Raw genomic sequence first — 286498 nt, 5'->3', positions numbered from 1 at the left:
AGAACCATCAGAAGTTTGTAGACACACGGCACGTAGCTACCAAATAGAAAACGATATTTAGCCTTGCCTCGATTTGTTCTGATTTTATTTCCCAGTCTCTGCCGTAAGTAAGCAGTAAGAAAGCTGAGGACATTGAAAGCGACTCTTGGCGTCTTATTTGTGATCCAGAGTTTATTGTAACAACGTATCTCATGATCTTCCTCTGCTCTTTTATTTCAGACCATCGCCAACCCCTCACATTCTTTTAAGGTCGAGTCTGAATCCTCAATAGACGCACGTTTATCTTCTGTTCGAAATGCTGTCTTGAAACGTGCTCTAAAAGCCTGCACGAGAACCAGCCCCTGAAGAGCTTCCTGGGGAAGAAGCGTTGCAGAAAGGGAAGTTCTCAGAGCATAACTGCACCAGGAAATCCGCATTTTCCCCCAGTGAGGCACCATTTTTCAAGGAGCAGTCTAATGTGGCCGATGACCGTGCTGGTGAAGAAGAGGCCTCTGGGGAGAGAAATACCGGCATCTTCCTCCCCTCGGGATAAATGGCACCCTAATGCCCAGGGAGGTCTCGGGACATGTTTCTGTGACTCGGAGATAAATGTAGGTGAGCCATCGTCGGAGAACCGGGAACAAACCCTTCTGGTTACTTCCTCTGCCCTGCGCTGCTTTGGGCCGTGCTTTCTGCCCCCAGGGGGAAGGTTCTGGACGAGAAGGCTGTTCTGCGGGACCAGCCCTCCTCCTCCGCTGGACAGGCAGGGCCAGGCCCTTCCCGCTGAGCTCAGCCCACCGTCCCTTGCTCCCATCTCTTGTCTTCTGCTTTCCCAGACTCGCAATGAATTTGTGAGAAACGGCTCAGAGAACGTGCTGGCGGAAGAGGGATCTTCGGAGAAATGCCGGTTTGCGTGAGCAGCTCAGCCCGGGGGGCCCCTGGGCAACCTCAAGGCCTTCGCTGCAGTAAAGCGCATCCTTATTCCAGAACACAGCAAATGACTCTTTTCCTAGAAAACCTTCCCTGATAAAGGCCGCTTGGTTAACCTCCAAGCTGCTAGCACTATTTTTTTCTTTATTGATTTTAGAGAGAGAGGAAGGGAGAGGGTGAGAGAGAAACATCGATGAGAGAGAACATTGATTGGCCGCCTCCTGCATGCCCCCTACTGGGAATCAGGCCCACAACCTGGGCATGTGCCCTGACCGGGAATCGAACCAGCGACCTCTTGGTGCAGGGTTGACACTCAACCACTGAGCCCCACCAGCCAGACCTAATACCTTTAAATTTTTTTCTCTCTAGTGTATATACAGAATCATATAAGTATCTCATTTGTCTCTGCCTGACCCGGCGAACATAGGTCCCAGGCTGCACCTGACGTTGTTTTGCAGTCAGGACTTTGCTAAGATTTTGTTTATTATTATTATTACTACTTCAGTTTGTCCAAGGGCCCCACCGAGCACACCAACGTCCACACCTCACGTTACCTGCCTGGTCCCTGCACACCCTTCAATTTGTCTCCCTGAATTTTAGGCAAAAATATGTTCCCGTTGTTGTTGGCCAGTTTGGCTCAGCGGTTAGAGTGTTGGTCCACCGACCAGAGAGTCCTGGGTTCGGTTCCCACTAAGGGCACGTACCTCGGTTGCAGTTTGTTCCCAGCCCCGGTTGGGGTCGTGTGGGTGGCAGCCAGTCGATATTTCTCTCTCTCTCTCTTCCTCCCTTTCTCCCTCCCACTCTATCTAAAGATAAATGCAAAAAAAAATGTTCTCAGGTGAGAATAAAATAAAATACATGTCCCCAATGACCCTCACGTCTGTGGGTCTGCCCACGATACCACTGCAAACTGAGGGCTGAGGTCCCCTCCAGACAGTAGGCTCTCTAACGTCTAAGCAGAGCTCGGCGCTGAACCCCATACGGGTTTGGCAGACACTTACCACTGGGGGAAAAAGTGATTTTGGGGAAAAGAAGCCTGTGCTTCTCAGTTTCTTAAGCGTGTGGGCAGGGCAGAGTGAAACTGGAACTTTATTCTGCTTCCATACTAAATAAAACTCCTGTTCCTTATTATGGCCTAATAGGTGGAAACATTTTTTCTATAAACAGGTTTAAAATTTTTATTTTATTTTTTACAGAGGGCAAGGATTGGTGGAAGAAAGAATATATGACTTTGTTAAGACCCCAAAAAGCCTTATTATTATTATTATTATTTTTATCTAACTGGGTCCTGGGCTTGATTAGGAAGTCCCTCGGGGACAACGCAGTGGTCATCTGGCATTGTTGGCACAGGAAGAGGTTTTAATGAGGAGAGGAGGCTACTTGGGCCTTTTTTTTTTTCTTCAGTGTCCAGAGAAGTCTCATGAAATAGAGCGTCTGTTTAAATAAAAATGATTTCAGATCTTTCCTGTGGATTCGGATCTGCTTCTCACGGGATTGAACCACGTTAAGTAACATTTTGAGGCTGGAAGGGTCAGGGTTAGAATGGACCCCAGGGTCGAAATCGGGAACCATATACGAACACCGAGGGGTCCGCTGAGAAAGGAAGCCGGAATGGCCAGTGAAAGGGATAGGGTTGGAAACGGGGGGCTTTCTTTACGCGGGCGATGGTTAGCCCGGCTGTCCGATTCCCTTCGCCCTCCTCTGCAGCGTTCTGTTCTCCATCCCTTTCCCGCGGATCCTCCAGCGCCTGCCCAGCCCCTGCCCAGCCCCTGCCCAGCCCCTGCCCAGCCCCTGCCCAGCCCCTGGGCCCTCCGGCTTGCCCAGACGCGTCGTGTTCCTAAATGACTCACGTTCCCGTGTCCGATCGCAGACACCACACGGTGGCCCAGCTGTCAGGACGGCCCGTCTGCGTCGCACACACGTCCGCCATCAGTCCAAAAAGCTATTTCGGGTCCAGTCTCCAAGCAGCACATTAAAATCAACAGAGGCCGCCCGCGTTCCGGACTCTTATGAAACGGGAAGACCTTAGTGAGGCCCCTTCCCGCGGCAGGAGTGGGTTTGGGAAGGCCATTTCTGCTCGCACAGAAACTCAGATGTTCTTAATTCTTCTCCCCTGAGCATGTGGCAGACCTGCCTCTTTCATTCACACGCTGGCTCCCCGGCAGGAGGCGGGACCAGGCTCCCGGCCGGCAGTCGCCCGGCGTGGTCACTTCTCTGTCCCCTTCCCTTCCAGGGGCACACGGGTACTTGCGAGTGTGTCCTGCAACAGTCCTATTATTTAGTCACCGTGGATCCTGCAAAGGTACACGCCATCCCTCCTGATAAACTTCTGCACTTTTCACGGCTGGCACTTAGCATCCACGACTAATGGCGAACTCTTCAGAGAGATACATGGCCCATCTGTCAGCACACAGAAGCCGAGCTGACCACGTGTCCTTTGAGAGTTTGCAAACAACTCCCACGACCGGTACCGTGACCCTTTCCCTGCCCGAGTTCCATCACCAGCTTCGGAATTCATAATTATACAAGGTTTTGTCTTCACCCTACGATGTCAATTCCCTCCACTAATGCGTGCTACCTGCCAGGTAGAGCTCTTCATGTAGTATCATCTCATTTAACCTTCTTAGTGAACCTGCAAGGTTGGTGTTCTTAGCTCCAACCTACAGAGGAAGAAACCAGGGCTCTGCAGATTGAGTAAGTTGTCCCAGAAAAATAGCAAGAAACATTCCCGTAGGGGCCCAGGAATGATAGGAAAACGGGTCAGAATTTATGGAAATGGTGCGTTGAACAATTGTTAAAACATCCTCAAAAGCAAAGTACCATTTAATCCACTGCACAGAGAGCTGGGGCACCGAGAGTCTCGCTCCGCCAGTGACGACCTTCCTTGACGTGCTTTTCCACCATCTCATCAGTCAAACATCTGAAGGGAGCTGATGTTCTATTTGGCCTAAAATGCCAAAACGATCATTTTTCAAAGAATCGTTTCTTCCTGCAGGAGCGCTGTCCAGGAGTCTGTCCGTGCAGGTTCCCATTACAACCAGAGAGCGCCCTTTTCCAAACCACTACTGAGGGAAGAGATTGTTCATGAGAAACTCCTAAAATGTTCTGTGAAACAGTTCGTGGGACTACAATGAACTCTCAATCAACACTGATGCAAGAAGTCCTTCCTGTTTGACTCAAGCTAACATGGAAGAGATCCTACGGGAATGTTTCTTGCTATTTTTCTGGGAGAACTTACTCAATCTGCTGAGCCCTGGTTTCTTCCTCTGTAGGTTGGAGCTAAGAACACCAACCTTGCAGGTTCACTAAGAAGGTTAAATGAGATGATACTACATGAATGGCTCTACCTGGCAGGTAGCACGCGTTAACGGGTGGAATTAACATCACAGGGTTAAGTCCAAACGTTGTGTAATTATGATGACGGGTTCCACTTTCAAACTTGTGAGAGGTACGGAGAACAACTGTACAGAACTCTACGTTAGGTCTTCCGTCGTCCTCTGTGATGTTGATATTTTTTGAAAATCCAGATAGTTGTCTCGCAGTTGTGGAGTGCGAACTTCCCTGATTCTCACCCCATGACTGTGTTCAGGTTGAAGATGCTCAGAAAGGGTCCTACCAGGGGGATGATGGCATGGACTTTCCATCACATCACATCAGGGGACAGGGTGTGAGCTCATCTCATCACCGGGGACCGTAGTTTCATTTGTTCTTGAACACAGTATCTGCCAGATTGTTTTCCATGGTTCTAACAGATTCTTTTTTCTTTATTTTGATGCTCAAATTGGTCTACGTTTGGCTCGATGGATCCTCTTAAAGCCAGCCCCCGTGACCTTTCGACATCTACCCATCGCGCTTGGTTTACGCTCCTGCTTTGTGGAGCCACAGACACGTCCGGGCTCACCTGTCCTTTTCCCTGGTCTGTGGAATCAGCCACATCTCAGTGGAGCTCTGAGCCCTTTAAGAGGGTCACCGAATTCGGAAACCAGGACCTGCCGGTGTGCTTACTGCGACCCCTAAAACTTCTTAAAAACAGAGAAGGTGTCTGGTTTACCTTGGGTCGCCCATGCCCGGGCACATGCTCTCACACGGTGTAGGTTTCAGTAAACGCGTGTTGAATGTCGACGTCCTATGAAATGGATACACCTGCACAAATTACCGTGAGTTTTTAAGGGCATCAGCATTGGGAATCTCTCATCCACAGGACCTCCGATCACATTTCATGACGAGACATTGGCAAGCATAGACTTGGACCCGGAACAGAATCTCCAAGGAGCCAGCCCTTCACCTGTATGCTCATGAATCAGGTCCTCAGTTAATCTCACTTTTAGGAACCACTGTTGATCACTAGATTACACGTGAACATAAAATAGCTAAACAGAGTCCCCGCTGTGTACGCCGCAAGAATCAGGTAAAAGAAATCTGGGATCCGGCGTTGAACGTGTTCTTTTCCAAATTTGCAAATGATGCCATTTGGGGGCTGCCCGTTCCTTGGCTGCCTGCTGACTCTCAGTGTGTCCAGGGCACTGACTCTCAGTGTGTCCAGGGCACTGGAACATGGTCTCCCCACTTCTCTAATGGGAGGCACGTCCCTTCGAATTGCCCCACGTCAATCACTACTCCGGAGTCTGGGGCCAGACACCCCACTTCCAGCAAATGTTGGATGAGTTTTCAAATAGGAATTAGGCGTCGTTTTTGCTCACTCGACTTCTTTCTCCCTTAACTTTCATCTTGTTCCAAGAAGGTGAATTAAGCGGCTTACTGGTTGTTGTTGTTATTGTTGTCCTTCTTACAAAACGCTGCGATTTCCCGAAATGGCAGGCTGCCTCTTGAGGGTTTAAACTGTTGCTGCCGGCTACGGGCTAAAAGGGCCATTTTTTTAAGCAGCATTTAGGTTTAAGGAGCCAAGAGGGTCCTAAAATCTAAAGTGTCTCTGCTTTCCCTGGGGAGAAAAAGTTAATTTTTTTTTTTCAACCAGGACAGAGTAGGTGTTTTCTTTCTTTCTTTTTTTTTTATCCTCACCTGAGGACATTTTTCCATTTTTTTGTTCAGATAGAGTGGGAGGGAGAGAGAGGAAGAGAGAGAGAGAGAGAAAAACATCGACGTGAAAGGGACACATCGAGTGGCTGCCACCCGCTCGACCAACCAGGGCTGGGGACCAACTGCAACTGAGGTACATGCCCTTAGCGGGAACCAAACCCGGGTCTCTCTGGACCGCAGGCCGACGCTCTAACCACTGAGCCAAACCGGCCAGGGCTAGAGTAGGTGTTTTCACTAGTTTTTCTCTTACACTGTCATCATAATTAAGAAAACCATTCATCAAAGAACTCTGACTGGCATTTTTCGGCATGGCAATATATTTTTCTGAAAATGTCCCCAGTTTATCAGCCACCTTCCATTATTCCTATCGTCAACCTGTCTAGGGATGCTTCAAACATGCGTCTTTTATGATTCTCATTATGTAAATGACATTTTACATCCAGCTCCAGTCAATCAATAGAATGTGTTTTTTTAGTTCATTGCTTACAAGGGCCTTCATTCGTCAGCCAACAAGATGTTGATGTTATAAAAAAGCATTCTGTTTACATAAGGAAAGGGACCTTAGGCTAAAACAACTTATTTTAAATAACTTGTTTTTTTTTTTTGCTGTACTTCATCACCGATGACACCGGAAGTGACTTCCTAGGGCTTCGACACCTTAGCACAGGAGACACACAGCCTCAACTTTCTCTAAAGAGAACGGAGATGACTGTGAGTCTAGGTCCGTACCCTGATGCCCTGCCCTGTGGCTGAATGAGTTGAAGAAATGATTGAACAAATACCTAATTTATACGTAACAAAGTCCAATACGTTTTTGTTGACAATTTGGCTCTTCCCAGCCGTGCGATTTCAGGCATCGCCTGGGCAGATGACTCTTGGTCAGAATTTCTCTCTGGGGGTTCAAGTGTCTCACATCAGAAGTGTCCCTTTCTAATCACGTGAAGGTCAGTCAGTGAAGAAGGCTGATAACAAACATAGGTTCGTCTGAAATACAGTGTCGGAGGGCAGCGCTCTGATACCTTGGCCCAATAGACAGATGATGAGCTCAGAGTCAAGGAGCCTGGACCAACCTGTTCACCATTTTCCCTGCGTACCTGACTTCTCCTTCCTAACCTCAGGGGCGGGACCAGACAAGGTTGAGTTGACTCCGTTTGTGAAAAGTGGGCCATTAGTCCATGAAAAGTCTTCCTGATGTTGTTCATGGTGTTGACATCCCCAAGAAGCACCTTAACCACTCTGACTATTCCCTCTCCTCGTGAGGTGCTCATTCTGGTATTCCATCATGCCTTCTCACTGCGCTGAGAAAATGACATTTCAACACACGTACTGGCTTCCTGTGTCTCTTCCCCAGTAGACCGTTCGGTCTATGCTTCTTTGTGCCCCTACTACCTGCACAGGGCAGGTGCGGATTGATTGATTGATTGATTGATGATTGATATTGATTGACTGATTGAAGAACGAATGAATGACCACATCCACTTATGGAAACTGCCAGTCACTCTGGGCTGCTTGTGGCAAATTCAAATACAAAGTCGATCTCTAAATCATTCCACGACCAGTTCAGATGTTACCTGTCAAGGCCTGTACCCCTCTCAAGTACCTGCTTCCAACTAGGGGAATAACACCCAAGGGGACAAACATCTATTGCAGGCGGGCATGAGAGAAATATTTAGATTTTACACTGGTTTCCGGTCTTCCAGAGTTTAATTTCACCAAAGTCTTATTCCATCCTCTTCAATTTGAGAAATTAAAATACAGTTGACCCTTGAACAACATGGGTGTGAACGGTGCTGGTGCACTTATTCGTGGATTTTTTTTTTCCCAGTAAATACCCGTGTTTTTGTTCTGAAGTTGGGAGTTTGCACATCAGGAGGGCTGGGTGTGTGCACAGATCCACCCCTTTTATGTGAAGGGCTGGAGCATCTGTGGATTTGGGGGCATGAAAAGTTTGGGGGGGACTCAAAAATTATATGCGGATTTTCGATGGTGTGGGCAGTCAGGGCCCCTAATCCCTGTGTTGTTTGAGGCTCAACTGTCATTTCTGTTTAAATTCATTTAAGTAAATGTAGTTAATTTAAATCAGATTCCCATTAGAAGTCACTACTCTAACATCCGCCACACTCTGGCTGGGTGAGGTCCCAAACTTACCTCCGTGGGAAGAAAGGGAAAGTAAACTGATGGTTCACGAACTCCGGTGGACTTGGCTTGAATGAGAAGTCTAGCCAGAGGGTCTATGTCTGCAGCAATACTCCTGCATGTTTACCAGCCCCTGCCGCCAGGCATCAACAGGGGGCGCTGCAGAAGCAGGAACTGAAGGCGGGGATCAGTCCAGACACCAGGACAGAGCATGCTTCAGGAGAAGGTGGGCTGGGTGGAGTTTTCCCAATGAGAGATCAGTGAGCTAATGAAGTAACAGGAGGCGGGATGACCCCAGGCCAGCCCCAGGCGCTGCCTTGGGCTCTGCTCCACAATACAGCGTTAGAGACCACGTGTCCCCGGTTTTGACTTCAAGTGTCAACTCGACCAGAATGGTGGGTTCCCATGCCTCAGCCTCCAGATGGGGTCAGGGTGGGCTGACTCCATGCTCCTTTGGACCAAGGCTCCTTGGGCCTCTCAGAGGAATTCCTGAAGGGCCCCCCGAATTCTGTAGCCTGATCGCCCCTCGTGGCCTTCACGCCCCCTGGTTCTGCCTTCTTCCTCTTCTACCCCCGACTATCATGGAGGTCTCAGCAGTGCAGAATCTGCCACCAAGGGCCCTTCCAATCACAGGACGTTCCTTAGGTGGTACATGCCTCAGTCCTTCTGTCCCCCGTGGGCCCTGCCCTCTTACAACCACCGTGTGGTATCCAGTCCCCGTATTTAGCATTTTAAACAGAGGAGGGCTCGTATTGGTGCAATTCATCATTTTCCAAACTGTGCTCACATGCACCTTGGTATATTCATCTACACACTTCATAAAACTTGGTTAACTCAATGAGAGTTCTTTAGTCTGGCCGGTGTGGCTCAGTGGTTGAGCTTTGACCCTGCACCAAGAGGTCGCCGGTTCGATTCCCAGTCAGGACACGTGCCCATGTTGTGGGCCTGATCCCCAGCAGGGGGCGTGCAGGAGGCAGCCAGTCGATGTTCTCTCTCATCGATGTTTCTATCTCTCTCTCCCTCTCCCTCCTCTCTCTCTAAAAATAAAAGAAAAATATTAAAGAAAATAAGAGTTCTTTACCTTTGCAGAATGGTCCTCACTGTGACGCGTCTGATAATTGAGGACATGCCTGAAAGTCGTTGAAATGACGATGGAGCCCCGCATTCCGCGTTTTAAATATAGTCATAGGAACACCGCCAAACACACGCTAAATGCCTTCCAAGTGTTTTAAATCAGATCATTACAGAGACGTTCACAGTTTACTTTTCGGCGGAGGATGGTATCCAAAACATGGACTGTTTTGTTGGTAAAGGCTTCTTAGCGAGACAGATACAGGAGCCAAAGGGTAGGTACCACTTGAGGAAGAAAACCGAGCTCTAAATGTTATTTCCAAAATCTGCTGAATGAAAACACATATTCTACCAGGCAAAGGGAGAGCCATCCCCTCCCACTTTCTTCTCAGAAAGGAGGGTGTGCGAAGCGCGGCAGCCCCCCGAGAGCAGCCCCCCAAGAGCAGTCCTGGACTCCCGGCAAACTCCGCTGTCACACATTTGTAACCAGACGAGTCCAAACAGATGCAGAATACACAGCCACCCACTCAGGAAGGAGGAAACTCAGAAATCCTCCCCAGAAATGCACATGTTCGTTTTGTTTATCGTGTTCCTGGCATAGACATGTGTAGCCAAATATGTTCCATAATTACGAAATATGTTACTAAATGTGGGCACACGTAGTAAACATCTTGTCTGTTGCCACTGCCTCAAACATTTTTAAATGGGATGGAATCGATGTATTTAAATACACGTTCAGTAAATTCGTGCAAATGTGTTTGGAGATGAAGGAGAAATGGGCTTCCTCCACCTGAGGGCCACCCGTGGTTCCAAGTCACCGCGCTGGGAGAGGGGTCGAGAAGGACATGAGCCGTGAGCTCTCCGCATTCCCAACCCATCCCCCGAAGGCTTCTGAATGGGGCAGAACAGCGATGCCCGGCAAGAAGAACCAGGTTAAACCAGCCATTAAGTGTGATAAATGCAAGTCCCCAAACCCCCCGAGTCTCAGGAGAGGGGCTGCACAACATGTGGAACTACATGCAAACTACACCTGCCCAGGTCCCATGGATGCCAACCTGTGATACAGAGTCTTCTGTCTCGGTCACTCCCACCGTGTTGCCCCGCCCACAGCCTTCTCAGACCACCCACCGACAGGGAGAAGTACCCCTCTGGACTGCCCCCCAGGACCTGCCTTGTGGGTGTGGTCCTGGCCTCGAGGTTCCTGTCCGAGCCTTCCTCTGGGAGTTGGGAATTATGAGAGGTCAGTGCGTCCCACTGTGGTTCATGGTTCCAGCTCATGTACCCCCGGGAGCTGCGGTGCGGCCTTGTTGTCACATGTGAGCAGGAAACCCACTGGAGAGGGGAAGAGCCAGAGCCAGTGAGGGGGGGATGGGAGGAGGAGGAGGAGGAGGAGGGAGAGAAGAGACACAGGAGAGGTCCAGGGGGGGGATGGGCTGGGAGGGGAGGGCAGGGAGAGATCAGCCCGCTCCCAGCATCACTCCTTCCCCCTCTCCAGTCCCTGGGCTTCAGCTGCACTGACTCCCTCCTCGTGTTTCTCTCGAGCAAGGCTGAGTCCTACAGCTCCGCCTCTTGGAGTTCTTCCCAGCTTCTCTCCGAGGCCTCCAGCCCTGCCCTGCGGCCTCCCCACCAACCAGCCTGCCACCCGGACCCAGCACCCGGACCAGCACCCGGACCCAGCACCCGGACCCAGCACCCGGACCAGCACCCGGACCCAGCACCCTGACCCAGCACCCGGACCCAGCACCCAGACCAGCACCCAGACCCAGCACCCTGATCCAGCACCCGGACCAGCACCCAGACCCAGCACCCGGACCCAGCACCCGGACCCAGCACCCTGATCCAGCACCCGGACCAGCACCCAGACCCAGCACCCGGACCCAGCACCCAGACCAGCACCCGACCAGCACCGGATCCAGCACCCGGACCAGCACCCCGGACCCAGCACCATGATCCACGCACCGAGACCAGCACCCGGACCCAGCACCCAGACCAGCACCCGGACCCAGCACCCGGACCCAGCACCCTGATCCAGCACCCGGACCCAGCACCCGGACCCAGCACCCGGACCAGCACCCGGACCCAGCACCCAGACCCAGCACCCGGACCAGCACCCGGACCCAGCACCCTGATCCAGCACCCGGACCAGCACCCGGACCAGCACCCGGACCCAGCACCCGGACCCAGCACCCTGATCCAGCACCCGGACCAGCACCCAGACCCAGCACCCAGACCAGCACCCAGACCAGCACCCGGACCCAGCACCCAGACCCAGCACCCTGATCCAGCACCCGGACCCAGCACCCGGACCCAGCACCCTGATCCAGCACCCGGACCAGCACCCAGACCCAGCACCCAGACCAGCACCCAGACCAGCACCCGGATCCAGCACCCGGACCCAGCACCCAGACCCAGCACCCGGACCCGCACCCGGACCAGCACCCTGACCAGCACCCGGACCAGCACCCAGACCAGCACCCGGACCAGCACCCAGACCAGCACCCTGACCAGCACCCGGACCAGCACCCAGACCCAGCACCCAGACCAGCACCCGGACCCAGCACCCAGACCCAGCACCCGGACCAGCACCCGGACCCAGCACCCAGACCCAGCACCCGGACCAGCACCCGGACCCAGCACCCGGACCCAGCACCCGGACCCAGCACCCGGACCGACCCGAGCCACCCAGACCAGCACCAGACCACCCAGACCCAGCACCCGGACCCAGCACCCGGACCCAGCACCCTGATGCAGTACCCAGACCCAGCACCCTGATCCAGCACCCGGACCAGCACCCGGACCCAGCACCCGGACCCAGCACCCGGACCCAGCACCTTGACACAGCACCCGGACCCAGCACCCGGACTAGTACCCGGACCCAGCACCCGGACTAGTACCCGGACCCAGCACACTTCTCTCAGACCCTCCCGTCAGAAGATCTGAAATCCGTCTGGAGGTGTCTCCTGCTGCCGTAAATGAGGCAAGTTCAAAATAATCTTTGTTCTCCCTTCTCTGTTGAATCGGGGGCTTTTAGGCCCCTTCTTAGAAAGCATTTTCTTTTAAAACCGACTTACCTTTCATCAGAACCAGAAACAGGCGACCCACAGACGGCCCCAACCCGCCCGCGGCCAGCACGTGCTGAGACCCCTCGGGCGTCCACGTCGCATTCTGGCTGGTCGGCCTGACCTGCGTGTCTTCAGCCTTTGAAACAGAAAGAGAAACACCTTCCACCTGACTGTCCACGTGTTGTAACGCTTTATCACGTCGACCTACCAAAAAGCTGAAGGTTCAGAAACCCTACTGAGGGCTTATACTAATAGAGTTTCTCCCCAAAACAAATGTCCCCCAGAGAGTAGCCCTGGTCACCACGTCACACGTCCTCACGAAACTGGGACGGAGGCCTGTGTCCCGGGACAGCAACCGGAGAATTCCACAGACAGGTCAAGCCCACTCACAGGTCAGCAGAGACAGCTGCCCCCTGGGTACGTGGATCTCTGTCGATAGGTTGACGGTGGTCTGGGGATTTGAATCCTACCGTCTTAGCAGACGTGGAGCTCACGATTTTTCTGCGATTTCATGCCGTTGTTACAAGTGCAGTGACGGCCGTGTGGTCTCTTCTTTCAGTGTGGACGAGGAGACCCCAGGGCCGTGCCCTGTGACGAGGGGCCCCGTGGGTCTGTAGCCAGGAGAGGTTTCCTCGCTCTGCATCTCCGCCAGGTGGGCACCTCCCACCGGGTGCGCTTGGCCGCGAGGGTCCTGACGCAGATGATTTCAACCTGCTCCCCTCTCCCCTAAAGGGAAAAGAAAAGGCACACGGGCTTTCAACTCAATCCCCGTGTTCCAGAGAAGCTGATGAGCCTCCAGAGCAGACACCTGACGGCTCCATGGAGCCCTCCTTCGCGGGGCGCTGAGAACCACCAGCCAGGCCCCCGGGCGAGGGCCGCTCCAGGCCGCTCCCAGGGCTCTGGCTGGATTATCAGACTCCCAGGGACACGTGCGTTTTCATCTGCCGGGTCCCTGTCTGTGGAAATGTCAGCCACGGGGCCCTGTCCGACTAATGGATTTTACCTGTGAGTCAAGGGCCTTCTGTTCATCGTATTTTGAGGATTTGGGACATGCTTCAGGGCACAGTCTCCGTGGTCAGCATGTCGCTCTCCGGCTCCACCTCCTCTCAGCCCCTCGCTTCTTTATGGGGGGGGCCGTCGTGGGCTGATCCCACCGCCCTTCCCAGCGAGCGTCTCAGGTAACAGCTCGGCTGTCCCAGCCCGTCGGTAATTGCCGCCCGGGTCTGGCTGGACCCTCTCCCCGCGCCCCCTGTCCTGGCTCACCGCCAGCTCCTGCCTGATCCCGCCTGCACCTGCTCAGCGGGCTGGAGACAGGGGGTCTCTGTTCAAATTCACGGCCAGAACCCCGAAGGGGCCCTTCCAGCCGGCAGGCCACTCTGCCCCTGTCCTTGGCCGTGTTTCATGGCTCCTTTTCATCAAACCTCCAACACGTCCTCGCCTCCACCCCCTCTCAGCCGACCGCCCCACTTCTTCGCTCCGGGAAAGGGGAAGGAGTGGGGGGGGGGGGTCCGCTGGCCCCACAGTCACACGCACCCACCCCTGTGAGCGGCCAGTCTGCCTTTCCTGTTCTGGGGAATGAGCTGGGGTCTCGCGTGTCCCCTCCACCGGCCTGGGCTGTCCCGCCAGCAAAGGCTCCTAATGTCCTTCTCCTGGAGCTACAGAGGGGCCCTTATTCCAGGATCTACTAGGAGAGCCAACCCGTGGAAACCCGGCTCCGGAACCGTCTCCCCTGGAGGTGCCGAGTGCGTCCCTCTGGCTGCTGATGTGGAGCATTTGGGGATAATTCTTTATTTCTTTCATTCGCATCCCCAATCCGACCTGTCAGCAAACCCTTTTAACTACACCTTCCAAATAAATCCACTGTGATCCCAGCGGACCCGGGAACAACTTGGGTTTGAGGGACGAGATTCCAGCTGCCCAGGAATACTTTCAGGGAAGAGGTTGGCCCCTCGCAGCTGCAGGTGTGGACAGACCGTGATCGGATTCATGGATTCACGGGGGAGGAGACGAGGGCTGGATCCCGGAGGAATGAGTGCCGCCCCGCGTGTGCTCACTGCTGTTTAAACCAGGGCGTGAGTGTCTGTCACCCGGGGGCTTGACACGTGGGGGCATAATTCTCCCTTAAATATTGCCTTCACACCTGTGCGTGGACTGGGCCTTTGGAGGTCTTCCAGGCTGAGGAGTATGTTTTCCTGCCTAAGGTAGTGGACTGACTATCAAAACACTGGGCAGCCCTGGCCGGTTTGGCTCAGCGGTTAGAGCGTCGGCCTGCGGTCCAGAGAGACCTGGGTTCGGTTCCCGCTAAGGGCACGTACCTCGGTTGCAGTTTGCCCCTGGCCCCCATTGGGGTCCTGTGGGTGGCAACCACTCGATGTGTCTCTCTCACGTCGATGTTTCTCTCTCTCTTTCCCCCTCTCTCCCTCCCGCTCTGACGATAAATGCAAAAAAGTGTCCTTGGGTGAGGATACAAATATAAATAAGAAGAAGCAGAATCTTTTTTTCTTAATTAATTTATTTTTGTTACAGATGTTTCTCCTTTTTCCCCCATTGACACCCTCCTCCTGCCCGCACCTCCCCCCTCCCCTCCCCCAGCCTTGTTGTCTCTGTCCATGGTTATGCTCCTATGCATAAGGTCTTTGGTTTATCTCTTCCCTCCCCCCCACCACCTGTCACCCCCTCCTCTGAAGTTTGTCAGTCTGTACCCTACTTCTACGTCTCTGGGGCTATTTTGTTCATCAGCTTATTTTGTTCATTATATTTCACAAATAAGTGAGGTCATGTGGTATTTATCTTTCTCTGACTGGCTTATTTCACTCAGCATAATATTCTCCAGGTCCTTCCATGTCATCTCAGAGTATAAGAGATCTTTCTTTCTTACAGCTGCATAGTACTCCATTGTGTATATGTACCACAGCTTTTTGATCCATTCGTCTACTGATGGACACTTGGTCTGTTTCCAGATCTTAGCTATTGTAAATAGTGCTGCTACAAACATGGGGGTACATATATTCTTTCTGATTGGTGTTTCAGGCTTCTTAGGGTATATTCCTAGAAGTGGGACCACTGGGTCAAATGGAAGTTCAATTTTTAATTTTTTGAGGAAACACCATATTGATTTCCATAGTGGCTGCACCAGTCTGCATTCCAGCAGTGCACTAGAGTCCCCTTTTCTCCACACCCTCGCCAACACTTGTTGTTTGATGATTTGTTGATGGCGGCCATTCTGACAGGTGTGAGGTGATACCTCATAGTTGTTTTAATTTGCATCTCTCTGATGATTAGTGATGTTGAGCATTTTTTCATATGTCTCTTGGCCCATTTGTATGTCCTGTTTGAGAGGTGTCTATTTAGGTCCTCTGCCCATTTTTTAAGTGGGTTCTTTGTCTTCCTTTTGTTGAGTCCAACAAGAGTATATAACCCAAGAAGCAGAATCTCCATGGACCATGATAACTTGTACCAGGACCTGCTTTTTATCAACCAAAAACCAAGTGTCCCAGGAATGTAGACACTCCTGGTCCTGTTATTGGCTTTGTCACCATCATCTTTGGTCTTGGAGTCTCAGAAATGGGGTGTATACCAGTCTGGAGTATTTGCTGCCTTGCAGGTGGAGCCTAGGTCTTTCTTTCTTTCTTTCTTTCTTTCTTTCTTTCTTTCTTTCTTTCTTTCTTTCTTTCTTTCTTTCTTTCTTTCTTTCTTTCTTTCCTTTTCTCATCCTCACCGAGGACATTGTTGCATTTATCTTCAGATAGAGTGGGAGGGAGAGAGGGAGGAAGAGAGAGAGAAGCATCGACTGCCTGCCACCCACACGACCCCAACCAGGGCCGGGGACAAACTGCCACCGAGGTCCATGCCCTTAGCGGGAACCGAACCCGGGTCTCTCTGGTCCGCAGGCCGACGCTCTAACCGCTGAGCCAAGCCGGCCAGGGCGAGCCTGGGTCTTCCTGAGGACCACTGTCCCTGTAACACCGCAGGGAGTGAATGGGGGGCCAAAAATCAATGTTGACGTACACTGGCTCCTCCCCCAGAGACGGTGCCAGCCCACCCACCTTTTCTGACATGGCAACCCCCGTTGCTCATCTTCTCTTCTCTCCACTTCCTGCTTAATGTACAGGAACCCCGTGCTCTCCCCAGTCACGTGGTCGCTTCCTCTCTCCTGTAGGACTGCTCCTGGGTCCTTCCTATATTCTTTCAGCCTCCTCCTCCCTGAGGACCCAACCCTCCATCCTTCTTAAATGTCCCGTGAGGACCACTTGAAATCCTAGGAACTACTTCCATCATCTTTCCAGTCTACAACCATCTCTCTGCTTCATGGACATCAGTAGCGGCTATTGGCCATGAAACTGCCATAGCCGCCAATCACCGTGCGCAGAACAGGCGTGATCACGTCTATGTTTCTATCTCTGGCTTCCAGAATTTTTAAATACGAGGTTTTTGTTTGTTTGATTTTTTTTTACTCAAAGTTCTCTTACCTGCTATCTGCGCCTGAGTGAAATTGTAAATTTCTTGACTTTCCTGGAGCAATGGTCCTCCGACTGTGGTCCCTGCACCTGCCCCCTCAGCATTACCTTGGAACTTGTTAGGAATGTGATTCTTAGGTGACCCCAAGAGCCAGGGAGGAGGAATTCCGGCGCGAAGGCCCTGTGGTCCGTGCTCGAACACTCCTTCCAGCCTTCGGGTTACCCGAATGCCCAAGCTGAAGGCCGGGCCCCCGGCGCACGGAAGGCAATGCAGGGACATCCTGTTAGGGGCTCAGTCAGTGTCTGTGGAGTGCCCACCACATACCTGGCATTGTGCTCGGGGTCCGGGCAGAGCAGAACCGTCTCTCCCTCCTGAGTGCGGAGGAGAGAGGGAGACAGGCGTTCACTGAGTTCTCCCCGATACACGTAAAACGGCAGCTGTCATAACTTGTGCACAGAAGGGGTATAAAACCTGGGAGGGAGACCTGATCTTGTCTAACGTGTGCTCTTGAGACTGTTGCCTGAACTGGTGCACGGGGACGGAGACACGGCCCTGGCTCCGGGAACATGTGCTGAGGCGGGGCTGTGGCCGGGGCCCTGGTCGGGGGGCGCAGTGACCGGGGACCTTCCACCCCGAGGAAATCCTGCCCTCGTTTCCGGAACGATGGAGAGCAGCGTGAGAACGGCTTAAAGCAGGAGCCAGGGTGGGACCAACTCCAGGACAGGACTAGAATGGGTGTGGCACCGAGCGCCCAGCAGGCACAATGACACGAAGGGGCAGGACCAGTGCAAACTTGTGCCCGTCCGAGGTAAGGACAGGACGCTGAGAGCTCAGACCCTGGGAGGGGCAGCGCGGGCTTGGGAAGACCCTCTGGAGGTAGGGAACGGACAGAACGGGACGACGGACCAATATTAAAGACAAGGAGGATCGAGTGTCAGGGATGACTTCCGGGTTTCTGGCAGCATCACAGGCAAAGGCCAGTACCGGTCTCTACAATAAAAAAAGTCAATGAGGAGAGCAGATGACAAAGAGAGAAGACAGGGAGGGATTATTGTGTGAGATCCTGAAAACATCGGAGAGCATGGGCGACGGAGGGGGTTTCAACGGGACAGGGAGGTAACCTCTTCCTTGGGACAGGAGGGACTGGAGAGAGGGGAGGATGCTGAGGGGCCAGGTGGGCCGGATTCGCAGGAGTCATGTAATTCCAGCCGATGGATCCCATTTCCTGTGAAACAAGCTAGCTCCTCTGCCCACGAAGAGGGGGCATGGCAGGCGGGTGGTGTCATGAAGGAGCCGGTGTTGGAGGTGGGAGCAGAGAGGAGCAGACCTGAGGAGCGGTGGAGGAAGGTCAGCGGCGGACTTCCTCAGAGACACGCTGTGAGGCTGGAGGTCCCACTGGGGCCTGATCACAGTGTCCTCCTGGGCTCCTGTGCAGACCTGTGCAGCCAGCTCAGCTCATTCACTGTGTCGTAGAAAAAGACATTGTTAGGCTCACGCAAGGTTGATTTTTGTCACTCAGACATGATGAAAAGATGGAGCACTTAGAGCATTAGCATAAGTGTGTAGACAACGGAAGGAAGGAAGGAAGGGAGGAGGGAGGAGGAGGAAGGAAGGAAGGAAGGAAGGAAGGAAGGAAGGAAGGGAGGAAGGAAGGAAGGAAGGAAGGAAGGAAGGAAGGAAGGAAGGAAGGAAGGAAAGAGGGAGGGAGGGGGGAGGGAGGGGGGAGGGAAGGAAGGAGGGAAGGAAGGAAGGAAGGAGGGAGGGAGGGAGGAAGAGAGGGAGGGAGGGAGGAAGGAAGGAGGAAAGGAAGGAAGGAAGGAGGAAAGGAAGGAAGGAAGGAAGGAGGGGAGAGGGAAGGAAGGAAGGAAGGAAGGAGGGAAGGAAGGAAGGGAGGGAGGGAGGAAGGAAGGGAGGAAGGAAGGGAGGAAGGAAAAGGAAGGAAGGTAGGAAGGAAAAGGAAGGAAGGAAGGGAGGGAAGGAAGGAAGGAGGGAGGGAGGGAGGGAGGGAAGGAGGGAGGGAGGGAGGGAAGGGGTGTGAGAAAATTCCGTTCCATGACTAGTTGAAGTTTAGCTCCTAAACCCTGTAGGAAGGCAGCCACGGCCAGAGCACGTGGCCTGTGACTGTGTAGCAACCTCACACTTCTAACCTCCTAGCAGGCAGCCTCATCCGCCTCTTCAGTGTTTGCTGAGGATTTCGGCTGTCACCTCCTCTCTTCAGAGGTCCCATCTGAGGAGCCCAGATTGCAGGGAGCTTGACTCTAACGTCAGGGGCCGACCCTGGGGACAGGCTCCAGGGTCTCATTACTGGGGCCCTGGCGGGGAGTGACAGGGCCTGAGTCACGCCGATGGCGTCACAGGGCCACTGTGTCCCTCCCCCTCTGCCTGCCTATCCGCGGGGACACCAGCCTCCGGGTGCTTTGCCTGGTGATTCTTCACTCTGAGTGAGACACAGGGATGTGGCCTCGCAACGATTTTTTTTTTTTAATAGTGGGATGGCCCAGCCGGTGTGGCTCAGTGGTTGAGCGTCCACCCTGCACCAAGAGGTCACCAGTTCGATTCCCAGTCAGGGCACATGCCCAGGTTGTGGGCCCATCCCCAGTGGGGGGCATGCAGGAGGGGGTCAGTCGATGTCTTCTCTCATCGATGTTTCTCTCTCTCCTTCTCACTTTCTTTCTCTCTAAAATCAATAAAGGAAAATAAAAGAGAAAAATTAAAAATAAAATAAAATAGTGGGATGGGGCAGGATGGAGAACTCAACAGGCCCGGAATCATCCGAAAATGTATCAGGAAGTTACGTGAAAGAACCCTTGCAGGACACTCGGTCCTGCTCAAAATACCCACGGAGACAGTTGGTCCGTGGCAGTGTTTGGTGTGTATAAATCCTGTACGCCTCGGACTCGAGCCCTGTCTGTCCCATGATGCACACGTTCCGGACACGGCCGTGTATTCTGATGTGTGTGTGTATGAGTGGGAGGTGGGTATATTTACACCTCGTGGTCACTAGTGAACTCACAGACGGATGCACCAAACTGTCCTCGGAGCTGTGGGAGAACCTCTTCCTAACAGGCCTCCCTCGACAGGCGTCGGCTCCACTCTTCACTGGCACAGAAGGTGCCCCTCCCTCGTGGTGGTGCTGGTTCCCGTCGAGAGCGTTCGGCAGATCCGCAGAGTTAAACGGTTCACACAGCGGCAGCGTTGCAGTAAGAAGCTGAGATATGGCTGAGCCCCGTGAGGACAGCAACCGACACAGAACCTGGGAGACGGCAGCCACTCCAGGGGGACTTCCGGGAGGAAGTGTCACGTCAGGCTAGCAAAAAATAGGCCTCGTGCAACCTCTCCAACGGAAGGGAAGTGGCCCTTATTTTGCCTCTTTGCTTTCCTTTGCATTAAAAATTGGTTTAAAAGAGGTGAGCCGTCTTTGTTAATATATATTGTTATAGGTGTTTCCTAGGAAGACAATCACACACACACACACACACACTGGCTCATGATGCTAATGAAGGAAACTGAATAAAGAACTATATTAGGCCTGGCCGGTGTGGCTCAGTGGTTAAACCTTGACCCCTGCACCAAGAGGTCACCGGTTTGATCCAGGGTCAGGGCGCATGCCCAGGTTGTGGGCCCGATCCCTAGTGGGGGGCGTGCAGGAGGCGGCCAATCGATGTTCTCATCGATGTTTCTCTCTCTCTCTCCCTCTTCCTTCCTCTCTCTCTAAAATCAATAAAGAAAAAAATAGATATAGATGTAAAAACTGTATTAGAACCCTTGGAAATCTAAAGATCTCTTTGTCGTTAGATCCAGAAGACTTCAGATCTGAGCTAAAATGATCACGTAACCTTGCGATTGTATTTATAAAACGAGCTGTCTGATTTTGGTCACAGAAAAATACCACCATTTAACTCTTTACATCATACCATTTGGGATTTTTTTTTAAGCTTTTTAAAATTTCTGTAGGGCATCAAGCTCAACCCCGTAAAATTCTACGAATAGTATTATTTCACAGTTTCCACTATATTTTTCTTCCAAAAAAAAAAAAACGCTGTCTGTAGAATTCAAACGGCTCGGGCTGCTTGAAATCATAAAATACCTGCATGCTTTTCAAAAACCGCATTTCAGAAAGGGCATTTATCCTATAGAATTAAAGTTCCCCGAGTTATAAATATAACTTTAAGCGACGCAGGCTGTCAAGACCCCTGCATGTCGGTGCGAAAGCAGGCAGCCGGCCGTGGTTTCTGCTGCTTCGGAGAAGGAAAGGAAGCAAATGATTAAGTCAGAGCAACTTCATCTTTGTGCATTGGTCACAAATAACCATTTAAATATCCCTCAAGGTTAATCATTTCTGGTGCAATGGAAACATACAGGAGAAAAGCAACATGTTCATACATAATACGAGGCCATCGAGACTGAAGCATCTTGTTTGTAGCAAATTTTATTTTCAAAGAACCATGAGAGGTATCCAGTTACTCTTCAGATTCATTTATAAAATCATGCAAGATGTAAACATAATGTAGCAAAGGGGGGGAAAAAATTCCTGACAATCCTAACTAATACGAAAGGAAAAAATACACAGAAAAGTACACCCAGAACTTTCTACATATGACTAATACCTGGACCTTTATTCTTGCCCAATTTCTGTTATTTCAGCACAAGATAAATGTAGTGCAAAGAAGCAGAATTTAATACTCCAAGGGAAGAAGAATATGTTGGTGTGATAAGGGGGAATTTACTCTGTTAATATTCACCAAGAAATGCTGGCAAGGAAGGAGTAATGTTAGATAAAAATATCTATCTTTAACACAGTTAAAAAGAAATTGAGTTGCAGTTATATTGCTACTTACATCATATTCATAGAGGTTTGCTTGAGTACCATGCACAGTTCTGAACATATATATATATATATATTTTTTTTTTTGCTACACAAACAGGTAAAATGAAATGGAAATCCCCAGAGGGCATTCAAAATAAGATATTCACGTAGAATTAGAATTTATTTTGAGAATTCGGTCAATGGTAATATTATTCTGAAAAACAACACGATAAGGGCAGAGCAGGTATGAGAAAAATGTTTTGGCGTCAACACACCAAAATCAACCAGGAAGACATAACGCCCTATTTTGACATCGGCTGCAAAGCAAAGAACTTTGGTTTTACATCAGAGGGTTTTTATTTATTTAAATATTCGGAGTCGGTTCCCAATTACTACAAGTATAAAATAGATCCAAAAGGCCAATCCAGAGTTTATCCAAATGTATGATTTCAAAGAAAATACAACGTCATTTCCTCCGTTTGGACCAAGTCCTAGCATCCTTATTTAACCCTGGTGTCCAGGGACCATGAAAAGTTCACAACTCTGCCAGTAAAACTGACTTTACTTCTAATGTAGTTGACAATTAAATGGCCAAACCCCATACACAATTGGGTGTTTACATCTATTTGTTATAACAGTGGGATTATCCGCCGAAGTTTCCTTCAGAGCCTAGAATGCCGGGACCCCGCGATTCCACTCCAGAAAGTCCCCCTCTGACACTGTCCAGGCGACACCTTGCCGTCACCCTGACACAGACCCTATTTCTCTGTGGCTTCCAAACCGCTTGGCTCCAGGAATGGTTATTGGAGAAGAACGTGCATAGGTCTCCACGGGGTTGTGTTAAATAAAGCTATCTCGTCTCGGGGATGAAAAGTCACCGAAAAGCATTTAAAAGCGTTTGCTTTGGGTGCTGTATTAGGGAGTTTGATCCCGGTTTGAGGTATAAGAAAACCTATCCACTCTATGTCAGCATTAAGGTGCCACCAAACCAAAGCAGACAGATACTCACAGTAAATTTTTTTTTTTTTGCCCAAGACCAGTTTGCCAGAAGCAAGACTAACCCAGGCATCCGGGAGGTAGAAGTTATGAAAACCTAGTGTTCTGATTCCTACCAGGACATCCACGGTCCCCCACCGCTGTGCCCGGGAGAACGTGTGCAGGCCCGGGCTGAGAGGCTGGACGTGGTGGACCAGACCTCTGAGTCCGTCACCTGCTGTCCCTTCCCGCTCACGTCACTGTCGCTTTCATGGTAACAACCGTGCCTGTTTCCAGTTCAGATCATCTTTCTCAGATGTCTACTTTCTGGTAGGGCTTCCCTGTCGGGCCGCCCCCCCTGAATCTCACATACCAGACAAATATTCAAACGTCTGTAGGACCAGGTGAGGTTCCCAAAGATTCCGAAACAAAACCGCCATCGGTGGTGGAAAAGGGGTCAAGAGGCAAAGCTGGAGGACAGGGATTCCAACCACCGGGCTGGGAATGTCTGAGAAAATCTACTGAAGTTGCTAAAACTGTGGGTGAGGGCCAAGGAGGCATACACATCGGGTTACCAACAGAACCAGCATGCTATGTGAGGACTCGGAAGGGTCTACTTGTCACGGTGCATCGCTTCTTTCTTTCTTTATTTTTATTTTTTTCCTTTTTCAGTATTCAGGAAGTGAGAGCATTTAAGAAAACATTCAAAATTCTGAGGATACATGTAAGTGAAATATTTAATGTCTGTCATTCATAAAAGTTACATCATTTACATAGGGTTCATTTGTATATAATAAAAACTTCATCATAATGAAAAATTTTCTGGAAAGTTATATGCTAACTTGTTTAACATCTGCTTTGGATATACAGCTAAATAGGAATCGTTAAAAAATTCTTTCTTCAAATATTCCCTTTAACAATTAAAAAAAAAACAAAACCCACAACACCTCATTCCTAAATATGTGTTTCTCTTTCCACTTGCTCTTTTGTTTGTAACATTCTGTGTAATTGAAACTAGGCAAGGATTGGATCTTTGCATAATTCAGAGTATATTTGTATACGTCAATAAATTTGCTCATTGCATAGTGAACATGTAAATTTACAGAGGCTCTGTAAATTTTACCCTAATAATCTAAAAAAGTTGCTGAAATTTTACATGATCGTTTCTTCTAAGTTTATTTCATTGTGATTTAGTTTTTTTTTTCTTTCTGATACATTTCAAGTGATACAATATGAAGTCATGAAAAGTTAAAAACTGCGTAAGCAATTTTATCCTCGACTACCAGAATTGAACCTCGTGGTACTGTTTGTTCTAAGGATAATGACTTGGCAATGCATTGTGCTGCCTCTTAAGACAGTGTTAAAAAATTAATTCCAACAGTGTGTCTTTAACATAAAGTTAACTATGTTTGCATCAAATAAAATGTTTATTCGTGAAAGCTATTTATCATACAAGAAACAGCAAAGAGGAGTCATCATACAGAGTGACAGGTGGAAAGATGCATGCAGAGGGTTCTGTCTAAAAAGGAAGGAATAAACAAAAGACTAAAATTACTGGGTTTTGATCCCTCAACTCCCAGGTGAGCAACAGCTTTGCTCTGAATTTACAACTGGAAAATGCCATTAACAGGTAGGACCAACACCCATTCGCCAGCGGGTGACATGAAGGCTTAGGACTTCACAACCACTGTGCTTGGCAGATGTGTGGACATTTTTTTTTTTCTTTCCGATAATAATCTGCTTCAAATATGGGGTGGGCATATTACTGCCAGGTTGCTCTGTTTATACACACTTTCCCTCCTTCTGTGGGAAACCACATAACTTCAAGCCTCTGTCTGTGTCAGAGACCATAAGGAACAGAATTGTTGTTAACAATCAATAGATGACATTTAAGTCTCGCTCGCTCGCTCGCTCGCTTTTTGTGTTTGTTTGTTTGTTTGTTTGTTTTGGCTCAATAGATTTTAGAATGTGTGATTATCATAACCTAATATTGTCTTTGTCTTCACTGCTGTGGATTTCCGATCAAACTTTCCCCTTCTTTTAATACTTTAGGGAATTTTCAAACGTCGGGATGTTTGGCTGTAATGCCCCAAGATTTGTTCTCCCTGAAAAAAATCATAGTGACAATTTATTAACTACAGAGCAACTTGGCTTTTAGGGGTCTGCAATTTCTATTTAGATTTACAAATATCCATTGGTGCTCAATAGACCTAACATTAAATCTTAATCATATCTCAGGTTTCTTCTCATGCAATTACTTTTTCTAGTATCTCTCTTTTATTTTTTAATTCTAGAACTTGGGCTGAGTCAAATGCATGGGGCATTACTTTTATTCTAAGAAAATAGATTTAAAGGCAATTCTAAGTTGACTTACACTGCCTATGCAATGGTGTGTACATTTAAAATGAATCAGAGGTTTGGAAGTCTCAATGCTATTTGTATTTCTGAATAGTAAACACTTTTGTATTACTACTTTAACAGCTTTTACGTATAGACATTGGAAACACACTGGTTCAGTTCAACCTTAAATAAAACTGATGGGAAATAAAACTCCTTAGATTCAAAATGGTTTATTCACACAAATTTAATAGGATAAATCACAATTGTTTGGTCCATAAATATTTAGGGGAAATAGTTTCTATACAATGCGTTTATCAATAAACAAAGAAACATGGACAGCTTTGCTAGACCACTCACTGTACTATAAACACGAAGCTCAATATATAAGATTATTGAATTTATCAACTATATCTGAGAGTGCTCACTGCTTTCTATGACATGTTCGTCCCTCTAACAGGATACACCATAAAAAGTTTCAGAAATAAGAGGTAAACAGTACAAAACTAGTGAGGTGTCAAAGGGCTGAAAACAGTTAATTTAACAAACAACACATATATCCTGATTTTTCACAAACTTACTTCCAAGTTATAGCATAAGGCACATAGGAGAACTGAGTTATAATTAGTCTACTTAATAAAGTAGATCTATAGTACCATATATTGTTCTGTCAAAGAACAAAATTTATAAGTATCAATATTTTACCTGTAAAAGTGTATTAATAAGATCTCAGCCTTACCAAGGTTGTTTGGTCTGGTTAGTGGTAAATGCCCAAAATGTAATAGAAATACGAAAAGTCAAGGTTTAAGCTCCATAGAAGATGATAACCACACTTGCTAAATATATAATGGCGATCATACCTTTCTTCTGTTACAGTGTTAACTTATCTTCCATCATCTTTTTTTTTTTTCTTAAAAAATAAGCTACTTTCTGTGCTAATTTTCTAAAGACCCTGAGCAAAAGTTACAATAATGCACTTTAATGTGGGCAGTGAGCTGTCAATATGTAACCACACGTCTATACAGCCAGAAGGACACCTTTAAAATCTATGAAATAGCCACTTCGACCACCAGAGGAGATTTTAGGGGTCCAAAAAGTGGTGAATATGTGCAAAGTTATTCTTAACAATTCACTAAAGCAAGACATATATCTTGACTTCTTATTTTATTTTTAGTTTTTTTTTTGTTTCTTTTTGTTTTTTTTAGGAAATCCACAATCTAATTGGTATTTAACTACAACGGAAGCATATAGATGAACATTCACCACTGCCCAGACCATTAAGATTTTAGCTTCAATTAAAAGAAAAAAAAAAAGCTACTGTAAACTAGGAAATATATTCAGATCAGCATCCATGAGGCCTCTGAGTTTATCTATGTTAAGACTAATGACTTCAAATCTCTACGGTCAGGAGAGTTTTCTGACCAATATACCAACCTGTGACAAGGTAAGAGCAAAGCAAAACCAAACCAAAGGATTCTCATTGTTGGTATTAGTCTACTAAGGTTTTTGTTTGTTTGTTTTCTTAAACATTTTTCATATAGAATGCCAGATAATATCATGGTACAACTGAAGCCAGTTAATAGAGCTATGAATTAATTTATGCTAATTTTTATTGACTTCTTAAAAAATTATATTTTGCTTATTTCCACTTTCCCTGGGGGGGGGGGGGATAATTTAGAAAGAATGGTTTGACAAGTACTATTTGTAGCTTTGGAAGGTTAAAAGTGTAGGATTTCAAATTCTAGTTGGAATTTGGTGGAAACATAGGGAGTTTGTATTGTTCAAACGCCGAAAAGCAAATAACTAATGAAAGTTCTGTTGGGATGTTCAACCCCAGGAAAATGGAGAGTCACATTCCTGGAATAGATGTCCAACCTCATAAATCTAATTAATCTTCTGTATTTGAGCTGCTACAGTTAGTGCTTTTGTTTATCATATTTCCCATTTGTAAGAAAAAGGAGTAACAAAAACACTTTTTGTCCCATTTTAAATTTTTTAAAAATGTGAAGCTTTCAAAATTCCATAAGTATACATACAATGGCAAGATTTCATAAAGAGCTTTAATGGCCTATCTGGAACTTGATCAACCTAATCATTTAAGTGGGAATATGATTTTTTTTGCCCATCAAAATACCAACTCTTTTTCCCCCCTTCGAGATTGCAGAAATAAGTAACATACAATTTTAAAGGGCACTTAGATGATTCAAAAACTCCCCTTACCAACTGAAAGATCTGATTACTTAAAGAAAGAATCCAAATACACTTTGTAGACCAAAAAAAAAAAAAAAAATACACTTTGTAAAGGAGACAATACTGTAAACTCATCCGCCAAGCGGCTGCTGATGCTCCACACCAAGCTGTTTTAGTTCCCAAATACCTTGCGGGGTGGGGGGTGGGGTGGGGGGAGGGGAAGGTCTTGTCAATAATAAAATAATAATAATTAGAATAAGAATAAAAAGCAGAGGAAGCATTTAGAAAAACCAATGTTAGAAAAGGTTCGTTAAGGTGGTCTGTGAGGGGCTCCCGGGGTCGCGGCTGTCCACGTTAGAGGTCACGGCTGTCACTACAGAGATAGTGGGATTGGTCAGGTCTGTTAAAGTGGTCGCTGCGCCGGGCGGAGAGAGCGCACCGTCGGCGGGGGGCGGCGCTGGAAGCGACGGGCCATCGGCTTTATCAACACCCCCATTCTCCTGCCGCAAAAGGTTCCTTCTGAATTTGGCTCGTGCGTTTTGGAACCAAACCTGCAAACCAATCCCAATGGATTCTTTACCGATGTTTATGTTGAGGCTTCTTTTTTTTTCTCTCTCTCTCTCTTTCCTTTTTTTTTCTCCTTTTTTATTTGGGGGGGGGGTGCATATATATATCTATTTAAATATAATTGTTTCTTTTTCTTGGAAGAGAAGGGCCTTTTTTTCTTTTTACAACAGACTCATCCAAGTAACGTTCTAGCTATTCTGTCAGATCGCACACTCCGCCCAGCACCACCAAGGGCCCTCTGGGCCGGGCGTCTGCGTCCAGACACCACGGACGTGATGCCATGGAGAGAGAGGGGAAACACCTGGGTCACCAAGCGGCGTCTTCTGAGAATGAGGAGCAGCGGGGTACTCCTAGTCAAGAACCGCTCCTAGGAAGTGAACGTCCCTGAACCCGACTTCAAGCTGTTCTCGAGTCTGGCACGTGGCAGGTCTCCTTGGCACAGGAAAGACTTCCCGGCCCAGCACACCCCAAACAGCCCCGAACGGGTTGGCGGGGGTTCTGAGTGCCTGCGGTTTGTCCCTGCGCCGGGAACAGGGCCCCGGGAACAGGGCCCCGGGAGAGCCTCGACCCGCCGCGACCTGCTGAGCTCAGGAAAGCAACTGGCCAGCCGATCTAACCCCAGCGTTTGCTTTCGAAATGCGGTTCGTTGCGATGGAAAATACCTGCTCCCGCTGGTTGACCCGACACTGCGGCTTGGGGGCGGGGGGTTGAAAAAAGGGGTCGAACTGAACTTGGAAGATCAGAACCGGGGAGGGAGCTGCCGAGAGTGTGCTGATCAGACCGCCCGGCAGGTCGCCCACGAGTCTATGCAGGGACCCCGGCTTGAAAGGGGCCCTCGACAGCCACATCTTGGCAAACAGTATCCCTGAGGTCTGCGGACCCGTGGGCGAGCTGTGCTGGCTTCGGGGGACCCCTCTCTCCATCTCTGGGGAGAACGTGGCTGCATTTTTAAAGACCCTGGCTCTCTCTGGGGGCACCTTCCCGGGAGCCCCTGCGAAATCTCAGGACCCCGACGGAGACCCCGAAGGAAATATCTGTATCCCTCCGACAGGGGAGAGAACTGTCGTCACTGGTAAGGGGAGGAGGTTGTGTACACACGAATGACGGAGCCTCTTACCTGCAACACCCTCTTGGTGAGGCCTGTTTTCTGAGCCAGCTGCTTGAGGTCCTTGGCGTCCGGGTTGTGGTTGATGGCGAAGTAGGACTTCATGGTGCGGAGCTGGTGATGCTTGAAGGAGGTGCGCATGCGCTTCGTCTTCTGGGACGGTGGGTAGGGCTGCTGGTCGCGGTCCAGGTGGTCGGCCTCGTTCTCGTTACAACCTGCCGGGGGCACAGGGAACAAGCCAGTGCTCAGTGGGGACACCTGCGTGGCCTGGAGGACGTTGCTGCGACGGTCAACAGCCCTGCAAAAGGCTGCCAGCCCCCCAGGAGCGGTCGCCAGGCCGCAGAAAGGGGTCACTTGCCAAAGCCAGCCCGACCAGCCTGCCTCGGTGGATGCAACGGAGGTTTATGTCATAGAAAAACATTAGATACTGCTCCTGTTTTGCTTCATGGTTGCTAGGAAAACTTAACAGGAATAGCTGTTCTTGTGGAAGCGAGAGAAGTCTGCAAAAAAGAAAAACCCTTTTCTAATACATTTATGCACAGTCTTTAGAGACTCCACATTGTGTCGGTCTTTGGGCGATGACACCCACTCTCAGGAGGCTGTCTTCATGTCAGGGGGGCCATGCAAACCGCTCGTTTCAACTCTCTCAAATCCGGGGGTTTCTGAGAGCTCACCAGCTAAGTCCGTGCCAAGTTTTAGTCTTTTCTGATATTTCTACAACTTTCTCCATCAGGAAGAAGTTAAACAGCGCCGGGAGAAGGGGGAACGTTACATACTAAAAATGTATAGATTTCTTATGTAATCACAAGAATGTTATTTTTCGAGGGTTTTGAGCTGTAAGTGGTTAACGGACGTAGAGGGCTATTCCAGGCAGCACGTCGTTTTTCCTTGGGGTTGTTTTCATAAATATTTCTGGAAGGGAGGGAGCCCGACTGGTCTCCTGGTCAGTGCCTGTAGGTCACAGATCACAAGCACAGAGGAGGCTCATTTCTAGGTTCCCATCTTGGCCCCTGTTGCTCTGGATGGTGTGAGAGGGATTTGAGAGGTGCCCCTGGCTGGCCTGGCACAAAGTGGGTGGCATCTCCTCTCTCCTTGCAAAGCCCTCCTGAGGGAGAAACAGCCCGGCCTTTGCAAACAGCCTGAAAGTCATTATTTCAGGGATATAAAGCATTTGAAAGGTCATTTCCAATAACCTGCTGGTTCTACATAGTAAATATGATTACAAAATGGAAACATCTTGCTAAATGTTTACTGGTTCGGCCAACTTCACGACTTACAGGGCATGGCAATTATTTTTTCTGTAAACCTTATTTCAGACATTTATCTGATGTATATTCCGATCTGACTAGCCCGAACGTTAGTGAATTCTAATAGAATATCTAAAATCAACCTCATCACATCACTGGGGAGAGAGGGTAGGCTTGAATGGTGAAGAAAGTGAGGTATCTCTTACTATCAGCTCTTCCATTCTGCTTGGTAAAATATTATCTGCCTGCTATGCTCTGGTTAGAATTACTTTTAAAAAAATTTTTTTCAGTAAACCTGCAGATATACAGAAACAGTAGTTCAGTAATACACCAGCAAGAGGTCAGCCACAGCACGAAATGCATTTAACAAGAAACTCTCCCCATGTAACTAGGCTAGGCACGAACTAATGTCTCCTTTGTTTATATTTCCAAAAGGTACATAAACAGGAGGGCCACAGAGCAGGTGAATTCATTGACCTTCGAGTCTCCTAAGTCTAGTATGCATCCAGGAGCTCAGCAAGCATGTAGTCAAGACTTTGCATCTTTGGCCATGAACAAAACTGTGAATATTGTTGCAAAATCAAGCCAGCTTGAAATGGAATCTAAGTTAGATACATACATTCATATGTTAGCCACAGACTTTTTAAGCCCCATCAACAAGGGCAAGGTATGCCCAGAGATAAGACAGAGAACATACTTTGAATTTTATCCTATCTCAGCCCAGTGGGGATATGTCAAGTTCAAATATCCAACAGAATTGCACTTTTATATCCTCCAATGGATGAAACAGCATCTTATGACCCACCATAAAACTATACTTATCTCCAGTTAACTGAGCTATATTTCACAGCCAGATTGTAAATGTACCCACAACGAAATGGTCAAAGAGGCACACCTCCGTCACTGCGACTTCTTCCACTAAGATTTCATTCCCATCACACATAACATGCAACGTCTCCTGAATAGCACATTAAATTGAATATTCCACTTGGGATAGAACACTTAACTTGTGTTTAATCAAGCCCTTTGCCACTTCCCTCCCCAAAGCCACATTTTTTTAGAAACGAGTTTGATTCCTATCTACATGCTCATTAGCCTTTAAAACGAAGTGTGTGAAAAATAATTATAGGAAGGTTTGATAAAACTGCTTCTCCGAATATGCGTTCTATTTCCGTTATTGATGAGTTTTTCACGAGCAGAGAATTTTAGTGCCTTGAACACAATGATGGGTCTTGTTTTCACACAGAATACAATTCAGTGTGTAAGGAGATTGTTAGCACTTTATTGAACAGATATAACTATATATGATTGTCTGTGTACCATGTACATTATTCAACTTAATAGAGCGATCTATTTCACCAGCAGAGCGGCTCAGTGCGTTCTCCTAAATGACTTGTGTGTAACTACAAATGCTTTATGTAAACTAGCCAATGATTGTGTGTCTCCTGGGTCTACTTCCAATGCCACGGGGGTTTCCCCCCCTGATTTATGAGATGAAATGATAACTCTTTTAAAAACTGTCTTAAACATACATCTCTAAGCACACAGCTGGCGTTACAACGTTAACGAGAAGATCTAACTATTTTATCACTTATGAAATGGTCACCTATGCTAAATAGAGTTTCTGTGCTGAAGGAACCTTCTGAAAAGTAACTGATCCCTGAGAGACCACTAGGGGTCAGTGCCAGGCTAATTTAACAGCTACCAGGAGCTTCTGAAATTTGGAAGCAAAAAAAAAGAACCCAAGCAAGGGAGATTTTAAGAAGTGGCAAAAAATGTTGTCTCTCAATTAATGCTCAAGTACCCAGAAAAGACTGCCTACCCTAGACTAAATCCTTCCACCCCAGGAGGGTCTTATTTCCACCAAGCATTCCAAATAAATTTCCCAAGTCTCTTTCTACGATATCTGCCCATTTGCAGGAACTAGAACTAAATTAGGGATATTCTCATTAAAAGGTATTTGCACGAACTGATCCTTGCCAACTTTCACATCTTCTCTGGAATCCGCAAATCATAAACAGATTTCCTGTACATGTTTTTGAAAATGTGTCAACATACAAATTATATTTGTTTAGCATCAACAGTGCTCTCCCCGAGCCTAATTCACATGAAGCAGAGATGGCGACATAAGATCCAAGGAAAACCCGAGAAAGGGAACTCCAACTGTGGGTCATTCTATTTTCTACATTTGCATGTTTTTAATTCCCTGAATAATTCACCGAAGCATTTCTTAGACTAGTGTTGTGACAGACTGGCATTAGATTCACATCTTTAACCCCATTTCTCTAGATTATTTTCAGCTGATATTGAAGAACTAGATACTATTTACCCGGGTCTCTGGGGAAAGTCTGGGGAGGATGGGTGGGTTAATTAAGAGGCATCTGGTCTAGCGATGTACCAACTCCTTGGGGTCAGGGAGGCCTCCGCAAGTCTTTCCTCCTTCCTGAGCAAAGAAGCATCAACCTCAATAACCTTGGAGCAGCGCGAACCCACAAACTGAAGGCCAGCATGGAAGGAAAATGTCATTCTTTCAAAGTAACACATGTGTGCTCGCTGCAAAATCCTGCTGTTCTTAGAGTTGCTTGGGTCTGTCTAACATAAAGTGGGATCCAAAGAAACATCAAATCGAGCTCATTAAATTAAATAAACAAGCGAAAAGGCAGGCTGGCCTCCTTTTGGCGAGAAATGTCCTTCACCCTTCTGGACTTTCCAGGGAGCTCAGAGATCCCCTCTTTCCAAAGGACTGGTAGCCTCTCTCTCTCTCTCTCTCTCTCTCTCTCTCTCTCTCTCATTAGGGCACTAGAGCCTTGGTGAGTGGTTCAGGATTCCGATGTGTCATCTTCTATTAATACAGAACAATTACTGTCCAGCTTGTCTTGCCCGGGGAGCCACGCATCAAAAGAGACCAAGTAAGCGCACTGAGCGAAGTGGCCTTAGACCAAAGCCCTGGCCAGGGCGCAGTGGAAAGAGCGTGAGGCCATGACCCTCTGCGGGGCGTTGGCAAAACCCGGGGACACCCGCCACCCTGACACAAACCCACCTGGCTGGACTTTCACGGAGCCGGCCGGCCCTTTTCCCTTCGCCCAGTGACCCTGCCGTGAAACCCTCGGGACAACTGCAGCTGCGCTCCCCTGATCCCCGCTCTCCTTGGGGCGCAGGGTGCCCGAATGGATGCGTCGCCTTCAGTTAAGTCAGCCCAGAACCCAGGAGGGAGAAGAACAGAGGCTGGAGTGGGGGGAGCCCATGATGTCAGCAGGTTCAATCCTGAAAAGTCTGGGCTCCTAGAAGCAGGACTCTTAGCTGCCACTCGCCGCTCTGGCTTTGTGACTTTGGGGACTAGAAGAGACAACTAGCATGTCCGTGTGTGCTCTGGGATGTCCAAGCTCCAGCGGGTATCTGGGAGCTCATGCTGCCAGCGGGGGTGTCGCAGCGAGGTCCCCAAGGTCCCTTCCTAGAGAGCAGTGGCCACTGGCCGGAGTCTGCTGCCCCCTGAGTTTCCCAGCCTGGCTGGACCAGGGTGTGGGGAGTCACATTAACAGGGCTGGTCCCAGGCTCCCCAAAGTTGGCCAAGGCCACCTGAAACCCCTTTTCCCAGTGGCTGGGGCTTGCAAAAGAGCTTCCGTCCTACTCAGAGTTTGACTGTGGTCCTCAGACCTGCCACCATCCTCACCTGAGCGGTGGAGGGGCGGGCAGACTACCAAGGAGAGCACGTAGGTGAGTCAGAGAGACGGTTACTGACGGTGTGTCCCCAACAGCAAGGGAGAGGGCTCTGTGGCCTGTGCCTACGGTTTGCTTTTAATTAAAACAGAAGTATGGGTGAGGCCTGGGGAGCAGCCTGGGACACCAGTCAGCCTCCCCAGGAGGCCTGAGCGAGGAAGCTCTCGCTCTTCCAGGGCACGGAAGTCTGGCTGGTTGGTCGCGGCGGGAACGGCAGGCCGGCCTGGTCAACCGCAGACGCCGGTGCCCACCTCCAGTGGCTTTTCGCCGCCACCAGGAATTCGGTGTTTCCACACCCTTGCCAACCGTGTCCCTGATTAACTCCGGCCTGGTGACCGCAGCCTCTGCCCCTCCAGGCAGACGGGTTGGGCTCTGAAGAATTTTTTCTGTATTTGGGAAAACCTCCTCTAGGATCTACAATGCGGCTTCCGCAGGAGTCGCCCTGGGGCAGTTTTGCTGGGCGTGGGAGCCAGAAACGAATGGGCTTGTTAACTCGTGGGCAACCAGACCGGGACGTGGCCCGCGGGGAGAAGTCACAGTTGCAGCCCCCGATCTTGAACGTGTTTTGCCACAACCTAAATAAAGGTTTCTCTCTCTCCCGCCCCCCTCTCCTTCTCCAACATCTCCTCGCCCTCGCTGGCTCCTTCCACTCATCTGAGGGACCAGTGAGAAAGGCCTCTTGCTACCTACCAGGCTCTGGACAGGACGGAGCCCCACGGACTGCTCTCCGGCAGCTACGTCCAGGGAAGGGGGGTGTCGGGAGGGACCCACCTGAGTTGTAGTTGACGATGTCCACTCCCAGCGCCGGGCTCTTCCGCTTCCGGGGCCGCCCCTTCTGCACGGTGCCGGTGCCGTTGAAGTAGGGCAGGGCCAGGCCGCCGCCCTTGGCCGCCAGCTCTGTGTAGCTCAGCGGCGCCGGGTACTCCCCTTGCAAGAGGGTCTCGAAGTGGGCGCGGCAGTACACCAGGCTGTCCTTCATGCCAAAATGGTCGCCCGTGGTCAGGGTCTTGTTGCAGGTGGAGCAGGTGAAGCAGCTCAGGTGGTAGACGGAGTCCCGGGCGCGCATGACCATCTCGGAGGCGGAGATGCCAAGGTGGCAGCGGGCACATCTCTGCACAGAGAACCTTCTGGAAGGAAACAGTCGCGTCAGGGCTCCGGTTGAGGTCAAGGAAGGGCGACCTCCCACGAGCGAGCGCTTAGTGAACAGGGGCCCCGGCGTGAGCTCGGAGGCTCGGGTGGAGAGGACAGGCCGTTGATTTTATTTGCTAATTGACCTATTCTGATAAACCGGACAAAGACCCTTATATTAAAATCAGGAGAATCGGGCAACTGATCCTCAGTTTCCTTCTCCGTAAAATGGAGATTTTAAAAAACAAAACAAAGCACACAGCTCTGCACTAGCTAAGTCCCCGCGAAAGGAAAGATGACGCCACTGCACAGCCAGGGAACACGGTGCACGGATTACGAAGCGGATTCTTGTCTAACCGCCTCGCGGGCTCGGCTGCGCGCGGAGCGGGTCCCCTCGGCGCCGTCCTGCGCCCCCGACCAGCGGCGTCGGCGGAAGAGCCCCGAGCGCGCCTGCCGGGCCGCGCGAGGCGGGGGCAGGTTCCCATCAGCGGGGAGCGGAGCTGGGGACGAAGGGGCCCGGCTGTCGGCAAGGCAACCGTTCCCTTTCACGGTCATTTACACGGTCCCCCGTCACCCTCGCGAAAACGCAACCCTCAGCGGCTGCTGCCGGGGCCGCCAGCTCAGGTCGAAGGCTCGGATCTTGCCCAGTTCGTAGTAAACGGAAAAATACCCGCTTTCGTCGCGGAGGGGGTGACGCCTTCATGGACTCTGCCCGGACTTCCCCGGCTCCCTCCGCGCGCTGCGAGGGGCCAGAGCGCGCAGGGGTCACCCCACCCAACCTCGCCGTTCGCCCTGGGGCTGCAGACTGGGGGTGTGCCCAGCGGACTCCCCTGGTTTCGGGACCGAAGGGGCGGGAGGTGGGGAGCCGAGGGGCCTCCCCGGCTCGGCTCGTGGCCAGCCGGTGCCGGGCGTGGGCGGGTACCTGTAGTAGTCCTCCTTGCAGTAAATACTGCCGTCCTTGGCGAAGCAGGTGAGCTCGGACTCCAGGGCCAGTTTGCACTCACAGCACTTCAGGCACCGCAGGTGCCACTGCTTGTCCACGGCCAGCAGGTAGTACCTGTCCGAGATCTTCCCTCCGCAGCCGGCGCACAGAGCGGGCTTCTCGGGGCTCAGCGGGGGCAGGCCCTGCAAGGCGAGCACAGAGCGCGCTGAGGGGGCGCGGGCCCGGGCCCGGGCCGGGGCCGGGGTTGGGGCAGCGCTGCCCAGGGCGCTCGGGCCGCACGGCCAGGGGCAGGGCCACCGCGCCGAGGCCTACGTCGGGAAACCTTTGCTACTGTCCCGGTGCCGCTCAGTCCGGTTCTGCGTTGCTCCCCGGCACCGCCGGCTTCCTCCCGGGACTGGTCGGCTAAGGACATGCCGGCCACCTCGAGCCTCTTTTTAAAAAGGTCTGAACGCGCGTGGATTAGAGTTTGGTGCGTGTTTCCAAACTCGAGTCGTCACGAGATAAACGTGCAGCTTTCAACGCGCACGAGACAAAACCACGGACATTGTTATTGGGGAGCAGAAAGGAGGTTCGAGCGGCACCGATGGTTTTTAAACCAACAATGTTACAATTCTGTTTCTCTCGGTTCCTATAAGTATTAAAAAGAAGGGGGAGATGTTTACACCTGAGCTCACAATTTGGTCGACACTGTTGTGATGGGGATATTTCCGGCACAACTGGCTTTCCCTAATTCTCAGGGACCTGGTCCTCTTCCCCTCGGGGTGTAAAGTGCCTGTTCCCAGGGAAGGCCCTTGGGCCAGTCCCCTCTGCACAGTGCCCCTGGCACACCAGACCCAAGAGGCTTCTGTCCTGAAAATCTGTTTAGTGTCAAATTCAGCTCACCCTCCTGTGTCCCCACTAAGGATGGGGAAACCGGGGAGCCCGGCTCGCGAAATTCGGGATACTGCTTTTGGCTATTAAACAGGATGGCCAGGAAAGGGGGCAGGAAAAGCTAACCTTCGGACACTTCCTTCAAGACCAGCAGAGATGGGTTGGACTCCCCCCCCCCCCCAACTTTGGCTGGCCTGGAAAAATAAAGTTTTGCCCTTCACTCAGACCAGGGGCACACGCTGAATTCGTGTTTTAAATGCAGAAACGTCCACCCCCAGGGCTGCTGGGCAGACCCCAACCGCGGCTGAGCGCAGGGCTGCCCACCGGCTCCGAGCTACAGCTCCCCAGCGGTGCCTGCGTCTGCGCGCCCGGCCGGCCTGCAGTCGGTTCCTGACTTTTGTAATTTCCCGCGGGTGAAAGTGGGAAGGGGCAGCTCACAGTTCTGAGCTGGTTTTCTTTAGGCGCCGACATGCCTGTCAGTATTATCAATAGAAGTGACGGTGACTCCGGACCAGTCGTCTAAGGGTGGTACGTTCTGGCTCGGGTAAGGCCCCGCTCCGTCGGCTTTTATTCGGTTCCCTGTACAGCGTCTGGCCCGGGAGCGCAGCGCGGCTCGGCCCTTACTCTCTAGAGGGGCCGAGCTGCCAGAGACCCTGAAAGTCGCTGGGGTTGGGGGTGCCGAGCTCCGAGTGTCCGGAGAAACAGAGGTGGCACAACCATTTCTAGTCCGCTCCAACGGTCCTGGCATCAGATCCGAGACCAGAGCTACCCGATCCCGCGTCGCCCGGACGCCCGGGCCGCTGTCAGCCCGCAGCCCGCCCAGCTGGAGCTCCGGCCGCGACCCTCTCCGGGAGGCGCCAGGGGGCCCGGAGACCCGAGTCTGAGGTCTGCAAACGAGGAGGTCCCCACCCTCTCGCTCCCTGCTCCCCCGCTCTCCTGGGAACAGCGGCGGCGGAGGGTGGCGAGCGCCGGTCTCAGTAGCGGAGATATTTCAAGGCAGAGAGAGGCGGGAGCTGAGCCCCGCAGACAATTTGACCGGAGAAAACCCACCCACTGGCCTGGCGCGGTCTCCTCACGACCCGCCGTCCTCCTTGGGCCGCCGGGAACCGGGGCTCCAGAGCGCTCGGGGCGCCGGCACCCCGCGGGGCCCTCCTTACCGCGTCGCGGCCGTTGAGCTGTGCGCCTTTGGCCAGGCGGGCCTCGGTCTTGGATCTGCGCTCCATCTCCTCCATGATGCCTTGGATGTGGCCTCCGGAGATCCCGTGGAAGAGCATGGCTGGGGGGCGGAAGGGGCACGCGTTGTCTTCTGCTCGGCACCCCACTATTTCCATGTACACGCGCGCTCAGCTCATCCGAGGGAAGGCGCGGCAGGGACCGAGAGGCTGCGCGGCGCAGGAGCGCAGAGCCCGGGGACCCGGGGCCGGAGGGAGAGGGAAGAAGAAAGAGGCGGGCAGAGTGGAAAGCGGTCTGCTTGGAGAAGAAAAAAGAACGAGGGGAAAGAAGAAAGCAAAGCCCCGGCGGCTCCCCGAAGATGTGCCGAAAACAAACACGGGCGGAGGGGCGGGAGACGGAGGCGAATCCTGCGGCTCGGAGAGATCGAGTTACTAATGAAAAACAACTGCAGCGAGCGAGGAACACAGGCTGGTGCGGAAAGAAAATAGTGTTGAACACAAAGGGGGAGAAACAAGCGATCTTTTCAGCGGCCCCTGGCTACTTGCGAGTTCCCAGTGCCGTAGGTTGGGTTGGGGACTGCTCCTGCCGGAGCTGTGTCCAATTTGTTCAGAGACTAGAGCCAGCCCATTTTTGATAATTTAGTAGGAGGAGTTCTCTCCCGAGCTGCCACGGATTTTTATTCAGACAACAAAGACCTGTCATACTCCTCTCAACCCCCTGGTGATGGGCAAGCGGGGACAAACAGGACCGAGGGGGGTCTGGGGGAGGCCGGGAGGGGGCAGTTGCTTCCCCAGCGCGCGCGTGCACACACACACACACACACACACACACACACACCCTCCTAGGACTTCCCGGTAATCACGTTTTAAAGGAGCCCTCATTGTCCACGAGCTGGTGCCGGAGACAGAGCGCCAGCCGGTTTGGTCCAAGTTCCCCATCAGACTTTCGCGCAAGGCAAACAGAATGTCAGCTCCAAACTTTGGATTTCCTCCGGTCCTCAGTTTAAGGACCCCAGAGAAGTAAACGGTGGAGTTATTCCTGTCTCCTTCTCCCCATCCCCTTCCTCCTTCCACTGTCTTCCTGCAGGTCGCCTTGCCCTCCTGGGGACCCCACGATGCCAGGGGCCGGAGCCCCCCCTCCCCCACACCCAAGTCATAAGGAGGCTAGGAGAGGCTGTGTTTCTAGAGTTTACTTTTGGCAAAAAGATTTTCTTTGAGAAATTCGTGTGGAGGGGGGTGTGGATGTGGAGGCAGCTGGCGGTGCCCAGGTAGGTGTATTACTCTCTCTTACCCCGTTCAGGCCTGAGGGAAGCTGCTGGTGATTCCAGTGTCCCCTTCGAAACTTGTCAATGTGGGCAGCGACCTGGGACTCCTGTGAGCTTGGCACACACCCTACTGCATGCTGTCCCCACTGCCCTGGCAGGACAGGGGACCCGAGACACCGGACACAGTGACATTTAGGAGGATGTGGAGGGGGGTGAGAGCTGACCTGTGCCTCACAAGAGGCCACAGTGTTCTGTCTCCTTCTGTTCCGGGTCGTGGTGGCCCCTCCTCAGCCCTATTAAAAAGGGTCCACAATCCTTGGAGACGGTCGGTTCATTCAAACCACCAGAAGTCCCCTCGGGGCTCAACACAAGCGGCTCTGGAGCCGCCCAGCTCTAACCAGCGAGGGGAAGCAGGGCTGCCGGCGTCCCCTTCCGCCCTCTCACCGGCCTGGGTCCCACCAGTCCCCACAGCCATCCCGGAACCGAGGGCTGGTGTTCGTGCACATCCTGGGACCTCAGGGAGTCCCCTGGTGGTGGACTCGCTTCCCTCTGCGGGGACAACTGGGAACTGCAGCCAGACCTCGGAAGAGGGAGGGACAGAGGGGGGAGGAGGAAGGGAAGGAGGGAGGAAGGGAGGGAAGGAGGGAGGAAGAGAGGGAGGGAGGAAGAGAGGGAAGGAGGGAGGGAGGGAAGGAGGGAGGAAGGGAGGGAAGGAGGGAGGAAGGGAGGGAAGGAGGGAGGAAGGGAGGGAAGGAGGGAGGAAGGGAGGGAAGGAGGGAGGGAGGGAAGGAAGGAGAAGGAAGGGAGGGAAGGAGGGAGGAAGGAAGGGAGGGAAGGAGGGAGGGAGGGAAGGAGGGAGAAGGAGGGGAGGGAAGGAGGGAGGGAAGGAGGGAGGGAAGGAAGGAGAAGGGAGGGAGGGAAGGAGGGAGGGAGGGAGCGAGGAAGGGAGGGAGGAGGGAATTGAAGGAGGGCACCCTTGGTGCAGAGCCTGACATCCTGTCCTGAAACATGGTTTTCTGAAGCTGTTGGACTCACCTTCCATGACGCCCAAGACTGCACGCTTCCCCTTGCTCTTTTCCCGGGGTCAGAAACAATGTTACGTGCAGATTGGACACTGTTGCGGTCGTCGGGGGTGCCAGAATGCAGCCCGTAAAACACAATTTCACACAAAAACGAAGCCAATCAAGTGCACTAAGCTGGCGACCTCCCCCCTCACTTTGGCAGCCCGCGCGGACAGCAGGGCGGCTATTTACTGTAAGTAATGTAATTAGCCCCTTTGGATGGACATCAATGAGCTCTGCGAACCCTTGCATTCGGCCGAGGACCCCAAGGAGGGGCTGGGGCAGCCACCCTTTTGGAGGCAGCAGGTCCCCTCACAAAGGGGCGATCACCTCCCACACGTCAGCAGCCAAATGGACTAAGGCCGGAGGAGGAGGAGGAGGAGGAGGAGGAGGAGGAGGAGGAGAAACAGGAAGGGTTTGGAGAAGAACATCAGTCCATTAACCCAAGGGGGCTCCAAAGAGAAAGTAAACATGGGCCCTCAACCCAGGGACCCGCTTCCTCTAGTTTCTATGCTGAACCCTTGTCCCCAGCCCCCAGCCCGCATCCTGCCCCAATGGGAGTTTGGAATTCAGTTGGGCTGTTCTAGGATTTGGGGTTCTGCTCAGTAAAAATAACAAAGACCCCGGAGAACACCACTCTCTCCTTGCAGTAGGTGAAAAGCAAGTGAAAGTTTAACAGGCAACTCCAGGGAAAAGCCAGACTCGGTGAAGGGTGCCCAGGGCAGCCAAGGGCAGAAGTCCTAGCAGCCCTCCATCCCTCCATCCGTCCATTCCTTCGTTCCTCGGTTCCACCCCGATTTGTTATTTATCTCTCAGGTACTGAGCAGGGCGGGGCGCTTTCTGCAAACGGTTTCCGGCTGGGATCCCAGCTCTGCCGGCTTCTTCTTGTAAAAGTCGGGTAATAAGTTCCTGCACCCCGTGGCGTGGGTTTGCTGCTTCCCATAAAGCAGCAGACTGCCCAGATCCCTCCTTCGCAGCCAATGCAGGAAGTCTGCAGAGGCAGGGGTGGGCCCGGGGCTGCAGGCTTTGGGAGGTCCTTGTTTGTTCTGCGGAAATTGCAGCGCAGCCTCCTTCGACCGTTCCTTCGAGAGGAAGGGGGAGAGGATGCCTCAAGAATTGGGTGTGTGACCTGGGGTGTCCTAGCCTTTAAGTCTTGGAGCCCCAGAAAATGACTCAAGGGGACCCCTTCCCGCCACCCCTCACTCTCCAAGGACAGTAAGCGCTTGACCGAGAGGGAGCGTCTTTGTGGCTCTGTCTCTCACCTTTCACGACTGGCCCCTAGTGCGACCTGAATGTCGTCGGCCTCACCCACAGCCCAGACGACAGGGGAGTCTCCTCTCTCCTCTCTGAACCCAAAGCTCCATTCGGAGCAATGGGGCCAAACCCTGGCCCCGCACTGCCCTCCTGTGCTGCTGGGCACTGTGACCCTCTTCATTCTGCCCCACCAGCCGCCACCCCGCTGCAGTGCAGGACCCCACCAGGGCACCGGAGCTGGCCCGAGGGGTCCAGATTCTGGATTCTCCATCAGGACGAGGGCAACAACCTTGTCCCGGGCTGGGGCCCAAACCCCAGAGGGGTGCAGGGGCAGGAGGAGCTGCGTGGCTTTCCCTGGGAGCGGCAGACCTGCACCCCGGAGAGCACTCAAGGGCTCTCTAGACCCGAATTTTGGAGGCCACGTTCCTGTGCCCCCGAGTTCCTTTAAAGGGCAGAGGTCATCTTTGCTCCTGACCCCATTAAGCAGGTTGAGAAGTGCCCTCGGTTTGGAAGAGGCAGTGTCCAGCTTTGGGGACTGTCGTTAGCACCCCAGGGCCCAAGGAGTCAGGGTTGTCCTGGGGCTGGGGACCGGGCACCGAGCACTGTGCCACCCAACCCTGGCATCCAGCTGCGTTGGGCGGGCGGGGGTGGATGGCGGGGCGGCGCCGGGTCTTCCTCCAGTCGGTGGACAGAGGGGTTTCTCTGTGCCAACCTTCCCCACCAGCGGGGGGGCAGGTCCAGATTGACGCTGCCGCACCGAGTGCCTCTGACAGTCCCGCGCGGAGGGGCTCCCGCAGGACCGGGGGAGGGGGCGGGGGGGGGTTGAGCCGGGGACTCGGTTGCCAGGAGGGAGCCCGGAGCACATAGCTCCGTGCGCTCCTATCCACACACCCTCTCCGCGCCCACAAAGCCCCCACCGGCCGCCTGCTCCCTTCACACCCCTGCTCCCCAGGGCCCCGGGTTCTCCTACAGGGGTGCGGCCGCCAGCCCGGGCCAGCGCGCTTCTGCCACCGGCAGCCCGTTTACCGGACGTTTCTGCGCCGCGTTGCGAATAATGGGGCGCATCCCGCACCGCGTCCGCTGGTTGGCGTGAACAAAAGCGATGAGCGTGAGCCCCGTTTCCAGTGAGACCCTACGCGGTGGGAGGCCGTGTCCCCTGTCCCCCACCCCTCTCCTGGAAGATCCGAGCGCGGCTCGGGCGCTGAGACCTCCGTCCTGCGGAGTCACGTTCGGGAGAAAGGCCAGAGCAGGAGACTCGGCGAGGCTGTATTTAGAGCCCACGCAGCGCAGGATAATTTCTGAGATAAATACACACCCCTGTCCCTTCCGCCCGAAGAAGGCGCGCACACGCGTGTGCACACACACACACTCACACGCGCGGTGGGCACGCCGACCCCAGCAAAGGAACAGAGAACGAGGGACCCTGGCGCGTCCTCACCTGCCTCCAGCGCGGCGCCGTTCAGCATGCTCGCGGCCGAAGGGGCTGGGCGGCGGGGGAGGCGGCCCTGCAAAGAGCGCGCGTCAGCCGGGGTGCTGGGGTGGGCGCGCCCCCTCCCACCGAGGTTGCTCGGACCTCTCCCCCTGCGACTTCGGTGCCAGCGGCCCCGCGGACAGACAGTGCCCAGACGCTCCGGGGCGTCCGGCCCTCCGCGCGCGCCCTGAGCATAAAACTGCTCCCGCCAGGCAGCCCGCATGGGGTCTTACCTTGAGGTCCGGACGGTCCCCCAACTACCCGGTCCTCGGCGAGAGGGCGGGCGGCGGCCGGAGGTGCTGGCCGGTCCCTAGGTCTCGCCGAGGGTCCCTCTGTTAATCCAAATAAACAAACAGTTGAATGGGAAATTCCCTCTCCCTCTCCCTCTCTCTGTCTCTCTCTCTCTTCTCTCTCATCCCTCACCTCTGACCCGAGCAGCTCCCTCCACCTGTCTTTTATTTTCTGTTTATGCCTTCCAGCTCTGGAGGGGAGGAGGGTGCTGGGCAGCAGGTCCCCCGGGCTGGTGCCGGAGACGCGCTCCGAGGCTGCGTCCCGCCCTTCCAGCCTCTCAGTAATCCGGGAGGTGTTAATGGGGGCCTCCCGGTTACTGAACCTCATAAAGCCCCAGCATCTTGAGGCTGGGGCGCCGCGGGGGGCTGGAGTCGGGTGGCGCGCCCGGGGCCCCGTCCCCAGCCGGCCTCGGCTTTCCCCGGCTACCCTCCGGCAGATGCGACCGGCGGCGGGAGCCTGCAGAGGCGGCGGGCGGCAGCTCGCGCGGGGAGCTGGGCCAAGCCATTGACTGCTCACCGCAATCCCCCGCCCCTCAGGTCCTTCCTCACTCTCCGTGCTCCGGGCGGGGCGCGGGGACCCAGCACTTTGGGGTGCGCTCTGCGATCCAGGGGGGAGTTGTCACCGAGTCCGCGCGCGGGCGGGAGGTCTCCAGCCCGACCCAGCCGAGAGCTGGGAATGGGGGGAAACGACTCAAACCCTGAGAGACGAGCCTCCCGGTGGGGGGTGGGGGCGCAGAGAGACTTACAGACTCAGGATGGGCGGGGTCCTGTTACTTGATCTCAGGTGCCGGAGAGGCTGCGGACCCCAGCAGCCCCGAGCGCGGTCAGGCCTGGGGAAGCGGTCGGAGGACCGGTCGGAGGACCGGGAAGACCGGCCTTTGGCCAGTGATCTATCCTCTCCCCAACCCAGTGCGCCCCTAGCAGCGGAAGATGGGGGCCAGGGGTCACTGGGAGGCTCCCGCGCCGCTGGAGCGCGGGTGTGAGCACCGAGATTGGCCGTTCCTGGATGCGGGTCCGGGTGACGCCGCCGCCCTCCCAGCCTGCCCCTCCCGGTGTCCCCACGGCGGCTCTTCCGCGGTGCGTGCGTCGAGGGAGCGCCGGGCTGGGGGCACCCGCTGGCCCGCGAGCCGCGTGAGAAAACAACGTGGGGTACGGGCACGTGGGGCCGGGCCGCGGTGGACCCACCTCTGTGCCGGGCCGCCAGCTCCGCTACAGTTTTGGGGTGGCGAGGGATCCCGCAGGAGCCGTGAAGCCGAGCGGTGGGGCTTCCTCTCCCCTCCCCCAACCCCGAACGTAGCCGGGGGCACTCGGGACAGAGTGCCCCTCTCTCTACCCGAACACTGGGCTTCGCCAGCCAGTCCCGCCGGCCAACGGGTCTGTGATTTCACCTTCTAAGGTCCCCTCACCCCGACTTTCCCTTCCCACCCCGGCCTGGCCAGCTCTTCCTCTCCGGAGAAGCACCCCCATCTCGGTGGGTTCTCGCAGCCGGGGAGGGAAGAGGCCTTCCAGGTTCGGTGTCTGTGCTCGCTGGCCTGGCCATTGGCTGGCGGGCTGGCCCACGACGCCCGCGAGCACGCTTGGGTGCCCCCCTCATTCCTGTCCAGAGCAGCGCCTTTTATCCTCTTCTTGGTGACGAACCATTGTAGGTGTTTGGTAAACACATGCATTCTACACAGGCACGCTCACGAGCCGCACACTGCGCACTCGAGAACCCACATCTCGTGGGAGAGGAGGTGGTCAGAATCTCCCGGCGCCCCTAGAGCCGGCAGTCCGGGTTGAGACGCCTTTACACCCCGAGTCTCTGGCGGTTTGGGGGCCTCCAGCCCAACCCTGAAGCCCTTAGCGGGGACAGGGGTCTAGCAGCGCTTGGCGCTCTCGCTGGAGCGGGGCATCCAAAGGGCACCCCAGGGCCACCCAACCCCCAACTACAAGAGCTGCGGGTTCTTCCACAGCCTGTCTAGAAATCCGGCTGCCCACGGAGGTGCTGGGGTGCTGACTGCTGCCCCTCACACACACACACACACACACACACACACACACCCGCCTTTCTTCTTGTTCATGAGCGGAGGGCATAATGTGAGCAGAACCTTTCAATTGTTGCGGAGAAGTGAAAAAATTGCACCGAGTTTAAAGTCCCCCACATGGGCAGGTGTGCAGCCCCCAGGTCAGGCCGTGCCCGGAGGTGGAGATGACTGTGGGGAAGGTGACAGGGCAGGTGTTGGCGCGGAGTGGGGAGGGCGGGGGCGCTTCTGGGTCAGCCGGGAGCAGCGAGGTCTCCGAGTGCTGGGAGGCCGGCCGTGCTCAGTGCCGCTCCCCGGAGGTGAGCCAGAGCCCCAGCCTGGTCTGGAGACAGACCTAAGCCAGAGTGCCAGGTGCTGGAGGTGCGGGTGGGCAGACCTCGCAAGCCCTGAGGATAAGGGGCATCCAGGTGGAACAAAGGCTTGTGCAGGCCCAGGGGGCGGGTCCCCTTCTGCAGGCCCCTGTGTTCCAAACACACCGGTTTGGGAGCCCAGAGTGTCCCTGCAGGGACTGGGAAGGGTGTGTGTGTAAAACGCCCTTCTCTTCCTGGCCCCCAAAACAGGCTGCCAAGGTGGCTTCTGGGGGGTGCCATCCACCTGCAGGGACTGGGAAGGGTGTGTGTGTAAAACGCCCTTCTCTTCCTGACCCCCAAAACAGGTGGCTTCTGGGGGGTGCCATCCACCTGCTAGAAGCCTGTAGAGGGCAGGGCCCTTCCCCAGGAAGGGAAAAGCCACCCTCCACCCCGTAATCCCCGCAGCAAGATCCCCCACATCATTCCCTTTTGCTTTTTCAGCGTAAGGAACAGTCTAGACGTCAACCCCCTTGATTTATGGCGCCTGGCGGCAGAAGTCTCCAGAACCCCGAAAGTGGAGCTGTCCGACCGAGACATAGGCAGGGACGGCTGTCTTCCTGGGCACCCGCGTGTGTTTGGATACACACAGCCAGTAAGAAACCTGAATTTGTACTTTACAACGTGCGAATGCAATACAGCTCGCCCTCCCCGGCGAGGCCCGTTTATGTGGCCATATTGTGTTTACTGTGGGCACCCCCGCCCGTGCCACACCCGCTGTGTGGTTCGCAAGAATCTCCCCAGAACCACAGAGAACTTCAGACCTTGGCTCAGGGCTGCAGACACTGGAAATCGTGAGATCGCCCCCCCCATACCCCCCCCCCATCACCAGCCAGGCTGTATTGCCAGCAAGGCTTGAAGTTCTGCCAGGAAGTCACAAATGTCCCGCAGAAGGGTCCTCCAGGAGGGACATGCTCAGTCCTTGCTCTGGGAAAGAGCTCTCTGGGAGGGAGGCGCCCCTCAGCAATTTCCATCTGCCAAGGGGCTTTCTCCAAACTCTTCGGTAGGGGGCCCCTTTCCAAACCGAATTCCTTTCCTCCTTGTGTCTCCAGAACAATGGCCTCTTGGGACTGTTTCTTCCTCTTCTTCCTCTTGGGACTGAAAAGGGAGCAGCATCTACCCCCACCCGGAGAGGCTGCTCCTCGCCCAGGAAAGAAAAGGCGGTTGGCTCCCAGGAGTCCCTGCTCCGGAATGACAACCTGCCCCATCACCAGCTGACCCCCTTCTCCTGTTCCCCTCAACCTAGCTCCTGGAGAGGGCAACCCCCCCCGCCACGGAGCCCTCCCAGGGCACCACAGTGCCAGCATCGGCAGGGCACCCCAAACGCCAGCAAGTTTGGGAACTGATTAAGAATTTGACATAAAACGAGTCATACAAGTCACAATCAGTGGGAACGCTAGAACCTCCCTGGCTTCTCTGCCTTATTTCACAGCTTCGGGGGGCTTCCCGTCGGAGCCGAGCTGACCGAGGAGCCGACCGGGGGAGGACACCAGACCTGCAGAGCACTGACGGGGCCGCAGGCAGAGGCCAAGGCAGGGCCCCCGGGGCGCAGAGGCTGCAGGGAGAGGAGGCTGAGGGTCCACTCTGGGCAGAGCCAGCCTTCCAGGGACAAGAAAAGGCTTCCTGGGGGCGGGGTCCTTGGATGGAGGCGGAGGGGGTCCAGGAGGAAGAGCCCCGGCAGCTCCGGATCCAGGGGCTTCAAGCAGTGGGGGGGAGGGGGTGTCTGACAGAGTCACCTGAGATGCAGAAGAAACAGAGGGACACGTGGGGGAGAGAAAAAGAATGCTTTAATCAGGGCCTCGTGAGTGGCCTGACCCCCGAGTCAGAGTGACTCGGGATTTTCACGGAGAGAACAGATGGGAGATGAGCACGTTCCCTGTCGCTGCGGCACCTCCCGGCCACGCGGCGGCTGCTGCGCGCACAGCCTTGTATCAGCTCGAGAGGCGCATAAAGTGACGCATGTCTGCAGACCCTCCTGTTTGCAGCCACCTCCGCTGGTGGCTGACCCCAGGAGAAAACTGCAGGGGGTCGGAGGCTGCCAGCAACTTCAAGAGGCACTGGTGTCACCCGATTGCTGCTATTTATTTAACGGAGCAGTTATTATTTTCTTTCTTCCACATAGGAGTCTGATAACCAGGGAGGCCGAAAGAAAAATAACTGTCGATGGGCCACTTCAGAGACACAGCTGCATTCGCTAGGTCTGTTCATCTCATGGCTGTTCTTTAAATATATAGATATTCATATACATGAATTAAACCAGGGCTAAGCGCGCAGACCAGGGAGGAATTCCGGACTAAGGTATTGTATTTTTGTTGGTTTTTTTTAGTTTGTTTTTTAAATGAGGCTTCATTGAGCGGAGAACAGAGATGAAATTGTTGTCAAACATAAAAACAGGAATTGAATTGCTTCTTTTTGGCTGGATCTTTAACATTGACTTGACCATATGGACACTGTGGAGAAATAAAACCAATTATTAATCAATTACTTAACAATCATCTTGATAAACATCCGGCTTCTTATGATGAAAAAGAGGACCTGCCAGCCAGGTTTTAAAGACCGTGCAATCTATCAGTTGGGTCCTGCAGACCAAGAGGAGAATGATGGCTACCCCGATGAAAAATCCAATTTCGGGTCCAAGAATCACTTCCTAAAAGCATCTTCCCAACTAAGATTTTACTGTCAGAAACTCAGTCTCAGAAAATCCCCAATTTATGCAAAGCTCTTATGTTCTTCATTAGAAACAGATACTGGCACAGGGAAGAAAACACATAAAAGCGAAGGCTTGCTTTTTCAGTGTTGGCTACAGTGAATGCATGGACTTCGTGTCTACTCCTTCATCACAAAGTGGGTCACTTAAAGGAGGTGAAGTGGTCCGTCGACAGAGGTTGTTATGTGTTCAGAATCTTACCTCTGTAACAATTTACCCAACTCGTACGCTTTTGAAAGTTATGGGGGAGAACCTGTTCCCATTTATTTTTGCTCCAAAAAAGTTAGTTCATCTGAATCAGTGCAGAGAGATATATATTCATTGAAATAGACATTTTAGGAAATGTACAGTTTGGGGTAGCTGGTTTCATGGTTAAAGACAGAGAAGTGTCACAGAAAGAATGAGGGGGGGGGAGAAGGAGGAGGAGGAGGGAGAAGGAGAGAGAAAAAGGGACGAGCAAACAAATAAACAAAAAAGAAAATCTTCATCATTTAAAGGAACCCACATCTCAATGCTGCACAAGGTTCTACCTACTCAGCTAATAATGAAAAAAAAAAAAAATGCTTTCTGGGATCTAGTTTGCCATATTCTAGCTCCCTTTTCCTGCTCTCTTTGTACTTCCCCGGTGAACATGACTTATTTAAAACCTCGTGAAAAAGTTTCCTGGCAATAAAAACTCCCATGGATTTCAAATCCCGGCTTTTCAAGGACCCGATGGTCACAGTGAAATGTTACCAAATTCCATTAACTTTAAAGGCCCTGCGTTGGTCCTAAGGACTTCATTGTCCTGGGCTAAGGGAGCTTGTGAAACGTTCACTCCAGGTCTATTTAGCTCTTTTATTTGACTTGTTTTTTCAAATAACAGGTATTTATGAAGTCACAGAAGCACCGTGAACGATCGCTGCGATGCGAGGTTTTCTACTCACGTGTCTGCAGGCAGAGCCACAGCAGCGGCCCCTCTGCCGGTGGGCCAGCTGGGTGAGCACCACGTAGCCAGTGGCCGGGTCCACGTAGGTCAGCTGGCCGGCCTGCGGGCCACGCAAGAAAACGATCCGTTAATCTCAGTCGCCGCCGCATCTCCTCACCCTGCCCGCAAACACTGCGACGTTTTCTTTCAACCGCACGAGAACGGTCTCCCCGGCAATTTTGGTGGCCCCTGGCCATCAAAGAGCGAATGCATTCCAACGCCACACGCACTCCGACTTCGCGTGGCACGACGAGGACACACACAGCTTGAGAAAAGCGAGGGGCTGATGGGGAAACAAGAACTCCTCTGTGCCCAGGGACGGTGGGCCAGGGCGTGGGCATTTGTCACCCAGTTCCTGGGGCACACGCATCATGACAGGTGATTTCGGGGACTCGGAGCGCTTCAGAGGCGGAAAATGAACTTGCATGCAGAAGTCGCACTTGCGATTTCAGTCCTAAAATATGCGGCCGGTGATTTAAACTTACGGGAAAGGCGCTAATTGAAACCAACAGTCCACAGAGGAGCATCGCTCGCCATTAGTGAGCCCTTGGCCTCCGCGATGTGGCCGGCGTCGACCATGTCAACTGCTTTCTTTTCTTTTTCCAAGTGCTGTTAGTCGTTTTTACCCCGAAAGAACCAAGTATTGTTTTACCATGTCAACATTGCTTTCCTGAGTTTTGATCAAAAGCAACTTTTAAGTCAGCCCTACAGATGCTCCGCCTCCTTCCAAACTGTCCCAAGTACGTGGTGTGGAGGCTGAGCAACAATTCCACCTCTGCCTTGGATTTTGACCATGTGGATGATGTTCTTTAGCCTGAGACCTTGTAGAGGAACGTTGTCCTGTTCTTTTTACAGACCAAGGTGTGACGGTGTCACTCAGACGTGCCATTTTGTTCCCAGACACCACAGGGAACTTCTTGAGTGTCTTCCCAGGGCCGGATATTTTATGCTGGTTGAGGTTTTAACCAACTTGCTTCAGGACTAAAGCGTGGAACAGAAGGACAAACAGAGTTCAAGTCTTCAGCTCCTCTAAGGCACCCAGCAAAGCCAGACCAGGGCAGCGGTAACCCAGCAAGCGGGCCCCTGGCCTGTCTCAGGGGTCTCCCGAATCCTTTGGGACCAGAGAACAGAAAACAGGAAACCAGGAGCATGAAACAATACATGAGAATGACCCACTGTCAAGACCTCACTTCTTAATTTACAAAGTCCGTGTTCGATGCCTTAGAAGACAAACAAAAGACACTGGAAACCGTTAGCGGCCTTCTTGTCACTTTTATAAGTTCTGGGTCTTCTGAGGGCCACTGTCTGGCGACCTGGGAAGTTGCGTGCTTTCCTCGTGGACCGAGAAACATCGACCTTGTTGTCTGCCCACACTAACTGCATTTGTCTTCAGTGGGTGGGCCTCAGGGTGTGGGGACGGCAGACACGAAACCAGTGCTGACAGTCTGACCCGAGCGAGATGCTCAGGGAGGCAGGAAGCCCAGGGAGGGAGGCAGCATGACCTGCGTTGGTGTGGACGCAGGACCATGGTGAAGGAGGGGCTGCGAGGTGTGGAAGAAAGCCGGCTTGTTACGGGGTTCACCTAGGGTCTCTGACAGTCAGCCTGTGAGGGAGGCACAGATGCCTGAGTGAGAAAAGGCCTCTTTCCTCTCCCAGGCTGAATGAACCAGTCTTGACACATCACTGGGGTTTGCTGCGCAGAGAGTAACGTTTGTGTTCATATTCACCATCGTTATATGAAACACATTCTTTTAAAAAGAGTAGAAACCGCCCTGGCCGGTTTTGCTCAGTGGTTAGAGCATCAGCCTTCGGTCCAGAGAGACCCGGGTTCGGTTCCCGCTAAGGGCATGTACCTCGGTTGCAGTTTGTCCCCGGCCCTAGTTGGTCATGCGGGTGGCAGCCACTCGATGTGTCCCTTTCACGTTGATGTTTCTCTCTCTCTCTCTCTCTCTTTCTCTCTCTCGTCCTTTCTCTCCCTCCTACTCTATCTGAACAAAAAATGGAAAAATGTCCTCGGGTGAGAATTAAAAAAAAAAGAGTAGAAACAGAACAATCCAGAAGCTTCAGCACCTGAAGGAGCGGACCAGGACTCTCAGGGCCGACTAACCATCAGTGGGAAAAGCCAGCTCAGGCAGCTTCCCAGGGTCCCCTGCACTCCTTTGGCTCAGGCCACAAGCAATTCATGCGACAGGTTGTGTCTGTACTACAGAACTCACTTGCTCTCGCGAGATAAAAAATATGTATATAAGCACGCCACCTTTAAACTCATGTTGTCTGAAGTGTTGGAAAGCGTGAGGGAGATGCTAAGTTTTGATATCGGCACTAACAAGCAGTTGTCAAATGCCCCAACAGAAGACACGACTCAAGATCGGCTGGGAGGGATGAAGGTGCTCAGCCTCGTGTCCTTGAAACTGCTCCGAGGGAGGGGAGGGAAGAGGTGAAAGGATGGTAGCAAAACTGAACATAAATTAAAAAGGAGTTCATGCTTTATTTTTCATTATTGAAATCACTGGATGGTGGGGGGTTTAACCGACAATGCAGATAAACGCACAGCATCTTTCCTGTGACTTCTTAGGTTCTATACCCCTTCCACTGATGCCTCACACCGGTCCCCCAACACACACACACAGACACACACAGAAACAGACACTCTTACATACACACAGACAGACATACACATACAGACACACTCACACATACAACCAAGCAGACACACAGATACAGACCCACACACAAACAGACACACATACTTACATAGAGACAAACACAAACACATACATATACAGGCACACAGACACACACATACAGTCAGACACACACATACAGTCAGACACACACATATACAAACACACACATATACAGACACACACACATAAAGTCAGACACACACATACATCCAGACACACACACATATACAAACACACACACATATACAGACACACACATACAGTTAGACACACACATATACAAACACACACACATATACAGACACACACACATAGTTAGACACACACAGTCAGACACACACACATATACAAACACACACATACAGTTAGACACACACATATACAAACACACACATATACAGACACACACACATACAGTTAGACACACACACAGTCAGACACACACACATATACAAACACACATACAGTTAGACACACACACACACACAGACACACACATATACAAACACACACACATATACAAACACACACACATATACAAACACACAGACACACACACGCACAGTGATGACAGATGGGCCCCACGCTGCCCAGCTGGGCTCCTGCACTGCTCAGAGGCAAGAAGGCTCTCATCGCGCAGGCGCACGGACGCCGGGGCACAGGGTGGGGCAGGGGGCGGGACGGGCAGGCGGGGCCACACCGCGCAGGCGCACGGGCGGCGGGGCGGTGCAGGGGGCGGGGCCTCACCGCGCAGGCGGCCGCGTGCAAGTCAGCGATCCGACGCTCCTCCGCCGTTAACGCTTCGCTCGCCGGGCTTCTCGTCGCCCCTGTCGACCTGTCCTGAGAGTGGAGCCCGGCGCCATCGCCGTCTCCCTCCGAAGCGGAGCAGAGAGTGACGCTGGGGGCCTGGCAGAAGCCTGCTGCGACCCAGAGGGGCGGTGGCGGCCGGGCGGCTGGAGGCCGTCCCCCGAGCACCGCGGCCACCAGCGCTGGGACCTGCCTGGCCGCCATGGCCGCCGCGGGCCAAGCCGGCCCGCCCCCGCCCCGCCCCTCGAGCTCGCCCCGCCCCTCGAGCTCGCCCCGCCCCCTCGAGCTCGCCCCGCCCCCGCGGAGCCTGCAGCCCTAGGAAGACGGGCCCACCTGCTAGGCGGCGGAGGGCGCGCGGGGCCCCGAGAACGCGCCTTTCCAGCCTCCCGGTCCGAATTCTCAGCCTTCCGTTTTCCTGAGATGCAAAGGGCATGACCGCCGCGACCGTCCAGATGCCAGAAAGTGACCGGAGTAGCCGAGGTTTGCACCTGTCCGGACAGGGCCGGGGACGCAAAAGTGACCACATGAGAGGCCGGCCCCGCCTGAAATAAGGACCCAGGGCGCCATCAAACACTAAGAAGAAAGAGGGGTGATTAATGTCCGAAAGAGAGAAGCTGTCCTGACATCCCCCACAATCGAATTTGAGGAAATTAGCCCCAGTCCAGGGGTAGTTTAAGGTATTAGAGTTAAATCGACACCTCTCTGAACCCCCATCTCTGTCTGGGTTTCAGGGACAGGAGGGTTGAAAAGGAGCCGCTTTGTAGGGGTTTGGTTTTGAAGAACCAAGGACAAGGGTAGATTTTCGAGGTGTGCATCTTGAGTTTAAAGTGATGCTGAATGAACTAAGAAACGGGCAGCGAGGAAATGCGGGGTGTCGCCGGGATGGGGCGCCATGGGCTCTCCACCTAACACCTGAGCATGTAACTTAGCCAAGTAAAAGAGCTATCCTGTTCATACGGCCTGGATTTCAAGAGAATCCGTCATTTTATTCCCCTTTCGGAAGGTGCCAAGGGTAGAGGGAAAGTAAGAAGAAACAGCCTTCGGATACAAGAGATGGACGACACTACCTAAGTCTCAGTGGTTTATCAGTAAAAGAAACGTAGTTAGGCAGAGAGAGACCTTCCGTCAGTATATCCCTGTTCAACCTGCGAGCGACACACCAGCCATCCATCAGAGGCAGGTCGTTTTCTATTTGAATTTCCGCCGGCTCCATTCTCCTGTGACAAACGTGCATTAAAGTGAATGCTGATTTTATTATTGTTCTGTCCGTTCTCTTTGGACCCCTCTAGTGGGTTGAACTGGTCTCTTGGTCGTTCTCTGTTTAGCACTCCACTCCTAAAAGACTTGACCCATAGGTATTCGAGGTATTCGAGGGGGTCTTTCTAAGACCATGCATTTCACTGACGGTTATGCTCATCTTCCCCATTAATGTTTGTGTGTTAAGTCTGGGTGCTAGGCCCCCCTCTCTAAAAACGTTTAGTCCCATTTCCTATAAAGACTCACAGCTGGCTTGACTCAGTCTGGAAGAAGTAAGAGAGACCGACACTACCATTTTCCCTTGCCATTGTGGGGGTTCAGGGGTCAAGTTCTCTGATCTTTCTCAGGCTCCCATTAAACACACCCTGGTTTCTAGACCCAAAGACAAATAGAGGACCTCAGAGCTACTCTCAACTATTTGTAGTACTTTCATAGGTAAAGGATTTCAGGAGAATTCGCGGGATGAAGAGGGTGGAAGCAGAAGCAATGCGCCAGAAGGAAGGTTGGGGTCTCTAGTGAAACGCTTGGCTTTCGCAGTCGCACAAGCCTGCCTCTGGGGGGCAGTAGGGGGCAGGGCTTGAGGACGGCCTCCCACTGACTTCAAGCCAACTTCATCTGCTGAGCGTGAGATCCGGGCCTTGGTTTATTCTGTGAAATAGGTAGATTACTAACACCTCCCCATCGGGTTTTTGTAAGGATTAAACGAGACTCTTCCTGCTGGGCACTTTTCTCTGTGTCTGGTTGCAGATTAAATGTTAAATTAAAAGTTCGCTGTGCTACGGAACCCGCCGCCTGGTTTTGTAGGTTTCCCATCATTAGCGGGATTTAAGCAAAGGTGAGATAACAAATCGGTAGCGGTGTCCTAGGTAAGATTTAAGCATTGGCTAACCCCCCCCCCCCCCCGAGATTTTCTGTTCTATCACTTTGTTTCCGGTGAATATCAAGGTATCTTTCATAAACGACAATGGTGGCATTAACTGCGTGTCATACTTTTCTCCTGCTAGTACAATTCCAATGGCATAGTCTCCTGGACGATCTGTGACCACAAAGTAGGGCCAAGACCACCATGTAAGTCCAGTCTACCTCTCAGGCTCTTGGAGAAAACCAGCTATAGAGGCCAGAGACCTGGCCAGGTAGAGAGACTGAATTTGGTTCAGGGAAAACACTAAGGAGTGGTTCTTGTGATGATTTAGATTCTCTGTTTTGATGGCAAACATTAAAAAGGGTCACGGTGTTCACTGTTGGTAAGACATAAACACGAAAATGAACACTAATATATTGCTGGTACAATGAAAAATGGGAAATATTTTGCAAACCAATCTGGCGAAGTATTATAAATTCAAATGCCTGTTCCCATCGACCCCCCAAGTCCACTTTTGAGCAACTTCTCTGTAGCAATATAACCATCATTTTTCAGGCCATTTTAAAGACTCTTTATTTTAGCGTTGATCATGATGGCCAAAAAAAAAAAAAGGATATAATCTCATTGTCTATCAACAGGACAGCAGTTAAATGGAGCATGTTCTTACCATGGAATATTATATGACTTTCAAAGAAGGACTTTGATGTCTGTTACTGACGAGATGTCCGTGATGTATTGTTTGGTGAGTAGAGCAAGTTCTAACATATTTGTAATATCTCCTAATATTTGGAACAGCAAACAAAGAAACAAAACACTTCTCAATCCTCTTTGAATGTTTTCATATATAAGGGGAGAGGTGCGGATGCTGACGTCATTGGTTACCTTGGGGCTGGGCTGGGCAGGAATCACTGTCTTCCATATCAGTCAATGCATTGTTTCACGTACTAAATGTACTAAAAAGTGTTTTAAATGGAGAACTTAATAATTACAAAAATGTATCTACTTTTGACACAATGCAGATTTTCTTGAGGAAAATATCCCTACTCTCCCTTCCTATTCTTATTTTTAATTCCTTCCTTCTTCTGTCTATGGCCCCCCAGTGTCTTCCGTCCCTTCTGCATGTTCTATTTCCCCTCGAAACAAAGGTATGGGACTTGCAGACACCGTCGTACCTGCACCACTGGAGCCCAGGCTTGGTGAACCCCATCATGTACTTCGACATCGCCCTCGATGGTGATCCCTTGGGCTGCGTCACCTTCGAGCTGTTTGCGGACAAAGTTCCAAAGACAGCAGAAAACTTTCATGTTCTGAGCACTGGGGAGAAAGGATTTGGTTATAAAGTTTCCTCCTTTCACAGAATTATTCCGGGATGTATGTGCCAGGGTGGTGACTTCACACGCCGTAATGGCCCAGGCGGCAAGTCCATCTGTGGGGAGAAATGTGATGATGAGAATTTCATCCTGAAGCGCACGGGTCCTGGCATCGTGTCCACGGCAAATGCTGGACCCAACACACACGGTTCCCAGTTTCATCTGCTCTGCCAGCCGGAGGGGTTGGATGGCAAGCGCGGGGTCTTCGGCCCGGTGAAAGGCGGCTGGATGTGGACACAGCCTTGGAGAGCTTGGGTCCAGGAATGGCAGGACCCGCAAAAAGGTCACCATTGCCGACTGTGGACAACTCTCATAAATTTGACTTGTGTTTTATCTTAACTACCAGACCATTCCTTCTGCCGCTCAGGAGAGCCACCCCTTCACCCCCACCTGCTTGGATTGTCTATAATATTCATGCTCTTGCACAGTTCGTCGAGTTCCATTTTCTTTACTCTTTCCAAGTCTAGCTGGATTGCAGAGTTAAGTTTATGAATATAAAATAAAAACTAAACAATTGTCAAAAACAAAAGAAAACAAAGATATTGTGTTGGAAATGGGAACATATTACAAGTCAAGAGTTGAACTAGACTGGAAGCATATAAAGAAACAGTTCACTTTTCTCTTTTCCATCTCAGGCGCAAACTATCCACCGCGAAAGTTCTTTTTAAGCAGAATAATGGAGCCCCCCCCACGGCGGGGTCTGCCATTTCCATCGAAACGAAACTTCCTGAGACTGCTGTTCAGAAGGGACTCTAAAAACGTGTCTTTTTTTTCCTTCTTCTTTTTGTAAATAGGAAGACTAGCAGCTGCGCTTTTCCTTACAGTAAGCAAGAAAGGCTCTGATAGGAAAAGCAAACTTGTTGACTCGGACTTTACATGGACAATTGCAAGAAAAGAATGAGCTAGATGAACTAGTCAAAATAAAGGGACAGACCAAGCCAGAATTTTTCTCATGTCGTAGTCAGTCAGCTATTAATACACGCATGTGCTCATAAATGACGTGAAATTTCTTGTCCTAAAATGGTATATCCTTCAAGTTTGTGATGAACTATGTAAACTGTGCAGTTGAACAAATTTTATCTTTATTTGTGAAGGACTTGAGCCCTGGACTTCTTCTAGGATTGCTAGTTCTATTTTCATTACCTTAAAATCTTTATTGCAGAAGACATGAGACACATACAAAAGTGAAAGTGTAATGAGTGCCCAAGTACCCATCACCCAGCTCCAACGCTCCAGGGCCCAGGGCAGCTGCTACTTCATCCACAGCTCATCTTCTCCCATCACATGGCTTTGTGACAAAGGACACATACTGTAATTTTTTTTTTTTTTTTATCCTCACCCGAGGACATTTTTCCATTTTTTGTTCACGTAGAGTGGGAGGGAGAGAGAGAGAGAAACATCGACGTGAAAGGGACACATTGAGTGGTTGCCACGCGCACAACCCAACCAGGGCCGGGGACAAACTGCAACCAAGGTCCATGCCCTTAGCGGGAACCGAACCCGGGTGTCTCTGGACCGAAGGCCGACGCTCTAACCGCTGAGCCAAACAGGCCAGGGCCTGTAAATATTTTAATATCTATGTCTAAAGGATATGATCCCTTTCAAATACAACCATAGTACTATTAACACACCTAAAAGAAGAGGGATATTTTTTATTTTAATTAAAAAAAATTTTTTTCTTTATTGATTTTCAAGAGAGAGGAAGAGAGAGAGAGAGAAACGTCAATGAGAGAGAACATCGACTGGCCGCCTCCTGCATGCCCCCCACTGGGGATCGGGCCCACAACCTGGGCACGTGCCCTGACTGGGAATCGAACCGGTGACCTCTTGGTGCAGGGTCGATGCTCAACCCCTGAGCCACACCAGTCGGGCAAGAGGGATATTTTCTTAATATCAACAAATACAGAGTGACTTAAAACTTCTCATTGTCTCTTACAGGGCACAATTTTTTCTTAGTTTTTGATCTATAGGTTCTCTTCCTCAGTTCCCCCCTTGGAAATTTACTTGCTGAAGAAACTGGGTTGTTGTTACTTCTCATCAATTGGAAATTGGATTCAGAGACTTGATCAGATTTACATGTTCTTTTCATGACAAGACACCTCCCAGGAACTGTTACGGTCTATTAGGAGGCACGAAACATTTGATTGTACTTCTTTTTGTGATGTTAGTAGTTGTTAATGCTTAATATCTAGCTTCAGTAATTGATTGGAAGTTGCAAAATAGTGATATTCTAATAGAATACCGTTCCTTCTTTATTTGCTATAATATTTCTCTAAAGAGCCACTTCTACTGGCCGCTCATTGTAGTGAGCCAGTGTTAGACTTCACACAGACGGAGCCCCTGTGCTACCCTGGACCTTGGCAAGAACACACCACTTTTCCCACAGCCCTCGCAGACTTGGAACTGCAGGGAGCAGACGTTGAAGGTGTTTGATGCAAACTGGGGTTTTCTAACAGGGCTGGTGGGCAGACTGGCCAATCGAACCAGAGATGCTGTTCTCCTTCCCCATAGCCAGGGCCTCTTGCCTTCCGTCTCCCGTGTGCTTAGCTAAATGGCATCACTCAAAGGGTGACAGAGGAGTGAAGTCAGGTGCTAGGCAACGATTTGGTGGGGTCCATACTACAGGTGCTTCTAGCTGCTGCTCTCGCTCTTGAAAAGGGGTGGATAGAAGGGAGGGAAAGCAAAGGGAAGGGGAACAGAGGGCCTTGAGTGTGTGTGTGTGTGGGAGAGAGAGAGTGTGTGTGTGTGTGCGTGTGTGTGAATGTGTGCGCGCACGAGTGTGTGTGTGAGTGTGTGTGTACTGGGGAGGACACAGTCTACCTGGGAAAACTGTTCAGCCACACTCGCGTGGCGGGAGAGGAACCTGAGAATCGCGTCTTCTCTGCAGAGAACAGGCGTGGGCCCTGCGGGACGGCAGCACACCTTCCACGAGCTCATCTTGTAGCTCACACTCTGCAGGGAGCGAGAGGGTTAGGGGAGGGACATTTCACAGCCGGGCCTGCTTGTGCGTGGGGACCGGAAGGGTTAAGTCTGGCTCCCGCACTGCAGAGTGTGGCCTGCTCTCTGTGCAGGGGCTGGGCCGGGCCGGAGGGCGACTCCTGAGCATCAGGCATGTCCGGGCAGCGGAGCAGCCTGTCTCGCTGCTGATAAGGTATCTCTGCACCGCCACTGCGCGGGCACCTCTGCACCTCCAGCGCGGCGGGACCCTCGCCCCCTCCAGCGCGGCGGGTCCCTCTCCCTCTCCAGCGCGGCGGGACCCTCTCCCCCTCCAGCGCGGCGGGACCCTCTCCCCTCCAGCGCGGCGGGACCCTCTCCCCCTGCAGCGCGGCGGGACCCTCTCCCCCTGCAGCGCGGCGGGACCCTCTCCCCCTGCAGCGCGGCGGGACCCTCTCCCCCTGCAGCGCGGCGGGACCCTCTCCCCCTGCAGCGCGGCGGGACCCTCTCCACTCCAGCGCGGCGGGACCCTCTCCACTCCAGCGCGGCGGGACCCTCTCCCTTCCAGCGCGGCGGGACCCTCTCCCCTCCAGCGCGGCGGGACCCTCTCCACCTCCAGCGCGGCGGGACCCTCTCCCCCTGCAGCGCGGCGGGACCCTCTCCACTCCAGCGCGGCGGGACCCTCTCCCCTCCAGCGCGGCGGGACCCTCTCCACCTCCAGCGCGGCGGGACCCTCTCCACTCCAGCGCGGCGGGACCCTCTCCCCCTCCAGCGCGGCGGGACCCTCTCCCCCTGGTGTTTAAAAGAGTCAGAACATGTTTTATATTTGCTTCCCTGTTTCCTTTCTCCTTCTCCTCCTCAAAAGAAACACATTTGTATAAAATGTCAAACACATAAAAGAAGAAATTATCTTCTTTCCTCTCTACCTCTACCCACTGCCCCCAGTGCCCAGATGACTGGGAAGGAGCCATAGGTCCTGGGCATCCTCTCACCTCCTCCATACGGGTCCTTAGCCCCAGTATCCAAAAGGTGGTGAATACATCCATGATAGTCTCTCACCGAAATAATTAGTAGTAATTCCTTAATATCCTTGACCATCCATTCAGTCATCTAAATTTCTTGTTGTTTTTTAAAAATAATTTTAATAATTTATTTGTTTGAATCAGAACCAAAGTCATATCAATACATTGCAATTGATCGATAGATCTCTTCCCTCCCTCTCTCTCCCTCTCTCTCTCTCTCTCTCTTTTAGTACGTGCCCTTAGCGGGAACCGAACCCGGGATTCTCTGGTCCGCAGGCCGATGCTCCAACCACTGAGCCAAACCGGCCAGGGCTCTTCCCTCTCTCTTGATGTGGGATCCCTCATCCGTCTCTACTGTCTTTCTTGGAATGTGTTTAGTGACAAACCCACAGCCCAGATTTTGATGACTGCATCCACTTAACATACTCACTTGTCCCCCGTTTTTCATAAACTGGGAGTTGGAGGTAGACATTTAAGCAGATATAAATTCTCTCAACAGGAGTATTTAATGGGTGTCCTGTACCTTCCCAGGGCACATGATATGGGATTGTCTCGCTTTTATGACTAGTGCTCAGATTATCATCTTCTCCTTAAAGAAAAAACGTTATAGGTACAGTTGAAGTCCCCCCCCCCCAGTCCCCCCGAAGTAACTACCATCCTGAACTTTGTGTTTCATTTCCATACATATTTTAACAGCTTAATTATATGTGCATATTTTATCAACTAGATTTAAAATGTGTTTGTATGTTTACATTTTTACCCAGTTAGATTCAAACTGCATGAATGTATTTGCAGCTCTCTTCTCAAATTCATCTGTCCTGACTGAGGAGGATCGAATGCGTTGTTATTTTTAACCACAACTTGATATCTTGTTATAGGGATGATTCCCTGTTAATTTATCAGTATGTCCGCTGGTGCACAGCTGTCTTTCGCTGTCCCCTGCTACGAACGGCCCGAGTCGCGCGTGGGTACCGGGTTCCCGGGACAGGGGCAGAGGGAACTCTGGTCTGCAGTTCTTCCCTGGATCTGGCTCTGCAGCCCCGGAGAGTCTCCTGTTACATGTGCAACAAAGTTGCAAACTGGTTTCCAAACACAGACTTCACTAACAATTCAATCATAGACATTTCCATTCCAATCAGGTCTGTGAAAAACAAACGTACTAAATGCCCAAAGTTCACCACTTAGTAATTATTTCACTATAATTTACTGGGCTTTCCTGGCACATGCTACAGTGATCTGGGCCCCTGAGGTTATTTATTCCTACTTTATCTCCGTGGGGGGCGTGCCGCGTGACAGTGGGGTCCTCTTATCTCCACTCCGCCCCGCGCCGGGCGGCACCGCGTGGGCAGCTCGAAGCCAGCACGGTGGGAGTGCTCACACCACCGACGCTGGGCAGGACCCCGATCCGGCTTTAATTTACTGTTTGGTTCAACGTCCTGACTTCAAAAAGTATGGGGAAACAGTGATGATAACGCAGAAGAATCTTAAACATGTATCATGCCTACAGTCCTCATGTTGTGCGTGGCCCCCAAAGGGAGGGAACATCCCACATTCAAAACCCATTATCCACTAATACCCCCAGTGACACCCCACAGGGTCACGTGAACATTCCTGGGCAGTGACGGACTGTGCCGTGAATGACGGCCCGTTTGGAGGTCTGACTCACACCACACCCAAAAGTAAATTCATCGCGGATTCAAGGTCTCACTACACAGAGCAGTTTCCTTTGGAAGAAGGTGAAAACATAAGGGGAACCCTTTCTGAGAAGAGGGGGTGCCCCGGATCCATTGGCAAGAGGGGACGTTTGGTTCCCTACAAGCGGGTGGACCTCTGTCCGCCTCCAGCTGTTGGCTCTGTCTGGACCCACTCAGCGTGTAGCCCGAGTTCGAATCGCTCCCAGAGAGACTGCAGGCCCGTGAGTGAGCGAAGGGGGTAGTGCCAGGGTCAGCCTGTGCTCTGACGGCCCCTGTCCGGTCCCACGTGTGCGGTTTTGCTTTCCTAGTCGTTCTGCCCAATAAAACTTCTGTGCACCCGAGTGCCTCAGGGCCACCTCTCCTTGGGGAACCCATCTGCTATGTTCTCCCAACTTAGACCTAGACAAGGACTTGTCCTTTACCAGTGACAGAGTTCCTCAGTGTGACTCCGTCCTGTTTTTGCTGCAGTGACTATTATGGTATGGCTTGTGCACAATTCCACTGAGTTTGGGATTCTGAACACTGGATGCGTGCTAGGTTCCAGAAGCATGGGTGTGCTGAAGTGTTAAAGAGCTGTTGCCGCCTGGTCGGTGTGGCTCAGTGGCTGAGCCTCAGCCCACACACTGAGAAGTCACTGGTTCGATTCCCGGTCAGGGCACATGCCCAGGTTGTGGGCTCGATCCCCAGTGGGGGGCATGCAGGAGGCGGCCAATCGATGTTCTCTCTCATCGATGTTTCTATCTCTCTCTCTCTCAAAAAAAAAAAAAATCAATAAAGGAAAAACAATTTTTAAAAAGAATTTTAAATAAGAAAAAATTAATAAATAAAGAGTTGTTGTCTTTGGCAGGCCGGATATTGGCTGAAACTTTCCTATTTGCTTATTTGTAATTTTTCTTTGATCTACAACAAACTTATTCTACTTCTATATGAGTTAAGTAAAGAATATATATTTCTTAAAAAAATTTTTTTTCTTTATTGCTTTGAGAGAGAGAGGAAGGGAGAGGGAGAGAGAGAAACATCAATGAGAGAGAACATCGACTGGCCGCCTCCTGCACGCCCCCCACTGGGGATCAGGCCCAAAACCTGGGCATGTGCCCTGACCAGGAATCAAACCGGCGACCTCTTGGTGCAGGGGTCGACGCTCAACCACTGACCCACACCGGCTGGACAAGAATATATATTCCTTCACGGTGGGTGTTGGTAGCAAGGGCTGGGAGCTTGGTCATTAATTCTACTTAATTAAACATTTGCTGAAAACACAGTTTCCAGACATTCTTCTAAAGCAGAGAGATTCAAATGTGAGTCCGAGTGTCCTCACTCCCAGGACCGTACGCATGAGAACGAGGCAGGGGACAGTCTCAGGGGCTGTGCAGGTCTGCTGACTGCAGTCTGTCTTAACTTGTCTCGGTCGGGTCAGCTTTGTCGAAGACGCTGTACGTCTCGGTTGCAGGTGGTGGCGTCGTCCCACTTAGCAGATGGCCCTCTGCATTTACCGAAGGGCAGAAACCATCCTTGGGGGGTGACACGGGCCCTTCACCTCCCTTCACAAGGGCATTAGGAAGTGTCGGCGGTGTGAGCGGGAAAACGCCTCCCAGGGCCCCTCTGGCTGGCTACACCGCCCTGCACACATCTGCCTGTCCCCACTGCCGGGGACGACGGAGAAGTGTGAGTGTCATTGGAAAGGAGTGACTGTCCCCCCTCCCCCACGCCCCTCTCCGAGACCCCGTGCAGCCTCTGATGCTGCCCTGCCCTGCCCACAGCGGCGAGAAGGGGGGCACCAGGTGGCTGGAGGGAAAGGAGGAACCTGGCGACGCTGCTGGGCACCAAGCAGCCATGCAGACGGACGCCGAGCGATGAGCGCGTCAGCATGACAGGCAAGCGGCTGTGTTGGAGGACTCTGGGGGAAGCTGGCCCCCAATCCCTCGTGGCAGAGAGAAATATGTGTCTGCCGAGGCCAGGGCGCTAGACTAAACTCTGCGATCGCGATGATGTAGACACCGGCCGCGCCAGGCGCTCAGCTCCGCGTGTAAAGTGTCCCCCGCCCACATCCCCCGCCCGAGTTGGCAAGGACACCCTGGCTGTCTCTGGCCTCAAAGACAGCGCATCAGAAGGGGGCCGGGGGAGGGCGCAGGGCGGTTTTCTGTGCCGCCTGTCAGGGCGGCCGCCTCTGGGCTTAGTGTCCCAAACAGAAGGAAGGCTTCTTGTTCCTTGCAGACCCACCCACGGTGGGGCATGTCCCAGTGTATTCTCTCGGGCCCTAGAACCAGAGGAAAAGACAAAGGAGAGAACTTTTCTCATGGCCCCGCGGAGGAAATGGGATAAAAATCTTGGCAGCTGTCGCTAAAAAGGGAAAAAGAAAAATCTGGAAGGCGAAGAACATGATGCGATTTGTACTTGGGCTAGTTCGGGGTGTCCAGGGGAGGAGCCGGAGGGGAGGCAGCGATGAACACATTTCGCAGACACCCCGGTTCACAGTACAGCAGCGGCGTTTTGTTGGAACAGGATGGCCAGATGTTTGGGGGAGAAGTCACGAGTCTGCGGCAGCTTCTGGGGGGCTTCTGGGAATGAAGGGGTTGCTCCCCACACCCAGGCGTGGAATCTAACAATTCGGGGCTGAAAGTCTGGCAAGGGAGGGACCAGGGACCGCCCCTCAGACACTCTCCCCTCCAAACCTCTGCTGAGATGAGCTGTTTCCTGATCCCTCGCTTAGCAACATGGGTGTTTCCCATCTATTTTAAGAAACACCCGTTTCGCCTCTTTATCTGAAAACTGAGTCTCTCCTGTGGGGATGGCCCACCATTCTGCCATTGGCAGTATTTTCTCCTCTTTTAGTGGCAAATAAAACAGCGGTCCGTTCTGAGGCAGAGTGAGTGAAATTCCGCAGTAATAATAATGGTCGTCGTAATAGTTTCGAGGCGCCAGTCGCTGTGTTAAGTGCTTCACAATCCATCTTTTACTTACTGTAACCTTGATGAAAATGTGGGAAGATTAGCTTCATGGTAGAAGTTAGAAACCAGACTGGGAGCCCCGACCCCGGGGGAAGTGAGCTTTCCGGATGCCGGGGTGTCCCAGTTCACACTCTGTTCTCTTCTGGCTCTGTTAGGTTGCTCCCGGGATACCCATGCTGTTGTTTTCATGATCACAGCGCCGATAACAACAGCAACAATGTATCAATGATGACAGCAGCAAACACATGCGGTTATGCACTCCGCGCTTTGTGTGTACACTTGTGTAGTACGACCTACCTATTAAACAGGCACCATTTACCATGATTACCTTGATTTCACAGTGGGGGAGACCAAAGCAGACGCACGGCCCAGGGGCCCTCCGTTGTGGGGTCACAGAGTCTCTACTAAGCCACCTCGGTCCCACGCTGGGACTAACGACGAACCGTCGAGACCCCTGCTTCTGGTAAGAGCTCGTGGCCCAGTATCCACAGGCTGCGACCACAATTCATTCATCTGTTTGCAGGACGCCGATCTATTTATATCACAGTTTATAAGGTCTTCCCTCAGGCCCTAGGGGCCTCCATACAGAGCAGGCTTCCGAGGTTGTGAAAGAAACGCACCCGCCGCTCCTTTCTCGGGGCGTCTTGTTGAAGCATCAGGATGTAGCCACATTAAAAACAAGAAATGACAGGGTTGAAGGCAATGGAATTAAACACATGTGCTTAATTCGAGGTCAGCATTTGCTTATGTCCACACACTCCCTGGAGCATCTATCATTGTCCTCGCTTTATAGCCGAGGACGCTGAGCGACGGAGAGAACAGAGTGACGGGCACGAGGTCACAGGCGTGGCCGAATGGGCTGTGGCCATGCGCAGTTGGCGGCCCTCGCTTCAGGGGTAGCGAAGGGACGGCAGGCAGGGAGGGAGGCCTGAGCTGGGAGGCAGAGGGCCCCAACGGTGGCATCTGGCCGGGTCCAGAGGAAGAGCTGCAGATGCCAGGAGAGAGCACGGAGCCCATGTGCCCGAGCTGAGGACGGGGCCCCAGAGGACGTCCTTCAGCAGCCGCAGAGCCCGGCTGGGCTCCACGTCACGACACTCAGCTGTCCCCGGCCAGAGAGGAACTCGGACCCTGCTCAGGAGTCTGTGGGAGGGCCCAGCAGGTCCCCAGCATCATCATTAATGGAAAAAAACAAACAAACAGTTAGTGACCACAAAGACAGCGTGTCCGTGTTGCTGCAGCTCAGATGAACGGACATCCGACTGTCAAAATGTGGCAAATGACATGGAGCATTTGGCTCAGACTTTTACCCCGAAATCTGCCGCTTTTAAAAAATAGCCAAAGGCCCTGGCCGGTTTGGCTCAGCAGTTGGACCGATGGCCTGCAGACTAGAGAGTCCTGGGTACGGGTCCCGCTAGGGGCACTTACCAAAACAAACAAACAAACAAACAAAAAATTAAAAAATATCCAAAGACCTTCCCAGTAATGCCCGGGTGGTGGGACAAGCCAGCCTGTGATGTATAAGAGGCTGCCGAGCCTGGCTGGCAGGGGCTGAGCGTCGACCCTGCACCAAGAGGTCGCCAGTTCGATTCCCGGTCAGGGCACATGCGCAGGTTGCGGGCTCGTCCCCAGTGGGGGGCGTGCAGGAGGCGGCCAGTCGATGTTCTCTCTCATGGATGTTTCTATCTCTCTCTCCCTCTCCCTTCCTCTCTCTCTAAAATCAATAAGGGAAAAATATGTTTAAAAAGAGGCCAGTGAGGTTGAAGAAGTCTGGAAGGCGAACTTCCATGCGCGAAGGCCATGGTTTACAGCCAGGATGGAGCCACCGCGCGGGCAGAAGAGAAAGGGGGTCCTGTCTTCCGTGGCGGAGGATAAACAGCAGGGCGGGAGGCAGCCCCCAGACAAAGGGCTGTGTGAGCCTGAGAACGCAGGTCAGCTCCGGGCTCCGGGAAGCGGGGAGGCCTTCACCCCGCCCGCTGCCTCCAGGCCCCGGGTCCACACCACCGGGAACGGAGAGTCCAGGACGCAGAAAGTTCTGGGAGAATGACCCTCTGTTTTGGCAACTATTAAGACAGTGAATGAGGACACTTCAGAATCTCAGCCCAGAGCAAAGTAGCAGGACGGTCTTTTCTCTCCGAGCTCCTCCCCAGTGGGCTTCACGCTCGGAGTTTGCAGATGGCCCCCGGCGGCGAGGACGCTTTAGTCGAGTTCGTTTCCCACCGACTTGGAAGGGCTCCGCGCTGTCGAACAGCATCAGACTTGACCGTGTGCTGTTTATGAAAACTTTGAACGTTTTTTCTCGTCCTGAAGATTTTTCTTCTGAAGAAAGAATACTGTGAATGTAGTTCTGGGGTCTGCTGTAAAGCGAAACACCTAAGACCCTTAGAATCAGAGAATGTTTACAGTCAAAATGTTTCCATTTCGAGTGTGAAACTGGTGTAGTCGTTCAGCCAATCCGAGAAACTCCTCTAATAAAGACCCACGGAGTAGGAAAGACAGACAAACGGTAAGTGAAAACCTTTCGGCATTTTGTCGACGTATTCCTTCGGGGAGTTCACAGTAGGGACCTGAATAATTCCAGCTCCTTCGACCGTCGAGAGGCTGCCCAAGTCCCAGGGTCTCTCTCCTGCAGAGATGATAACTTTCTCATTAGCAGCCCCCAAATGATGTGCTTGTGACCCGGAGTTTGCACACATAGAATGAAAGATCCATTTCACATGCTGTCCGTGTAGGGTTTTATTTTTTGCCTCCATGTATCGCTGGACTCTCTCATTTGACCTCTCGGAAGCAGGTGGCGAACCAAAGTGGAAGCAGCTTCAGACTGGGAACTCCTCTCGGAGCTGAAGATCTGAGTTCTAGTCTCAGGTCTGCCGCTTAACAGTCTGACCCCGGAGAACGCTAACCTCTGAGCCTAAGTTTTTATTTTCTTTTATGCTGTTCATTCACTTATTCAAGCTGTATTCATGGTGTGCCTATCACTGTGCTGGGACCGGCGTTAGACACTGGTCACCATGAGCACTGTCCACACGAGTCTGTTCTCACCAGCTTGCAGCCCACGGAGGGACGGAGACATGAGACAAACCTGGCATTGATGACTAGTTGCTAGAGGTTTGGGAAGCGTTCAGAAGGAAGAGTGGAGTAGAGATGGACTCCTCCTAAAGAGGTTCCCAATCTTGCTTTTGTGAGTCCTCAGGGCTATGTGGCTGAAGGGTCAATAAATGGGAGCCGAATCTGAAAACACACTGTTTGGCTAAGAAACTGTCAAAAAAAAATAAAGGGTCCAAGTTCTCTGATTCCTAGTTTAGTCCCTTTGCCTGTCAGAAAGCTGATGGCAATTTTCTTCTCCGGGAAAAGAGAAGAATTTCATGCAAAATAGACTTTACCTTGAGGAGAGACAGAAAAAACATGTCAACAGCTCCACTTTAGTGTGTCTCTTGGTATACATAGACCTTAAAGAATTCATGTAATTTTTTGTTTGTTTGTTTTTGCATTCTGCTCCGGTTTCTTGCTCAAAACTTCAATTCTTGGGCTGTGTTTTTTTGTTTTTTAAGAACCAGGCTTGGAAGGTGAAGCCAGGACTCAAGGGCTCTTGGGTGAGGGATTCAACGGACATGAATTTAATCCAATTTTGTGCACGTTTTGATGTGGGCAAAGGAAAAGGCCCGTGGCCTGACCCTGAATGGAGCCTTGGGTGGGTTCCAGTCATCATGGACAATGACTGCTGCGCTCCGAGCAGGACCGAGAGTGGGGGAGCACAGACCCCAGATGCAGTAATTGTCCCAGGCTCCCTAGGGCTCACCTGCTGAAGCCAGTCTGCGAGGAACAACGCCGCTTTGCCGGGACGCCCGTCGCTGAGGAGCTCAGGGTGTCTCGGGCGAGGGTGGCCGTCTTTAAGATCAAGAAACCAAAACAAAATACAGGAAGTTACTTCCTGCGGGAATTGTTCTTAGTCAGAAGTGAAGCCAGAAGTACATTTTTCTGACTCTGGCTGCTTTTGGCCTCCGGGGACCGTGGTGCGCGGTGGGGGTGGCAAAACGAAGAGGGGGTGGAGGGAGGAAAGAGGGAGCCCGCATAGAAAGAGGGGGGAGCAAAACGGAAAGAGGAAACATTGAAAGAGGGTGCTTCTTTCATGTGATTTTAGAGCGGCTGGCAACGCTTTGGTGGGGATTGCAATCCTCTGCAGTCTTGGAGAGAGTTTTTGTGTGGTTATTTTAAAAATGCAAATGCAAATTATGATCAGCCAGAGGTTCAGAAGATCGGAACTGAGAAGGAATAACTTCATAGGACAGAAAGCATGATCTAGATTCAAAACAATTCTACAGATTGAAGAACTGGGGGCAAACAAAGACTATAGAATGTAAAACTGATCAATTACAATTGACATTTTGGATTCTCAATCTAATGACATGGGTCCTGCCTCTGCTGGCTTCAGTCAGAGCCCACGATGGTCCCCTTTTGCCCGACATCCTGGCTAATGGAAACTGGACCAGTCCGTGTGTCGGGGACTCCGTCCTCAATCCTGAAATCATTGTAGGTCAGCACCCCAGAGATGCCACATTGTAGTATTTAGAGGCCAGGCTTTGCTGTTTAAGGATTTTTCTCTGAGACCAGGATCTACATCCTGACCTTGTAAGATCTTGAGACAATTACTTCATCTTTCTTTCTTTCTTTTTTTTTTATCCTCACCCGAGGACATTTTTCCATTTTTTTGTACAGACAGAGTGGGAGGGAGAGAGAAGAACAGAGAGAGAGAGGGAAACATCGATGTGAAAGGGACACATCGAGTGGCTGCCACCCGCACGACCAACCAGGGCTGGGGACAAACTTCAAGGTACGTGCCCTTAGCGGGAACTGAACCCGGGTCTCTCCGGACCGCAGGCAGACACTCTAACCGCTGAGCCAAACCGGCCAGGGCTCTTTCTTTTTTTTTTTAAGTATGTTTTTATTATTGATTTTTTTTAGAGAGGAAGGGAGCAATAGAAACATCGATGTGAGAGAGAAACATTGATCGGCTGCCTCCTGCACGCCCCCTACTGGGGTCGAGCCCGAAACCCAGGCGTGTGCCCTGAGCGGGAATCAAACCGGGGACCTCTGAGTCCATGGGACCACGCTCATCCCCTGAGCCACACCGGCCAGGCTACTTCACCTTTCTAAATTTCCTTTCTCTCGTCTAGAAGATGTGAACAATCACAGGGCCTAACTTAGGGGTTGCTGGGAAGATTTGAGGTAACACATGACCCAACAGTTCATGTCAGACTTTGGAGCCAAAGGGCCTGAGTTTGAATCCTGACGCTTCTAACCATGGTCCCCTTCGGTCAGGTAAGCGGCTCCCCTTCCCGGTGGAGGTACCCCACCTGCGGCGCAGGTGACGGACAGGCCCTGCCTCAGCCTGTGCGTGTTAATAGGCCGACAGGCTGAACGGTGCCCGCACATCGAAGCACCCGGTAAGGGATAACGATTAGGACCATGTCATCGAGGAATACACAGTAGCAACCCCCACGGCGGCCTTCACTGTTCCTGTCGGCATCACAACACCCGCCACCTCCCTGAGCACAGGAGGCGCAGTGACCGCCGGATGCGGTGCATTGCCATGACTGCCTCATCTCCGACTCGAATTCCGGGTGCCTCTGGCCCAGCAGCCCTGCTGCCGACGACGGTTCCCTCCCAGCAGCCCGGCTGTCTGTCCGGCTGGAGGCAGCGGTCACACCCAGAGACTGCCTTTGTCTCTGCCAGCAAGATGCTTAGCAGTTTCACTGCGGGAATCATAACGATTTCACAAGCCAATACAGGCGGAATGATATCCCTCAGGAAGCCAAAGGAAGAAATAACAACCCCAAACCAATGACCAATTAGTCACACGACGGTCCCGGCCACGGGAGAGGGGAGGATGAGGTCCACCTCTGCTCCTTCCCAGGAGGTGAACCTGTTTTAGGAGGAGGTTTGGGAGGAACAGGGACTGACCCAGAGCTGGTTTCCAGCGGCCAGCACAGAATTAAAAGTCCCCGTTGCCAGGGCAAGTTGCTAGGAACGAAGACACCAGCGTGTTGGTGGGAGGGCTGATGTGTGGTTTCCTCTGTGTGGTTTCTCACCTTTGTCTGCAAGGAGCCCCCTTGCTGCCCAGACAGACCCGAGCTAATGCCCCAGGGCCTCTGGAGAGAGTTTAGGTTAGCAAAGCATCTCCTGGCCTACATGAAACCCTTGACTGGTCCTCAAAGACTCAGTATTTACTGTGTAAATGTCCCCAGGCCAGAGTTGCCTCCCCCTCGTCCTAATGGATAAGCCCCCCCCACCCCCCACCCCCGCAGCAGACGAGAATGATGATATCCTCACACCACCCACTTCCTACTTCCAGTACAGCAACATTTTTGGGGAATCAGAAACTTCATTTACTTTCACAACTTCAATGGGAACCGAAAACCTAGACTTGCTCTCTGCCCCCGCCCCCCGCACCTGGCTCCCCCTTGGAGAACCATCTGGAACAGAGACCGGCTCAGTCAGAGACACTGTATCGAGGTGTGCCAACAACGCACAATGGAAGCTACTTAGTAACCGTGGTTGTTATCAGGGTTCTGGATCCTTCCATTTGCTGCTCACCCTTCCTCGCCCTGCTGTCTGCTCTGGGAGGCTGGGCCTGGTCAGAGGGAACCCTTCCGGGGGCCCGGGGAGCCAGCTGGGTGCTGATGACCCTGCTGTCCCCTGACTGGGTCCCTCTGAAGGTCACGCTGTCTCCAGTCTTCCTCTCCGGAGTTTTGAGCACCCTGGTCGACATCCTTTTGGGCCTGGAGGTGGGACTTTGGCTGCACCTCTTGGGGACTGTTTCATCCTGTAATATTCACCTGACTCGACACGTCAGGCTTCGTCCATTTCCCAAAGGCTGACTAGAAGCCCATGTGCCCAGATGGAGCTCGTCCAGCGTGGGCCCCCAGCAGGCCACCGCGTGGGCTGGGCTCCCCCGAGGTTATGCACCCCACCTGCTCGTGCTTTGGGGAGAGGGAGCTGGACATGGTATCACGTCAACTGTCCTTAATCCTCCTGTTTCTGCTGGTGCCTCTCCCCGGCCCCTCTCCCCCCACAGCAGCCGCACCCGACGCCGGAGACTCTTCCAGCCTCTGGGCCAGCTGCCTTTGTCTGAGAGGGCACACGGGTGCCCTGCCGGGGGCTGGGGGCCAGGGTTCCAGTCTCAAGACTTTCAGGCAGTCGCCTGGTGTCCAGTGTCACCCACAAGTTCTCAGGGTGCCCGCCGCCTTGAATTTGTTGTCTTTCCCCAGTTGCGTCCCGGGAAGGGATTGGCATCTTTTCGGACTTGGGTTGCAGCTTTCTCCGGACCGCTAAGTCACTTCCCTTTCCCGTGTCCAAGAAGGTGTTTCCCTTCTGTACACGGCATGTATTTTCTAGGTGTGTGTGCACGCGCGCCCCTTTGTCCTCCTTGCAATCACTGCTGTGGGTTTGGGGGGGCAGCGGAGGGATATGTTCTCATTCTTCCTTCTCTGCTTGAGTGACAGTCTCCCCTGCGGCCCCCTCTCTTCCTGTTAGAGGACCGTTGGAGGGAAAGTGTGGCCACCCTTCCAGCTCCAGGCACAGGTGCGTCACAGAGAATCATCTGCATCGGAAGGACAGGGCGCTGAGCCTTGGGAGCCAGTCTGGGGACCCAGTATAATTGTCACCCGTGAGGGCCCAGTGGAGAGGACGTGCAGGGGAGACGGGTAGCGTGGTGTCTGACATTCTGGAGGTGACTCAGAAGAAGTGTGGGGGAGGTAGGGCTGCAGAAAGAGGAAGGACCTGTCCCCAACTAGCCAGAGCGCGGCCATAAGAAGCAGAGTGTGAGTCAGCAGCCAACGAGACCGGCTTCCTTTTCATCCTGCCCCCCCAGACCTGCCGTCACGCTGGCTGAAAAAGAAGAAGAAGTGAAATAAGCGAACGTCGTGCTGCCCCGGCTTGGGTGTCCTGGCTCAGAGCTCAGGGGCCTCACTGACCAGCTTGGGGAGGACGAGGGTCGCTTACTAGGTTTCAGAACACAGTGCACAGAGGGCTGGGTGTGTCTGCTGCTCTGCCGGCTGCAGGTCCCTTCTCTCTGCTGTCTGCTCCGGGGGACGGGGCCGCAGGCTGGGGGTGGGCTGGAGCCCTGGAAACCGCACCAGGAGATCTAAGGAAGGAAGGAGAACGGACTCGGGGGGTTTCTCCCTGACTCCTCCTGAAACATCTCCTCCAGCGCTCACCAAAGGTGACTCACACCTCCAAGGCCACAGGACACTGTCCTCCCTGCCCACTTCCCTCTTCCCTAGCTGTGCAGTTGGGGTCCCCTCCTGCTCTGTGTTTTACAGGAGAGCACAGCTGTGACCACCCCTGGACTTCCAAACAGAAGCATAAGGTCACAACTCTGAGCAGTTTGAACGACCTGAGCTGTGCTGGGGGGTCAGGGGGCAGGTTTTGCTCCCTGGGGCTCTCTGGCGCCTCTGGGTCCGGACTGAAGGGTCCCAGTCGCTCACACGTGAGTTTCTGAGTGTCTTTCACGAAGTCTTTCGCAGCTTCGCACCCAGACGTAGATCTGCGGCCGGCTGGCTGGTGTTCGCTGGGCTCGTACTGCTCTGCAGTGTGTGGCCGGCGGATGCGGCCGGACCAGGGAAAGGACCTCTCTGTCCCTGGGGAGCGGCACAGGCCGACGAGGAAGTTCCCACCTGTTTCATGCTCACCCCCTTCTCGGAGGCTCAGAGGGGAGGCTGTACCTGCATCGATCCACATAAATTATGTTGTGCGGCCTGTGACTGTTCTTTAAAAATATTTTTTTATTTATTAATTTTAGAGAGAGAGGAAGGGAGAGAGAGAGATGGAAACATCGATGAGAGAGAACATCAATTGGCCGCCTCCTGCACGCCCCCCACGGGTGATCGGGCCCACAACCTGGGCATGTGTCCTGACCGGGAATCGAACCAGTGACCTCAGTGCAGGGTCGACGCTCAGCCACTGAGCCCCACCGGCCGGGCTGGCCTGTGACTGACACGATGGGACGAAGCAGACAGCCGAGACTTGCTGGAAACCTGGGGCGAGGACACAGCGCCCTGGGGAGGGCAGGTCCAGGCAGCTCCCATGGGATCAATGGTCACGTTTTTATGGGCTCACAAATTATTGAACCCAATTTCCAAAGTCAGCCTGTGCCGTGCACACCATTCCGTAGCCTCTCTAGGCCACTCGACATCATAACTGCTTTCCAAAGAGTATTGACTTGTAAACACGCTCCACACAGCCATTGGGTGATTATTCAACTCGAACAGCAAACAGATCATGGAGGGCGGAAGAAAAGTTCGCATCAAAATGGGTCGTTTTCAGTCTGGAAATCGCGGATCCACGTGCTGACCGCAGTCTTTTCCTTCGGGGTGGCTTTGGAAAGGAAACCCAGACAGGAATGGCCCCGGTTCTGACACGTGGTCTGTGCAAGGTCACCTTGCCCGGGGAGGGGGTGAAGAGACTGCGTTCATCCCGTCCCCCCATCAATGTGAAACTCCCCAGACGAGCCACGCAGAGCTATCCGGGGACAAGGGTTCTGACCAGCCGCTCCGTCCATGCTCCTGACTGTCCATGAGCGAGCAGGAGGGAGTTGATGCGGGTGCAGAAGCCCTGTGAGGGGACCCCATTTCTTTAACAACACCCCCAGAGGCGCCTGCCAGCCAGGAGGAAGGGCAGGGGAACCCCCACCACTTAACAGGGCCACAGCGGCTGGCAAATACTTCATCAGGTTGAGGCTGTAGGTGTGGCTGGCAGCGCCCGGACCCACCACGGCGAGAGGTGGACAGCTCGCCCATTGCCCACGCAAAGGCAGGAGACACAGTCCACTGTTCTCTACACACAAAGGCGAAGTCTATGCAGTGCAGTAAGTATAGTCTTTAAATACCCAGAAGCTAGGAAAACAAGCACTTGGAAACACTGGATGATGAATGAATGAAACAGATGAATGAGCCCTGGCCGGTTTGGCTCAGTGGCTAGAGCGTCGGCCCGCGGGTTGGAGAGACCGCTAAGGGCACGTACCTCGGTTGCGGTTCCTCCCTGGCCCCGGTTGGGGTCGTGTGGGTGGCAGCCACTCGATGTGTCTCTCTCACATGGATGTTTCTCTCTCTCTCTTCCTCCATCTCTCCCTCTTGCTCTATCTGAAGATAAATGCAAAAATGTGAGGACAAGCCCTGGCCAGTTTGGCTCAGCGGTTAAGCATCGGTCTGCAGACCAGAGAGTCCCGGGTTTGGTTTCTGCTAGGGGCATGTACCACCAAAAAAAAAGTGAGGATAAGAAAAAGAAAAAGAAATAAATGAATGAATGAAATAGGAAGTGAGCTTGGTAAACTTGGGGGGAGAGTCTGAGAGCCACAGAAGCTTCGAGGGAAATCTGTTATTTGCTGAGGGGGGCTCCTCTTATCTCCTGCCCTTCCCCAAATTATTAGAGTCATGCAATAATTTATTAAGCACTCAGAGTCCAAGCCATTCAAACATGTTCACATACACGTTCTTACTCAGTTAATATTAATGTTAGCTATATTTTTCATTTCCTCTTTCAGCTATTTTAGTCTTTCAAACCCAATTTTCTCTATGGAGCCAAACATGTTTTCTCCATCAAAATCTTATGGAAACAATCAAGTTTTACAGATGAACCCATCCCGAAAACAGTAAAATCCAGATCGGGAGGCTTCTAGAATGACAATAACAGACAGCCGATCCTTCTTCCCTTCCTTATCCGGTGGTGGTCCCCTCGTTGTACCAATCAATCAATACGCGCATTGAAAACCTAACGGCCCCCCAATGGTGGGGTGTCACAGAGGGCACACGCGTGTACAGAGAGCGCGATCGGAGTTCTTGCCCTTGAGGCATTTATAGTTGGAAGTGCTTAAATTGTTATCGGTAAAAATAGCGAGGGGCAGCTAAATGTTAACCAGCTGGGAGCGGGCTAAGCGCTGCAGACACCCAAGGAGAGACGAAGGAGAGACGCGGTTGTGGGCCGCAGCCAGGGAAGGAGGCGGGTCGCAGGGGGCCTGGAGGGCAGGTAGGAGGGGAGGGCACCGCACACCCCACGTTGGCAGCCCAGGAAGGCGGGGCTCCTACAGCCAGGGCGGCTGCAAGAACCAGGCTTCTGCTCTCGAGGAGAAATGCTCTCAGGACGGGCAGGTGGCATTGTTTGGGAATGAGTGCGTCTCGGTGTCTGGTCCCGGGCAGAGGTGAGGACATGCAGGTAAAGGGCAAGGTGGCTGAACTCAGGAGGTCCGCCTGTCTGGGGGCTCTGCCCACTCACAGGAAGAGGGAGAGACGGAGGCAGGGCAGGGGCCATGGCGCAGCAGAGGACAGCCCAGCCCGGATTCGGAGGAAGCAGCTCGGAGAAGCAGAGAGCCCGGGGCAGGTAACAAGATCACAGAAAGCACAGGTCAGGGGCCACGTGACCGAGCCCATCACAGGATCACTGCCGGTTCAAATCCATCCCCGCAGCTGTTCCATCGCTTGGCCCTTGACTATGTAGACAGCTTATCTCCACGGGCCTCTTTTCTCTTTGGTTATTACATAATTTTCCTATTATTACATACTTTACCCCCAGTATGTCATTTTAACGTAATGGGTTAAAAATTATATGTTAACCCCTGGCCGGTTTGGCTCAGCAGCTGGAGCATCAGCCCTCAGACTGAAGAGTCACCGGTTCGATTCCGGTCAAGGGCACGTACCTCGGTTGTGGTTCGATCCCTGACCCTGGTGGGGGTCGTGCGGGAAGCAACCAGTGGATGTGTCTCTCTCACATTGATGTTTCTCTCTCTCTCTCCCTCCCTTCCACTCTATCTAAAAATCAATGGAAAAATATCCTCAAGTGAGGATTAAAAATAAAATGATACATTGAATGGTGAATCAGCACAGAGACATAGCTGAGTAAAATGACAAAGTAAATGAACAAAGCAGCATAATATAAGGTCTATTTTAAATTTTTGTGAATGTTCATGGAGAATTACACTTCGATTTCGCCTTTTCATCTTTGAGAACCAGAAACTCTGGTTTCTAGACGTAGATTTTCCCTAAAGATGCAGTTTGACGACAAACTAATTACATTAAGAAAGTTTCTTTCAACATTAGCTCTCATCATCTATACAATGAGGGCGTGGTAAACTTTTGGTTTCTTTCAGTTTTATAGAGCAACGCCTTTTAGTTTGTTACATGTAAACGCTTGTTTATCCTACTTGTACAAAGGACTTTTCAAGAAAGGTATGACTGCAGAATTACTGGACGCGATTGCCCTTTGGATATTTAAACACATTGGTGAGGGAGAGGTCACATGATAATAATCATTTTGAATTGAAGCAGAGACTCACTTGCGTCTTGCTCACATTTGTTGAACAAGAGAAAGAGAAGACACTTATGTCCTTTATTTATTTATTTATTTTCCTTTATTCATTTTAGAGAGAGAGGAAGGGAGAGGGAGAGAGAGAAACATCGATGAGAGAGAACATCGACTGACTGCCCCCTGCATGCCCCCCACTGGGGATCTGGCCCACAGCCTGGGCATGTGCCCTGACCGGGAATCAAACTGGAGACCTCTTGGTGCAGGGGACCAAGCTCAACCACTGAGCCACACGGGCTGGGCCACTTACGTGCTTTATGAAGAAAATGGCTTTTGAAGTCTCAGTAGAATTTTGCAGGCTGACCCCCACTTCCTGGTGTCTCTGGCAAACCGGAGAAAGTGCTGCTTGGGATAAAGTGTCCCTCGAGAGTTCGCTTCCTGCTTGGCCGGGTATGGCACCTGTGCTACCTGCTAATCTACACGTCACAGGACTACTGAGACCCAGCCAATAAAACGCAGCCGTACAGCCCTCGCCGAGTCCCCGCAGTAGAAGGGCTGTGTGCCAAGGTGGCGAGGCCCGTCTTTCCGGTCTGTTCGTGAGGCCTCGGGCATGAGAGGGTAGAGTGACTCAAATGTGAAGGCTTTTTAAAATTTTCTTCCTGCTTCCACAGGCTGGAAGTCATTTTGCCAGCGGGCTTGCTGGGGTCGGCTGTTCCTAACTCAACAGCAGGCCACCTGATTTAAAACCTCCCACCTCCACGCGGGGGCCTCTCCTCGTGACTCCACGCGTATGTGATTTAAGAATTCACACCTGCTGCCCTGGCCAGTTTGGCTCAGCGGTTAGAGCGTCGGCCTGTGGTCCGGAGAGACCCGGGTCAGTTCCCGCTAAGGGCACGTACTTCGGTTGCAGTTTGTCCCCGGCCCTGGTTGGTCGTGTGGGTGGCAGCCACTCCATGTGTCCCTTTCACATCGATGTTTCTCTCTCTCTCTCCCTCCCACTCTATCTGTACAAAAAATGGAAAAATATCCTCGGGTGAGGATAAAAAAAAAAGAATTCACACCTGCTGATTTCAAGGGGGCATACAAGGCGTGGATTTTGAAAATCACCGAGGGGAGCCAGTGGCTTTATTGGTGCCACCACGGATGAAGCATTAACAGGGTCTCATTGGTACGTTCTCGAGTAACGACAGTGGGCACGCGGTATAATCGCCGTGCACCGCACTGATGTCACGCGTTTCTGATCCAGAATCCAACCCAGAGGGAAGCGAAGGGAGACCCAGGATGTGGCCACGCAGCCGTCAGAGCAAGCAGTCTGTCCAGCGATGCAGGGGGTCCCCCCAGTCGCGGACTCCCAGGCTGAGTCATGGGTCCAGAGGCCTCCTTCCCCTCTGGCCCAGCTCAGCTCCTGCCCACAGACTCACGAGGCAGCAGCACAAGGCCGGGGCTGTGCCCAGTGATGGAAGGCGGGAGGGGAAGACAGTTCTTTCCGCCAATGAAGCACATTCCCACCAAACTAACACCTTGGTCCGTCTCAGGGAGCTGCTCTGTGCCTCCCAGAGAAGATGACACACAGAGGGGGTCTCCCCAGATCCCGGCTGGCTTCTCGGGCCTGTGACATCAGAAACAGTGGCAGGGATGACAGAATGTCCCTACTTGAAGCCCAGGAGAAGGCTCAGTGCTTATTTATGTCAACCCTGTCCTTATGCACAACAGGAAGGAATGGGCAGGGGTCAAATAGTGTGGAATTCGAATCTGTTTTCCATTCCAAGGACCTTCTGCTGGAATCATATCTTTGGAGCTGGTATTTCACTGAGTGTGATTTGCTGTTATGAAGCATTTTCCTTTTTCTCCCTAGAGTTGAGCAGATACAGAGACACGTATGTTTTGTCTGGTTATTTTCTTGTATTCTAAGAGTACAGCACTCGGCACACAGGAGTGTGTTTTGATCATTTTTCTGTATCAGGATTAGGGTTGCTTAGAGGGGTTACTAATTAGGCTATTTTTTGTGTTTTTCCCCTTTATTGATTTGAGAGAGAGAGGAAGAGAGAGGGAGCGAGAGATAGAAACATCCATGGAAGAGAACACCGACTGGCCACCTCCTGCATGCCCCCCACTGGGGATCAGGCCCACAACCTGGGCCTGTGTCCTGACTGGGGTTCGAACCGGCGACCTCTTGGTGCAGGGTCGATGCTCAACCACTGAGCCTCACCGGCCGGACTAGTTGGACTGTTAATGGCACATTAGATGCTCTGATGCTTCCTTCAGTACATTCTGACGTCACTGCTAATTGGTGTGAGCAGTTGCCATACAATGGGGATGTTTTTATTTATGGGAGTCTCTGGTGGGTGGGGTTAGGAGATTCTTTTCCAGGCAGTGACACAGGGTTACACGCACTCCACCCTGTTTCGTGTGGCCCAGGTGAGGCTTCTCAAAAGTCCGGGGAGGAAACTGGACTTCTCTGATTACAAGTCAGCTGGTGGTACTCTGCGTCTGATCTTTCTTCTTCACGCCAAGGACTCTTTGAAGTTTCCCGATGTCTGGCAGATTGCGGGACACAGAGAAAGATGAGCTGGGAGACGCTGGTCAGAGGTAAGAGCATATGACCCTATAATTTTGGGTAAATCACCTGTGTGGTGGGGGGACCAGGATATCTTTGCTGTATTGTCTTTGAGAATTTTGCCATGTTTTTTTCACTAAAAGTTTAGGAGCAAAAGAAAAAAATATCATTTCCCACTTGAATGTTATAAGTATTTGGATATATTCAGATTTGGTAATGGAGGTGTTAAGAGTGATCTCAGGCCTTTTGTCTTCAAACTGGAAGACTAGTTTGTCTGTTTTTGTTTTTGTTTTAAGATTTTATTGATTTTTAGAGAGAGAGGAAGGGACAAGGGGAGAGAGGGAAACATCGATGTGAGAGAGAAACATTATATCAGCTGCACGACCCCTACTAGGAATCGAACCAGAAACCCAGACATGTGCCCTGACCTGCAATCAAACTGGCAACCTCTAGGTGCACCGGACGACACCCATCCCATTAAGAGAGAACTCAAACTCCATAGGCTATGAGATGTGAAAGCAACTCAGAGGGGCACAATTTCAAGAAAGATTTTTCTCCCAAAACTTCTCCTCTACTTTCTCCATTTTAAAAGTGCCCTCTCTGTCATTTTGAAGATCTTAGCGTTGGATTCAAATTTATGATATTGCTGCTAAGTATAAAAAGAATAATATGCATGGAGATTGTCCTTCTAAAATACACTGCCTAGGTTGATACTAAAAGGCAGACCCTGCTAAAATATTTTCAAGATGGTTGTCTAAGGACTTCAAGAACTTGGACTTGCTAAATACTTTATATTTATTTATATCAATAAATACATACATATATAAATCTTTATTTATATAAAGTTTCTTGTTTCCATAACAAGTGAAGGTGGTGATATTATTAATAAATTTCACCCAAGAACAATAATAGGCAATGCAGAGTTGGATGCTGGGAAATACCTGACTTGGATTTATGCCAAGTACAACCCATGAGAGGCGGTGTCTAAAACCTCATTTCTCACTTAATTGTTTGGAACGCAAAATCTTCGTAGAAATTTGTGAAGCCCCCGGCCCACACGAGTCTAATTCAGTTATACTGAACTTGATGCATTGTTAATGGTATTACTTAAAAACACCATCCTATGGTTTATAATAGTATTTCCTTTGCCACCCTCGGAAGGGGGAGGGGAGGGGGAGGGGAGGGGAGGTGCTCCTGGGTGTCAGCTCTTCATCTCTGTCTGAGCCATGTTTCCACATGGATACATTGCATCTTCAGGGGATCCGTGTCTCACTGAAGGCCCTGCGTTGGATTTCCCCCACACAGCTGATGTACGAGGATGTATGAGTCAAGGGTTCTTTCTTTTTTGGAAGAGAACTAATTATAGAGAAAAGAGAAGTTCAAGACGCTGGAGGAGAAGTGGTTTTGGGTTCACAGAATTTTTTTTTTTCCAAGTCTCTGCAGTGCGGTAACTTCTTGGGTAGAAACAAGTTTTATTTGGGGGAAAAAAGTATGTGTGGTACAGTTTGCCTAATTGTGAAACCGAAATCCACAGAATAATTTCTGAAAAGGTCAGACAAACTGTGTAGCACTTGTAACCTTGAACACCCTGGTGTCACGGTGACAGACAGGTACTTATTCCCATTCTGCAAATGTGGGAACCGAGAAACCGAAGTCAAGCGTCTCACCCAAAGTCACGCTATGATCACACGTTACTCTGAAGTGTACATTTTCTGTTTCCTCATTCTGTCCTGTCCCCGGTGTAGACCGCGGGCCGGGCTTTGCAATACACCAGGTTGTGTTTCCCAAGTAACACCCACCTTTGGCGAGAACATTGAGAACGGGTGGGACTGAGTTTCCTTTTGGGCTCTTGAGCCTCAATTCTGTGCTGAATTCCTGAAGCTCCTCATTTGACTTTGACGTGTCGTGACTCACCCTTTTCATGCCGCCTGTGGTTTCCTCGCCTCTTGCGTTGTTTTTTTTTGAGAATCTTGTTGGAAGCAACCCCGGCTTGGGTGACAAACACGGTGTCCATGCATCAGGGGTGGTGACTGTTAGTGGGAGAAGCCTCCAGAAGGTGTCTGTGGAAGTGCCCAGCCCTGGACGATCCCTGGAAGGTTCTTCAGGAGACTCTTCCTCCATGTCTTCTCCGGGGATCCCCGGGATGAAGGAGCAGAGAGAGAGGCCTGTCAGGTGGTCGACGGCGGCAGGTGAATCTGCCATTGCTCCTGGCCGAGCTCACGGCCTCTCCCTCCGGAAAGAGCTGGTCAAAGCATCTGTCATCGCAGTTATGACAAGTCCCAGGCCTGCCCACAACCTGCCCACCTCCTCCCGCTGCTCTGAACAGGTTGGCTATTTGGAGTAGCCCCTGGGCCTGTTTCTTCAGCGGGCTCCCCAGAAGGCCTTCCATGCCACCTGCCACTGTGTGTCTCAAAACTCAGTCCCCGCTTGCAGGCAAGTGGCCCCTGACCTGTGGCCACCCGAGTGGCCTGTTCGGCAGGTGCACGTGGGTGGGCGTTCCTGAGTGAGCAGGGGGCGGCCCAGGTTTCACACCGGGGTCCCCAGGCCATGGCTGGAGGGGCGAGGGGGGCCTGGCGGCCAAGGGGCAGCCGAAATGGCAGGAACCGCCCCGCAGGCGCGCCGGGGACAGCGCGGCGCCTGGGCGTGGGGACCCGGCCCCGCGCGGAGAACGCGGCCGCCCAGTAGGAATTCGGGGCCGGGGCGCGGGGGGTGGGGGCCGCTGCGCGGTCAGGTGCCAGGTGCGCCCGCCCCGCCCCTCGCCCCGCCCACTTCCTGGTCGGCGGCGGCGGCGCAGGAACTCAGGCCCCGGGCGGCGGGGACACGGGCCGCGCCCGCTGCTGTCACAGAGGCCGCGGCCGGGCGGGCGGGCGCGCGGCGACATGGGCACCTGGGCGCTGTAGCCGCCGCTGCCCCGCGCGACCCCAGCGCACGGACATGTGACCATGGACAGCAGGACGCGGTGAGTGCGGGCGCTAGGCCGCGGGCCTGGCCACCACCGGCGGGCGCCCAGTGGCCGCTGCGTCCTGCCGGGCCGGGGCCCCGCCCGGGGCCGAGCCCTTCCCCGCGGTTCCGAGTGGGTCTCCTGCAGGGCTTCTCTCCTCCCGCCCGGCCTGCAGCGCGCCCGGGTCTGCGCAGGGAGCCGGCAAAGCGGCATCCACTTAGATAGTATGTTCACGGGCTGGTTTGAGCCTGCAGCTGTGGGTGGTTTTCTCCAGGACCTCAGGAGGTCGAAAGCGATTTCAGCTGGTGTGAGGATTCGGTTTCCTGTTTGCTCTCTCTCTCTCTCTCTCTCTCTCTCTCTCTCTCTCTCTCTCGAAAGTTACTTGGCAAAGAATTCCTTCCCTCTTGCCTTACCACCCCTTTCTCACTACCCCCCCCCCCAGCTTTAAAATAATGAATATCGTGTATAATTCTATTACTGTGGGAGGCTTCTTCCATTTCTCAGTGTAAGGTCGGCAGTATTTAATTCTTACACCTATGAAACCTTCCAAGGCATGCGAGGAGAATTCTGTAATTTAAAATGATTTCCTGCAGTGTTTTGACATCGTGGGGGCGGGGTGAGTGATTGAAGAAGTGTACTTTTGACATTAGGTGGATTATGAAGGAGGAGGTCACCTGAGTCAGATTGTCACCATTGAAAGAAGTTGACAGTAGGAGGGCTGAGGAAGTGTATTTACTTGCAAATTAATTTATATGACTTGTCACTTCCTGTTTCTAGATTCCTGTCTTGTAATACCATTTAAAAAGAAAAAGAATGTTTCTTTAGAAGCTCTAAGTGGCCCTGGGGACGGTCGTGAAGGAAGTGTAGGTTTGAACTAGCCAGTGTGCAAAGGCTTGAAGGTCTCCTTACCAGGAAAAACTGAAATACAGGAACACTTTGGTCACGTGGACGCTGTGGTATCAGACTTGAATCTTTTATCTTCTGGAAGAAAGAGATGAAAACAGAACTCTGTTTTGAAAAAGAAACACAGGGTCTCAAGAGATTTCAGTTCACTTTCGGAAACTGAGCCAATGGATAGATTGAACGTATGAGACGTTGGTACGAAGTTGATGTTCTCTGAATGAGGCGGGGCAGCCAGGCGGTTCCTAGTGGGAACATCCAGTGTGTAATTTCCCCAACAATAATGGGCATGAGACAAGGCTTTTTTTGTTGGCCTTGGAGTCTGTGTCTGGTCTGCCACTTGGAACAAGCTGAAGTAGAGTAATTACATCTCAAGAGAAGCATGTGCAAAGCGTTGCATGTAAGGAGCATCATGGATGTTTCCCGGGGCTCTGGGAGGGGGCAGGTGCAACCACGTTATTCATCATTCACACTTATATTGTGAGTCCTGGGAGGAAGGGCGGAGAACCTGCCCTCAGCTCTGTAGGCAGGACAGGTGGCCATGCCCGGCTTGCCTTTAGCCTCCGGACCACGAAGACGGCGCTTTCCATTTCTCATCACGTACCTCTTTATAAAGCACCTCCAGATGTATGACTTAATTTATAAGCCTCACAGTTATTCCGTGATGAGTTCCATGTTCTGCCTGGCTCTCTCAAGTTGCTGAGCCAGAGTAAAAAAAACAAAAAAACAACCACCCTGTATTTCTGCTGCACTGTGGTTGTATAGTTACATGGCGTCTATGGAGACAAGAACAAGATTTGTTTTCAGAGGGATGAAAATACCGGCTTTATAGGGATGCTTATTTACGCCATAGGAACTGAGTATAACAAAGTTCTTTTTCGTTTAGGGAAAACCCAGAAAGAACCTTTGACTTGGTGTTGAACGTGAAATGTCACGCCTCTGAAAATGAAGGTACGTGTGTGTTTTGTCAATTCTTAAAATGGTCGAGTCTGTCAAAACAACTGTCCATGCTGCGGATGCCTGGGACAGAAGCGTCTAGGGTAATAATTCTAAATGCACCTACTGTCCCAAGTTGTTGGGAATAAAATAGACGCTAGGTCTTGGCCCCGAGCTCGTAGAAATCACGACTGTCACCCGTGCAGCTTAAATTTCAGGTGTGTGTGCCATTTACATGCGGCCTTACCATTGGTTGATGATGCTTTGGTGGAAGGGGACACCTCTTCATTTTCTTTCATTCGACTTCGGAAAGCTAGCTCCTTTCTTAGTCAGTAGAATTCTCCGCCAGTGCAGTGGGAGCCACGCCGATTTCCTTCTGATGTTTCCGGAGTGGCCCTTCCTGGTGGACGGATGTCCCCGGCCAGCGCTTGCGGAGGGAGGTGAACAGCGGTGTGACTTACTGGGAAGGGTTTCGCTGTAGGTGTACAGCTTCCCAAAAGATGAGAACACGTGGGTGGTTTTGTCCGTCTTTCCCCTCTTGTCATCTGTGTGGGGGGGGTGGGGGCAGGTGTGGGGGGAAAGAATGCCGCTGTCTTCCTGCTGTCCCTGTCCACGTGTCCTTGTGCAGTGTAGTCACGGCTGTGGCGGCGTGACTCCCCAGCACGCCGCTGCAGTGTGGGTCTGTGGGGGTGAGCTGCCATTCCTGGTGGAAAGCCGGCGGACACACTTAGCTTCAGAAACTGGCCGGCAATTATAGGCTTTTTTTGTTTCTTCTTCTTCTTTTTTTAAGCAATTGTATGCTCTTAAGCAATTTGGAGCTGCACACCTTAAAATAGAGGAGCCCCGCCCAGCTGTGGCGAAGTGGGCATGAGTAATTTTAGGTGGGAAGTCACACCTAGCCCCGACTCCGCCAGCCGGGCCTGCGGCACCTCTGCCCAATGGGCCAGTGGCAGCGCAGGTTTGTGCCAGGGGAGGGGTGAGGGCAGGTGTAGGGAGCTTCTTCCGACTCACAAGGTTAGCTCTGCTGTCCTCTGTGCACTACAGTGTCCACTTGCATGCTTTCGGGGCCTGGCCAGCTTCTCTCTGATGGCTCAAATCCCCCATTTTTGTCCAGCTCCGGCGTAAATCTGGTCTCTGGTGCGTGATGGTCTGATCAATCCTCGAAACGCCTGCCACTTTGTTAGCTCGGGAGCCTGGAGCGGTACTCACGGGGGTGTGTGTTTGTAAACGGGGCCCAGTTCCTTTGGAAAAGACGATTTCTCTCCGATTGTATTGTTTCCGTTTTCATTTTCTTCCTAAGAGCAAAGTCTTTTCTGTTGTTTAAAATATATCACAGAATAATCGTATTTCTTTTTTTTTTCAAATGAAGTTGAAAAATAGTCTATCTGTTCTCTTCTCTTTGGAAGCAACAGTGTGTACGCTGCACATGTGTAGCAGGGAGTGAAGTTAATTGCAGTTAACCCAACTCACTCAAATGCAGTTTATTTTTGTTTTTTTATCCTCACCCAAGGACATTTTTGCATTTATCTTCAGATAGAGTGGGAGGGAGAGAGGTGTGAAGAGAGAGAGAGAAACATTGATGTGAAAGAGACACATTGGCTGCCACCCACACGACCCCAACCGGGGCCAGGGACAAACTGCAACCGACATACATGCCCTTAGCGGGGAACCGAACCCGGGACTCTCTGGTCCGTGGGCCAACGCTCTAACCGCTGAGCCAAATCGGCCAGGGCTCCAAAGCATTTTAAATGGGTAGATCTGTTGGAGAACAGTACTGCTTTGGCTGAGAAGCTTTTAGTCTCATTTTTAACCTTGACCGAAGTAGATCGCAGGTCATCACCCTGAGTCCAACACGCTCGGTTCTCAGAGAAAGAGATCATCACTCCTTTTAAGCATATTCCTTCTGCCACGGCTGTCCATTTTAATTTCTGTTAGTCTACAGACATCCATCTGAAATCCATAACTACGTATCGTTTTCATCTTTCCCTGTTTATCAATGAGAAACAGATTATAAAGTGAGCAAGCACAAGTAATCACTACGAGGGGAAACCAGTGCGTGGAAGCACATGACGAGTGTTCGGTTGCCCGAGCCACACGGCTGTCTCCCCTTCAGCTCTCGGGCGCCGCTGTGTGTGGGCCCGGGTTATACTGCAGCGAAGGGGACACGGCTTTGTTTCTCAATCCAGAGGCGTTCTTCCATGTGGTGAGAATGGTTCCATTGAAGTAGAAAGACAAGAGCGAAATACATTATAGCAAAGTCTGTTTTCTTGGAAACAATGTTACAACTCGGCACCCAGGGGTGACTTTGTTGCTTTAGAAGACAAACTTCCAATACGCACGTAATGAGCCCAAACAGAACTACACTGCCGCTCAAACGATCACAATGGAAAAGGGGCCGAAGTCTAACTGGAGCCACAGAGCTTCATGTTAGGAGGCTCTGGGACTGATCTCCAAGGACAAAGACAGCAAACAGGAAATGGTCCTGGACAGTGGAGAGAAGCCCACCGAAGAGGAGGGGAGGCGGTGTGTCCTGAAGGGGCGGGGCCGCCAGCCTCTGTCCACAGGCACGCCCCAGCAGCCGAGCCCTGTGGCACACGCTACCTGGATTCTCTCGTCTCTTGCCTTGGACTCATCACCCTCCTAAAGACATCAGACGCCTCCCCCAGAACCATCTAGGGCTTCAGGGGGTGAGTGGGCTGGAAGTTCAGAGACCCTGGCTTCAACGCATACCCCGGGAGAGACTGGGAACCGATCCGGTCTTGCTGGTGATCTGTGAAGCCCTGCTCGTAGCCTTCAAAGACGGACCACAGGGCGGCTGCAGCCTAGGTCAGGGTCTTGCAGGACAGGGGCACACTTCATAGGGAGCCCGAAAGCCACCCTCGAGCGCCGAGGGAGAGCCCCGGACAGCCTCTCTAGTGGTGAGTGCGTGCTGAAACCATCGTGATAAGAAGACCCAGCTGCCTTCGGGGACACCCGCTCCGTGTCTGCAGCAGGGAGCTTGTGACTTTGCGTGGGGACTGAGTGGTTTACTCCTTCCTCACTCCCTTCCCGTCTTCTAGGAGCAAGTTTGTCCAGTTCGATTTGCCCACTTTTATTATCCTCCTGCCCTTTCGCTGCTCATGTCGAAACCACTGCTTAGAAACATCATCTGTATTTCTATTCTTTTAAAAATCCTCACCCAAGGATATTTTTTTGTTTATCTTCAGATAGAGTGGGAGGGAGGGAGGGGGAGAGAGAGAGAGGAACATCGATGTGAGAGAGACACATCAACTGGTTGCCTCCTGCACGACCCCGACCAGGGCTGGGGACCGAACCACAACCGAGGTACGTGCCCTTGACCGGAATCGAACCCAAGAGTCGTTGGTCCTTGGGCCGACGCTCTAACCATTGAGCAACTGGCCAGGGCTCGTCATCTGTATTTCAACAGTTTATCCAGCCCGCTGACGTTGGAAATGCAATAATCGGTTCAAATAAACGGGGGGCCTCTCAGAAGCTCTCAGTGAGTCCACGTCCCCGTGTATTCTGTGAACAAGGCTGGCTGGCAGCCAATTGTGAAGATTTTTTAAAAGCTAAACTCAACCACGTAAAAAGTGTTCACAACTTTTCTTCTTTTGATTGTACTTAAATAGTATGAACATGACCCTGGATGGTTTGGCTCAGTGGACAGAGTGTCGGCCCATGGACCAAAGAGTCTCAGGTTCGATTCTGGTCAAGGGCACATACCTCGGTTGCGGTTCAGTCCCCGGTCCTGGTTGGGGGTTGTGCGGGAGGCAACCAGTCGATGTGTCCCTCTCACATCGAGGTTTCTCTCCCTCCCATCTTTCTCCCTCCTTCCCACTCTATCTGAAAATCAATGGAAAAATATCCTCGAGTGAGGATTAAAAAAAAAAAAATGAACATGACTAATACATGTAAAAATATGAGTTATATTTTTTTTGTATTTTAAAAAGTAAATGCTACTATATAACTACACTTTTATGTCAAATTGAGAGTTTGATGTTTGTAAATGTTTATTTTTTACTTTGGTACATATTAAAAGGGAAAATGTTCAGAAATCATTAAAGTTACTAGAATATTCCTATTTAACTGTCAATAAAACCTATCTATTTAGCTCTGGCTAGGTTGCTTCTCAGTGGTTGGAGAACAGTCCTGATACGCTAAGGCTGCGGGTTTGATCCCCAGTCAGGACACATACAAGAATCAACCAATGAATGCGTGAGCAAGTGCAACAGCAAATCGATGTTTCTCCCCCCCCCCCATCTCCCTCCACCTTCCTCTCTCTCTCTCAAATCAGTGAAAAAATAAATAAAATTAAAAACCTATTTAAATAAAAATCTGATACATCAGTTTGTGTAAAGCAGCGGTTCTCAACCTGGGGATTGTGACCCCTTTGGGGGTCAAATGACTCTGTCACGGGTCACCTAAGACCATTGGAAAACACGTATTTCCGATGGCGATTCATAACAGTAGCAAAATTACAGTAATGAAGTAGCCACAAAAATAATTTTATGGTTGGGGGTCACCACAACGTGAGGAGCTGTATTAAAGGGTCGTGGCGTCAGGAAGGTGGAGAACCTCTGGTTTAAAGGAACCTGGATGATGCTCTTATGTAGCAATAGACATGAAAAACAGAATGTACGAAGTAGGGTGCTTTAGGGCACAGACATGAAGTCTGTTTAGATGATGAGGAGGCTCGCTGGCTAGTTCTTCGAAGAGGAGGGCTGGAGGAGGTCATGGAAGACCCTGGTTCGTCCTGCGTCTCGACCCTGCGTCCGCAGCCAAGTGTCACTGACAGGCCCAGATTTCTGCAGCTCCAGTGTGGCTGTCAGGGAAGCCAACTCTCTGCTTCTCGTGGCCAGGAAGTTTCCTCCCCAGGACCCCCGAACCTTGGATCCCAGGGACCCAAGTTGGACTGGGCCTGCTCATTCCTGAAGTAATCGTTGGTGTTGCAGTCAAGGGATTTGTGGGAAAGTGATCACGACCGATTTAGTCAACACCTGGCTAGGATTCGATGTTGAGAAATCTTTGCATTTCTCACAATATAGGTTTATTACTTTTTGCAACGACTGCTGGATCCTGTAGAAGATACAGAGCTCAGAGCCCACTTGGTTTGTGCTATGATCGGTAACATTGTATTAAGATACTTGCCACGTCCTCTTGTTCACTTTTGAATAGAAACAGTTTAGCTTCTTTCATTTATCCTGAATAGTTTAGGTCATAAGTATCTTCAGAGATCAGTGATTGTTAACTAAGTGTCAGCGAGTGATTTGTGGTAGTATCAGTTGTTGAAATACAACTCCATCCAGCCCTTGCACAGTGATCATCTCCGTCCAAGCTCTTTGGACTCATGTCAGAGGCAATACTTTGAACTCTGGGAAATGTTTTCATATAGGGCTGCACATAGTTAAAAATAGCCGTGGGGGGAGGGGGGGCTGCTCCAGCGTGTGTCCTGTTTGTTGGTAGAATTTTACGTAGAATTGGTTCTGGTGGTCTTCGGTGGGCTGGCTGGAACGTCTTCACGTGGGTGTTTCCTGGCATGACAACTTCCAGACGCTTCTGTTCCAAGTACCCAACAGGGACGTGCCGACATCTAGAGCATAATGCTCCTCCTGGTGGGTGTCCAAGCTCGAGGCCGTTGTCACTGTGCTCTCTGCTGTCTGTTATTTCCCAGCAGCCAGGGACTGCGGCCAGCACTGTGGCCTGTCCTCAGGCTGATAACAGAACTTGTTGTCCCCGTACCGCCCCGACTTTCCCAGATGATTCAGGACTTCAGAGAAACGAGAGGTCACTTTTCCTCCGTGGAAGCCGTGGCCACCCCATCCGCTTCCTCGTCTGCACTGGTGGACGGCTCCTCCCGCATCCCAGCGGCAACTCTTAGCAGCCCTCGGAGCCGCGCGTGCCTCTGCCTGTTCTACAGGGACTCGTTGTTGAAGAGACAGGAAATGTGTGTCTTCTTTTGGTGTATCAGAAGCTGAAGCACAGAGCAAGGAAGAAATTTGCCCAGATGCCCTGGCCGGTTTGGCTCAGCAGTTAGAGCGTCGGCCCTTGGACCAGAGAGACCCGGGTTTGGTTCCCACTAAGGGCACGTACCTCGGTTGCGGTTTGTCCCTGGACTGGGGCTGGGGTTGTGTGGGTGGCAGCTAGTTGGTGTGTCTCTCTCACATTGATGTCTCTCTCTCTCTCTCTTCCTCCCCCTTTCCCTCCTGCTCTATCTGAAGATAAATGCAAAAAAAAAAAAAAAAAAATGTCCTTGGGTGAGGATAAAAAAAAAAATTTGCCCAGTGGTCTGGCCCCAGAGCCTGGATTTTAATCTGTTGCTTTTAAGTAGATCTAATTTATTTTTAAAATATGTTTTTATTGGATTTTTCCTTTTTGGAGAGGGAGGAAGAGAGAGTTAGAAACATTGATCGCTGTCTCCTGCACGCCCCCCCGTTGGGATAGAGCCCAAAACTCGGACATGTGCCCTGACCGGGAATCAAACCAGACCTCTCAGTCCCTGGGGCGATGCTCTAACCACTGGGAACACCGTCTGGGCCTGGCTCTATTTCTTCACTCCATTGATCTGTTGCCCCTTCTAACCTCGCACACGCTCAGTATAGGCTCTTTATGATTATGTGAGGGAATATTAGAGAACAAGCTGTAGGGGCTACAGGTATTTTTAAAAAACAAAAACAACAGGAATACAGTGTGTTCCCTGAAATTAATGAAGTGAATATAATTCCATGTAAAATAATAACAGGGCTTTTCCCTCGTGGTTATTGGCTCTGGCTCGGGAGGTCCCCTTCCCCCACCGCTCCTGTTTTAGGATTTCCATCTCCATATTTAGTGACTCTGGGAGCGACCAGATCTGGTTATTTATGAGTAGTTTTCAGCACCTCTTTAGCAAATCTTGTTTTCTTTGTTCCTTTCTCTTGAGCGAGAATAATTTCTCCGGAGAGCAGATCCCTCTTCGCTACCAGCTTTGCCTCCCGTGTCAGCCGAGCATCAGGAGTGCCCACCTCTCCGATCGCTAGCTTGTGTGAGCAGTTCAGCTGCCTCTTACTCTTTTCTTACATCAGAACCTTAGGCCCGCGGACCCTAACTTAGCATCCGCCGCGCCCCGTGCAGAAAGGTGCCCACCCTGAATCAGCCTGCGTTTAGCGCGTACTGTGCCCTCACGGAGACGTCGGTACAGTACCACGCGGACAGAGACGTGTCTGAGTGTCTGTTCGCCCTGCTTCAGGGGCAGAATCTGCCCTGACTTATTCCTTCGTGTCTGGAAGGGAAGACTGAGCACGGTTTCTGGCATGTCCGGTGAATACTCACAGGATGCATGGAAGAAATCGGGCCCTCGCGGAGTGAAGCTTGATCAAGTCCCTTCACAGAGCGCTGCCCGTGGAGACGCGATCTCGAGCATGTCTGTGCAGCCACGGCAGGGACATTAGACACCAAGGACCACGTGTCCCTGGACTGGGCTGTTGAGAGACGCCCTCCGCTCCCCAGTCAGGTCCCACATCTCTCCTCTCATCTCACAAGACTTCCTGGTATGTGTTAGGAGGCTGCCTTCAGGCCCTTGTACACCCACCCCCGCATCCCCTACACCAGTGACACCCTGACATTTAGAAAGTAGAGCTTTGGTGAATCACACCTGCAATGAAGTGGTTTTGGACACTTTGCATATATTGCCCAACGTGGAAAAACAATCTGTGAGCACAGCTCGGTTACCGCGTCCTGGCTTTAGTTCTCTGTTCATTCAAGAAGCCTTTGTGCCTCCCGGTCCGTCCACGCACCTCGGGGACATCAGAGGAATCTGGACTGAAAGAACTCACTGTGTGCCGTAGGTTGCTGAAGTAGACAGCACGTTTATTTTCTCATGCTTGCCAACTTGGGTCAAACCGGAACGTGGTTCTTCGGAACCGTATCTTTGGAATGTGCTGGTGTTGTTTTACGTAGAAAATATTGGGGTTTGGCTAGCACACCTCCTTCCCAGAGCTTCCTGCAGTGGAGGGAGCAAGCCCAGTTTCAACGTTCAATAGCTGTTGATTATTACCTGGTGAGGGTCGCTGCGGACTTTCTGTTTCCTAACGGTGCATGAGAACCTGTCTCACCAGGTGCCTTTACTGGTCACGTGATCTTTGTTTGTGCTGCTTGGATCCAAGGTGACCTCTGGGTTTTCCAGGTTAGTGACCCCACCCCCTGCTCATTACGTGTGGCAGGTGTGCCTGGCTGCTGCTTCTGCTACCCTGCATTGTCCTCTCCACCTGTTGCTGTCCTCTGCTGAGTGGCCACAGTGCCACCAGGCTCTTTCTCGGAACTTCCTTGTTTTCTTGATTTTTAAGGTAATATGTTCCTGATATGCTTTTGAGAAGATTCTCTTGTTTGCAGGACTTTTCTTTCTTTCTTTTTGGTATGTGCCCCTAGCGGGAACTGAACCCGGGACATTCTGGTCCACAGGCCGATGCTCCAACCACTGAGCCAAACCGGCCAGGGCTGCAGGACTTTCTTAGGCTCCAATAACATTCTCCATTTCTTTCCCTCCAAGTTTTTAGTTTTGATTTGCAAGTTGGAGAACAGTAATTTACCTTTCAAAATATACATTTGGAAGCATAAAGACAATATGAGCCATAGGCGTTTTGGGGAGACTTGAAGTCGGCAGACCTGGTGTCGGATAAGAGCAGGTCTGTTCCCAACAATTCCAAAAGGATCCTCTCTCCCTGGAAACACATTCCAATGTTTATCTTTAATTTCATCTATTTTTCTACTGGTACGTGCCCCTAGCGGGAACCGAACCTGGACTCTCTCTGGTCCGCAGGCAGACGCTCCAACCGCCGAGCAAACCGGCCAGGGCGCCAACATTTAACTTTTAACATCCTTTTCCCCTTTCTAGCTCTTAGGCTTATGCTAAAGAAATATTGTGGAACCTGGGAAAGTTTGTTTTTTTTTTGTAAACATTTTTTATTAGAGCTAGAAAGCATTCATGATAGCTTGGAGACTCCTTAACTACCGCGGTGTTCCCTGTGCGGTTAGCTTGAATCACTTCCTCTCCTTGTACTTATCTGGGGCATGGTCAGACTCTTAGTGTTCGTAAATTAAGGGTCAGTGGATTGAGCCCAGGTGGACATTTACGTCCTCTTGTTTCACATGTACCTGTAGGTCAGGCATTGGCCTCCTGGGGGAGCTTCCCAGATGTGTCCCGAGTGGGTTTTTTGAGGGTTTTAGGAGGTTAGCAGCGCTTGGGGTCCCACTGCAGAAGAGATCAGTAAAGTAACCGAGCGGGAGGGGTCCTGAAAGAGCGGCTCGTACTGCGGGGGAGGAGAGCCCCTGGAGCCCTGTGCCCTCATCCTGGGGGCCATCGACATCGGCACCCAGCTGCCCCGGGACAGGGGCCTGGAGGCTCTCCCCCCGAGCCCCGCCCAAGCACACTGGCTTCCATGTCACCCTGTTCTTGCTCCTCAGATAGCGCTTTCTCGAAGTAGGTGGCGTTCCTTATCGTATTTATTTGATTAAGGTTATGCAGAGTGATTTGTGAGCGACTGATAGCAGATGCCCAGAGAGCTCTTTAATTGTAACGAAAGCCTTGGAGACACAGATTCACGCAGAAGATGCGGTCTGCTGTCGTGGAAAGACCTCTGAACCAAGGATTGCATGAACTCTGCCAGTTCCCAATTAGGTCCGTCATCCCCCATCTATACTGATACTCTGTGATTTGTGATGAAGCGCTTTAGTAAGTGTATGTACAGCATATGAATTTCATCAAGACGTTTGTTTGTGTATAAGTTAATGAAATCAAGCATGAAGGTCACAGAGCTTTATTGATTCATTTCTTTCCTCTGGTCGGGCTTCCAGTTGGATGTTGCATAGAAATCGTAATGAAATACTTTATTTAGTACTTACAGTGTCCCGGCTAGTCACTGGGCTGTAGGAGGTAGGACTGGGGTTTGAACCTGCTTCTCTGATTCTACAGCCTGAACTCTGTGCCCTTACACCGTGCCGCCTTTAACATGTGTCCTCTCTTTGTAACAGTGTTGAACTATTTCGCAGCAAGTTTAGAAACCCACCCTTTTAGAAAACCTCAGATTCTAGGCTTGAGCAGAGCGGTTGTGATAGAATGTTGATTTTGAACAGACGGGAAGAAGAGCGTCAACACCATGGGGCACACTCAGCTGTCTCCTTCATTCAGTGACCACCTTCGAGGGCCAGTCACCAGTTAGGCACCACTGAAAAGCAGTTGATGACATCCTCAGAGAGGGAGTGTCCATACAAATCAGGGATTGTACTAGTGTACAGCCCAAATGCCCATCAGTAGATGAGTCGGGGGGAAAGCTGTGGTACATGTACACAAGGGAATACTATGCAGCTGTAAAAAAGAAGGATCTCTTACTCTTTGAGACGACATGGAGGGACCTGGAGAGTATTATGCTAACTGAAATAAGCCAGTCAGAAAAAGACAAATACCACATGACCTCACTTATATGTGGAATCTAATGAACAAAATAAACTGATGAACGTATTCAATATCTTGTGTGAATAACTAAGAGTAAAGAATATATTGTGCCTGGCTGGTGTGGCTCAGTGGTTGAGCACTGACCCATGCACCAAGAGGTCTCCAGTTTGATTCCTGGTCAGGGCACATGCCCAGGTTGTGGGCCCGATCCCTAGTGGGTGGCATGCAGGAGGTGGCCAGTCAATGTTCTCTCTCATCGATATTTCTGTCTCTCTCTCCCTCTTTTTTTTTTTTATTAGTAAAGAAAAAAAAAAAGAATATATTGCTTTTGGTATACATATTTATATATAATGAAGATGACCAGGAAGTACTCTTACTTCCAGTGTGACCTCGGCAGGGCGTTGACCGATTTTATTCTGTTTCCTCTGAGCCTAACACGATGTTAGGCCCTAAGTAGGCGCCCAGTGAATATTTGCAGAATTGTTGAAGCACCGTTTTCAAAGTACTGAGATAGGATTTGAAGAGTGGGGATAGGAAATGTGGAGGGTATTGAGAGTTTAATCCTCTTTGTGCCGTTGCTCTCTTTAAAAATGCAACAGGTTTTTGAGGAGGTGGAATTTGTGAAAGAGAAGCTGAGAGAGAAGCTGCTGAGTCTTCATCCTCTGGCTGCCTGCCTGCCTTCTGGTGGTTACATTCTCCCTTGAACTTGGTCTCTATCACTCTGACTTCTTCTAACCCCTAGTTGTAGGGCTTTGAGGACAAGCACCTTTGTTTGGATCACTTGTAGACTTTTGGAGGGTGTCTTCAGGTGGGTGGTGTTCAATCATTACTTAAGTTGTGCTCTCTTATGAAAGAGGAACTCGCGAAAGGCCGTGCTGCATCGCCCAACACCTACTTTAGATTTTAATAATATATTCAAAAGCTTTAATGTAAAGAACTTAGATTTTTATCATCACAAGTAATAGGTGCTTTATTTTAAAAAAAAAACACAACTTTTTTTTTAAAGGACTGTTGATAAACCACAGACTCAGTAACTTCGTCAAAAACCGGTGAAGATCAGATAGAGCCCTTTCCTCTCACTTCCTCCTTCTTTATCATTTGAATCTGACGACGGAGCATCGAGCTACCAGCTCGGTGCATCCGACAGCCTTGTGCAAACAGGCGTCCCGAAATCGGTCGTTTCAGAAACCATCTCGTCTGGTTCCGGTAGCGCCACCGCCTCTCAGGACACGTGCTCAGCTTTCGCTTCGAGCCTTAGCGTTGAGCAGTCCTTGAACTGTTAGCTCGTACAATGTAAACTAACCGTGTTTACGAATTTGTGCAGAAAACACTGGTTGGAATGGAAGCAGTGACACATATTCAGATATGGTCAAATCCACCGGGACACTGGGAGTTGGTGTCTGCGCAGTACAAGTATTTGCTGATTGTTGAGGGTTTCTTGGATAGATTTGTATGGAATTGGTTCAGAAAAGATTCTTAAGTGGCTTTTAAATATATATATATATATATATATATATATATATATATATGTGTATTTTGGATGATGTTTAGAAGGGAAAGTTGTGCAATATTTGGGGATTCTTTTTCAAGGTCTTGGTCATCGTGACTCTTAAGTTACAGTCTTTTCTCTTGAATAATTATAAACAATGAATTAGGTTAATTTATTTGATTGTTTAGAAAATAATGTGTTATCTCTTTTTATTTTGTTTCTGTTACTCCAGAGGGCATGTCTGTCTTTCAGAGTTGTAGTTTGGATATGAGATGTGTGATTTTGGTGATGAATACCTGCAGAGGAATTATTGACAAAAAGGGGCAACATAGTCTCATCAAGATTATGTGTTGGTTGGGTTTGCTGTGTAGAGGTTTTGACATGTTCTAGAAGAAATAGTAAGCTGAGAATTATGTACAAAAATACTAGTTTCCAATTTTTTTTTTTTTATCCTCACCCGAGGACATTTTTTTATTTTTTGTTCAGATAGAGTGGGGGGGAGAGAGAGGGGAAGAGAGAAACATCGATGTGAAAGGTACACATCGAGTGGCTGCCACCCACATGACCCAACCAGGCCTGGGGACAAACTGCAACTGAGGTACGTGCCCTTAGCAGGAACCTAATCCAGGTTTTGCTGGACTGCAGGCCGACGTTCTAACCACTGAGCAAAACCGGCCAGGGCTAGTTTCCGAATTTTTAATGGTTGCTGCAGGGCTTGGCAAAAGTAGATTTACAGTAGTCAGTACAAGAAACAAAGTTTATTCTTGTACTATTACTTATTATTGTATTATTTTTCATGTGAACAACTGTAAGTCTACTTTTGTCAACCCCGGTATTGTGTTTATTACTGATGATGTTTACTCTAAAAATCAAAATATTAAAAGGGAATACTAGATGAAAGTCACACTTTTAATTGTAAACATTTGTTATAGCTATAGCTTAATCATCGAAGACATAATGAATCTACAGTGTAACTGGTCGTATGTGACATTGCCCTAAATTTGGCCTTTGAGTATGATGTCGCTGTCGAGAATTCTTTATAAAACCATTACAAAATCCATGTACTTACAGTTTACTCAGTTTGGGAATTTATAAAATCTATTTTTACAGAATATATTTTTATTGATTTTTCAGAGAGAGGAAGGGAGAGAGAGATAGAAACATTGATGTGAGTGATACATCTATCGGCTGCCTCCTGCACGCCCCCTACTGGGATCGAGCCAACAACCCGGCACATGACCTGACCAGGAACCAGTGACCTCTCGGCACCTGGGACGACACTCAGCCAACGGAGCCCCAATGGCCAGGGCTAGTGCTCTCTTTTATTTTTATTTTATTTTATTTTATTTTATTTTATTTTATTTTTTATTGATTACTTTTTGGTACAGATGTTTCTCCTCTAGTGCTCTCTTTTGAAGAATAAAGGCCCATCGGCTGTTAAAAAAAGATCTCAAAATACTGAGGCTGACGTGATGTGGGAGTTGAGAAGCAAGGGGTGTGTCCGGAGGGCGCTGTTCTGTGACGTCACCCGGCTTCCGTGCTCTCACCGCGTGCCCTGGTGGTGCTTAGAAGACAGAACGATCACTGTTACCCTCCTCGCCGGAGCCGGGTCACTGCTCTGTCCAGGGCCAAACCCACAGGTGGGCGAGAGGAATAGTTCAGGTGAGAAATGTCCTCCAAGGCCCAGAAGGGCAAAATGGAATACATCACTCTCCTTGGTAAAAACTCAGCCACATGCAAAACTGCATAAGGGAGGGGCAGTGTCTAGTGCCCATGGAGGAGGAGAACGGACGTAGCAGATCCCTTAGTGGCCACTTGTGCCTGTGCTGAATCGGCATCTTTTACAATTGCAGGATCTCTCTCCTACGTATATATCCATACATATCCCGTCAGAAAATCCCTTCCTCATCCTTCCTGTTACCTTTTCAGAACTGTGAATGGTAAAAAACCTCCTGCTATTAATGGAAATTTAGAAAATAAGGCAATACCTATATCAGGAAATATAAATCACTCATAGTGCCATATTGTAGAAATGACCATTGTTGACAGTGTTGAGTGTTTCCTTTGTATCTTTGAATATACGTGTTCCATTGATTTCTAAGGGTGCTGGTCAACTGGTTGTCTCTTTTTTTCACCCTTTCACTGTGGCCTAATTAATCAATCAAAAGATGTTTAATGGAGGATGCAACAGACCTATTCAATCCTGTTTTATACTTTTCTGTTTCCTCAAACATTGTTTTGACACTTTGTTACCATTCTGTGTGTGTGTGTTTCCTACAGAAGTTGGAATGAAAGGTGGAACACGTCCAGCCAGTCCTTGCCTGTGCCCTTTGTCCCAGTCTTCATTTGAAAGGGTTTCGTGTGCCAAGCTCAGGTGTTCACGTGCCTTGAAAGACTGAGGGGCCTACCCCTCCAGTCGGACATCTGTTATGTATCAGCATCGATTCTCCCCACCCCCGAGAGTAAATGTATTTCTTTTGTTAAGCTTGTTGGGCATGACCTCTAGAAGTTGTCAGTCTAATCAGCATTATCGGTTTAAAAAAAACACATTTATATGGCTCCTAAAATTTGGGGAATCAGTTGATATTGCTGTAGGATCTGTAACAGAAGGGATGCATCCCAGAATACTTCGTACTGAGGTTGTAAACCTGCCTCATTAACCGTCATCCATTTGTAGTCTTTTGAACTGTTTGATTATTCCACAGTTTCTTCTAGTTTTTAAATTATTAATGTCGTATTAATGTCATGGACAATTTTGAAAAACATAAAAAGATTTTTCATACCCAAAACATAAAAACATCTGTTTTTGTGCATCCTCTTTCAGATTTCAATATGCGCTTACTTAATGTGGTTGTAATCATGTGTAATATAATTTTTACGTAATAATTTTCAATCTTGGTTGCTACCATGGATATGAATAATAAGATTATGTATATTTTAGAAACCACAGTTCTCCCCAAGCCATTGTAAATATTCATGAGTTCACCCATAACTTAACATGCTTGAGAGAATTCTTTTATTGCCATGGTATGGCCAAATATAAATGTGTCTGATGTGTTTAATATTTACAGGCTTAAGAATTTTACAAATAATTTTAATACGTATGATTTGGTTCATGTATTCTTATACTTCTGTTCCTAAATTTTAATCAAATACATGCTTGGTGGTGTACTGTTTCTCCTTTGTTCAACATTAAAAACTTGTAAGATAAATAAGTACTGTGAAATATGAAAAGATATGTTTTTCTATTCACTTAATGCATTTTGACCCATCCCTCCGTTATAAATACAGTAGTGAAATTTCTAATGAGAGATGGCTAGTGTAAAAATTGCAAGCAAAAGCAATCTATTGTGATTTTTTTTTTAATGTATCCTTTGGATGGGTGATTTTTGAAAGGCCAGAGATGAGGATGTCATGAATTAGCCTGCGCGTTGTTTCCGGGAGCGCACAGAGGACGGTCTGTGTGTCAGTGGGGCGCAGTCACTGACCCGTGCGTGAGTTGGTGACCCAGATTGTGGAAGCATGTTCTCAGTTTTCCTCTTATCTTTCTGTTGACCAGGGAGAGTTCTGCCGCGTGGTCCAGTCACCTCTGTCGGGTCCCCCACAGGATGCCTTAGCTGATTTTCAGCTGAGTGCCTGACCGGACTTTGTCTGGGGTGAGCTGGCGGGCTGAGAGGGTAGACCCCGACAGGCCAGGCCTTCGAGGGGCCTCTCACTGTTGTCATTGTGCCTGTCGCGTGGGGGCACCTTCCTCTGATGGGGCTCCGTGCCCGAACCACGCAGACAAAGGCATGGTTTTTGTTCTCCGGGAGAGGCTAATCCCACTACGCCCTCCGTGAAAACCTTTCATGGGAGAGCAAAAAAAAACAACAAAAACAACAAAAACAAAACAACTGTCCTCAAAGGTGAAGGGTTAGCAGTTTAACCTCTGATCGGAAAATAAAAAGCCAGTTGGGGGAAGATGTGTCGGGAGGAGCCAGGTGGAGAACAAGGGGAAGTCACGGGTCTGCGCTGCGTTCAGGCGCACGGCTGTCGGCGTCCCCGCCGACCATGCCCACTCCCAGGGGTCTCTCGACTTAATATTCTGAAACCTAGGCATTGGGCTTCTTTACCTGCAGACGGGATTGTGCAGACCACAGCCTGCGCAGGGAACATTAGAAGGGTCCGATTTTTCTTTGGCGCGTCCTCCCTAAAACAAGAAGTCCCACTACAGATTTCTGTCACCTTCTGAATGTTTATTTTCCTGCTGTAGGAGGACATGAGTCTGTGAATCACTTTTTCTTGATTGTTCTCTCCCGGTTCCCTCATTTCATGCCAGCATGTATCTACAGGCAGAGAAGGGTGTCGTGCACACCCCCCTTACACATTAAGACTCCCTTGCACTAATCTGTGGCATTTTCGTATCTGTTGTGTTGAAACATGGATATTTGGGTGGTTACTGTTTCCATCCAACTCCAGGGAGGAGTGGTTACATCCCTCGTGTAAAAAGAATCTACTGACATATGAATTAGTTCCAGTCCAGTTAGAACTGATGGGAGTTAAGTTGTTCAGCACTGGGTCACCTGCCCGCTTGGTCCTACCCATCTGGACTGTGTGCTTCCCCTCCTGTCAGACAGGTGCCAACCTGGGATAACAACGAAGGTCTGATGTGTCTGGGCTCCTGGCTTGGCTGTACTAAAGTATGTAACTTACTCCCGAGAAGAGCCGGGTGTAGCATGGCTGCCCCACTGCGTTACAGGGACATGCTCAGTCTGCCACGGTGTCATCTTTTCACTACCTTCACATGTCTCCTGTCCTTTGGTAACAACAGACACTTTTCCCTCCAGGCACCTAGTTTCACTTTTACCCTGACAGGAAATAGAAGAGAGAGAGAGGGCAGGTGAGGAAGAGAGTGTGCGCTGGCTGGACAGTGGTGACCAGGTGAGGGATGGTGACCAGGTGAGGGATGATCATCAAGTGAGGGATGGTGACCAGGTGAGGGATGGTGACCAGGTGAGGGATGATCATCAGGTGAGGGATGGTCATCAGGTGAGGGATGGTGACCAGGTGAGGGATGGTGACCAGGTGAGGGATGATCATCAGGTGAGGGATGGTGACCAGGTGAGGGATGGTGACCAGGTGAGGGATGGTGACCAGGTGAGGGATGATCATCAGGTAAGAGATGGTCATCATGTGAGGGATGGTCACCAGGTGAGGGATGATCATCAGGTGAGGGATGGTCACCAGGTGAGGGATGATCATCAGGTGAGGGATGGTGACCAGGTGAGGGATGGTGACCAGGTGAGGGATGCTGATCTCCAGGTGAGGGATGGTGACCAGGTGAGGGATGGTCATCATGTGAGGGATGGTCACCAGGTGAGGGATGGTCACCAGGTGAGGGATGGTCACCAGGTGAGGGATGCTGATCTCCAGGTGAGGGACGGTCACCAGGTGAGGGAGAAGAGAGGACGGAAAGCAGACGTTGAGAGTGAGTTGGGAAAAAGAAAAGAGCTGATGCACATGAAATGGACAAGTAGGTAGCAATCAGGGCAAACTGTCACTCAGTGTGCTAAGTTTTAACCAGTAAATAGATGGGGTCCAGAACTCTAAATGATGGTAAGTATTCCTGAAGACAGAGGTACAGAAGAATGGCATTTTAAACAAGTCACCAGGCCCAAGAAGGTTCTGGACCAGGGAGGTAGATTTACGTGAGGAGAAAGGATAGGTAACCATAACCTGTCATTTGGGCTGTGCATCATCTTCATTCATCAGGGACGCGTGGCCACATCTCTGTGTCCGTGATTTCCTCTCTTGCCCTAAATAACGAATAGTAATGATATTTAATCCTGATCTCAGGCTTCCTCTGTTAGGCACGGTTGTAAGCAGTGTCTGTATATAATCTGCACTCACCCTGACAACATCCCACAAGGTGGGTCCTGTTGTTATCACCGCTCTCCCAAGGAGAAAACTGAGGCACAGAGCGTGAGAGAGGGCACGCGGCTGGTGAGTGACATGTGTGTGTGAAGTCTGACCTCGAAGCTTCTTCACGCAGCCTCTTAACTGCTGTGCTTCTTTCCATCCTCACCGAAGGCGTGATCGTGTTCTGCCCACGCTTCAAAGGACGACTTCCACCTCGCGTGGTGTTTTCCTTTCTTAGAACTTTTTGTAGCATGCCCTCAACAGGAATTGGTTGCTCACTTTCTTAGAAGAGAACCTGGTGTGAAAAATGTGCAAGTAAATAGAAGGATAGTTTTGGTCTGTATCTCATGGATTTCAAACCCATTGTAACAGACTTTACTGATATGTATTCATTGTATTAGTCCAAGGAAGTTCTGGAAGCCATCACGGAAGACGTTAGACATAAAACAACATAACTCAGTTAGAATGAAATGTGTATCCACATTTTTTCTTTCGTAGCCTATCAAGAAAGACTTAAAAGCGTGTCTTATGATTGAGAACTAAAATGTCGTATCTAAGTCATGCCCGTGTTGCTTATTATTGCATTTTTTCCACAAACAAGTTTCTTAATTTTTACTGTGGATTTTTTAAAGGTGTGACCCAGAAGTCCTTAGACTTCTCTAGCTTGAGGGTGGACATAACATCACATTGATATTAAGACTCAAATGTTTGATAGCATCCATCTGAGTACCTTCCAGTTCTCTGTCCCATTTTGAAGTATTCATTCTTTAAACATTTCTATGGATCCCTTATAGAAATACTAAGATAGGTAAGGAGATGGCTTCTCATCATGTATGTCAAAGGATTTCTGCAGTATTAGAGCATATTTGTTTTTTATGAAACTTTGTGCTTTCCTTCCCAGGGTATCTATAGGCCACCAAAGTAAATGGGGTCAGGACAGGTTTATAAAATGTGTACCAACTTTACTGGGAGAGTTTTGACTCTCAGGTCCTATTACACTCTATCTCGGGAGGGTGGATCATTTGTAAATTTTATTTTGTCTGCTTCCTTCCCTTGTATTTAACCACAAAGCATCCATTTATGTCCAAATTCCAGTAATATATATGATCTAAATTCTTTTTCTAGGAGGTTCATTTTATATGTTATTTGAATAATTGGAGTAGCCGTGTAACTTGCTTCATTATACTGTTGTCCAGTGTACTCAACATAGCAGCCAGGTGATCCTGGTCAACTATGTCAGAACACGTCACTTTCCTACTCAAACTCACATATGATTCTCTTTAGTAGCGTGCAAGCCAAGTTCCTCTTTATGGTTTACAAGGCCCTCATGTTCTGCCTGTTCCCCCTGTATCTCTCTGACCTCATCTTGCCTTCTTGTTTTTATTTAATACTATGTTTCAGAGATATTTTTCTCCTTTGGGCAAATACAATTTTTTCAAGGCTTTATTTTTCAGTGCTGTATAGTATTTCATAAAATAATAATGATATCGTCATTTCCAGACTAATGGCTATATAGTCTATTTCCAGGATTTGGTTAGTTGCAAACAATGCTTCAGTAAATATGTGTGTGTGTGTGTGTGTGTGTGTGTGTGTGTGTGTGTGTGTATTACCTGAAATATATAATTTTTGATATTTCATGTTTTTCTTTAGAAGAAATAGTCTTTTTTAAATTTTTATTCTATAATCTTTAGAGGTTTCTTTAGTAAGGGTCTGCTTTTGTAAATCTCCCTGAGTCCTTCCAAACATATCTTTATTTTGCCCACATTTCTGTTTATACAGTTCTTAAAAGGCAAACGCACTGTTTCAAAAGTTTCAAGAATATTGTTCTACTGTCTTCTGGATTCCATCGCTGCTATTGAGAAGTCTGCTGTCAGTGTGATTTTATACATAGCTAGAGGTTAAGAGTTATCTCTTTTCCTCTATGATGCTTTTTAAAGATAGCTATGTTGTTTTTGTACTCTGTTATTTCATTATAATGCATTTAGATGTTTCTTTGTTGCAATCTTGCATGAGTTTTTTACTATTTCTAATTCTGAAGATTTATCTCCATTCTTCCATTGATTTACACACCTCAGCCTCTTAGCTCTGATCTTTCAGAACTCTAAATAGACTCTAAATATATTGTTCTAATCTCCATTTTTCTAAACCTTCTTTATATATATATAAATATTTTTCCTGTCTCTATGCCTGAGTCTGTTTAATGTGTTTTGTTTCTGATTCAGTCCACTATTTCTTTCTTCAGTTTTATATACTCTACTGTTTATTCATCTACTGAGCTTTGAATTTCATAGATTATATATATATTTCCAGAAGTTCTAGTTATTTACAAGATTTGCCTTTAAAAAAAAGAACCTCATTGTTTGTTTTGAACCCTCACTTTATTCTTTAACCCTTTTAAATGTTCTTATAATATATGCTGCTTTAGGTCATTTAAATATCTGCAGCCTTTTAGGGGGAGGGGATCTAATGCTATAGTTTTTTCCTGATGACGTATGGATTTTGTTTAGTAGTTATGAATGGCAAACTCATGTTTGTGAAGACCTGGGTTGAGTGTTTCTCCTTCTCAGGGGCAAATATGCCAGCTTCTGCTATGTGTTAGAGCAACGGTTCTCAAACTTCCCGATGCCAAGACCCTTTAATACAGGTCCTTATGTTGTATGTGGGCGGACCCGCCTGGAGACAGATAGAGGAGCAGTGTCTTGGTTCCTGAGACCATCGGAAATATGTGTTTTCCGACGGTCTTAGGCGACCCCTGTGAAGGGGTCGTGACCCACAGGTTGAGAACTGCTGTGCTAAAGGATGTCATCTCTCTGGGGTCACAGAATCCATTCCTAGGCTCTGGAGATATAAAGAGAAATAAGTTAAGGAGTTATTGCATTTACAGTAACTCTTAGTAAATTTGAGTTTGAAATGACATTTCTTCTCCATTTAAATTTATTGTAACTTGAAAGTGTTCTGAACAAAACAAGATGCATGGTTGAAGTTGGTCCCTTAATAGTTTGTTTTGTAGTTGTATTTTTCATTTTAAAATTTGCTTTTGAATGTTTTAGTAGTTACTCTTGATATAGCTCACACAGATTTTCATTTTAGTAACTGAGTCATTTTTATAGTTAGCACATTCTATTCATCCACTTTGGCTTATTCCAAAATGGTTGAGACTGCGTTTGTTATATCTAAGAGTGCCAGGAGTCTACTCTACTTTATATCAAACAAGAAAAGCTTTGACCCAGATTGCTCTTCTCCTTGCAATTATTTCTTTGTGTAAAAGGAAAATTACTTTAAATGTTATAAATAAAATGAAACTGTTTTATGAGGTTCAGTTAATCTTACATTTCCAAGGTTCCATGTCAATGCTGTATTTTATAAAAGTGTATTTTAGTTCAAACTGTTAAGTATAATGAGTACTGTGCATATAAACACAGTCGTTTTTATTTAATCATTTAATCATATACTTGTAGAAAGAATATATGAAGATAGTCTCAAATGCTGGTCTGAGAGCTAACTTGAAGCGTGGCCTCTTGTCTGTTCTCCTTTCTAAGGGAGTCATAATGAAAGCTGTTGCTCTAGGTTATGATGAACAGCTTAGCTGACCAAAAGATATTTCAGACTTTATATGAAAGACCATCTTTCTATAAGCAACCCATTAGCTCCCCACCCCCTGGGTTCCTGTAAAAACTTCTGTGTTGCCTTTTAATGATTGGTATCTGAAAAACGTCAAAACATTGATTCTCAGTTGTAAGTTTCTTGTCATAGATTAATCAAGATTGAACATCTGTGGTACTGCATTGTTCCCCCCCCTTTTTTTGTTGTTAATTTTTTTTTTTAAAAAAAAGCTCTCATGAAGGGCCCTTGGGACAGATGGCCCCTCACTGTTGATGGTTCGATTACCACGATCACCCACAGCTTCAGAGGAGTGCGAAGAAAAGAAATTGCTTTCTTTGTCAAGGTGTTTTCAATTCAATTCTCACCCATTAGCCCTGTTTGGCTAAGTTTGGAATTACTCCGTTTGGAATTACTCTATCAGGTGATTGATGAAGGTTTTCATTTTATTAGAATAGGTCTTGTTTAAAAGGAATGGAAGAAGCAAAATGATGTATCTAACCTGCTACGAATTATATTCTAAAGTTCTTTGAAGTTCCATTTTCATTGCCTTAGCTAGAATTCACTTAAATCAGAGCAAAAAGGGCTCCATTGTTTGGAGTTGTGAAGCTAATTTTAGATAATTCTGGGAAGAAACCTTGAGAAAGGCTGGAATTAGCCATGAAATTGCTTTTTGGATTTGCGTTTCAAAAGCACCCAAATAATTTTACAGTAGGAGTTGTTTGATTAGCCACGTGATTCTTCCCCAGGAAGAGAATTGCAAGGGGATCATTAGATGTTTTCTGTGCCCACTGCTTGTGTGCATTTTTAAGAGGTGAAAGAAACTGACCGATTTCCCAAATTGCCTGCCTTTTATTTTGAACATGAACATGATGTAAAGCAGTTAGTAGAAGCATGGCCTCTGCCACTTTGCAACTGGTGATAAAGTAAAACATCGTAAAATGCTCATTTCACTTCCTTAAGCCTTTCCTATCTGTAGGTCAATCTCAAGCAGGAATTATTTTAGCTCTAGAATGAGAGGGGATTGATTTGAATCTAGGAGCAATTAGTATCTTTTTCTGGGTTTCTTCACCTACAGATTCCTCAGGATTGTTGAGAGCAAGTCTGTAACATATGTAGAAAATGTCATTTATGTGGTAAACTTGGGTAAACAGATGAGACTGTTCTTCCAGGTCACCTTAGAGAGATGGAAGGAAGGATTGAGAGACACAGAGGGGAGGAGGCAAATTGATTACATCCTTTTCAATACCAGCCTCTGATCACAGACAGAAAGCCTTGTTATTCATAGATAGGAGCAGAATTTGAGCTGCCTAATTCCAAAATTCTGAATGCTCCATTTATTTATCTTGCCTTATTTCTCAATCCTACAGTCTTCATATATATGCAGTAGATTTTCTACTGAAAACCGTTTTAAAATGCATTAGCATGATTTCATGTAACATTGAGTAGTAATGGATTCAACAGAAAAAAAAACCACTTCCCTTTTTATTGGCTTTAGATCAGCAAATAATATCTATAACCACATTTCTGTTTAAATTCTCATTTCATCACACATGACTGACAGAAACCTCAGACCTTGACTGAATCTACCAATGATTTCTTGCTCCTCTGTGGCTGGGTGATGATGGGGAAATGCCACTTTGTTGCCATTAAATGCTGGGTTGGAAATTTACCTAATTGAATACTCAACTGTGCCTGAAACAGTTATTTCATATCTTCTTAAGCCTCCAACAACCCTTCTTTTATCAGAGAGCTTTGCTCTCCTACTTCACAGAAAACAGCTAGCAATTTTATTTTATTTTATTTTATTATTTTATTTTTTTTTATCCTCATCGAAGGACATTTTTCCATTTTTTGTACAGATAGAGTGGGAGGGAGAGAGAGGAATTGAGAGAGAGAGAGAAAAACATCGATGTGAAAGGGACACATCGAGTGGCTGCCACCCGCACGACCAACCAGGGCCGGGGACAAACTGCAACCGAAGTACGTGCCCTTAGCGGGAACCGAACCCGGGTCTCTCCGGACCGCAGGCCGACGCTCTAACCGCTGAGCCAAACTGGCCAGGGCAAAACAGCTAGCAATTTTACACAAAACTTTTATCTTTGGCCCTGGCCAGTTTGGCTCAGCGGTTAGAGTGTTGGCCCGTGGACCAGAGAGTCTCGGGTTCGGCCCCCACTAGGGGCGCCAACAGAAAAAAACAAAAACCTTTTATCTTTGCACCCCAAACTTGAAAATCTTGGATTGAGAGTTTCTCTCCTCTTTTCTTTTTCCTATTAACAATGGAAAACATTCTCCAGCTTCTATCCAAGGCTCATCTCGTTATCCTGATCATGACCCAACCCTTTCCACCGCCTCGGGGATAGTGTATCCCTTCTTCTTTGGCTCTCTGCTGGTCCATCGATTTTCATGATCATTTGAACATGTTCGAGTCTGCACCCATCTAAAAGAAAGAAAGAAAAAAGAACAACAACCAAATCTAGCTGCATCTCTCTGTGTGTCTCTCTGTCCTTCCACCTTTACCCTCACGTTCTTTGTGCGTGGGCTTTCTTAAGTAGGTTGCCTCCATGCCCTGGCCCCTTTTCTTCATCCTCACTCTTTACTCTTCTTTAAATCTGCCCTCCTCTTCCTGTCCTCTCAGTGAGACCCACTCTGTGGCTTGATGCTGCACCTACAGGAGCTCGCGCCATGCTTCATGTTTTGCCACATTTGTTTGAGAAATTTTTAGACATACTCTCTTCCCTTGTATGTAAACAACGCACCCTCTGGCTGTATTTTCGTACCTTCCTAGTTGGATTTTTTTTTTTTTTTTTCCCCCTCATTTGGTTGATGTCGCTGTTGCTTCCGTGGGGTTTCCCTTGCGATCTCAGATACATTTTAGACTCTTGTCTGGCCCCTGCCCTCCAGCTTGGTCACTGGGCATTCTCCTGCTCTGCATTCCGGATACAGTGCTTTTTGTTTTTTTCTAGTTGCTCAGACATATTCTGCTTTCTTTTGACCTCCAAGACTTCATGCATATTGTTTCTCCAGCCTGGAATGTTCTTCCCAGCCCACTTGACTGCCCAAATCATCCTTAGTCTAACTTAAGTGTTAGTTTACATGTACTTTCCTTCCTGAGTGGCTAAGTGACTCTCTAGATTAGATTAGATTTCCTTATGGTACCCTGTAGTATCCTGTTTCGTTGTTTTTTGTTGTTGTTGTTGTTGTTGTTTGATTTGTTTTTGTTTTTTTCATTCTAACACATTAAATTTCATCACATTGTATGCTTGGATTCCCTTTATTTTCTATACGTTGAGGGACCCTATTTTGTTTAGTTCACCATTATATCCCCATAGGTGAAAGAATACAAATTCTACATTTTATTTAATGGGTCTTGCTCATTTGCTTTCAAGAGACATCATCCTTGGGAACATTTTTGAAGTTACTAAGCCAATGACTTTTCAAGTCAAATCCAAGTCTTGCTACCTTGTTTAAAACAAGGCTTTTCACCAAGTTATTGATTTTTATTTCTTCCTATTCCAAGGTCATTAAAAGTTTTAAAAGATAAAAGTATTTAATTTTGATTTTTCTCTACGGTACATGTTTAAAGAAAAAAACATTTAAAAATTATTTAGTAGCTCTGACAATTTTAAGAGTATTTTAATGACTGTTTCTGTAAAAGTATTTTTGTTGCTGTTTTTCTTTCTTTCTTTCTCCTTTTTTTTTTTTTTTTAAAGCCTCTGTTTAATGCCATGTATCAATTATTTACAGATCCGGTGGTTTTGTGGAAATTCCCAGAGGACTTTGGAGACCAGGTTGGAATTACATACTTTTTAAAAATCATTTACAATTGGAGTGTTATGATTATTACTGCGGTTACTGCTGCTATTACTACACATGAATTGCTCTCTGTATTTTGTCTTCATCAACTTAGAGAACAGAGGCCATGTGCACAGAATATACGTGGAAAATCTTGTCCGGTTACCCCATAGATGGGTGATGAAGAAGTCCTCATAATGAAACTAACAGGAACTGGAGATTCAGTTTTATCCTAGTTTTACACTCTTTAAAATCTATTTATGGGATCTGTATTTGGAAACATTTAAAAGTTTCCCATCAAAAAACCCACCAATGTCATACTTGGTGTACTACCCTCCTAGTATTTCTGTCTACTTAGAAGGAACTAGTGACTGCTGTAAACAAGTGGTTGTAACAGCAATGTCTGAATTATTTACATTTGTAAATTGAATTGACAGTTTTTTTTGTTTGTTTCTTTTTTTTGCCCTTCTGGTGTGGCTCGGTTGATTGGGTGACGTCCTGTGCACCAAAGAGTTGCCAGTTCTATTCCTGGTCAGGGTGTGGGCTGGGTATTTGGGTTCAATCCCCTGCAGGGGGCAGCCAGTAGGAGGCAGCCAATCAATGTTTTGCTCTTGCATTGATGTTTCTCTCTCTCTCTCTCCCTTCTTCTCTCTTTCTAAATCAGTGGGAAAGAAAGAAAGAAAAAAGGCATTTTCTTATTTTTAAATGATTCTAATCTATAGCTTTATTTTCTTAAAAGAAAATGAGACTTCAGAATGAGTTTACTCCATTTGTACTTTAAATTATAGTCTTCTTCTATCCATTCAGTGTTTTGTCTGACCATGCTGATGAATTATTTTGACATGATGTACATAACCAGAACAGTCTTTAAAAATGTATATTATAGATTTATTATTTTAAAGTGAATTATATAACATATGGTTAAAATAACAAATTTTAATTTTGACAGAAATTAGCACTTTTTCTGGAAAATGAAGAGCAAATTCCTTTTAGTTGTTTTCAGAAAATGGAATAAAACAATCCTCGTCACTGTTAAAATGATAAAATTATAATAGTACTCATTTAACCATATGCAAAATTCACAGATATAATTTTCATAATTTATAAAAATAAAGGCTGATACAAGTCTCTGTTTAAAGCAGTTCATTCAGAAACCATTAGACAAACCCAGGATTTTGAGATCAGAATACAAGACCAGGAGATGATACTGAAAATGCAGTTACGTGGGCATGTTGACTGTCAGTTGGGTCCAGTGCCATTCATGACTGTTCTTTCACATAAGAAGGGGTGAGGCCCTGGCTGGTCTGGCTCAGCAGTTAGAGCATTGGCCTGCGGACCAGAGAGTCCCGGGTTCAGTTCCTGCTAAGGGCACGTACCTCGGTTGCAGTTTGTCCTCGGCCCCAGTGGGTCGTGTGGGTGGCAACCAGTCCATGTGTCTCTCTCACACCAATGTTTCTCTCTCTCTCTTCTTCTCTCCCTCCCGCTCTATCTGAAGATAAATGTAAAAAAAAAAAAAAAAAGTCCTCAGGTGAAGATTAAAGAAAAAAAAAAAGAATGGGGTGTACACTCTTAATCTATTTCTAGCCCTTTACAGAAAGAATAGAATTATAAATATCTCAAGGAAATCAAAGATGTCCCTACAGTGAGGACGTGGTTTGGGCATAGGAAGCTTTATCAGGTTTGTCCCCAAGTCCTGGACCATTAGGCTAGAGTCTTACTGACTCATTTTACCCTTTTGAAATACTGTTCTTCTCTGTCTTCCCCTCTCCATCCACTGGCCCAAGAACAAACCTCCTGTCCACGTCTTTGTGCGTGTGCATGTGTGTGTGCGGGTGCGTGTGTGCATGTGTGCACACGTGTGCGCGTGTGTGTGGTCTCCATCTCTTAAACTGCCCCGAGAACTCCTGGGGGATGCGAAGACTCCTGACTTGGTTCACACAGGGTGACAGTGTGCTCATGGAGCCCGGGGCAGGGAACTTCTCGGGGACACCCACGCTGCTGTTCTGCTCTGACGGATGCAGTGCTGATGGGGATTTTCTAGTTGGGGCTGAATCGTTGCTTTGTTTTCCATGCTCGTGAGGTCAGTGGGACATTAATAAGCCCTCACATGCTTAGTAAAACACTAAAGCAGTTAGCCCTGTCATGGGGCGGGACCTTCCTCACCCAGGATTCTCGTTCACGGCAGTTCTCATCGACCGTTTGAAGGTCAGAGCTGAGAGAAGCTTCAGCTACCGCTGTGTCTAATGACGTGACTTTGTGACTGAAGAAACCAAACTTTATATGGGACTCTAGCCACGGCCTTGAAGGACGGTTCTGCTCGGTGCTTCTTGGTGACACAACACCCTCTGTGCGTTTCTCGTTCTTCTCACCTGTTACCCCTTTTCGGTGCCAACCGTCGCTCCTCCCTGAGTAGCCGCGGTCTTGCTGGGCCCGAGCCGGCCTCGTGGTTCATCCTTAGCGACCTGCTCCTTGAGCGCTTGCCGTGCACTGGGCTCTGAACCAGGTGCTTTCGGCGTGTCATTCAGTTCGTCTCCCAGTTCTCCCAGCACTGGTGGTGTCCTCGGACTCGGTGTGTGTAAGAAAGTTGCCTGGAATCACACTGCTTGCAAGAGGCAGCACTCAGATTTGAAGGCGAGTATGTCGACCTCCAAGGCCCGAGCGGGTAACAACTAAGCTACATTGTTGCTATGCTTGCAACACGCATGGAAATCCTACTCCCTTCTTTGAGCCCCTTTTTAAAAAAAGTATTTTAATTTGATTTTATACAGAGGAAAGGAGAGAGAGAGAGAGACAGACAGACAGACATCAGAGCAAGAGAGAAACATCGATCGTTCCCTCTCTCATGAACCCTGAACTGGGTCAGAACTTGCGACCTGAGCATGTGCCCTGACTGGGAACTGCACCTGCAACCTTTTGGTGCACAGGATGATGCTCAAGCAACTGAGCCACACCTGCTTCATCCCTTTTAAAAAAATGTATCATCATAATTTTTCTCAGTATCTTTATCATTTGAAAGCCATGTGTTACTTAATCCAAAGAAATCCTATGTATCACCTCTACTTTGATCTCTGTGTAGTGTGTTCTCCACAGCATCGCTAGGATGCTCTAGCAGACAATAGAATGATCTGTTTAAAAGACCAGCCAGTACTCCTGCCCTGCCCAGTTTGGCTCGGCGGTTAGAGCATCGGCCCCTGGACCAGAGAGTCCCGGGTTCGGTTCCTGCTAAGGACACGTACCTCAGTTGCAGTTTGTCCCCAGCCCCAGTTGGGGTCATGTGGATGGCAACCACTCAATGTGTCTCTTTCATGTCAATGTTTCTCTCTCTTCTCTCTTCCTCCCTCTCTCCCTCCTGCTCTTTCTGAAGATAAATGCAAAAGGGTGAGGATAAAAAGAGACCAGTCCTCCTGCTACGACCACTGCTATCGTTGGTCTCTTCCAACGTGCGGGGCAGTTCTGTAAACCCCCATATTAGCCCATGGAACTCACAGGACCCCTGTGAGCGACGGGACGACTAATTCCCACTTTCCAGAACCACAGCGTATGTATTTTACACGGCCAGAGTCACACTAGTAGGTGTCAGAACACTATTCCGAACCCAAGACTGTGACCGCAGAGCTGTGGTCCAAAGACTTACTCAAACTTAAGACTCCCCCTTGGCACCTTCCACATAAAGCCCAACCTTCTCCGTGGGATCAAGTCCTTTGCGGACACCTTTAACCTCTGTTCCTCCCTCTCCCTTTCCCTTCTCTGTGAAAACATGCGCGTGTTTCATAGTGAACCCCCGTGTCTGTTACACGCCATCCATTCACATTCTGTCCCTGACCACGCGAGTCTCTGTTTGAAGTGCTAATCTGTTCACAACCCCCTTGGCCTGTCCTCTGTCTTGGCTTAGAGTCATTTCCTCCAAGGAGCCTTTTTTTTTTTTTTTTTTATGTCCCAGGTCTGGACTGAATGGACCTCCTGGGAGCTCCCTTCGCATTTTATGTTTCTCACATTACGGCTCTGATTAGATCCATCATCCCTTTACTTTCTATTTACCCCACTAGACTGTCTTGGGGACTCGTAATAAGGGATGCTTTTGTAAAAAAGATAAAATTATGACTAATACAGATGTGTGTAAGATTTTATTTTTGTTGAAGGTGATTTTTAACCTATTCATCAATGAGCATACCAGTAAAATATTACAACCTGATCAAAGGAGCGTTCAAAGTACCACAATGTTTTTTTTTAAAAATACGTATTTGATTTTTTTAGAGAGAGAGGGAGGGAGAGAGAGAGACACTGATGTGAGAGAGACACATTGACCAACTGCCTCCTGCACGCCCCCTACTGGGGATTGAGCCCCAAACCTGGGCATGTGGCCTGACCAGTAATCAGTCCGGGCCCCCTCAGTCCCTGGATGACGCTCAGTCCCCTGAGCCACACCCGCCCGGGACAGTGCCGCAGGGTAAAAGGTGAACCAGGAATGCTGTAACAAGTGCACCGATGGGAATACAAGCAGCTTCCTTGCCTGGTGGGGTGGGGAGGGAACCAGGTGGCCCTCCGTCAGGCATGTCTGTGACAGGTATCGTTTGCAGTGCTACTGTTTATCTGCAACTCACAGGTCATAACACAGGACACGAAGAGTCCTTGGAAGAGTACATCAGCCCATAGCTCGTTCTCACTGAAGACAGTCCATCATCTTTGGTCCGTTTCAATCTCTCATAATTTTTCCTTATAGCCTTCCTCCTGCTCCTGCAACCAAAATACTATCGAAGGAAGATTATTCTAGACCAAACACCGATCAGAAAAGTCCCACTGGCTTTGAGCTGATGGCTTACATCGGTGCGGCCAGTGTGCTCATGTAACCCCCATGTCCGGAGCACGCCACCTGCGTAGAGCGCTCACGGCATCCACACCGTGAACTTCCTTCTAGAAGTTTCCCTGCGGAATTTCAGATTGGACTTTTCAGAAGTCTCTGTTTGTTATCCTAAGTCTAGGAAACCAGGCCCAAGAGAGTATCTGTCCTAGACGTCACGTGTACTGCCTCTAACCTTGGTAAATCCTTCTCTTCTCAAGGTTTACAAAACCTGTCCAAGTTCCTAGTCGGTGAGAATGGGACCTTCTCCCACAGCTGTGAGGGTGCCGCCTGCCCGCCAGGCCTCGGCCCCTCTCCCGGGGGCTCCCAGCTCCAGAGAGCAGCTCACGTCCGCCCTTCAGAGGGCCGGGGCCCGGCTCGCTGAACAAGAATCTCTCCCAGAGAGGACACCCTCAGTAAGCCCGGGCTGCGCACTCTGTCTTTCCAGTTACGTCTGGGAACGATGAAAGACTTAAAAAAAAAAAAAAATTGGACTGAAGCAAATATATATTTTTTTCTTTTCATGATTTTAAAGGGTCAGAATGAAGGAAATCTTTCACAATTTGAAATTGAGGTGGATCGATAGCTGGACAATTAAACATTTTTTCTTCTTGCGTACGTCATAGAGAAGATCTAAAATATTGGGAAATAATTTATTAAATCTTACTACTTTCAAAATAGCTATTTAAACGGTGGTGTATATGTGCTTTTACAAAATGTTCTTTTGCTTGTTTGGACTTCATTCTGTCGTTTTTAACTACAAGTCGATTACATCGTACACAAGAAAAAAAATACGTAATTTAACTGTATCCTGTATCAACTATTGTTTTTCTAAATGAAATGAATTACATGTCTTGAACCCATGTTTGAGGTGTGGGGGTTAACTTTTATCTCCCTGCCCCTACTAGTATAGACATGATGTAAACACACCTATTTCTAAGCAAATGGATTTTTTCATTTTTAATGAAATAAATTTTTGTAAAGAGAGATGCTGGTGTCAGAGGATTATAGTTATATCATGACTGTATACTTTGTTTCCTATTCAAGATTGTATCAGTGATCTCTCTTAATAACCCTAAAATATCCACTCTTTCTTTTCAATCTGTTTCAGATAGTGTTATATATTTTGTACATTCTTGTGTCTACAAATGAAGAATCAGAATAAAACATTATAAATGCAAGCATGTGGGAAAGTGCTGAAAATTAAATCTACGATGATCATTATAGTTATATTTCTCTCTTTATCCATCTTTATATAGACAAGATTTCTTTCTTTTGCAGATGTAGTATTAGGAAACTCAAGATAAAGTGTGATTACATTTTTATTTTACCTGCCTGCTGTCTTATATTTACTACTTTTAAAATTTTATTGCAAACAGGGAAACTAATTTGGAAAAACAGTGATATTTGAGAAATTTTGCTTTGTGTTAGAAATGTTCTTGGAAAACAGAACTGTGTAGTCTAACAAACTCCTACTGAAAAGAACATTTTCACACACATTTCAGCCAATAAAATTGGAAAACCCCTGAAAAACTGATCTTAATTTTCTCCTGAAGGGGTGGACAGGTTTTACTTTAATAAGCTCTTAGAGGTGAGGTTCTTATTTTTAATGCAGTGAAATGATAATAATGATGCAAATGCTTCCCATCAATCCTGAAGGTCTGATGTTACTCAGTAGCCTATAGATATTAAATAATAGATGATTCAGATTTAAAGAGATAAATGCAGTTACGCAAAGACTTACTGTTTATCGCGCAGTAAACATTTGATATGTACATTTGAAATTTAGTCTTAAAAAGAGTTCCAAATCTTTGCTAGAAAAACATTGAAAAATAATGTTTTTCAAGGTGACGTAACACAGGCTGATGAAGCAGAAGCAATTTTTCCTAACTCAGGAGAAAAAAGTTAAATGTAATTTGGGGCATGAGGAGTCTTTCTGAAATAGAAGTTCAAGTTATTTAACTATAAAACGCAGGACGGAAACAAGAACAGCATTTTCAGGTGCCACTTGATGAAAAAATTAAAATCTTTAAAAATTGGCATAAAGTCAATATTTATTCACACCAAGTATGTTACTTGGAAATAATTTTGCCTATTATAACCGTATTCTGCGTTTAAAATGTCCTTTAGGGAAATTTCTTCCTAGGAATAGGTTTTCCTAAGGTTTGTGGGCTACCAGAATCAGTCACGACCCATAAACTGCCTCGTCTCTTACCTTTTACTTTGGTCTTCCCCATTTCCGCCCCCTCACAGAGCATTGTGAATGGAGACGCTCTTTCTAAAGTACTATTGTCTGGCTGTCTGCTGATGTTTACACTTAAAGCCTGAGTTGCAGAAGGGGAGAATGAATGAGCAGCGAGGAGGGCACGGCACTCTTACGATTTTGAAGTTTAAAAAATATTCTCCCTGAGCTGAAAATGTGGAACTCGATCAACATATGGCACCGCGTCCTCCCCGTTCTTTTGTCGCGCCGTGATTGTTGCCAGGCTTAATGACTGTTGTAAGCCCTGGTTGTGGAGGTGGGGGTTCGTCCACCCTGGGGAGGGGAGGAGGGGACGGCAGTGTGGATTATGGAAATATGGATGGATCTAAAAAGAGACCCCTTGCGAAAGAACGGGGCTCAAAGGAAAGCCAGGAACACGGATGAAAAGATGATGGAATATGATGCAGAAGTGATCATTGGAAATCTCTCCTTTCATGCCCAGCTGCTGGGTTTGGAGAAAAAGGGTGCATTTGTGTGTTAAGGGAGAGCGAAAGAAGGCCAGATTAACAGCATTATTTACTGGGTCTGTTTTCCTTTGCAGTGAGATAAAATATGTGCATTTTAATGGGCTTTGCGGATGTGAGACTTGTTAAATCTTAAAGACGTAATGTGCGGGGTGATACGCCGTGGAAATATTGCAAGCAGTCCACGAGATCAGATTCATGTTTAACCTTTCAGTAGGTGTAATTGTAGAAATTAACTCCGTGTTTGTTACATAGTAAGAATTTTAACTAAAGCGATGGTGAACACTCTCTTTGAAATATGAATGACTTTGTTACTCTTATAACCTAGTTGTTCCGATACATAGTTACCCGTTGACTCTTGCGTGTTCTTTTAGACAAGTGATGACTTGGCAGCTTCTCTTGGTCATCTTACTAGGTGGCAACATACGTCTTTATCCGCAGCCTGTTCGACCAGAAAAGGCAACAGGCGTTCCCGAGTGGTCGTGCTCTCGAGCACAGATGCAGGTGCCGTGGGTTTGACTGGTTTCCGGTGTGCTTGTGGGCTGGAGAGAAGAGTCCGTGCCGATTCTGACGTTTGGGAAGAGATTGGGAAGGAGTTGGTGTGACAGCACGGCGCAAAGACGTTTGGGTGGAGAGTTGTAATTTGACGGAGGAGGATGTTTTCGGTGTTGCAGGTGCAGGGATTCTGGTGGGGATGTCTTCCGAGTGGCAGGAAGCATGACTGGCATTCAGGAGAGGATGAGATGATGTGTCACCCAGTAGGAAGTAGCTCAAGCCTCACCCCTGCCTGGAGAGCCCAGAGTCGATCCCTTATGTGTAGCGGGGAGAGTAGATCCCCCTCCAGGGAGCTGAGGCTGAAGCCAGAGCTCTGGAGAACACCAGAGGAGAAGGCTGATGGAGAAGGAGTCATGGAGTAGCCTAAAAAGAAAGGGCAGAGATGGGGAGCCGGAGAAAATGGATGCAGACATCTCTGGGAGATGCTTGTAAGCGGGGGACGCTGGGTCGGAAACCGGGGCCTCCTGGGTTGGGACAGGTCTTCTCCTTTTCCGTCCCAAGGGTATCATAGATGGTAGTCCTGAGCAAACACAAGTTAGCTGAGTGAGTGGTGTTACACATGCCGGGGAAGCCACATATTATGGCTGGAAAAGAGTAGAAATCAGAGCCCTGGATGATCCAGTGCGCTGAGAGATCTCCGGTTCGATTCCCGGCCAGGGCGCACACCCGGGTTGTGGGCTCCTTCGCCAGGAAGGGGCGCACAGGAGGCAGCTGGTCAGTGTTCCTCTCTCCCTCTGCCTTCCTTTCTCTCTAAAATAAATAAAAACCTATATTTAAAATTGTGGACATTAGAAATCACTGCAGACTGAGAATACTGAACAAGAAGCAGCAGAAGACTTGAAGACTTGACGACTTGAAGGTCCAGTGAACTTCCAAGATGTTCAGTGAAAGGAAGAACTATTTTAATTTTACTTTTTAGCTGACCGATGGTTGACTCTCCCGTTCCAGGGCTCCCTCAGTCTGCTTTGACAAATAAGTCACCCCCCCTTTTTTTTCAATTACTCCTTATTTTTCATACATCCAAATATAATAATATAAAAATAAACAGAAGGTATGAGATAGTTTATTCAAGAGGGTTGTCAACTCTTCACTGAGAAAGTTTAGCACTTTCTGTCTGTACATAATTTCTGGCTGACTGAGTGAAGTCCTTTGCAAGAGGCTCAGGAAATTGTGTTTTTCTCTTTAAGGTCATTTATGCCAAAGTTTCACCAGGCTAGACGGTGAAAAACACAAGTTGCTATTTGGCGAGACCTGTTTGGTGGCTTTCTGTGTGAAAAGAAACAGTGTTCCAAGTTCAGTTTCTCAGAGAAAGTTCTGCATTCTAAGACCTGAGCCCCAAATTGGCACCTTTGTTTGTAATCTCAGCCAGAGGCCAACGATGACGTCAGCAGGGAGTGTGAACTCAATTTCTCTTCCAACAGGTGGATGTCCTATAATGGCTGGGCAGATGCGTTTGTAACAGGATAGCTCACAATATTCTTATTTAGGATTTCAAGGCACTCATTTAAAAAAACACACTTAGGACTTCAAATTTAATTGTCGTGGGACATATTAAAAATAACGGGCATGTACATTTTTTATGAACGAAAAAAGCTTGTGTAATTTAAGATCACCTAAAGAAAAAATCGGAGTTCCTGGCTTCTTCATTTGTTTGTCCTGTGTGCTGACCGTATCTGAATAACGTTTTATTTTAATTACTAAGGACTTGTCCCTGCTTTTATTTAAAGGGGATAAAAATGGCGAGCACACTTCATTGATTAGAATCCCTGAAGGTAAACCTGAGCTCAGACTGTTTACCATGTGAGCTACAGTTTTTCATGTCTTTGACCACCAAAGACAGCACTAAGTTCTCCGATTACTGTTATTTTTTGGGTAACATCATCCGGCGGGTGTCCTCTATTATCATTTACTGGTTCTGGTAGGACCCTCATTCAGATGTGTAACACACGACTGTTTCCTACTTCAAATGATAATGCTTCAGATTGAATTACTTGGTAGTTGGCTCACCTGTGAAAAAGAATCAACTTAAGCCCTCATTAAAAATTATTTCTTCCTTTATTATTTTAGAGAGAGAGGAAGGGAGAGGGAGAGAGAGATAGAAACATCGATGAGAGAGAACATCGACTGGCTGCCTCCTGCATGCTCCCCACTGGGGATTTGGCCCACAACCTGGGCATGTGCCCTGACTGGAATCGAACCAACGATCTCTTGGTGCACGGATTGATGCTCTACCACTGAGCCACACTGGTTGGACAAGCCCTCATTTAAAAAAAATATATATGTTTTTACTGATTTTTAGAAAGAGAGGAAGGGAGAGAGAGAGAGAGAGAAACATCTATGGGAGAGAGAAACATCAATTGGCTGCCTCCTGTACACCCCCTGCTGGGGATCGAGCCTGCAACCCGGGCATGTGTCCTGAAAAGAAATTAAACCGGGACCCCTCAGCCATGGGATGATGTTCAGTCCACTGGGCCACACTGGCCGGCCTAAGCCCTCATTTTGAAGTCTATCATTTGAAAGCAGTTAGATTTATGTTTTTACTGTAAATCTATTATTGTCAGTAGTACTAAACAAGCATAAACATAGGAGTATTGTGTTTTTTGGTTGGTTGTTGGTTTTTTTTTTTGGCCTCAGGGAATTTTTTGGCCTCAGGCATCTGCTGATTAGATACTAGAACCTACATGAAAACAAAGTAAGGAAAATCCACAGGGCAGGGAATGATGGTTAGAAGCTTCAGCTAGAATTCAAATCCCAACTCTACCATTTTCTGGCTGTTGGACAAGTTACTTTGTTTCTTTGACCTCTGTCCCCCCCACCACCCCACGTATTAAAGGGAATAAAACTTGGGTAGGAATTACACGAGCTAATATATGTCAAGTGCTCAGGTCACAGAGTAAGCATTTATGTTATCACATCTTTATTTAAGATGATAAAAAAGATAGCTCTTTAATCACAGTTACTTGAACCGTCTACCAAGGCAAACGGATTCTGATGGTGTTGAAACCGTGTCGTTTTATATGAGCTCAACGGAATTTTTTCCCCCTAGGGCATGATGACTGTGTCAGGCACTGGTTAGGCATTAGGGGAACCCTAAAGTTGAAGAAGCCCTCAAGGATTTGGAGGTGCCTTTTGTTCTCACTGATCATGCCCGTTGTAACAACTAGGACTTTGTGGTTTGCTACTAACTCTACTGATCGCTGGACCCTGACTGACAATGTAGTGGAATGATAATACCAGAAGTGGCTGGACACTCTGTAACCTCTCTTAGTACAAATCATTAGGACAGCCCTGGCCGGTTTGGCTCAGCGGTTAGAGTGTTGGCCTGTGGACCAGAGAGACCCGGGTTCAGTTCCCACTAAGGGCACGTACCTCAGTTGCAGTTTGTCCCCGGCCCCGGTTGGGGTCATGCAGGTGGCAGCCAGTGGATATGTCTCTCTCACATCAATGTTTCTCTCTCTCTCTTCCCCCCTCTCTCCCTCCCACTCTATCTGAAGATAAATGCAAAAATGTCCTTGGGTGAGGATGAGAAACAAAACAAAACAAAAATCATTAGAAAAATGAAGTTAGGACGTTTTCATCCTTGTCTGAGAAAATGTAGTGCTTTTATAACCTGGGAGGGTTATCGTCAAGTTGCTCGTTGAGGGGAGTGTGAAAAGGTGAAGAAGCATATTGGTCTCCCATCGCAGTTGAGGATAAAACAGGCCTCGCTCTTACTGCTCCATGTCTGCTCATCAGCGCCCCCCTCGGTCTGGGGCCGACTCTGTCTCTGCAGCACCAGATGTCCGTCCAGCTCTCTCCTGGGTGTCTCCATTCCGACTCCCACATCGATCTCCATCGTGCGCCCTTCTCTGCATTCCTGCGCCCTTCTCTGCATTCCTGCCGCACCTGCCACTGCCTCACTCCAGTGATGATCACCAAGGCCTCCTGTCCGGCTTCCTAGCCTTCGTCTTAGCCTTTCAAAGTCCGTGCTGCAGAGAGATCTGCCTAAAATTCCAGCCTGTCACGTTCTCTCTTGCTTTCAGCCCTCAGAGCTTCCTTGTTTTTCTTCGGGGGGGGGGGGGGGAGGGATCATGATTTGTGGATGTTGAACCATCCTTGCATCCCTGGAATAAATCCCACTTGACCATGGTGTATGATCCTTTGAATTACTGCTGAATTCAGCTTGCTAATGTATTGTTGAGGATTTTTGTGTCTGTGTTTATCGGGGATATTGGCCTGTAATTTTCTTTTTGTGTGTTGTCTTTGTCTGATTTTGGTATTAGGGTCATGCTGGCCTCATAAATTGAGTTTGGGAGTATTTTCTATTCTTCATTTTTTGGGGGGAAGAATTTGAGAAGGAGGGGTATTAGATCTTTTTTGAATGTTTGGTAGAATTTACCAGTGAAGACATCTGGTCCTGGGCTTTTTTTTTTTTTTTGTCTGTTGGGAGTTTTTTGATACAAAATATTCAGTCTCCTTACGAATAATAGGTCTGTTCAGATAGTCTCTCTTTTTCGTGATTCAGTCTTGGAGGACTGCATGTTCTAGGAACTTACCCATTTTTTTCTAAGTTGTCTCATTGGTCGGAGTATATTTGTTCCTAGCAGACTCATGACTATTGTATTTCAGTTGTAGCAGTTGCAACTTTTCTTCTTTCACTTCTGATTTTATTTACATGAGCCCTCTCTTGTTTTTCTTGGTGAGTCTAGCTAAAGGTTTGTCCAGATTGTTCATCTTTTCAAAGAACCAGCTGTTATTCTCATTGATCTTTCTTCTTATTATTTTGTACGCTCTGAATTTCCAGGGAATATTCAGAAATTGATCGTAGTGAGTAGTTGGATGCATAACCCTGGAGGTCATAGAAACGTCTAGAGCAGAAGACGGAGAGATTTGGTCGTTGTGGCTGAAACAATGGGTATCACCGGGAGGGGCCAGGCAGGTGGCTCGCTGGGTGTGGCCGAGAGGACACAGAGCGGAGACACCAGGGTTTCGGGGCAGGGCAGGGGAGAAGCAAAACCATCACTGACATCAACCATGCCATGTCTCGGTTCTTCTTAGATTTTCCTCAGAGAAATGTGAGGACCTTTGTAGTTGTTGAACTACACTTAGAGGGTAAACTTTACATATTGTAGCTTAAAAAAAAAAGTAGATTCTTAAATGCATGTTTCCCTGTCATTTGATCAGTTTATAGTGCTGAAGGGCAGCCTCCTGGGGTGAAGATGTAATCCCCCCTCCGCCACCAACTTGGTCATAATTCTCATTGGTACCGCTGCGGGACCAAGGGCGCCGTGTGTGTTTTCATCAGCCTCGTTCTGTCGTTTTCCTGGGTGTAGTCGTGTTGTCTGTGGGACACACGCAGGTGGATGTGTTACTGCCCCTTGCGTTCTGCTGTTCATAATTTATATTCCATTTCCTCCTTTCTGTTATTTTTATTTTTAACAGTGTTTGTTCGTGTGTTCTTTCTGCCTAAAAATAAAATATTTCAGAGGATTAAGAGGATTTTGAAAGCTCAATTAATTTTTCTGGGCTAAAGAAATGAGGCGTTTTTGTAAAAAAACAAAAGGCTGTAGGAAATGGGACAATAACGTTGGACGAGTATTACCTTAAATCTTTTACATAATCTATGGGTGCCAGCCTAGAAGTGTGTGTGTGTGTGTGTGTGTGCGCGCGCGCACGCTCAAGTGTGATCCAAAACACTCCGGTGGAAATACCAGACTTTATAACCACTTCCAATAAATACAAAAGTACAATTTGTAATTAACATTATTGCTAAAAGGATCCCCCCAAACTAAACTAATTGCATGCATCTTACTCCTCCCTCCAACTCAGTCGGTCTCTCTCTCTGCCTCTCTCTCTCCAGTCTGAATAGCACCTGTAATTAAGGAAGAAAACTAAGCCCACGGGAGCTAGGTGGGGCTTCCATCTATTGATCTGTGTAAACCCAGCGCACACTGTCAGGGGAGAAACAGTCAACCGCTGAGGTGCTTTGTCACTGACATAAGCTGAGAGAGGATTTTTTGTCTGTGCTGTTTAGACACCAGTCTATAGACCTGCTGGCTGGTTGAATTTTAAAGAGTGCGGAGGTTTAAAGACTTGTCCCCCGAGGGGCGCTCTGGCAGTTGGGAAGCGAGCAGAGGCTGCTTGCAGAAGGTTGTGCTGCTGGTGGCAGGAGGGGGGTTGTGCGTGAGCGATGGAGCCACGAAGGGAAAACCTCCTTCATTTGAGGCTTCAAACGGATGTGAAATAGATGGATAATTTGGGGGACATTTAGAAGCAGACAATGGATTTTGTGTCCGCCGATCGATCGATCGTCACGGGGATGGCGCGAGCACCTTTGCGGGGAGTTATCTGGGCGGTGTTCGTGTGTGTAGGAAGGGTGCTGAATGGCTTCCCTTTTGTAGCACAGATGAGGGTTCGCGACGGCCGCAGGACTGTTCCCGGTGCGGTGCACCCTTTCCAGCTGAAGGAATTTCAAGTGTCGCCCGGATTTTAGTGCCATTTAGCACAGGATCGTCAGTAGGAGCGCAGTTAGCTTTCCCGAGGGTGGGGTCCTGCTCTGGAAGGTCTTTGTTCCCCAGCAAGTGGGCGCCCCGCCCTGGAGACAGAAGTCACCTGTTTACAGGATGCTTTTCTCCTGCCCCAGCGCCCAGCGTCGGTGGCGCCCGAACCAGATCGGGATGTTACAATATTTTATTTTCCTTTGGAGCCTTGTGCTTCGAAACCCTCACGCCCGGGTCTCTGTGTAGGGTTTAAATATTTAAGTATTGATGATTGTCTGGATGTCAGTTTTATTGGTAAAGAGGCGATGGGCAAGGTAGTTTTTTTTTGGGGGGGGGGCTGACTACTTTGTTAAGACTCTGCCTCCCTTTGCTTTTCAACAGAAAAAGGCTCCGTCCATCTCTGCTTTGTCTTGTAAAATCACCCGACCGAACTGGTACGATGTGATCTTCAATCCCGAAGTTTAATTTAAGGACCAGAGTTCATCTCGGTGGTTTTTCACAGATAACAAAACAGATCTTTCTCTGTTTGGGGCCCCGTGGCTGACAATTACCTGCATTTTGTTCTTGCCGAGAATGTGTGTGTGATTTCTGAGCGATGCACAAGCGACCTTAGAACGGCTGCGAAACCCCCACAGGTCTCCAAACCAACCAGGCCCTTTTCTACGCTGAATTCAAACGTGGCTCTTCGTGTCAGGCAATTTTTAAGGTGTGGCATGGAAGCCGTGTTGTTTTAAAGATAAAGGCGCATTTTTAGATGCGCATTTCAGGGTTTTATTCGCGCTATAACTTAGCCTTCCTGTCGCTGAATTTACCAAGAGTTGAATCGTATAAACGTGCCCCTTTCGCTACAGAAGTCTCTTTCTAAACCGTTTTCCTGGGGGACGCGGAGGGTTGTTATACCTCCCGGTCATTCATTCTCCCCATCCCCTTGGCTCTGCCTGCATTTTAATTGAAACAACATTTCTATGTCTGAGCCAGGATCTGTCAGAAGTCCCCGTGGCTAGTCTGTGGGACCAGTAGCCTCCCCATATGGTGTGGCGCTTCTTGTAAAATCCATATGGCCTTGTTGAGGGGACCCCGGCGGGGATGTGAAGGGTGTTAATACCCTTCAGGCCAGGCCTCTGCCTCCTGGGGCCTCCTGGCATTGTCTCCGCAATCTGCCCGGCTCACCCCTCATTCCTTCTTAATAATCAATTATTTTCATCTAGGAGCCTGGGCTGTTTTTCTTAAGAAACGACCCCCAGCCCTCCATCCCCCCCCCTTTTGTTTCTCTAGAAGATGTCTCAAAAAAGTTTTAACAGGCCTCTTGATAAATATTCTAAAGCAATTTTTTTTCTCTTTAATTTGCCTTTGCAGGAAGTGCTCCAGAGTGTCCCCAAGTTCTGTTTCCCCTTCGACGTCGAAAGGTAACGTAGGAAACCTGGCACATTGTAGGGGCTGGGCTGTCTGAGGGCTCACTGCACAGGAACTGCCCTTTCTGTTCGTACAATGACATTGCCTTTGTCCTTATTACCTCCAACGACAACAAGACCCGAGGCCCGGAGGGAGACAATAGTTGCCACGTGAAGTCTTTGAGATCAGGGGACCTTCAGTTTCCTCCGCTGGGGGCCTGGGCAGGACTCGCCTGAGGTTGCGTTGATTCCCCCTGCGCGGCAGGTACATCTGAGTGTTCGCAGGAAAAGAAATAGGGATCTGTCCCGGTCACAGCTTTGGGGTGGTGCCTTTTAAAATTCGATGTGTCTGTCCTGGCCGCCCCTCCCTAATTGAAAAGACCATCTGCGTGGCCTTGCCAACCCGCCGGCCAGTCCCCGAGCACAGCTCTGCGGGGGTGCGGTTCTCCGGACGGCTGCAGGCCCTGTCCTGGCAGGTCCGGACATCTCCTGACGTGAACTTTACGGGACAGCCACTGAAGGGCTGGCGTGCTACCTGGGTGCCGTCGGAATTCCACAGAGCGTCCAGCCCTGGGAACAGAAGAGCACCCCAGTTATTATTCTCCATGGGGTTCTCGTACCCTGTTCTCAGAGTTTTTTTTTTAAGGACTGCGGCAGGCAGGAGTTCTAGAAGAAAATAGATCACAGGAACACAGTTGGCTAAAGAGGAGTCAAAACTGAAACTTTGACAGTATTGAAGACACTGTTCAGAACGATGGGCCGATGGCTCGTCATGCGCCATGCTGGGGGCGACACCCGGTTTTCCTTCCTTGCAGGGGAACCAGTGGTACCTGCCAGCGTCGTGGTTTTCGGGTGCACAGCGAAGGCAGAATAAAGGAGGCACCGTGGGGGAGGGTTCACGAGTGAGGGAAGGTTGCCGGCCCGTCGGGTGCCAGCGGGCACATGGGGCACCAGAGCTTGTTTTCGAGGGTGGACGGTTTGTAAAAAACTGTCCACTTAGCAGCGTCTTTGCTCGGTGTCCAACACTGCAAGTGCCTTATTCCCTGACAGTTCCAAAGCCGTGGAGCGTGGGCCCCGCCTCGCCAAGCAACTCGGTTCCTTTCACATAATTCCTGTGGCTCTCGCGAAACCCAAGCCTAGGAGTCACGGGGATGTTACTGAGGACAGGGGAGCAGGTGCTCACTGTGGCTGGCGAGTGGCAGAGTCACAGGCAGTGACGGGAAATAGACGTGTGCATTTTAAACAGGGACACACGTCCTGTGCAAGGATTGACGTCACATCTCGCGACGCGGCACGACCGATACTGTGGTGGTGTGCTACTTGGTCTAAAATGAGCAAAGACTAAAGCTTCTGGACACAGACAACAGCACGGTGGTGACCTGAGGGAAGGGGTGGGGGGAGGGAAGGGTAAAGGTTGTCAAATAAAAGGTGACGGAAGATTTGACTTTGGGTGGCGGGCACACAACGCAACATACAGGTCGTGTATCAAAGAAATGGACACTTGAAACCTACATGACCCTCGTAACCCATGCCACCCCTATACATTTAAATTAAAAAATTAGCTAAAATTCTTGGTAGGAAGCCTTTTTTTTTTTTTTTTTTTTGTAGAACTTGACTTTTTATTTCATACTTGGAAGTGTATTCTCCTTGGAGAGGTAGCCGTGGGAGAGAAGGGTAAAAGAAATGCCAAGTAGTTTGTATGGTCCTTTATTGGGTGAGAATGTTAACAGAAGAAGCCGTTAAACGGGGCTGGTGGGCCCTTCGCGTCTAGAGTGACTCGGTCTGTACCTGAGCCCAGTGAGAGGCGCTGGGAAGGCAGGCTGGCACCCCGGCTTCGCAGCCCCACGGTCTGCCCGTTTCGTCAGACTTGGTGAAATACCTGCTAGTGCCTCAGGGCCCCGTTTCCCGGGGGAGGGCTAGGACCCGCCGCGTTGCCCGGCCGGATGGCGTTGCCCGGCCGGATGGCGTTGCCCGGCCGGATGGCGTTGCCCAGCTGCGATATGCCTGCGGGCTCGGGGCCAGCTCAGCCTCCCACCCTCTCGTGGCGGAGCCCGGTTCCAGCTCCAAGACCCAACTGGTTGGAGCGTGGAAAACCGACGCCGCGCAGAGACACGTTCCTGCTTCTGCTGTTCTGGATGGAATCCCGACCCCCGGCTCTAAGTTCTTCCGTTTCCTGTGTTCTAGAGTGTCTCAGAATCAAGTCGGCCAGCACTTTGCCTTTGTCCTGACGGACATCGAGAGCAAGCAGAGATTTGGCTTCTGCAGACTCACGGCCGGCGGGAAGATGTGCTTGTGCATCCTGAGGTGAGTGCGGCCGGGGCACGGACGGATGGACAGACGGATGGACGGACGCGAGGATGCCCCGGCTTCCTTCCGCCCTTGGGCACGCGTGGGCCGCCCCACGATGTGCTTGGAATTGGTCTGGGGCTCATTTCCTGAAAACCCAAGTGAGCTGTGAAATACCTTGTATTTCTCTTTAGAGCATCAATTAGGTGTAAAGATTCACCTGTAACAGAACTTTCCTTGAAAGAGTTGGCTCTTTGCAAGATTTCGTGTGGGTTTACTTCTGAAAACTTAAATATTCAGGTAGGAGTGGAAGACATATATGTTTCACGTGTAAATAGGGCGCCAGCTCTTGCAGGAGACGTGTCCGTGTCTCCGCCGCCCCGAACGTGCGCTCCCGGAGGGGCCTTCCCGCGTCCCGGCGCAGGCTGCAGACCGGGGTCCAGGCACCAGTGTCTGCAGGGGTTTTATTGGGCCACGTGGTGTAGGAGACATTTCAGGAGACACATGTCAGCGAAATTTTGCATAAAATCCATGTTTCTAATTCCTTTGGCTGAACAGGAATATTTAGCAAAACAGAAGCCCTTCCCCTAGAGCGACGGGAGGCTGGCCTGCGCCGCGGGCCTTCGCCGCATCGAGAGCCTGCCCCTTAGCTCCAGCCCCTCTGCTTCCGTCGCCTGCGTCCTGGTGCCCGGGTGTTGCGGTGTTCCCTGTCTGTGCACCTGGCGTCTGAGCTGCTGGCCGCTGGGAGGAAGGGGTCCCAAAGGGCTCTCCCTTCGCAAATCTCGGTGAATCAGAAATCCCGATTCTAGAAAATAGTCTATGAAAATAGGACTCTCGACGATGACTCGAATATGCACATTGGCCAAGGGAGATTCTGTGGACGTGCAGGCAGGGAAACAAACGATGCCCAGTGACTAAGACGGGGCGGAGAGGGCTTGGGTGCAGCACGGGTGTCCGGCCATGTCCTGCGAAGGGCCGGGGTGGTGTTTCCTCGGATGGCTGTTCGAGGGGGAGGGGCGTGCGGCTGCCTGGATTCCGAAACGCACGTCTCAGCGCTCCATGCGCCACAGACGGGGCCGTGCTCACCGGGGTGACACCTGCACTGAAAGCGCGTGTTGCACCGTGAAAAGGGGGTGCGGCTGCGCTGCAAAGCGGGGTTCTCGAGCCGAAGCCAGGCGGTGGGGCCCGGGGGGCTGGGGGGCCTGTGGGAAACAAGCGGGAGAGGGGCTCCGTTTTCATCTTGTTTCGTGATGAACGTTCAAAGGCTAGAGTTTGAAGGGGAGTCTCACGTCCTGTTCGCCCAACGCAGACCGGAGCGGTGTGTCCTTCCTAATTTTCCTCCGGGAACGTCTAGATCGTCTCATGAGGAAAAAAATGAGATGGTCAGAAAAGTTTCAAGACTCGTACGGTGAACTCATGCACACACCGCCTGGCGTCACAACGGGAAACAAACCTCTTCCTCTCCCTCCTCTCCCCACCGGCGCACACACGGCAGACAGCATCTGTTCCCGCAGGTCGGAGCTGGCGAGCGCACACGGTGCCTCCCAGCTACTTGCCTCCACCCCTAGATGATGCCGTCGTGAGACTTAACGTAATTTAAACTTACCTTCGAATTCTGAGCTAGAAAATGTGCACACAGTGCTATAAAAACCAGGTGTGCGCGTGTGTTTGTTTCCCCCCTCTCCTGGAGTTTACGTCATTACATGACTTGAAAGTAAATACAGCCGATTCCCGTGTGTTTTGTTCCCTTTTTAGAAGAAGTGGTAGGATTTCGGGGTCCCGGATGGAAACATCGCTGTTTAATTTTGATTGGGCACCCGCAGCCGTGTCCTGGGCTCTTTCTGGGACAGTCTCTCCCCGTTTAACGAGACTTCAAAAATAGCCCACGCCAGGACTCGTTTACATCCTACCTTTTTTTTTTTTATTAGAAGTGCTTTCCTATACCGGCCAAAACGCAAGAAATAACCTCTCTCTCTAATTGGATTAGCGTGATTTCGCGACTATGAGGTTGTCCCCAGGTTTAGCATGAACTGCCCTATAGCAGGAGGGCCCGGCCGCAGCGCCCTCCCCGCCCCTTTAACTCGCTCCACACTCCAAGCCTTCCTGCGCTTCCTCTGGGCAAGTCCCTCCGAAGCAGAATGTTTCAATTTTACACACTTTGTGTCAATTTTCCAGACAGAAGCAGCCTCTGGACATGGGAGGGGTTTGGCGAGGCAAAGCAGTTTCCTTAGTTTTATTTGATTATTCCGACTTCGGTTCCCGCTGATCACTGAGACTCTCTCTCAGTGGTTGCCTGACTGTTTGATCAAACAACATTTCCTTTCCTTTATTTAACCTTTGACTTTGGGATGTAGAAGTTTTATCGGCTCCGTGGTAGAAACACGAGGTGTGGGGGAGTCCTCGTGCGGCCGCAGGCTGGACGCGGGACTTCCTATCTACGTCTCTGACCTTTGCCGGTGTCTCCTGGAAACACGAAGGAAATAATCTTAGAAGCAACCTCTGAAGAATCTGCTGCCTTTCGCTTTAGAATAGTTGGTCCTAATGTGTTTGTTTTATGTCTGTAAGTGTTACAAGAATATGAGAGTCAGTTATTCTTTGTTAAAGAAATGACATTTTCAGTTTTATAATAATGTAAGGACATACCTTATTCAGTCAATGTAATATGTAGAATACATTTAAAAAAAAACCAAAACTTCCTAGGATTTTTGTGGTTGACTGTAAGAGATAGATTTTGACTGTCTTTGGGACTAAAATTTAATGAAAAAGTATTTTAAATCATCGATAGACCATTGAAAGGCTTATTCAGCAGTTAAAAATTAATTGCGTTGAATATACATTGTTTGAAAATTATCTAAGAAACCACAAAACAAAACAAAACATGACAGTAACATTTCTTACCCACGTAAGATGAGTTCATAAGATTTATGGTATTTATATGTTAGGTTATGTTATGTTATGCTATGTTATTCTATGCTATGTTAGTCTATGGATATATAATCATGTATATCTGCTATTTTGGTTACACATTTTGTCTTTAAAGTTTGTCATGGAACCTTTCTAAGGTATTTGACTTTTTGAGTCCCAGATGTACCGCAGACCATTCTCCTGCCCTATGGAGTAGTGGCTGCATATCAGGGCCTGTGGATTCAGTTACCTGCAGGGACCGGCAGGGGGCACAAATGAGACTAGCAGGTTAGGCGGCTGACAACGGGGAGTTGGGGTGAATAGGCCACATTCCAAGACAGAAGTCATTGCACATTCGTTGCCAAGTGGAGAAGGTGTGACCGGTAGGACCTATTCTTTCAATTTTTTAAAATTCTCGTTTTTAACTGAATTATATCAGATTTAGAAGTTGGCAACTTATTTGAACAAGAGCAGTGGTGTGTCAGCTCACGAAAGACCCTCGTGGGCTGGCTTGGACAGTGTCTGCATGTCCCAGTCTGCACCCTCTGCTCTGTGTTTATTAAAACCTTTGGGTCAATTTTAAATGTACTTACACCTTAATTTATTAATAAAGAGTACAGGTTTTATTTTGTGTAATTGATTTTTGGATTTAGTGTTTTGCTTTCATGAAAATTAGTTATACGTGGATGTAGCAAAATGAATCAAAGTAAATTTTAAATTATAATATTTGTTTTTGATAACGAAAAGCTATTTACAATATTTACAGTTTTTAAAACTGGCTTTTTGTTATTTGTATTGATATTGATTTTGAAATTTGCCATCCTATTTAAACATCAGTTTCTGAATATTGGATTAATTAAGCACATAATACTATTGTATTATAAACTCAATTCAGTAATATTTTAAAAAATGATTGTATTTTTTAAAAAATTTTTTAAATTGATTTTAGAGAGAGAGAAAGGAAGAGGGAGAGAGAGAGGGAGATAGAATCATCAATGAGAGAGAACATTGATTGGTCGCCTTCCACATGCCCCTCACTGGGGATCGAGCCCACAACCTGGGCATGTGCCCTGACCAGGAATCGAACCGGTGACATCTTGGTGCATGGGTTGACACTCAACCACTGAGCCACACTGGCCAGGCATGATTGTATCTTTAAATGTTTATATTATTTTCCTCCAAATAAGGTTTTCTTTTGCCAGGCAGATAGTGTATCAGCAAATCTCACACACACACACACACACACACACACACACACACAGATTGTATATTGTAAAAATTAGTTTTTCGTGTCATATTGCATCTTTTTACAGTGGTTTATTCTCGATTTGCTCTTGGTGTGCTCATACCATGCACACCATGAAACAGGACTGACTAATTTTAGATACTGCTGACATAAAATAGACCTGAGTAATAAATACACTTTATGGTAGAACTTTGGATTCTGATCATGTTATGAAAACGAATAATAGATAACGTTTCACCGTAACAGTAAAGAGAACACAGGTTTAGTTCTTTTCTGCCTTCAGGATCAAATTGTTTGAAATAATATAAAGTTAATGTTTATTTTGTCATCTTGTTTCTTGAGTCTAAATAATATGTATACATTTTTCAGTTATTACTGTTTTTTTGTTTGTTTGTTTTTTTACAGTTACCTGCCATGGTTTGAAGTCTATTACAAGCTCCTAAATACTCTGGCAGATTACTTGGCTAAGGAACAGGTAAGCTATGATTTTCCCCCCATTTTTTTTTTGTATGGAGGTAAAAATGCATATAACATAAAACGTACAATTTTAAACGATTTTAAGTGTACAGTCCTGTGTCATTAAGCACATTGTTCTGCAACAATCAACCTGTCATCTCAAGGACTGCTCTATCTTCCCAAACGGGAACTCTGTCCCCATTAAACAATGCCGTCCCATTTCTCCTCCCCCGAGTCCCTGGCAACCACCCCTGAACTTCATGTCTGTATGAATATCACCATGTGACTCATGGAAATGGAATCATACAATATTTGTCCTTCTGTGACTGGCTTATTTCACTCAGCTTGTTTTCAAGGTTCATCCAGTTTTTAGCCTGTGCCAGAATGTTCTTCCTTTTCATACTGGAGACTGTTCTACAGTCTCAGGTGTGCCTGCCCATCCACCTGTAGGTGAACACTTGGGTGGCTCCCCCTTCTGGCTGTTGTGGGCAACGCTGCTGATATCATGGGTGTGCAAAGATCTGAGTCCCCGCATTCACTTCTTTGGGGAGTGTTCTCAGAAGTAGAATTGCTGAGTCCTATGGTCATTCCACGTTTCCTTTTTTGAAGAACTGTCAAAAAATGACGTTTTCCAGTGGCCGCACAATCTTCATTCCCACCAGCAATACAGGGTCCCTTTCCTCACACCTTCCAAATGCTGTTATTATCTGGGTTTTTGTTTGTCTTTAATCTGGTCTCACGGGCTATTTAGACTGATATTTAGATTTGATCATTCCGGTTGTCCTTACCCAACCTACAGTAGGCAAGTACAAAGGATTTTTTAAAGCTAGATGTGGACAAAACTCACGAAGTCAGAGGAATTTTGTATATATGGAGCGTTGATATCTAGAATATTCTGCAGTATATATCATTGTTTAAGTGGTAAAAGGTGAAGTCGTTATAGTCTTCTTTTTTGGTCATCGTAAAGAGAATTTCAAAAAGGGGGTTTTGAGTGCACACTTTTGCACGCGTTCATGGAGATCCGAATTTAATTTGAAGACTCCTGGGGAGAAGTCACACGTCTCAGATCCACATCCCTGAACATTAGTTGTTACCTTCCCTGAAGAGTTGCCTTTTCTTTGGCTCGTTCTCCTAACATGAACACTTTAAGAAAGAATAAAAATAACTATGTATTTAAAAAGCTACCATCATATATTTATTATCATAGTTATTGTTACTGGATTTGTATATGTAATTCAGAAAAAGTGAGTGTACACGTCAAGATACGTTGTTATTATACAAATCCTAGGAAGTAGATAATGTTATATAATTTATCTCATCACATTTTTTTGTGGGTCAAGTAGTGACCAGTCACTACTTAGGAAAGAAACATTTAGGATAACTTCTGTGTTGGATCTTAGTACAATAGACTTACTTAAATTATAGTTCTTCCTTAAAAATTAGATCTGAGCCCAACTGGTATGGCTCAGTGGTTGAGTGTTGACCCTGCACCAAGAGGTCACCAGTTCGATTCCCGGTCAGGGCACATGCCCAAGTTGTGGGCCCGATCCCCAATGGGGGGCGTGCAGGAGGCAGCCACTCGATGTTCTCTCTCATCGATGTTTCTCTCTCTCTCTCTCTCCCTTCCTCTCTCTCTAAAAATCAATAAAGAAAAAATATTTTAAAAATACCAGATTTGAGATTTTAAAATTCAAACAGGAAATGGGAGATTTCAATAATCTGATAAAAGTCATAGTGCTATTTTTATATAATTTTATTGTTCTTGGATTTAATTATTTAAATAATTTCTTTCTATAGATAATATATTTTATAATAGTTAACTTTTGTCAAGTATAGATATATTTATACTAAATGTAAATAGTGCTGTTATTCTTTCTGGATAAAGAGAGGAATATCTCTTTATTTCCATTTTTATTAGATTTAAATATTTTAATTTAAGGTAATTAAAACAGTCCTGTGAAGCAGTTACACAAAGCCAGTCTAACAGTAGAAGGCACGGTGCCTGACTTTATCCAATCGTTTTAATCGTATTTGTGTAATATATTTTATCTATAAAATTTACTTTTAATTTTTTGCTGTAGGAAGATGATTTGACTGTAACCCTCAAAGCGCTCTATGACCACCCAGTGCCGAAGGCAAACAGCCCCGTCAGTCTGAGTGTGGTAAGTCTTCAGTCATCGACCTGTGGGGTCGTGGGTGTTTCTCACAGAGAACACACACCCTCAGAAGCTTCCCCCTCACCTCACCTGTGCTCCCAGGACCGTCACTGGCTCATGGCAGGGGGTTCTGGACATGCTTAACCCACCAGGACCTGCCACAAGGGATGCGTATTTCGGTAGCTGTTAAATCACAGATTTTCAAAAATGTTTATTGTACACCAAAAGGAACCAAAGCTGTCAGAATATTTTGATTATGAGAAGCATTGATTTTTCAGGCAGAATCTATGCATAATACGGAAATACACATATACGCACGGACACCGCCCCCTGCCAAAAAACCACATTCAGCATACCCCTCATAAAACGAAAGAGGTACAGACGAGGATGGGAAATATGGCTTAATGACGTATCAGTAACCATGAGATAACAATTCAGGGTGAAACGTTTCTTCTTCCTTCCCATATGTCAGTCCACATTCTGGTGTAATCACCGAACACTGGGAACACGACGGGGGGTTTTCCACACGGTCAGCCTGTGAAGGGGGCGATTGTTTACTGTCCAAGCATCAATGGGCGATGCTGACGATTTCTAAACACACATTCGTCCTTTGCAAGGTTTTGTAAATGTTCAAAGTGAATCACACAATATGGATGTTTTCAGTCACATTCTTTATTAATTGGGCATACCAAATAGAATGCTTAACTTTATTTATATTGATTTGGTTCTTCCAGAGTAATAAAAAACTGTCCCAGTAAGAAAAATATGTAAGGGTACAAGAAAAAGGTCCCTTAAATAAATATAATAGTATTAATAGATCTTTTGCTTTTTTGCAAGATAAGGGAACTGTTGTTTTGATTAAATGTTTTCTTTGGGGATAAATTTCTTTACCTAAATGTCCCCACCGTGGTTTGGTTTACTGGGAGTGTTCTCTTAGATTATTCTGTTTTTCATATGTTCACTCTCGGCACCCGGGTTCAGGTGCTTGGCACTCAGAGTCCTTGGTCTAGTCTCTTTCCAGACCTCTCTACAGCTTCCTTAAACTACGTCAAGTTCCCTGATGGAAGCAATAGCTTCTCATTGTCTATACAATTCGTCCACTTTCTCACATGACATGAGCAGCTCTGCATTTAAAATAACCTCTGTGATTAACGTTATTCAACCATTTTCCGTGCACAGCGTGGCTACCTGGGTTTGTCTCTGCTATAGAGCAGACGGTTGTGTAAACTTCCCCCATGACAGTAAAATATTCATTTTTCTCTCTCACATATTATAAGAACCAAGAGGTATTTATTGCCAGTGAGCAAGTTCTGAAAGATCAGCCCTCCTTAGTACCGGTGAGTTCAAAGGACATCGGCTTCTAAAAATCAGACTGGGGGACGATGACCGTCCATCCCCGTGTCTCCGGACTCACTGCAGTCCTCCGGGAAGGGGAAGCGGCTCTCTTTCAAGGGAATTAATCACTTGGGGTCTATTTTCTGTTTATACGATCTTTGAACGCCCAGTGGCCTGACATTCAGTACTGTTGGAAAACCCTCCCAAGAAAAGGAGCTGGTGGAGACCAGATCTGCCCGCGGTCCGCGCTGCCGGTGGCGGCGAACGCGGTCCGGCGTGAGGCTGTCGCGGTTTTGTCTCCCAAGTTCCTGGAGGCCTGCTGATTGCTCTCATGTTCTCCTGCCCCAGAAAATTACACGTAAACTGTGGGAACTCGCCTCGTTCCGACGAGTTCCACTGTGCCCAGCATTGGCTCGAATGTGGTTTGTTCCATCTCTGACCCAGTACTGACCATGTCCCTGTGGGGTTGAGTCAGTGGAGGGAGTTTGGAGATTAATATGAACAGAAAATAAAACCAACTTGGGCGATGGACTGTGATTCTGGGGGTCGATTTGGGTGCGGGACCCGCGGAAGCATGCACGGCTGCTTTTTGTACAGATGTCTCTGTGCGCTGTTGCAGTGCTTTGGGTATTATACACGCTAATTAATATTTGCTTGGGGGTTCTAATGTCATATTGTGAAATCAGTAAATAAATTTTTAAGGAGTTTTAAATACTCAAAAATTATGTTTTTTTTTTTGCTGCTTTCTGAACAATATAGTGGGTGGTATATATGAGAGAAATTTGTTGTGACTTTACCATAGAAAATCATAATAGACTTTGATACATTCTTGGGTAAACAAGCCTTTTTTTCCAGTCTCCCTAAACTAAATGTGTTTTTAAAAATATATAACTATATATAATAATAAACATATATATATACACACACATATATATAATAGTAATATACTGTTTGTCTTAATAAGCTTTAACTAGGAGTTTAATTGTAAAATTAAATATTTTTAGCCAACACTTAATTCTCTGTATGAGGAAGTTATTGTTAAATCCCATAGAAATCTGTCATCTCATTTAAAAATCTCTCAGGTTCAGCACATGCTGAGCATCACACCGTGGTATTTATAAACCTAGTTGATGTATTTTTTTCTTATTTTTAATCCCAGATGTGAGGTAATGCCACCCAGTTGTGACCTCCTTTCTCTGTGTTTTCTCTCTGTCCATCAGCATTCGTGCTTCATCACCCCCGACGTGACTGGACTCCCCACCATTCCCGAGAGCGTGAGTTTCTGCTTTCCGTGGGTTTTACTCTGTTGATAGTCTGCGTTTTATTTATTTTGGTCTCACTGTTTAAGGACTCCTGATAGGGAAATAAAATACATAGTAACTATCTGTGTTTGTGAGAAATAATGAAGAAGTAAGAAACAATGTTGCTGTCTCTTGCTCTTCTTTATGTACCTGCTACTTTACCCACTTTTGAATATCTGGTTGTAGGTAGGAAAATGATATGAGAACGGCTCTGTCTACCAGCCGAGATAGCTCAGGAGGATCATATACGGCAGTCAGATCAGGGAGAGGACATTTCTCAGGAGGATCACAGACTTTTGGTGGGAATGCATCCAGGCACGGGGAACTATTTTCACACAAATAGTTACTTCAGTGAGCTGACAGTAGTGCAGATTCCTGCATAGACCTCTGTCCAAATCTAGGTGTCCTGTGCCTGATTTCTGGATTCTCACTTACGTAATAACGTATTTTGTAAGACTTGAAGGGTATTACGAGAAATTAGAACAATGGCTACGTTTTGCATTTTATTTAAGCCGTAATTGTAGCCCTACTAGAAACCGTTTTGGCCTTTGAATAGTTATTGCCAGCGGATCTTCCGTGGAACAGCAGACGTGGAAAAGGGCCAGACACACCTACGGTGTCAGATGCTGCGTGAAAAGGAAACACAGTTCCCTTCCGCGGTTTCCTCCCGTGCTCTGTGGAAAGATACAATAAATCAGTAGGAACAATTCCATCGAAAGTGAAGGAAACATGAAGAGGGGAAAACATATTTCCAGGAATACTAATGACTTCCCCAAAATGCACCTCGATGGTCCTCCCAAAAATGTTTTCAAGGCTGCTGAGCGTTTTGTTCCCAAAAGCGCGTGTGTGACGCCTGAGGTCCAAGAAGACAGTTGTGAGTTTTCTGATGTCAAACCAAGACTGTCGATGTGTTTCCAGTACAGCCACGTTCAGATCACTCTGTGGAAAGTCTGCGTTCACTGCTCTGAATGGGGTCGCGGGCTCTGAAGTCCGAGGGCCAGTCTCTGTGGGCCGGGCCCCCCACTCTGCCCTCCTGGGGCCAACTAACCAGGCCTTGGCTTATATGACCCTGGACCCTTCACTTCAGCGTTCTAATAGAGTTCCCAGTGACTCCCTCCCACTTCCCACTCCGTACCCTCCTTACACTTACCAGTAAACAGCTAATGAGCCGAACTGAACAAATCTCACATTTTTTTTCTTTTATCCTCACCCGAGGACATTTTTCCATTTTTTGTTCAGGTAGAGTGGGAGGGAGAGAGAGGAACAGAGAGAGAGAGAGAAACATCGATGTGAAGGGACACATCGAGTGGCTGCCACCTGCACGACCGACCAGGGCCGGGGACAAACTACAACCGAGGTACGTGCCCTTAGCGGGAACCGAACCCGGGTCTCTCCGGACCGCAGGCCGACGCTCTAACCGCTGAGCCAAACCGGCCAGGGCCAAATCTCACATTTTTAAACGGCTGTTGCTTTGATCGTTTTAAAGAACATTCTAAGGAAAAACCGCCACGGAGAAGATACATTTTGACATCTCCATGAACTGTCTTATTTCCAAAAGTCCTGTCGGGGCGGGGGAGGCAGGGACGCAGGGACGGCAGCATTCCGTGATGGGAAAGAACTCCGTCCAGGGATGACCTTTGCTGGGATGACAGGAACAGAGTGGGTCGAAGGCCACGAACGGCCTCTCGCGTATGAAGACTGGAAATCCCGTGGGCTCAGAAGACGGGAGCGGGAGCTGTCCCTCCGCTCCGCACCGCTCCCGATGGCCGCAGGTTCTGTTCACAGCCTCTGCTTGTCCGGAGTCCTGGAAATCACCGCATTTCCTGGCTTCTTGCCCACGGAAAAGTTTTAGCCCTTCCAGGCCACAGTGTACCTGCTGCTACCGTTTCAGCTCCTCCTCCTCCTCTGTCCAGCGTGCTTACGTCTGAGCACAGGACGATGTTAGACACTAGAAAGGAGAGGGTCCCATCGCCCAGCCTGGGTAGCTTATCCCCGCTGTGCTCTCCGCGGGGAAAGCAAGTTCAAGTAGCCAGTCAAGGACTCGCGTCAGACAGCGCGGAATTGTATTCGGTTACGGTAGCGGAGAGAGACCTGACATGGGGTGTGAACCAGGGATTTTCCTTCCTAAAGAACCGAAGAGCCGCTTTGTTGCCCATCTCGTCCTCGGGGCGCCTGGGCACCGGGCAAGGTTCGGACAGGGAGAGTGCCCGCTAGTGGCTGGCAAACATAAGCAGACCCACGTGGATTTACTTCCTGGAGCAGTTCCATGTGTAGAAGAACCACCAGGAGTAATTGTTTCCAAACAGATTCTGGGGGCCACCCTCTGAGGGTGACAGTTTAGCAGGTCCAGGTAGGGGCCCAGGAAGTTGGCTTCATTTTTGAGTGCTTTGGGGGGGAGGGGTGACTATCCCTGGTCCCCAGCAGCCTCTGGGAAGCAGTTTCCCAAGGTCGAATTACATTTCAGATGACAGTAGAATGTCCCCTGTTTTGGGTGACAGCAAAATAATAATCTAATCATGGTGATGGGTGCTCTTTTTTTTTTAATCCTCACTCAAGGACTTTTTTGCATTTATCTTCAGATAGAGCGGGAGGGAGGGGGGAGAGAGAGAGAGAAACATTGATGTGAGAGACACACACAGACTGGTTGCCACCCACACGACTCCAACCGGGGCCGGGGACAAACTGCAATGGAGGTACATGCCCTTAGCAGGAACCACAAACCCAGGTCCACAGGCCGATGCTCTAACCGCTGAGCCAGACCGGCCAGGGCGTGGCTGCTCTTGCTAATACCGACCTCCCTGGGAGGGTGCGTCTCTCTGGTAAATGTTGATGATGTGCTCCCCGGTCATCCCGCGAGCTGTACTCACACAGTGGTCTTTCCCGTGTGCAGAGAAACCTCACGGAGTACTTCGTGGCCGTGGACGTGGCCAACATGCTGCAGCTGTACGCCAGCATGCTGCACGAGCGGCGTGTCCTCGTCACCTCCAGCAAACTGAGCACCGTGAGTACTGCACGCCGGCCTCTCGCGCCGCCGGCATTGAGCGCGCCACAAAGGCCCGCGGGCGCACGGAGTCGGGCGTGTTCTCCGTGTACTCGGCAGACAATGTCTCCGCGCTTCCCCTGGAAACTGCTTTTAACCTGGTCCTTGAAGGACAAAAGTCTGATGGATGGAAGGGCCTTCTCAGATGCATTAAGTCAGGTTAATTATTTTTTTCTTATCAGGAGATGGGAGTTGTTTTTTCCCTCCTGCTTTCTTTGTACATCTCCGAGTTCATTTGCCTGCCTTCCGCTGTAGAAAGAGCTATTATGAGATCTTTATTATGCACTTGTGGCTTTTCCCATTGGCCCCCTTGAAAGGAGCCTGGGCCTTGATAATAGCAGCTACCCCAGCCTGGTAATAGGTGGATTCCTCTTTGTTGCCAAGTACTGGTCCGGTAGAAGCGTCAATAGTCGTTCTGACTTGGAGGAGCTCTTCAGTCTGATAATAACTTAAAAGTCAAAGTAGCGTTTTTTATTCAGCACACGGTGCGTGTCGCTCACTCAGATGTGCGTTGGGAGCGAGGACGAAGGCAGTGAGGACAGTCAAGCCTTTTGCTAGGTTTCCTTTTTTTCCCTGCTCGAGACATTATAATTTTTAATATTTTTGATTGGCTTAAAATTTTTAAATAGAAATGTCAGTAGAGTGTAGAGTAATAGATGAGCTGTTTATTAAAAACCATCTCTATTTAAGATTGCATGGGTTTGCTTTCTTACCCATTTGGTTAAGTGATAAAGGTAAGATAATAGATACACGTTTTGTTCTGTGGTAGAAATAAGAGCTTTATAAAGTTGTGGTGTTTTAGAGAAGAAGGAGTTTCAGGACCTCTCTGGGATGCCGACTGATGTGTAATGATGAGGAAGGTGTTTTCAGAGAGGTCAAAGGCCCACTGGAGACAGGTAATGTCATATTGGGTCTTCTGACTCTGATTTTGGGTTATTCCCGTTACTCTGCAATTGAAAAAAAAAAATACAGTTCTGAGATTTCAGATTGTAATATCGATACGCCCACGTGTCCAAAACAAATGAAAATAGACTATTTCGCATATGGGAAAACACACTGTACACACCTGAAGGAGGAAGCGTGCAAAGTGACTCAGGACTGCCGAGGGTCAGCAGTCGGCAGGGACACAGGTGCCACTTGCATTTTCTGCAAGCGATGTTGAGAAATTCACTCGGAATCATTTGGTCCTTTTTATAAGTTCGCTGGTCTGTCATTTCAAATTTACCGTTCTCTTCATCCTCGTCATTTTCTGAACATGAATTTTTTTTCAAGATTATAAAGAATATTTCTATATGGCATTGTCCTGAGATTCAGAAGATTGTACAAACTGTCTTAGAGGTCTAGGAACTCAATTTTTATCAAAATTAATTTCCGTCACAAGTATTTATTATGTACCCATGTGGTATGCGCTTTCTAGACACTGAGGAGCCAGCAAGGCAAAGTCCAAACTCTCTCAGAGCTTAGATTTGACTGATGGGACAGAAAGAAGTGGATGAATGAATAGCTTTTAGGACGTACGGAGCTGAAGGCTGAGGGCTGGGAGAGTGAGTGAGCGTGTGTGACATACAAGACGAGGGGCCGGTGTCTGTCCAGTAAAGGGTGCTCGGGAAGGTTCTCTGACAAGCTTGTGGTGGAGCGGAAAACGGAAGGATGGTGGGAGTGAGGTGTGGGAGTGAGCGCAAAAGCTGCTGCTTGGGAAAACACTAGAAGTAGGTCTGATGTGTGACCTTGTGCATTGTTGGGGTTTTTCTTTGTTGTGATTTGTAAGCACCTCTGATGTCTGGGTTCCCTCTCGGACTGGCATCTTCAGTGTACATGGGAGGCTGGGGTAATAGTCCTCAAGCTGATAGGGTTGCTGTAAAGCTTAAGGCTATATTTACATACACATGTGAGTGTGTATACATATACATGTACACATATATACACACATATACATACGCGCACACACATACATATGCATATACATATATGCACATGTACATACATATACGCACATACACTTATACATACACACATACACATATGCATATACATATATGCACATGTACACACATAGACACATGCATATACATACACATATACATATAGGTGACGTGCTTATAACTGAATCTGCATAGGATTCAATGATTCTTCAATGGTTATTAGCTAAAATTTTCTAATGGATCAGATAATACAGCTTAGAGTAAAAATAAGCATGCCCACTCTTCAACTTTATTTGAAGGAAAAAAAGAAATCATTTCAGTATAGACTCGGTATTATTCGGGGAGCTGTTTGCTGTGTTGGAGGTGAACTTCATACCCATTGCTTACGACTGACCCGGGAAACCTGGCGGTGATGTCATCTCTCGGTTACCAGCTCTGTCCGCTCACCCTCTGGGACTTAGACTGATAACAGACACGAACATTAAGTTCACGGTCAGACGGCCTTACTTCCCGTCGGGGGGAGCCTCTACCTGAATCTGTCCTGAAAAATCCATGTGTCTGTATCTGCTACGAATCCTACGCATGGTAACGTTTAAGGTCAAAGACTAGAACCAAACATAAATTAGGAATAAACTACTTTTAGAAAGAATCCAGTGAAACCTCTGAAACATCCAAGGAGGAGGTAGTTAAAATGTCACTGAATTGACTTGCGCTAAGCGTCTCACATTGTTATTATTTTTATGTGCCACGAAGACTAGAATGTATTTAGTCTTAATGCAAGAAATTGTCCTCATTTTAAAAATCTACAGCCAACATTTTAATTGTTGACAGAACTCATATAAATGAAGGTCTATTTACATTCATCACTTTACTGTAGTTTTAGGGATTTTGTTGGGATCTGGACTCTTTGACAATCAGAGCTGTTGGAATCATGTTTGGCCAGCAAATAGCTTGCTGGGGGTTTTAGTTAAAGATGCTTTGATGACTTGACGCTCTCTTTACATACCCTTTGTAGTTAAAATTGTAATTTTTAATTATCTTTATAAACTTTAAAATTTAATAAAAAAACCTAGTTTTGAGATAGATTAGCAAAAAGATGAAGAGTGTTATGTTAAAACCAGAATGCCCCCTCCCCCCATTAAAAGCGCGGTATTTTGCCAGGACACATTACTATATGTTTATGTGTTTGAGTTTCATGAGCTGGGACATCAGCACCTTTGTGTTTTCTGTCCACGTGTTCATTATCGAGGACACGCAGGCCGGGGCGTCCGGGACCCTGAAGGAGGGCGGGGTCCCCCCCCGGGGCAGCCCTGCTGTGTGCCAGCCCCGTGCTCTGGCGGGGTTGGGGGGGGCAGCAGCAGCCACGGAGCGGTCTCGTGCGTGCGGAGCAGAGGAGTACATCATCGTGTTACAAGACTCTATCAGTTGACTTATTGCTGTTCTGTGACCAGAGGTAGGGGAGACTGTCATCGGTTCTCAACTCAGGCAGGCATGGTCTTGTCATCTGCCTCTGTAATTGTACCTCCGCAGACTTTCTCTAACTAGTCAGCCGGGGCTGTGTATTTTGTCTCCAACAGGGCCGGCCGGCGTCTGACAGCAGCCTCGCGTCGCCCTGTCAGTCACATGTTAACGAGGGGGCTCCGAGGCCTGGAGGAGGGGCGGAGAGGCCTCCCTCCGCAGCAGATGTCTGCGTGCGGGCTGCTAGGCTGCTGCCTGGGCCCGCGCTGCCCAGCCGCCGCCACCCTCTGGAAGCCCAGAGCCGGGACCGCGTGTGCGGGTTCTCTCCGGGTGCGAGCACGCAGTGTGCCCGGGTGCTGGGCCTGGGTCAGCACGTGCAGTTCCTCCCTTTGTTAGTGCTGCCCCCGGGCACCGCATATGCCTCTCAGTAACTCCGGCCAGGGCACGTGCAAAGAGAAACCTCTGTGATCCCCGAACATCAACCATCAGATTGTAGGCTTTATAGGGTTAGTGGGACTGAAGGGGAATCCGGAGGGTGTCCCCTCTCCGGCTGGGTGTCACGTAGCCTCGCTTTGTGTCTCACTCGTGTCACCTGCATCGGCACCGGCTCTGGGAACCGGAGCGGGCGCATCTCCTGGAGATGACGAACTGAGCACTGGGGAGGGAGCCGAGGTTGCCCAGGTCCATTGCCTCGCGAGGTTACCGAGGCGCATGTCCCTCCTCGTCTGCAAAGCCACAGCCACGCGGTGCCTTGGACCTGTCATCGAGACCTCAGGGAGAGTCTAGGGACAACTTGTAGGTGTCCATTCTTCCCCAAGCCCGTAGCAACCAGTTACATCAGCTGAGACAGTAGCTGACGCTCCTCCTTGCGTGTTGTCTGGCGGGTATTTCCGCGCAGTGCAGGGCACCGGGGGTGGCACAGGACCGCCGAGGTCCTCGTGTCGCACTTGTCGGAAGACATGGACGGAGGAGTGTAGGAGGAAACTTCTAAGACGGAACAACCGTCTTAGGACTGGGGGTGTCTCCCAGCCCGTGGGGTGACCAGAGCTCTGGTAGAAACCAGCATATATTTCTGCTTGATGGTTCAGTCTGCTTGTCTTCTGAAAGTAAACAGTTGTTTCTTTATGTTGTTAATCCTCGCCTGAGGATATTTTTCCATTGATTTTTTTTTTTTAGATAGAGTGGAAGGGAGGGGGAAGGAGAGAGGGAGAAAAGGGGAGAGGGAGAAAGAGAGAGAGAGAGAAACATCCATGTGAGAGAGACTCATCGATTGGCCGCCTCTTGCACATGCCCCTGCTGGGGTCAGGGATCAAACCTGCACCCCAGTTACATGCCCTTGACTGGGAATTCAATGCTCCAACTGCTGAACCCAACTGGCCAGGGCAAGCACTTGGTTTTCATTTAAAAAATAAATTAGTTAATGTAACTATAACGAACTAAGCGATGTGTTCAGTTACCATCCAGTAGGATCCACAGACCTTGCTCCCACACCTACTCCGACCTCTCAGAAATGACCCACAAGGTTCCGGGCTACTGGAGTAGTTTCCTGTAGAATCACCTGCTTTGTGCCGTGAGCGACTGTCAATGTTAGCGATAAGAAAAATTGTGTGTCTTGCTTGTTTCCTTAGTAAAGGTACTGTGGAGAGCAGGATGTTTTGAATGGACCTTTTATATTTCCGTTTTCATGCAGTTTTCCCCCATTTTTCAGCCAGGCTGGTTTTCTCTTCTGATGAGCTTTCCTAGGTCATGGGCTGTCATAACTCACTGCGGACATCACTGGCGACATCTCCTGCATGGAACTCGCCAGCCCCCCCTCCCCCAGTCTCCTTATTTTACGGGGGGGCTAATCTCGGTGGTTGGCCCTTCCCGCTCGTCCATTTTCCCCACCTGAGTCCCACCGACCCAACCCTCCATCCTCTCTTCTCCGACCCGTTTCTGCCAGCTCTCTGAGTTCAGGCGGTGATCACCTCCCGCAAATAGAGGTTTCAATCGTATTTGCTGAACGGCAGCAGTATCTCCATGTACATAAAGTGGCAGTAATGATTAGTCGTTGTAGCCGAGCGACACAGTGCACTTAACCCTTTCAGTGAACTTAACCATCGCGTACTCAGCAGTAAGACAGATGTCATCCGCGCTGGACAGATGACGACGAGATTCTGAGACCCAGCGGGAGGACGTAGTCCAAGGCCCCAGAACTAGCCGCTTCGCCAGCTCCTTCTGACTCCGAAGTACATGCTTTCAGCTTCTCTGCAGTTTTGCCTTTTACAACAGCCGCTTTATAAACCCAGCGCCTCCTAGCCTGCTGCCCGATACCGCAGCCCTGCGGTGAAGGTCTCCTGATCACCCACGGGGTCTCGTCGGTTGTCCCTCACTCTCTCGGTGGCCTCTTCCTCCCACTCCTAGTGCCACGTTTAATGCTAACGTGTAGCTTCTGTTTGGACCTCCCGTCTCCCCACCCTTTACACGCATTCCGTGTATAATTCCTCCTTCAGAGTCATAAGGAGCAGTTGACGATGACTCATGGCCTGTAACACTCCATCTGCCCCTGCAAGCTGTCCATGACCTGGCCCCAGCTCTTCTTCCTAAATGTTTCTACCACGTATTTCTCCTCCGTGGTTTCTCACCCGTGAGCTCCTCCGGGCAAGGGGCTCAGATCGCTCAGTCAGTCCAGGAGGCATGGCCCCGGGCAGCGCCGCCACGCAGGAGACTTTCAGCAGGACTTCTCGTGCACGAAAGGGCACTTCCTGCCCTGCTTCCGATGTGTTTTGAGTGCTCACCATCTCCATGGCTCTGAATGTTTTCCAAACTCTGGTTTGCTTTTCAGAGGCCTAGTTTCTGTCTTTCCTCTCTGAAAACATGATTTAGAATCATGGTGTGTGTGTGTGTGTATGTGTGTGTGTGTGTGTAAGAATAAATTTAATCTTGTCCGGCTAGTGTGGTTGAGCGTCGACCCTGCACCAAGAGGTCACCGGTTCAATTCCCGGTCAGGACACATGCCCAGGTTGTGGGCCTATCCCCAGTGGGGGGCGTGCAGGAGGCGGCCCATCGATGTTGTCTCTCATCGATGTTTCTCTCTCTCTCTCTTTCTCTCAAATCAATAAAGAAAAAATTATTTAAAAAAAGAATACATTTAATCTTTTAAATTGTGGATGACAAAATTTTATAAAATGAAACTTTTATTAATTACATTATGGTATGAAATAGCAAGTGTTCATCAGATACTGAAAATGCCTTGGTAGATATGTGTCTCTTTGACACGTCGTTTCTTTAAATAATGAAAGTTTCTTTAAGAATTCTGAAGTTTATAATCAGGGGCTCATTTCCAGGTAGGCTTTGTTTTTTTGTTTGCTTTTTTAATTGTGTTTAGCCATTTTCTGCTAAAGAATGTCGATTTCTAAAAACGTCTGTGCCAAAATGCCCCTCTGTGTATCACTGCACACCTCTCTCTCTCTCTTACCTACTTCTGAGCAGACAGTCCTCAGGAATGTTTCTAAAACCTTACACTCTCGGCTTGCACGTCCCTCCCTCCTTACTGCAGTCCCGTGTTATAATTTTAATTCTCTGTCTCATCCTGGCCCTATAGTCCACCTGAGACGGACACTCTCACTGTTGTCACTTCTGAGAATTAATTCGTTCCAGTTGCTAAGGTTGCTCTGGTTGGGGAAGGGCCGGCTTTCTCCCTGTCTCCCTGCCCCCTCGCCTAGATCCGACAGTTCGAAAACCCCGAAGCCCTTCCCTCCTTGCTGGTTACCTGGCTCAGCAGAGATACCCCTGCCACGTAAGGCGGTGACCCCTGATCGCCAGGAGATCACCCCCTTAGAAGCCAGTCAATCGCATGAGGTCAGATTGCACCTTCGTGCGACGTTCCTATCTTCCCCTGAGGACGACCACTGAGGGCGCAGAGAACTTTGGGCTCTGGGGTGCCCGCAAACTGTGACCCTCGTGGCCACTGCTCCCCTTGGGAGTGCACTGGCCTTCGTCACACCGTTAATTATTTTTCTCCGTGGTGCAACAGGAACTCTTCCCCTTTTCTTCACGGGTTAAAATGAGCTGTTTTAAAAGCCACCCGTGTGGAGGTGGAGAGAGTGAGCTGCCTCAGCTTCAGCCAGGCCGGGTTCCACCCAGGAGATGGACAGACCGCTTGGCCCCCGCCTCCCTCCGGGACACGCGGAGAAGGGGAGGCGGGTCGATCACCCCCACCCTCACTTCCCTCTAGTCAGATAGTAAGATAAGCACGTCCACCGTCCCTCATTGTTAAATAGTTGCATGTGAATGCCTCCTAGTGGTATACTGTGTGTTCTAATTAAGGAATTTTAAAATACCATTTGTTGAAAGAATACTGTAGATGAACTAATAAAGCTGGTGGGAAGGACGAAAACCCTTCAATGGTAGCATACTAAACAGAATAAAAATACATCGTTTTTCACATGTAGTTGGTTAACAATCTAACTGGGCAAACACATAATACACATGATCAAGGTGAATATACTTTTGTCAAAATTTTTGTTTTTTTGGTTCAGATTAGATTATTTTAATTAATCCTTTTAATTCAGTAGAACTCCTTTGCACTTTAACGTAGGCAGTGTTGCTATTAAGAGTGAATTGCGAGGGGAAGGGGTGACAAACGCTCCCGGAAGGAGACTTGACACGGGGTGGTGAACACAGTACAATACATAGAAGATGTCTTATAGAACTGTACCCCTGAAACCTATAAATTTCACGAACCATTGTCACCCCAATAAATCCAGTAATGAAAGGAGGATTGAATTGCTTTGTATATACATTTATTTCTTAAAATGAGTTTGATCACTACGTAAAACTTTAATTTTTATAATAGCACAGTAGAAATAATGGTTCCTAGAAAGTCCGTGGTTCATTTCCCGATGGTTTTATTTGTGAATTCTGATTTTCGAATGGAATGAGAGGATGTAATTGGTAACCTCGAAACGCAGACCGTAGCAGAACTTTGAAACGATGATGAGTGCTGATCCGGGGATCGCTTCCGATACGGAGCGCATGACTTGACAGTCACGGAAATACAATTTAAACTGTGGAGGCAGTCACCTGGAAAGAACTGATGTGGGCCCAGAGGAGGGAAGAAAAGGGGAAAAAAAAAAAAAAGGTGATCTCTCTGTGTGAGGCACTAAAAAGACGCAGCGGACTGCTTGCCAAAACAAAACAATTAAAACGGCGATCACCTCTGAAACAGCAACTGCGAGGTGGCAGCTGCTGCCACCCGCGCCGGGAAGCCCGGAGTCCGTCCGGAATGCGCAGCCGACGCGGGGATGATGATGTACTTGGCTTCCCGCAGCACAGCTGTCAGGCCCGGCCGGCGCTGGTCAACGGTGACATCTCTGTGTCAGTGAGCAGAGTCTCCTGACACCGCCGCCCCGTTCGCACGCGGCGGAGGCTCCGACTGTCCAGCAGCCGGGTCCCCCGGCGGCGCCGCAGCCCGCAGACCCTCCTGTCTGACTCGTGTTTCAGTCCCTGGCAATTTGCCCTAATGATATCCCTCCGGAGCTCCCGCCTCCCTTCCTTCCCATATTTAATCGCGGTGGATGAACCTGAGTGATGCCCGCGCGGCGCTGATTGTCAGTTCCTCCCCTTCGCCCCGCGCCCACCCAGCGCTCGGGTGTAGTTTGTTTATGTTCCGTGTGTTGACGCTGAACACAGTACTTCCACTGGGTGCCTGCCCACAGCGCCCAAGCAACGCCCTGGGCTGTCCACATCCTGGGTTTCTCGAGGGGGCTGCGGGGGCATAAGCTCGGAGCAGCATTGGTGCGGGCGGGGGATAGAGGTCCCGAAATCAACTGGTGCACGATCATCACCCGTCTTCGGTGACGGGAGCACGTGCTCGGAGGGGCCGCGGCTACTGACCAGTGTTGTCCTTTTACACGTTGCAGTTAACCGCCTGTCTGCACGGATCGGCCGCTCTGCTGTACCCCATGTTCTGGCAACACATCTACATCCCCGTGCTGCCCCCACACCTGCTGGACTACTGCTGGTAAGCGAGGCCCGGCTGCTGGGGTCCGGCGTCCCGGTCGGGAAAGTCCAGTTCTTGGCGGGTTGGGTGTGCCCGCCCCTGGAACTTGTGTCAGGGGTTAGTAACACGTATTCAGACGTGCTTTTAGGAAGGGCCGCTGGTTCTTCCTGGCTGGCTGACGTCCACACCTGGCAACCCAAGGTCTCCAGGTTGTGTGAGTTCCTGCCGCAGCCATTTGGATGAGTGAGCGACTGGAAACAAGCACAGTCTGAGTCGTGGTTGGGAAAGTGGACCCCGCACCTCAGGGTCGGCGTCTGTCCACGGGGTCGTGGCGGTCCAGGCGGGCTCCGGCAGGGCACACTGTCCTGTGCCCCTCCCTCACTGGCTCACCCAGCACCAAATACCAGCGACAGGGTCACCTGGAGGAGAGAGACTCCCTGACTTTCTGGTTTATTTATTTATTTATTTATTTTTTATCCTCACCCAAGGACATTTTTTGTTCAGGTAGAGTGGGCGGGGGGGGGGGAGAGGAACAGAGAGAGAGAGAGAAACATCGATGTGAAAGGGACACATCGAGTGGCTGCCACCCACACAACCGACCAGGGCCGGGGACAAACTGCAACCGAGGTACATGCCCTTAGCGGGAACCGAACCCGGGTCTCTCAGGACCGCAGGCCGACGCTCTAACCGCTGAGCCAAACCGGCCAGGGCTTGACTTTCTGGTTTAAATCAAAGCCGCAGCCCCGGGCCATCTAAAAGCAATGTTGAAAAGTGTTGGGAATAATTCTGAAAAGCTTCCTGCCATGAAAAACAGCTCCGAGGGACCTCACCCAACCTGAATTCAACTCCAGCCCCAGATCCTCCCCGTGTTCTTCCCTGGAAGGGTCTGTGTACTTAGAGTGGCGCTAGCCTAGGGCTGGACTCCAGACGGGAGGGCCCCACAGCGTCTCATTGAGCTGCTGTCTTCTGCAGGGATAGCTCCCTTCTCCAGAGACCCGATGAGTTCTCCTCCACACCTGCAAGCGTGTGATGCACACGCACGCACACACACCCGTGCATGCACACACATGCACACACCCGTGCACACACACACGCACTCATGCACACACACCCGTGCATGCGCACACATACACACACCTGTGCACACACACACACGCACATGCACACACTCATGCACGCACACACACCCGCACATGCACACACATGCACACACCCGTGCACACACGCGCACGCACTCATGCACGCACACACACCCGTACATGCACATGCACACACCCGTGCACGCACACATGCACGCACGCACACATGCACACACACACACGCAGAAGGAAATGATTTTAACCATAATATGTCTGTCAGTATCACATCTCATGTTATTAAAAAACAAAGCTCTTTTAGAACCAAAGTATTTAACATCCTTATTTCATGAAAAATAGATTGCCCCAAATATTTAGGGATGGAACTGATTTAAGTTCATACATAGAGGTTTTTTGTGACATTCTTATGACTAGCTTTCAGGGACAAGTCATTGTCATGACGAAGCATATACTTGGCCGCGGATTGACTGTACCCCGCTGTGCCGGGGCTTCCACACCTTGGTGGTAGTGTTGGTGTCGAGGGCACTGAAGCAGGTGCCTCTGACCTACCCTGCGACTTCTTCGATCCGGAAAGGAGACGGAGTTTGGGAGGAGGCCTGGGGTGTGTGCAGTTCAATTCGATTGTGGCGCGTTACACACCCAAGTCCAGGAGTAAAGCTAGATCTAAAACAGCCTCCTGGGTTCATCGCAGAGTTTTGCTTTCCCCTCTGAACAACACATCCGGACTGTTGGCGCCCTGAAGGCAGGAGCCACAGCTCCCTCGTGCCGACGCACACGGGGTGTCCTCCCCCTGAAGGCAGGAGCCACAGCTCCCTCGTGCCGATGCACATGGGGTGTCCTCCCCCTGAAGGCAGGAGCCACAGCTCCCTCGTGCCGACGCACACGGGGTGTCCTCCCCCCGAAGGCAGGAGCCACAGCTCCCTCGTGCCGACGCACACGGGGTGTCCTCCCCCTGAAGGCAGGAGCCACAGCTCCCTCGTGCCGACGCACACGGGGTGTCCTCCCCCTGAAGGCAGGAGCCACAGCTCCCTCGTGCCGACGCACACGGGGTGTCCTCCCCCTGAAGGCAGGAGCCACAGCTCCCTCGTGCCGACGCACACGGGGTGTCCTCCCCCTGAAGGCAGGAGCCACAGCTCCCTCGTGCCGACGCACACAGGGTGTCCTCACTCCTGGCGTCCAGCAGTGAGAACTCAGTTGTTCTGAATGACTTCCTACAGGAGCATCTGAAAGTACACTGACACATGACTTTAAAGACTGTGTCAAGAACTAACACTTCTAATGACGAAATCTGTATTTTATCATACCTAATGCCGGTACCATTGTAATCTTTCTGTCCCAGTGTTTGAACCTCTTAGCTGATAGCATCTCTTTATGTCCCATGGAAGACTTTCTAAAATGTTGTCATTTAGAGAGGATTCTGTGATGTCAGTAGTTCTGTGCTGACTGTTTCCGTTGAGCCTTCCTGCTCCTACCAGAGCGAAGGAAGTGGTTTCAGGGTCTCGTCTCTGGAGTCTTCTTACTAGTTTCTAGACTCTGTCCTTCGGGACAAGTTCTAACAGCCGCCACGCCGTGCTTCCGAGGCGCGGAGAGAACAGGCTGCTAGTGAGACTTCCCGAGTCTTCTGCTCCTATGGGGCTCGGCTTCCGTCAGGGGGCCGTACTGGGGGACATCTGTGTATTTGTAGAAACAGCCGCCCACACTCTCGCTCTCTTCCCAGGTCAGAAAGTTCCGTGGACCCAACTATTTTCTGGGGGGGACGGGTTTCTTCCCTTTGCATCCTTGCAGATGATTGTAGTCACACTTACCTGCATGTAGAAGGGAGAAACGTCTTAGAGACCACCCCTTCCATTCTGGCTTTTAAATAAAGTCATGTTTACATTCCACTTCAGAAGTAGCACCGGGAAGGTCACACAGCGGCAGAGGTGTAGGTGCCAACTCCCCCAGGTGACTGGGACCTTCCACGGTCCGAGGTCACCCCGGCTCCGGGAGGGATCTGTGCTTTTGCACCCCGGTGTCTCTGACGGCGTAGGTTGTGAGAGCCAGACTGCCATCCTGTGACCACAGGTGACCATCGCCTCTGGGCCCACGGAGAAAGGGGCAGATTTAACCGGCTTCCACAAGAAAGTTTGCGAAAACATACATGGGAAGTAAGTGGCGTGGTCTTGAGGCCCCTAAGTTAATAGATGGTGGGTACAATCAACCCCATGGGTCGTCCCTGTATGGAGACCGAAGAGGGGGAAAAGCTGTAGTATAGCAATCATTTCTGCATGAAGATTAATTGCCGAAAGAGGCAGCCTTCCCCTCTTTGCAAAACAACTCCATTGGCAGAAGGACCCAGGATGGTTTCGCGCCTGGAGGACAAGACATCTGCGTTGCCAGGGATCCCCTCCTGAGCTGCTCAGCCGTACTGCGATTGGGAGATTCCACCAGGGTAGCAAAATTACTTTGCACGAGACGGGCTGATGAATACCACGTTGCGCACAAAATCCCGTTTTCATGACGAAGAAGCAGCTACGCGACTAAATCTCTGTCCTGCAAAACACCGTAACTACGTTAGGAGATGATGCTCGACATTCACAATGTTTGCAGTTCTGACATCTGTGTGTTTTGCTCTTGTTACAAGTTGGTGCGATGGAGACACCTAGAGATACCAGGTGATCCCGTAGAAAAGGTTCAAGTTATTTCATGATTAGGTTCGGGCAGAAGAGCTCCCCATTGAATTTTGATTCCTGTTGAACAGTCTCTGGATTTCTTGCTTCTGTGTACCCCGTGGATTTCAGTATTTGGGGCTTTGATGTTTCGAAGTCTGAGCCACTCCGTGTTCCTCCAACATCTGTAAAATGGACATGATGATGATGACTTTTAAAAGGCTCAGATGTTCTGATTAGCACTCATTTGATTACGACGTGCTTTGAAATTTGAGATACTGTGGGCTATATTATATATTTGGTGGGTAAGATCACCCAACCTGGGGCCGATGGGAAGATGTCATAGTGACTTTAATACTTGTATACAACTTTGGAGGTGGCAGGGACTTGCCATGTTGGAGGTACCCACCAGCTTTGTGAAGATGGCCCGAACCCAGTGAGTGAACACAGAATTCACGCCACACCCTTGATGTATTTTATGTCCCTTCGCAGAAGGAACTGCAGAGATGAGCACGTGAGCCAGGGAAGTAACCAGCCTTCCTTCAGTTAAACAAAAACGGAGCGGTCCGCATTTATTGGTCCCGGTTCCCCTTGAAGGTAGCATGTCTATGAAGTCTTAAGGGTCTCAAGGCCTATACGTAGTTCTCAACGTGCAGTCCTTGAAGTACCCAGAACACCAGAGCGGTTCCAGGTGGCCCGTTCCATTTACATGAAGTAGGAAGGGACAGGTCCGTGAGAGGCGAGCGTAGCTGGACTTAGAATCTGGTCCCTAAGAAGTGATGGACAGGAGAAGGCGTACATGGACCCTCCACCGTCCTTCCTCTGTGAATTCTGTGTTTCAGGGAATGGTTAGCCACCTCAAATCCCTGGAGCTGCTTGAGGTTACTTTGAAAACAGGATCTGGCGAGGTGCCTGTTAGTTTCATCTGTCGCTGGTACTCAGTAGCCAAGTGGACTTTCTGGGGGCAGCTCTGGTCTTGTAATGACAGTGATCTTTGGAAAAGTAGGCAAATCCCTAGAGGAAGAGGGTTATCTGTTTTCATTTGCAGAAAAGGTTTGCATTACACGTGACACCAAGATGTGTACCCAAGACATTTTAAACAATGTTTTCTTTTCCAGTAGCTGTTTATTTGCATATTTCCTGCCACTTTTGTAGACATCTGTCCATTCTCATGGTTTCATGAAATGTCAAGTTGAATAATTTCCTTCTTCTGTTTAACGAGAAATATTTTTTAAATTACTAGGAAGTCGGATTTTATGTGTTACAAAAATTATTTCGTGACTGTATTCTCTGCTAGAGTCTTAGACTCCCAAGGGAATATAGTCTGTCTAGATTGTTCATTATTGGACCCAAGCCCCCCGACCCGGGCACCTGGTATGCTCTAGATATTTTAATTAAGTTAATTTAATATTATCCTATAATATGTTATGTTAGAACTGTGCATTTAATAAATTTGACTCTTTAAGCATACGGAATTACTTACGTTGTTGTTAGAGCTTTGGTGAACTAAGTGAATATATGTGTCTTTTTTTAATCTAGCGCTCCAATGCCATACCTGATCGGGGTCCACTCCAGCCTCATAGAGGTGAGTCTCTTCCAGACATAAGACCGTGATAAATTCGTTCATAAAAATGGTAGACAGTTGTACTTTGAAAGGACATCAGTTGACTACTACAAAGCAGTGATTGGTTTTATATATCTACATGGTTATGTTTAAAAGGGTAATATTGAAATAACTGCATGTTAGTTTGTGTTCTAAATGACATCTTCAGTGGCATGAACCCCATGAAAATAGGTGATGGTTGGTGGAAACCACGTGGTCAGTTTTAAATCGGAAAACTTTAGCTCTTAAAGAACCACTTTCTTTATGGTACTTGAGATTTATATATCTCTATATATGTATTTTTTTCAGGCCTGTATTTTGAAAGCTAGAACTTATGTAATTATGGGTTGTAAAGGGAAATTTTTTTTTATTTTTCCGTTTTCTCCAAAGTGTGGTTCTGATACATTAATCATGAAATTTTTAATTCGAATACAGCCTTAAATTTTTTTTTTTAATGTATTCTCCTCGGGGATTTTAAGTGAAGTAGTTGCGTTTTTGTGCAACGTTCACCTCCTTCCACTCAGTTCACGCCTCTTGAGTCATCACTGTAGTGAAACCACCTTAAACTTGAAATCAGTGAAATGTCCTGGGAAGATTTCTTATCAGAGTAACATCTAAAACAATCGATGAAGGACTTGGATCAAAATATGGCAGCATTATTCTGGCTGATTTCAGTTTTACTTAAATATATGTATATTTTTCTTTTGTCAGTTGTGCATTTTGAACTTTGACCCAATTTCTAACTTAAGTGAGCTGGATTTGGTGTTCTTTTTTTAAAATTTTTTTTTCTTTATTGATTTTAGAGAGAGAGAAAATGAGAGGGAGAGAGAGAGAGAAGCATCAATGAGAGAACATCGATTGGCCGCCTCCTGCACGCCCCCCACTGGGGATCGGGGCCACAACCTGGGCATGTGTCCTGATTGGGAATCAAACTGGCGACCTCTTGGTGCAGGGTCAACGCTCAACCACTGAGCCACACTGGCCGAACGGATTGGGTATTCTTATTAGTGGTTGTCACTGCATACGGTGTATACAGTGACAACAACTTTGGTGATCGAGGGAGATCCTATTGATGATTTTGAGGCTGAGGATCACGTCCTGAGAGAGTCATGTTCCTCTAGGACCCCTGAGCTAACAGGATTTCACATGTGCTCTGGTTTCAGGGTTTTTTATTCAAAATGCTAGGGCAACATTTTTTATTTGTTTCACTTTTAATAAAGAATACATTTTAATGAGTTTCCTTAGGAGGTTTAATTTGTTTTTAATATTGAAGTCTGGGTTGGATACCATTATGAGTCTTTATATTTTGTTATTTTTAGAAAACTTGTTCTTACATGCCAAGGCACCTGCAGGGAGAGGGCAGATTGTATAAAATAAAACACGAACGAATAGCCATGAATCTGTTATTGGATTTGGAATACGTGACTGGCATTTATCCATCAGCAGTTTGACTTCCGCACAATCGCACCATCCTTGGTTGTCATGGTTCCAAAAAAGTCATCCAATTGATTTTGATGTTAGCATACATGTCTCTCCTTATGTGTGTATCTAATAGAATATGTAATTTCTACAATGCATTTATTTACACAGATAAAAATATTTAAAGTTGTTGATTTCACCCATTATCTTGGGGTTTTGTTGCATAATTATTCTATATCCACTTTTAAAACAAATGATTCAGCTTTTCCACAAAATATTGTAGAAAGGACTACATGTTTTAAATATTCAGTTAAGTTGCTCACATACCCATTGGACACTTACAGAAAAAATATATTGTACCTTTTGAAAGGAGCAATTTGAGAATCATTTCCTCCTTCAAGTATTGTCTTAGGGAAACAGGCTCTTCTAACTCAGAATGGGCTCCGATCATTAAAAGGAGAGTGTTTAGAGCCGGGAATAGATTGGCTAAAATGTCCATATTTTATATACTCTGGACTTATCGAGCTGTCTTAATAGTCACCTTCATTCCGTGTATTGGGTTTAGTGGCGGATGAGAAAGTACAGTGGAGCCCTTGGGAATGCCTTCCCACTCGCGAGGTACCACTCAGGAACCTTCTCCTTAACCTGTAAGGAGGTGACGCATTAACTGCGTTTCCATTTATTTTATGTCATTATTAGGCAGATCTTTTCACTAAAATCTTGATTTTTATATAAATGGTATGGTCATTAAATAGTAGATATATCCATTACATATTTTATGTGGGAGACTGAGTAATTGTCTGCATCTTGTCTAGCTGCCCTTACATCTAATTTTTTTAAGGAAGAAGCAGGTGTTCTGTTCTCTCTCAGTCAAGACAGTTCAAGACTCTCCACATAATCGCTCAAAGACACGAAATCAGTGTCCTTTGACCTCCTTCTCCTAATTATTTTTATGTGAGCGTGAGTCGAAGGTGGCCAGCAACCCCTTTGGAAAATGCAAAACGTGCTTCCAAGACGCAGGGCCAGGTTGTGTTGTTCTGCCTGGACCCTGGCTGTCGGGAAGAACTCAGAGCCCACCACGGCCCGTGAGTGACAAGGGCTGAGTCGGTCGTGGCTGCAAGCGTGAGGGTTATGTGGGTGGTGTCAGTGCACGGGGGGTCTCAATCAGATGCTGACCCCATCTCACAGGGCCACGTGGCTGCGGCCACCGAGCCCTTGGAGTTCTCGGCACACCTGGCCGTGTCACTGCCCGGGAGGGTCCTCCCACAGGACAGGAGGCTCACCCCCTGCAGCACCTCCCTGTGCTCTTCGTGAGATGGCCAGCCTCTGTCCTCATATCAGCTTCTCATTTTTGAAGAAAAAGGAAAAGTATCTTTTTTTACATATATATATATTCTTAATCTTTCCCCATCTAAACGAGTATGAATTTTATGATAACAAAAATATGAGAGCGGTACCATTTTATACGCTGTATGACTGCCCACTGTATTGAGGAAAAATAGCTGAAGCCTGGTGTGGAGGCAAAACAGATAAAATACTGACATTACTCCAAGTTAAAAAAAAGAAAAGACTCAAATTACACAATATATATATATTTTTGGATATAGGATTGTTCTCATTTTAGGGCCTGTCAGTGTATTGAAGTCTTAAAATGAATACATTTTCTATTCTTTTTGGGTGGTTGCTTGAATGAAATTTAATGTCCAGCTTTTATTGGGACCTTTTAGAGCTAAAAGCGACTTTGAAAAATGTATACATTTCATATGAAGATGGATTTCCTTTATTGGGTTTATTATTCACATCATCACAAAACATTCTGGGGTTACTTAGCCATTATTCAAGGCTATTTTCATTTTTTTAAAAATATGTCAGGTTTATGGATTAACTTCTGTTAAAAGAACAACTTTCACTTGAAGATAGAAATCAAAATTATGACGTAGTTTTCCCTCAAAAATGCCATTAATATATATTTTTACTTATACAATAGGTTATTTTTGTAGTTATGTGGTAATTTATAGGTAACTACATATTTATGTATGGAAACCTTGTTTACATATGTGCACATGAAAAGGAGATGAGTTATGAGTGTTTTTGTCATAGTACCACTATTCTAAGTGATTCTCTGTTAATTTCTTAGAAATGGCCATGTTCTGAGTCTTACTTTTGAATTATTATGTCTTTTACAAGATCGATTTTCAGAATCATGGGTCCCCTGTGAGTCCATATTCTGAATAGACGTTATGGCTTTCTTAACACATAAGAATTCCCTACGAAAGACTACTATTTCCCTAGCAAATGTAAAATTCTTCTTCATATGCAGAGATTTGAAGTTCTAAATGAATCAGAGAAATTTTAGTTTTGCCCAACTTAAAAAAATTGTCTTGACCAATTTAAAATGTAAAGTATTTTATAATTCTCCAAACTGACTCTTATTCTAGAATGCCACTTTAAGAATATTATGCTGAAATTAATTGACCTATTGCTAGTTGGCGTATACAATTATGGATTTCTGATTTGGTGAATACCTTTCATTAATGAGCACCTTAATTGCATTAGGGAATAACACTATTTGCTATCATTTAAATAAGACTAATAGAATTATATAATTTAAGTATACATATTAGGTTAAATAGGAAATATAAATTGTAAATATTTTTTCTTTAAGGATGAAAAATTTGATGAAATTCTAATTCGCTATTATTTGTACACATATTGAGATAATTTGACCAACTGACTAAACTGTCAAACAAATAAATCAAATAGGTAATCTGATAGGCTATTAAACTTGATCTTTTATATTGAAATTCATGGGATAACTATTACTAACAATGAATTCCATATTACTGCCCTCTCTGTCATTTTTTTTCTGATTTGACTTTCAGTCATCATCATAAACTTACATAACATTGAAATGGAAATATAAAGAAAAGACTTATTACTTTAAACTTTAGTTGGTTTATGTTAGCCCTGCACTATGATGTAGGCTAAAAATAGGTACAGAACTAGACACATGTTTCTGTGTCATAGGACTGAAATTCAAGTGGTCAGACTTGAAGCGTGTAAGTTTTCATAGGTTAACATAGCTATGCCTATTTTGTAAGTCTTGTTTGTACTGTCTCTTTGGTAGTTGCATTATATTCATTATCTCCAAACTTAATCCATAGGTTTAGATGCGCAAACATTCTATTTTAAGCATTTTTACCCAGTCTTTTCGAGTGATTGTATACGAACTATTTTTCTCATAGAGCAAAGTTGTTTATATTCTTTTATAATGTAGGATTTTCCTCTTTTCTTCTCCCAAGTCTAATGCATTAAGATAATTTGTTTTTCTACATTTCTAAACGTGTTAGCTTTTGGAAAGATAATATACTAAGATGTTTATTTGTAATTGTGTTTTTTAAACAGAGAGTGAGAAATAAATCATTGGAGGATGTGGTTATGTTAAATGTTGACACAAACACTTTAGAATCACCATATAATGACTTGAACAACCTCCCGAGTGATGTGGTAAGTCTGAAGGGTATTTTGTGGTGACCATAGATCCATATATATGTGTTTTCTCCTGCACCCCGGAATGACTGAGAGTGATTTCCCCACTTTTAAAAACTCTGCAGTGAAGGGTTTGAGTGTGTCTGAGGAAGCCATGTGGCTCCACATTTGCTGTTTTTACCTTTTGGCCGAGGGGGAGGCGGAGGGAGCGTCCCGGCCCCGCTGGAAAAGCAGGATCATAATTAAGAAGCTCGGTGCATTCATTAGGCGCAGCTTCCTTTAAACGCACGACTCTTCATCTCGTCTTAATCATTACGTTACAAAGTAGGCATTGCTGTCTGCCTAGTGGCATGTCTTGCAAAAGAATGAGAGAGTTTTTGAAGGAAAAAGAAGGAAGCCAATTATCGGCTTTGCTTCCCGCCACCTGCCAGCACCGTTCCTTTTAATTAATGGTCTGATGGCACTGGTCAATATAATAAGAAATGCGTGTACAGTTGGGGTCAGAAAATTCTGCCTTTGATCTCCCTCAACTTTCTGAAACATTTATTTGTTTTCTCTAAATTATTTCAGTTTTATTTTTAATCTTCTCGATCCCGCTGAGGGCCGCAAGAATGAAAACCTGCGCCGGCCGGGCCCGGCGGCGGCAGGGCAAAGCAGCTCCCTTAGAATTCTATTTGTAAATTAAACTGCGGGCCCGGTTTGTCATAAAAGACATCTGATCCTTTTGAAATGACGAAAACTGTCTTTTGTCTGTAAAGGCTGATAAATTAAGTGCCAATTCTCTCCTGGTCTTTGATCTTGCAAGGGGTGTGTGTGTGTGTGTGTGCATGTGTGTGCGTGTGTATGTGTGTGCGCGCACGCGCATGTGTGTCTGCAGCTTATAATAAAATATATTCTGCATTTTATGTTAAATAGTCTCCCCAAATGGATTTTATAGCCTTTGTATTTCTGACAACAGGGCAAAAATGTAGACTTGTATTGTTTTTTTGTATATATTTCAGTGGTTGTTTCAAAATATGTTTCTAACATAGTTCTGAGTTAAAATAATGCCCCTTAAAAAAATTTATTCTTTTCAGGTATATTAAAATTTGGGAATAATACAAAGACCTCCAGAATATATTTTTCTATAATATTGCAAGTACTTTGAGATCACTGTTAGGGAGTTTGAAAATGGGATTGAAAAAAAAAAAAAAAATCTCAAGCTCAAAAAATACAGTAAAACTAAACTAGCTTGTTTTTATGGGTAGTGGTAGGAAAATAGGATTTTAAAGTCCAAATCAGGTTGTTTGTGCTTATAAATAAATAACCCCAAACACTTGCTGACCTTGAAGCAAATTAAATTGGACGACTTTATCCTACTATAGTGAACCTAATGCTACGTACGAACAAATCCAAACCCCAGTCAGTGAAGGATTATATTATGTTTTTAGCTCATTATAACTAGATTGCCTCATTATAAAAATTTTGCAGAAGCTGCTAGAAATGATTAGAGTTATTCATTTGGAAATCCATCAAAGTCCCCTTCATTGGATAGAGAAATAATGATGACAATAAAGTTCCAACTTTTAAGAACGTTTTCCTTCTGTGCATGCATTTCCGACTGTCCATGCCTTAAGGAGTGTTTATTTAAATAAGAAGAAGAAAGAGGAAAGAAAAATGAGAACGAAATCAGCTTTATTTGTATCACAATAACCTTTGTATAGTCCACTTTAATGGTAGCTCCCTCTTTCTTGGAGAAAAATTACTTTAATTATTTTGATGGGCGGTTCTCTTTTAATTAAGAAGTAGTCCTTTCCTAGCTTGAAATGAAAACATTTAGCTGCGTATGTGAAGGAGTTAAAGAATATTCACACAGTGAAAAAGCCTGGAGATGTGAAATGTCACGAGGCTCAATCTCAGAGTAGCGTTAACGAGACGTCACTGAAACAGCAGAAAATACTCAGAGGCAGGCCCCTCGCGAGGCAGTGTGGATAGAACTGGGGGGGGGGGGGCACAGGGCCACCGGTTATAAACAGGAAGAGGGAAGAGCTTGGAATGGCTTTCCGGTAGCCCTAGGACTCTTTAGCACAAGTAGGGGACATTTTCAGTGTGTACTCCCTCTCTTAAAAATGTTTTAGATGATTGCTTAACCCTCTCGCCTAAATTGACCTCTATCGTCAGTCCGTTTGCCGAAAGCTACCTCCTGCAGCTCTGTAGGAAATATGATCAAGTATCAAGTTCACGTTCCTATCAATGTCAATCTTTTCAAGGATGGGAAACATCACAAATGATTTGACTGATTATTTTTAGGGTGTGTGTGTGTGAGAGAGAGATTTGAGTTAATAAAATACACCCGAAGCCTGAAAAAGAGGACTCTTGGTGTTGTTTGCTTAGTTAATAAATTAACTGATATTTAAACGGGGCCTTTTAAAATCCCGCGGCCGTGCAGTTCACTCCTGCCCACAGCCTGGACGGCTCGGCAGGCATGTGCTCCCCATTACGGTGTCAGCCTGACCAGTGGTCCTGGCTGTTCCAAGGTCAGTGGTCACAGTTGTCCTGAATTACTCGTCTTTTTTCCTGTGGGCGCTCTGCTGTGTTGCATGCTGTAATCTTCTTAATGGCTTCATTCCAATATTCACACATAATATTTTAGATTTATTGACTGTTAGAAATACGGCCCTGCCAGTAGCAGTTCCGTTACTCAAGGAATTTAAAATTGGAAAAATAAATCAGGGCCGAGCGTCCAGGAGCCCTTTGTTTTGGGGGAAAAACGAGCTTCCTGTCTTCTGACAAGAACACTTGTTTCTCGATTTCATCATTTCACTATAGATTTGGATCATTAAAAGAAAACGAAACACCAATTTTATTGGGAGTGATTTTAACGATATTGATTATTACGTGGAATAACTTTTAAAAGCAGTCGCTCCATTAAAACATACTGTCGCAGTTTTTGTCTGTGAGTACGTTGTGATTTTAGTTTTTATGGGCTGTACCAAATATGGAGACTTTCAAGCATATGTAGTTTGAGTGTTTTGAAATAAAATAAATTTTAGGGCTCTGAAGACTATCAGTTGAAGTTAGTGTTATTGTGTTACGTTTTTAAATGTGCATGTGTGAAGGGGAAGAACCAGTTTGATTAAATAATAACATTTGAAACCTCAAATGCGATCATTTTAATTTAAGCAAATGCACTATTGAGACCCCCCCATTCGAAATAAATATATGCACAAATATAGTTTCACTTCTATCCTAATTTAAAATGTTGTATTTCTAAGCTATTGCTGCTCATTTTAATTTTTATCATCCCTGATATTTTAAAAATTAATTCAGACGATTGTTATTTCAAACATAAATAAGCCGACCCACTTGTTGGGAAATTGAGCTAATGAGAATTATAACAAGGTTTAGGAAATCTGTCTTCATGTGACTATTAAGTTAAAACAATGATAAAGTAACTCTGGTAGATGAAAGTAAGTTCGAATTGACATCTGACCGTTACATGCATTTGAATATTCATTACGAGGAAAGTGAATTTGGACCCATATTGCTTCACTGTCTTTAAATCATTTTAACTCAGTAAACTGTAAGAAATGATCGACTCTGAGACAGGTCAGCAGACTGATCCCTGTGTGGAAGGTGAAGGCACAGGGAGTATGTTGCTAAAGCCGTTTCTAGACCTTTAGGTCACCCGGGCTTCGATCCTCAGACTTGCACGGCGACCCCAGGCCGCGGTCCCTCTCGTGACCGTGGTGCGCAGCGCGAGGAGGAACTCTTTGAAGATTTAATACTCGGCTCCCGCTCCTTCCTGGTCTCGTCAAGGAGAAGCTCACGGTGACCTGTTTGATTTAAACTGGGCTTTTCTGCACTGCGTCATCACTCAGTCTCATGTTATATATAATGTACTGGACAGTGATTTTCTGTTTTCTAGTATGAGGGTGTGTAGAAAATACAGTCCGCTTAAGAGTTGTGGTACAAGCCACTGTCAGCCACGGTACAGTCTGCGGAGGATGGCTACGTTTGGTATCAAGCACATGTCACTCCTGAAGCATGGAAGAGACTGTGTGATAAAATGAGTCGCTTAAAACGCTGTGCCTTTTCCAGCGAGCCTTCCACGGAGGCGTCGCTGGTGGTTTTATTGTGGTAGAAAAAAGACACACCTTGCTCTGAATTACCCAAAATCGTTAACAGCCCAAAGAACTAGAGAAAAACACCCCGAACTCTGAGTGCAAATACTATGTTTGATAGCTACCTTCAAGTGAGTTCATTGGCGAGGTGATAAGTTTGGAAAAGAGTTGGCTTTTTCGGAGAATTTTTAAATTCGCTGTAAAAAAATGTAAGTCTGCACACAGCGTGAACCCTCACAACGATACAGAGAGTCCATGGGTGTATTTAACTCATTGGCTTTTTCCCCCTCTCATCTCAACTGAAGGTTTTTTTTTTTTTTTTTTTTTACCTCACCCGAGGATATTTTTCCATTTTTTGTACAGACAGAGTGGGAGGGAGAGAGAGAGAGAGAGAGAGACATCGACGTGAAGGGACACATCGAGTGGCTGCCACCCGCACGACCAACCAGGGCTGGGGACATGCAACCGAAGTACGTGCCCTTAGTGGGAACCGAACCCGGGTCTCTCCGGACCGCAGGCCAACGCTCTAACCGCTGAGCCAAACCGGCCAGGGCTCAACTGAAGGTTTAATATGTCAGATTGTCATAATGCGTGTTACGAAGCGGGAAAAAAGGCCCGGAGAATATTCGCTCTAGGATTGCCGCACCTCGGCTGTGTTTTGCAGTAAATAGAGGCCCCAGAAATTTGTACAGGTTCAGCTTAGCAAGAGAGCAGTGCTGCTCGGGTGCTAGAGTAAGTTAGAGAACTTGTTTCTAGTTGACTAGCGTAGACTCTAGGAGGCAAATCCAGCTTCATCTGGCCCCCCAGAGACACGGAGTCTCGCTCTCCATCCTGTGGTCCCGCTGTTGCAGTTCGGGCCCCCAGACGCGCTCTGCCCGAGCCACCTGTCCTGTGACCGGCAGGCCACCGGTCCGCGCTTGGCGAAGGGAGAGACAGGGCTGTGTTTCTTTGCTCGTTCGTCATAGGAGTTGCTTCTCCAGTCCCTGTTTGGAGTTCCACCCGGGACCGTTTTCTAAGGATATTTTCACCTGACGTTCACGGTCGCGAGAGGAGGAACCTGGACGCATGCTTCACAGACACCCCTGTGGCTGGGAGCGCGTGATTATTTCCTCGCTCCGCAAGCGACGGCCACGCGGCGACGGCAGCCAGCTGGTCCTCTCCGCGCGGCGCTGGGTGTCTGAGCCGCGCCCTTCTCTCGGTACAGCCCAGAGATGTGATTCCGCAGGAGGTTTTCTATTTGTAAGTCAGCTCTTAGAGACGGTGCCAGTTTTCCTACAATCCCCTTGGTGTGTACTTTTAAACTGTAAACCTTAGATACAAAAGCAGAACACAGAAACGCGACACCTTCAATAACTGGGCTTCCAACCACTACAAAGATCCGTATTTTCTCTAAGGGGAACGAGAGACTCCGTCCCCCTCGCTGCCGTCGCCCGGGTTTTCCCCCTTAATGCCTCCAGCACTTCGGCCGTTTGCAAGTTGATTGACAGCTTGTTGCTCTTACTAATTTTAAGTGCCCAGAAGCCCCTCAGCTTTCTCGTGGCTTTTCATCGCAACTAAATTGCCTCGCTTTTCTGCTAATGTCCCTTTTCTTTTTCAGTGTCTCATCTTCATAGCATGCTTCTCTTTCTTACCGAGGATATAATCCCACTTTGTTTCCAGTCCTTTCTGTCCTGAGCGAAGAGACCTGGTGGGCGTGACATTGTGAGCCCTTTCATAATCAACCCCCCAGACCTTGCTGATACCGTAGTGACTTGGTGAACTCTGAAATCAGTTCCGTTCTGTTCCACTTAACTAGAGACACTAGTGTAGAAGTGTGCCTGGGATGGGGCGTTAATTCACTTATTTACTCATTCAGCACCTGTGTATTGAGCACCTGCTTCGTGCCGGGGTTGTCCAGGAGCTGAGTGGGCAGGGGGAGGGGCTGCTCTCCTGGGCTCTCTCTCCGCTCGACTGACCCAGGCGCATGGCCACCTCAAGGCAAGCTGGGGAATAGCCGGGTTCCCCCTCATCAGTCAACCCTTTGGGGTTTCTACTACCAACGGAAGGGAGAGTGGGGGTGGCTAGACTGGCTGCCGTTTCTGTCCTAAGTAAGCTAAAGTGAAAATAATTGTAGCCATCCTTGCCGGATGCAAAGCCGGACCCGCCTTTTGTGGTCCAGCATCCTCAGGGGGTCCAGGCCCCTTGTAGAACGGGCCAGAGAGGTGTGCACGAGGGAGCCCCGCAATGCAGGGGTGCGCAGCACCCTCGGAGCTCTGCGGGGACGAGCGTGGCCACCTCGGGAAACAGAAGAAGTCCGGGCACAGAGAGGGTTTTATGCACAAGGAGGTCAGAGAGCCAGGCAGGGCGAGGTCATCAAGGACCTGCCGTTGTTGTTAAGGACCTTGGACTTGACTGGAAATTCATCGGAGACTTTTAGCCGAGGAGAATGGGGTTCACCTTGAGTTCTAATAACCTTGCGTTGGGTTCTGAAGATCCCGGGGTGTCAGAAATGAAGCCGGGACGTTGGTTAGGAGACCGTCTAGGTGAGAGATGGTAGTTGCTGAAACTTGACAGAGGAGGCATTTAGAGAAAAGTGGGCAGAGTTGGAATCCCCAGCAGAGGTCAAACTGGAGGGCTTGGTGGCATAGTGCCCGTGCCGGGGGGACAGGGTGCAGCGTGGAGGGGGACCCACAGATTCCTCCAGAGCCCGGGTGAGCGGACGTGGATGTTGAGACCCTGGCCTGGTTCCGGGCTCGAGGTGGGGACAGTGCGGTTCTGATTGTCGAGGGTTGAGCTACCTCTGAAGGAAAGAGTCATCGGTGACACCATATTCTTTAGGTTTGGATAGGTAATTTAAACACACAGAGAAACGGGACTCATCTGCTTTTCGTTTAGTAAAAGTGAAAGGTGACTGTTTTAATCCTTGAATAGCAGCTTGTTAGAAAACAATATTAAGAAGGAACGGTTCATTTTGTTTCTTAAAGAACCCGAACATTAGAAGGATTCAAGAAGCGTAGGGATTTGATACGTGATGCGTATGAAGAATGGTGAACACGTTTCAGGGAGATGTTACCTTTGGAACTTCTCTTTTTCCCTAAAGCAGGTGGTTCTTAGAAGCTTGAACTTTCCTAAATGTACATCGTGTCTGGGGCACCGCTGAGTTAGGTAAAAGGAGGCATTGACACACGTCGCGAGTGTCTCAGGAGGGGTCGGTCGTCTACGTGTGACATCTGAACGCTTGCGTGTCCCTTCTGTCTTGACCCTGACGTTTCTCTCCGAGCCTCAGAAGTGAAATGAACATTTCTGGGCCTGGTTGTTAGCTTCTCTTTCCTGAGAGCTGCGTCTCCAAGTCAAGTGAGAGAAAAACACACCACTTCTCAGAAAAACCCAGCGTGAGTGCTCCCCCCCCGCCCCCCGTTGGCGGAAGGACTGCATCACCCCGATTCCGCACGGGGTGGCACGTCGCTCGCTTGTACCTGTTTGCCATGTGTGCTCAGGTCATTTCCTCCCTTCCTGCGTAGTCACGTAGTGCTGAGAGGAACAGGGGAGAACCGTGAACCCCACATGCTGGAACCGGGGTACAGGCCCCAGGAGGGCAGTGTGTCGCTGTACGGAAGGAGTGGCGGCCTCACAGACCTTTCAGCCTATGTCACTGACGAAATTCTTTCTGCACTTGCATTGTGTTTTCGTTCTACTAAAACACTTGACTGTATCTCAAAAATATCTGCAGACCGAAAAATGTGACAAAATGTGACGTCAGTTTTTTAAAAAATTGATGGTAGAGAGGAAGGGAGAGAGAGAAACATCGATGAGAGAGAACATCGACTAGCCGCCTCCTGCACGCCCCCCACTGGGGATCGGGCCCACAACCTGGGCATGTGCCCTGACCGGGAATCGAACTGAGACCTCTCGGTGCAGGGTCGACGCTCAACCACGGAGCCACACCGACCGGGCACGATGCCAGTTTTGAAGTGAATGTGAGCCATGGGTGACTGAGGATTACTGACTTTCTTAGACTAAAACGAGAAGACAGTTCTCGCTTTGTCAGTATCACATAATAGGGCTGTGTGATTATAGCCATCAACCGAGGTCACGCACTCTCTCAGTGACAGTAAGATGTGCGTATAAGCTTTAGGGTGTCACGGGGCGATGCATGCTTATCTCCCACGAAACCCGGAAGCTTGGAGGTGGTGGCAGGAAATAGTGTTTCCCAGACCAGTGTCGCCCAGGAGACGCCGCTGTTGTTACGGAGGAAAACGGCTAAAAGCTGATAGCACCGCAAAGGCAGTGAGAGCTGGTGGCGACTTACCCCATCCAGATGCCAGACACACAGCCAGTCCTCAGCATTTCGTACTGGCCTCACCTCCTCACATCTACAACTGGCTTTAAAAGTCAGTGGCATTTTTGCCCGGTCCGCGGTGCCTTCAGAAACTCCCCTGCCCGCCCTCTGGCCTCTGAAAACAGGAGCCCGTCAGGTCTCCGACAGGCTCGGTCCGCCCCGCGTCGTCGGCAGACTCTTCTCGCAGGCGTAGAGGCTGAAATCATGTAGCAACACGCCGAGGAAAGATGTTCCCTGTTCCCTGCCCGGCGTGTTTGTCTCCCGTCGCCGCCGGAAATGAGCCGATGCTCATGTGGTAGGACGCTGTCCAGCAGGAGTGTCGTCGGAACCACAGACGCAGCCGAAAATGTCCTCGTCCACGGGAACGGGCGAAATTCACGTGAGCAGTGTGTCTGATTGAACCTGAGCTATTTCAGAGGTTCTTGTTTCTTCCCGTCAGCAAAATGAACTTCCCAGGAGGTAGTCGGCCTGTCTGGTACCGAGTCTTTCAAATCCACTGTACTTTTTTTTTTTTTTTTTGGTCTTTATTGATTTTAGAGAAAGAAGGGAGAGGGAGAGAGAGGTAGAAACATCGATGAGAGAACATCGGTGGGCCGCCTCCTGCACGCCCCCCACTGGGGATCGGTGCCCTGGCCTCTTGGTGCGGGGCCGACGCTCAACCACGGAGCCACACCGGCTGGGCACAGTGTACATTTTACACTGGCAGCGGGTCTCAGTGTGGAACAGTCACATCTCGTGGGCTGGTGTCTCGTGGCTACCGTATGGAGCGCAGGGTTCGAGAACTAGTATTTCCTAATTTCTACGGACCGGTGGCTGGCGGACTGGTTTGGTCGGAAGGGCTGGTGGGATGAATCTCCTGGTCACGCTGAGCTGCAGGCAGGCCCCGAGGACTCGGGGTGCTGGAGAGTCAGGGTGGTGCCGGCTGCCTGCAGTCTCTGTGAGCCTGTGGGCTGTGATTTCCTCAGAACACGCGATTTGTGGAGAACCGAACCGTTCCCTTCATGTTCTCGAGAAAAACACCCTTGGAGGAATTTTCTTTAGCAAAGGGACAAGGCGTGACATTTTAAAAATATATATTTTCTAAAGTAAAATTTTAACATAACCAATCCTGCCCTGGTCGGTTTGGCTCAGCAGTTGGAGCGTCGGCCTGCGGACCAGGAGTCCCCGGTTTGGTTCCTGCCAAGGGCATGGACCTCGGTTGCAGTTTGTCCCCGCCCCGGTTGGGGTCATGTGGGTGGCAGCCACTCGATGTGTCTCTCTCATGTCAGTGTGTCTCTGTCTCTCTTCCTCCCTCTCTCCCTGCCGCTCTCTCTGAAAACAAATGCAAAAATGTCCTTGGGTGAGAATAAAAATAAATAGATAAATAAAAAGAGCCCAATCCTGTGGTTTTTATAATACTTGGAAAGACCAGAGTCTCACTCCTGCCGTTAGAAGCCGTTTTGGGAGATAAGGGTTAAATACACAGATGCTAGTCATTCCCATCGGCTTGGTTTAAAAGACATTTGAAGTGTCATAAAAAATAACATTATCACAGACTTCGGAATAGAGGACGTTAAGTCTGAAAATTTATTTTGCACCGTTCAGCTGTGTTTATTGTTTGAATGGGTAGGTCACTTAAAAACGTGGCCTTTTTGAGGTTGGGTTTTAACAGTCAGAACTTCCTATTGTATATGAGTTCCGGCGCATGCACTTTGTGGGCTACATGGAGGAAGCTCCTGCCTTTCAGCTGAATCTACGGAGCCCAGGTAGAAACGGAAGAGGCCACAGCTACTGGGAGAAGACCTGTATGGCAGAGGCCTTTGTGCACAGATGATGGATATCATAACCCAATAGTTTTCTCAAAACTATGCTTCTAATTGGACCCAATGGGGGTCTCTTCCTTTGATCAGATCAGAGGAACTATGACTTTACCCTGGAAAATGTCACTCCTGTGAAGGTTTGTCACCTGTTGAGCCGGTCTTTCCTAGGGTGCTGCGTTCATCCCTCATTAGCATTATTCAAAGTTGAATTGTTAATCAGGTTGACACTTCAATCACAATCATCATTGGGGAGGGTAGTCAGGACCGCTCCTGTAAGGAAATGAAAATATTCCTTCTTTGCATGTGTGTGTGTGTGTGTGTGTGTGTGTGTTTATAAAATGACATTATTTTGTTGTTGGGCAGTCTCCTAAGGATAAGAGCGTGCTCCGTGAGGGAAGCAATCCAATCCGGTCAGAATTTGTCTCCTGTTTCTTTCCTTAAAACAGAAATGTTACATGACTCGCTGTCCCCATGTAAATTTAGCATCACCGTATTCCAAGTGTGCGGAGTGTTTTTCTATTACGTGCGAAAGGAATGAATGGGTTCACGTCACCTCACCTCGCCCTCAAGAAATAAGAGTGTGTATCAGTAGTGTGATCACACAGTGTGACCATCTCCGTGAGGGCCGGTCTTCAATAGTACGCCTTCCTTAAAACACACGGCGCTTGAACTTGAAGGACGGAAATGTAGGAACAATGACAACAAATGTGGGTGCCTTTTACAATTATGCCAATCCCTAGATAATAGAAACTGGCATAATTGAAGCACATGAATGCTTGAATCTGGTGAGTCGGTCAGAGGCGGTAACACTGAACTCAAACTACACGTGGTGGTGGGAAGAACTGGGTGGAACCGGGTTTGAATCTGCTTTGCCCTCGACCAGCATCCAGTGAGCACACCACAGCTGCGAGTCCCCTTTCATCATGCATCCAGGGCCACAGAAACTCGTTTCTGAGGAGACCAGAAGGTTAAAGGAGACAGCGCAACATGTGCGTGACGTCCAATTCTCTACGCACGGCAGGCTCTCCGTCACCTTACCCTCCTGCCCCATTTTATCTAATGATGCTCAACACCATTCCGCAAACGCCTGGAAACTTCCAGGTGCAAGTGAGGCTTCCGAACACACACCGCAGTGGGAAGTGACCCTGGAGGACCCGCGGTAAACAGCCAGACAGAGCGGACACCGCGATACCCACCCCGTTTCGTCTCTAAGACCAGTCGACACATGTTGTAATTGCTAAAAATCTGCAGAAAAGTGGCTCGCAAGCAGTTTACCGTAAAATAATTAAAGCTTATTTATGTCAAGAGGCCTTGGGAAAAAAAAGAAAAAGGAAAAGAGAGCATAAAGCAATTTGCATTAGCTTGTGCCTGAGTCCCTGCCTTCCTTTCAATTAGCGGACCAGCAGGTGCTCCGGCGGGTAAAGGGGGAAGCTGCCAGGGAGGAGGCTGAGTTTGGGGCTGACCTGCAGACACCGCGGCGTGCCTGCTGATTGGGTTCGGACCTCGCTGGACCAATTTCCGAGGTGTTAATTTAACTGTTCCTCTCTGTCCTGCAGGTCTCGGCCCTAAAAAACAAACTGAAGAAACAGTCCACCGCCACGGGGGATGGAGTGGCCAGGGCCTTTCTCCGGGCTCAGGCTGCTTTGTTCGGATCCTACCGGGACGCCCTGCGGTACAAACCTGTGAGCCTGCCTTCCGTCGAGATTTTAATGTGCTTTTTAATAGTTCTTTGGGATGGGGGGAAAAACCCAACATTCTAACACCACACCTTAAAAAGGTATCACAAAGGTCTTTGAAAATCCCAAATAGCATGCTGTAAAACATGTTCTGTGTCCAGTTTCTTGACTTTTTGGTTTTAGTTCTTTTAGTCCCTTGAGCTAATATTGCCCACATTCTTTTTTTTTTTTTTTTTTATCCTCACCCAAGGACATTTTTCCATTTTTTGTTCAGATAGAGTGGGAGGGAGACAGAGGAAGAGAGAGAGAGAAACATCGACGTGAAAGGGACACATCGAGTGGCTGCCACCCGCACGACCAACCAGGGCCGGGGACAAACTGCAACCGAGGTACGTGCCCTTAGCGGGAACCGAACCCGGGTCTCTCTGGACCACAGGCCGATGCTCCAACCGCCGAGCCAAACTGGCCAGGGCTGCCCACATTCTTTTGCATATCGATACCTTATTTCTCTTTCTACAATTGAGATATTTACCTCTGAACTAATAAATGGTGTCAGGGCATTTTTTTTTTTTTTTAAACCACCTGATCTTGTTAAAATCATTAAGAAACTAACCAGACAACGGGGTTTATTGCACTGAGTTCAGAAATAACAAGTGCAAAATGAAAGTCGAGAAATATGCGGACTTGAAAATTTCACAATATTTGGAGATTTAATGTCACCCCAATTCATAACGTTTTTTTTTAGTGAGCTCATCTATTTAGCAGATCCTAGCTCACCTCACCATTTCTTTTCTGTCTTAATACCCTAAAATGATTATCATGTAGAATTGTAGCCAGGGTTTTAGATTGTTCAAAGAGATGTGCATCAAAATATATTTGTTTCTCTGTCTGAATTACGGGTAAAGTATGTTGGTCTGATTTTCTGAGTGGCTCTTCCCTGACCAGACACATAAGTTGTACTGAATGAAAAACACTGAGTTAGTAGTCAGACCTGCTGAAAATTCCACCCTTGTCAGGCTGTGTGACGCCACACACTTCCTTCATCTCTGTCCTCTTATTTGTCAAATGAGAGTTTTTACAGCATCTACCTTGCAGGATTGGTGTGTAAACCTCACCGTAAACTACGTAACACTCTGACGCAATGGTATAGTTGACAAATACCTGCGGTTAATTACAGAGAACAATATAACTAATTAAAGTTGTTGGAAAGGGATTTGAATAATGGACAGTTTGTGTTGGGGGGTGAGGGTGGAGAGCTTTAGCCTGTATCAAAGTTAACTACTTTTTAAGACTTAAACAATGTGGGATCAAACTAATGTGGTAGATGAACTGAAGAAAAGCGATGAAGGTATTGATTCTTCCCCCAGACTGGGTTTGGTTCAAATTCTCACTCTGTGACTAACTGGTTGTATGGAACCTCAGTGTTTTTTAGTTTTCTCATGTGTAAAATAATAATAATAGTAATATTTCTTGGGTTGTTTAGAGGGTATATGTAAGTGACTTAGAATAGTGCCTGACATATAGCTGGTGGTCTCTATATTAGGTATTGTTATGAAAAAAAGGCGTTTTAGAAGTAGAACATTTGGTCAGGAAATCCCTTTAATGTAACTAAATACAGTACCCTTTTCTGATCTGAAAGAAATACATTGTTACAAACAGCAGATTACTTTGACTTGTTGGGTTTTTTTTTTTTTTGATATGCATGTTATTGTGAATATTCATAATTCAATCTAATGATATTCAGTCTTTGAGGGGATTTATTTATTTATTTATTTATTTTTAATCCTCACCCGAGGATATTTTTCCATTTTTTTGTACAGATAGAGTGGGAGGGAGAGAGAGGAAGGGAGAGAGAGAGAGAAACATCGATGTGAAGGGACACATCGAGTGGCTGCCATCCGCACGACCAACCAGGGCCGGGGACAAACTGCAACCGAAGTACATGCCCTTAGCGGGAACCGAACCCGGGTCTCTCTGGACCGCAGGCCGAAGCTCTAACCACTGAGCCAAACTGGCCAGGGCGAGGGGATTTATTTTTGAAGGAGTGAAATTGAGCAATTTCAAGAGGCTAAGAGATCTTCGGTTAGAAAGCTATGCGAGAGGCTTGGAGGAGGAGGAGGGTTCCGCCAGCCTCCAAGCCAGATATTATGTGGGGGTCTGTGTGACTCCGTGTAGACTGCAGCACCTCGAAGTTGATTCTGTGTCACAGCTGCTCTGTGACTCCTCGTGACACGTGTGGGAGGCTGGTTCTTCTGGACTTTCTCTTGACGCCTGGCGTTCTTCCTCTGCGCTAGGGTGAGCCCATCACCTTCTGCGAGGAGAGCTTCGTGCAGCACCGCTCCAGTACAATGAAGCAGTTCCTGGAAGCCGCGGTGAACCTCCAGCTGTTCAAGCAGGTAAGAGGGGCCGACACGCTCCCCCCGTAACGGAAGACGACGAGAACGGAACAGAAATGTATCCAAGCCATGAGTAACAACTTGGATAGAATTTCAAGACGTGTTTCTTTGTTTTGTAACTCTAGAGCCAGGGTATGGAACTCCAAAAGTATTATGTAATAATAATAATAATTTTGCTATTACGAAGTTCCTCATCGAAAGTGCTCAGCTGATGGTCTCCCCGAGGAAGAGTGTTCATACACAGTAGAAAAGGTGACCTCACTAGTTTTACGTAAGGCATCTGAGACTAAGGAGTTACCTTGGTATGGTAGATCGATACGGTAAACAAACTGTATATACACACACACATATATATATATAAAAATCTTCAGCCGAGGATATTTTTACATTCATCTTCATACAGAGTGGGAGGGGGAGAGAGAGAGAAATAACGACGTGAGAGAGACACATTAATGGGTTGCCTCCTGCGACCCCGACCAGGGCCGGGGATGAATCGTAACCAAGGTACGTGCCCTTGGCTGGAATCAAACCCACGACTCATTGGTCCACGGGCTGAGGCTCTACCACTGAGCCACACCAGCCAGGGCAAACTGTATGTTTTTTTTTGTAGGACAGTCCCAGCGTAACCCAGTTTATAAAAATCATTCATTGATATGTAAGTTGATAAGCTCTGCAAGACTTTTCACCACCAAAAAAATGTATAAAGATTTTAGAAAGGAAGACAGCAAACTGACATTCTTGTTACTCTGAAGATAGAGGTATGTTTCTCAAGGCAGACAGGGACAGCTTCATAGATTTGACTGCACCGAAATAGAGAACTTTGGGTCATTAAAGGCCACCATATTCGCCATATGTACGAACCACCCAAGAATTTAGAATCTAGAATATTGACAAAAAACAAACAAAACAAAATTTCTCTGTGTCAGTAAAAATCATATCCAATATAACTGTGCAAAAGACTTGAATAGATATGCAAGACAGTCAACCTTATTTGTAATTACAGAACATCAAGTAAAAACCACAGTGAGCTACCGCCTCATACGCACCAGATGGGCCCCATTTTAAAAACCTAAAAATCTCGTCCTGGCCGGTTTGGCTCAGCGGTTGGAGCGTCGGCCTGCGGTACAGAGAGACCCGGGTTCGGTTCCCGCTAAGGGCACGTACCTCGGTTGCAGTTTGTCCCCGGCCCTGGTTGGTCATGCGGGTGGCAGCCACTCGATGTGTCCCTTCACATCAATGTTTCTCTCTCTCTCTCTTCCTCTCTCTCCCTCCCACTCTATCTGAACAAAAAATAGAAAAGTGTCCTCGGGTGAGGATAAAAAAAAAACCAAAAAACAAAAACCTAAAAATCTCAACTTTTGGCAAAGGCCTAGAGCAAGGAGCCAGTTGTAGCGGACGGTGGGCGTGTACATTTGCACAGGTTGTTTAGAAAACACTTGGACACGACCACTTAAAGTACAAGTTCTTTATGACCTAGAAATTCACTCTGAGTTGGGCAGCCCAAAATCACTGCCCCAAATCGCTCATAATAGCAAAACCGTGTCCGTCAGTAGAGAAATGAAGACGTTTCTAATTTCACGCGCTAGAACACAGTGCCCCAGAGAAACGAATGAGCGGCAGCAACACCATGAGAACTGAACGCAAGGAACACGTCCCTGGAGGATTCACGAGTCCTTTTAGGTCGTGTTCACCAGCAAGGAAGTGTAAAGGCTGTGTTTAGGGAACCACCTCTGTGCTAAAATTATAGACAAACAAACACAGGACACGCTGAAAGAATTGGAGTCTTTTCTGTGGGGAGAAGGATGCCCTGGGAGAGGCCTTCTCAGGAAGGGGTTGTTCTGGTAGTTTGTGTCAGCATTATGATTTAAATGATTAAGTCGTTAAGATGTAAATTATTCACGCAGTGTATGAACATCCCATTTTTGAATGTTTCCGGCATTGCCAGTAGTGGGCTGTGTTTTCCTTGACAGCTGACTTTTACCCTCTCTGGGCCTCAGTTTCTGCAAGTGTGCCCCCAGTCCACCTGGAAGGTCCCCGAGTTTGAGATCCCCGCCGGCCCTCGCATTCCACGATACTGTGAAATAAACAGAATGTAGACGGATGGTCGTAGGTTCCATTTGGATAAACTCCTCTCTAGATAATGGACTTGGAAGGAATCCCAGAAACAGCCTCTTAAGTCCACCGCCCCGGCAGCTCCATCTTGCTCTGGCCAGCAGCCCAGCAAAGACTTCAGCCCTTCCCCTCGCATCAGCTACCTGAAACCGGCGGCTGGTGTGCAGGTTGCTAACTGGTACTGTACCTGCGTGACTTCCTGCCTTGGATAGATGTGCCCGAGCATGTGACATGTTAGCATTGGGCGGAGGGGGCTGAAGGTCACCCCACTTTCTTCTGTGTAGGCAACATTTCCGTAAATCTGAAATTATTTCAACATAGAAAGCTTAAACCGATTGCCAAAAAAGTACCCATAGAACATTCACATCCAGGCATCTTCCTGTCTTGTTACGAGTGTGTCTCATGCCGTCGGGCCCCCTGCGCCCTGGTTGCTCGGGGGGAGAGGGGGGTTGTGTTTCCAGGTGTAGTGAACAGCAGAAGAATCCTCGCTCCGTTCTTCCTACCACACTTCCTCGGACACTTAGTGTTGGCATGTTGACGACCAATGTTTCTTGTGAGGCTCCTGTTCCTTTTCACCTGTGATGTAACTTTCTGCCCTTTTCCTTGCTGTTTCTCCAGGCAGTATCCCCCCCCCATCCCGGTGTCCTAGGCAGTTAACGCTGATTTTCTCCCTGTCCCCTAAAAGTGGCAGTCCCCTGGGCTCTCTCCTCAGGCCGTTTCTCTGAGTCATACCCTCTGTCTGGCTTCGCTTATGGGAGACCATAGCTACCTACCCGTGATAAATCCCAAAGAGCTCTTTAGCCTAGACCTATGGAAAGGTAAATGTGTGTGCACAGTATATGTCTTTACACGAGTGTCTTCATGTACGTGTGCATACGTCACCCACGTACACGCGTGCGTGTGTACACACACGTATGGACCCGTGTGCATTCCTTCCTTCGGGATCCGGTGCTCCCCTGCTGCCTGACCCAGAGCATTAGGGATTAGCTGGTCCTCCCTGCCCCCGGGGTCCGGCGGTTTACTACGTTCTGTGGATTCTGCATCCCAAATACGACTTCGTTCCGTCCCATTCGGTTCTCTCCAGTTTCAGGGTCAGGGACTTGGGTCAGAGAACAGGCCTTGTGTTCATCCATTCGGTCCCCCTCCGTCCTGCTGTAGAGAGTTCTTTCTGAAGCACAAGCTCTCCGTCTGTCTCACCACGCACAAGACGAAGTCCGAGCCCAGCCCGGCGCACAGAAGCCTTCGTCCTCTGGCTGCTGGCTCTCTGGGTTGTCACTTCTCCGGTGACCCTTGCTCATAGCCTCTCCGGACACTGCTCGTGGCTCCGCAAGAGGCTTCGTGCCTCCCAGCTCGGGTTGTAACAGACGCTCAGTATATTGTCAGCGAGCGAACAGCAGTGACTGTGCACGAATGAAGTAACACTTGTGAAGCGCTGACTCATGCCGGGCGCCGTTTCGATGCTTCATCCCATCTGGTTCAATCTGCACAATAACCGCGTCATCCCACCCTTTAATTTTGGCCACTCGGCAGGTTATAAACCCAAATGATAGGGAGGTTCAGGAGCTCACCGGGAGTTCACACAGTAGCTAGTCTGCGGTAGAGCCAGGATTTGGACAGGAGAGCCATTAAGGTTCCCTGTCCCGGCAGGAAGAAATGAATGAATCCGTGCGTGTTTGCTTGTTCTGTTCTTAGGCCTCCGGTTTGCACTCTGTCTCTGTTTGACTTCGCCCAACGCGGCCGTTCTTCAAGACACAGCTCGTGCATCCCTTTTCCGGGTTCTGTGCTGCCCGATCTTCTTTATTTATATGACTTTTTAAATATCGACGTGAGAGAGACACATCGACTGGTTGCCTCCTGCACGACCCCAACCAGGGCCAGAGGCAAAATGCAACTGAGGTACATGCCCTTGACCAGAATCGAACCAGCGACTCATTGGTCCACGGGCTGACGCTCTAACTGCTGAGCCAAACCCTCCAGGCCGATCTTCTTAAATTTCTATCTTTTATTTATTTATTATTATTATTTTTTAAATCCTCACCCGAGGACATTTTTTGATATTTTGTTCAGATAGAGTGGGAGGGGGAGAGAGAGAGAAAAACATCGACATGAAAGGGACACATCAAGTGGTTGCCACCCACACGACCCAACCAGGGCCGGGGACAAACTGCAGCCGAGGTACGTGCCCTTAGCAGGAACCGAACCCGGGTCTCCTCAGACCGCAGGCCGACGCTCTAACCGCTGAGCCAAACCAGCCAGGGCTTAAATTCCTATCTTTTAGCGCTGTGCATTTACCCTGTGTATATTCATTGGCCCTTTTGGCTTTCTTTTGAGTTGTAGATTCTGTAAAGTGTTTTCGTATCTTAATAACTAATATGTAACAGGCACTTAATATTGTTAAATAAAGAAATCAAATAGAAACTGCTGAGTGACTCCCTGTTGGCAGGAGAAAGCATGAACGTTTTGGCAATGTTGGAAGATAACAAGTTTATAAAATTGAATAGGATGGAACTCATTTGGGGATCATCCAAAAAGTGTAGGAATCAGGTGTAACTGGGTTTGAATCGAGTGGTGGCCGTAACTGTAACCCCGGAGGGTCCAGACAATGGAGCATTGTGCCGAGCGAGCGCTCAGTGGGCCCCGAGCCTTCTGTATTTGGTGCTGTGACCCACTTTCCCTGACTTAACAAGACACAGGATGAAAGGAGCAGGTCAGAAGCCAAGCGTTTCCCTTTGCACGTTAGCTAGAGATCGGGGGAGATTTCAGAGAGCTTTTAACATACACGGTCACTTCTTCTAAATTCTCTGCATTTTCCTTTCCACCTCTGCAGAGCAGAAGCGCGTCGTTGTTCACAGGACGTAATTCATAGCGAAGACCAGCGCGTTCGCAGTGCGAGATTCGGCAGGTTGGGGTGTCAGGGAACATCTGCGGGTGGATGGTGTGAGACGGCGACGGTAGCAAACACACATTTCACGACGTGAAAAAAGAGTGGAAATGAAATGTGACAGGAGCTGTGGGGACTCGTGGGCAGCAGGAAGGAGGCACCCGGGGGGTCGTCTATCAGCACAGGGGTGCACTCGGTGGGCATCCTGTTAACTACTTGCGGGTAGTACCCCAAGCAGTGTTGTGCGAGGTGTGATCTCAAAGCACCTGCATCGGCTTTACCTAGAAAATCCATTAAAGGGGCATTCTTTTCTCTTTTTTTTTTTTTCAATTTTTATTCATTTATTTTTGTTACAGATGTTTCTCCTTTTTCCCCACTAGTCACCCTCTTCCCCATCCCACCCCCCACCCACCAGCATTGTCTGAGTCCATTGGCTACACACAGATGCATGTAAGCTCTTTGGTTCATCTCATCCATCCCCCCGCCTCCTCTGAGGTCTGTCAGCCTGAACCATACTCCTGGCTATGTCTCTGGGTCTATTTTGTTCATCAGCTTTATTTTGTTCATGATATGCCACAAATAAGTGAGATAAAGATAAAGATTCTTTAGTCTGACCTTCAAAATTTCTGATTCAGGAAGGCTGGACTCAAACCCAGGCATCTACATTATTCATGACATATAAACACACACACACTCAAGCTGGAGAGGCGCTCACCCCAACATTCCCTGCCCCTCCTCTCCCTCCACAGCGATCTGTCTCCTGTACTCGAGGCTGTGTCCTGGGTGCTGGGGTCCCTGGGGGACAGTGCAGGAAAGGATTTCTGTCTCTGTGAATCCTTTATGTCTGGGGGGGGGGCAGACAGTAAATGAATTGTGTAGCACGTGTGAAAGTAGATCGAGCTGGAGAGGGGCGTGGCCAGGGGTCAGGCTGCAACGGGAGAATCGGTGTAGGTTTCGCAGAGAGAGTGGCTCTTGGGCACCCTCCTACACGCCGATCGCAGGGAAGCGATGTCACTGAGAAGCGATGGCAGCTTGGTCGGATTCCAGATCTTTCCTAAAAATCGAATGGGTGTCTGTTCTGGAAGATGGAGTGTGAGGTGTGAGGAGTCGCAGGCGATCCCACAATTTCTCATCGGGGATGTGGCTGTCATGGTGTTGAAACAGGGAAGACTCTGGGCAGAAGAGAGCCGGGGGCGGGTTCACGCTGAACGTGTTAGGGTTGAGATGCCCACTAGACATCCAAGTGGGACTTAGGTTCGGCAAATGGATAAGCGCAGCAGAGGGGACTGTGACGCTGGAGACACATTTGGGAGCCATCAGCGTAGAGATAGTACTTAAAGCCATTTCGCTGGAGACCCAGGGAGAGCCCCAAAGACGTGAGTCTAAATACAAATGACTCTCGGTCCAGGGACTGGAGACTGGCCAGAGCCAAGGAGGCGGAGAAAGGGTGTGGCCGGCCGCGTGGGAGAGAATTCAGGCGGTAACTCATCTTTGCAGCCAGGCAGGAAGAGAAGACCAGGGAGGAAGGTCACGCAGGAGCACAGTGCTTCATGCCGAGCGGGAGAGGAGGCAGGTCCGTGGGAGGAGGAGATGGAGGCAGCAGGCAGATGTGGTGCCGAGAGCTCACAGCATCTCCCTGAGGGGCGTCAGCTGTTTTTTATCTGCAGTGAAATGAGGAAGCAAGGTGCTCAGCTGAGAGGGGAGGTGTTGGAGGTGAAAGGAAAGAGAAGATACGAAACAGAAGGAGAAGGAATGGACTAGAGGGGTCACTCGGAGCACGGGAGGTAGCCAGAGAGAGGCTGAGCGAGCGGAGCCACCGTGGCTGGTGGGTGCTCTCTGGACACCCGAGCCTTGGGCAGGCCTCCTGACCACCTGCTGTTCCTGCGTGACTTAGACTCCTCTTCCCCCATCAGCCACGTGGCTTCTTTCCTCACCGCTGACCAGTCTCGGCTGGAAGTGTCCTCGCCCCACACCCCCCCAGCTGCCCTGCACAACTCCAGTGTATTCTCCAATACCCCTCACCTTCTCATCCAAAACAACGTATCACATATTTCATGCCGGAACCCCCCGCCCCCACTCCCCCCGAGCTGTCGAAACATCACAAGGGCTTGGATTTTGGTTAGTCTTATTCATTTTTGTATTTCAGTCATCTAGAAAAGCGCACATAGTAAACATTCAATTAAGTAGTAATTGAATGATTGCATTAATGAAGTCTTTGGTCCAGTGGTCATGAAGTTCAACAGATGCAGTTCTAGAGGAAATTATTCAATGTCTGCCTGTTGGTCCACCCTGGAAGGTCCTATTGTCCCCCGATGTTGTTTTAAATGTTGAGTTTTTTAATAAGAAATTGCACTGAACGGGCCTCTTATACTCTTCAAAGTGTTTTTTGTTCATTATTCCATGGCAGTCTTATTCAGTCTACTCAAGAGTCACGTGATCACCTCATCTTTGAAATGGAATAAAAATAACAATGTTTCTGTTCCTTCACCTACTTCATTGTCTTGACTGAAGCTCTGAGCTAAGCTAGCTTACTCCTGCTGGTGACACCAGCCGGTGTTCACGTGCAGCCGCCCCCAGAAAGCCTCGCGTTAGCAGGTGTCTGTAAACATCCTATGGCTGAGTTTATGGTGACCCTTTGGCATCGTTTTCAGTGAATTGTCAAGGTTTACCGAGCATTGAGAATGTGAAATATTTAAATCAGACAACTTTTTTTTTTAGCCCAAAGCATTATATAGAAAGGAAATGTTAAAGATCCCTGGGAAATTAATATATCTTAAAAATAAGATTTTTAAATTGTAGTTATGTCTTTTTTCCTTGTTAAAGATTTCTGAGTCATTTGAAATGTGTCTAGCTCTCGAGACTTGAATTGTATTCGGTTAGTGATCTTCCAAGAAGGGCTGCTCCTGTGAGACCGTTTTGTAGCCTGGTAACTTTTCCTCTTCGGGGTGTGTGGTTGCGTCCAGGTTCTCCTGAGGGCCGGCTACTCGAGGGGTCCACTCAGCGTCCCCTCCCCCAGCTGGGCAAAGACCTGCACCACTGACCCCGCTCTCCAGAACACTCTGTTCTTAGCTTTTCACTCTTAATTCATTTATTCACTTATTCCCCTGATGCAACTTGAGTTTTTCAGGTCTTTTTATTGACTTTATTGAGGTGACCTTGGTTAATAAAATTATATAGGCTTCAAGTGCACAAATCTATAATGCAATACATACTATATAGTATAGTGTGTTTCTGGAGCTTATATTTTTTAAAATATTTATTTATTTATTGTTAATCTTCACCCGAGGATATTTTCCCATTGATTTTTAGATAGAGTGGAAGGGAGGAAGGGAGAAAGAGAGAGAGTAACATCGATGTGAGGATGTGAGAGACACACATCGATTGGTTGCCTCCTGCACAACCCCCACCAAGGCTGGGGATCGAACCCACAACCCAGATACGTGCCCTTGATTGGGACTCAAACCCACAGCCCTCCAGTCCGTGGGCCAATGATCTCACCTCTGAGCCAAACTGGCCAGGGCGTGTCTCTTGCGCTTGTTAAAGAATCACGTCTGTATGTCTGTCGTGCTCCGAGGTTGGCCGGTTGGCTGCGATGGACTAGGTACACGTGCGTCCAGGCCCCTGGGGCGGGGGGAGGGGCATCCCGGGCACAGCAGGCTGGGGTTGGCTGGGGGCCAGGAAAGCGCGGACTGCTGGGGAACGAAGGCCTGTGCGAGCATAGGGGTCCTGCTTAGGGGACCCTGGCCGGGGCGCAAGTTAATCCACGCATCTGGGCGGAACCGGTCCTCGTCTGTCTTAGAGAGGCTCGCCGTCGAGTCTGTTCTGGAGGTTCGGGCGCGGTCCGAGTGTTCGCGTCACGGTCACTGATTTTAAACACCGACGTGAGCCTTCGTTTTTATTTAACGGCTCGGCCGAGCCAAGCGCCTGGGAAACAATAGGGAAGGTCTTGGAGCTGACTCAGTTTCCCCCCCAAGGAGTTCTGTGCAGATTAAAGTGCTTGGACAAACCTTGGTGACATCCACATGAAAGGGTGAACAGAAGGCAGTTTCGCTGCTGAAAAGTAGTTCTCTTGTCACCTGTCACGCCTCTCTAAGATCGCGTCATCAGACTAACAAAATCCAGCCCTTCAAGTGTCGATGATGGAGGGGGGTAATATGATTAATCTTGAGAATGATGTCTCTTCTTATTTAAATCAATTTTATCTATTTATAATTTAAAGTAAAACATGGAATCCGTGCTGTGAAATTATGGCCATGAATTTTTTATTTTTATTTTTTGGATATTGCCAATTTTTTTTTTATCCTCACCTGAGGGCAGTTTTTCATTTTTTATTCAGATAGAGTGGGAGGGAGAGAGGGGAAGAGAGAGAGAAACATCAACATGAAAGGGACACATCAAGTGGCTGCCACCCGCACGACACAACCAGGGCCGGGGACAAACTGCAACCGAGATACATGCCCTTAGCGGGAACCGAACCCGGGTCTCTCTGGACCACAGGCCAACGCTCTAACCGCTGAGCCAAACCGTCCAGGGCGAGATTGCTAATTATTTATGTTCTGGTCTGATCGTTTTTGGTGTGATTAGTTCAGGTTTTAATTTTTGCTTTTGGAATAAAAAGCAAAATTTGAAGATTGAAGGGAAAACCATCATCTTAAAGTCCTATAAAAATCCGCAGTCTAATTGTCTGTTGACCTGTGGCACTTGCGTTGTTGGTAGCAGTGTTCCCTGACATGGCTCACAATACAAAACCCATGTCTTCCAGTTACCCGAAGATACATGCTTGCTACATGACGTGGGTGACGATTAATCAAGGCTAAGGCCCGTTATAAAGTCATGCTTTTCCCAGCAGATACTGTTTTTTGATTCAAAGTTATTTCTGTGCAACAGTAGCTAAATATGTTACCTTTTTCTCTTACTATGAAATGCTCTAGAGCAGAGGTTCTCAACCTTCCTGATGCCACGACCCTTTGATACAGTTCTTCATGTTGTGGTGACCCCAACCATAAAATTATTTTTGTTGCTACTTCAGAACTGTAATTTTGCTACTGTGATGTCTTAGGCGACCCCTGTGAAAGGGTCGTTTGACCCCCAAAGGGGTCGCAACCCACAGGTTGAGAACCGCTGCTCTAGAGTTATCAGAATAGTGTGTGACCGTGAACCAACTCCTGTGTGTGTGTGGGGGGGGCATTATTGAGTCAAAAATATTTTGTTTTGTTAATCCTCGCCTGGGGATGTTTTCCCATTGAGCTGAGAGTCCTGTTACCTTGCGCCTTCTGTCCGTGAACACCCCTTCTGAGCTTCTCCCTGGGTGTCTGTGTTTGTGTGTGTGTATATAGGATGACGTCTGTGCACACAAATCCACCTTGGGTTTTAAGAGCAAGCGTTTTCTTTAAGCGTGTGTGCTGATAAGTGTCCGGTTGTCACCGACAGGGTGTTTTGCAAGGTCGTGATAACACGTGGCATCTAGCCAGGTGATTGATTCCTACCGGCTCACATCCCCAGGCAGTAACCCAGGGTAGTGACTCATCCTCGAAAACGCACCATCAGTAAATAGTTGGGGATTTATCTCTTTTTAGACTTGACCCATTCCACTCAAAGTAAAACGGATGGATGATTTCCAGTAAACACAGAAATGAAAACCTTTTAAAGAGTCCCAGAGTCTTAATCCTTTAAAGCGGATTAAGTCCTTTAAAAGGATGTCTTCGTTTGTTCCCATTGTCAGGAATGTATGACTTTAAATTTATCATCCTGCCCCACCTTGCTTTTTGCAAAGTGATACTTCGTCCATCAGACGAGATCACTTTGGCTTGATTTATGATGCTGTGCTGAAGGTGTGTGCGAGCCCGACTTCGCAGGCATTTTAAACCACTTTACTCACAACTTAACCATTGAGTGTAGGTCGCAGGGACGCCGACGTTAGAAGTCACTACCTTTGATCCAAGGCGGAAGGAGATGAATCATTCTATACGCAGGAATTATTTAACGGTAAAACCTTAGCCCATCTCAGCGTGCGTCTGTGTCGGCAGCCGTGTGTCCACGCAGGTGTTTCCCAGGTACGGAGGGTGCCGGGCCTGCGTTCAGGAGGCTCAGCCGCGGAGGAGAGGACACGGCGCTGGTGGGGACGTGGACGGTGTCACTGAACACTCCTTCTGTGCCCACAGTCATGGTGCCTCATTTTATTTTCATTGACTCTCGCCACGCCCCGTAAGGTGTGTATTCTCCTTCCTACTTCTCCGACGGGAAACAGACCCCCAGATGGCGGGTCGTCCACCGTCATAGAGCCCATGAGCTGCGATGTGACGCTCATCTGTCCCAGCAGGAGCCCCTGTGGGCCAGGCACAGTGAGGATAGAAACAGGCCACCTCACGTCCTGCCCTCCACGAGTTCTGATTTTCCTGACAGTAACTCATACTCAAAAAAAACCAAAACAAAAAAAACCACAACTATACCCTTTCAGGCCATGTCGATTTAAACTCGAATGACCACATTTTGGGTCAAAACCACCCCATGGTGTAAAAAGGTCGCGGAACCATGTCGGAGCAGCGATGTGCCGGTCCATCTGCCGTTTTCCCTCGTTCTTGGTCCGGCAGAGATCGCTGCTCTGAGCCTGGGCGGCTCTGCGGCGCCCCTCCCGCCCACGATCCGAAGCTGCTGCTGCGGAGGAGGACTGGGCTGTCTCCCCAGCTGCTCTCCGCTCCTTTGTCCGTGAACCACGGAAATCAGAGCCAGGCAGAGCGAGACTTTTGTAAAAGTCAAGCCACTTTATTTTAATTCGGCTGAAATTTAAATTTCCGGAGTGAAAAAGCGGTGGATTTATTCATTCCAGGATGAAAATGCACATTTGTCCCCAAATCTTCAAGTCCACCATTCAGATGTCATTTACGTATTTCCTGTGTTGTTCTCTGCCTTTTATGCAAGGGGGGAGGGGGCTCAAGATGCTTCACCCTCGCGGAGTGGGGAACCTCGAGACACAAGGTCTTCCTCAATCCAGGCGATACTAGTATAGGCCGCCAGGGACCAACAAAGTGAAAAGTACCAAGTCCCAGCAGGGCGTTTAAATATGAACTATGTCACGGGTGTCCACCCAGGTTGGTCCGCAAAATAATCACCTAGCGATGATTTTCAAAGTTTAGTGTTACCCCCCTGCCCCCCAACATTCTGCTCTCTTGTGTGTGTCGGCACAGGGCAGTTTGGGGCAGAACAGACCATGGAAGCGACTCTCCAGGGGACCTCATTTTGAAAGAAATCTCCAGGTGCTTTGATACTGTTTCCAATCCAGTCTTTTCTTTCTGAAAAACACCGTGTAAAATAACCTCCCGCAAGCCCAGGCAGCACGTGCCCGCCTGAACTGCACTCGCGTTCGTAACCGTAGCCCCGGTCACAGTCCGAGCCGGGAACGTGTCACTCGTCTGACTTGCTGCTACGTGGTTCGCGTGGCCGACTGTGCTGCACTTTAGGACACGAGGGTTTCGGTGAGGTTCTTCCACAGCACGCGGCCCGTCTCGGGAGCAGGGATGCCTCCCCCGCCCCCGTCGGCGGCCGTCCCGGACGTTCCCGTCGGCGGCCGTCCCGGACGCTCCTGTCGGCGGCCGTGCCGAGCTCCTCGCAGGCTCTCGGGGAGTTTGCGGCAGTGCCCTGAGCTGGAGACTGAGCCCGAGAGGGGCAGCAGGGCCTTGGTGCTGACCTGTGCCCAGCCCTGCCCAGCCAGCTGTCCAGAGCCCGTGATCTGCCCCCTGCACCTTGCGATTCTCGCTCATGAACTCTGTGCTGTGTTCATCATTCTGTGGATATTAGCTGCTGCGCACTGAGCACCTGCTATTCCCCTTACCTGGGAATTTTCTGTGTGTGTGTGTAATTCTATTTATATGAGCGTCTGCTATTCATGTCTTTGAATTAAGTAAAAATCGAATCTTACGAAGTGAAGATGAACATATTTGACTCTTTTCCATTTCAGTTCATCGACGGCCGTCTGGCGAAACTCAACGCGGGAAAGGGTTTCTGTGACGTCTTTGAAGAGGAGGTCACTGCCGGTGGCTTTTGCGGAGGTAAACACGACTTCCCGGGCGACTGTCCGTTTCCCAGTAGCGGTCATCTCGATGCGTGCACTTGTGTTTCTGAGCGGCTGCTCCACGAACCGCGGTGTTCGCCCAAACTCGTGAGGTGTTACCCTCTTCGTCCCGGGAGAGCCGGGCGTGGCCCTCACCCGGCCTGTTTCTCGCGGCGTTCCGGGGGTCTCGTGGCTTGGGGACCCTCTGGATAATCTCGTACGTAGAGACCACAGAATTGGGGTCGATTGTATCTTCCTGCCTTTCCTCCTGGACAGTCCTCTGGGCTAGAAACCCCCGGTGACGTCTATGACCAAGGGGGACGGAGACAGAAGTGGGAGATGCACTGTTATCCAGAGAGGAAGGGCTGAGCGCCACGCGGCTTCTAGGTGGTTACGTGTGTTTTCTGGAGGCCTCGCCTTCGTGCCAGGCAGGGCGCTGCTGCTTTGGGAGGCTTGTCGGCTTCCGCCCCTCGGGCCAGTGCTCACACTGCGCAAAGCTCTCCTCGAAGCAACCCCAGGAGTCGTGTGAGTTTGTGTGCGCAGCCTCAGTCACGTGCCATCTCACTGTGCTTACTGGAACTAGCGGAAATGTAAATATTCAGACCGTGTCACAACTGTGCAGACAGCCAGCGACCCCTGAGCCACCTGACACCGCGATGTGGTCGCCCCGTCCACAGCCCTGAGGCTGGAGGAAGAGGTCGCTCGAGTCCTCGAATTGTCCTGTTCGTGCGGCTGGCGTTTGCTGAGTGTGGATTACGCACAAGGCACTGTCCCAGAGAAGGGGAACCAGACCCCCAAATTTCTTCCTCCCTCGGGTGTTCATTTCCCCCAGGGTAATAGTCATCTCCCACCATCTGTGGGTTTAATTTGGGGGAACAATGCTTGAGTCTGTGCATGAAAAATAGTTGCTAGAACTGAGAAATAAAAGAGGAAAAGACAAAGAGGATTCATCTGCAGATGTCCCCAAATGTAGTTTTATTCTTAAGTGAGATTTACTTTCGCACCGAGGCCACAGAAAGCCACGGAGGTAATTCGACCATGAGAAGCCGAGGCAAGAACGGACCTGGACCTGGTCCCGGCGCCGTGTTGCACCGAAGGATCTGGGTTTGGGGCAGAAACTCGCTTGACTTGACTCAGCAGGTGCGTGGAGTCAGCCTGCTCCCCTCAGCTCACGGGAGAAATTGAGCTTCAATGGAACTTTTGTGTTAAAATAAGACTTTCTTCACTTTTCACCCCAGACAAGCAAAATGTTGTCAGCTCTTGGACAAATTGCTCGAGGCAGCGATTGGGTATTTACATAACTGCTGTCTCATTATCTTTATGACCCGTGGGGCTGGGACCTTCTGTGGAATTGAAGATGACATTTCTGACAGTAATAGGCTGGAACTATGACCCTTTTATGTGGGTAACTTCTGTCCTAACCATTGGTCCAAGTTCCTCGGTGACGGAGGGAGGGAGGTGGCTATCCAGAGGGAGGGGCGGCCACAATGGTTTTCCCGTAGGTCTCCCTGTTTCAGGAAGGAGGGGAGAAGGCTGGTCTCCCGGCCGGCGACGTCGAGACATTTTCCGTCCAGCAGAATGCCGACCACACTGCTGCTCGCTCTCAGAGTGACCAAGGTTCTGAATTCGTATCCTGCTTTTGGGCAAGGGAGTCTCTCGAAAAGCAGCATTCGACCAGAGTTCATTTCAGAAAATGCAGCCAGAAAGACGTTAAAAAACCATGCCTGGCCGTCAGGGGTTATTTTTAACGTTATTATATTCCAGGTGATTTTCTTAGAGAGGCATGGATTATTCTTAGAAGGAAATGAAGCGGAATGTACTAGGGCTTGAAACAAAAAGATGAATAATGGAATAAAAATTGGTGATGGGCTTATACACGAGGAGAGAGAGAGAGATATATAGTTCCAAAAGTCGTTTCCGAGGTCAGCGCCTGACGTTTGTCAGCTGGATGTCGTGGGTGAGAAAGGTGACGTCCGTGTCATCCTGCCAGACGGTTCTTCGTGGACGTCGGCTGTGACAACGCCGTTCCTTGGAGTCACAGGGGTGGTTGTGATAACTGTGCGCGCTTCTGGAATATTCATACGGGGCGGAAGCTCTTACAAGAGCGCTGCAGATATTATCTCATTTAGTCCTCGCGGCGCCTGGGAGGGACTTGGAGGATCGTCCTCCTTCCGGGGCGCTCACGCCGATCCTCCGCTCAAGGTCACCCGGCTGGTAGTGGCAGCATCTGAGCCCGCGTGTCTGCTTCGCTTCAAGTGGTAATAACTGTGCTTTCCTGGATGAGAGAGCGTCTTAATCAGAAGACGTTCAGTAGACGAGAGCGGTGGCCAAGCCTTCTCTGCTCAGACCGGATGAAAGTCGAATTCCTGTCTCTCTCGAATAGCTGTTGAAAGCTGGAAAAAAAAAATCACAGAAAACCCTCAGAAAGTTCACTCTGGGAGAAATCACCATTCACTAGTGTGGAAGAAAGAAAAAAAAATGAGGTCCCTTCCAGGAGTGGGGAACCTTCCTTCTGCCCAGGGCCACTGGGGTGTCTATAGCATCATTCCCAGGCCATACAAGAGGCTCAGCCGAGAAACTAGCCTGCTCTGCTGGGTCAGGCCGACTCGGCGAGGCTGTGATGTGGCTGGTCCTGATCGCTGGTACTGCCTGAGTCTCAGCAAAAACAGGCATTTCAGAAAAGCAGCTCGTGTACCCATGTCCTGTGTCCCGGAGTGTGCACGCGGCTGTGTCGGGTGCAAATACGCATGGCGATGACGGGATGAACTTGACCGCGCTGGGTCATTGGTCTGGCTCTGCGGACAGATGTCCCGCGCAGGGGGCCACAGCTGGAACATCTAGAGTCACACTGAATCCAGAACTCGGGTTAGCAACGCCACGGAGGTGCACAGATGTGCCCGGACTCTTCTGCCCTGTGGGTCCCGCGGTTAGGACTGACCAGGAATCCGTGTCGCTCCTGATTCCCCCCGAGCATGCGCCGCATCAGGAGGTGTGCAGACGGAAGGAGAGCCACAGAGGCTGTCCAAGGACCAGGCGGGGGGATGCGGTACAGGTACCGGGCTACGGGAAACACCGAGAGCCCGGCCGTGCGGCTCAGCGGATGGAGCATCGTCCCGTGGACTGAGGGGGACCTGGTTCGAGTACCGGTCAGGGCACGTGCCCGGGTCTCGAGCTCGATCCCCAGCAGGGGGCGTGCAGGAGGCAGCCGATCGATGTTTCTCTCTCATCAATGTTTCTATCTCTCTCTAAAAGATCAGTAACAACATATTTTTTTAAAAGCAGTGAGGGAATATTGAGTCATGAAGAACTTTTTTTCTATAAATTTTTGTTAATTTAAAATAAAACTGGGTCTTAAACCCACTTCCGGAGACCCCAAGTTCAGAGAGGAGGAGTACTTTCAGACTGCCGTCCTCCAACAGACAGCCTGTGGACTCCCCTCGGGAGCCGTCTGCTCCTTCCTGAGTTTCCTCATCCCGTCTGATCCCGTCTTGTATTTATTTAATTCTGTTTCTTTTTTTTTTTTACCGACTAAGGTAGCACAGGAATTTGAAGGGGTGGTAGGTAGATGTCAGTGTTAGTGTCATTTTTTTGGCCTCGCTGAGCAATTTAGACCAATTTACATTTGGGGGGATAAGTAACTACAAAATACTGGAATTTAAACAAACACATTTGAAAAGAAAGTCTTGGCGCAAATGAGAGAGAGAGTTTGTTCCCGAGTGTGAGAAAATCGCTGGTTTGTTTAACAAGAACAATGTTAAGAATTTTCTCAATAATGCTTTTTATTCCTATGATCCTGTTACTTTAAATGAATGTCTCAGCAATTTTTTCTTTTCATTTTTTTTTTTTTTTTGGCATTCAGATTCATTTTGAAGAAGAAAAACAGCCTTTAAAAAAAATCACATTTTTAAGGAATAATGTGCTTGTCTCATAAATTTTGTGCAAATAGGAGACTTCAATCTGAAAAGCACTAAATTTAAACAGACGAGGATCCTTTAAACATTTTTTAATAGGGATCTACCGAAATTACACCACATGCCTTCCTGTCACCTGCGCAGTTCACTTAGGGACTTCCTGTTCACCCTGGACCGATGAACCCCAGGTTCTTATTGGTGATTGTCACCCCCACTGAGCCCCCTTTTCTTCGGTAAATTGCTTTCAAGGGGTACGGAGGAACGCTCTCTCATTACCTTAAATTTTACCTGCCTTTATTTAGCAGTCTTCGGAGGGAGTATTTCCGAATGAAGGACTAACAAGCCCCAAATGGAAATACCGAGGGTTCTTATCTTTGTGAACTTGGGCGAATAAGGGGTCACTTCAGAACCTCAGTTTCCTCAACTGGCAAGGTGTTGTTATTAATAACTAACGTTTAGGCTGGGTAGCCACCAGGTTGAGGGCCTGTCCCAAGTCACGCAGTTCTCAAGGACAGAGTGAACCTGACCCCTCCCATCTGCTGACCTCACGTCCGGCTCCCCGGACAACGCCGACCTTGACCGATGTTAGTCGAAAAGTACAACTCAAATACTGGAGTGTAGGTAAAAAAAAAACAATTTTGAGAACTGAGTCAGTTGAGCTAGAGCATCACTTTGGATGAGGTGTGTGGGTGCTGCTATCAGCCTGTTGACGAAGGGCTTGTCCGTGCAGCTGGATGCGTGACCCCCGGTTTATCGGAACCGGGTCCATCAGCACCTGAGATTTCCAGCCGCCGGACGCCCCGAAGCCCGGAAGCCACGCCCACTCCCCTGGTCCTTGGGTGACACCTTTCTCTTTGATTCCAACTAGAGACTATTTCAAACGCAGCTGAGTCGCATTGCAATCGAATTTGCTAGCAGTTAATGTTAATATCGAACACCCACAGAAAGTTCGTTTCGTCCTGAAAGTTCTTTGTGTTTCCAAATTTCCTTCTAGTTTTCTACCCCACCGCCTTCACTTGGAATATGGTCTTAAAATGAATCTAATTGCGTAAAAGAGGAAAAAGAGACATAAAACACTGAAAAAATCAGTTTAAACGACATGGGAATGTTGTCTTTCAAAAGAGGTGGTATTTTTCCTTCTGAAGATAATATCTAAAATGAAAGATAATAGAATACTCTAACGTATTAGCTTCTATGTGCGTAAAGAAAACGTGTCTGTGCTTAAAAATGGTAATTACTGTGTTCCTAAGAATTAGAGCAATGTATTAGTTCTTACAATGTTACATTGCCTCTTTCACAACATTGCAGGAAAATGAAATTTACTCACTAAATTCCTGGAAACACTAGTCCTTGATACATTTTGGTTTACGGGTTTATTTTTGGATCAAATATTCCTGACATCTTATTTTTACACATTGCAGGGAGCCCGAGATCGTACCAGCAATGGGTACACACCGTCAAGGTAATAATAACCTTTAGAAGTTTCTTCTTTTCACTCTTCTGTGGCTTATGTGCACGGAACATATGTTGTTTATTGGTCATATTTTAAGTGTATATTTTCTGACATTAAAAAGTTTTTGTTTTATGCTTATAGTTGGCTGGTGTTTATAAATGTGATTTTAAGTGCAAGGCTTGTCCCGAGATAAATGGCTTGTTCTGAAAAGCAGGACCTCACTGCCGCCTTGCGTCATTAGTCCTGAACGAGGAACTAGGTGCAGTAGTGGGATTGGATGGGAGTCTTATAATTTCTGGTTCTGTTTTTGTTAATATGATTGTTTAAATATAAAACTCTCTACCACAAACTGAGACGTTATCACCCAACAATAAAACAGTTAATAGCTCTGGCCAGTTTGGCTCAGCAGTTGGAGCGTCATCCTGACAACCAGAGAGTCCTGGGTTCGGTTCCTGCTAGGGGCATGTACCAAAAAAACAAAGAAACAAACAAAAAACCACAGTTGATCAACAGTGGTATTTCTTTTTTATGAAGCATTAAATATATACCTCTTACTGGTCGTATTGCCAAGATCTGCCTAAACTGCAAAGATGAAATGATTTGTAGATGATATATTACACCAACAAAAAAATAGAGTCGAATGTTTCCATTTTGTGTGACCTCACCATAGTATATGAAAATACTGAACATGAAATAATTTTTGCAGATCTTGGTTGAACTGTGCCTAAAGCTCTTTTTCTCTGCTATCAATAATGCTTTGCTTTCTGGGCAGTGTGGCCAAAAACCTTTGCAAATCGGTGTCTGTTTTTCCTTTGCAGAAAGGCGGTGCCCTGTTCAACTCAGCAATGACCAAAGCAACTCCCGCCATGCGGACAGCATATAAATTTGTAAGTTTTCTTTTGATATTTAAAAATTTTACAGCATTTTCCTAGCTCATAGCCATGGAAGTCTAGAATATTTTCTCTTTTTCTTTAAATAAAATTTTTAAATATTCGAGTTAATATTGACCAAAACAAATTCAAGTACCTATAATTATGTCATCGTATAAAGAGGTATTTTATTTATGTCATCTAAAAATGGCTCCTCATTTTATTTCAACACTATCAGCAAAATTGTGCGCTCAGATTGAAACAGTCTTCGATGAAGTGCCCTTTCTTTAAGATTTGATTCTCTCATTTAACAACATATCTTAAGTTCTCATTGCATACTTGGGGTTCAGATAGAAAACAATAGACAACTATGGCAAGATCCCTCCCCTCAAAGATGCTTTAACTCCACAATGACAATTCTTCACTGATTCTCCCTGGGTTCTAGTAGCACCCCCAAAACAAACCCCTAGCAACAGCATAAATAAGTAGCTAACAAAATAAAATCTCTTTACTACGATAACTAAGACCCTTCCAGACACAGCCCTTCCTATTCCTGTTCATTTCCCCCAATTCATCTTCTAAAACTTAGTTGAGCATTTGTTCTCCTGGAACAAAATGGTCCCAAGCCCACACAGAGAGGGTTTATAGACCTTCTGTGTCCCTGCGCCTGCGGACGAGCCTGTGCCGTTAGACTTGGGCTTCTTGAGGGAGGAGCTACTGGCTTGGTATCGAAGTGCTTTTAAATTCCATGGGCAGAGAGTCTGTATTTCTGAAAACATCCAGAGCAGTAGTTTTGATCTAATGAGAATTTATCTTCAAGTGTTTTCTCAGTTAATGAATTGATGGGCTTGACTTAATTAAAACTTAAATTTTTTTTTTTTTTTTTTAATCCTCACCCGAGGATATTTTTCCATTTTTTGTACAGATAGAGTGGGAGAGAGAGAGAGGAAGGGAGAGAGAGAGAGAAACATCGACGTGAAGGGACACATCGAGTGGCTGCCACCCGCACGACCAACCAGGGCCGGGGACAAACTGCAACCGAAGTACGTGCCCTTAGCGGGAACCGAACCCGGGTCTCTCCGGACCGCAGGCTGACGCTCTAACCACTGAGCCAAACTGGCCAGGGCAAAACTTAATTTTAATAAGTTTAGAACATATACTTTTTATTTGACTTACAACGTCCTGTGTGTATATATGGCCACCATTTCTGTTTTACAAAATCTGTTCTAAAGAGTATATTTTAGAGTAAGGAAGCGAATCAACAGAGTGGGTCCAAAAATACGCAGAAACACTCAGACACAGAGAACAAACTGATGACCGCCAGATGGGAGGGGCCTGGGGGAGTGGGTGAGAAAGGAGAAGGGATTAAGTACAAATCGCCACTTATAAAAATGGTCACAGAGCTATCGAGTACAGCATAGGGAATATAATCAATAGTGTAATAACTGCATGGTGCCAGGTGGGTACTGGACTTACTAGGGGGGTCACTTTGCAAGGTATATAAATGTCTAAACACTGAGTTGTACACTTGAAACTAATGTGATTTTGTACATCAACTGTAATCGGAAAATAAATTTGAAAACAGGAACAAGTAAAATAATTGTGAACATTTTTTTGTGTGCAATTATTCATCTTTACCTAATAGGTGTGTAGGAATTCATATAGGACCTTTTTAATAGATTCAGTGGCTTTGCCATTAACATAATGAATGTGAAAATCCTATAGTCTAAAGAACCACAGAAATATCATTTCGTGTTATCTGGCTTTTTAGATTGTCTTCTGCTTTGTGTACTATGTTGGATTTTGCCTTATTTATGACAAAGAAGTAATTGTTGACATTTCTTGAGCAGTTGCTACACACTAAGTACTCTACTGGGTATGATGGCTATTGACAATGTTGAACGAAATTCAACCGAGTCCAGTTAGAGACCCAATTGGCTGTTTCAAAACGATTCCTGTATCAGGCGGCATCCCATCTAAGCAGATAAAAAGGATATTTGGGAGACGTGGGGAATGGAAGGGATTTGTAGACGGAAGGGGACAGGGGAAGCAAATAGCAGATGACCTCATCTTTCTTGGGGGGCGAAGGGGCCCATCAGGTGATCCCCTCATGGCCACTGACCAGTTTCAGGTTGGCCGACCCATGATGACATTCCCAGGAGAGGCTGGAACTACTCTTCAGTGCGGGGTGACTTTGAAGTTTTATTAAGTGACTGAGTTTTTCCCTGAAAAACTCTCCGTGACGTTCTGTCACACTCACAAAAACGGTGTCTGCCTGTCCAAGACTTGGATGAAGCTTTGTCAAGTTGCTGTGTGTCTTCAAGTCCAGACGTGTGCCCAGACGTCCGGCTGCTGCGACACGCCCCCTTTTCCTCTCCCCACTGAGTCGCAATTTCAAATGAGGGCGTTGGCGTTGGGCGTCTGTCTCTTTCTGTCGTGTAGGAGGCAACATGCGATACACGTTAGCCTCTGTGTGATACTGTGATGTCCCTCGAGACTGTGTTTCCACCAACAAATGTAGGTAGTATAATAGTAAGTGGGGGGAGGGTCCCTGAAAATAGATTTTTATAATTTGTTCTTTTTCTCAGTAATGTGAGTATTTAGCAGTTTTCACCCAGCGAGCTCCCCCTCCGCGTGGTGAGAGCGCTCGGAGCCTGACAGTGGTGTTGTTGTTTCTAGGCGAAAAGCCACGCGAAGCTGGGAATAAAGGAGGTGAAGAACAAGCTCAAACACAAGGTACGTGCACCCCCTCCCCCTCACGTTCCCCTCCCCCTCCCACAAAGGCACATGCTTAACGGCTGTGGAAGAGCGCGTAGCCCCGAGTTCAGGGCTGGGTTCTCAGAGCCAGCCCTCCGGTGGCCGCCTGCCATTCTGTGTGCACCCACAGAACGGTCCCCTCGCCGTGTGCATGTCTTCTCACAGACCCACCAAGAGCCGCAAAGATGCTTTCACGGGATGCCTGTTGCCATGGAGTTCACTGCCTTGATGTCGCTATCGGGAGTCTTGCTTCAAGTTGATCGTTTTTTAAACTGTCATCGTTTGGTTTTATAGGCTCTTTCCAGGAGCAGGTTCTTAATGGACAGAAGTGTGCACTTTTGTGTATTTGGATCTGTGAATATCGCACGCGTGTGAACATGGGTGCGAGTGAATATGTGTGTTTGGTTTGATTACATATTACATCTTGGCAGATTGGACCAGTTATGTTTTGAAATTCTGCCTCTGGAGGAAAAAATAACTACTTAAAACTATCACTGTGGTGATGGAGAGTGAATGATCCTCATAAACAGTTTACTCAAATTGTTCAAAACAGAGACCATTTTGGGAATGATTCACTGCAGGGAGACCTGTTTTCTAAATAGGATCTTTAAGCTTGCGCCTGAAGTGTTATTTTATTTACATCCGTATCAGATACTTGGTCGATAAATCGAAGAACTTCAGTAATCAAAGGAGAATTTTATTTTATTATTTTTTAATCCTCACCCGAGGATATTTTTTCATTGATTTTTACATAGAGTGGGAGAAAGGGAGGGAGGGAGGGAGGGAGAGAGAGAGAGAAAAACAGAAACAGAAACATTGATGTGCGAGACACATTGGTTGCCTCCTGCACAACCCTGACCGGGACCAGGGATCGAACCTGCAACCCAGGCATGTGTGCCCTTTGCCCAGGAATCAAACCCAAAACCCTTTGGTTCACGGGTGATGCTTTAACCCCTGAGAATCTAAAAATAATTACTTGTATATCTCTTCCCAAGCAGGAAAACGAGGATGATTGCGGGACCTGTCCTGGTTTTGTCCAGTACACCCCGGTCTACAGCTTGCGGGATGGCAAGGGAGGAAGGCTGGAGACACGCAAGCTCACCCAGGTGGGTCGCGTCCCCCAGGGTCTCCACGTGCTCGGCTCCTCTCCTCCCGCCCGACCTCTAGGAACACTGTTGCCCCGTGGATGTTTTGTCACATGATAACAAAATCTGCAGAGTGGTCAAGGATGGAGCAGAGGACCCCTGAGCAGCCTGCAAGGCCACGGAGGGCAAGGGGTCCCCATATCAGCTCCACCGGCTTTGTTATGTCCTCATGGAGCCCAGCCCAGTGAGGGGGACCATTCAACCGGCAGTCGCCACCGAGTGTGAAGAGGTCAGGTTGACAAAGATAAACCGAAACGCGCATGTGGGCCTTAGGCCATTCACAGAACCTGTAGGGATCAACATCGATCTTTTTCTCAAGTTGGATATTTTACTTGCTGGGACTGTGCACACCCTCTGCTTACATGCTGCCCCGGCCGGTTTGGCTCAGCGGTTAGAGTGTCGGCCTGCAGACCAGAGAGTCCCGGGTTCGGTTCCCGCTAAGGGCACGTACCTCGGTTGCAGTTTGTCCCCGGCCCTGGTTGGGGTCGTGTGGGTGGCAGCCAGTCAATGTGTCTCTCTCACATCGATGTTTCTCTCTCTCTCTTCACCCCTCTCTCTCTCCTGCTCTGTCTGAAGATAAAAATGCAAAGATGTCCTTGGGTGAGGATTAAAAAAAAAAAGAGTGTGTACCCTGACTGGTTTGGCTCAGCAGTTGGAACGTTGGCCTGTGGACCAGAGAGTCCCGGGTTCGGTTTTCGTTAGGGGCACTTACCAAAAAAAAAGAGTGTCCGCCCAGGCTGGTTTGGCTCAGCGGTTGGAGCTTCGGCCTGCGGGACCCGGGAGACCCGGGTTCGGTTCCCGCTAAGGGCACGTACCTCAGTTGCAGTTTGTCCCCAGCCCTGGTTGGGTCGTGTGGGTGGCGGCCACTCGATGTGTCCCTTTCACGTCGATGTTTCCCTCTCTCTCCCCCCCTCCCTCCCTCCCTCCTTCCCTCCCACTCTATCTGAACAAAATATTGAAAAATGTCCTCAGGTGAGGATAAAAAAAACAAAAAAAGAGTGTCCTAAAAGTGGACAGTGTGCACACTCAGGGAGACATGTATCAGCTTGTGCACCCACAGTACATGTCCGAAGGTTTGTCCACGGAGCAAAATCTGTGGACACCAAATCATGTCATCAGTGGTCGAAGGAAACTAGCTGTTCCAACAAATTCTTGCCTGGGTCCTAGTTCCCAGATGATAGACGCTTGGTCACAGCCACCCAGGGTGACACAGAGCGGTCACATGGCTTCCCTGAGTGTCCTCAGTGGCCAGGAGCCCACGTGTGTGCTCAGCTAGCACCCTGGGCGAGCCCACGTGCAGGATCTGCGGAGGCCTGGCCCTCGCTCTGCCCTGTGTCTATGGGGACGGGAGGGCCAGCGAGGCAGCGCGGATCCTCAGCCTTTGTGAGGAAACCCACTCAGTTACCCGTCTGCCACCTGCTCTGCACCAGGTACTGGGCCAGGAGAGCAAAACACCTGTGCGTCCACGGGACCGTCGTCACGCCAGGCTGCGTGCGTCCCGATGGCTGCGTGGCCCTGCTTCCCACGGCGTCTGAGCACCGTGGCGGGTGCAGACGGTCTGACCCCATGGAGGCCTTTCCGCAGAATAGTCGTCCCGCAGGTGTGACCGGCCACCGCGGTAGGCCGGCACGTGCTTGTTCCCTCGGAAACTGTGGACGGATTTGTAGTCGATTTCTCCCGTCGCCAGTACAGCTCCTGTCCGTCTCCAGCTTTAACATCTTAAAAAGCTTTTGCAGAAGGTTGACGGCCTTATTATCAGAGCATTTAGTTACACTGACCGTGGGCACCAGGCTTCCACGTGAAGGAATGTGTTCTCTGACCCGTCTCTCCAGGGGGAATGATTCTCGGGTCTGAGCACTCGACGGTCAGGAGCTGCGTGGGCATTTCTGGGCATGGGTAGAGGCAGAAGGTAGGTATCAGCAGACACCCCCGAGGCTCTAATGCATCTTCATTCATAGTCTACCATTTTCCGAAAATAAACAGACGTCTGAAGACTCGGGGAATAGAAGGTTCAGATCCGTGTCACTCAGACAGCAGAGGGAAGGTCAATGTGGTGACGAGCTGAGGTCCAGTCCTTCGATCCGCGGCCTCAAGGAAGAGGGAAGCTCACCACCGTGATTCCCGATGTCTGGGATTGAGAAAGGGTGGTTCAGGGGGTGGCAGGAATGGGGTGGAGACTGTGGGTCCACAGAAAGGTCCCTGTCCCAAGAGCTTACACCCGGTGGAGGAGCCTGGCCGAGGCGAAGCTCGCTTCAGGAGACAGGACGTCGGTGTTCTCTCCGCGGGCCCTTCTCTGTTGTTCGAAATGCCCAGGCTCCGCAAGACTTCTCCCCAAGCCTGCCTGGTCTCCTTCCGATGAGCTGCTTTGACAAAACCAGAAAGGCCAGCAGCGGAAATGCCCTGGGAACCCACTGCTCTGTGCCCGCAGGTCGGCTCTCGAGTTAGAATAGCGGCCTCCCGTCCTCCCGCTGGCCGCTCAGTAGGGTCCCCCCCACCCGCCGGGCCCAGCTCCCGGCCCATTCCGGTGACCCGGTTCCCGTAGAACACCTGCCATGTAGCAGTCACTCACCTAAATGCAAGACTCTCTAGGGACCTGTGGGATTTGGTAATCCAGATAATTTCTGACGTTCTTACAACTATTCCCCAAACCTGGATTTTTTATAGAACGGAAATCGTACCGGGGTTCACTAGAGCAGCCTCGGAAAACAGGCGGAGGGGCTGTTCCTTGGGCACCGCGAGGCTATCGGTCTGTCTGTCTGTGTCCGTTGCAGGGTTAAGGGCCCCGCACGATCCACACCGAGGGGGAACTGCTATCCCCGTTGTTCAGGTTTAGCAACAGGGCAGCAGAGGGATTTGGAACCGAGCCCGAGCTCCTGCAGGTAACAAGTGGAGCAGTCGCGACGGAGCCGAGGACAGACTGACCCGGGGACTGAGGTGCCGACGCTCCCTGTCCAGCCTTCGCACTGCGAGGGGTCAGGACGGGCAGTTAAAGACGGGTGTGGAGCCGGGGCCAGACATTTAGCATCGCGCTCACCACAGCATCCCGGGCCTCGCTTTCTGCAAGTGGCGATGCCTGTCGTTTCGGGGGTGCTCCGGGCATTGCAGTGTGTGGGAGGCGCCGGCCACAGGGTAGAGGCTGTGACCGGCAGATGTCCTCGCTCTCGGCGGCTGCCCAGGGTCACAGCGACCCTCCAGTCACGGAAGTCATGGGGACCCCGAAATTAACTGTTTCCAGCTAAGTAGGGATGACTCTCAGATCCCAGTTTATGATTTGAAAAGAAATAGATAGGTCTTGTACTCAGAAACATCTGGGTTGGTAAGACCTCGAGTACGTCATTTTATTGTCGATGAAATTACCGAATTAAAGGATTTGGACGCGGCTCTCTCCACTGCCCACCCGCGGGTCCGTCCACGGGAGAGCCGGACCTCGGCTTCATCAAGACCTTTCCATTCTGTTTCCAGCTGCGCTGGAGTCAATGAGACACTTTTTTTTCATCTGTTTTTCAAAAGATGTAAATGAGATCACGGTCATTTACATTCCGAGAGCGCGTGGGAAGGGGAAACGCGAGTTTGGACGCTCAGGGCCGTGGACGGGAGCAGGCATCCGCGGGACGTGTTGGTCTGAGCCGTGTTCCCTGGCTTCATGTATCTCCGGAATCGACTGTGACGCCTTCTGCTCCCCAACAAACGGCACCTCGTGTGTGGGTCTGCTAATTAGTATGGTTATTTCCCGTTTTGTTGATGAGGCTTAAATCAATGTCAAGGGTACAGCCAGGAAGAGCTCCCAATTAGGCTCCCCGTTGGTAAAGCCCAGCCCTGCTCTCTGGCGCGGACAGGACGGTGCAGCCACAGCGCCGGCCTAACAGGGCTCCAGGGACCCGGTCCTCGGGTGTCGTTGGAAGCGCGGCCACCGGGGCCCCGCGAGGATACCGAGCCGTCTCCATCTCGGCTGCAGCCGCCGTCTCTCATCAGTTTTATTTCAGGATGAGAAATACATAGACTGAGTGAGCAGTGTTTAGGCTGAGAGTGTTCTACAGCGATACTTTGTAACATTTCCCTGTACAAGCGTTGTGGCGTTTGCTAAGGATAAGGAAGTCTCTTAAATAACAATGTTGCATTTGTATGACTCTAAGATACTGTATCGGCCATTCTTAGTCTAGTAATAATGTGTGAGTGCCTGTGGGGCTGCAACACACACACACACACACACACACACACACCCGACATCAACCCGAGGCGGGAGCTGAGCTGTGGTCTCATCAACATTAACAGATGGATGGCCCTGAGCAAGCAAAGCACCGCGCCCCAGCCTCCTGGAAGTGTAGGACTCGGCTCTTTGTTGTTGAGCCCTAGTAAAACCCTGGCACGCATCCCTCTTAACTGCTTCACGTCCGGGCCAGATAGCCCAGCACCCAGACGGGTTTCGTCCTCTCCAATTAATCACGTCCGAGCTGCATAGAACATGTGGACGAAGGTGATCCCCCCACCGGTGATGCGACGGAGAGCCGCGTCCCTGTTCGTAAATAACCCACGCGCGGAATGTAGTCAAAACTTTCACCCAGACACCACGTTTACAAGTAGAAATGCGTTTAATAGTCATCTTTTCTACTGATAACACCAAGTACTCTTACACTCAGGGTCATTCATTCGGGTTTTAAGTGAATTCCCACAGAGACTCGTGGTCTGAGCTCGGGCGCGTTCTCTCTTGAATGTATGAAGGAGGGAGGTGCACAAAATATCGTCTAGGTGATTGCCCACCTTTTACCCATTATACAAGGTGTTAGGCTCACTTCAAAGGAAACCTGGCTATCTTTCGGAGTCTTTACGTATTTATTGGTTTATAAATCATCCTAATGGATTGGTGGGATACGGGAGCGGCGAGAAGCTGATTCTGTAATTGATGAGCACTGGAATTTCACCTTTCGGGAATGTGCTTAGAAGTCAGACGTGCCTTTTGCGGCATGTAAACACTTGGAAGTCAGGCATTTCAAAGCCACCTTTTGGTTCGGTGAGGACCCACCAGAAATCCCAGGATGTAAGCCTGTTTTTGTGTGTGTGTGTGTGTTTTCTTTTAAGTAAGCAATTAGGTGGCTTATATTTTACACATAATGAATCTCATATTTTACAATGCTAGAGACGAAATTTACTTTCTGTGAAATTTATAAGGAAAGACAAACACATTCTCGAAATGATTTGCCTCCCAAGCATGACAAGCAGTGACCTGTCACACCTCAGAGGGTGTGGATCACAGTAGAGTATTCAGGACACACTTGTCTTCACTGGGATTCAGTGGATGCTGGGAATAAAGTGAATGTAATTAAAGATAGCGGTTCTTGCTCAGGTGACATAATAGGTTTCTGAAAATGGCAGAGACGGTCCATGGAATAGCTTGGCTTTGTTGGTCAAGAAAGAAATGGCACATTCACTGGTCTGCAGAGGGAACTAGCCAGGCCCTCTCGCAACCAAAGAAAGTGACTGTAAATCACCCTGAAAAAGAGAATGATCACCCTGACCTGGAGGGAGGGGTTGTGTGTATGAAGGAGGAGGCCCAGATCACTGGAAAGAACACTTAATATACATTTTGCAAAATAATAAAAATAAGTTTAACCAAATCATGATAAGCAAAAAAAACCTGTTTAAAAATTTGTTTTACATTTTGTTTAATTTGGCTCAGTATTGAGAATACTATTATTATGATCAAGCTAACATGCTGAATCAAAGTGATGAGGAAATTTATTAGAAAGTTTCATATGATAAAAAAACTTTTGAAATGTTTTAAGTGAATATGTTTCCATTTAAAGATGCCCACGAAAAGTACTGCCTAAATGAAAACACATTTTTGCAGTCTCTGTCCCATTCACTCTTTCACAAAGCATATATTTAGTCCAATTTATACTAATGTCACTGTTTTTCAAAATTGGTCTTTTAAGCCCAGTTTGAAAAATATGGGTACCATATTGGCCATTTTAAGAGGTTATTTTTTTCTGTCTTTTTTTTTCATGTGTGTGAAATAATATTAATTTCCACCATGTCAAATACAATTATAGTTCAATTTGTGCCCCGAATCACCCTGCCCCAAAATTCAGTTATGGATTACAAGGCTGCCCTCTACTGGGCATTAATTATGTGACATTTTCTTTCCTGGAAAGAAGGTCGGTACGCAAGACAAATTCATCATTATGTGAAATTTACCTTTCAAAGTGCTCTTTTTAGAAACACAAAAGAGTACGCATAGAGACATTTATATTGTCACAAATGTGTCCAAGAACATTATTGTTTCAAAGAAATAATTCAAGACCTACCCCTCTTTTCAGCAACTGGCCAGGACTTCCATTTTAAAATGTTTGGCTCAGCTGACCAGCATCCAGCATCTTAAAAAGACATAGTGGAAGACAGTCTTACTTACATGAACATGTTCAGTATATATTATGAGATATTTTTAGGTTGAAATGTGCCCTTTTAATGTTATCGTTTTACTCTTCACATTTATGGCCACCAATGGCCACGCCATTTATACGACCAGGTCTTCAAACGAAAACAAAGGTGCCGACCTTCTGCATGCGGTCAACAGAGTGGATGTCGCCATTCTAGACTTGACATCAGTGGCCGCGTCACCCCAGTTCCTCCTCACTGTTTGCTGCCCCGTTGAGCCTTGTGAGGGTTTCCCTGCTACCTCTTTAATTATTTTAGGGGCTTTTGGTGAAATTAAAAACAGGTCTCTCTTCAAAAGGACCCAATTTTTATAGACACATTTTTATTTTTCTCCCAGGCATCCCGGAATACAGAAAGGGTGTGTGTGTGTGTGTGTGTGTGTGTGTGTGTGTGTGTGTGTGTTTTGTGTTTGAACTGCTTTTAAGGTTGGCCAGAGAGCAGTGTTCGTGTTGACGAGAGGGAAGGACAGTGTTCCTCGGCAGGGTCACCGCTGTGGTCTTGTGTCCCTTAGCAGAGGAAAGTCACCAGGCGTGTGGTAGACGCTTTCTCTAACTGAACTGCAGTGATCTCTCCTGCGCACTACCCCTGCTTCCTGGCACAGAACGTAAGATACCAGAGTAACAAGTGAAGAGTTTAAGTCACCCATTTACGGCTTCTTATCATTTGAGTACAGTGCTGGTCTTTTCTCAGAAGTCCTTTTCCTCGTGTTTGTATGACTGCCTTTCACATTGTAGGACAACACTTTTGAAGCCAAACTACAATCGCAATTTCTGTTAAGATGGTTGCTACATTCAATAAAGAAACTAGTGAAGACCCTCCCCCACACACAAACATTTATGCTCATTAGATATTGATGTAGTAATCTAAAAAATAAAATTTAGCTGTAATTGTTTTCCAATGTTGCTGTTTTAATCCTGAGTTATGTACCATTGGTAACATAGTATATTAAGGTGATTGGAAACCATCTGATTCTGTTCATCAATACTGACTTACTGTCTGTCCCAGCTAGAAAAGTCATCCTCATCTTAGAAAGAAACCAAATCCTCTTTGTTTTATTGAGAATATGGTGGGCTTCCTGTGTACTAAGAAATCTTCTTAGATGTTGAAATAGTGAAACGCCGTCAGCAGAAAAGTGAAATTGCAAATAGTTTGCCATTTATCAAAAGACTACTTATCGATTTATTTTGCCGTGAGATTGTTTTCATGGCCTTAAGTTCTTGTATTTATGCTGAAACGTTAGCCGGAGCTTTGTCAAAATTTGCATTTCCACGTATCAAGAGAAAAGATAATGGAATGGTTTATTTTAAATACTTGTCGCTAACATAGTTACATTCACCGTCCTCAGAAGTTGGCTTGAAAGTGTCAATGAGGTCGCAGCCATGGGGCACGTAGGCACAGGTGCTGGCGAGGCCTCTGCCCGCCCGCCCGCCCTTCCAGCGAGCGTAGGAGCAGCTGGTGCAGTTACCGTTGGACAGGAGTCTCTGATCAGCAACGGAGAAATGAATTCTCAACTACTGTGTTTCCAAGATGGTTTTATACGGTATTTTGCCATCTTAAACTTCCCGAAGGAGGTCGAAGCTCTCCAAAGGCAACTTCCTCACAGGCATCGAAGGGCTCAGTAAAGGAGTCAGTTCTGACCTCAACTATTCTCTCCCTGAAATCTGACATGGGGATTGCTTTAGTCTGGTTCGAGAAGAGTCCCCAGCTTCAGTGAAAATCGCCTTGCACGCCTGCAGCCTGGGGTACACGGCGGACCCGGCGGAAGACACCATCGTGGAGAGTCGAACGCGTGCAGTTGCGCAGACGCCGCCTGAACCTCTCCCGTGTGCTTGTCGGCCGATTCCCAGCTCCCGTGCTTCCCCCCAACACTGCCGTGTGCGGGGGCTGCTCCCAGGTCTCTTCCCTCCTCGTTCCCGATGCAGGACCATCCCTGACAGATTCCGAACGGCGTTCCTCCACTGGCCTTTGTCTTCACTCTCTCTACTCCCTGCCGTCGCCCTCGTCACTGCATAGAAAGGCCCCGCGTGGGGTGTGGACATCTCAGGCCCCGCGTGGGGTGTGGACATCTCAGGTGCTGGAGCAGAGACCAGCTGGGCCACTCGCTGGTACTGGGCTCGAGCCGGCCGCCTGGCCTTCGTAAAACAACCCCTCTCCCCAGCCCAGGCAGTTCTTCCGGAGTAAGGCTTGGGGTAGCGATAGAGTTTACTCTTCCAACGTTACAAGTTTACTAAATGGTATTCTCTATTGTTTCTGTCTTACCAGCCACAACCATCACCTCCACAGAAATGCGCCGAGTGCCCGCGAGCCCCCCCACCCCCCACCCTGCTGACAGTGACCCTCAGTTCCTGGATGTCCTCCTCCACCCTTTCCCTCTCTTCTCTTCACTGTTTTTCTCTTTGTGTAACAGTTTGGATAGTTTCTTTTTTAAAAATTCGATACATTGTATATATTGCCAAACGTTTACCACAAGAAGGTTAGTTAACGCCAGTTTGGAGGACTTTTACGGACCCGTTTTAAAGTTCACCAGTTTCTTTAGTCTCCTGATGAGCTCGTGAAGAGAATTTGCCATCTCTCATGTCCTGGTTTTACAAACGTTTTCGTCATTCACCTTGATTCCTTTTGACAGATCCCATCCCTGCCATTGTGCCGTCATCCCATCTGTTTCTGTATATCGTCCATCCTTTTATTTATTGATTTTTCTCGCCTTTTTATGTCTGAAAGTTCTCGAATGCGGGACCCTGTGTCTTTCGGTTCGTCTTTCACCCCCAGCTGCCAGCAGTCTCTGTACCCCTGAGCCTCCTGGGGTCTCTCCATGTTTTTGCCCCTTGTCCAGCTCCCCCGAAGGTCTGTTGCTGGTCCCCAGTCTCATGGTTTTCTGGGCTCTGGTCCAGCGTCAGGCTAGCAGGCCTTGTGCCCCCTGTACCTCGGGGTGGGGCTTTCTCAGCACCCCCTCCTCCTCCTTGTACCTATGACCGGCCTGGGGCCGTCTGCGGGTTGCCTGCCCACCCAGTGGCAGCAGGGCCTGCTTGGTGTCCGAGCAGGATCCGCACCTAAGGGCTTCCCGCTCCTCCCCAGGGTGCAGGGACTCGGCTCCCACACCTCCCTGTGGTTTGGGGATCGAGTGTGTTGATGTCCGGCAGCAGCTCAAGGTCTGTGTTATTTATACACGAATGTTCTTCAGCAGCAAGTGGAGCACCCTGTCTGTCCCCGAGGCAGCCTGTCTCCTCCCGCAGGCTGTCATCTCGTCTGCTCGTGTGTATTGTCCTCGGTGCCCCGTCCTGCTCCCGTCCGTCTCTGGGGCTCTGGGGCAGGGTCGCCCCAACGCAGCAAATGAGAGGATAGGGTTCGATCGGGAAAAGAGCTTGCGAGTCAAGCCCTTCTGGTCTTGGAGACGCCCTGCTGTTCCAGACCGATAGGGCCCATCCTGGGTCTCTCGGACCACGGAGGGTCAGTGGCTGCCTTCTTCCCGCTGGTATACCAGCTGCCTTTCCCAGGGGACAGCTCCTGCTCTCCGCTCTGTGGCGGGCTTGTCACTGGAATTCAGTTTCCTTGGCTGCCTTACAACTCAGCTCTCCGATAGGTTCAAGAAGAGCTGTGGTTGCGTTTCTTAGACTGTAGTTTTTGTCGCTGTCGGATGGGAGTTGACATTCTGCTGCTGCTGCTGCTTGTGTTCTACACGGGAGTGGAGTTAGACGCATCTCAAGGGCCTGGTAAGACAGGACTGCACTTGAAGTGGAACACGACCTTCTGGGAGCCTACGTCAGAGACGGCAGCGGTGGAGAAGGTGAACGACGAGATCGGCGCGGACTGGGAGTGGGGGCAGAGGGGTAGAACCTGGTTTCCAAGCCTGTTAATACCGGCCCTTCGTCAGCCGAACCCTCAGCCTCTCCGGTCCGCAGGCCGACGCTCCAGCCGCTGAGCCAAACCAGCCAGGGCGGACACGGATCTTCTTCACCCTTCTGGTTACTCTGAGGTTTTCAGTCTCTGGGAAAGTGTGGCATCTCTCGTCCCTTCACCTGCCTGCAGCCTCGTCACGCTTGATCACTCTGTAACTGCCACCTGCTTTAAAAACGAGGTTAAAACTTGCCACTTGAAGAAAGTCTTTCTTAGGTTAATGCTCAGACATTGATTTCTGTGGCGTGTCTGGGGACTTCCTTATCTACTGTAATTATAACAAAAGGAGTCCTGATCCGGGAGTTGGAGCACCTGGGTTAGAGCCCTAGTCCAGACCTAGGTGTAGCCTTGCCCGAGACGCTTTTCCTCATTAGGTTGTTGGTTCCCTGCCCAGCCAGTGTGGCTCAGTGGTTGCGCATCGGCCCTGCACCAAGAGGTCGCTGGTTCGATTCCCGGTCAGGGCACATGCCCCGGTTGTGGGCCTGATCCCCAGTGGGGGGCGTGCAGGAGGCGGCCAATCAGTGTTCTCTCATCGATGTTTCTCTCTCTCCCTTTCCCTTCCTTTCTCTCTAAAATCATTAAAGACAAAAAATTTTAAGCTGTTGGTTTCCTAATTAGTAAAAGAAGGAAAAATGTTCACCAACATTTGTTGCCAAGTAGGTATTCAATGAAATAAAACATCCTGAGGCCAGTGACTCAGGGGTTAGTCGCCTAGCTCTGTGCTTCGGTTCCCACCTACGAAAATGATGACACCGTGCTGTAAGAAAAAAAAAAAAGTATCTTTATTGTTTGAAGTATGACACACGTGCTTTTAAAGTTCTTTTCAATTTGTGGACTGCAAGCATTTCCGTATGTACTGCCGTTATGATTCCATATGTTAGAGTTTTTAAGTTTATTCTCATATTATTTCATGCAAGTATGTGTTTTTTGTTTGTTTGTTTGTTTGTTTGTTTCTGTCCTTGCCCATGAAATGCATGTACTCAGGGGTTTGCTGTAGACTTGGGTAACCAAGGTAACAACTCGGGACCTCAGTCACTCCAGCTCTGAAATGGGACAGCAGCAGACAGTACCTGCTCTCAGAAACTTCATCTAGTCCAAGTGTCTTAAGTTTATGAAGTCCAAAAAATTATATTTGCCCATTCCTCTGCCTATAGCCTTTATTTTTATTTAAAAAAATTTTTTAATTGGTTTTAGAGAGAGAGGAAGGGAGACACAGGGAGAGAGAGAAACATCGATGAGAGAGAACATGGATGGGCCGCCTCCTGCACGCCCCCCACTGGGGATCGGCCCCCCAACCTGGGCATGCGCCCTGACTGGGAATCGAACCCGTGTCCTCTTGGTGCAGGGTCGACGCTCAGCCACACCAGCCTATTTCCTCCCCACCCCCTCACTCTCTAACCCCCTTATGACTTTAAATTTACCCAGCACTTTGCCTTATTAGGGTCTCTCTGCCATCTAGTGACAGAAATGGGAACTGCAGAGTGACGGGCATGTCCCTGTGGGACTGTCCCGTGCTGTCCACAGTGAAAAGGAAGGACACACCTCGCTCTTTGCAGCTGACCCAGACGCGAGGTTCGGTGGTTCCGTGACTTGGGCCTTCTGCCTCCGTCCCCTCTCTGTCCTACGAGACTCTCCTTTCTCCTGTTCACCCCCCTTTCCTTGGTGGTGTTCACACCCAGCATCGGCGCGGCGTCTCTGGTGGGCGAGCCCCTCTGGTAAATTTCCATAACTTTTCTTTGACACCGATTCAGAATTTCTCATGTTCTCGGTACGCGCAGCAAGGGTGCTTCCCGAATTAGGTGAATTCTCCTACTGTGAACTTCCTATTTTGTGTTTTCGTAGGAGCTAAGTTTTAGTTTAGAATCATCTGTGCATAGAACCTAGGAGAGTCTGTGAGAAGGTGTGACATCCAGCCCCCCGTCTTATTTTTAACTCTCTGCATAGAGTGACCTAAAACATGGCTTATACTGTGTTCTTATGATGGCCTGTGCATCCTGCTTATGGGGAAAGACGCGCACCTTCCGAAATGCAGAAGAGAGAAAAGCAATAGTAACGGCAAAAGGCAACTAAAGACACAGGCGGTGAGAGGCAGGCTCACCTGTGATGTCCCCTCCTCCGGTGTGTGCCCTCTGTCCTGTCGTGTGACAGTGCTCGGGAAAAACACCTGTAGGGTGGTGGTTGTTGTTTTCCTGGAAATCAACTTATATTTTTCTCTGTCTCAAATTTTTCAGCATGTAGCGGTGTCTCTCAATCTGGTTTGTGACCACTCTTCCAAAGAGAGCACCTGTTCCCCAATAGAGGTTGTGCAATAACCGTCTCCAGTGCTTATTTGGGGGGGGGGGGGGTCAGTAATTCATGACGAGAGTTTTGACGGATGCTCGGGAGCTTTCTCAGTGTGCGCTCATCACTGCAGGCTTCTGTCCGGATCTGAGGTGGGGTGACGTTTTTCTCCGGATGTGTAGGCACAGCCCCGTTCATTGTCTTTATAGCCGGAAAGACGGACAGGTCTGCGTCCCTGCCCCGAAGCGGGTGTCCGTGGCATGAAGAGATGCCCATGCTTTATTTGTGTTCTGTGTATTGAGATCCCCTTTCTCTGCCGTGGTCACTGGTAGTTCAGTTTCCGCCGGGCTCCGTGTGCGGCTGTCCAGTGAGGCCGTGCCTGTGATTTATGAGCCCAGAGAAAGCGGTGCTGTGATTGGCTCCCTGGCCAAGAACACACCGTGTATTTTCTGCTGTGTCAGCGTATTTGCTGCCAATGACCCAGAGGACGTCTGTTTGCAGAGCTGTGACCCGGTCTTTCTGCGTCGTCCGCTCAGGGCACGGTGCCCACGGTTCTTTATTCCCCGAAAAGCTTCGCACCTGAGTCCCGGCCCGTCGGAAACAGACACGCAGACGCCGTCTGAGTTTGTACAAGCTGGGAAGCCAGCGATGCTTTGGTTAAATAAGCTGCCCTTTCCCTCTCTCGGGTGTGGATCAAATCACTTTCAAGGTCAAGTGCTCCTAAAATGGACTGGCCAACGGGCGATCGTGCACACAGTCCTCTGGTTTGATTTTGGGTTGTCAGTTGGAGGCTGAGTAAGTGTTGAGACGAATAATCCCTGACTCCCTCCCCTAATTCCCATCCAGCGGGTCAGGCAGTTGGGTCATATGTTGCTTTTAAAAGCTTATCCAGTCGTCTCTTGAAACGTTCCTTCCAACTCACGTGCCCACTCACGCCATCTGCGGTCCGCCTCTCCCCAGGCACGTCCACACAGGCCTCCCAAGAGCCTCGACGGCGCTGTGGACGATGACGACGACGTGGACCGGATCAGCAAGTCAGTAACGGGTTGTGGCGCGCCGCCTAGCGCGTGGCTCGAGGCGGGGGTGGTGGGTGACGCCGTCTGTTCAAGGCGTGTGCCCTGGCGGAGATCAGATGTCACCTCTTGTGATGTTCGTCAGGAGGAACCCCTGCTCGCTGGAGTCTCGGGGGGTCATCCTGAGAGGGGATGGACCTGGACTGGCTTGTTCTCGGGAGGCAGTGGTACCCCTAGAGGGGTCTGACACCGTGAGAGGGGAGCAGGAAGTCACCCCAGTTAGGCCCCTGCCCTCCCCCTGAAGAGGGGCGGGTTCGCTTCCGGGGCCCATTGAGACAAATGGAGCCGGAGGACCGGAGGGACGTCAGTCCACATGCTGTCAGACGAAAGTCGAACACAAAGTGTTAACCATTAATTTCATTGTCAAATGAGGGAATTAATAACCGTGTCCATTGGACTTCTTAACCCTTTTAAGATGCAAAGGGGTGACAAGTAGACATTCCTTTTCTTCATGAGATAGATCTTTGTCTAGGTATGGGACTAGTCATTCTTTCAGAAAATGAGTGAATCAGTGCAAGGAAAAGCGTATTAACCTGTTGCACGCGAACTTGACAACAATCTGCATCCCAAGCGATCAGTCTACCGCTCCTGAGGGGGTGTCCCAGTTCCCACAGAATTGGCCAGCGGGGCATCCGGCTTCTGCTTCCCATTGATTAAGGCGCCGGAGACGGTCGGTCCGCTCGCTCCTAATGCAAACCCCCCGAGTTCCCAGTGTTCAAACTGCTTAGGCAGCACTCGGAAGAAGGTGGTCGTGGACCAGTGACCCATCCAGTCCCCCGGGCCCCGGAATCGGCCCTGTGATGGGAGGGGGTACAGGCAGCAGGTGTCCTGCAGCCCCAGAGCGTCTGGTCTCCCTCCAGGTTGTCGTGTGAGGACAGCGAGGATGCCGCCGCCTACTCCTACGAGAGCGACGACTCCGCGGAGACGAGAGGGAAGAGTCTGTACTCGGGCGAGATGGACCTGCTGGGCGAGATCCTGGACACGCTGAGCACACACAGCTCCGACCAGGGCAAGCTGGCCGCAGCCCGCAGCCTGGACTTCTTCAGATCCATGGACGACATCGAGTACAGGCCCACGGTGAGTGGCTGTCCCGCTGTGGCAGGCGGAGGGTTCGTCCGGGGCCGCGCGAGGCCCTCGCCGTCTGCAGAAGTGTTTCTAGCACCGAAGTTCCAGTTTTGAGGGGTTTTCCCCCTTCTTTACCCAATTCTGTAGGGATTCTCATCCATTGAAATTCTTTTGTCAAGTAATCACGTTTTCTGACCATCTAATTTTATAGTTGCCTTTTCTTTTTAAATGTGAAATGTCCTCCCCCCCCCCAATTTTTTATCTTAAAAATTTTGTAGTAAATGTACTAATTTTTATTTATTTATTTATTTATTTATTTATTTATTTATTTTTGTTGATTTTTAGAGAGAGAGAGGAAGGGAGAGGGAAAGAGACAGAGACGTCAATGAGAGAGAACATGGACTGGCTGCCTCCTGCATGCCCCCCACTGGGGATCGGGCCCACAACCTGGGCATGTGCCCTGACCGGGAATCGAACCGGCGACCTCTTGGTGCAGGGTGGACGCTCAACCACTGAGCCACAACGGCCGGGCTCTTTTCCTTTTATTTTATTTATTTTTATTGAGGTGAGAACACTTGAGATCTACCCTCTCAGTCCACGTCAAGTCCGGTGTTAACCGGAGTCAGCGTGGACCTTCGTGCCCAGAACTTACTCAGGGATGAACCGGACCCATCCTGCCCTCCGCCCAGCGCAGCCGCCCCGCCAGCCCCGCCCCCTCCGCGCCTGCCAGTCTGCGGCTCCCCCGCCGCTAACGGGCCCGCGGCAGCGTCCTCGCATCCCCTGGTGCACTCATCCCCGGCGGATGAGGCTGGCTGTCACCCGCGGCAGAGTGTCCCTCTTGTTAGGGTGGAGGGCATTCTGCCATCTTTACACGCCACGGTTTCTTTTTTTCTTTTTTTTTTTTAATCTCTTAAAGCTAAAGTGCTATTTTCTTTTTGTTGTTGGGGATATTGTAGCTGTCCCCCTGTGTGCCCACACACCGCGGTTTCTTTCTCCACTCGTCCGTCCGCGGCTGTCAGGTGTCCCCCCACCGTGAGTGTCAGCGAGCCTGGGGGCAGCTGTGGCTTCCAGTCTGTGGTTTCGTTTCCTCTGGACAAATGCCCAGTGGAACGCGGGGCCCGAAAGCAGGCCCGTGTTTAATTGTTGGAGGGACACCACCCGGGCCCGTCCCGCCGACAGCGCAGAGGGGCTCCTCTCCGCACCCTCGCCGGACGGTCATCTGGCTGGAACCCCGCCGGGGACGGTTGCGAGAGCGTGGGGACGTAGGCCTCGTGCTGTTCTGGTGCGTCAGGCCCCTGGGCGCTTAGGATGACCTGTCCGTGCCGTGTGTCCTCTGGACGGGACCTCCAGCTCCCGGCCTGGACGAGGTGAATGCCGTCGCTGGTCGCAGCACGGAGAGAAATAAGCGCTGGAGGGGATGCCCTCGTTTTGTGAAAGGTTTTCTGAATCCGTTGTCTCCTCTTTCAGAACAAATCCAATGCCCCGAGCGAGGATAACCTGGCCGTCCTCTGCAGCGGGTCTGGGGATCAAGGCGACAGGTACCTCGGCCAAGACGACAGCGCCCTGCACAGGAGACACCTCCCTCCGTCGCCCGGGAAGCGGGTGTCCTCTGGCGGTGCGACCGAGCTCCTGTTCATCCTCCAAGAGGAAAACAGCGAGAAACCCCTCAGCGCGGCCCTCGGGCGTGGCCCCGGGGGGGCGGCCCCGCCAGCTTCCCCTCCGGACCCGGCTTCCCAGCAGCCTTCTCTCGAAGCTGCCCAGACTGGACAAGGGACAGCGGAGAAGAAGGAAACACTAAGCCAGATGCCAGACGATCAGCTCATTCCGAGCCTCGGGCGACGTCCCTCCACCTCAGTTCCTTGGGAGAAAGACAGGAAAGAAGCCAAAGAGACTTGGGAAGATGTCGGGCAACTCCACAAAGGGGTATCGCCATGTCCCGTGGCCTCCGCTTCCCAACAGGACTTACACGGGTCGGAAGGACACTCCAGTGGAAGCCAGGCCGCAGCCGGCCACCAGGAGCCGGGCTCTGGCCTCCAAGCCGCCCTGGAGACACCCGAGGGCTCCGTGTCACTGACACAGTGAACAGCGGTGTGTAGGAATCACAGCTCTGGGTACTGTCTAGAAATTATTCTCAATGCAGAATGTCACTTGCTGACCTTGTGGGTACAACCCCTTGGTTTTTAAGTGTCAAGCTAATTCTTCTACTGTGTTCTCAAATCAGGTACTAGTTGTATGTGCGTGGAGAGCATCTGTTGAACCTAGGGTGTCCCGGGATTGGTGCTGAATGCCGTTCGCGTTATTTAAACCGAGTATGCATCTAGAGCCCTGGCAATGACCAGTAGCTACTGTACTAGTCTGGTGGAGCATGAGCTAACTGGTCAAGGTACCAAAACATACCAGAACTACCCTGGAACTGCTGCGACTCTCGATCCACTAATTGCCTTAATCTTATGCCTGCATTGAGCAAACGTGAATAATTTATGGGATGACTTGTAAATTCTCAAACTTAAGTGTTAAGTGTCCTGTGGAGCAATAATGCCTTTTCTAGCCATTGACTCAAGGACAACCCCACCCCCACCCCCTCACCCCCGGTTAAAAAGCTCTCTAGTGGACACTGTAGCCATGTTTTCTCAAGAAAAGTATACAGGTCTGCACATTTCACTCAGTGACATGCCTGGATGGCATTGTGAAGCTAACGACTCCTCCTTCCACGAGGGACACCCAGCCGCCTCCGAGCCTTTGCTGTGCCGGAGGCCCCCCCCCCCCCGCCGAGAGCCGACGGGGATGTAAACTGTCCTGATGGGAACGAAATATCCTGATCCCCTTTTCCCCCTTAACGGACAATTATCTGAATTGTTCGAATCATCCCACATTTACTTTCTAAAGTAACTGACTTTATACTGGAGAAGGGTTAGACTCGGACGCAGGGAAGGAAGTTCTGAGTCCCCGCGCGGCCCGGCCCACCATCTCCCCCTCCCGGCGCCTCACGTCACTACGGTCTGTTCATCGCAATTCCCGAGTCAGTATTGATGGTCCGCGTTCATTCAGATTGCCTCAGTTTCCCCGTTTCCATTCTCTGTTCCAGGCTCCCGTCCAGGAGACCGCGTGACATGTGACGGTCTCATCTCCTTAGGTCCCCCATGGCTGTGAGAATTGCTCCAACCTGCCTTGTTTTGGGTGACCTTGACGGTTTGGGCGACCTTACAGTTAGTTATAGTGACCTTGACAGTTTGATAACCTTGACATCATGATGACCATGACAGTTTGATGACCTTGGCAGTTTGGTGACTTGACAGTTTTATGACCTTGACGGTTTTGGTGACCTTGACAGTTTTGATGATCTTGAGAGTTCGATGACTTTGACAGTTTTGGCAACCTTGACAGTTCTATGACTTTGACAGTTTGATGACTTTGACAGTTTTGGCGACCTTGACAGTTTTGGCGACCACAGGTCAGGTATATGGTAGAAGGCCCCTCTGTTGCCATTTGTCTGGTTGTTTTCTCACAGTCACACTGGGATTGTGGATTTGGGGGAGGAAGACCGAGAAGAAAAGTACCATTTTCATCACATCACCCATGACATGTGAATGTGGCTGCTGACCTTGATCACCTGGCCAAGGTCGTGTTGACCCGTTTGTCCCCGTGCAGTTCCTGTGTCCTGCCTTTCCACTCTGGTCTCCTCTGGGGGGTCCCCTCTCCAGGGCAGAGGCTGTGCCTCTTCTCCCTCAAATCCCGTTAAGCTGGGAAAGTCACCTGAGCTGGGATCACGTGCTGACTGTGTCAGGACAGGCGAGACTGACAGAGACCCGTGGTGCTGTGGCTGGTCCGTGGTGGGCGTGTCTGCTCTGTGACCTCTGTACCTCCCATCACGATTATTTTTTAAAACTGTCATTTTAGAAAAGATATTTGAGAAACCATTCAAGAACCCCGTCAGGACTGTACGGTAAAATATTTGCTGGAATAATTTAATATACAAAAAAAAAAAAAAAGAGCCCGGAGAGGTTTGTTGGAAACCTTGCTTACAAACTTTTATTCAGGTTAGTCTTCAAATAATTGAAAGAAAATGACCAAATGTTTCCCTTTTTTAAATGACATTCCCAAAGCTAAATGGATGTGTTTTATTTGGGACAATTCTTCATTTATGTTAAAAAGGAAGACAAGCCTTGTCTTCCTCATAAGAGTGGACTCTGGACATATTAAGGGGAAAAGTGTTTCTTATTTTGTTCAATCACAAGAGTAAGACCCAAAGTTCTTGCCAAATTTTGCTTTTATATACTCATTGCACAATTCCCTCTCGCGTCATCGAGGGATAGAATAAAAGATGGCCATTTATCGGAAGAGGTGCTCTAAGTAGGAAGGAGAAAGGGTCCGTCTGGTTGTTGGCTTGCTCCCCAAACACCCCCCCGTCATTCTCGAAGAGCATGCAAAGCAGCCTTTCCACGCGGATGTCAGGACGAGGTGCTTCGCGTTCTGAGCCCCGGTCTGCAGAAGCAGAGGCTAGCTCTGTTTTCAAACATCACGGCCTCAGAATGTCAGCTCCTCTCGTCCCTGCAGTCACCGCCCAGGGCGTTTGACCTGCGTCATTTCGGGGACACGCAGCCACTCACCAGGAACACGGCCATCGAGGTGTTTCAAACGGGATCTGTGCCTTACTGAACACACAGCTGTTATACTCCACACTAGAAGCAAAGGCGAAAACAAAAAACTCTACGCGTTGTTCTGGGAAAAAACCCAAAGGACTAGTAGCAAGTGTTAGTATTTGAAACCATTACAAGGGGGAGTGTTTGAAGCCTGCTCCTAAACTGGACACCTGTGTTCTGGTGGATGGAGGGAGGAGACTAAGGTGAGGTCAGCATTTTAAAGGGGTTCTTTCTACTAGGTCCATGCTCTCTATTACAGCGAAGCCAAGGGTTTGTGAATTTCCCTGCTGTCTGAGTTTTGTGTTTTCGAGGATGTAGCACCTGCCCCATAACAGACTTGTTGTACACGTGAGACTTTGGCTCTGGTACATACCTTTCCATGGCCTCTAAACAGACTCTCCCGGAGCCCTGCCCTAGTGTGTACCCTGTGGTATTTCAGGGTCAGAAGAGCAGTGTGTGAACCTAGGAGCTATTGTTTTGTTAAGTGAAAGTGTTACGAACATATTTTCATGGTGACCTCGGCATGTTTTAAAAAGCCGCCAAATCACAGCATGATTCTTTTTCTGATTAAAAATGAACAACTCAGCCCTGGCCAGTTTGGCTCAGCCTTTAGAGCGTCAGCCAGTGGACCAAAGAGTCTTGGGTTTGATTCCTGTCAAGGGCATGTACCTCGGTTGCGGCTCGATCCCCAGCCCTGATCAGGGTCGTGCAGGAGGCAACCAATCAATGTGTCTCTCTCACATTGATGTTTCTCTCTCTCTCTATCCCTCTCCCTCCCTCCCACTCTCTCTGAAAATCAATGGAAAAATATCCTTGGGTGAGGATTAAAAAAAGAAAAAGAGTAGCTCAATCATTTAGGAAATGTTCATTGACGGGGGGTAGCGAGGTGCAGTCACTGAGGAAGGAGAGAATAAAATAATTGGCATAGTCCGTGCTGTGGAGGGACCCATTGAAAGCTAAAGGAATTTTAAATCTGAATAATAGTAGTAGTAATAATAATAATATTAATAATAATGATAATAATAATAAATTCTGCTTAGATGTTATTAACCCAAGATTCTAACACCAAAAAAACCCCCAAAACACAAGTGTTTTAAGCTGCTTTCTGTGAATGTTAGACGCTCACCATGCTCTGCACCGGAGCCACAGTGATGTTCCTATTCCATGCGCTTTCTGGAATTATATGAAGTATCTAAGACAACGCTGCTAGCGGAGAACCTACTCGCACAGGACAGAGTCAGGGGTGGAGGCTGAGTCTTGCTGTCTGATTCTCCATCCCCCCGGGGCCCCGCCGTCGAAGCAGACGGCACAGGCGGGAACCAGAGTGGAGTGTGCTCCCTCGTCCTTAGGCCCCTCAGGGCGGGAGTCAGGACGCGGAGACCTGGTGGTGGGAGTCCAGGTTCCCGGTTTCTCTCTGTAACAACCTTCTCTGGAATCAGCATGCCCCCCGCCCCCCGTAAGTGAAAGCTGTACCTTCCAGTGCTGTCGCCCTGGTGACGGGGCCCAGGACACCCAGCGCCGCAGCTCCTGGAGCAGAGGTGGGCTCCTGCGCGCGAGGACACACCTGTGAACACTCAGCATCAGTGCATCTTCTCTTCTAGAAAGTCTGGACTTTTCAGGAAAAACAACCCTTTTTTTATGAATAAACTTTCTGATGCAAATTCCATTTTGTTTCGCATAAGAGACCTTATTCTGGGCCGATATTTGTGTGAATCAGAATCGCAGTCTAAGAGTATCCAGTGGATCCCAAATCTAATTTCTCCAAAGCACTTCAAGACAGGAATTAGTGGTTTCAGATGCTGTCAGTACTGGTGTCTAACGTCGTCCAGCCTTTGTTGAGTATCTGTTTCTTAATGTTTATTTAAGGGACAGAACGGTTTTGATCAAATCAGTTAGCATTTGGATTTGGTCAAATAGGGAATTATGTGTACTTGGAAGGATATTTTATTTTGCAAATGATAGGATTGTGTGCAATATTTTTTTTCTTGCATCATTTAGTTCAGATAAATATGCAAATCTGCTTTTGCAGCAGACGCCTTAAGGTCATGTTTTTCAGTATTTGTGTAGAACTGTAGCAATGTTCTAGATGATTTTAGGGAAAAAAAATAGTGTTTATATTGTTGGCAGGAGAAATGCATTTGTTTATTTAAAAGAATTAGGAGTAGAGCATTATAACTAACTGCCTCAGCAACAAGAAATATGCAAGAAGAAATGTCTGAACTTTAGATTCACATCAACAATGTTGTTACTTTAAGAGAACTGTACGTGGCACGGCATGCTGGCTCTGCGTGTCCGCGGAACAGGTACCCGGTCCGCACCACGTAAATCTAAGGGGCATTTGTCCGGTGATGCCCGCGGCTGTGCATCGGAACCTCCTCTGGGTGACTGTTGGTAAGATCGATACAGGGCGTTGCAACAGCTTTGGACTGTAAATGAAGTTCATGTTTGTAGGCTGTACAGTTTGTTTGGTCTTGCAGCTTCTCTAGGTGTCTACCTTTACGATACTTGAATCAGGCAGACAAGCACTGTGGCAGTCCTGTAGCTGTAGCTGCAATGTGTACATCTACCCCAGAATCTACCCCCTGGATGGCACATCCAGAAAGCTGTGTTCTCAAACCACCCTTTTGTCAAGTGAAGGAATTCGAAACTGTACAATCATTTGTCTTCAAAGGTTGCAAAATCACACATGGTTACCTCTTTGATGTGAGAAACCTCTCTGTCTCTTTGTCTCTGTGTACTATCAGTTCTTGATGAGGACATTTGTTCATGTCCCTCCACGAGGGCCACTGAGGGATGCAAACAGAGGAGCCTTCGGTTGACTCCGCGATGTCCGGGACAGGACCGAGCGAGGCACGGTGCGTGTTCAAGGCCCCGCATGCATCCTTCAGGGAGCGTTGCTTTGCTTCTCCGCGGTTAATTCGAGACACACTTAACAATCACCCGAAGCAAGATGTCTTGCATCTGCTGCGATTTGGTACTTAAACAGCGGACGTGTTAAGCGCATGAAACCTACTGCTTCAAACACGTCCGACTTTTCTACATCAGAGGGATGCAACAGGTTCTGCATGGAACCTTCCCAAAGCTCATTTCTTTTGCTTTGAAGGAATAACTGTCTAAAAGGAGTGAGCACTTGCTGGACCGGGGGACCGCTACCTGTAAAAATCTCGTCGGCACTGACTTGCAGCTTTGAAGCTACAGTGTAAATCATCTCTGAAGCGGATTACTACTGGGAGAACATTGTGTAGAAAAAGATTGTTTGGGGAATTAAAAAATATATATGCAACAATAAATATTGGATGAGCTACACATTACCGTAAAGTGCCCAACGATGCCGTTATGAAATAAAATTGATCGTAATCGAAACTTGACGTGGTGGTGGCTCATCTGTAATTGGGCGGTTACCCCTTCACTCTCCAGGTGAGTGACAGAAGGACCCTCCATCCCCGCTCAGCTTGGCTTCATTGCAAGCTCAAGCCTACATCCTCCTCACAGGTGTGGTCAGCTAAGCTTACCAGTCGTGGGCCCACAGAGTGTCGCTAAGTGTCAGCATAGGACCATCCAAGATAAACAACTATTCGTGGACCTTCCTTTGCGAGTCTAGGACAGACAGAAAGACAGTGGAGCGCATGAACAGCGCTCCAGAGACTAGAAGCATGACCTTCTCATCCGAGCTGTGGGGGTTGCCCCTAGAGCCAAAGTCAAGTTCCTATTCCAATAAGCCTATGTAAAGATCGAAGACCAAAGTTGTCATTATTCACACAAGATAGAATCCCAGAGTGCGGTGTGGGTAAGGAAGATGTTTCCCTGGATATTCTGAGTGGCATGAAGCTACAAGCCTACACATTGCAGTTTCACTGGGCCCCCCTCTTCTTAGTTAGGGTCCCATAGCTCCTGGCAGGATTGCTACCGTCGGGGTTGCCCCCTGTTTTAGGACAGTCCACTTAGCTACCGCCTCCCCTAAACCCAGCTCACAGCAGCTCGAACAAACGTTTGATTTGTGTCCGTGGCTCCTAGCTGTGTTGGGAACCAGAGGGGAAAACTAAGTAAACTAGTTTCCACGTGCATGGGTTAATCTGATTTCCACACTGACACGGCCAGTCCAGCCTCTCGCGACCCCTTTTCCCTTGAAAGCAGAGGTTAGTTCCCATCATCCTTGAGTCTCTGGTTCGTAGCGTGACAGCAGGCCCCCCACGGCTGCCCAAAGCTCGTGTGGAATGAAACTGGGCAGAATCCGAAGAGGCCAAGAGAGCAGAACTTTGGGAGGATCTCAGAGCTCTGCTGACTCGCACGAGTTTGGTAAATAAACCATCCCTTCCTTTGGAAACAGTCTGCCATGAAGTCCCCTGGGCCGTGCAGAAGGGAAAACGAAAGGTGTGGCGTTGGGCTTAGTAACAGTAACATTGCAAGTCTCAGACTAACTGACAGATGACCGAGGGAAAGATACATAAGCCAGGAATCACTGGGAAAGTTCTTTCTGAAGCTCAGAACCTTGGAGGAAGTTGATTCTGGAGTCGTTTCTGCATGAATTATGGGCAAAGGTTCTGTAATTATAGTATTACTATATGTACTTTTATTATTTAATATTTTAAAATCTTTTCGTATTGTTTAGAGAGAGAGAAGGGAGAGGGAGAGAGAGATGGAAACATCGATGAGAGAGAACATCTATTGGATGCCTCCTGCACGCCCCCCACTGGGGATCAGGCTGCAACCTGGGCTTGTGCCCTGACTGGGAATCGAACTGGTGACCTCTTGGTGCAGGGGGTCAATGTTCAGCCACTGAGCCACACTAGCTGGGCTGTTTTTATTGGGTTTTAGAGAGTCACGGGTTGAGTTCCCGCTAAGGGCACATCTCTCTGTTGCAGTTTGTCCCCTGCCCCCGTTGGGTTCATGTGGGTGGCGGCCACTCAATGTGTCTCTCTCACATCGATGTTTCTCTCTCTTTCTTCCCCCTCCCTCCCTCCCTGTCTGAAGGTAAATGCCAAGGGTTACAGGAGCTGTGTTACTTGGTCACTGTTTGCTGTTTGACGACCCAGCTCCAGGTCAGGCTGAGCCCAGGACAGTGCAGCCCAGCTGGCCTTGGGGTGTCTGTAGCACCCAGGGGCGCATCCCCACCCCCCACACCCTTCCCTGAAAGTCAGGCATGCAAGGAAGACCGGGCTGGTAGAAGCTACCACCGTGGCAGCCCGGAGGAGTTGCGGGTGCCCCCAACCCTGACAAGAGTGAGATTCCCCTAAATGTGAACACAGCTTAGGGAGTCGAGAAGACAACATTTCACCGGTCGCCCCAGAGGGATGGGTGTGAGGGTCGCTGTCCTCGGGCAGGTGCGCCGACAGCTTTGATGGACGCTGTTGCCAGGTTTCTGGAACCAGATAGTGCAAAGCTGGGGACCTAATCAGAGAAGAATGGCTTCAGTTGGAAACGTGGATTTCGTCACCACGGGTCAGCGTCGTGGGAGTTGCCTGTGTGCTGGCCACGGGTGGAATGTGAAAGGTCGTATCGACTCCAGAATTGAGGAAGGTTTCATGATTGAAATCGCTCCTCTGTTCTGCACAAGACCTGGTGAGCTTTGCTGGCTGGTCATCGTCAGACGGGTGATTGAAACCCAGGCATGCGGTTGTTCTTTCCCCAGTGATGACCATGGAAGGCGGTGAGCCCTGACCAGAAGACGTGTAGGGGTCCAGTCCTAAGAGCTGGGGGGGGGGGGGGAGTCACCCTGTAAAAGAAAACTTTTTTTTATTCTCACCCAAGAACATGTTTGCATTTATCTTCAGATAGAGTGGGAGAGAGGGAGGAAGAGAGAGAGAGAAACATCCATGTGAGAGAGATGCATTGAGTGGCTCCCACCCACATGACCCCAACGGGAGCTGGGGACAAACTGCAACTGAGGGATGTGCCCTTAGCAGGAGCAAACCTGGGACTCTCTGATCCATGGGCCAATGATCTAACCACTGAGCAACCGGCCAGGGCTAGAAAGAAAATTGTTTAAAACTTCTCATCACCAGGTGTTGGGAAAGCTGAGAAACCTGTGACCCTTTGACTCGTGTCCCGAGAGTTTTCTCCAGCAAGTGCAAGTGGCCTGTGCGTCCGCGTCGGTCTTACAGGTGAAGCCTCACACCGAGTGTGGGCGCGTCCGCCGCCGTGAGAGGGTCTCACCTGTAGAGAAGGTCACTGCTGGATGCCCCTTAGCACGACACAACCGGAAACAACAACTTGGTCTTTAGGTTTGAGAATCTGCGTTTTCCTTTTCTCTTGTTTTCTGGCTAGAGAAATGTTTTGACCTTCAGTGACCCCTTGTAAAGAGCAATGACTAAACGTAACACTTGAAATGATTTAGTTAAAAGGTCTAATTTACAAGCAGGTTCTTCCGGGGCCCCTAGAGGTTACTTTTGTCACCTGTAATGTCACAAAAGACAAAAATAAAAACCTGGAAAGGAGAACAGCTACATTTCACCTTCATGGGTTGACACTGGATTGCTTTGTATTTTATTGATGCTTTAACATGAGCTTACTTGTATGCAGAATTTAACCAAACGTGCATAGAACCTTGAATTACTAATAAGAAACCTGTTCATTTATTTATTTGTTTATTTTTAGAGTGGGTTTTTTTTATTTATCTTTATTGTTGAATGTATTACAGATGTTCCTCATTTTTCCCCTATTGACCCCTCCTCCCCACTCCCACCCCCCTCCCACCTTTTTCCACACTGTTGTCTGTGTCCATTGGTTATGCATATATGCATATAAGTTCTTTGGTTTATCTCTTCCCACCTGCCACTTCCCTTTGAGGTTTGTCACTCTAACACCCAATTTGTACTTCTTAATCCCTTCACCTTTTTCACTCACTCTCCCAACCCCCCTCCCATCTGGCAACCAACAAAATGTTCTGTGTATCTATGAGAATGTTTCTGTTCTGCCTGTTCATTTTGTTTGTAGATTCAATTGTCCATAGATACGTATTCATTGCTATTTTGTTTGTTCGTATATTTTATATTTTTCTTCAAAAAGAGCCTACAACATTTCATATAATAATGGTTTGGTGGTGATGAACTCCTTTAGCTTTTTCTTGTCTGGGAAACTCTTTTTATGGCCATCGATTCTAAATGACAGCTTTGCAGGATAGAGTCATCTTGGTGGTAGGTTCTTGCTTTTCATCACTCTGAATATTTCTTGACACTCCCTTCTGGCCTGCAAAGTTTCTTTTGAGAAATCAGCTGACAGTCTTATGGGAACTCCCTTGTAGGTAACTAACTGCCTTTCTCTTGCTGCTTTTAAGATTCTCTCTTGGTCTTGAACCTTTTACATTTTGATGATGATGTGTCTTGGTGTGGGCCTCTTGGGGTTCATCTTGTTTGGGACTCTCTGTGCTTCCTGAACTTGTATGTCTGTTTCCTTCACCAAGTTAGGGAAGTTTTCTGCCATTATTGTTTCAAACAGGTTTTCAATTTCTTGTTCTCTCTCTTCTCCTTCTGGCACCCCTATGATGTGAATGTTGGCACGCTTGAAGTTGTCCGAGAGGCTCCTTACACTATCCTCATTTTTTTGGATTTTTTTTTTCCTGTTCTGATTGGGTGTTTTTTGCTTCCTTTATTTCAAATCAATGGTTTGCTTCTTGGCTTTACCCACTCTACAATTGAATCTGTGTAAATTATTCTTTATTTCAGTTAGTGCCTCCTTCATTTCTGACTGTGCATCCTTCATTTCTGACTGCTCCTTTTTATGCTCTTGAGGCCCTCACTAAGTTCACTGAGGTTCTCACTAAGTTCATTGAGCAGCCTTATAAGCAGTGTTTTGAACTCAGCATCTGTTAGGTTGCTTATTTCCATTCCGCTTAGTTCTTTTCCTAGAGTTTTGTTCTGTTCTTTCATTTGGGACCTGTTTCTTTGTGTCCTCATTTTGGCTGCCTCCCTGTGTTTGTTTCTGTGTATTACTTAATGAGAGGGATGGGGCTAGCTGAGACCAGATGCTGCTTGTTTGGAGGAATTTAGGAAAACCTGAAGCAGGATCCAAGACAGGCCAATCCTATGGTTAAGCAAGTGGCAACAGCTTGGGTGGGCCTGAAAGTTGTGTGGGGTGGGGCGGGGCCTCAGGGAATCACCAGGGCGGGGCTACCAGTGTGAGCCAGATTTCTGGAGTCCCAGATATGGTGGCTGTCTGCTGCCCCAGGGAAGGCCTCACCAAAGGAACAAGGGCCTCTGACAGCACGTTTGTCCCAGAGAAAGCCCCCTCTCCAGCCCTCGCTCCAGTGCCAAACAGCTCAGTTCTTCCCTGTGTGTCTCTGGCGCCCCTGGAGCTGCCTCCCCCATGCTGGAGCCTGGCGGGTAGGAGTCGGAGTAAGTCCGTGTAAGTCCATGTTGTTGTAGCCTATAGATTTTAGGAGGTGATCGATACAGAGGCCAACTCATTTTAAATATCATTTCCAAAGCAAGAGAATTTCAGAAAACAAGTTAAAAAGGCCGGGGGGCTTCCGAGATTAAATGATACTGAAATCTCATGACCACTAACAACTAAATGCAATGGATTGTACTCTGGACATTATTGGGACAAAGGGAGATTCTAAACGTGGTAGACTATGAGGTGATACATTTCATGCTATGAGCGTTATGGTTTCAGAAGGTAGTCCTTTTCGTAGGAGATACTTGCTGAAATATTTAGCGGTAAAATGTTCTAATATCTGCAACCTACTTTCCAAAGATACAGATAAAAAAAAAGTATATATAGAGAGGTGAGCAAGGTAGCAAAACGTTAAACAAGACTTGGTGAAGCTGGGTGAAGAGTGGATGTGTGTTCATCGGCCTATTTTTAAAACTTTCTTTAGGCTTCAGTTTTTCGCCCCAAAAAGTTGGAAAAGTAATATTTTTAAAAATGATCGTTAGAATGACAATAATTCCTCTAAACTTCAAATTTGCAGATTTCGCTTCTTCCACCGTCTCTGCCTCGGCTCTTGCCGACCTTGCTGAGTAGTGCTCTGTCCTCTGCACTGTTTTATTAAAAAAAGTTTTTCTTTCTTTACTGATTTTAGAGAGAGAGGAAGGAGAGGGAGAGAGAGATAGAAACATCAATGCAAGAGAACATGGATGGGCCGCCTCCTGCACGCCCCCCACTGGGGATCTGGCCCACAACCTGGGCACGTGCCCTGACCGGGAATCGAACCGGCCACCTCTCGGTGCAGGGTCGATGTTCAACCACTGAGCCACAGCAGCCGGGCCCTCCTCTGCACCGTCATTGCCCAGGAGGTCCCCTTCCCAGGGTGGTCTCCCCTTCTGACCAGATGCTCAGTCACAGATCACATCCTGTGTGAGTTACCCCATGTGTTTGGCCCTAACCCTGCTGACAGTGCCCAGCACAGTGCCAGGCACACAGTGGGCACTCGGGGACTCTCTCATGACCTACGGGTGTCACTGTTCTTGACCTGAAGGCCCCGCCTTGGCGCTCTGTGCGCTGGGATTACTTCTCCTTGCAGCTTCCTCCAGGGCTCAGCCTGCTCTCCGCTTCTCCTCCCGTCACGCGGAGAAGGCGCGCTGACTCCTGCCCACCTCGCGGCTTACGGCACCTCCCCCTGGCGAAGGCGATCTGGTCGGGCCCTTGTAGTCATCGCCCCCAAATCAAAACCAGTTGGCAGAGTAATGAAGGCCCATCGGCGTGTGTTGATTTAATCCATGTCAGAGGAGCTTTAGGTAATTTAACCAGCCAAAGGAAAGCCATAAAAATGATCAAAAAGCCAACAGATATGCTCGCGAACACCAAGCTCAGTTGACTGAGGATTTATGGCCGACTTATCGGAACATTCTTCGGCCCAAGCCTGCATGCAGATGAGCCCTCCGTAACTCAGCGAAGGGTCCAGCCTCTGAAACGCACAGCCTCCTATAATGAGAACCCCCGTCACCCCTAACTTACAGCACATGGAGTTTAATTTTCAACAGTTGTGAGGCTGCCCAGAGCCCGGCTTTGGAATCACTTGTTCCGCTTGCGCCTCGGACCTGCGTTGAATTACCCGGGCGCGAGGGGCCCGTGGCTCAGTCCCTGCTGACACGCTCACCACATAGAGCGTAAATGTCCGCCCTCCCCCAGACCGGGGCGCGCCTGCTGTGCCCCCGTGGAAGTGAGCGCCACACCACCGGGGTCTGCTCCGTGACGTCAGCCGTGTCCAGCCCCAACTCCAGGGCTTGCACTTTACTGACCAGACTCAGACTGGCTTCCCCTCGGCTGGGTGAGGCAGCGTGGCGTCTAGCCACCCGGTACCGTCTGCGACTTTAACTCCGACAGCTGGTCAGTGCGGTCCTCATCTATAGAATCGGTCCGTTGGGCCGCTGACTCTATTCTGATGGTAAAAAGCGAGCAGAGAGGTAGAAAACCTTTCCTTCCTGCCATCATTCTGTGGATGAATGTCTCTGCCCTGCCCCTCCTCTTAAACAACCTCCGGAGGAGCTGTTTCCGGGGTCCCGGGGTTTGCGTCAAATGATCAGACTCCGGTTTCAAAGTCGCCCCAGGGAAGGGAGACGGAAGACCCACAACGTGCTTTAATGGGGGTCTTTTCACAGCAACCCTCTCTCCTCAGGTCAAGGCTTCGTCTGAGAGGACGATTCGTAACTGAGGCTTCTCAGATCCGAGGGAAACAGGGCTCGAATCTGAGCCAGGAGCACCTCCAAGTGCAAGACGTCCAGCTGAGAGCCAGGACCACCTCCGAGGGCGAGGATGTCACAGCCGAGAGCAGGGAGCATCTCCAAGGGCGAGGTGTCCAGCCGGGAGCAGGGAGCACGTCCGAGGGCGAGGTGTCCAGCCGGGAGCATCTCCGAGGGCGAGGTGTCCAGCCAGGAGCGGGGAGCACCTCCGAGGGCGAGGTGTCCAGCCGGCAGCATCTCCGAGGGTGAGGTGTCCAGCCAGGAGCATCTCCGAGGGTGAGGTGTCCAGCCGGGAGCGGGGAGCACCTCCAAGGGCGAGGTGTCCAGCCGGGAGCACCTCCGAGGGCGAGGTGTCCAGCCGGGAGCCGGGAGCGGGGAGCATCTCCGAGGGCGAGGTGTCCAGCCGGGAGCAGGGAGCACCTCCGAGGGCGAGGTGTCCAGCCGGGAGCATCTCCGAGGGCGAGGTGTCCAGCCGGGAGCGGGGAGCACCTCCAAGGGCGAGGTGTCCAGCCGGGAGCATCTCCGAGGGCGAGGTGTCCAGCCAGGAGCATCTCCGAGGGTGAGGTGTCCAGCCGGGAGCGGTGAGCACCTCCAAGGGCGAGGTGTCCAGCCGGGAGCACCTCCGAGGGTGAGGTGTCCAGCCAGGAGCAGGGAGCACCTCCGAGGCGAGGTGTCCAGCCGGGAGCATCTCCGAGGGCGAGGTGTCCAGCCGGAGCATCTCCGAGGGCGAGGTGTCCAGCCGGGAGCAGGGAGCACGTCCGAGGGCGAGGTGTCCAGCCGGGAGCCGGGAGCACGTCCGAGGGCGAGGTGTCCAGCCGGGAGCCGGGAGCATCTCCGAGGGCGAGGTGTCCAGCCGGGAGCCGGGAGCATCTCCGAGGGCGAGGTGTCCAGCCGGGAGCCGGGAGCATCTCCGAGGGCGAGGTGTCCAGCCGGGAGCTGGGAGCATCTCCGAAGGCGAGGTGTCCAGCCGGGAGCATCTCTGAGGGCGAGATGTCCAGCCGGGAGCAGGGAGCCGGGAGCACCTCCGAGGGCGAGGTGTCCAGCCGGGAGCAGGGAGCACCTTCGAGGGCGAGGTGTCCAGCCGGGAGCAGGGAGCACCTCCGAGGGCGAGGTGTCCAGCCGGGAGCAGGGAGCACCTCCGAGGGCGAGGTGTCCAGCCGGAGCCGCCCTTGGCAGCTGGCGGTTATTCCAGCAGCACGTCCTCCTCCGCTCAAGGTTCCTTCAGAATCCGGCCGCCGACCTCCCCCCACCACTGGGTGAACGTCAGTAGGATTAAAAAACAAAAACCGAAAACCTTCTGTTGACTTTGCGGGCAGCCGGGAGAGGATACATAGTATCGAGGAGTGTGAGACAGCCCTTGGAGGGAGGAAGACAGCCCGACAGCGCGCTCCTGTGGGTTTGAAGACGCTGCGGAAAGCGCAGCCCTACCAGGGCCGGAGTCAGCGGAGTTCAGCACACAGCACAGCTGAGAGGCTTCGTGAGACTCGCCCCCGCACCTCTGCAGGCAGCGACCACGGTATTCAACCGCCTGCGTGTCCGTCCTCAGAGCGGTAGCTCAGGAGACATCGGCCCGACCAAGGCCGGCACCTCGAGGTGCCAGGAACCCTGTTCCTTCCCACAAAAGGCTGAAGAGACACGTCACAGGAAGACCCCTGTCCCCCGGCTGCCGCGATTTTAATAAAAACGGAGTCTCTTTCCTCTGCAGCTCAGAGACTGTTCAAGGAGAGACGAGACAGCCAAGTTCAAGCGTTGGATCATATTCCAGTTCTCTCATTGGCCGTTCGTCTTCTCAAAATGCACGTTTTCCCTGGGTCGTCTTTGTGGTAACTGTTCTCTCGTAGTCTGGGCTACATGGACACGTGCATTGCAGTGGACCGTCCGACAGCATGGGGGGAGGGGTTCCCAAAACATTGAACTACTAATAACTTACTGTTGGCCAGAAGGCTTACGGATCCTTTAAACAGTCAGTTAACACGTATTTTGTATGTTATATGTAGTATGTACCGCATTCTTACAATAAAGTCAGTTAGAGGAAAAAAATGTGCCCTGGCCGGTTTGGCTCAGCGGTTAGAGCGACGGCCTGCAGTCCAGAGAGACCCGGGTTCGGTTCCCGCTGAGGGCATGTACCTCGGTTGCAGTTTGTCCCCGGCCCTGGTTGGGTTGTGTGGGTGGCAGCCACTCGATGTGTCCCTTTCACATCAATGTTTCTCTCTCTCTTGTCCTCTCTGTCTCGATCCTGCTCTATCTGAACAAAGGGATGAAAAAATGTCCTCGGGTGAGGATTAAAAAAAAAAAAATGTTACTAAGAAAATCACAAGGAATAGAAAACATGTTGTCAGCCTGGCCAAGTGGCTCAGTGGTGGAGCATCGACCCTGCACCAAGGGGTCGCCGGTTCGATTCCCAGTCAGGGCACATGCCCAAGTGGTGGACCCGATCCCCAGTGGTGGGCATGCAGGAGGCGGCCAATCGATGTTCTCTCTCATCAATGTTTCCAGCTCTCTCTCTAAAAACAATAAAAGAAAAAAAGAAAACATGTTGACAGTATTTATAGGAAAAAACCCGCGTATAAGCAGCCCCAGGCCCCAGATCCGTGCTCTTTGGGGTCAGCTATAAGTACGTTATTTTTTCCTGGATTGTGAGGTAACTGCTAAAAGAATATTCCCCTAACTAACTTAAATTATCTAAAACGAAGGGAGATTTTTGCTTTCTAACCCCCCAAAGAGACTTGGAACTGAGAATGCAAACCGTAAACCAAGCTGCCCATCCGCTCTGCGGCTCAGGACAACTTCTTTCCCACACCCCAGCATAACGCCCCCCCCTTCCCGAAGCCTCCCCCTGGGCCTATAACTTTCCTGTTCCCTCACCACTTAGATTCCTTGTCCTCAGGGACAGGGCTGTGTCAGGAGCCTCGGGAAGAAAGCTGCGATGAGTCGCCCGTCTTGAGAAATCCTCCCCAATCCTGTTTACCGGGACGGCTGCCAATTCTCCGAGCTTGGCGCACGCGTCCTCTTCAGGGTCACCCTGCCTGCGCAGCCCCGATTAGACACAGCCCCGGCATCGCCAGTGTGGAGGGAGCTGGTGCGTTTACACTTCACTGACCTCGCTGGGTGTAAAAGGAGCCATCTGCTGGGAATCAACGCCGCGGCAGCTGCTACGAGGCGGAGAAGAGACAGGAGTCACCCCCTGGCTCGCTCAGTCCCAGCATGCCTCTCTCGTGGCCCCCCGAGGCGATGTCACCTCCTGCAGAAAGGCCTTGTACCCCCCGGGTGGTTCTGACACAGTGATCCCCCATCCGGTGGCCTCCTGTTCTCTTTTATTAACACTTCTTCACTACTAATTTTTAAGACTTTTCCTCGTCTCAGGAACTTAGAATAAATATATTATTTCTGTTACAAAAGTGACTTCGAGGTCTCTGATCATGTGCGCGTTCTCCCGAGGCAACGGTCTTCACCCTCTCGTTCATTTTCTATGACGGGGTCGCCTGTGAAATCCCTCGGGAGGGGGCAGCGTGGGGAAGAGAGGGGGAGGGGACTCCAATCTGGGGACCGGTGGTGTGCCTGCATTTCCCCGGCCGGCCAGTCTGATCTTCACGCCAGTCTCACGATGTGGGGCCGAGGGCCCCGGGACAACAGGTGGTTTAAGCATGTTCTCTGGGTCTGTTTCCGTGTTGTTTGTTTGCTTTTGCAAAAGTCCACTTGCAAGTGAAATGCTGCTGCGTTTGTCTTTCTGTCTGACTCGGTTCCCTTAGCGTGACCCTCCGGCCATCCACGTTGTCGCCAGGGGCCAGACGTCACTCATTGTGTAGACCACGTCTTCGGCGGACAAGGAAAGGAGCTGTGAACCCCGGAAGTGGCTCTGCTTTATCTGCTCCATACATTGGGGTTCCAAACAAAATGTCCTTTGAAAAGGACAAAAAAAAGGTGCTGTAAGTCCGAAGTGACAGCATAGGCCATTCGGTTACACACAGGCCCTCCTAGGTGGAGCGCTCCGTGGATGTGACGCCAAATCTGTCCTCCACGTGAACTGTGCTACCCTGTGGTGTATGGATTGAACCTTGCACGTGCCCGGCCGGTGTGGCTCAGTGGTTGAGCCTCAACCCTGCACCAAGAGGTCGCCGGTTCGATTTCTGGTCAGGGCACGTGCCCAGGTTGTGGGCCCAATCCCCAGTGGGGGGCATGCAGGAGGTGGCCACTCGATGTTCTCTCTCATCCATGTTTCTATCTCTCTCTCCCTCTCCCTTCCTCTCTCTCTAAAATCAGTAAAGGAAAAAACAAACAACCTTGCATGTGAGGCTCAGCTTCCAGGAAGAAGGCTGACGGGGAAGGATTTGGTGTTCAAGGTCCAGGGAGGCGCCCAGCTCCTGCAGGTACCGGGGAGGTGACCTGTCTCCACCAGCAGTGGCCACGTGGCCCCTGGGAGAGTCAGCGGGAGAACAAAGACAGACACCGTCATTCGCACCTTCCAGGGCTTGGTGCTAACTCCCCAGCGTGTCTCTCAGGAAGCAGAGCCACGAAAGGGTGCAGCCCTCCCAGGGTGCTCGCCGGGGGACACAGCCGTGCGCCGTCCCCCCAGTTTGCCCACGCGTTATCAGTGATAGGTAGCTGTTCCTGAGCTCGGTGTCAGGAAGCAAGTATCAGCCCAGGGCACCTTGTGTGCGCCCAGCACTGAAACCACAGCCGGCATCGCTTCCGACTGTAAACACACGGCCGGGCAGACGTCCGCGCCCGCACCCGGCGGCCTGAGCTCAGCGCTTTCTTAGCGTTATTTGCTGAGATGCAGATAATTGTACTTCTCATTAACAAGTTTCCAGGTATTTTCCCCTCCATCAGCAGGTTCTTGAATCGATGCCTAGATTAGCTTTGACTCACGTCAGCACAATCGGCCTTTGATGGAAAGTTTGAAATGTGCACATCATGAAAATGTATCTCCACGCGCTGACTTCCAAGGACGAGCTGATCCTCTTGGAACGCATTGTGGTGACATGTCTTCCCGTCCCCAAAGCACGCTGGTTCCTTGGTCTCGGACTGAACGAGGGTGTCCTCCGTGTGTTCAGGATGCTGGCGGACGCTTCAGGACAAACTCCGGAGGACGGGCACATCTCACCCACCGCCCAAGGAGGTAAGGTTTCCAGGCGCATGGGGGCCCTTGAGGAATGGTTTTCACGCTCCTTCTGAAGCACTGAATTTCATCGCCATGATATAGGAACTGCTATTTTCTTACAGATGCAACAACGTTGGCCTCGATGTTATTTATGTGAAAACACACACGCATATTTTCACTATGTACGGTGCCGCATTCAGTAAATGCCGGGGGGATGGCGACGCTGAGGCAGTGGTCTCTGCAGCACAGCTCAGCTGCCTCACCGCCTTGCTGCCCCGGGAACAAAGACAGACCGTGGTTCACAACTTCCAGCCCTTTGGTGCTGACTCCCCAGGGTGTCCCTCAAGAAGCAGAACCCCCAACGGTGCAGCCCTCCCAGGGCGCTCGTCCGCTGCAGAAAGGTCGGCCTACACCACGTAGCGGCTCGGCAGGCAACACGCCGTGTGCGCACAGTGCGGGAGAGTCTAACTGCTTCTATTCTCAAGAACGCGCTGCCGGTTTGTGTAGCAAACATTCAAACGGGCGTATTCTCGGCCGTGGCCTCCGACGACTCACGTGTGCTCTGCTTCTGTCTTGATGTATGAGTTCAAGATCCATACTTGTGGTCTTCTGGTGGCTTGGTACCAGAACAGGCACCATGAGAACCCTGGTCACAGGGGCGCGTCCCGGGCACTGAGCTGTTAACCCTCCTTGGGCCGTGAATGGAGAACCTCCGGCTTCCTGAGCTCTGAAGACAGACCACAGTAATCACGAAAATGCTCACACCACCCACCGCTGCGGATAGGGTACGCTTTACACCGACCTGCACAATCGGGGTGTGTGTAAGTAAGCAAAGATGTTTTATAATTTCGTGTACTTCAAGATGATGAACAATCACTATGAATAAATCAGCCTGTTGCCCCAAAGCCTTTTTTTTTTTGGTGATGCTGATCCAGGGAGTTTGCTCAAGTTTTACGGAAGGGACACTTAATCTGATTATCTTTGAACCTCCTCAGACCGAAACGTGTCTTTGGTTCTTTGAGAAAAAAGGGGAGAGCATCACAGGCCTGAAAATCCTCAATTAATGAATCAGAACTTTGGGAAGATTCACAAGAAGTCAAGGGAAAAAAATGTACTTAAAGCAAGACTTAGTAACAAACTGTGCCTCGAGGAAGCTTTTAATTAGCAGAAATAACAAACCAGGTTAAAGAATAGACGCCTTTAATAAGCTAGTTACCCCCTCACCTTGAAAAATCTGCTCAACAAAAACTTTCTACCTGCACAGAATTATTTAAAAAAAAAAAAATTCTGAAATAAGGGATGGTTTTTATTGGTTGAGGATCCAATGAGAAAGAATAAGGAGCTCACAGGAGAGTTTTCGTTCCTCAAATTAAACCATCATTAAAGAAAGATGCTGCTGTTTGAGATGCAGGCTCCCTTCTGTCCACAAAGTGAACGGAAATCCACACTGGCCACAACCTACAGGAAAGAGTTTAAATCACACCACTCTTCCTTGCCTGGCTGGATTTTAACAGAAGCTTGGGAGATTCAATTCATCATCTAGGCGACCCTTAATTTATCCAATTTTTTAAAAATATGTTTTTATATTTTTTTTTTTCAAGAGAATCGTTGTGAGAGAGAAATATTCATCAGCTGCCTCCTGCACGCCCCCTATTGGGGCTCAAGCCTGCAACCTGAGCATGTACCCTGACTGGGAATGAAACTGGGACCTCTCAGTCCGTGGACAACACTCCATCCACTGAGCCACACCCGCCAGGCAATTGACCCAACGTCATGGGCCCTTATTTCCCAGCATCCTTTGCCTGCCCCAGTCCTGACTCTTTGTGGCCCTAACTTTCCCCGAAGCAGTCTCATCCTCACTCATGACTTTCATCTCTCTCGACTTCCCCCTCCCATTTTCTGTCCTCCAGATAATCTTTCTCGTACTTCTTGGCCTCGTTGATTCCCGTATCTGCCACAAACATGCCCCTTCTTGTCAGAGCTCATCGTAACCCAGTGTCTGTGACTTCCTCCTGTGCTTTGACTCAGTGCCACAAGCCAGGACTTAATTGTTTGCAGCAGATCCTGGAGTTTATTTCTGTGTCTGAATCAAGACTGTCCTTTCATTGGTGTTGTTTTGGGAAAGGGTCCTAGGCCACATTTCCGCCGGCGCCCTGCCCCTGTCCCATCTGCTGTGTCCTACCCGTGGTCAGAACCATGGAGACCGAGGTGAACCCGAATGGCTGCTTCGGGGAGACGCTCTTGTCGCCGTGGAATTGGGCTCAAGGCTCTGACTCCTGCGTCATCGTGGGACTTGTGGCATACAGCCCGATTTCCTGCGGAGAGGCCCAGAGGGTCAGCCCCTCCGTCCCCAGAAGGTGGCTCCCAGGGAGGGTGGGTTGGCCCGAGGCGCAGGGAGTGGACAGCTCCAACCCTTCAGGCTCGGCGGAGTTCAGCAAGGGGAGAACTTCTGGAAAATTCTTTGTAAGGCTTTTCTGACAACCAGGTTTGTGAAAAATGATACGCTTTGGTCCTCTTCATGGCACTCCTGGGGCAAATGCAGAGATGTCCACCCCCGTCCCCAAGGCCCCGGCTGCGGCGGATCTTCCCCCGGGAACGCTCCTCACTGCTTCTCGGACTCGCTTTCCTCTGGCAACATCCCTTCCTCCCGGCCGTTCCTCTCCCCCTGCAGCCTCGGCAACGATCTGTCTCATGTTTACTTTCTTCGGGGCCTGCTGTAAATTTCCTTCCTTCTCGTATCGCTAAGCCTCGCTCGGTGGTCCCAGGGGGCGCGTGGCTCTCGGCGTGGTTTTGCAGTTTCCTTTCTCAAACCCTCGCAAGTTCAAGATGGAGTTATAGAAAGAGGAGCTAATTATGCACAAAGCAGCCGATAGCTGGGAACATGGCAGGCACTGACTCCGTGAGCAGGAACCGGGCCTTCTGACCTGTCTGCGGACGGGCGCACCGCTGCATCGCTGGCTTCATCCCTTCAGTGACAAACAGCAGAAGCAACACTCTGGTGACAGACAAAACAGAAACCATGTCCCGGGAAAACGTGCCTTTCGTTTTGCTAAGAAAAGCCCCTGTGGTCTCCCTCAGACCCGGATCAGACATCTTCCCTGCAAGACTTTCCCTGCCGTCCCCACCGATGGAGGAAACATCACCTCCTCCACTGTGCACGTCGCGTGTCATCTGTGCATCCGCCACTGATTCCCAAATTTACTCCGCCAGGCGCGCAGCGATGCCGTTGAAGGGGACCCTGCTGTGGCTCAGGGTGGGGGCGGGACAGATCAGCAAAGGCTTTTGCAGGATCGCTCATAGGTGCCAGGTACCCTGGGTGCCCCGCCCTCGGCACAGCGCCTGGCTCGGAGTAAGCACCCCACACGTAGCCACCGTGATCCGTGCCGTCATTCAACGTGACGACTGAGGCGTGTTTGGGATGGTCTGAAGATGCCCAGTGTTGATTGGGTAAGGGAGGGGCTGGGGAAGGCTTCCCTGGCACGTTCTGGACAGATACGCATTCGATCAGGCAAAGAAGAACAAAATGAGACTTTCAGGCCCAAAGAATAATGAACAGCGTGGCCTTTGAAATGTCCTCTTTTAAAGTGGCAACAGTGGTCAGCTCTTACTGGCATTAGAGGGGGAGGATTTAAAGGACACAGATTTCAACAGTTGACTATACTTATCTTGGAAGAGTTACCCTCCCAGTCACTAAGATTTGGAGGGGCCCTGTCAGTCTGATGGAATTGTCATGCTTTCCCGAAAGCAAAGGGGCGTCCGATGAAATATGTCCTGGACAGCTGCTCTGAGAACGTCCGGGTGTGTCCACGGATTATGTTGCAGGTGAGAGAGAGCCTGTTCTGGGTCAAAGCAGGCTCTGGGGTTGGTTCAGGAAAGAGCCAATTTAGATCAAATTCCCCTTCAATGTGAATCACAGGATTTCTGTGCACTTGGTTCTTGGATGGTCATGGTCCCCTAATGGAGTGTGTGGCTCACTTCTCCTGGAGACTGTCATCACGGAAGGGTTCCTGGTGACCGGGTAGGGAAAACAGACCAACATATGGTACTTCGTATGTACTAATTTCCATAACTATGGGGAGAGCTGGCCATTGAAAAAGTCCAAGGAGTATATTATGTAAAAGTGTGATTTTGCCCTGCGTTGTGGATATCAGCCAGAGTGATCTCTGCCGTGGATCAGGGGTTCACGTGTACTTTGCCACGTCGGATGGCAAATACGCGGGTACCCGAGTTTCCCTTTGGGAGAGTCTTGCTCTCAGCTGTTGGTGAGGACGGAGCCGAGCATGGGAGCAACAGTGATGCGTGGAGACATCGGAGAAATGACAGGGGAAGCGGGCGGGACTGAATTAATCCCAGACGGACAGTGAAATAACCCTGACTGTGCTTTCCAGTGCACCCGCACACTGACCAGCGACTGTCCTCTGCTTACCTCCGTCCTCCCCGGGCTGCCACTCAGGAGCAAGCATCCTGCCCGGCAGCGGGTACGGAAGGGCCGGGCACACGGTAGGGAATCATCAAGCATTTGCCGAATAAGTGGGAAAACGTAGGGAAGTGAAATAGTCCATATCAGTAGTGATTTTAGTCGTTGACAAATGTAGGATTTTGTTCACTCGTTTCCTTCCTAAATCACTAAACTCAAATGTTAGGTAGCACCGTTTCCACTAAAAGCTCCCTTATAATGTTGCAAAATTAAACATGAAGCACTGCTGGTTGAAAACCCAGAAATGGCAAAAGGCTCTTTCAACACAGTTTAGTGAAGAATTTGGGAGGCGAGAGGTTCGGGTAGCCCTTCGATGGACCAAGTCATGTGTCTGGGGACGGCCCGTCACAACGCTGGCACCAGGTACGTTCCCAATCCCCTTAGCTGGGTTTCACTGTCTCTTCATGTGGCCAGAACACTCATTTCTCCAAAGCCCTATTCCTCTGCTTCCCTGCTCTGTACAGACCACCCTCCGTGCACACACAGACACACACACACGCACACACACACACACACACACAGGAGGGGGAGGCCTGGCCACAGGCACAGACGTAGTCATGTTTAGTTCAAATGCTGAATCTTAAACGTGGACAAAGTGAATGTTTTTGTCTTCACCTGCATACAGGTTGTGTTTCAGAAGCTCGGTCTAGAGGCAGGACTGTCCGTCGTGTGAGGTGACCCTCCTGCGGGCCAGGCTGAACTGCAGCCCGCTTGGCCGGGGCGGGGTACATCCACAGTAAGAACACTCAGGTGTAGAATCAGTTCCAGAATGCCAACTAGAGGGGTACCCGCCAGAGAGGGAGAGTACACCGACCTTGACCTTCACCTCTCGGGTGTTTATTTGCAGTGACCCATCTGGGGAGGGACCACGATTCAGGAAGGTGAGCACTGGTGCTTCTGCGTTCCTTCTGTGGCGTGTGCGTGTGCGTGTGTGTGTCTGGCTTACAGACGTCTTACATGCAAGGCACAGTCAGGGCAAATGAAGACAGTTGTCGGAGGATGAGAAGTCGAGACGCTGAAGCAGGTTTTTCCCGTGCAGACGTGTGAAGCCGTAGTCACACACAACGCTGCTGAAGGTGCTGATGCACAGAGACAGCAGACAGACGCAGCGTCTCTGGTTTAAGCCACAGGACGCGTGGGACACAGGAAAGCAGTTAACAATGACGGACGACAGAGGTGGTCCAGCTGCTCAGAGAAAGAGATTGAGCGGCTCCTTCGGCAGGGAACATGTCACATTTGGAACGACCCATGAGGCAAGAATTCCAGACCCGTCCGAAAGGAGGCTTGTGCAAATTCCGCATGTGCTCTTGGGCTAGAATCCTGTTTGCACTTACTTCAAATAGTGGGGATGCAAGTAGAGACGGGAAGAGTCACCCCTTGTCTCTTCTCACAAAGTCTGACTTCAGCAGGATCACCTGAGTGTGGCTCCTGCTGCCTGGCTGTGGGGGAGGGGTGATCTAAAGGAAAGACCCCAAATCAGTCTCCCCCACTTGAAATGTCTGTCCTGGAATTCAGGATGTGAAGTTGCTGCAGAGAAACTGTTACTATTGAAAAAGAACACAATGTATTTCCTTTGCTTTTATATATACTGTGTTGCTCTTCAGTTTTCAATGTTATCTTTAAGTTTAACTTGATCACTTTCGTAGAGAAACAACTTTCTTAAAAATAATTAGGACTCATGGAGTGTGGGACATCGCCCAAGGAATAAAATGCCCTCACATTTCCAAACCGGGGCAGCTCCTAAAGACATAAACACACTTATGGAATGATACTCGGTAAGCTGTCGTTATTGGAATTGCTTTCTACATTAATTTATAGGATCAAACTATTTTCCCTTTGAATGAACATGCATAATGTCTCCTTTGGAAGGGCACACACACAAAGATATTCAGCATAAATGATAGCATGCCAGTGGAAGCAATAAAAATATTAGCAAATACAATTATTTTCTAATTACTATTTTATATACTGTCCTAAAGCGAAGCAAGAATATATTTATTTCTGTATATATCATTAATTTACTCTGTGGACCTGTCCTTTTTGGTATTTATTTTTTTTAAATCATAATGCCAAATATATTGTGATTATAGAAACCACTCTGCTGTGTTTTGTTTTGTTTTGTTTTTCAGGAAGATAGTTGAAGAGGGTGTATGTACTTGCAAATTCTAGAAAAATATACCTCCAAGAAATTCATGTTTTATAAGGTACATTTTTGATGTGTGCATATACAATAGTACTTATTTTGTATTAAGTGTGCATTGAAAGAAATTGGTCCATTTGATAGAAATCTCAATATGCTCATAAATTTATAAGTGATTAACATAAGTTATTGTATTTGCAAAGAAAGTCTTACAGGAAAAAGCAATGATTTATCTGTCATGTGATTGGAGGAGAGAAGGTTTTATGGAGTCATAAATTATACTGATGAGGCATAACGTGAGTATTGATACCAATTACGTCAGACACTTTTTTTCCTGCATTTTTTGGGGACTTCAGGCAATTTCCTGCTTTCTCTATTTTTTAACTTCCCAGAGCTCTGGCACTTCTTCCTCTGAAGCTATTTATAAAAACACAGGTGGATACGAAACCAGTTTAATCTGCAGGTCTTTTTAAATTGTCATGTCACAGAATAATGGATATCAAAGAACACAAGTGACCTAAGATGTGGGTGACTGAGGGCAACTTACATTTTACAAAACGCACAAAAGCATAGTGGAGAGAAAATGGGTTCTTACTGCAGAGACCGTTCAAGTATGGAAGCATTAAGAATGATGACTGAGCCCGGCCAGTGTGGCTCAGTGGTTGAGCGTTGACCCTGCACCAGGAAGTCACCGGTTTGATTCCCGGTCAGGGCACATGTCCAGGTTGTGGGCTTGATCCCCAGTGGGGGGCGTGCAGGAGGCAGTCAATCAATGTTTTCTCTCACCAATGTTTCTTTTTTTTTTTAATTTTTAAAAAATTAATTGATTTATTTTTGTTACAGATGTTTCTCCTCCCCACCCTCCACATCTCATCAATGTTTCTATCTCTTTCTCCCTCACCTTCTCCCTCTAAAGTCAATAAAGAAAAAAAAAAAGTTTAAAAAAAAGAATGATGATTGATCTCTACTAAATAGTCAATAGTGAGATGTCTCTAGTTAGAGTAAGAAAAATATTCTTTTACATTTAAATCTACAACAGGTAAATATTTGATATACTCCTGAAGTCCTTGAATTTATTTTAGTGGTCAAGACTTTTTTCTTGTCTAGCGATCTGAAATGAGTCAAGGCTTGAAGTTTGCTGGCGTTTAAGTCTGGGACCGTTCAAAGGGACGAGAACACCCCTCCTGCTCACCCCGCTCAACCACCGGCTCCTCACCCCAGCGCAGAATGAGGGAGAAAGAAGCTGAAGGAGATTCTGCCACAGCAGGGGTGACACGCAGCAGAAGAAGCCACGCACGTCCATCTCACCGTGGCTGCAGCCAAGGCCGCGGCACAGAGGCCCTGGAGTTTGCCCAGCCAGCCCCGGCCCAGGGCTCCGAGGAAGCTCGGGTCAGCGGCACATGCGTCAGTGTCCTCCTCGCACCTTGGAAATAAACGCAGAGAGCAGAAACCTGGGTCCCTGTTGAATAAATTGACTATGAAATAAGGAAAGAAAAAAGTTTGCCTCACCAACCTAGAATGTACAGTTTCACTTACCAGCCCCAAACAGTTTATGTATCACAGGGGAGATATTTCTCCAAAGTCCTTTAAGGAATTTGGGGTTTAATGGAAATAATTTGTACACAGACATACACAGACACACACACACAGACACACACATGTGCACATTAATTAGAATGGAAAGCAGGTTAAATATTTAGAAACCAAGAGAAAAATGAGCCATGAACAAACCGATTTCTCCCTCGGGAGTTTCGTCGGCACCCAATAAAAGGTCAGATTACTGGGGGCACCAAGGAGCCATGGAACGAAGCCATATTTTGCCAGCCGGGGGGCTCACAGCAGACCCCCCCTCAAACTGTCAGGATTCCGATGCAATGCACCCTTAGCCAAAGGCTCAAAGCTTGTCGAAACAGAAAAAAAAAAAAAAAATAGTGGATGAGTTTGAATTATTATTTTCCTTTGGACTCCCATTTTTTTTAACCAAAAGCAAAAGCAGATAATTGCAAGATCTCAGTTGCTCAACACGTCTGTGATTCACAGCTAAGCATAATTTTTGACTGTTTGGGTAGGATGATGCTCAAAAGCCAAATTTTCCAAAACAAGTGATATCCACTCAAGGGCAATTTGAAATGTTCCTCTTCCCTGGACAGAGCAGCTTATGATGGGTGGGGCAGGGCCAAAGTAAAGAGGAAAAAGGGGTTTCTTCCCAGAAAAAAACCCACAAAAAACAGCTTCTTATCCTGCTGGATACCAAGCATAGCTGAGACATTTTCTCTTCCTTTTTTGGCTTCGGCTTCAGGGCTGGAAAGAGACCCCTCTGATTAGAGCCGAGCAGAGCCAGAAAGGGGGGGGGGGGAGCCAGCCAAGCACTCTGTGTCCTGGGTGGGCCCGGGGGTTTGCACCATCCATCACTCCAACCTGCCGGGGTGACAGGCTTAACCAGACAGAAAGGAGGCGATTGTTGGAGGAGGACAGCTCTTTCTAGTGGTGGATGTTGTGGGAGTTGGGAGGTTGCCCGGTGTTTTCTAGTCTCCTCTAGCTCCCTGCATTTCTCATCAGTCTCTCTCCTGAACAAAACATCACGCAGCACGTACACAGCCACAAACATGACTGGTTATTTCACTAGAGCTTAATGAATGCGTGGACATTCAAAACGAACCAATCCGGCAGCAGGCAGTGAGCGAGCTGACGGTGGCCCAGGACGCGGAAAGTAGGGTGTCAATGGCCCCCGTGTTCACTCGCTCAGAAATCCATCCGCAGCAGAGAAGTTGATCGGGACAAAAAGACCCCTGGGGGAGGAAGGGAAACTTGGAGCTTTCTCTTCTTCCCGAGTTTCCAATGAATAATTTAAATGCCAGGTATGGGTTTCTAAATAAGTAAATGTCGGAGGAAAGGGACATGTTTATTATAAATCCGGACAGTGTGTTGAGTGGCGGAGAAAAATAGTCCAAGGCCTTGGGTGTGTTCTGTGCATTGCGCCCTGAAGCGGAAACAGTGACTTGGCGATGGCGGGTAACCAGCACTCAGATACAGAGTTGGTGGAAGTTTAGGACAAGGTGATATTTGCAGTCGTTTGGTGACATATGGAATTCGAGGCCACTGAATGATCTCGAGCCACTAATTAGGGGCATGATATAAACGGGTGCAGGCACCTCCCTCCTGCACCTGCTTGGACGGCTCTGCCCGAGAGCCAACCTCGGAAAACACGGTTTCCGGTGGGCAGCTGGGAATCTGAGGAGGGGCAGGGCCCACGTGCTATTTGCCTACTCTTCCCAGTGACCAGCGGTGGGTTAGCACCTATCCTGTGTGTTCTGTGTTCCATGCTACATTCTTATAACAAAATAAGCTGGAGAAAATGTCACTGAGAAAATCACGAGGGGAAATACATTGACAACACTTATTGACAACAATTCTGCATATAAGGGGACCGGGCCGTTCAAACTCGTGTTCTTCATGAGTCTACCGCATATCCTTGTAGGGTTCTAGGTCATTCTCTGAGGCAACCTCGGAGGTAGATTTCCTTTTACTGCAAGGGCCGTGTGTGCATCGTGCGTCCGAGCTGGTGGGAAGGGAGCAGGAGTCCAGATGCGCGCAGGACCCAGAGAAACACCACATTTTACGGTTCTCAAGGGCACGTTTCCCCGTCGGGAGCCTTGGCTCCAGTGTCTTCCCTTTGGCCCTGTCATTTGTCTTCTTTTTTATGGGTTGACTCTATCTGGACCTATATTTCAGCAGAGATTTTTCTATGGGAACTGAGATTTAAAAAAGAAAGAAATGGGGGCAGAAGTAAACTTTGAGCCATCCCACCGTCCTGCAGCCCAGGGCCCCTCTGAAGCCCCAAGGCCCCTCCCCTCCCCCATAAGGCCTGCCCAGCACCCACCCTGCGGCCGGCCCGGAGTCCGAGCCGTGCCCCCCCCCCTGTGGCCCGTGAGATGCGCCTTCTCATTCCCACACACTGTCGAGGGTAATCTGGCGTGTGTAGAGAGATAAAAGTAACGGCCGCAGCTGTGCAGCTTGCTCGATTCGTTCCAGAACACTCTGGGAAAGTTCATCTGTGGAGTCTCTGCCAAGCTCATGCAGGGCCGGCCGGAGGACGATGCACTTCCTCAGGGAGGCGCTAGGGGCCGCTGTACCCGTAGCTGGCGGTCCAGGTTTCCTGGGCCGGATGAGCCTGTGTCCTGGGCCACGGAGCCCGTCTGTGCTCACGGGGAAACTGCATCTCTTATCAAGGCCAGGAGGCCAAGGACTGAGCTCCGGAGTCCAACCCCTCAAGGTGACTTCGGCTGGCTCTCAGGACTGAGATGCAATGGCCTGGCCACTCCCTGCTCCCCAGCTAAAAGCTCATGGCTCAGCAGGACAGAGCCCCGGCTGCCCAGCAGGTTTCTGGGGAGCACTCAGTGCTAACCACGGGAGAACACTCATCCAGGCTCCTTTGTGCAGCAAAAACGTGGATAAGGGTGGCTCCTTATAAAAGGCTGAACGCAGTGTTCGAAGCTGCGCAGACCTTGACAACAAGGCCGAATCCATTGGCATGAAGGGGACTGGTTAAACGGTTGTAAGAGTGGTGTTCAGACGGTCCCTGACTCATAATTAATATTCAAGAACTCTAAGATGGATTGACTCTTTTGTTGTGGGTGCAGCCGCTAATAGGAAGGAACTCGGCGATGTGGAAGTGCGTCTCTTTCCAAAGAGCTAATCAATCCCACTTTCAAATGAAAATAGCATGAGCACTTTTCAAAAGAGCCAAAAATGTCAACGGGCTTTGAGAGAGGTCAATTAGCAATGCAAATAGGAAGCTCTGTATACATCTGACATTTAACAGACAATTTTTGAATCTCATTAGAAAGTACTTTTGAGAACTTTAATCTTTGACAACTTGACTTTGATGCCTTAGGGTAGGAAAAAAATACCGGAGAATGAGGGACTGGGGCGTGTATGTTTATTCTCCTTATCCAAAGTCACTGTGGCGATACTATTGATGTTGATCCTGAAGGTCTTTGGCTTTTAAACAGGTAGTTTCGCAGTTGGCAGTGAGTCGGTTAACTGATGAGAAGTGACACCTTCCAGGAATATCAATCCCCAGCCCCTAGCACAGTGCCCTTTCTCCATGGCGAGGTACAACAATAGAGGTTACAGAGATCGCACATCGTCGGAGGCTTCGGCTGCATGGCACAGTTGCTGGGAGCTTCCTCCACTCAAGGTACCACGGCTGAAGTAAGAGAATTTGCACAAGCTTCTGCCCATTCCAGGAGTTCTGGCCAAAGTCCGGATGTCTTACTTGTCGATGATAATGCTCTCACCTCTCCACGGGGACCCCGTTGTTCAGTGAAGTTAGAAGCCGTGTAAGTTCTAAAGGCAATAATGGGTTCTACTTTGGTGGAAATACTGAAGTCATGTGACTTGGCAAGAAAATACTCGTTTTTATTGCTGTGAATTCAACATGAGATAGAGGTGATTACTGCTTTTTTAAACTTTTTTTTTTCTCTACTGATTTTAGAGAGAGAGGAAGAGAGAGGGAGAGAGAGAGAAACATCAATGAGAGAGAACATCAACTGGCCGCCTCCTGCATGCCCCCCACTGGGGATGGGCCCACAACCTGGGCATGTGCCCTGACCGGTAATTGAACTGGTGACCTCTTGGTGCAGGGTTGATGCTCAACCACTGAGCCACTCCGGCCAGGCGATTACTGCTTTTGTAGTTTAAGAAAAAATTCTGCTTTTGTAGTTTTAGAAAAAATTGTGGAATACTTTGAAATGGGCAATAACATAGGTTTATGATATAAATATATAATAGATATATAATAGGTATAGTTTCATATATATACACATACGTGTGTGTTTGTATGTGTGTATATATATATACACATACATATATATGTGTGTGCATGTGTGTGTGTATATATATAAGTATATGTATGTGTATGAATATACATATTAGCTTGAACTGGTTTCTATATCTTACTGGTTCCCTCATAAATTAACGAGTTAGATGGAGTCATCAAAACGGCCATTTGCATCTGTCTGAGTATCATGATCGCACCCTTTTGAAACTGTAACGTGGTTTTTGGAGGACCCACCCGCCTGAAGTGGCCGAGCACACTGCTCCAGGGGAGGGTCACGCTGTCGCTACGATGCTCGCATTCAGCGTCTGTGTTCGTCATAAACGTGTGTGTTTCCTGAGGCCTGAAGCCAGACCCTGGGACGTGGGGTCGTGAGACATTCTAACACAGGTAACTGAGAAAACACTTTGCTTCATGTGATCAGAACACTGCCACCTCCCTCCAGGACTTCCCCACAGGATCCTGTCTTCCGGTGACAAATAGCGGGGGTGGCGCACGTGAGCCCTGTTGGGTCCAGCCTGCGTGCGGCGGGGGAAGAGCCTCCCCTCCGACAGGGCGAGTGCAGAGCCGGGCTCCAGGGACCGCACTGTCTGCAGACTTGACGCTCTCCTGCGAAATTTCCAGAATGGAGGCAAGAATAGCCGCGGTGGGTGTCACGGAGGCAGGGGGCCCCACCGGCACAGCGTGATGCTGCCGATGGTCTAGGCCCCTGTCACCGCGCGCACCTGTGAGTCCGGCCTCACACCTGCAGAGAGAGCTGCAACTCCGTCCGAGCAGTTGCCATGGAGACAGGGGTTTGAAAAAGCATTCGTCCATGTTGAGTTCACAGTGTGCCCCTGATCATCCCAAGGGACAGGAGCGGCGATAAGAGCCAGAGATGTCGTCACAATCCCGCCATGCAAACAGGGGTCGGAGTGGCCGGCTGTAACTTCAGAGGGCCAGCCACCACTGGATGGCTAGAGGTTTGGAGAAAACGCCCTTTCTGAGGCTTATTCAAGAAGCTGTGCAGATTGTCAAAGTAAGAGAGACCAGTGCCACGGATTCCGATTGTGCTGAGACACCCCTGTAGGCCTCTCTTGTTGTCAGCAGCTCGGTCACCCACCACGATGTCTGTGTCCTCCTTCAGAACGTCGAGGCTTCCAGTAGCCACTGCGCTGGTCACGAAGGGGGCTGGGTCATCCGCTTCCATTTGCCAGGGGCTCTGTCATGGAAAGAGTCACGCGGTGCCACCTGCCACCATCTACCGCCTGTGCTCTTGTCAGACCCAGCACACAGAAACTGAAGTTCAGGCTCCGTCTCTGCATGCAAGATGGTGACACTGGCATCCCTTGTTCTGAAGCCAGAGGTGATGCTGGGCAGGTTTCTGGCGATAGTCCCACTGCTCCTGGGCAGTATTTGTCCTCTCTGACCGGTAAAAACCCGTTCGGAGAGGCGGAAACCCCGGTCAGCAACTCGATCCGGTTTCTACTGTTGCTGAATCGCCTGCATGAATATGAGTGACCCTCCCGTCTCCATCATCAGGTACTGATTGTTTGACGTGTGCTGGACACTGGGCCGGTTGCTTTTACGTTGTCGCTGACCCAGAATTTTTGAATACAGGCTTATTATTAATCATCACCCCTATTTTACAGAGGAAATCGAGACTCCCTAAAGTTCAGTGATTTTTCTCGGTCATGCGGCTAATATAGCACCAAGCCACCATGGCCAACCTGGACGCTGTGGTATGACGACCCAAACCAGACATTTCTTCTCCACCAAAATCCAAGCCCAGCCTGCTCTTCATTTTACCTCTGCGGCCCCAGCTACCGCACGGATGATCCGTCTCATATGTGACGAGACTGAGCACAGAGGAAGCCTGTGTCCAGCTAAGGGGACGCCGTGAATTAACAGCGGGGTCTGGCTTCCAATGACGCTGAGCGGTGGGCACTGGGAAGTCAGTTCCAAGAGACTGATTTATCTGCCTGGCAAACTCCAAGAATGTGCCAAGCTGCCAGCTATGTGCCTAAACCCAGGTGGTTTCATGGGGCGAACAGTAATCGGGGATCCGATGTAGCTGGCTCTTTACATGCATGGTCATGTAGTCACACACACACACACACACACACACACACACAATCTACATATGCGTAAAGCAGGTGATTCATCTTTATTTTCTAGAGGAGGCTGTGGGTCATGGAGATGGTGGCAGCTGCCCGAGGCCTCAGGTAATAAATGGCAATGTGGTAAGTAGCATCTTCACTCTGTCTTCCCAACAACGAGAAAAGCAAAGCCAAACACCACCCGCTTAATTCTTTCCTCCGAGATGAGCTTCCCATGATCAAGGCTCGAGGTTCGGGGCTGCCAGGACCTCCTCTCTGCCCCAGGAACCCACGAGGCGCACCTGCTCCATGAACTGACTCCCCGCAGGTGCAGGCCACGGAACGTCGGGGCACCTGCGCGCGTCTCTAGCAAGCTGCCTTCGCCGCCTGTGTTCTTTCCCCGGGTTGACTTGTAGAACAACAGAGAGGTCCAACCGGATGGGATGGGCGGTAAGTTGAACTTCACCTACATCCAAATCCTTGCGGCACCCATCGGCAGCAGCAGGACAGGGGCAAGTTCACACCACGGCGCGAGCTCACAGACTTCCCCGGCCGTGTTCACGGGACAGGGACATGGGAAGTCACCCCACAGGGGACAGCAGACGCCTCCGTTGTGACAGGGGTTGGACTGAACAGAAAGAAACCAAAGGCATGACAAGCAACGAAACAAGGACGGGGTGAAGGCGGGCCCTCGCATCGGTTATTGTCAGACGCCAAGGTCCTCCCTGTTTACATCTTCAACTCTTCCTATCTGCTGGTTAGAATACGATGGCTGCCATTGGAACCTCATTATTTTTAAGGGGAGGAGGATAAAAAGTAGAAATAGGTAGATAGACGAGAGAAAATGTATACATTGATCTCTGACAGCTAAAGGATTATTAAAGGTTTAGTAGTGTTCTCCGTGACTGAAAATTACCAGGTACTTTCAGCTGCTTTTATTGTCATTTGAGGTCGAATCATCACACTTGTTCTCATCAGTGAGGCAAATGAGGGCTCTCTGGCTGCCCAAGGTCCCACCAAGGAGTCGGGTTGTGACGCTCAGTACCTGGGTCTTCTGGGTCCCAAGACAGCGGCCACCCCACCCCTCGGCAGTCACTCTGTCCCTGAATCAGAGACTTCCTGTCATTATTCCAGTTTTCACAAGGTTCCTCGCAAACTCCTCCAAGGGAAAGTTTGCAAAAAGGAATTCCCGAGAGCCCGGCCTGTGTCCGTCCGAGTTCCGCGGTCACCGTGATCCTGGTGAGTTCCGTAGTCTTTTCTGAACCCGTTTCCTTGTCTGTGAGTAACGGGAGCGTGGGCATAACCGTGCCTGCTCGGCACAGCTGTCCTTCCACGTGCGGGCCTGGCACGGGGACATGAGCCTACGGCGATGCTGCTGTGATTCGTGTTTGTATGTTTAAAAGCGAGCCCAGGACACGGCAGTGGTCGGAGCTTGATACATGCTCGACAGATACAAATGTATGACCTTCTTCTCTGAAAGGTCACCCGGAACTCACAGATTCACACATTTAAGTAGCTTTTACAGGAGCATACAAAATATATAAAGTGAAACACGGGCTCTGAGAAATGACATTTCAGAGAATTTCAAATCCCATGGCCGGAAGGAAGCTACCTCTCGGGTCTCTTTCTTCCCGTTGACTTCACAGAAGTTCAAAACAATGGTAGCTGGGCAGTTAAGAAAAACAGAACTGTATCGTCCCAAAGGAGCTCATTCCTTTAAAACCTTGAGATGCCATTTGGAATTTGGGGATTAAAACACAATTATCCACAAGTAATTTGGCGGTTGTGGGAGCAGAAGCAGGAGATGGACTTCTGTTGGTTGACTAATAGACCTTAGGCCTACAAGGCCAAGGCTATGGCTCCATATAAATCCCACAGTCTTGCCCTGGCCGGTTTGGCTCAGCGGTTAGAGCGTCGGCCTGCGGTCCAGAGAGACCCGGGTTCGGTTCCCGCTAAGGGCATGTACCTCGGTTGCAGTTTGTCCCCGGCCCGGTTGGTCGTGCGGGTGGTAGCCACTCGATGTGTCCCTTTCACATCGATGTTTCCCTCTGTTTCTCTTCCTCTCTCTCCCTCCCACTCTGTCTGTACAAAAAATGGAAAAATGTCCTCGGGTGAGGATAAAATAAATAAATAAATAAATAAAATAAATCCCACAGTCTTGCTGGGAAAATATTGATGCTATTCGTTTATGGCTGTAGGATCAGGAACATCATCTTCACGGACAAAGAAAGGTTTCAACAGATTACCCGTTTAATAAAATAAACTCAGGCAGTCACCACTGTACTGCCTGGGGACGTACTCAAGCAGACATCATTAAACCGAATTATTCCTGTAGAGAACAGACATCAAGCATTACATTAGCAAATCCTCTTTGGGGATAAGACCCCGAATAATAAAGAGGCTGTCAGTTACACGAAGGAGGAGGAGGAGTCTCCTTTCTGTGGTCCAGGTTGGGAACAGGAGGGGTCTGGGGGACAGAGAAACAGGGCAGAGCTGGCTGCTGTCCTCACCAGCATTCCCTGTGGCCAGAGAAGTTACGAATGTCCTGATGCGGCAATAGTACCGGCGTGTGTCACCTAAGAAAACTCTCGAAAAGTACAAAAAAGGAGCCCTGGCCTTCAAGAGCACTGATGATAGAGTAGGCGTGAAAATTCCTGTACTCCTGAAGGTTGTATTCTAGACTATACAGACCAGACACAGGTAAGGACGCCAACTATATGTGAGCTGGTGACAGGTTCTTTGGCGTAGAGTAAGTCAGGCCGAGGAACGGAATACGGACAGCAGGGGATAGGAGTGGACTTGTCGTCGTACATGGAGTGGTCAGGGAAGGACTCTCTGAGAAGGCGATGTTCGAGAAAGAGACATTATTGCAGAAAGTCACAAAAGCAATGCTGGTGGCTGGGATTGGTGGTGGCAGTGAAGATGCTGAGAGGTTCTCAGCTTTGGGAAATACTTTGAAGGTGGGACCAAGAGAATTTTCTGGGGCCAGTTTGTGTCCAGGTTTTTGGCCCAAGCAAGGAGAAGCATTGAGTTTCCATTTGCAGAGATGGGGAAGGAAGGAGAAACAGCCCTTGAGGGAAAGCAGGAGTCTCTCTTAAATTTGAGATGCTCAGCCGGCCGGTGTGGCTCAGTGGTTGAGCGTCAACCCTGCACCAAGAGGTCCTGGTTCGATTCCTGGTCAGGGCACACGCCCGGGTTGTGGGCCCGATCCCCAGTGAGGGGTGTGCAGGAGGCGGCCAATAGATGTTCTCTCTCATCCATGTTTCTCTCTCTCTCTCCCTCTCCCTTAAATCAATCAATAAAAAATAAATAAAATAAAGAAATAAATTTAAGATGCTCTGTTAGCTCTGCAGTTGGAAATGTCCAGGAAGCAGATAATAGAGGCTCAAGGAAGGCCTTCTGGGCAGCTCTAATAGTTCTGGATTTGTCCGTGTGTACATAGTACTTACATCACAGTGCTGGATGAAACCACTTAGCGCCCATATCGAGGGAAAACAAGAGGTTCAGGAGGTGAGCCCTTAAGCCACTGACATTTGGAAATAAAGAAGAGAACAGAAGAGGGGCCGGGGGGTGAAGGACGAGAGAGGGACGTCCCCTGAGCCTAGTGAGGGCCGGGGGGGTGAAGGATGAGAGAGGGATGTCCCCTGAGCCTAGCGAGGGGCCGGGGGGTGAAGGACGAGAGAGGGACGTCCCCTGAGCCCAGCAAGGGGCCGGGGGGTGAAGGACGAGAGAGGGACGTCCCCTGAGCCTAGAGAGGGGCCGGGGGCGTGAAGGACGAGAGAGGGACGTCCCCTGAGCCTAGAGAGGGGCCGGGGGGGTGAAGGACGAGAGAGGGACGTCCCCTGAGCCTAGTGAGGGGCCGGGGGGGGGTGAAGGACCGAGAGAGGGACGTCCCCTGAGGCCTAGTGAGGGGCCGGGGGGGTGCAGGATGAGAGAGGGATGTCCCCCTGAAGCCTAGCGAGGGGCCGGGGGGTGAAGGACGAGAGAGGGACGTCCCCTGAGCCTAGTGAGGGGCCGGGGGGGTGAAGGACCGAGAGAGGGACGTCCCCTGAGCCTAGTGAGGGGCCGGGGGGGTGAAGGACCGAGAGAGGGACGTCCCCTGAGCCTAGTGAGGGGCCGGGGGGTGAAGGACGAGAGAGGGATTCCCCTGAGCCTAGTGAGGGGCCGGGGGCGTGAAGGACCGAGAGAGGGACGTCCCCTGAGCCTAGTGAGGGGCCAGGGGGGTGAAGGACGAGAGAGGGACGTCCCCTGAGCCTAGTGAGGGGCCGGGGGGGTGAAGGATGAGAGAGGGATGTCCCCTGAGCCTAGCGAGGGGCTGGGGGGTGAAGGACGAGAGAGGGACGTCCCCTGAGCCTAGTGAGGGGCCGGGGGGGTGAAGGACCGAGAGAGGGACGTCCCCTGAGCCTAGTGAGGGGCCGGGGGGGTGAAGGACGAGAGAGGGACGTCCCCTGAGCCTAGAGAGGGGCCGGGGGGTGAAGGACGAGAGAGGGACGTCCCCTGAGCCTAGTGAGGGGCCAGGGGGGTGAAGGACGAGAGAGGGACGTCCCCTGAGCCTAGAGAGGGGCCGGGGGGTGAAGGACGAGAGAGGGACGTCCCCTGAGCCTAGAGAGGGGCCGGGGGGGTGAAGGACGAGAGAGGGACGTCCCCTGAGCCCAGCAAGGGGCCGGGGGCGTGAAGGACGAGAGAGGGACGTCCCCTGAGCCTAGTGAGGGGCCGGGGGCGTGAAGGACGAGAGAGGGACGTCCCCTGAGCCTAGAGAGGGGCCGGGGGCGTGAAGGACGAGAGAGGGACGTCCCCTGAGCCTAGAGAGGGGCCGGGGGGTGAAGGACGAGAGAGGGACGTCCCCTGAGCCTAGTGAGGGGCCGGGGGGTGAAGGACGAGAGAGGGACGTCCCCTGAGCCTAGAGAGGGGCCGGGGGCGTGAAGGACGAGAGAGGGACGTCCCCTGAGCCTAGAGAGGGGCCGGGGGCGTGAAGGACGAGAGAGGGACGTCCCCTGAGCCTGGCGAGAGGAGAGCTGTCAGGAAGCGGACGTGGTCGGCTGCGTTCACTGTTGCCGGGAGGTCAAGGCAGGGACTGAACACTGACCGCTGAATTGTGCAATCGATGAACTTGACAAGAGCCTTTATGATCTTGCTGTCTTCAAGTTTTTACTTCCCAATCCCCACCCCCCCCCAAGGGCCCCTTTTCCATGTTCCAATGTCATCATGGTTTGGTTAGGGTTTGGGCGGATGGAAGACAGTGCAGCAAACCAGAGTAGAGGGTGCTCAGGCAGCGTTCTGTGTCTGAAGACCCGCTGCACCAAAGACAGCATTTCCAGGACTCGGACTCGATTCCGGGCAGGCCACTGATTGCCTTGTGAGCCTGTGTTCGAGACTGCCTGCTCCGGGCAGCTTTCGCAGTGCAGTGTGAAGTGAAGAGGCCGTTTGAAGAGGCCAGCGTCTCCAAAGGCACCGCAGCACATTCCCAGGAGAGCAGATGCCTCGGAAGAAAGCCTGGCTTTGACCGAGGTTTGAGAATTTGCGCAGAATCGCTCAGTGTCAGGGCGGGCGGGGGTCCCCGCTGGTCGTCCGAGGAAGCCTGGAGCAGCGCTGTGTGGATCCGGAGAAGAGACGGCAGCCCGTCCTTCTCCGGAAGTCACGGGTGTCAGAGGGGGTGGTTTGCTACATGCGTCTGGAACCGCCGGAAGCCACGTATGACCAGGCTGTGCACATGGGATGGTTCTCAGGAGAAGGGATGGGTCTCACGTGCGCTAAGTCACAAAGAGGGACGGCCAATATGATTACAAACAGCCCCGAGAAGTTTTAATAATCTACGGACTCCACCAGGATGAAATCGATGAAGAATAAATAACAGCCGCTTCCACCTAAATGTACCTCTTTGGCCCTGGCTGGCTTGGCTCAGTGGTTAGAGCTTCGGCCCATAGACCAAAGAGTCTCAGGTTCGATTCCGGTCAAGGGCATGTGCCTCGGTTGCAGTTTGTCCCCGGCCCTGGTCGGGTCGTGCAGGAGGCAACCAGTCAAGGCGGCTCTATCACATGGATGTTTCTCTCTCTCTCCCTCCCTCCCGCTCTACCTGATGATTAATAGAAAAATATCCTCGGGTGAGGAATAAAAAGTGAATAAATAAATGTACCTCTTTGTTTAGGATGGAAGAAGCAGGGTACCGCGGAGGCTGCGTCAGCAAGGACAACGCAACGCGAGCCAGTGACGGAGTGTGGCCGGCAAACGGTCCATACAACCTCAGGCTGAAACACAGAAGAGTATGTAGGACGAGGGAACTTAGGGTCCCTGTCTCTCTGGACCGTCAAGCACCTCCAGGAACAAGATAAGCACGTGTATTCCACAGCAGGCGAGCCGCTGCCGAAGTGTCCGAAACCACGTCCTTCGGACACCGTGGGAAGAAACGGGGCGCGCTTAGCGGGATGGAAGTGATGGCTGGGATGATCCGAGATGCTTTTCTGCAAAGACGTAAGTGTTCTCAAGAGGAGGAGGCATAAGATGGATGTTGGGACAGCTTCAAGAGTTACAAAGCTGCCACGAATGAATGGTCTAGGTAACCATATTTTATGTCAGCAGGAGGAAATGGCATTTGGGGAATTTCTGGCACAATGGAGAGAAGTCTCTGTTCTTGAAGGTGTGCAAGCAGAAGTCGGGGCCACTGCACCGAGCAGGCGGGATAGTATAAAAAACTCAGTCACGGCCCTGGCTGGTTTGGCTCAGCGGGTAGAGCATCCACCTGCGGTCCGGAGAGACCCGGGTTCGGTTCCCGCTAAGGGCATGTACCTCGGTTGCAGTTTGTCCCCGGCCCTGGTTGGTCGTGCGGGTAGCAGCCACTCGATGTGTCCCTTTCACGTCGATGTTTCCATCTCTCTCTCTTCCTCTCTCTCCCTTCCACTCTATCTGTGCAAAAAATGGAAAAATGTCCTCGGGTGAGGATAAAAAAAAAAAAAAAAACTCAGTCATGGAGTGAAACCCTTTCTCTTTCTAAACACCTGCAATTCTAAGAGAATAAGATTCTCCAAGTCTAGATGGATGACTGCAGGTAAAAATGATGCGACTTGCCTCCAGAAGTCAGATATTCCTCCGAAGGCGAGAGGTCGGAGACCCCTTGCTTGTACGCACACCTTGGGTCCGTATTGCCCTGCACAACCGAGGTGTGCTGAGGTTACCTTGCAGACAGACTGGGAGCTGAGCTGGGAGAAACACTCTTCAGAGCTCCCCTGGTTGAGACACTTCATTGTGTTAAGACCACCTTGAAAATAGAGCAGGTACCCACGTCGTTCACGTTCGTTCAGCCAACTGTATTCTTATCCGTCTGCTGGTGAGGTGCAGGGAGCACCATGGTTCAGAAACATGGAGCCAAGATCATGGGTTGGGGGAAGCCTGCCTTTGTCCTTTTAAGTAAGTCTCCTCTCTCTTAAAAAAAAATCTTTATTTTTTATTATTATTTTTTTTAGAGAGAGAGGAAGACAGAGAAAGATAGAAACTCAATGTGAGAGAGAAACATCCATCAGCTGCCTCCTGCACGCCCCCTACTGGGGATCGAGCCCGCAACCCGGGCATGTGCCCTGACCCGGAATCAAACCAGGACCTCTCAGTCCATGGGATGACGCTCAATCCACTGAGCCACACTCACTGGGCCGGAATATTTTCATTTTATGATGAAGAGGGGATTTGAAAAATAGAATTTTCCTTAAACATACACCAAGGATTTCCAGAAAGAGATGATCTTACAGAACTTTTTGCTATAAAGATAACTTTGGACGCTGAAGGTTTTCATGAGGGTGAAACGGGTTCTAGTCATGGGGGGAGGGATAAAGAAACCGGGGTTAGGGGTGGGTAACCCATTCAGGAACTTGGTTTAAAAACCTCATGAATTTCCAAGCTGCAGGAAAGAAACTAAAGAAAACCAGAAACCCATTGGAGTGGCATCTCTGGACTCTAATTACCAGGACAGTTAGCATCACCACGACCAGTATTAACTTCATGGGTCACTGCCTCTGGAAGCCAGTCAAAATGAGTCAACATCTGTTTGTTATTTTGAATATGTAGTCCAAGTATTGCCTTGGGTCAATTACATTTTTCTTCAAAAAGTGAACATTGCCATTTCCCTGTTTCTCCTTTAAAGAGAAATCACCCGACGACTTGCCATACCAGGTGAAATATTACATCGAGGTAGTGGGTGTCATAGCTCATTGTCACACAGGTCCGCGATTTGTAATGAATACCGTGGTCAGTGGGGAGACCCGGGAATCGTTTTCAATAACTCTCGGCCATTTGTACATGCGCTCGGCTGCGCGCCGAGACTGGTTTTAATTGTGCTTCGTCTAAGACAGAGGAGACCGCTGACCAGATGTTCCCCGACTTCGGGTCCCTCTAAAATATTGGGGTAAATTACAGAGACTTCAAAGCAGTCCGCAGTGATTACCGCGCAGACGGTGTGAATGCGTGCGAGGAATAATACAAAGAAGCAGGTATGTGTGGTCACGGTCAGCAGCAATCTTCGGAAGGACGTCGGACGGGAAGGGATGTTGAAAGACACGGCGAGCTGGGATTGGCCGGAGGAATGAGAACAATTAGTTTGTGGCGTTTACACGTTTCACCATTGTTGCTTGTCATGTGTTCCTTCTTTTTTCTTTTTAAGATGCCTACATAGAATATCTGTTTTCTCCAATGAAACCGTGGGAAATAATATAGCTTTGAATAAAAAGGGTGGTTTTAAAAAAAAATTTTTTTTTCCCTTTATTGATTTTAGAGAGAGAGGAGGGAGAAGGAGCTAGAAACATCAATGAGAGAGAACATCGACTGGCCGCCTCCTGCACGCCCCCCACTGGGGATCGGGTCCACAACCTGGGCATGTGCCCTGACCAGGAATCGAACTGGCGACCTCCTGGTGCAGGGTCGACGCTCAACCACTGAGCCACACCGGCCGGTCTGCCTTGAATTGTTAAGTGCAGGCTGCCACTTCGCAACCCCAGATTTACAAACGTGTCCCCGTGACCTCGGGAAGTAGGAGCGTCCTGGTCTGCGCAGACTGAGCCACCGGCTGCTCCTGAGACACTTGGGACCCAAGGGAGCCGCTGCCTTCGAAAGAGAGCGTGGTGACCGTTTCCCACTGTGACCCAGTGTGGCCACGCTGCCCAGCTTGGGAGGCAGGGGTGCACAGCGCAGTACGTAGGCACTGGCGATGGCCGCCGCCCACCAGAACCGAGAGCAGTCACTTCCTCCAGAACGTTCCACACAGCTTGTCCAGGGAGCAAAGGCAATGCCACTCCGGGCAAGTCCTCGCAAGCGCCTTTCTGGAAGGTTGAAGAGCACCCATCGGCACCTTCGCGGCGGAGTCCCGTGGAGCAATAGAGGATCGGTCGGTGTTAGCACGTTCAGATAAGGGTCACGTGATTTCCCAGTGTCCTCGGAGGGCCTTGCAGAGCTCCCCTCGCTGAGACACTCGATGCCGTGAAGATGACCTTGAAGATCGATCAGGGAGGTAGCGGAGTAAGACCCACGACGTACTGAGGAGTCCGACGGCCTCGGTCATTCTCGTGCATCGGGCAGACCTCAGGTCCTTCTAGAGGTAGATGATTTGCCCAACATACTGGTGGCCTCTTGTCAGGCATGTGGGGGACGCCGAGGTCCATAAACATGAAAACAGAGAACGCCGGGAGCAGAGTATTTGTCTGGGACTCTATCCTCAGGTGGTGTTTACCTCGCCCGGGGCTGCTGATTGAGTCCAGTCTGCTTGGAGGCAGCGGTTTTGCCTTCTACCTGTTTGACCCCCCTTGATCCCTAAATCCAACGTTTTTCAGACCCAGTCCAGACAACTGTCACCGGGAGGAGCACGGCAGGTCCCAGGCCCTCCTCTCTGTGACTCTGGTTTAAACCGTGAACTCTACCCCGTGAACTCTACCCCGTGACAAACGCTGGCTTGTCATTCCTCTGCTTTTACTCTTTCTTTTTTTTTCTGGTTCTAAGTCAAAGAAAGATAGCTCATTCGACCACTATTAGGATTCTTTTCACCCACTAGCAAGAAGGAACAGAGCACCTTTTAAAACTGATGGCGCCCTGGCTGATTTGGCTCAGCAGTTAGAGCGTCCGCCCGTGGACCAAGGAGTCGCGGGTTCGATTCCGGTCAAGGGCACGTACCTCGGTTGCGGTTCGATCCCCGGCCCTGGTCGGTCATGTGGGATGCAGCCAGTTGATGTTTCTATCTCACATTGATGTTTCTCGTTCTTTCTCCCCACCCCTCCCATTCTACCTGAAGATAAAAATGGAAAAATATCCTTGGGTGAGGATTTAAAACAAAACAAAACGAGTGGTCACAGCTTCCCCGGGAAGTGCAGTGGACGGTGCACGGCTGACCTCACCTGCTGGCTTCCCCACACCTTCGGCCCGCCCCGCCCCTGGCTACCCCGCCGGCTGTGTTCAAGGCAGATGCTCGGAGTTGCCTTTCACGGAAGAAATGCAGGCTCAGAAAATCTGAAGTCTGCACTTCTACAGTCTGGTTTCCAGGTTTCTACAATTTTCTTTTCTTTATTTTTTTTTTAATCCTCACCTGAGGATATTTTTCCATTTTATCTTCAGATAGGGTGGGAGGGGCACGGGGAGAGAGAGAGAGAGAGAGAGAGAGAGAGAGACATGGATGTGAGAGAGAGGGACATTGATGTGAAAGGGACACATCAAGTGGTTGCCTCCTGCATGACCCCAACCAGGGCCGGGGGCAAACTGCAACCGAGGTACGTGCCCTTAGCGGGAACCGAACCTGGGTCTCTCCGGCCCGCGGGCCGACGCTCCAACCGCTGAGCCAAACTGGCCAGGGCCACTTTCTTTACTGCATTTCCTCTTATAACTCCTAAAGTTCACACATTTGATATTTCACAAATGGCTACCAATAACTTGAGCATGCAGTTCCTCTCGATGGAAACAGAGAAGCTAGTTTTACATTTTATCAAATAAGAAACCGCGGAGAAGAGAAAGCCTGTGTTAAGGTCACTGGACAGAAGAAATCGAGCTGACTTAGGGAGTAAAAGCAGAATGCTAAATGATAATTGATGCGTTTACTTTGCTTGAAATCAGGTCTCTTGACATCTCCCATGTAAAAGACGGTCACGTGTGTTCATCTGATAAAACCAGAAAACTAGGCGTGTGTAGAAAGATGGAAACTTCTTTTATTGGCTCTTTCGACTGGCTGGGCAAAAACAAGACCCCTGTCAGTGGGGATGGGATTAGGCCGTGTTTCTGGGGTTCCCGGTGTCATTCAGGCTTCTTAATTGGGCATTTTAGTTGACATCGAATTGGTTTTCTACGTCCAAGTTTTATAGTATGCATTGGATTACTTGAAGCTTACTGTTATTTTGTTTATGTGAAGTCAGTTCGTTTAATTGACTAAAAACTGTCACTTTATTTTATTTTTCTAAAATTCTTTCAGTTTAGTATCTGATTCCATGATACGATCGTAATTCACAAATAATCAAAACAGTGAAAACCTCTAGTGTCTGGTGTAGCCATATAGTCATCAGAAGAAGTTATAGTAATGAATTAAAAAGGACATCAGCTTTAAGTTTAGTGTAAATATCATGGCTATTAAAATGACTTTTGCTATAATTCTCCCTTTATTTAAAGTCATAGTTAATTAAATATATGATAGAAAATTATTTTTACAAAAACATATATAAATAAGTAAATTTTATCTTTCTCTATTTTCATTTACTTAGGTGTCTTCTTTATTTTAGTAACTAGAGATCCAAGAAAAAGATGAATATAAAGGCCCCGGTGAGCAACTTTCTTTAACTCAAAAATTTTGATTTTCATTTCATAGTAATACCTGTTATAGCATTAGCGTTAATTATTAGGTAAACATCTTAAACACTGGAACAATGCTACCAGTTAGCTTACCCACGTAACAGAAAAGACTGAGTTACCTGTGAGCACTGCTGTTAGAATGAGAAAGCCAGGTGTGCCCACTGCAAACGTGTTTCTGTAGAAAGGGAGATCTCCACGCAAACACCTGCTAGGCTGTCAGTGTGAACTTTTGATGCTCTTGTACCATTTGTGAGAGTGTGGGCTTGCTTTCCAATGTCACCTCTTCCTGCCAGGCAGAGTGTGAGGACGTGGTTTGGACTTAACCCCCTCCTAGCTGGATCCGGGGGGCTTCGCATAAGACCCCTCTGTGCTGTTACCAAGCAGATGTATGTAAATTCTTAGATCCTCTCCCTACTTAATGCACAGCACCACCCCTTTTAAAGTCACACTAGTGGTCGGGTCGGTGTGGCTCAGTGGTTGAGCGTCGACCCTGCACCAAGAGGTCCTGGTTTGATTCCCGGTCAGGGCACATGCCCAGGTTGTGGGCCCGATCCCCAGTGGGGGGCGTGCAGGAGGCAGCTAATCGATGTTCTCTCTCATTGATATTTCTATCTCTTTCTCCCTCTCCCTTCTTCAAAATCAATAAAGAAAAAATAATAATAATGAAGTCATATTAGTGGAGGTTACTATGGCCTACACTGCACACGGACACTCTATCATGGAAAGACCATGTTTGGGGAAAACCCGAATTCCCATTGGCCTTCTTGGTAGCTTCTCATGATGGCTAAGAGCTTGTTTCTATTTTTCTTCACCACAGTGGAAATGCTGTATTTTTTTTGTTTTGTTTTGTTTCTATGTCTTTTCTGCTTTGCTTTTGAAGAGTAGTTAAGAAATGCAAGGTAACTTCACATCTCTTGGAAATCTCTGCCCGGATGAGACGGAGAGTTCAGAAAGCCACGAGGGTTTTTATTAGACTTCACCGAGGTCGTAGCAAGAGGTCCTCGTGCGTGGCCATCAGACCTCGAGTCCACCTTCTGTGGGAGAAGAACTGTGAGCCCTCAGGACACCGTGTCGAGTGTACGCATCAGGACAGCTGGCCTAGGCGAGGGGTTTGGGACAGAGGAACGGTGGTTGACGCTGCGTTCCCACGCTGTCCATACAGTTCATCTCATTTCCCCAGGGCGCTGACGGTGATCGCAACCGTCCTGAACGCGACCGGGGACGAAGCTTCTCTGTTTAAACATAGAGATCGCAAACTTTAGTCCCTGTTTCCTCAGGCCTTCCGTGTATCATTTATTATTTTATACGCAATTAAAATAAGCTCGATTGTGGAGCATCCCAGCTGACAGGGTATCGCATTTGCGAAGGAAGACGGCTTACTTCCGGCACCGAGACGTGGCCGTTGAATGCTGGACAGGGACGTGAGTGGGTGGGATGACATTTCCCGCCTCCCGGACCTGTGCCGGGCAGTGTCCAGGACGGCGTCTCTGTGTCTGTTAATCATTTCAATAAATGACGAAGCTTATGTTGCTACTTTTGTTCAACAGGTGACGAAACTCAGCTGGGCTGGGATTGGTGCCCTGTCTGCCCAGTTCCCGAGGTGAGCCTTTTATTTCTCTCCCTACGACATAGTGCCTCCAAGGAAAACAATATATTGAGCTGGCACAAAACGATGTAACACGTATAGCCGGGTGCAGATATTGAAAATAAGAGCGGATCAATATCTATCTGATGGCCTCATTGCCAAAGAGCATAGTGCAGACAGACCACGTTCATACCCAAAGTCATCAATTAAATACAGACCTGAGTGCAACATTTCATGCCTTTCTAATCCAGAAATGCACGGGAATGTGTAATAGATTTCTGAAACGTTTTCACGCAAAATGATGAGACGAAAGCAAACTTCTCCACAAGAACTTAAAGAAGGTGTTTTGTTCAAAGCTCTTTCATGCGGACCCCTCCCCACGTCAAAGAGATCAGAAAAGTGTGGCGTTGCCGTTGGTGGTTTCTTCCCTGGGTATTTAGACGGTGGACGCGCACAGCAGAAAACATGGGACCGTTTCTTTAGTATTCGTTCCTCTGTCCGATTTGACAATCACACCGTTTCCAAGGTGTGGTTCGAGAGACATGTACACCTGCTCTCTAGCCCTCCTGTTTGTTCAGAACCGTACAGTGGCTCAGGTGAAGAATTCACAGTGCAGGGGGGGTTTGATCCGTCCTGTTGTGTGAAGAGTGTGCTGAGAGTGTCCAAGGAAAGAGGAAGGAGCCACAGCCCAGCTTTGCATTTCGAGTCTGCCCCCCAAAAGCCGCCCTGGGAAGAGTGGTGGACGCAATAAGTGGTTCCCAGCCCCCTTACGGACTAACGAGGAGAAAACACGGCATCAGGGAGGCTCACTCTCGTTTTTACTTTGGAAAGTAATTTCGGAGAAACTCGATCCAGTTCAAACAGAACTCTTCTAATTGGCTTTGATCAGTAAATCATCGGACACGGCTCTGCGCTTGCTTAGGTCTTTCCCCTCGTCTTGTCACAGTGAGTGATGGGGGCTGGAGCCGGGGCGGATTACGAAAATGAGCCCGGTGTTCCCGGGCTGGGTGTGTTGCCGTTCTGTGTACTGTTTGCTTTCTCTGCCAAGGTGAGAACTGGCTTTACCTTCATCGGTAGTGCTGGTGGTCACGTCTCACCGACATAGTGATATTTTTGTCCTGTAGTCACAGAAATAGTGTCGCAGTAAGTTACTGGCCTGGTAAGACCCGACGTGCAAGGCTCTCTGCAGCCTGGCTTTCATTTATGGCTTCAGAATTACTTTCCACGGCCCACGACATCAATGATCTAGATGAGACATTTTCGTAGGATGAAAACGAAAGCCCCTTCAAGGCTGTCTCCCTTTCTCCCCCCACGTATTCAAAATCCCAGCTATTTTGGGGGGTTCGACTTAGCTGGCGCTTACCCCAGTGGAATGCCTCCCTGATGACTGTCACTCATGTGCTGCCCACGGACACCTGAGGCTTGTCTGGGTGGGACCCGGCAGAGACTAAAGTCAGGCGCCGCTTAGTGGTGGGATATGTTCTGAGAAACGCGTCGTTGGGCGATGCGGCGTCGAGCAAACATCACCAGCGCGCGGACCCAGGCTGGGTGGTCCCGTCCGGTGCGCACCCAGGCGCCTGGTCCACCTCCTGCTCCGGGGCTACAGGCCTGCAGCATGTCCCTGTCCTGAGTACCGCCGGCAGTTGCAACATAATGGCATTTGTGCATCTAAACGTATCTAAACACAGAAAAGGTGCGGAAAGATCCATTGGAAAGATAGAAACGGTGCCCCTGACAGGGCACTGACCGTGCCGGGAGCCGCAGGCCTGGACGCTGCCCGGGAGACGAGCGTGAGTGGGGAGTGGACGTGAGCGTGAGGACAGCGCAGCCCACGGCTGTGGACGACCAGCGCTGTGACCAGCCTCACCACAAACACACAACGCGACTCACTGCGGCGTTTCGACAGCCAGGACGTCACTAGGAAGCTTTTAGCTCCATTATCTTATGGGGCCACCGTGGTCTCTGAGTTCACCGAATCGTCACTTTTCGGTGCACGAATGTACGTGTAACTGGATAAGATTTGTACACGTGAGTGCCTCTTCCTAGCTTCACTTCCTGGTGTACTTATTAGACAATACAGTACTGTGTACTGTACAGTAGTGATAATGTGTACACATTTGATGAAGTGTGTACAACACTGGCCTAGTTTCCAAAATTAAAGCAAATGGGTTCAATCTTTTCTGCGTAATAGGAGTCTCATGCATCAGAAGACAACTCTAGTTTTACGCAAGGGTCCTGTCCCTGACCTGCATACGTGTCTAAAGCATCCATGAATGAGCAGTGCAGGTCTTTCAGTCTCTTGAAAGCACATGAACTATTTTGTGATTTGTTGTACTTTTTTTCTGGGAGAGAATTTATAGTAGGGACTCTTTAATCGCATAAGTGGTGCTTAGTAAGGGTATGTGTTTAAAAATACAGATTCCTAAGATGTATCTCTAGAACTTCTGATTCTGTTGACCTATATTAAACCAAAATAGCTACATTTTTTACCAGCATCTCAGGTAATTCTGGTAATGGTGAGCCTCAGAATGGTCTAAAATGTCAACAGGCTTTCAAAGAGATGTTTTAGCCGAAGTTCAAAACAGTCTGATGGAAAGAAAACTCTCTTATAGGTATAAATTTTATCCGTCGATTTAAATGTATCAATTTGGGCCCCGGGCTTTGGGTTTGCATTTTAAACTGTCCCTAATCAGTGACAATGATATTCAGAACAAACAAATAAGTTCATGGAGGTGTCTTGTCTGAAGTTCGATTCCCGGTCAGGGCCCAGGCCCAGGTTGTGGGCCAAATCCCCAGTGGGGGGCCTGCAGGAGGCAGCCAATCGATGTTCTCTCTCATCGATGTTTCCATCTCTCTCTCCCTCTCCTTCCTCTCTCTCCAAAAAGCAATAAAGGAAAAAAAAATAGAAACAAAAAATGGTTTCTTTAAAACGACTATTTGGCTGAAAGTCGAAATCTCTAACATACAACAGATCATACCACCTGCTGCTTATTAACATTCAATTTCATTCTGTTCTTTGTGAAATAAACAGAGCATATTCAATCTGCAGCCAGGAATTCCCCTCCATAGTTTGTCTTTGCTCCTACTAAGTTTCTTCCATTTTACCCTCAGTACATTCTGAAGACTTTTTAAAACTGTGTGCAGAGTGTAGCTTTTGGTGTAAACAGACTGACCCAGCTTCCTCGTTTATAGCGTCCCCTGTGCCGGTCACCAGCCTGTTCACTGAGTATAGACAAGACGGGGGTGTTGGAAGGTCTCGTGTTCCGGTGGAGGCTCAGATGCCTCCTGCAGGAACCAAGCTCCTCACGGGGGGTCGTTCTGAGCGGCAGATGCTGCTCCTCTTTGTGCGCCTACAGGGACCTCGGTGATCTCTCGACTTCTGTCTGATCTGGTTTTCCTTCTGGACTTTCCCTGCAGACCCAGCTCCCCTGGGGTTGTGGACTACATTTCAAACACTTAATCATAGTTCCCTTTGGTTCTCGCCCTAAAACAAAGGCAAGGAACACCCGCTGCTTCCTCTCCGGGCTCCGTTGTCCCCGTGGCCCGGCTGGGAGGAGGTGGGCAGAGGGAATCTCTTCATCCGGTCTGTGGGCCACAATCAGTTTCACTCAGGGTAGTTTCTCGGCACCAGTTAAAGAATAGAAAGTTCACACACGCTGTGAGAGTGTGTTGTGTGTGTGTGTGTGTGTGTGCGCGCGCAGGGCCTAGACTGGAGGGTCAAGGCCAGCAGAGAGACGTGTTGAGTAGACAAGGTACGGAAGGAGCATGGGGCATGGAAAGGACCTGGGAATTCTCTAGTGGAAAGAAGGGTGTCTTAGAATCACAACCTAACGTCTGTATATGGCATTTCCCTCATGTTCCAACGCGGGGCTTTATTTCAAGGCAGTCTTCTCTGTTAACGTACACAGTTCTTTGGTGAATATAATGGGATCTGAGCAACTGCCCCGGAGCATGCACCTGAGCTGGGGACCCGGTTCTGGCTGCCGGGCACCCTGCTTCTCACCCGCCCTTGCAGACAGCTTCAGACTTTCGAGTCGTTTCAGATGCAACGTGCATGCCTTGGGGTGAGAGGAAACCCCGTCTGGAACGTGGTTTCATTCCGCGGTCGCTCCGGACGCTGTCGGGATGCATGAGATTCATCCGATCATCTTCACCGATGAGCTGAAATCATGGTTTCCTTCAGGGTTTCCCTGGCGCCGCTTCTGGGACATTTGTTAGCACTTCTGCTCAAACTCTGGCTTTATGTGGGCGCTGGGATGTCAGGTAAGGTACTTAACCTCTGAGGCCCACCTTCCTTCTCTCCACAAGGTGGGGAGAGTAACTGCATCCCAGGGTTGATAGGAAAGTCAGGGGTGGAAACAACCAGGGGTGGCCCCCTGGTTGCCAAGTCGGAGCCGTGTCTCTCTAACTGCCTTAGGCCCTAACGGGGGCTCGCAGCCCAGAGGGATGGCAGGCAGTGCCCCGCCCCCCGGGCAGGCCTGGCGTTGGCTCCTCCGGTGTACACGGATGCCTGAGCCGCCTGGCCTCCCTCCTGAAGAGAAAATGCCCCCAGGACATCTGGAGAAATGGAGACTGGCAGCTTGTCCGGTCACTTACGAAAATAGTGTCCCTAGACTGAAAGTGACTTCAATAAAACAGAAATCAAGAAAAATCCCTTGAACGGGAATAGCAAACTGCAAATTGAACGCTGAAGCGGTCACAAAATTCTAGTAAAATAAATTACAACCTACATGAATTAAAAACATAATTAGAATATATCATTATATAAGTATGCAATGATTATCATTTGTTTTATTAATTGGTGCAAAATCAGTACTTTCATAATATCTATAATGCATATGTGTATATATATATATAAAATGTCATCCAAAATTTTATAAATTTTATGAAAATTTTCAAAAAGGATGCCTAAGCACTATATATAGTAAGATTTTAAATTTGTCCTGAGACCATGATGCTATAGTTCTGAAAGAAAAGTATTTCAGCCCTGGCTGGTTTGGCTCAGCGGTTAGAGCGTCGGCCTGCGGTCCAGAGAGACCCGGGTTTGGTTCCCGCTAAGGGCATGTACCTCGGTTGCAGTTTGTCCCCGGGCCTGGTTGTGTCGTGCGGGTGGCAGCCACTCGATGTGTCCCTTTCATGTCGATGTTTCTCTCTCTCTTCCTCTCCCTCCCTCCCACTCTATCTGTACAAAAAAATGAAAAAATGTCCTCGGGCGAGGATAAAAAAAAAAAAGTATTTCAACAGAAGCATCCTTTATTTCTATATATTTACCTATCTTTGTTCTACTTTCCCAAGGCTTACGTCAATGCATTTCGTAGAGTTAAGCCGTTTGGAGAAAAAAAAGTAAAAGAACAGACCAGCGTGACCGTCTCCGTATAAATCCCATCCTTGGGAAGGGAAGTGGCATTTTCAAAGCTCTGTGACTGGACCACGTCACCGCCCAGACATTTTCGATTCCGTTGGGTGACACGTGAACCGCAGTCACACTTCGCACTGTTTGGGCAACACTTTCTTTGGTTAAGAGTTCAGTTACTTCGCCCTGGCCGGTTTGGCTCAGCGGTTAGAGCGTCGGCCTGTGGTCCTGAGAGACCCGGGTTTGGTTCCCGCTAAGGGCAGGTACCTCGGTTGCAGTTTGTCCCCGGCCCTGGTTGGTCGTGCGGGTGGCAGCCACTCGATGTGTCCCTTTCACATCGATGTTTCTCTCTCTCTCTCCCTTCCTCTCTCTCCCTCCCACTCTATCTGTACAAAAAATGGAAAAATATCCTCGGGTGAGGATAAAAAAAAAAAAAAAAAGAGTTCAGTTACTTCAGTCCTTCAAAGCCTTCGGCCCTTTCTAGTAAAATAAGAGCACTTTCCCCGCCGGTGTCACCTCGTAAATAATGAGTTGTCACCCTTTGACGACGTGAGCGCGCTGAAGGGCCCTGGTAGTGCGGGGCTGCCCGGTGCGCTCATCCAGGCCGGCAGGGGAGGGCACAGAGGAGCGCGGTTCACGGCTGGCTCGCGGGGACGTGGCCGTTCTCGCGGGGGCTTTGCCCGCTCCTCGCAAGGTCAGGCTCCTGAGCTATGAACCTGGCAGCAGCCAACCCGGCATACGGGACAACGGTGGGTATCGGTTCCCATGCTGCTGGAGAGGAAGGCGAACTGCCGAACACGGTGCTATTTTTGTCTTGTGTGTGTTCCTGGCCCCTCCCTCTTCTGTGTGCACCTCCGTGTCCGTCTGTCTGACCTGTGCTTCCAACCCCGAGGGAAGGGAAGGGAAGCTGGCTGTACTGGATGGACAGCCTCACCGACATTTCTGTCCCAATAGAGGTGCTCAGTGGGCTTAGCTGGTACAGGTGTGGGCGCTGCCACACCGTATAGTACATGCATTTACCCCTACTTGCCCCGTTCCCCTTGTCCTGGTGTCAAGGTCAACGGCTACCTGCTCTGTAACCCGATTCCCCACTTGGCGACGTGGCGACTCTAGAAAATGAAATCCCCAAATCTGCAGCTGCAGGTGCTCCCATCCCTGCCGGCCCACTGAAGGGCTGTCGCGTTTCCATCCAGTTACACATCTTATATTTGATCCGTCAGATTTCTTTTTTTTTTTTTTTTACGTTGTACTTTGTGACAAGCTCCCTGTGGCCCTGCTGGTTCATCTGCGGGAGGCTTCGGGGCTCTGTTGTTTCATCTGCACGTTTCACGCAACAGCTGTTTCAGGAGAACAGGTCACCCTCGTCCCCTTGTCCCTCTTGGGTCCTTTCTTGACAACAACAGCAGAGTTTGGAAAGGGAAAATCCGGTAACAGTACGGGGAGAAATGATGATGATGCCTGCCGAAGAGAAGCTAGCATTGCAGGTATCAGGGTGAAAGGTATTCGTTTCCATTGGACTGTTTTCCCAAAAATTATACATGCTCTTTCCAACTGAGCACCTGCCGAGTTGCCATTGTTTCTACAATGAGCTGAAGCACATATTTCCGTCTGTTTTCTATGTAATCCATTCCTTCCCTGCTCTGCGTGTGTTCAGGTACAAAGGGCTGAAGTCTGGAAATTATGGAAGGAAATATTTGAGCTGTCCTCCGAGCCTCGGTCCTGTCCAGCCCCTGCCTTATTCTGGCATAGGTGGTTACAGTCCCGTTAACCCTCCAGCTATGGCCCCGGGGGTCTTAGCTCGAGCAAGATACTAGGAAATACTTTCCTCCCTTGCAAATGAAAAAGTTATGTAGATATAATATCCATTAAAATATAAAAGAAGCCCGGCCGCTGTGGCTCACTGGTTGAGCGTCGACCCTGCATCAAGAGGTCACCGGTTCGATTCCCAGTCAGGACACATGCCCAGGTTGTGGGCCCGATCCCCAGTGGGGGGCATGCAGGAGGCGGTTATTCGATGTTCTCTTTCATTGATGTTTCTATCTCTCCCTCTCTCCCTTCCATCTCTCTAAAATCATTAAAGAAAAAAATTTTAAATATATTAAAAAATACATACATAATGTTAAATTCCATTAGATTATTATCGTAGATTAAATCATGTATTATAGATTATGTTCATATGTAATGGTATGTATGAGCTTTGGTTTCGGCCTTGTCATCAGAGAGAAACTTACAGCTGCAGGTGCAGAGTTGGAGTAGAGGGACCTCGGGTGTTAGCGACACCGTCCTCATGTCTCTAAGTGCACGTGATCAGGAGCTGCAACCCTTCTTTTCTGGTTTTAATTGTTGAAAGTATTAGAGATGCCCCCCTTTTTCCCCCATGAAGTATTCCTGAGGCCCTGTCTCCCTGGGACTTGGATACCACAAGATGCTGTATCCTACACTGGCCTTGAAAACCTGCCCCCGCTTCACCCCAACTTTCCCAGAGCTCCTTGAATACACTCTTCAGAATACACTGTGCCTCTGCCTGGGGTGCCCACGTGTCAGCTGCAAACTCTGTAAGCAGGTGCCCCGTGGCACGCACACCTGGACCTCTCAGATGCTAACTTTCTCTAGGACTTGAACTTGACTGTGACCATGGTACATGTTTGGGGGTGGGGGGGGATCCTCCTGCTTCCTTCCTGACATTCTTTTTGATTCTTGTCCATTCCGCCCACACTCTGATGCACCGACACGCTTCTGGGGACCGGCTACGTCCACCAGCAATCTACAGGAGGTCGGCCGCTCAGATGTGCAAAACCCCAGAGTGGAATTCGTTACCAGGTTTTGGGATGCTGCTCTCACAAACAAGGGGGCCTGCTCGTCCGTGCGGTTATTGATGGTGCTCGCCTTGCTTGTTAACAGGACACGGGGAGGCAGCCACACACATCCGTTTCCATTTGAACGTCTTCTGATGCGATCGTGTTCCATCACACGGACAGCCTCACAGCAGAGCCCTGGGTTGCTTTTCCATCCTCTTCGAAATGACACCATTAAACAACTCTTCGGAAGGGAGCCGGAGAAACCACGAGACATTTATGAGACTCTATCCAGCTCTAGACCCCTTGCCCCTCCATCAGAGTTGGGTGGAATTAGCCAGTGGGATCAATAGTTATTATTAGAGGGAGACAGGCCAACCAGGAAAATGACTCTGGGAGCTTTCTTTCCTTTGGATACTACACTGAAAACAAATTCGTTTTCACTCCATCGCCTCTTCAGGGAGTTTCAGAATGTGAGCAGTTTGATGAATCCTGCTTCGGAGGGTGATTGGGGTGCTTCCCATGTGCCGTAGAAGGAATTGCGCGTCTGCTCTCGGGGTGAAGCCTCCGCGCATTCTGATTGCAGCTGGTGGGGAGACGGCACGTGCCTCTGCCCGCAGCTCTCGCTGGGGAAACCCTTCTTGGGGGGAGCATCTCGGCAGTTCCTGGGAATTAGAGGCAAAGATTTTGCTCCCAAATATACAAATCCGCCACGTGCAAGGGACTCTGTCTGCGGAGCTTTACGGTGAAGTCTTATCACAGCATATTCTTAAAGGCCCCAGGCTAGAAAGTCCTGGCTTTAACGGGAAATGTGTTTATATCAAAAGACATTTCATCCCCGAGAATTAAGGAGAGACTCTCCTGGGGTGGCTTTTTCATGGGAGGAAAAGGGAGAGAGGAATTATTTCAGTTAGCCCGTTCCCCCTCCCCCGGCTTTACTGAGATGTAGATGGCAGAGAAGCATGTAAGTTGAAGGTATACGACGTGTTGGTGTGATCCATGTACATACCATGACATGATTACGACAGAAGGTGAGTTGACGCGCCCGCTGCCCACATACTCACTTGTGTGTGTGGTGAGAACGTCTCGAATCTACTTCGTAGCAGCTTTCAAGAACCCAATGCAGTGTGGTTAACTAAGGTCCCCCAGCTGTGCGTGAGGTCCCCAGAACTTGTTCCTCTTACCACAGACATTCTACGCCTTTAACCACCTTTGCTCAATCCGGAAGGACTAAAGGATGCCTAAAAATTATAACAGTGAAAACACTACTACTAATACCAATGGTGGACTTATAGTAGTATATAATATTATGGTATACATTTGATACAACCGATGAACATTAATGTCGATATGTTGGCACTCTGTATGAATACTAATGCTATCTAGGGAATATATGTTATGCTAGTCTAACACGTTCTAATATATTATTGTTACTCTAGTAAATGGCCTGTTAACGGGAAGAGTTGGGATGGTGTCAGGAAAGAGACTGGAGCAAGGAGAGAATTCTGGAAATGTGCGCTCTCCTCCTCGACTGATGACCTGCGATACCAACAGACTTTCATGCTACAGTATCAAAGAAAGTATCAAACAGCAGTTCCCAGAAAAGCCTCATTTATCCATTTATATTTTTGAAAGGGCATTGCTTGGGGAAAAACAATCCTCTGCCGCTGTTTAAAAGATGTAAATGCTAATTTGGAACTCGGCAGCGCAGTTGGAACCAACAGCACCGTCCAATTGCGCAGCTCACACGGTTCATTAACAATAGTGGTGCGTCTCAGGGGCTGGGAGTTGCGATGTGGAAAAGAAAAAAGGAAGACACCCGAGGTCTGCCCCCGCAGCATTTCAGAGGAAAATTCCCTTTTTAGAAACACGTTACCTGAATTAATGAGCTTAGCCGGGGCCCTGAGTCAGATCCTCGCCGTCCCGGAAACTCCTCAGTTGAGAAAATCCTTCAAAGGGTCCTGCTTACTTCTCTGAAGTACAGAGAGTCCGTTTTATTAAAAGTCTCTCTGTCTGTAATGAAGGAGATTAGTTTTACTTTGACTTTTTTTTTTCTCCCCAAGAACCTTTCCCAGGGAGGCAGGATCATCGGCAGAGCAGGTGGGGAGGGTCCCCAGCGCAGGCACGGGGCAGAGGCACAGAAAGGTTGAGATGCGGTCACCCCAGCCCTTAGTGTCCAGAGATGCTAAACAATTAGGTGCGAGAGGCTTTGGGGGGAGAGGTAGGTAGAACTGCTCGTCAGTATTTCGGTTGTTTGCCCACTTGATGGTCCGCGTGGAGGCCGTCCCGGGAAGCTGGGGAGACCTGGGGGGCTCGTGCATGTGAGTGAGGTGTGAGCGATTGGAAACGATGCAGCTCCCAGCTCGGGGTGCTGTGCTGTGCACTGGGAACAGGCGACGGTCAGAAACTCAACGCCTGCAACCCCCCTGAGGCGGCTCGTGTGCTCTGTGCCAGCTGCTCCTGCCAGGGCTCAGGTGGGCACGAGGATCTGGGTGGCTCTCGGCTCGGGGACCAGCCCGTCGACCTGGGAGTGTTCAGAGCTGGGGGATCGGTGTTCAGGCCCCAGCTGTGCCCTTTGCTGGTTGCGTGACCAAGGGAATAAGTTACTGACTCGACACCTGAATTGTCTCGCTTGTAAAATTCAGACAATGATATAACAGTGGCATTTCACGGGACTTTTGAGATGATTGCAGAGAGACTGCTTAATTGCCGCAAGCCATAATTACACATCAAGAGTCAGAAACCTGATTTTGTATATGAAATCATCTCATTTTACTTATTTATTTTTCCTTCATTGATTTTTTAGAGGGGGGGGGAATGGAGAGGGAGAGAGAGATAGAAACATCGATGAGAGAGGACATCGATTGGCTGCCTCCTGCATGCCCCCCACTGGGGATCGGGCCCACAAGCTGGGCATGTGCCCTGACCGGGAATTGAACCGGGACTTTTCAGTCCATGAGTCGATGCTCAGCCACTGAGCCACACCAACGGGGCAAAATCATCTCATTTTAAATGATAGCAACTAATTTTTTTCTTAAGTTATTGGGTCTGCTAAATAAACCACATCCGCGGTGACAGCCCTCAGTTTGTGACTTCAGCATTAAGCGTACCTGAGTCTGCTAAAAAGGTCCCTGGTGTTAAGGTTCAGTCGCCATTGTTCACAATTATTTATTTCCTCATCTGTTCTCTGTCTGTCTGCAAAACACAGAAACACTTCCGTTAGCTTACACCCAAAGCCCAAGGGCATTTTAATAGTGTGAAAACATATGAAGAAGAGAATAAATGTTCCAGAGAACGAAAGCTCAGGAAACATGCCAACACCGAAGAGAAACGCAATGAACTCTGGGCATCATGCAGCGAGGACGAAGGCAGCATCCCGAGATGGTCGCGGTCACGTTGCCCAGCAGACGGATGCAGAGCGCCACGTTGTCAAAGGAGATGTCTTCGCTTTTTTTTTTTTTTTTTTTAGAACTCTGACATTTCTAAAAAGGGTCTTTGTTGTAGGAAGGACAGTTGACAATTTAGCAAAGAATAACTTAAGTAGCAGTTTTGTGGAAACAACAGACAACGTCTTTGGGCAGCAGCTTCTAGTTCAGCTCACAGGACCACGACTGGGCGCACGTATTCTCGGCGTGAAAAGGTGTTTGCAACGGGTGAGCAAGGAGAGAGGAGTGGGAGTCTGGAGGCATCGTGTCTGAGGTTATCTGATGATACAGCGAGGAAGTGAAGATTTCCAGGCAAGAATTTGGTACAATCCCTGTTTTAGCTTTCCCATATATCTACAGTTTTACTTGGGACAGACGGAAACTCCATAGCTATGTAGACATCTTATGCCTTGATTTAAAAAAGACTTATTTAGTTCACAAGCCGGGGATGTGTGTGGATTGGGGAGGAAGGGTGAGCAAGTGAGAGTTGAGGAATAGCTTGGGAGAACCGAGAATGGTCAGAATGTAACTTTGGGTCCATTCAAATCCTTGAATGACTCTGGAGCAGCGTTCCAGGATCTTGCCCCAAATATCGGACAAATACCATTCATCTGGGAGCTATTTCAGGGCAGTTACTGATTTTCTATTTCTGTCACAGAAGAACTTTAACTCCGGTGGACGGTGGATTTGAAGCAGGTCTGCTTGCTGAGCAATCAGTGAAATTTAAAAAAGCAAGAAAATGCACCCTGAAAACAGGTTCTTAGGGGTGCACTTGTATTTGCTCTCTGCCTCCCTACAGTGTGAGTTCCACCAAGACCGCAATGGTTGCTCAGTACCCCCAGGGCAGGCAACACTGTCGGACACGGAGTCTGCTCGTCTTGAGTGGTTGTGGAGTGCAAGGTCAGAATTGCTTGTTACTGTCCATCCAGAGACAAACACACGTGGTTTGTTTTTTTTCTCGATGCCAGTTTTGGTTTGGGCTTATTTCCTGTTTTGCAGCTTCCGCTGGAAAGGAATGAAAGACAAACAGGTGTGGCTGATACTGAACACGGGCTGCTTTCTACACAGAAGGTTCTTTGGCAAATGCCTCATCATGTTCGCACGCTCAGAATGGCATCTCCTCGGAGATTCACTCTCTTGCTGGAAATGTTTATGTACCATCAAAAGCAGTCAGACCTTTTCACTGAATTCATCCGTCCATTCGTCCGTCTTCCGCTCATCGCGTACTTCCCGGGTTGTCAAGGCTGCACCAAGCACGGTGTGAGGCATTAGAAAGGAAATTGGGAGCCACAGTCTCTGCCCTCATGAGGATATCGATGCTGGAAAACACTTATATTGGGCTTTCTCTGCATCCGGAGCTCTTTTAGGCATGTTGCATGTTTTAACTCATTTTCTCCTTCCAACCACTGTGCAAATTAGGTTACTGTTATTGTTCATATTTTGTAAAAGGGGGACACAGGGAATAATTGGCCTTCACACCAAGGACATCTGGCTCCACAGTCCCCACTTCCAATCACCAGCACAGTTTCAATTCTTTGGCCTGAAAGAGGAGTGTCCCGCACAGTCTAGGCACACTGTGCGGACTTGGCACCGACACCGAATCACACCTCTTCGGGTCGAAGAGCAGGGTCTGTCTGGGAAGCACGAGACACGTGCTCAGGGCACACTTCCTCCCCGAAGCCCACACACCTCTTGGTTCTCACACTCCGGGGCACAGGACGTAGGCAGTTCAGCCGTCTCACTGACTCGGGTGTGTTCCACGTCCCCCATCAGTGTGCACGTTTCTGGAATGTCTCCCGTGAGGAAAGTGGCCGTGGAAAGTGTTTCTAATGTAAGATAGGAGCAGAGCTCATGATGACTGTTTCTATGAGCTGTGCCGCTGTGTGGCAACTGGACGGCTGGGTGCCTACGCGCTGTCTTGAATCATTTTCTACCAGTGCTTGGTGTGCCCGGATCGATTTTATACATGATGGCTACGGAATTTATTACAAAGGACAAAAGCAAAATAATGGTCTGTGAGGAAGCACTTTGGGTTACGAATACACAAATTAAATTGATGTATGATTCTCCCTGGAAAACCTTTGTAAGACATCCCCGTAAGGTCCTACAGAAAATAATCCCTTATTCTGCGCCACTGAATGCAGAAGCCTTGATTATTTCCTTGGCACGTTGGCCATGATCAAAATTGCCTGTGAAATTTGGGGTAAGGAGGTTTTATGCAGACAATCTGAGTGACTCCATTATAGTCATAATCTCTCGTTTCTCTAGTACGCTCAGAAAAAAAAATGCTTCCTCTTCTCCAGTATGCATTGCCTAAAAGAGCTCAAATATTCAAAGGGGCAGAATGAGAGAAAGCCAGAACGAGGGATCCGTCTGTCAGAAGTCACCTGCAGGTCCTCGTGAGGTGTTGCTTAAATGAAGAGCTGGTATTACTTAATGATATTTCAAGACCCGAGAGGAATAATTCAAACGGGAATGGTTGTCAGGTGATATATGAGGGTCATGAAAGGAAATATATCTTGCACCAGGAACAGGGAGGATCTGAGGAATCTCTCCCCTTTTCCTACTGCTTTTAGGGGCGTGATCTGTCTCGGCAGAGTCCTCACTAACAGGACAGTCCAGGGAGGACAGGTGCGCCAGACACACCCTGGTGCCGGCTCCTGGGCTGAGTGGGTCCTGTCCGGCTGCTTTGTGTCACTTGACGTGGGGATGTGTTCAGACAGGATGGATCAAAGCACCCAGGAGTTAAGTGGGAGAATTCAAAGGCAAAAAAAAAAAAGACTTCAGATGATTTGGAAAGCATCTCGGTGCAAAGCTTCCTGGTGCCTTAATTTCTCCCAGCGTTTTACCTTGGGGGCTTTGCAGAATTTAACTGCGGTGGAAGTTAACTGCTCAGCCTGGTGCCTGCGTCTGTCTTTTATTTTTCCTAATGAATGCATGATCCGAAATTGGATTAGCTTACTGGGATTTTACCTATTTGTCTAAGCTGCTCAAATCTTTGCACTGGAACAAATTCACTGAGCTCCTTCCTGCTTCTGTGGGGGAACAAGACAGCCAAGGGTGCCCTTAGCCACTAGATAAACCCAGCTACTTAAGTGAGAGACTACAGCTGCTCCAAGCAATGTTGTGCAAGTGGGTTAAGACAAGAAATATTGGGCCTTATTAAAATTTCAAGGGCGATGGAGACAAGCAAGACGTAATGAATGGTGTTGGGGTTTGGCCAGGTCAGTGTGTTAAAACTCACTCAAAGAAGCAGATAAAGCCGAGGCCCTGGCCTTGGTCTCACCGCCGGTCCAAAAAATGATTCCTCTTTGCCGAAACTTTTGATGATGTTCCAGAATGTTTAATAGGTGACTCAAAGGGACGCTGCCTTCAGTTTAATCACCTTGGGCTCTGCAAAACCCAGGTGTGAAGTAGAAAAATAGACAATTTTTATCTTTATTTGCCTTTTTTAAAATTTATTGAATCAGCGAAGCAAATTGCACATGAAAACATTTAAATCACGAAATGAAATGTCACACATGGAAGAATATTCCTCATTACAAAAAGTTCAAACTAATGAAATCTTAATTCTGTTGTTGAATTTGGGGTACATAGTTATCAGAGTTTTATACTCATCATCTAGGCAATATCATTTGTTAAAATTATGTTGGCTTTACTAAGAAGAGACATAAACTTTCACTATTTGACAAAATTCACCCATAAATCTTTCATCTTATGAAACTTATTCCAACCTTCCACCCCAGCCTTAATTGATAAAATATTCTATAAACATGAAAAACAAAAACCCCATCCCACTATTGGTTTAGTGTACGCACTGAATGAACTTGAAAAGCCATTTTCAAGGATCATCCATAGATCATCTCCACTGATAATTAGAAAATAAAATTTTATTATACACATCTGTAATGGTCTGGCTGCTACCACTTGGACATTCATTTCCAGTCGGTTTTCATATATATTCTTGAAACTGAAAAGAATACAAGACGTCATCCTATGCAACCTACCCCTTGATTCAGAATCTTACATCTCCTGTCCATGAACCTTGTAGAAACTTGCTTCTTCACAAAGATGACTGTCCCATTTGCAGATGCTGTAATCACCTGACACTCACTCCTTTGTGTAAACTGAGCTTTGTCTCTGTGCCTACCCACATTGACCCCAAGTGCCTCCTGCAAGAGAAAGTAGCCAACGATTCATCTTTGTCTTGACCTGGGCGCTTGATAGCTGTATGTTCCCTTGATCACTAACTGCTCCGACCATAACCGTTCAGCCCGCCCACTTTTCTGCGTGTATGTTAGACTCCAACAAAATGTTTACAAGAAACAAAACAAACGAACGAACAAAAGGCAGCGGGATCACCATACCTGGATGACTGTGGTTTTTCAACAGAAGGTAAAGCATACATTTGAGAGGGATACTTTCAAGAAAACCCCCAGAAGAAGGCAGTGAGCATCAGCTTAGCAGTAGAGTGCATGTGACTCAGGAAGTGTTTCCCCCAGGCCCTCCTTGCTGCGGTCAGTCTGCCACGGGAGGCATGGACAAGGGCCTGGGCTTTACACAGCTGCCTCTAAGTGGCATCGAAAGTGAGTTTCTTCTTTTGTCAGGAAGAGTTGGCAGAGTTTGGGATGGAAAAACCCTTCCCTTAAAAATTTCATGAATTTTTAAAGAACCATTATAACTGAAAGAAAGAGAGAGAGGAGGGAGAAGGAGAAAAAGGGGAATACATCAGGCTAATCTAGATCTATGAAGCAGCCCTAGAACTACCTGGAGATATTCAAATAATAAACAGATCGTTGTAAATCTTTAAATTCTTGGTAAGAAGAAAACTGGAACTGAGAAATCAACAAAACGTGTACATGAATTGAGTGTGTGATTCAAGAAAGCGAGCCAAGAGTGTGCCTTTCTGAGGTTTGCCCTGAAAAACGGGGGGGCTGTGGTGTTGGCATTACTGAGATGGGAAAGAGAGACACGTGTGTCGTTATCGTTCTTTTGTGGTTGTTAGTTTTGCTTTTGTTTCTCTATTTGTTTTTTGGGTTGATTTTGTATTTGGAGTGCATGGAGGTAGAAGATGAAGATTTGCTTTTTTAAAGATATGTTAGGTTTGAAACGTTCAGGGGTGTTCGGGAGAGGAGCTGGAGATAAAAATGTTGATGTCATAAACATCTCTGCACAATTTACAGTCGAGAGAGTACGTGAGATTTCCTAGAGAGTCAAAGTACGTGGAAAAGAGAAGACGTCCAAGCACCGAGTCCGTCGTTCAGAGAAGAAGAAATAGAGAAAAAGAACTTTCAATGTGTATCTAGTATCTGTCCAAGTTACTTAGGGTCTAGACTCTCAAACTTGGAATCGTAATTAAGGGAAAAAATGCATCTCCAAGGACAATGAGCCTAAAACATAAAGTCAGCAAATGAACAAATTCTACTGAAAACATCTCTCAAGTGGGAGCTATATTGACTGTCCCATATGCCTCCTGGCTTCATCAATACATGACACTTTCCGTGTCTCCTGTTTGGCCCTATATGGCTCTTTTAGTTGGATTTAGGTGAAGCGGCAGGATTTCATTTTTAAGGATAAGTGAACATTTTTAGCAACACTGTGCTGAAAGCGGATGTACCTGAGGATGGGGCCCCCCATGCACAGTCCCCTCGCCAGGTGGCTCTCATCGGGGCGCTTATTGTTAAGAACCCGCTCATCCTGCCTGAGGTTTGAAGGCAGGACTTCACAGGACCCCCGCAGAGAGCAGCTGGGGGGAGCAGAGGGCGACGCCGCCTCAGAGAGATGAGGAGTTCCAGGGCCCCGGGAGGGTGCTGCCTCTAGCTGGAGTAAATGCTCCTCAGAGTTGGAGAGCGACCGCTGGGACTGAACCCTGGGCTTGGCTCGTGAGACAGTTGGGAAAGTTGTTAAAGGTATTATCACTACCAGATTCTGAGAAACAGAGATAAATTGTGAGCATTAAAAACATGAGCCAAGTGTTCCCCATTTAGCTTGGGTGGTTAAGGACAGGATTGCTCCAAGGGGAGGCACACAGCCATGAGATCCTTTAGTGTGTTTTAGAAGAAACATGGTCATTTGTGTCAAAAAAAAAAAAAGAAGGTTAACTTATCCAGTTGTTTGGATTCTTATAATTTCCACTAAATCCTATCTGGCATAAACAGCACTCACAGGTCCTTTCAGTAATTTGTCTGCCTCTAACTTTTATGGCTTCACTGAGGCAGTGACATTACCCTAGTTTTATGCACCGCCCTCCCCCTCCCCGCTCCCCAGTCTCCCGTGAGAAGCGCCGTGTCTTCATCACTGTATCGCGAGACTGAGCCCAGTGCCCCGACCTGGACAGCTCAAACATAACAGAAAGCGGTAGCCAACATTCCTCCCAGTAACGGTCAAGGATGGTCATCCAAAATAAAGATAATTTACTGATTTTGGAAGGAACTGAACATGTTATTCAACTCCAGGCCTTCTCCACTTTTTTGAACTTACCATTCCAGTCGTGTGAATATGTGGGTTTAAGTAAATACCTTTATTTTAAACCAAATGTTTATACGCCATTCTCTCACAACACTGCAGCCATGCATACAGGACCGTGGACACGCGCACAGGATCATGGCCACGAGCACACGACCGCAGCCATGCGCACAGGATCGTGCCCATGTGCACAGGACCATGGCCACAAGCACACGACCGCAGCCATGCGCACAGGATCGTGGCCACAATCACACAGCCATGGTCACATGCACAGGACTGTGGCCACGTGCACAGGACCATGGCCACATGCACAGGACCGTGGCCACATGCACAGGACCATGGCCATGTGTACAGGATCATGGCCACAAGCATACAACCACGGCCACATGCACAGGACCGTGGCCATGTGCACAGGATTATGGCCACGAGCACACAACCATAGCCACATGCACGGGACCGTGGCCACGTGCACAGGACCATGGCCATGTGTACAGGATCATGGCCACAAGCATACAACCACAGCCACATGCACAGGACCGTGGCCATGTGCACAGGATTATGGCCACGAGCACACAACCATAGCCACATGCACGAGACTGTGGCCATGTGCACAGGACCATGGCCACAAGCACACAACTAAGGCCACATGCACGGGACCGTGGCCATGTGCACAGGATTATGGCCACGAGCACCGAGCACAGGGCTGTGGCCACGCGTATAGGACACGGCCACGTGCACAGGATTCCCATGACAGTATGTGAGGATATTTTGCCAAAGAAAAAATTTTAATGATTTGGGGGAATTAGACAGTAGTAACTATTATTGCTGTAGACATGGGAGTTCTCAAGTGTCCATTCTAATCATTAAAATACCCGTGGATCTTCAGGTGTTTCTCGATGATCTCACTGAATGAGCCTCTGGGTTTCTCTGGCCGTGATGACTTGCTGGCCCTGCTGGTGAGAGTGACCCTTCTTCAGGGAAACCGCCCTCCTCGCACCAGCTCCCTCTGCCCCTGGAGCCCAGGTCGTCACTGTTCCTCACTTCCCCCGGGCTCGAGCCCTCCCTCCTCTGGCTTCTGGGGTACCATCTCCTGGCTCTCGGTCACTTTTATTCTCGTCTATCTCACTTTTAGCTACAAAATCTTGGAAAAATTAAGCTGTCTATGCAACCCTTTTCAATACAGGAGGTAACTATACACATAAAGAGTAATAAACTCGTCCTAAGTTATAACAGAATCGTTTGGAGATATAGTTAACAATGCTAATGATTTCTTTGAATGGAACTCATTAAATGCACTACACACAGTTATCTCTTTTATCATGATGTAAACTTAATATTAATATGACAAGTGACAGGAATACAAAGATGGATAGCTTGTAAGCAGTGAAGGTTGTCACTCTATCAGCAGGGTCCACTGGGAGCCTAAGGGGCCGGGGTAAACCTAGCGAACCGAACTACTCTGCGAGGACTCGGGAAACGAACAGCTCATCGGACCTGCGGCCCACAAAGTAGGCCAGGACTTGTCTGTCAAACCGAGACCGGTGATTACCTGCTAAAATTTAAACAATTACCCAGTTTCATGTCATCTTGCTCAACGATCCCATCGTTAAAGCCGCTTCATCTATCAAATTTAAATGACTCTATATTTTTCTCAGAGTAAATATAAGTCACCACATCAACGTTTTAAAAGCAACTTTGAACGACAGGAAATTTAACATCACTATCAAATCGAACAATATAAAAAGTCCAACATTTTCTGTTACTAAAATGAAGACTTTGAGTTGGTCACCAACTCCCAAGATAACCTATAAAAATATCTCCGCTTTGGTACACCTCTTCTGTCTCTCCCTGTTTGTAACACTTCCTGGTGATTTTCGGCATTATGATAGGGGGCACCTGGTCTATTCACGCCCACCAGGGGGACCCTTGCACTACAGCAACAGAGCTGACCGGGCGCAGGCGCCTCACTGTGGATCCCCGCAGGTGCCAACGTTACAGGCCCCGTGGGAGCTGAATGAGGGACGCAGCGAGCAAGGCGCCCCTAGTGGTCGCTGAGCAGAGCTGCACACGCTCCCAGACAGGCAGGTGGCTCCTGCGTTCCCAGGTGTCAGTGTCACACTGGGCACCCCTGTACCCTGCAGGACAGAGGCTCAGAGTTGCTGCTGAGTCCAAGCTCCTCGGCCCCGGGGCAGAGGCCCGAAAGGAGGCCGACTGGGGCCACGCGGGTAACGTCGACTGACACTCTGCAGAGACCTGATGACGAGGATCGGAAGTAAAACGGTCTTACGGGATAAGCTGGGTTTAACCAAACATTTCAATGAAAGCCTCCAGTTCCTCAGACATTCCAATGGTTTGACTTTTCAGCAAGAAGAATATGAACCATGTTTCAAGAAAACAGCTGAAAAATCGGCAGTATCCACATGGCCGACCCCAAATTCTTCCCTTAAAACTCAACCTAAAAGTAACCGATTACATCCTAACACTCAGTGAGACACAATAAAACATTTTCTATTGAACAGATTTAGCTGGGTCATTTTATGAGGACAAGAAGAAACATAAAACATAAATGATTCAGTGCTTTATAAAAAAAATTGAATATTAAATAAAAAAGAAAGTACCTACCAGAACTATTTTTTTTTGTTTTATATACATGTGCACCTAGAAAAATACATAAAACATATATGAAGTATATGTACCATATAATTTATATGTAGTATATTTATATACATTATACTATATAACAGGGTGGAGTAAAAGTAGATTTACAGTTGTGAGTATGCAAAACACAGAGTTTATTCTTGTGTTATTTATCATTGTATTATTTTACATATGAACAACTGAAAACCTACTTTCGCCCCATCCTGTATGTGTGTACACACACACACACACACACACAAACACACACTTTAAAATCATTTAATGGCTTCCTTCTCTGCACAGAATGAAATTCAAACGCATTAGCCTAGACTGCCCTTTCTGACCGTCCTTTCTGACCGCCCCTCCCCATCTCTCATGCCTATACTGGGGTGCCTCTAACCAGGGCCTTGATAAGGCTGTTCTGTTCTCTCTCCTAGGAACCTGCCCCCTGCCCCCGCCCCCCGTGACGGCTTGGCTGCTCTTAGCTTCCAGATGTAACCTTCGATTCCCCTCTCACAGGACTCGCCCCGAGGCCAGCTCTGAATGAGGGCCTCCTGTTTGCCCTGGTGTCGCCCAATTCTGTTCTTTCATTGCTCTTGTAACGATTTCTATCAGGTATTTATTTCTATGCATCATTGCCTCTCTCCATAGACTAGAAGTGTCACAAAATCAGGGACTTTGTGTCTTTATTCACCACTCCAGTCCCGAGCAAATGTACATAGACGACCTTCCATGAGCAACCGAATGCCACTCCGGTAGTATTAATCAACCATTTAGAATATAATCCTAGTTTAGCAAATAAACGAGAGAATTGACTCCTAATAAGCAAATAATGAGAATATGATATGATGGCTAATTCGGAATTTTAATGAAAACCTGAATGGGGTCATACGTCCAATTGTAACCGCAACATAAATTTGTCGCTCACCAGTATAATGCATTTGTGACACGTGACCCTTGGGGCCTTTCTCAACCATCTGAAGAAGAAAGTTAGAGTTGGAAACGGAAACAAAATGCACATGTGAGATCGGGATCCCACAACCCCTCCTGGCGACCCTCCTGCCCAGAACCCTCAGCCTCCCCAACTGGAATGTCTCCTTTTGCAATACTTCTGTTTCCTATCCGAGGATAGACAAATAGTCTACGGTTTCCACGAGTTTTTATACACTGGTGTTTGGTGTGCTGCAGTGGACTTCGGGAAGAAAGCCCCAACTATTTTCAATTTTCTTCTCATTCGCAGTCTCCAGACTCCCACATAGGCCGGCCCGGGAAGGCGCTCAGAACCCTCATAAATCCACTCCTGCTTTCCGGTTCATGCATCATCGTATTCCTACCGTGAGCATTCGGACGGCTCTGATTTATGGTCGTGCCAGCCCTGTCCCCACCACCGGGCCCCTGTGGGGATTTCGCCTGCACTTCCCTTTAGCCACATGTATAAATAGCCTCCTCCAGGGGGCCGCGTTCAATAGCTTGAACAAGGGTTTCTGCAAACTCTGTACACAGCAACAATGTGATACTGAATCAAGTCCCCCAGGGCACTACAGTTCTTTTTTTAAACAAATCCAATGTTATCTGGGGAACGGGAAAACTTTTAAGATAAGCATGTAAGGTGACTGGCACTTCTTGTAATTAATTACTTTGGAGAGGAGGACCCCACTCAGCGCAGTGGATTCTTGCCTGGAGTTCCGTGGCAGTGGTCTCGCGACCCGAGGGTGTGCTGATCTCCTAGACGGGGAGCAGCCTGTCACGTTGAGGCCTCTCCTGTGCGTGACAGTGGGACCACGCCACAAAGGCACTCTGCGTGTTCTGCGTAGGCAGGGTCACCGTCCACCCAGTGGCCCAAGAAAGTCAGAAGCAAAACTGTCCAATCTGTGCCCCTTTCTTTCTTTCTTTTTTTTTTTTTATCCTCACCCGAGAACATTTTTTGTTCAGATAGAGTAGGAGGGAGAGAGAGAGAGGGAAACATCGATGTGAAAGGGACACATCGAGTGGCTGCCACCCGCACGACCAACCAGGGCCGGGGACAAACTGCAACCGAGGTACGTGCCCTTAGCGGGAACCGAACCCGGGTCTCTCGGGACCGCAGGCCGATGCTCTAACCGCTGAGCCAAACCGGCCAGGGCTGTGCCTCTTTCTTAATCCCCACCTCCTGTCGAGGTCCTCAGTGACCCTCAGGGCACCATCCCCTCAGCTCCACTCACCGGTCACCGTCCTTCTGCAAGTGGGCCTCGCGTTGTTAAAGCCACGTTGTTAAAGCCCAGGCGCGACTCCTTTTCCAGGCTCCTGCCCTCAGGGTTACTTCTGTCCATCGCCTTCCACCAAAGTGCCAGGAAGCAGGTCAGACTGCGTCGCTTCCCTGGCCGGTGGTTGTGGGGGGCCCACAAGCCCTGCGGACACGTTTGACCCATCACTCCGTGGCACACAGCTGGGCGTGCACCCCACCCCCACCCCCGCCTGCTGCCCTTTCTTCCTTCTTCTTTGCCCTGCTCGTGTCTTTCCCTAAGTCCGTACTGGGCTACTACATGCCAGCCACCGGGTCTGCAAAGGCCAATCACCTAACCTGGGCACCTAGGCAATGCCTACTGTGGGAGCTTCAGGTCTATTCCTGAACTTATCTCCACAACAGCTTTCCGGGGTGGATGTGGGTATCACCAGTGCTGCACAGACGAGGGAACTCAGGCACGGAGCAGTCAAGGAACTTGTCCAAAGTCACATTTCTGGGATGTGCTTAGTGATCTTTCAAGTTCCCTAAAATGGCACCTCCTTGGTCAAGCCATCGCGGTACTTCTGCCCTGTTCCCCATTGCAGAATGTCCTGGAACTCTTTATTGCACCCACAATTGTACTGGACACATTTTTTCCCACTGTGCTCCTTAAAAGGAGGTGCTATGTCTTTTTCTGGTTGTTAATCTGTTTTTATTGATATTTTAGAGAGAGAGGAAGGGACAGAGAGAAACAGTGATGTGGGAGAGAAACATTGATCGGCTGCCTCCTGCACGCCCCCTATTGGGGATGGAGCCTGCTACCCAGGCATGTGCCCTGACCGGGAATCGAACCAGGACCTCTCAGTCCCTGGGACGATGCTCCATCCACTGAGCTGCACCAGCCAGGGGGGGACCACGTCCTTTTATTCTGGATCCCTGATATGGACACTGGAGTCCATGTGGCTCGACGGGCTGAACCCAGGGACGAGCGGAGCGCAGACTGGTCTGTTTTCACAGGCGGGTCTTCCTAACCGCCTGGCTCCATTTCAGACCCTCCAGGGAACACACCATGTCTCACAGACAAGTCCCCTTCCAGGTGGAGAACTCAGTATGTCGTAGTGACAGGCACCATTTCGTGAGGACCGGAGAGGTGCCAGGCTCCATTTTTATAACTTCACTCCTCCCAACAACAATACTACAAATCGTTTTGGGTTTTTTTTACCCCTCATTTACAGAGGAGGAACGTAAGAATTAAGAGGCAACTCACACCCGGCTGGTGTGGCTCAGTGGCTGAGCGTTGACCCTGCACCAAGAGGTTACCGGTTTGATTCCTGGTCAGGGCACGTGCCCAGGTTGTGGGTCCCATCCCCAGTGGGGGGCATGCAGGAGGCAGCCAATCGATGTTCCCTCTCATTGATGTTTCCATCTCTCTCTAAATTAATAAAGACACAAAATAAAAATAAAAGAGGCAGCTCCCCCTCCTTAGAGGGTGTCCTGCTGGGAGGGCTCACTGAACGTTGGCCGTTGGTCAATGACAAGAATGTGGAACAACACGGTTCAGAAATGTCCTGAACTTAGTTCAAGCCATGACCAGAGGGTAACAGCTGTGCCTACTCAGTGTCTGGGGTGGAGGCACATGATGCACAGATTTCTGAGCCACAGAAGAAACCCCTGACTTCCTTTGTACTCTCATGCTTGCTTGTTTGACCCACAAAATATACTTAAGCAAAGTGTGTTAAATGTCCCCTAGGCAGTGGGGTGTCTTTCGATGAGAAGCTACTAGTGACGGGATGGACCCCAAGCTTCCTGCTTTCTCTCCGACCACAGGGTTGTCCTTTCCTTAGACACAGAATGAACCGGGGAGAGTGACCCTATCAGGAAGCTCAGCGCGAGCGACTAGATTTTAAATAGTCGTAAGGGTGTCACTTTTCCCAGTGGACCAGGAAAGAAGAGTGGAGAAATGCTTTTACATTTCTGTCAATGAAATCCCAGTGAGAATTAGGCTAAAATGAGGTCAGGCGGGTTGTTTGCCAAAACTAACGTAAATATTTACAGGTGGCCCAATGGCTCAAGCATTCAAGGGTCTTCTGCAGATTCTGATATCACCTGTACACACGGTCCAATCAGCCTTCCTGAGGGATTTTTAGTTACAGTGTATGTTTAACTTGTATTCGCATTTACATTATAAACGCTTGGGAGAATACTCCAATTCCGGAACATCATTCTACACCCTCTACGGGGACCACTGTAATCATGCTGACTGATCCCACGAATTGTACGTAATACAGGAGCCCACGATTTTAATATTGTTTCGTGGGTGTTAAGCTATTGTAGGTGTCAAAGAAAACATCTTGGAGGAAAAGAAGGCATCTTCTAGTGAATTTTCCTCTCTGAATGGCTAAAATGGGTCCTTCTGCCGATGCTTTTCCTGTTTCTTCTAGACTATTCTGTTGCGTGGGCGGCTTGGTAACCTACTGTAGACAATGCAGAGCAGCAGTAGGCGTGTGTGAGCCCTGGAGAACACAGTTAAAGTAGACAACGATAACCAAGAGGGGGTTTTAACCCGTTAGCATAAGAAATGTTCCCTTTCTATTTGCTGTAATTTGTTTCTAGTGTAAGAAGAAGAAAAAAAATGGTGGAGGATGGTTTGTCACCTACCAGGTCCGCAGTGGCAGGCGTGACTGCCAGGTAGCATCATCGTGACAGGGCTCTGACCAGCATGGAGACCTCAGGGTGTGTCTCACAGAGCATCCCTGTGAGGCCACTACCCGTGAAGGTACCGCGGTATCCGGAGAGTCGAATAAAATGATCCCATCAGCTCTTGGTCATATTGAGATCAAATATCTTTACTCTGCCTCTTTGCTGGTCCATCGGCCCAAGACCATGGTATGTTTTTAATATTTACCTCAAAAACCCTGGGGAATTATCTCTATAAGCTGCAAAGCATTACGCGTCTCCATAGTAATATCTCATGCTCTTTTAAACTACAGTTTTAGTGTTTTAATTTTTCCTGAAAAATTATTTGGAAACCATGATTGCTCACTTCAGTTTCCTCATCATAAATTGAAGATAATAGTACCTATGTCATAGGGTTATTGTGATAATTAAATGTGCATACAAAGAGTAGACATGGTATCTCAAGCATGAGAAATACTGCATAAATTACTAATGCACAGTACTAAATAAAGTTGTTAATATTTGTGAAGGCAGCAGAGAGTGAGTTATATCACTGTGTTACTCTTTTATATAGAGAGCCTATTAATAAGGTCCCTTA

The 286498-nt window shown here is 49.0% G+C and overlaps 4 protein-coding genes across 12 annotated transcripts; 2 read left to right on the top strand and 2 right to left on the bottom strand.

Moving 5' to 3' along the window:
* The first annotated feature begins 10064 nt into the window (after positions 1-10064).
* Positions 10065-11899, top strand: LOC118640768 (extensin-like). Its single transcript, XM_036277776.1, has 2 exons — positions 10065-10102; positions 10933-11899. Exons 1-2 carry the CDS (start codon positions 10065-10067, stop codon positions 11897-11899), a joined length of 1005 nt encoding a protein of 334 aa, XP_036133669.1.
* Positions 11900-24364: 12465 nt separating this feature from the next.
* On the bottom strand, positions 24365-42777 carry LHX9 (LIM homeobox 9). 3 transcript variants are annotated; one of them, XM_036277609.1, is made up of 6 exons: positions 42750-42777; positions 37717-37835; positions 35669-35871; positions 34390-34745; positions 28667-28869; positions 27279-27533 (listed from the first exon to the last, which is right to left on the bottom strand). In XM_036277609.1, exons 1-6 carry the CDS (start codon positions 42775-42777, stop codon positions 27279-27281), a joined length of 1164 nt encoding a protein of 387 aa, XP_036133502.1. The 3 variants fall into 3 exon arrangements, with proteins under 3 accessions (XP_036133503.1, XP_036133502.1, XP_036133501.1); XM_036277610.1 differs by lacking the exons at positions 27279-27533; positions 42750-42777 and adding an exon at positions 24365-24560 and having other exon boundaries at positions 37717-37890; XM_036277608.1 differs by lacking the exon at positions 42750-42777 and having other exon boundaries at positions 37717-37890.
* A 4467-nt stretch (positions 42778-47244) lies between these two features.
* Positions 47245-52812, bottom strand: CUNH1orf53 (chromosome unknown C1orf53 homolog). The gene is made up of 3 exons (XM_036277592.1): positions 52549-52812; positions 49074-49175; positions 47245-47890 (listed from the first exon to the last, which is right to left on the bottom strand). Exons 1-3 carry the CDS (start codon positions 52810-52812, stop codon positions 47819-47821), a joined length of 438 nt encoding a protein of 145 aa, XP_036133485.1. The 3' UTR covers positions 47245-47818.
* Positions 52813-79504: 26692 nt separating this feature from the next.
* Positions 79505-214602, top strand: DENND1B (DENN domain containing 1B). Of its 7 annotated transcripts, none has more exons than XM_036277334.1 (23): positions 79505-79575; positions 84271-84335; positions 109478-109521; positions 125480-125529; positions 127699-127818; positions 132356-132425; positions 134488-134568; positions 135840-135899; positions 137118-137171; positions 140089-140199; positions 149522-149622; positions 154886-154931; positions 159774-159875; positions 171634-171759; positions 174048-174149; positions 187097-187187; positions 192522-192562; positions 193372-193440; positions 196102-196158; positions 197178-197285; positions 210891-210964; positions 211864-212080; positions 213536-214602. In XM_036277334.1, the coding sequence occupies exons 1-23, from the start codon at positions 79520-79522 to the stop codon at positions 214148-214150; spliced, it is 2460 nt and encodes an 819-aa protein (XP_036133227.1). In that variant the 5' UTR covers positions 79505-79519; the 3' UTR covers positions 214151-214602. The 7 variants fall into 7 exon arrangements, with proteins under 7 accessions (XP_036133227.1, XP_036133226.1, XP_036133230.1 ...); XM_036277333.1 differs by having other exon boundaries at positions 197175-197285; XM_036277336.1 differs by lacking the exon at positions 79505-79575 and adding an exon at positions 82414-82502.
* Positions 214603-286498: the final 71896 nt, after the last annotated feature.

The sequence above is a fragment of the Molossus molossus genome, unplaced genomic scaffold (assembly GCF_014108415.1).
Source record: "Molossus molossus isolate mMolMol1 unplaced genomic scaffold, mMolMol1.p scaffold_m16_p_23, whole genome shotgun sequence".
Lineage (NCBI taxonomy): Eukaryota > Metazoa > Chordata > Mammalia > Chiroptera > Molossidae > Molossus > Molossus molossus.
This window is presented reverse-complemented; position numbering and strand designations above follow the sequence as displayed.

Bases quoted from the DNA above. Each gene is read 5' to 3' on its own strand.
- LHX9 (XM_036277608.1), bottom strand. From the start codon at position 37,890: ATGGAAATAGTGGGGTGCCGAGCAGAAGACAACGCGTGCCCCTTCCGC. The intron at 34,746-35,668 runs GTACCCGCCCAC...GTTTCCTTCCAG, and splicing joins TGCAAGGAGGACTACTACAG to AAGGTTCTCTGTGCAGAGAT. The intron at 27,534-28,666 runs GTAAGAGGCTCC...ATTGGTTTGCAG, and splicing joins TCACCAAGAGGGTGTTGCAG to GTTTGGTTCCAAAACGCACG.
- LOC118640768 (XM_036277776.1), top strand. From the start codon at position 10,065: ATGCCCGGCAAGAAGAACCAGGTTAAACCAGCCATTAA. The intron at 10,103-10,932 runs GTGTGATAAATG...ACCCTGATCCAG, and splicing joins CAGGTTAAACCAGCCATTAA to CACCCGGACCAGCACCCAGA.
- DENND1B (XM_036277333.1), top strand. From the start codon at position 79,520: ATGTCTGGCAGATTGCGGGACACAGAGAAAGATGAGCTGGGAGACGCT. The intron at 171,760-174,047 runs GTGAGCCTGCCT...CCTCTGCGCTAG, and splicing joins ACGCCCTGCGGTACAAACCT to GGTGAGCCCATCACCTTCTG. The intron at 192,563-193,371 runs GTAATAATAACC...TTTCCTTTGCAG, and splicing joins AATGGGTACACACCGTCAAG to AAAGGCGGTGCCCTGTTCAA.
- CUNH1orf53 (XM_036277592.1), bottom strand. From the start codon at position 52,812: ATGGCGGCCAGGCAGGTCCCAGCGCTGGTGGCCGCGGTGCTCGGGGGA. The intron at 49,176-52,548 runs GTGAGGCCCCGC...CGTGGCCCGCAG, and splicing joins TGCACGCGGCCGCCTGCGCG to GCCGGCCAGCTGACCTACGT. The intron at 47,891-49,073 runs GTGAGTAGAAAA...ATTTCTCCACAG, and splicing joins GTGGCTCTGCCTGCAGACAC to TGTCCATATGGTCAAGTCAA.